Source organism: Labeo rohita, chromosome 11 (genome assembly GCF_022985175.1).
Source record: "Labeo rohita strain BAU-BD-2019 chromosome 11, IGBB_LRoh.1.0, whole genome shotgun sequence".
NCBI lineage: Eukaryota > Metazoa > Chordata > Actinopteri > Cypriniformes > Cyprinidae > Labeo > Labeo rohita.
This window is the reverse complement of record NC_066879.1, coordinates 23,826,552-24,114,909: the sequence shown is the minus strand read 5'-3', so window position 1 is coordinate 24,114,909 and position 288,358 is coordinate 23,826,552. Positions and strand designations below refer to the sequence as shown.

Genomic DNA, 288,358 nt, shown 5'->3' with positions numbered 1-288,358 from the left:
CTACTCTCCATTTCTTCAAATAAAAAACAGACAAGTCTGAAGTCTCAATTTATGCAAAAATATTCCATTATAGAAAGAAGCTACTCAGGCCATGCCATAGGCTGCCTTAGCTTCAAAGAGCAGCCACAGTGAGACTGTACTTTGTGAGGAGTGCAAAGACCCATTACATTACATGCTAGCAGTGGGTGCCTTTAGATTACCACAGCCTGTGAAGGAATTAGGATACTGATAAAACTGCTAGCAATGAGGGCAGGGACGCACACGCTGCCGTCTATTCTCTTTTATCTATTGTACTCTCTTACGTAACAGCTGGATGACGGTTTTTACTCACAGCTTACTCTTGAGCTGGAAGAAAACAGCTAGTGAGTAAAAGATACAGCTTCACTTCATCTCTGAGAACGGGGTGATGACGTAATTGCACGAGTGCTACCCGCACAGATATTTTTAGTAACTACAACTCTGGGGACAGCGGCTAGGGGACATGTTTACGCTATGAAATAAATGAGGTGAAGTACAAGTTTCATCTCTCATAAATTATTGAAATTATGCTTATGTGCATCAATGCAAATGCATAGATTAAAAATGAGACTATTAGTTTTTCTGACAGGTTCTTTCTAAGTAACATCATGTTTTGTTGTCCTCAGCTGGATTGCCTCAGAGATCCTCAACTGGAGAGTTGCAGGTCTATTCTGAGAAGAAAAATGAATTATAAAAATGCAGCTAAGCATTACATAGGAGGAAAAGCACTTCCCATGTCTTGCTGTTGATGTGAGTTGTTTAAAGGTCAAATTCCTCTGTCAATAAACTATGTAATTACTACTTTTTTAAACATTATTTTAATAGGATTACTATTTTATGCATTTTTTGGCTTATTTTGTACAATAACTAGTCTTGGTATTGTCTTACATTATCTTCATTCACCTCAGTTTAACTCTAATAAAAAATTATTGTAGAAATTTTAGAGAGTTCAGCATTGTTGTCAGTATGACGTAGTGACGGACGCGTGCGTAAGAAGCGCAGCTGCCCTTCAGGAAGGGAGGAACTACAAGCAGACGATTAAACGTGCGCACAATCCTCTTGTCTGCAAATGTTTAAGAGAAACAACAGTATTATCCATTAAGAGGGTTGTTGCAAGTGTTCTGTTACTAATAAAACGCCTAGACGACGAATAATCTCACCGTAGAAATAAGAGAAATATAAAATGGCTAGCAGGTGAGTCGTGCAGATTTCACATTTACAGCGATATTTTTTTCCAAGCAAATAAAAAAGAAAATGCCTTTGTGCAGTTGGGTCCGGCTGTATCTTTCAACGAGTATTTTACACGTCGCGTTCAGTCCATTTCGTTTATCCGGAGACTTCGGGGAGCATATTCTAAAGCGAAAATATTTCCTGCACAGTTGCGTCTTCAAAATTCCTAGCGCGCCTGCGCAAGAGAAGGCAAGGCATTCTGGGATGTGTAGTTTTTTGCTATTAAGAACGTCAGAGATTGTTAATACTAAACATTAACAAATAACTATGTATGTGTAGCATTAATAACATTAATGTGACAACCATACTTACAGAGTCCTTATAGAAAAACAGTGCTCACATAAATAGTGACTATTTTGCACTAATGTTGTTATTTTTATGTGTTTCAAGCTGAAAATTGCTATGTTGTGGCCACAATGTCAAAAAAAGAAGATTCGGGAGGAAAAAAATGGTAGGTGTTGTTTTCAAAACTTTACATGCTGTAATTTGTAATGTAATATAAGGGATGATGTACATTCTAATGCAAAATAACAGCTGACACTGACACTTTTATTGTTTACACTGTCTTATATGCTGCACATGAGCATGATTATTTACATTATATATTAATTTTTTTCACAGTTCTCATCAAACGGAGCTTTACGCAGAGGTCCCTGCGACATGCCTGCCTATTGTTTATTCCCCAGAGTACAACATCACCTTCATGGGTCTGGAAAAGCTGCATCCCTTTGACGCTGGCAAATGGGGCAAGGTCATTCGCTTCTTGAAAGGTGCGCGGCACCACTGCAGGTGGAGTTTGCCAGACAGGCACTCTGACCAGTGTGTAAGGTGATCTATGAAATCCGATACAAAAGGAATTGGGAAATCAAAGAGCTGTGAGTCAGTACAGGAATGGAGGGTGGCGGGGAGGTATAGGTGGAGGGATGTAGAGAGAGGAGCAATCAGTGAGGCAGAGATAATGAGGGAAGCTGAACTCCCCTCGGGAACAGGAGCAAGAGGATGTTGGCTTCTCAGCTGCTGCTGCAAGGTCAGGGGCAAAGTGTAACTCTGGCAGCTCTTCAGATAAACTAGTCAGCAGCGCAAGCTCTTTTTCCTCATTAGTTCACCTAACGGTTGAAAATTTGCTGAGCTTCAACGGCTCACCATGTATTTTTATTCGACTGTCAGATAGTCATGTTCACATTCATTGTTGCTTTCATATGATACATTGATTTGTTTCCAGAGGAGCAGTTCATCACCGATGAGATCATTGTACTAGCCCGGGAGGCCAGCGAGGCGGATCTTCTCGTGGTTCACACTGCACGTTACCTGAACAGACTCAAGGTAGAAATGCAGTGTCTACTGTGCCCATGCCCTGTGTTATCACTTCTTTTCCTGGCACCCATAACTTCATATACTGATGGCAAAAGGTTACTATAAGCAATACAAACAGCCAAATATAAAAGCAACGTTTGGATTTTCTAATCGGCTTGTCCTTTACTTTAGACTGGCTTGCGATAAGGTGCAAATATACTTATTGTAGACCTTCCATGAGATCAGTGCCAAAAGAAGAATGAATTTGAATCTATTATAGCCCCGTTATGACTGTGCGGACATTCACTACTTTATCAAAAAGACATCTAGACTTCTCATTTCATCTCACCAGCAATGAGCCAGTAATGCACAGAGGAAGTGTACAATAGCAAATTGCAGTGGATTACTCAGAGCAGGCCTTTATTTCAATCCAAATCAATCAGTTCGCAGTCTTCTGCAAAGATTGCAGTCTGCCAAGAGGCTCTAAAGCACCCATGAGTCAGCTGCCCCATCACGCAGTCTGCACAGTAAGAACAATTTAAAGGAGTAGTTCACACATAACTATAAATTCAGTAATTATTTACTCATCCTTGTGTTGTTCCGAAACCGTGAGTTGTATAATAACACCAAAAACTAAGTGAAAATGAATGAAATTATTTTAAAAAGACAAACTAATAGTCCTTTTGAATGATTGATTGAAAGCATTGGCTCACAGAGTCATTTGTTCATGAATCGAACTAGTCACGCTGTGTTTTTGAGTCACTAAAAACGACTTACTCATTTGTTCGTGAATCAGTTGTGCTTTTTGTTTTGATTCACTGAAAAAAAGGTCCACTGAAGCGCTTTGAAACATGCAGCATTATTCTTTGTGTTGACGTAATTTCAACTGTAACAGGAAGACAGGACAGAACATATCAAGTAGTCCCGCCCCCTTTTTTAAATAGCCAATAGTGTTCAGTTTATATCACAGCATGGACCAGAGCTGTTGAGCTTGATAAAGCTGCATTTGACAGCCATAATATCATTCATATCGCTATAAAATAGAATTTAAATGATTCCGATACATTTTGTCTAGGGCTGCCCTCAACGAATGATTTTTCCGGTCGACTAGTAGTTGTTCATTTGAAGCATTAATCGATTATTAGTCACATGCTTATTAATAAACCATATAAATCATAATAGTGAGGCTTTAATTTCATACATAGCCTAATAAGCGCTCAAGCGCACGAAAATAGCTTTCCACTGCGCACCGGCAGATATAATAATTATGAATGTGTCAGGGAAAAACAGCAAGTATACTGCATTAATGTTTTAAAGATTTATTTTTTTTTGGCATTTTATGCCTTTATTTAGATAGGACAGTGTAGTTGGACAGGAAGCGGGAGAGAGAGAGAAGGGGGTGGGATCGGGAAAAGGTCCACAAGCCGGGATTCGGACTTGGGACACCCACAGCGCAACGGTGCTACATGCGAGTCTATTGGTGGCAACAGCATTAATGTTTTAATAATTTATTAATAAACTAGTGCTTTCTTTGTTTGGCTTAAGAGATGAAGTCAGCGACACTGACTTGTCATCTCTGCGGTAGTGATGCGCCTGTATGCACATTTCATTACATAATCTAAGAATATTTGTTTTCTTTTTGATTTGGTTCATTAAAAAGTAGACATTTTACCCTCTATAGATATACTGTTCAAGTCTGTAAGGCAAGTGTACACAGAGTTTCTAAGTTTCGCACTCAAGTTCACAGAGACCGAGATGGCAGAAAGTGCATCCTGATTGCTGTTATTATTTTACAAAAGCGCGTTTCGTTGTTATTCTGAGTGTACACAAATAAACGTAGAGTCTTTGCAGATTCGAAAGATGTGTTACTCTTATTTGTATGACCAAAAATGATGGAGTATTTTAAAGGAGAACTCCACTTCCAGAACAGCAATTTACAATTCATTTACTCACCCCCTTGTCATCCAAGATATTCATGTCTTTCTGTCTTCAGTAGATTTTTTTCTGCGACTAAGCGGTTAATAATATTTTAGTCGACCAAACCTCTTCTCGTCGATTAATTGGTTAGCCGTCTATTGGGGGGCAGCCCTAGTTTTGTCATCTGCACTGATTCACGTATATTATCTGCTCCATGCTATCATGATTGGAGCAGACTGTGTGCGTGCTGCGACAGTTTGTATGACACAGCGCAAAACCAGACTTCTTTTGTCCCAATGGAAAGCATATTTACACTCTTTGAATTGTTCACTATCCCCTATATTGTGTACAGAAAATACAAATTCTATGAACATGAGACCGATTTCAGCTGCAGCTTCTGCATCTATTTATAGTGTAGGATTCTAGTGATCATTTGATTGAACAGAAAGTCAAAATCCTTGATCCCAATTGGCGGATGTTACAGACTGTAAGTTTTGAAGTCTTGTATCGTCTAAATGTGAATTTTGTCATTGTTTTTTGAGAACACTAGCTTATAGACAACCTTAAGGCTAACATATCCATACATAAAAGCCAAATAACTTCCATTTTGACTTCATGAGGACTTTAAAAGAGTCATTTGTTCATGAATTGAGCCTTGTGATTCACTAAAAAGAACCAACATGGAAGATTCATGGGGTTGTGAATCAGACTACGCTAGTTGTGCTGTTTTGATTCATTAAAAAACGCTAAGAGTCATTTGTTTGTGAAATCTACAGTTGAAGTTGAGTTGAACTGCATGTGAGCTGTGAGAACAAAAGAAAAAAGAAAAATGTGCTCTCTTACTGATTTTTGGCATATAGCCCTTTTATCGTATTAAATTTGGTGGATTTGTTTTTGCCTTGGTGGTGTTTATTCAGTACAGATACATTGCTGCTGAAAAGCGATGTGGGAATGCTGCCATAAAATCGAGATTGCTCAAATGAAGAGCACTATTAATCACAAAATCAATATTTTTATTCAGCCCTAGCAAGAATGAATGGCATCATACTTTATGGAGTTTTAAGACGTGGGCAGTGTGCAAGAGCAAGAAACTGTGAAGATTCTGTGTTTATGGAAATTGATAAGGAATCACATGAGGGTGAGTAAATAAATTTCATTTGGAGGTGATCGTATTCCTTTAAGTTAGGCGTTCGATTTCCCAAATGTCCATATATGAATCTATATTTCTTAATGCATGTGTTGCTTCAGTTGTGGCTTATAGTGTAGCTGAGTCCCGCTGCTCTCTGCTCACTTATGAAGGCTTATCATACAGCTTCTTGGTCACCCTTTAAATCGGCTCTGTGTATGTATTCTCTCTTTCCCTTAATGCATGCAGAACGCTATCTTGGAGGGCTCCAGAGAGGTATCTGAGTTCTACTGTGACCAAATCTTTTGTACTTGCTTCACACTTTTCACTCTGTAATATGCATTAGTACAGTCTATTTATCCTGCTTTAACATTTTGCCACCAGTTTGCATTTCCACTAAATTTCCCCACTTTATCAAATATTTTTCACTCTCAGAGCAAGATTAGAAACCTGATGTATTGTACAATCCACCATCATCCCCCCCACCATAGATTTCTGTTTTGATTTTTGATATTTACAGCATTGTTTTTTATTTGTTACAATATCCAATCAGAAGTTATGTCACAATGTTTGTTTAGTATAATTTAGAAGTCATAGTAATTGTAATTTACATGTGGATTAGCCAAATCGCTTACCTTGAAAATGTGCATGTGATGTCTTTCCTCTCAGTGGTCGCTCGTGGTTGCCACCATCACAGAAATCCCACCTGTCCTGTTCCTGCCCAACTTCCTGGTACAGCGCAAAGTTCTAAAACCTTTGCGAACACAAACGGGAGGAACCATTATGGTAGGTTTCAAATATCCATTTTACCCAGAAATGTATATGTGGATATTAAAACATGCACAATATAGGGAATTTATGAATTCATACTGAACTCTTTTGTACAGTGGAATGGCATGTGGATTCAGATTTAATGAAGGGTTTCATATCATAATTGAGCACTGTTATCATGTTAAAGCCTTTTGTCGTATGGAGATTTAGGTGGTCACCTCATTTGTTCAGAAACTTGCGATTCTCCTATGAGATCTGTAACAAATACTGTATTTCTTTTTTTTTATCTCGCCCGACTGGAATGGTGCTTTATTTTTCCGGTCTCTGATGTTTCTTATGTAACATATACTGTAACATATGATGTAACATATTTTCCAAGCCTAAATGTTAAATTTGCAGTAACTCACCTGATTTCTATGGAGACCGGAACACGAGAGCACCAAAACGGAAGTTAGAATCTATCATGGTGCCACTCATCAGTTACTCAGAAAAAAGGTGGATGCCTCTAGTCTGTAAAATCATAAAGGAGTGTACATTGTTAACCCTTGTGCATCAATAAAAAAAGTTACACATAGGTCCATAGTGGACAAAAATGTCCATTTCAAAAAACTTTCATAAAAATTTGAAGCCTGGGAGCACGGTGTTTGGTCTCATTTTAAAGAAGACCCATGGCAGATTACTGATGAAGTAGAAAAAGTTTAAAAAGTGAAATAAAAAAAGGCACTCTGATTAAAAATAGCAGTTTTAATGGGTTTCAAAGGGGACATTTTTGTCCAAAAGGTGCTGAGTGTAACAATTTCTTTACCTTGTGCAAAATAGATGTATTAAAGGAAATGGAGGTGAAATTGTAAAATTCCAATAAAAATACACACCTGTGCAGCTGAAATTTGCAGTGAATTCGGGCATATGTCTGAAAAAGGTCCTTGAAAAACTGTGGCTTTATAATAAAGACTTTCAAGCTACAGCTGAGAGACCTTTTCTATTTTAATAGAAAACATAGTTCTTGGTGGGACTATTATGATCAGCAAAAGCATAAAATTCACCTGCAAGACATCAAAAGGAAAAGTTGGCTTGAAAAATCCTTTTTAAACTTCTTCTAAACTAAATTTTAAAGTGTATCTCCTCTTAGACTTTTAAAGCTACAACCACTAGTCTCTGCCCAGATCTTCAGACTGGTCTGACTCGGGTTGCTATATCTTTTCTAACTGATCTGGCTTACGGTTTTTGTAAACCAGACTATCAAAACCACCAACAATTCCATACACATTCATTGAGGGGATGAAAACTTTTTACAGTGAGTATTATGGTGTATTTAAACTGTTTATTTACTTGTTAATCATGCTAGCAACATGCTAATCATGTTAAAAGCAGGCTAGTGACATGCTAGTAACTTGCTAATCATGCTAGCAACATGCTAGTAACTTACGAATCATGCTGACATGTTAGTAACTTGCTAATCATGCTAGAAACAGGCAAGAAACATGCTAGTGACTTGCTAATCATGTTAAGAACATGCTAATCATGTTAGAAACAGGCAAGCAGCATGCTAGCGACTTCTTAATCATGTTAGGAACATGCTAATCATGTTAGAAACAAGCTAGCAACATGTTAGTAACCTACTAATCATGCTAGAAACATGCTTGTAACATGGTAATCAATGCTAACAACATGTTAGTAACTTGATAATCATGCTAGCAACATGCTAATCATGTTAAAAGCGGGCTAGCAACATGCTAGTAACTTGATAATCATGCTAGCAACATGCTAATCTTGTTAAAAGCAGGCTACCAACATGCTAGTAACTTACTAATCATGCTGACATGTTAGTAACTTGCTAATCATGCTAGCAACTTGGTAGTACCTTGTTAATCATGCTACCAACATGCTAGTAACTTGCTAATCATGCTAGAAACAGGCAAGAAACATGCTAGTGACTTGCTAATCATGTTAAGAACATGCTAATCATGTTAGAAACAGGCAAGCAGCATGCTAGTCGATTTGCTAATCATGTTAGGAACATGTTAATCATGTTAGAAACAAGCTAGCAACATGTTAGTAACCTACTAATCATGCTAGAAACATGCTTGTAACATGGTAATCAGTGCTAACAACATGCTAGTGACTTGAAAATCATGCTAGCAACATGCTAATCATGTTAAAAGCAAGCTACCAACATGCTAGTAATTTACTAATCATGCTGACATGTTAGTAACTTGCTAATCATGCTAGCAACTTGCTAGTACCTTGTTAATCATGCTACCAACATGCTAGCAACTTGCTAATCATGCTAGAAACAGGCAAGAAACATGCTAGTGACTTGCTAATCATGTTAAGAACATGCTAATCATGTTAGAAACAGGCAAGCAGCATGCTAGTGACTTGCTAATCATGTTAGGAACATGCTAACCATGTTAGAAACAAGCTAGCAACATGTTAGTAACCTACTAATCATGCTAGAAACATGCTTGTAACATGGTAATCAATGCTAACAGCATGCTAGTGACTTGATAATCATGCTAGCAACATGCTAATCATGTTAAAAGCAAGCTACCAACATGCTAGTAACATCCTAGCAACCAGCCTGAGTACCCTGAGTACCTATCTAGCTATCTATATGTTTTTCTAATAGACTGCTTTGCCTTCAAAACATTCAGACTTTAATCTTTCCAACTATTTTAAACTAAAACTATTGCAATCTGGAAATCGTCAAACTTTTAAAAATTTCTAGCTAAGCTTTTTCAAGCCAGTTTTAAGGTTTGTCTACGAACTTTACTAGTCCTAGATCTACTAGATCTAGTTCCATTTGGAATTTGTCTCATAAAAATAAATCTTAAAGATTCAAATGTTTACAGTTTACAATCTAGCAACAAGAATCATCCCCACATAATATGAAACATAAGTGAAATGTTTTGGAACCTCTTGCACATCTGGACAAGGTCAAAGTCAAAGGCAAGTGCATAGGACATAGTCAGTTCAGAGGGAAAGAAAAATGAAAAAGTCCTTCACACTGTTGTAGCAAATATTTATTAGAGGTCTTTGATCGAAATGAAATTTGCAGTGAATTCGGGCATATGTCTGAAAAAGGTCCTTGAAAAACTGTGGCTTTATAATAAAGACTTTCAAGCTACAGCTGAGAGACCTTTTCTATTTTAATAGAAAACATAGTTCTTGGTGGGACTATTATGATCAGCAAAAGCATAAAATTCACCTGCAAGACATCAAAAGGAATAAAAAAAACCTTTAGAGATTTTGAAGTTTTATAGCTGGCCAAGTAATTTCCTTTTATTGTCCAGCAGCAGAACATTTTGTCAATATAATACAAATAGGGTTCTGATGGATTACAAATCTGGTTTAAAAATTTGGATTATCTCATGTGTTCCTGTAGGTCTTAACAACCTACAAGCTCTAACAGGGTTTTATTCTTAATGCTGTGTTTATGCTGCAAGCACAGAGAAATTTTAATAGAAACGGTGTATCGCTTTAGGATTTTTTCAGTAGGTTTTGTACAACACCAGGTGTTATACTGCTTGGAGAATGTAATACAGTGAGTCATCATCTTGCTTAGGCTCCAGCTCCATGGAGTATTGTTCAAAGTTTTGCTAGGAAATAGGAACATTTGGTGACAGAAAGTTGTTTGTGAGGGCCTAGTTTGGGCCTCTCATTGGCATAAGTTGAAATAACCTGGGGAGGAACAGCCGGTAGGAAAGACTCTGAACATCTGTGATAGAGATGCTCGGAGGAATTTCTCACAGGTAACACAGCCACATTAACACTAACAGCCTCTTTTGAAGCTATCATAGAAACAGACACATTACTTGCTGCTTTTCTGCTTGGGAGTTAAACAGAGGAACAAAAAAAAAAAAAAAAAGCTGAGCGTGGTACTTTAATTCCTAATGAGTTTTCAGTGTTTTATTTCTCAAAGGAAGTTTCTGTTTTTGGATCTTAATAATCTGCTTGGATGTTTGTGCATTTGAGCCTGTGACAGTTTTCTCTGTAGGAAATGCTTTCTGATGTTTAAATTGTTGTATTTAAATATTTTATTTGCTTAAATTTAAGCCGTAAGTACACAATGAGAACCCAGCTGAGAATTGCTACCACTTCCAAGACTATTTGATATTTCTACCAAGTGAAATCTCAGTATTTAACTATAATAATTGTAACAATTGATTTGTACATTTTCCCAGGAAAACGTGAGAGGTGCTTGCTTGTGAAAAAACGGTGCTACAATGTCTTTGTGAAACTTTAGAACAAATGATTCACTGTTGAGTCAAATAGAATCTAACATTGTTGAAGCAAGAGACTGTGTAAATGCACCAAGAACACAGCAAAAACATATTTAATGGCATGTTTCCCAAAACAATTGAAGCATTTGGGCATTACGTGAACTACAATAACGCCTACAATTTATTTTGACTTTACTAAAATGATTGACTTATAGCAAACATAGAGGTTACAGTGAAACACTTATTAGGTAAATAAATGGGGGCCAATGTTTTTTGAAGATTTAAAAACAGAAATATGACACTTTTATACACTAAAGTCACTACAAAGTTTTTGAACAGTAAGATTTTTAATGTTTTTAAAGAAGCCTCTTCTGCTCACCAAGCTTGCATTTATTTGGTCCAAAATGCAGCAAAAGCAGTAATATTGTGAATAGAGATGCACGATATTGGATTTTTGCCGATATCCGATATGCCGATATTTTTTCATCTCATTTTGGCCGATACCGATACCGATACCGATATATATCATTTTATTTGGAAAGTTAGTTTTTAACAATAACTTATTTGTTAGGATTAAATAAATAGTAATGAGTGGTTTACATTCAATCCCTTCTTTTTCATCAGTAGACTAGCATTATTTATGATCTGAATTTTGTAAATTAAGTTCACTTTTGCTATGTTATAAGCCGAACTTCGGATGCTTTCACTTTCGATTTTGCAATCTGAATACAACATTTCAAAACGAAAACAGAAAAGTAGAACTAAACTGGGTGACTGTGAGGGTGCTTTGCGGGACATGAACAGGACATAATTCATTGCTACAATTTCTTAATTCGTTCCTATGATTTATTAATTTATTAATTTATTAATTTGTAAAATGAGGGAACGAATTAATATGTAGTATTAACGAATTGTTAATTTATTCCCACAAAATATTTTTTTTCCCACCCGCAATTTATCACAGTAAGAGATACGAAAACATGGATTAAAAGTGAATGACAAGAAAATAAACCTAAGAAATTAAAGGGTGAGACGGTGAGGATTTGGGAAAATAAAAATATTAAGTTATGTCGCAATTCGTGACCAACTGGCAAAACAGTACACTTTTTTTGCACAAGAATACCAACATGTTTACCTTCTCTGGTTTAACAAGCGGTCTTTTACCCTACTCGAAAACCAAATCCTCCGTCCGCAATCTTTCCAGAATAGTCGCGTCCTTTTTGCCGTCACCACCTGGCTCGTGCTGACACTACAAATACAAACCAGGCTCTACACCCGAAGCGCTCACAACGAAAACTACTCTTCGCGTGATCAGTGAAATCCTGAATATGCAACGGCTTTGTAACTCTGTAACCCGCGCTGTATGGAGCAGTGCGACCATGTCAAATTTTAACTTGCACATTTAAAAAAAAAAAAAAAAAAAAAAAAAGTGACAGTTTTGATCAGTCTAGAGCCCTGCAATACAAAGGCATTCAACATGGAAAGAAAGTAATAGAAATGTAGTCACTAAGTCATGTTTAATTATAATTTCTAATTATTTTATATGGTGCACTTCGCTCTGACAGGGCTGCAGGACACGAACATAATTATTTCCTACAACTTGTTAATTCGTTCCTACGTTTTATTAATTTATTAATTTGTAAAATAAGGGAACGAATTAAAAAGTCGTATTAACGAATTCTTAATTTATTGCCACGAAATCTTTTATTTCCCACACGCAGTTTACCCGCATAAATGATCCGACAACATGGATTAAAAGTAAATGACAAGAAAACAAACCTGCGAAATTAAAGGGTGAGACGGTTATGATTTGTGAAAAGAAACTATAAATATTATTAAGTTTGTGGCAATTCGTGACCAACCGGGAAAACAGGACACACAGCCGCTTATGGCTTTAAATGTATTGGCTCGAACGGCATGAATCCAAAAGTATGGTCGCTACTAACATTTGCCTGCTAACCAATTATTTAACTTATAAAGAATGCTTTGTACCTCACTTGTGTCATATTCACGAAAAATGTTTCATATGAGCAACAGTGTGTTTTGCCGTCGCGCCGCCGAAGAAAGAGAATTCACTGACCGCGCGCCGTAATTACTTTTTATTTTAAATGCAGATCATGTCATGTGCAAACACAGCCAGTGGGTTTCAAAATACAACAAAGAGCACCATAAAACCATTTAAAATGTGCATTTAGCGATCTAGTGACTGGATATGAAACAGGCAACAGTAAATTATCCCAAATGGAACAACGGCGCGTTTTCTCCTATAGCCGCTGCTGCCACTGCATGTGCTATTGCTATGCATCATTCTGTATGTGTATTCTCAGTTTAAATGCAGCGATCCAAAACAGTGAATCTACTCCTCATTCAGTCAAAACTTTGCTTCAAGAATGAGCCACACTGCTGACATGATCTAATCCCTAGCACACCCTTAGCACATGTGAGTTAACATATTCATCTTATCGGCAAAACATATCGGCATAATGTTTCATATCGGGCCGATGCCGATATTTACATTTGAAGTCATTATCGGCCGATTCCGATATCAGTCCGATAATATCGTGCATCCCTAATTGTGAAATATTTTTACTATTCAAAATAACTGCTTTTTATTTGAATATATTTTGAAATGCGATTCCTGTGATCAAAGCTGAATTTTCAGCATTATTTCTCCAGTCTTCAGTGTCACATGATCCTTCAGAAATAATTCTAATATGCTGATTTGCTGTTCAGAAAATATTATTATGATGATGATGATGATTATTATTATTAATATTTAAAATAGTACATTAATTCAGGATAAATAGAAAGATCCAAAGATCAGCATTTATCCAAGAAAAAAAAGCAGCTTTTAAAATACTGTTATTTAGCTGGGATCAAAAGTGATGACAAAGACATTTATAATGTTAAAATAATGTTAGATTTATAATGTCAGATAAATACTGTTTATCTGAACTTTCCATTCATCAAAGAAACCTGAACAATTTCTACTCAGCTGTTTTCAATATAATAATAATAAATGTTTTTTTTTTTTCTTTCTTTTTCTAAAAGATCATGTGACTGGAGTAATGATGCTAAAAATTCAGTTTTGGAATCACATGAAAAAATTACATTTTAAAATATATTCGAATAGAAAGCAGTTATTTTAAATACTAATTTTTTTTCAAAATGTTACTGTTTTTGCTGTGCTTTGGATTAAATAAACACAGACTTGAAACACATAAAAAACCTTACTGTTCAAAAACTTTTGACTGGATGTACACTGCCCTCCAAAAGTTTGGAAACGCCCTAGAAAAGTGGGGTTTTGGACAATATTGGCATGAATCCTTTTTAACTTTTGAGAATTTTGCACTGATAAGGGACAACACAAACTACAAAAACATATTTTATTACACAAACGTAGAAAAAACGTAAATTTTCGATTCATCAAAATATCCACCATTAGCAACTATTACAGCTCTGCATAATCTAGGCCTAAATTCATTGTATTCTAAACTGAATTGGCAATCAATTGTTGAAGCTATTAAGGTATGCTGACCCAAAAATCTTTTAAAAACCCAGGCCAAGTTTAAACCAGTAACCAGACATCGCAGCTGGCAAAGGGGCATGTCTGACTTTGACATGTATATATTGCCATTATTATGTAATCAAAATGAAAATTATTATTGCTGGTCTTCAATGATAATGTCAAGTTACTTTAATGTATTTGCATCAAAAAATAATAAGGATTTATGCTAATATCGTCCAAAACCACACTTTGCCAGGGGTGTTTCCAGACTTTTGGAGGGCGGTGTATATAAGCAATTAACATGCATTTTATTTCTGTTAAAACTTGAGCTGTAATATTAAATAATTTTTATAGTTTAGGATGTTGCATTGTCATGGCGACAAAGTTGTGAAATTAAAAGTTTTTGGCAATAAAATCACTTTAACACCCATATTGCTTTTGCCTTGTGGCTGTACTATTTTAAGCAGCGTTTTAATGTTTACAGATTGGCCTTATTCACCTGAATGTGGTTTGCTGTAACCCAGACTTTTGCTTTTTGGAGAAAACGGCGGACACGTGGAAATTAATTTTATGGTAATCAACATAATAGCACAAATACTGTTGATTGAGCTTAATCCAGGAAATTCCTTTAAGGCATGTCGGTGTCAGTCTTCTACCAGCAGTACCGTCTTGAGGACGTCCTTCCCTGCTTTCTATCCAGTGATGTAAAAGACTGCAGTAAATTACTTTGCGGTATGCCAGGTGTTCTCCACAGTGCATCTGCGCTCTGACAGACCGCACTGCGCGGCAGACGAACTCGCGATGAGTGTGCTCCACACGTCCCTCTCAGCCCGAGAACATAATTATACCTCCCATTGAGCCCTTCTCACGGCCTGCTAATTGACTGCCATTTCAGTCAGCAGTCGACAGGCTGGATGGAGCTGTAGTTCTGGTTCGGGAAACATGGGAGTATGTGCGGGCCATCCCCCGTCTTAGGTAGTGCGCAAGGAAGTTCAAGGTTAGACAACATCCGCTGTGTAATTGTGGGCGTTTGGGAGGAATTATCATAATGGGCAGACTCGTATCATTAATCTCTGTTCTGTTGTTGTGGATTTGTTTATTATCAGAGTCATAATGTGATGATTATGAATGAGATCAGATGTGCACTCTTGTCTCTGCTTTAATAGCACTACTTCAGTGCAGTCGAGCTTGAGTTTAGAGATGCAGAATGTGGCGGTGGATGTTTGTATAAATTGATGCTTTTCACACAGGGCGCTCGTGATGTCATTTAGGTTGTTTGACTAGAAATAGCATTGATATGAGCTCTGTTTTGATTCTGAAGAGGATACATTTGGTGCGGCACAAATCGAGGTTTAAAAATAATCATGTCCCAGAGCCAGTATGAATGAGCGAAGTCTAATCATGTCTCAAGAAACTGAGTCATCGTTGTCCCAGTGTTTAGTAGATGAGGATACGAATTTGTGTTCACTATATACTTACAGACTGCTCAGACATCTAGGGAGTGGAATGAAACGCAGATGGGAATTTGTCAAAGTGTCTTGTGACTTGTGGTAGTCTTTGCATCAGTTGGAAAGTGTTGGTATAAATAAATCAATAATGTTTTGCACTGTATTTCATCATATTCCAGCAAAACAAGGGATGCGTTACAGCTGGCATGAAGTATTTCTTAAAAGAAAATACATTTATAAAGGCTGCTGAAAATTCTATTCCTATATTTACTGTATTTTTGATTAAACAAATTCAGTCATTTGTTTGTGTATTTATATACGGTTATTTTGTATTTAGTACGGACCTGAATAAAATATTTCACATAAAAGACATTAAGAAAATAAAAATTTAATTTATAAAAATGACCCTGTTCAAAAGTTTACATACACTTGATTCTTGTTACCTAAATGATCCACAGCTGTTTTTCTTTTTGTTTGTTTTTTGTTTAGTGATAGTTGTTCATGAGACCCTTGTTTGTCCTGAACACTTAAACTCCCTACTGTTCTTCGGAACAATCCTTCAGGTCCCACATATTCTGTGTTTTTTCAGCATTTTTGTGTATTTGAACCTTTTCCAACAATGACTATATGATTTTGAGATCCATCTTTTCACACTGAGAACAACTGTGTGACTCATATGCAACTATTTCAGAAGGTTCAAACACTCACTGATGCTCCAGAAGAAAAAACAATGCATTAAGAGCCAGGGGGTGTAAACCTTTGAACAGAATGGTGCATATGAGTCCCTCAGTTGTCCTCAGTGTGAAGAGATGGATGTCAAAATTACACTGTCATTGCTGGAAAGGGTTCAAATACACAAAAATGCTGAAAATCCATAGAATTGGTGGGACCTGAAGGATTTTTCTGAAGAACAGCAGGACAAAGAAGGGACTCATGAACAACTATCACAAAAAAAAAAAAAAAAAAAAAAAACAGCTGTGGATCATTCAGGTAACAACATAGTATTAAGAATCAAGTGTATGTAAACTTTGAACGGGGTGAATTTTAAAAATTCAACTATTATTTTCTCTTGTGGACTATATGTAAACGTCTTTTATGTTAAATGTGTTATTTAGGTCAGTATTAAATAAAAAACAACATGTATGATCTCTCTTATTTTGGTAAAATAATTAACATTTTGAAGATTCTGCAAGGTGCATGTAAACGTTTGTCTTCAACTATATATTAGTTGAACTAAATGTGAACTGCTGGCCCAAAAATCTATATTTTGTGTAGTCCTCTATAGAATTTTCCATGTTGCCTTTTCTGTTTCATTGAGAGCACTGGATGATTTGAATAAAATATTAATCATGAGTAAATTTATATGCACTCTGGTCCTTGAATTGATTGAAATGATTGCAGACTCAAACTTTTGATGCAGTTTTTCTGATGGATCCTCTATCAGTAGAAACCCTGAGGAGATGGAGAGCAAGAGAAAGTTAAAAAGGAAAGATAGAGCTGAGTTGAGCTTAGCTGTGCCTCCTAGGAACAGCTCAGGGCTCTAGGCTCACTGATAACCTTCTCCTTATGCAAAGCCATGCACTGGCTGCAGCCAAGGGATTGAGCTCAAGAGCACCGTGTGTGTGTGTGTGTGTGTGTGTGTGTGTTGTGTGTGTTTGTACATGTGTGGAGCTCTCCTCTCAGTTTGGCACTTTACTTCATGAGTGACTGAAAGTAGCTTTAAATGCACTCAGAGGAGAGTGTCATGAGTGTACTGGATTGTATATCAATTCTAGATGCAGTTAAACTGGTGTAAAATTAGCATTAGTTTGTATCTCAGAGTGTGTAATAATATGTATCTCAGGGGTGTTTCTTCCAAGAAGGCAAGGGAAGCAATGTCTCCTCAAAATATTGAATGAGGAAAAAAAGAAAGTAGTACAAAAATAAAATAATGGCAGTAATACAAATACATTATACTCCCCTGTGCCCATTGAGTTTTAACAGACCCCCTAAAACATGCGATGGGTTTGGTCGGGGGGTAACTGAGAATGAATGGGGGAAAGTCACGTGAGTGGAGGCAATGTGTCCATTACGATATGATTGAATATGACTGGTTATGATCGGCTGTGAATGTTTCATGCGATAAATCCCGCCTCTTGTGTTCATGTGCGTTCCATGTTTGCGAATCAATCTAAATGAACAATATAATGGCATAAAATAAGACATAAAATGGCATGAAAAGATGATCTGTGGGAGTTTTTAGTGAGTAATCAGCTTGGTTAAATTTAAAGTAAATCGTGTCTGTGACCAATATTTACTAAGCTTTGATGAGTGATGATTCGAATAATTCAAAAATAGTTACAAATTAACTATTAAAAAGAAAAGCTGAACATAAATTCACAAATAAAATATATTGTTTAATTGTTACTGCCTTGAGTTATTCTTTTAATAAATATAAAATGCTTAAAAACTAGGTCTGTCAGTTTAACACGTTAAACTAGTTATGAAAAATAACGTGATTAAAATATTTTAACACAGTTAATGCGCTGGCCCCGCCCTCAGACCTGTACGTCATCTTATATTTCATACAGTTGACTGCTGACAAATATGATACAGGGCAACAACTCCATAAATGCAGTTATGCCCTAAAATTCAAGATATTGGGGTAAAAATGCTCCTGCATGAGTTGTTGTTTTATATTTATATATATCACATATCACACAGGCAGCAAGAACAATATGACATGAGCTAAAATGTGATTTATACAACAGTTCTGTAAATAAGATGTTTGATATTGTGTTATTTTAAACACAATATTATGTGTTTTTGCTCAGTTTTTGCAGAGAACATATTACCTTTGAAGCCACAGCAGAATTGTTCTGAGCAACACAGTGGTGTTTCATTTCTGAATGAATCCGCGTTTTGAACAAATCACATGAACCAGTGATTCAAAGGCCCATTCATAATGAGAGCCATTTACTTCATTCCTGAATAAATCAGTCGTTTGAACGAATCAAATGAATAAATGACTCATATAGACATTTACTACCCCCTGCTGGCAGATTTAGTTTCTTATTTAGAGTATAATTTCATTACAAATAATGATAATAATAATAAGAAGAAGAAGAAGAACATTAAAGGGATAGTTCACCCAAAAAAAAAATTAATTCTGTCATCATTTACTCACCCTCATGTCGTTTCAAATCTTTCTTTTGTGAAACGTAAAAGAATGTATTTTAAAGACTGTTGGTAACAAAACTGTTTTGGTTACCAATGACTTTTAAAAGCTACAATTTGCAGTGTCTACTTTCTCATTTAATACAAAAATAGCTTTAAATATTCTTTTGTGGGTATTTTCACAGTCAAATTTATTTTGCAATTATTTAGATTAATTAATTGAAACATCATGCAATTAATTAGATTTTAAAAATGTTATCAACTGACAGTCCTATTAAAGGAGAAGTCCACTTCCAGAACAACAATTTACAAATAATTTACTCACCTCCTTGTCATCCAAGATGTTCATGTCTTTGTGTCTTCAATCGTAAAGAAATTATGGTTTTTAAGGAAAGCATTACAGGATTTTTCTGCATATAATGGACTTCATTGGTGCACTGAATTTGAACTTCCAAAATGCAGTTTAAATGCAGCTTCAAAGGGCTCTAAATGATCCCAGCCGAGGAAGAATGGTCTTATCTAGCGAAACGATTGGTCATTGTTTTCAAAAAAAATAAAAATTTGTATACTTTTTAAGCTCAAAAGGTCATGTAGCGCAGGCTCTGGGATGCGTGTCCACGGGTCATTCTTGAACAATTCGTTCATTTACGTGACTCGAGAAGAATGAGTCATCTCGGGGAGTGATTCGTTTAGTCATGCATGCGCAACATCCTATTAGGTTCTGTACTGGAATTAGTTCACCTGTTTCGAGTCTTCGGGTTTTGCAAGACGTTCATTCATCTTATGATGCTGATTTTGCTAAAAATGAATGAAATGACTCGAAAAATTAATTTTGCTGAATGAGAAGGTCAGAGTCGGTAAAATGATCCGAACTTCCCATCACTACTACGAATCACGTCTTTGGAACACCACAAGTTCATCATCTGTGTACTCCAGCTCAAAAAGGTAGAGTATGTCAAAAAACTCCATGTTATTTTCTCCTACAACTTCAGAATCGTCCAACATCATTGTACCTTTTTGTTTGTAAACAGCGTTTGATTTACTTGCACTTAAACACTAGGTCTGTGGTTCCGCGTGACCTTTTGACGTGATTCAATAGTACGTGAATGCGTATCCCAGAGCCTGTCCTACACAAGCTTTTGTGCTTAAAAAATATACAAATTCTCATTTTCTGAAAAAAAATTACAGATCGTTTCGCTAGATAAGAGCCTTCTTCCTCGGCTGGGATCATTTAGAGCCCTTTAAAGCTGCATTTAAACTACATTTTGGAAGTTCAAAATCGGGGCACCAATCAAGTCCGTTATATGGAGAAAAATCCTGAAATGCTTTCCTCAAAAAACATAATTTCTTCATGACTGAAGACAGAAAGACATGAACATCTTGGATGACAAGGGGGTGAGTAAATTATTTGTGAATTGTTGTTCTGGAAGTGGAGTTCTCCTTAAATACTAATAAATACAATATTGATTAAAATGTTAATGCAAAAATGTCAAATAAAATAAGAAATAAAGGTTTCTTGAACTCATTCTGAAGGATCATGTGACACTGAAGACTCAGGAAAAAATGTACACAATAAACTATTTATGAAAAATGCCCCTGAACATAAACTATAAGAGGCTATACTACTCTCAGTGGTACAGCAGTGCTAAGTATACAGAGCTTCCAAAGACTTGTGGAGGCAACTAGATTACTTTTGACAAGAAGGAATGATAAAAGAAAACACGATCTGGTCTCATTTTGAAAGACGAGTGAAAATCTGATTATTATTTCAACAAAGCAGCATCGGTTTTTCTTTTTATTGCAAAGCTCATTGGAATGCGCCACTCTTGGACGATGGTCTTATCTGCGATAGACAAATGGATAACCCTTGCTGTGATAGAAATGCTATTTTGAAGACATTTCCTGTTATTCCACTGGCATTAAATGTGTTCGATAAATTGGATTTTCCCTATGTTCATGGGAGATAATAACAGAAATGCAAAGCTAAGATGACAGATAAGTGAATAAAGGAACGAATATATGAGAAAACCATTAACAACTAAAATAAATGACTAAACTGAGTGTATTTAAATATTAGAAATGCACAGGCTCTATAAAAAGCCGCACAAACCCCTCCTAAACCATTAGCAGACAATATATGCACAGAACTTCTGTGTGAAGTTAAAAGGATTTGTAATCAGAGATGAAAGAAGTTCAGATAATATTGTATCCTCCCTCAGCTTTAGCGCCAAGTTACTCTGCTTTTGATTTTTCCGGCATATGAACAGATTTCTGTTTTTCTGTTAATTTATTGATGACTCGAAAGGGGAAAAATGCCAGCTGGAAAATGAGACCATGAAAGTAAAGTGTTTTTTCTCTCTTTCTTTTTGCTTTTTACCTAGGCTGGAAAGCTGGCAATGGATCGAGGATGGGCAATAAATGTGGGTGAGTTCTTTTTCTAATGTTCCCGATCATCAGTCGAAAAACAATTGCCGGGAGAATCAGTGCATCTTACTGTGGCTTATAGATTTTCTGTGCTCCCTGCATATTTGATTCCATCTCAGAAAAACAATTGACAGTGTTGCCAAGTCTGTGGTTTTCCCACAGAATTGGGTTGTTTTTTGTGTCTGCAGGTTAAAGAGACCCCCAATAACATGATTCCATTATATTTAGCGCTGTCAAAATTAGCGTGTTAAAGCAGGTGATTATTTTTTCCAGTTTAACAGCTTTAAACATATTTAATGCAGCTAACACATGGGCAGGGCTAGGGTTGGCCACCCCACTCACAACTACTGCTTCTGTCTCTTTTTTTCTTGACAAGAATTGCGTTTATTTTTGTCTTTATTATGAGTCATTCATTTATTCATTAGATTTGTTCAAACTGCTGATTCATTCAGTAATGAAGTAAATGGCTCTCTTTATGAATGGGCTTTTGAATCATTGATTCACATGATTCGTTCAAAACACAGATTAATTCAGAAACGAAACACCGCTGTGTTGCTTGGAGATGTGCAACAATTCAACAATGGCTTTAAAGGTAATATATTCTCTGCAAAATTGATAATTTTTTGTTTAAAATAAAACACAGTATCAACTTCATATAAAAATTTGGTGATACAATACATATCATGATACAGGGGTTGCGATACGATATGTTGCGATACACTGCGATACTGTAAGCAAGGCAATATATTAGGATATTTCTTATTTTAAGAATACGATATACTTTAAGGAAAGCTGTAATTAAGAACACACCACTATATGCAAAAAAAAAAAATGTAACATTTAATGTTATTGAACCACTTTTTGTGTGCAGTACGAGTAAATAAATAAAATTCCTCCAGGGTTCCTTAGTTATTTAATGTATAAATTGTAAGCTTTTGTAAACAGATCATATATATTTTTAGACCCTGCTTTAAAGGTTCACAGTTTAAGTTTACAATTGCAACATATAAAGGCACTGGTCTGGCATGTTTTAAGATCAATCAGTGCAAGTTTCTTTCAGTTGAAACTGCTCAGATTTACATTTTAGTGTGGGACTTGTCTTAAGCCTGGTCTGTGAAACCGGGGGGACAATGCCATAACATTTTGATCAGAGCTAAGAAGACTGCCATCTAGTGGTTGGTATATAAACTCAAAACGAAGCATCTGCCATTAAACTTGTATGATTCTTTTTTAAATATCAATATTCCATTTTTGAGAATCGATACAGTATTGCCAAACAAAATATCGCGATACTCACGTGTATCAATATTTTCTTACACCCCTAATAAAATGACATACAGGTCTAGGGAGGGGCCAGTGCGTTAACTGCGTTAAAATATTTTAAACACGTTATTTAATTATTTAATGAATTAAGTTAACACGTTAAACTGACAGCCCTAATTATAACTTGATTAGACTAGTTTTGGGCTAGTTTTGAGTAGCAGTTGGAAGGGATTTGTTGTGAAAACCTGGCAACCTTGACTATTGATCATTTAAAGTTGTGATTCACAAACATCCAACAAATTCCCTCTCATTTTGTCACTGTTGAACTTATTGCCAGCTTACTGACAATATCCTATTTTACCTACAGCAGATATAAATAAGTATTGAACACGTCACCAGTTTTCCCGGTAAATATATTTGCTACATGACATTTTCACCAGATATCGATAACAACCCAAGCAATTCTTACATACAAATAAAACAAAACAAATAATTTCAGAAATCAAGTTATATGTAATAAAATGGAATGACACGGGGAAAACGTATTGAACTATTGAAATTTATTTAATACTTTGTACAAAAGCCGTTGTTGGTAATGACAGCTTTAAGGCGGCTCCTGTATGGGGAAACTAGTCGATACATTGCTCAGGTGTGATTTTGGCCCATTCTTTTATAGAGTCTTCAAATCTTGAAGGTTCTGTGGGCCTCTTCTATGAACTTTGATCTTTAGCTCTTCTTTTCTATTAGATTCAAGTCAGGTAATTGGCTGGGCTATTCTAGCAGCTTTATTTTCTTTTTCTGAAACCAACTGAGAGTTTCTTTGGCTTTGTTTGGGACCATTGTCCTGCTGAAATGTCCACCCTTGTTTCATCTTCATCATCCTGGTACTGTAGGTGTTGGGATTGAACCAGCTAATATTAATTTCCACTGACAAGGGGCAAGATTGCTTTCTAATTACTGATAGATTTTAACTGGTGTCTTAGCTTTCCATGCATTTTTGCACCTCCCTTTTTTCATGTATTCAATACTTTTCCCATTGTGTCATTCCGTTTTATTACACATAACTTATTTGTTTTGTTTTCTTTGTATGTATGGCTTACTTTGGTTGTTACCAACATCTGGTGAAAATTTCAAGTCAACGGCACCTTTGAAAATATATTTACTGAGAAAAATAGTGACGTGTTCAATACTTATTTTTCCCGCTGTATATTTTACCGTTAGTAAAACTGTTCATACAGTACATAAGAAATAAGAAGATAAACATGGAAAAAGAAAAGTAGCTAATTAAATATTTAATAAGTGCATAAAATAAATAATATTTATCTTTATTATTGCTAGTATTATTATTATTATTGTTAATGTACTATATTTTTTTAATATACATTTAAAAAGACTTTTTTATAATGTAACAGGGTTGTTCTTTTGGTAGCTTCGTGCAAAATTCCCCAAAGATGGCTACATATCAATGCATTCACTATTCTATTCTCATCTTGTTTCTTAAGAAAGCGGGAGAAAAAGCGTGGCTCCTGCTAGCTCAGCCATTTCCTCCTTGCCGCTGAGAAACAGAGCTGCTGTTTGCCTCTGCATTGCTAAACATTAATAGACAATGGCCGACTGTTCATTCAAATGCGAGCGTTGTTCCTCAGAGGGTGTTGCACTGTAATTGAAAGGTGTGAATCAGCAAGAGGGGTCGTGTGAATAAGCAATAAATGCTAATCAGCAACCGGCCCGCTCCTGTAGAGGAGTTTCCGGAGTGCAAAGTCATTTAATGAGGCTAAATGTGGCAGGTCATGGGAGGACAGATTGGATCTGTTGCCTGAATGTATAAATATGATCCTAATTAAAACCTGGTCTCTCAATCACCAGCATTTTGAGGGAACATTCAGATGGAAATCTTCTGGTGGCACAGGAAAACAAGCGCCATTTTTATACGCCATTCACTGTTTTAAAGGCTCTTTTCTGCTTTTCCTGCAGGAGGAGGCTTCCACCACTGCTCCAGTGATAAAGGAGGAGGTTTTTGTGCCTATGCTGACATCACACTAGCTATCAAGGTGGGATGTTTGCATCAAAACATTAGAGATTGCACAGTTGGCACCTATAAGCAATTTGGTAGTCATCTAACACAGTTGTAAATAAGTGAATATGAAACGTTCTTAACAGTTTAAAGGGATAACTCACCCAAAAATGAAAATTCTATTACTTACCGTCACGCTGTTTCAAACCCCTAAGACCTTCATTCATTTTGGAACACAAATTAAGATGTTTCTGATGAAATCCGAGAGCTTTCTGACCCTGCATAGACATCAACACAACTGACACATTCAAGGCCTAAAAGGGAATAAGGACATCATTAAAATAGTCCACCTGACGTCAGTGGTTTAAACTTAATTTTATAAAGCTACGAGAACATTTTTTGTGCGCACAGAAAATAAAAACAATGATTTAACAATTTCTTCTCTTCCGTGTCAGTCTTCAACGCATGTTCACAAGAGTACACATAATTTAGTTTAATAAATTCATAATTTTTGCTTTTCACCCCAATTTTCATTTTTGGGTGAACTATCCCTTTAAGTCTTAGACTAGTTTCTGACCCCGTTTTTTTCAATGACCAGTGTCAACAGCTCTTTTTATTCAAAATTATTATTCAAAAGTCACGTATATTACTTGAATTATTATATATTTTTTTAATATAAAAAAAACAATGTCATATATTTAAAACACGTGCATAATAAAAAATACTGAATAATAAAAAAAATGTATGATAATAATAGTTGGCGGATTTCTTTTTTAAATAAATGAGGAGCTAAATCAGTTGATGCCCAGCATCTCTAAATGATCAAATATAGTATTGTTTACTACTGTAACTTTGTGACTCTTATTTGAACACTTACTGTTGTTACTGGCTAACATTTTTACTTTGTAAATGAGCATTTTTGGTTTGTGGATGTGCATAGATCATATTCAATATATTGCTGTTTGGTAATTTTAATAGGGGTCATATGATGTTGCTAAAAAGAACATTATTTTGAGTATCTGATATAATGCAATATGGTTACACTGTTTGAGGTTCAAAAACATATTATTTTCCATATACTATACATTATTGCTGCTCCTCTCTGCCCTGCCTTTCTGAAACACCTCAAATTTTTACAAAGCTCATCGTTCTGAAAAGCTCAGTGTGCTCTGATTTGCCAGCTATTCAGTGCGTTGTGATTGGCCGACTACCTCAAGCATGTGATGGAAATGTCACGCCCCGTATCATGTTGTGATGGCGTGTCCCGGTGCGACAAGACAAAAACATTAAAACCCATTATGAGGCATTTGTTGCATCCAGTGAGGAAATAATAACTGATTATAATGACTCATACTGTCTTTTTACGCCGTGCCGCATAAACATAACATCATGTCTGCATTTGTGATCATAGAAACTACAAACAAGCACTACTCTACACTGCTCAAAACTCACGTTTGAATGGGCAGTAGCAAATTCTTTGAAATGAAAATGTACTTACAGGCTGTGAGTCAGAAGTGCCAGACTGTCCTTGCAAAGTTGGAATTGCCCCACTTTATAGTGTGCACAACCAGCATTGTATTCTACACTTCCAGGTTCAGGAAACATTCCTCCGTAAAATCTGCTGCACATACTCGAGTATTTGCGTTGTGCTGTTCTGAAATATTTCTAGTTGTGTATTCATTTGGAAGGCTAAACAAAGTTCTTTCGCTTTCGCAATGAAACGCGCAGCGTCTCCACCATATGGCGACGACTGCAACACTACTAAAGCGAGAAGAAAAGTTACGGCTTCTTTGTTTGCCTATACATTTGGGCGGTATTATGCAAATACCGCACTGTGATGTAGATATGTGGGGGCGTGTTTGAATGAGCTGTTTTAGGAAGGCGTGGCTGAGTCTTAATTTTTATAAAGAATATCTCATTGGGTTTGAGACTTTAATCTTTGCAACTTGACAGATCTTACATAAGCACAAACAGCTAGTAACACTCCAAAGACAAAGGAAAACATGAAATTGCATCATATGAGCTCATTAAAAAATAATGTAATCTTACTCTATTTAAGAAATAAACAGGCTAAAGATAAGAGGATTACTTACATAAACATGTCATTAAACCTTTTACTCTGCAAATTAATGTAGCATCTCTCAAACAATCCAGCCTCTGAGTTTGATCTTTCATTATAAAATACTGCACAGACTCGTGGGTACAGATTTCAAGTTTGGTATCTGTGTACCATCTTTTTTACTGAAACTCATCCATTGATTTCTTTTTTCCCCCACATTCATTCCACTCTCAGATTGTTGCTATGTCATGAAATCCACAAACCTCTTTGCAATTTGTTCCTCTGTCAGACACAACCTAACTGCCTCCCTTGTGCGTTTCCCTCCGCAGTTTCTTTTTGAGAGGGTAGAGGGAGTTGCCAGGGCCACCATCATCGATCTAGATGCCCATCAGGTGAGCAGTCCTTTTCCCAACTCCACTCTGTCAGTCAATGCAATTGATGCCGTAGACGAGATAATACCCCCTTTTTGGAGGCGAAATCAATAACTCTGCACTCTGATTACTTATACGCAAAAGCTTTGACTCTTCTGCAGCTGAAACATGCTTTCTTCCGTTGTCATGGCTCCGTTAGTGTTAGCTTTTGAGTGTGTCATTAAGATGATTGCCATGGCAATCGCTACAGAATGATGGCAATGATACTTTTTTGGGCTGTCAAGTGTGTTATGATATTGTATGTGTTCTTATAGTGTGTAATGAGGTAATGGCTCTTTCTGTAGTTCTTTTACCAACTTATAAGAGCATTAAACAGTCATATCATGCATTTTTTGTGGTCCACTTAAAAGTTTCTTTTCAAAGAGTTTTACAAAATCATATTGGCATATTCTTTTTGACCCTTTGATTGATTGATTTTTGGCTGCTGTGTCTTTAAGACATCTATCCAAATTTGTACTTTGTATTCAGAGTACAAAGTTTATGTCCTTTGTTGATGTCAACTTCCATTTAAAAAGTTTGGGCTCAGTAAAGATTTAAAAATAATAATAATATTTTTTATTTTAAAAAAGTGAGCACCAAAGCACCAAATCAGCATGGATTTCTGAAGGATCATGTGAAACTGAAGACTCGAGTAACAGCTGCTGAATATTCAGCTTTGCATCACAGGAATAAATTACATTTTAAATATATTAAATTAGTAAATGTTTGAATTGTAGAAATATTTCACAATATTACAGTTTTACTGTATTTTTGATCAAATAATTGCAGCCTTGGTGAGCATAAGAGACTTTTACATAGTAATGTACACCAATATTTCTTATTTCAAAAGATCAAGAAATTTTTAATTTTGCATTACATGACCCATTTATAGATCGTACATGAATATTGTAAGAAGCTACTCTGTTGCTCTTAGCAGCTGCAGAATATGTCATATCCAATGCAGTGCTGAAATGCTAAATTATCCCCCTCTTTAATAAAATATGACTCTTCTTTAATCATTCTCACTAAATTATGGGCTTTATGATCCTTAACTGGGAGTGTAGACTTCACATGGATATCTGCCATATGCCAGTTACTGATTTATCCTCATCATCATGATATTTGCTTGGTCACAAGTGTATTTATAGGCTGACATACAGACTAATTAACACCAAAGCAGCTAAGCACTTGTGAGCCTGTGTGTTCATTGTGATCTTGCTTCTCTCTGTGGACATTAGGGACAGTGAAGGTGAGCAGAAAATATTTAGTTTGACGTCATGCTCACCCGGGCGAAAGAGAGAGCTGGATGAAGCGAAAGAGACAAGGAAGTGCTTGATGAGATAACAGAATGAAAAAGAGAGCTGTCTCACAAGCAAGGACTCTGAGGTAAAGAGTTGAATTAAGCAGCAGAGCTCTATATGGGCAATCAGCTACAAAGAGTTTCAGATGACAGCTGTCACACTCATCACTTCTGAGACAGGCGTCATTCTTTATTTTGTCAGATTTTCAAAGTTTCAAAGAAGTTAATGTTGGTTGTTTTATAGTTTTTCAAGATCATTTGAGTGAAAAGAAAGCAAAACATATGTTACCTATAGTGAACATACTAAGAGAATCCCTGCTGAAAAGAATGAAATGAAAATTCATATTTTTAAAGGGGTAGTTCACCCAAAAATGAAAAAAATACCCTTACGATTCTGAGTTACATTAACAAATGTCCTCCTGACTTTTTACAAGCTTTATAATGACAGCGAATGGCTGTTGAGATTTTGAAGCCCACAAAAGTGCGTCCATCATAAAAAGCACTCCACACGGCTCCAGGGGTTAATAAAGGCCTTCTAAAGTGAATCGATTCATTTGTGTAAGAAAAATATCCTTAAACCATAATCAGAATTGTACCTTTTGGGGTACAACAGCTTGTCGTTGGAGCAGTACCCTTAAAAGGACATCTTTGTACCTTTTTAACCCTAATAGGTACCTTAAAGGGATAGTTCACCCAAAAATGAAAATTTGATGTTTATCTGCTTAGTAGAACACAAATGAAGATTTTTAACTCAAAAATTTTTTAATTAAAAAATTTAATTAAAAATATCCAAAAACAGTTAGAAAAGTGTTATATATTTTGCTGAATTGTTTACTTATATTATCCCAAATGTTTGAGAAATGTTTAAATCCAGAGAAATTATTTTTGCGATTATTCCGGTTTTTGTAGAAAACATGGGAACCCCAAAGACACTTTAATATATTATGCATTTCATTAGACACGTGACGACTAGTATTATAAAACAGCGCTGCCTTTTCCTACATACGTATGACCGGAAGAAGCAGAAGCACTAGAATGTGGCATAATAAAAACTCTGCTGCTTTCGAGCCATGTATCGCACTTGTCCTTCATTAGCAATCCCTCAAGCGTCGTCGTTTCAATTCCGTGACTTCCAGCCCCACCCTGCTTCATACTACAGTGACCTTAATAAGTCATTAGTACATTAGCTCATCCATGGACATGAGTTCTGCCAGAGTCCCGACAGATTGTATTGGCTATGGGGGTGAAGACGACAACTCCCAATGATTCCACACTCAATCACGGCGACACCTTCGTTTCTTTGTTTGTTTTGAATATGCGCCCTCTAGCAGCGAAAACTTACATGTTGTGCCATTAATATAACTCCAATTGTATTTGTCTGAAAAAGTCATATACATCTTGGATGGCTTGAGATTTTCATTTTTGGGTGAGCTATTCCTTTAAGAAACATTTCTTATCATCAATGTAGAATGCAGTTGTGCTGCTTAACATTGTTGTAAAACCAAGATTTTCAGAATTATTTAATGAATAGAAAGAATCCTTACTAAATAAAAGTATCAATTTCTTAAACCTTGGACCACAAAACCAGTCATAAGGGTCAATTTTTCAAAATTGGGATCAATACAGCATCTGAAAGCTAAATAAATAAGCTTTCCATTGATGTATGTTTTTTTAGGATAGGACAATATTTGGCTTTAATGTATGGAATCTGAGGGTGCAAAAAAATCTAAATATTGAGAAAATCACCTTTAAAGTTGTCCAAATGAAGTTCTTAACAATTCATAATACTAATCAAAAATTATGTTTTTATATATTTATAGTTGGAAATTTACAAAATATCTTCATGGAACATGATATTTACTAATGATTTTTGGCATAAAAGAAAAATCAATAATTTTGCCCCACACAATGTATTTTTGGCTATTGCTACAAATGTACCCCAGCGACTTAAGACTGGTTTTGTGGTCCAGGGTCACAAATGTGTGTTGGCAGTGTGTGTATTCAACCACCCTATAAGGATAAAAATCCACCCGGTGGCGTTTTTTTTATCTTTATAAGTAATATCCCCTTTTTCAAATCAAGCCATTCTCAGCATCTTGTCTGTGTGACATCACACTGACTAAGGCCGCTCCCACGATAGTTGATTGACACGACCATCTTACCTTAGACCCGCCCTGAGTGAGCTGTAAACACTCCAACCGCCATTGTTTCGACTCTGGTTCGGGGGAAGACAGGAATGTCTCCGATTGAGCGATTAAGGTGTTTTGTTGTTGGATGTAATAATGAACAGAGGGTTAATGTTACTTTCGTTTTTGAAGGAAATGCACAGATCCCCGATTTGCATAAATGCATTTATGTTCGCACGATTCGTTCGTGATGGAGCTTTGCCTCCAGCAGAAGTGAGTGTTTTTATGCATCTTTGCAAATCGCCTTTCCTAATAATGTGCTAGTTAACAAGTTTTGCGGTTAAATGCAGCTAAAGTAAACAGAACGGCTCGTCAGCCCCTAGAAGAGAGGGGCAGGGTGAGCAGAGCTCATTAGCATTTAAAGGGAAATGCAACAAAACGGCTCACTCTGAAAAGGGCTGACTTTGACAAGGTAAAAAGGGTCTTTTTTACACCACCACTGAGAAATGTTAACTAAAGTATGTTAGACTTCTCATTAAGACCCTAACGAATCACATCAACTTGTGGAAAATGGGCATTTAACACGTCATATCCTTCCTTTAATTAGTGTAAATCAACATGTTTCCCTCAAATTTGCAGTTTATTGCACTCTCCTTCCTAATGAGTCACCTCTTCTGCTAATTAGCCCAGCCTATTAATTAAGTTCTCATAGACCCAGGAGCTGTTGTTCCTGATAATTTTGGTGCTACAGTATCACATAAAACTGCCATAAGCATTTTTAAGTGTGGCTTGATTGTAATTATAGTCTTTTGCTCATCGACTAAGCCAACAAGATCAGATCAATACTATTGCCGGGTGAATAATTCATGGAGGGCCACAAGCAGAACAAAGGTGTGAATCTTCACGTTGGCATATAAATGTGCCTGAAAGCGCTGTCTCAGCTGGGTTTAAAGGCTGTGAAAATATCGAGAGGGGAGAAGTTGGCGTTAAAGCTCCAATTAAAGGCTTAACATTATGACATGTAATGGCAGGCGCTGGTCTCTGTAGGCGACAACAGTTGCATATATGAATTCACAAGTGTTTGCTAATAACCAGGATTATCTTCACAATGAGACCACAAATTGTTAGTTTAACTTTTATATGATGACAGGAATCAAAGTAGTAAAAGTAGTTGTTAGCAACCCTGGAACAGTACATACCTAACAATGATATAAGACAGGCTGATACAGCAGTCATATTAGATCTATTGTGACACCTAGCGGTGTGGATGTACTTCAGCATAACGCAAGGTCAAAAGTGTAAGCTAGTAATGTCATCGCAGAAATGCTCATTTGCAGTCAGCTATGATTAATACGCAATATAATGAATAATATAACATAATGAATTTGCTCCACTAGAAAATGTGTCCAGTAACAGGAGGGTTACAGAGATCAAGTGAGTGTTCAGCTAGTCATACGCTGCCCTCCAAAAGTTTGGAAACACCCCTGGCAAAGTGTGGTTTTGGACGATATCAGTATAAGTCCTTATCATTTTTTGGTGCAAATACAAGTAACTTGACATTATCATTGAAGACCAGCAATAATAATTTTCATTTTGATTACATAATAATGGCAATATATACATGTCAAAGTCAAACCCCTTTGCCAGCTGTGATGCCTGGTTACTGGTTTAAACTTGGGTCAGCACACCTTAATAGCTTCAACAGTTGATTGCCAGTTTAGAATACAATGAATTTAGGCCCAGATTATGCAGAGCTGTAATAGCTGCTAATGGTGGATATTTTGATGAATCGAAAATTTCAGCTTTTTCTAAGTATAAACTCTGCTGTAATAAAATATGTTGTCATAGTTTTTTGTGTTGTCCCTTATCAGTGCAAATTCAGTGCAGAATTATCACAAATTAAAAAGGATTCATGCCAATATTATCCAAAACCCCACCTTTCTAGGGCGTTTCCAAACTTTTGGAGGGCAGTGTATTTTTTTTAAGTAAGCTATTATTCATATTATATAAATAATATATGATTATATGAAGTGAAGTGAAGTGACTGGACATTAAGAATCAGGATATAGGCTGAGCTGTAGGTTTATTCTTGTTTAGTGTTATTTTAGAGTTATTGATATGCTATTATAAAGTATTTTAAATTATTAATACTTTTAATTGGCTTGTATTGTTAGATTAGTTTTCATTTTAGAGTACATTTTAGATTTTTTTTTCATATATATATATATGTACGTATGTATGCATGTTATTATTATTATTATTTTTTTTTTTAGTTGGCTTGTACTGTTAGATTTATTATTAAATTTCTAGGATTTTTTTTTGTGTTTTTGGCCATTTTTATTTACTTATTTTTTAAATGCAATACTTGATTTTTTTAGTTAATATGGTTGAGGTCAAAAGTTTACATACACCTTGCAGAATCTGCAAAATGTTAATTATTTTACCAAAATAAGAGGGATCATACAAAATGCATGTTATTTTTTATTTAGTACTGACCTGAGTAAGATATTTCACATAAAATCCATTTACATATAGTCCACAAGAGAAAATAGTAGTTGAATTTATAGAAATGACCCCATTCAAACGTTTGCATATTGATTCTTAAATTCTTTGGTTTTTCAGCATTTTTTCAGCATCGATGACTGTATGATTTTGAGATCCATATTTTCATACCGAGGACAACTGAGGGACTCATATGCAACTATTACAGAACTTTCAAACGCTCACTGATGCTTCAGAAGGAAAAACGATGCATTAAGAACCGGGGGGTGAAAACTTTTGAACAGAATGAAGATGTGTACATTTTTCTTATTTTGCCTAAACATCTTATTTTTTCATTTAATACTGCCCTTCAGAAGCTACACAAGATACTTACATGTTTACCAGAAGACAAAATAAGTTGAATTTACTCTGATCTTAAAAGGTAAAAGGTTATCACACCCCAGCAAAAAAAAAACAAAAAAAAAACAGCTGTGGATCATTCAGGTAACAACACAGTATTAGGAATCAAGTGTATGTACAATTTTGAACAGGGTAATTTTTATACATTTAACATTTATTTTCTCTTGTGGACTATATGTTATATCTTATTCAGGTCAGTACTACAAAAAAAAAAAAAAAAAAAAAAAATTGGTATGATCCCTCTTATTTTGGTAAAAGAATTTTGCAGATTCTGCAAGGTGTATGTAAACTTTTGACCTCAACTGTATATATAACTTTATTGGATTCAAAAGACATGATTTTTCATTTGTCAATAATAATAACAGCATCTCTTAACGTCTCTAACTGTTTTTTTAGTTTCTGAATACTTAATGTCATCATATACTGTATCCAGACAGCATCCTCCATCACTTCTTTGACTGCCTGTAACAAATTAAAGATGGTGAATCTACATGAAAACAATGAAATGGTCCATCTGACATTTCCAGCAAGTGCTTATGTTAGCAAACAAGCCACTGGGTGTTCCAGTTCTGAGGTGACTGCAGACTTGGTCTCTGTTGCAGAAATACTGTACCTTCCGTCCTCTGGTCTTATAATAGCGTTGACGCATTAGATAATATTACCGTTCTATAACAGTTCACCTCTACTAGAGACCATCGGTGCAACTTAAGGGCTTCTGCATGTTCAGTAATCACTTCTGTATATATTATTAATGTAAGCTGCCTGTTAGATTTCAGAGGACCAAACTCAAAATTGCTACATGGATATCTTTTTGCCAGCAGCAGGGTTTTGCTGCTTGAGTGCACAGATGGTGCAGACAGGAGAATGTGAATGTGTCCCTAACGCACGGTTCATAGTCTCGTAATTGGCTAACGGTCTCTGTGAGCAGAGAGACAAGGCTGTTTTGGAATAAGAGGCTGTAGTCATACACATGAGTTGAGAGCCTTGCAGCAGTTTTAAATTAAAAGTGACAATAGCCAGACGCTGTATGTGACAGATGAGGAGGATGGAATGAAGAGAGATGGAAATGTTATGTCTTCAGAACACACAGCTCAATATTTAGCATTTCCAAGAGCTGAGCAAAAGCTCATCTTCGCATCTCTTGCTGTCAGACATGCTCTATTTCAAAAACAAAAGCAGTTGCATTCACACTGGACACTTGTATTACACTGCATTATAGTAACTGTTGTTGACAAGCGGTTTTGAGATTTTTGTGAGCCGACACTGGGTGAACAGTTTTGTAAAATACATCAAAATTCAATAGTTATGAAATACATATCTTTGCCCCAAATTTCCTGTCATCTGTCTGCTGTTTCCATCATCTCCAGGGGATATACTGCAAAAAGAATGATTTTATTTGTGTTGTTTTCATCATACACCACCAGTCAAAAGTTTCTGAACAGTAAGATTTTTAATGTTTTTTAAAAAAAGTCACTTCTGCTCACCAAGCCTGCATTTATTTGATTCAAAGTACAGCAAAAACAGTAAAATGCTGAAATATTTTTACTATTTAATGTAATTGTTTTCTATATTTTAAAATCTGTGATTTCAAAGCTGAATTTTATCATCATTACTCCAGTCACATGATCTTTCAGAAATCATTATAATGTTCTGTTTTGCTGCTCAAAAAGCATTTATTATTATTATGATGTTGAAAACAGCTGAGTACAATTTTTTTCAGGTTTTTTTGATGAATAGAAAATTCAGAAGGACAGCATTTATCTGAAATAGAAATCTTTTGTAACATTATAAATGTCTGTATCAACACTTGTGATCAATTTAAAGTATTCTTGCTAAATTAAAGTATTAATTTGTATAATTTCTTTCCTCAAAAAATAAAAAATAAATTATACATATAATCCAAGCTTTTGAATGGTATAGTGTATAATGTTACATAATCTTTTTATTTCAGATAAATGCTGATCTTTAGATCTTTCTATTAATCAAAAATGTACTCAACTGTTTTAAATATTGAAATGAAAGAAAGAAAATGTTTAAATTATTTTAAAATTATTTAGTCTTTTTTTTTTTTTTTTTACAGTGTTTTATATATTTTGTTTTGAGGATGTATATATGTTTTTTAATGGAAGACAGGAGGAAATATGCTTTCTTTCCATTATTTAGTCGGCAAATTTTCTGTTATTATTTTTTTATTTTTGTTGCTTTCATCATACATAGTAAAAATATCTAAAAGTAAATAAGACAAGATTAATTTACTTGAAGCAAAATTAAGTTTATTAATTTTACCTGAAAAGCTTTCCAATTAAAATTTGCCTTTTACTGCCATAATTATTATTATTATTATTATTATTACTATTATTATTGTTGTTGTTGTTGTTGTTGATATTATAGTTGTTATTATTATTATTATTATTATTATTAAAAATGTGTTATGGGAATGGGCACTAGGGATGGTTTTAATAATTTTATTTTTTTTTAAATGTGTTGAAGGAAGATTATCATTATTAACAAATTAATAATAACATTATTATGTAATTATTTTTTAAATGTTACACTTTCCAAGAAACTTTCTTGTGTTATGGTTTATTCTTTGTTTTGAGGATGTCTATAGACTGCCATTTAAAAGTTTGGAATTAGTACGATTTTATAAAAAATAAAAAAAAATTATATATATATATATATATATATATAAAGTGGGCATAAGGTTCTTATGCTCATGAAGGCTGCATTTATTTTATCAAAATTCCAGAAAAAACAGTAATGATGTGAATAATAATAATAATTCCTTCAGAAATCATTCTAAAATGCTGATTTATTTTCAGTGTTGGAAACAGTTGTGCTGCTTAATATTTTGTTGGAACCTGTGCTACTTTTTTCAGGATTCTTTAATAAATACATTTCTCTCGTTTTTGATAATTTTTTAAATAAAAAGTGATAGCAAAGACTTACATTGTTAAAAAAGATTTATGTTTTGAATAAATGCTGTTTGTTTTTCTACATTGTATTCATCAAAGAATCTTGAAAAAAAAAAATCAGAGGCAAAAAAATATTAGGCAGCACAACTGTTTTCAACATTGATAATAAAACAGCGTATTTGAATGATTTCTGAAGGATCATGTGACACTGAAGACTAGTAATGGCTGATGAAAATTCATTTTAGCATCACAGGAGTAAATTATAATATTAATATAAAAAAACATCGTTTTAAACTGTAATAATATTTTACAGTATTACTGTTTTTCTGTATTTTTGACAACCTTGATGAGCAAGGCTGAATAAGAAATTTTAAACAGCAGTGTATGTTTTTAAATGGAAACGAGACAAAATGTGCTCTCTTTGCAGTATTTAAGCAGGAATTTCACCTGGAGTGCTGCGGTGTTCCACAGAATTGGAGCCCTCATCATTCACAAAGACTCATTCTTTGCATGCTGACTTATTGAATATTCTAATTTAATATAGCAATTTCATCTCATTGTAATACATTTAACTGTATTAAAGTCCATTATGTAAAATCCTGCAGATGTTCTCCCAAAACCAGGTGCAAAAAGTGCATTAAGGCCTGAATATCTCCTAGACAAGCATATCGTTATTATACATATTTAATGCACTGTAGTTAGTGAAACTTGCAACATTAGTCTCAGTTGTAGTTATTCACGTAATATGATCTTATATCTTCTCCTTGATGCATATTGCAGGGAAACGGCCACGAGCGGGATTTCCTGGAAGACAGACGCGTTTACATAATGGATGTCTATAATCGCCACATCTATCCAGGAGATGGATATGCAAAGAGTGAGTAAATGTGCATTTGAGTGTGTAAATGGGGATTTGAAGTGATCCTGATTATGTAAAGATATCCTGTCTCACAGTGATACGAGAAGCCGAAGCGCTTCGGATCATGGTTATCTGACTAATTTAGCCTGGACTTGCTCTTTATTTGCATATCTATACAAATTCACACCTACACACATTCCCAAATAATGGCACAATGAGATGGAGGTAGATGAAAGGAATGAAAGAATGCATGTGGGAAGAAAAGTAAAGTACTTTTGCTCTCCTACAGGGGGCAGCATTCTGCAACCCTCATACGACTGAGCTGTTGGCTCACTGTCTTATACTGTACGGTTGTTATTTTCCATAATACAGATTTCTGTTGTTACTTTAACCCTTCTTTTTTTAATACAGTACCTTTTTTAAAAAAAGTATGTTAACATTTGAAAGTCTTACAATGATACAGTGTTCAAATTCTAATTGAGCGTTGATGTCATTGTCATATTTGCGTACGGAATGGTGATTGGTTTTCTTTTTCTGCCTTGCACACACTGATATTTCCTTCAGGAAATGTTTTGATTGATATGTTGGATATCAAAGAACCAGCCTACGGTGGTTTGAAGGAATGACTGACAACACGCTTCAACTGGCACCGATATGGTCACATTATAATCTTCGTCAATTAACGCACCCGTTATCTGCACTGTTCTAACTCGCTCTGTCAAACATTTGAGTAGGAGTGACAGAAATATTGCTGTTCTGTTCAGCTTCAATGCACGCCGTGCGACAACTTGTCAAACCTGCGATGATTTCATTAATGCATTCACACACCGTAACCAGCTAAACGTAAGGTTTTCCAAACGTATAATGTTCTGACTTAAACTTTCCTTCGCTCTATTGAAGGCACATCCTGGCCTCTCATGATAAGTTTTGCATGGCCTTATTTTCCTTTAAATTTTCATTAGTTTTTTTCGAAGACATTTTCCCTCTGTGACTTCTCAGTTCAAAAGAGAACCTCCGTTTTCTGACTCTGTGTATTTGTAGTCCTCTCATCTGTCTGGAAAGGCACAAGAGACTAATTAGGTCTTAAAAGCCTCAGAGAAGCCAAGGTATTGTGCTCTATTTGCCTTGAAACCAGGCTTAAATAAACGAAAGAACACCTTACATTAGTTTTTACCTTTTTAGAGCAAATAGTTACTTCTTTTCAGTTACATACACAGCGAATTTGGTGAGAGAAGAAAGCCAGAAAAATCCTTAGTGGCTTTCCCCCCAGGTTTTTAGAAGGATGTGTTATGTAGTTGAAGACGGGTACAACTTAAAGGATTAGTTTACACCAAAATGAAAAATCTGTCAGGTTTTTTTTTCTTTTTTTTAAATAATTCAAATTCTGTTCCCCCCCCCCCCTTTTTTCTCCAGAGAATGTGAATCAGAAAGCATGTCTAATTAATTGAAATCATGAAGCTTACACAATTTAACGATCAATTTATTAAAATTTGAACAAAAATGACCTTTTTAATGCCCCTGAAATGCATTTTCAAATTTAGTTTTATTATTTATTTTTAACCAAATTCTGTGTTTTTCCATTCATTTTATGGATTCCATTTTAATGGTTTCATTAAATTTAAATAATCAAAAACATTTCTAATTAAATGATTTTATAAAAAATATTAAATATATATGCCAAAAATGTATCATGGTTATCAAAAAAAAATAATAATAGGCAAAGTGTTTTTCAACCCTAAAAATGTTTCTTGAGCACCACATCCACGTGTATTGTAAATAATTAAATTAACAGATATAAAAAATGCATGTTGTCATGAGAACATGTGGAAGCCTGTTTTTACCACTGAATAAAAAATAAAAAAGGTAATTGCGACTTTTTAGCTCACAATTCTGACGTTTTTCCTCAGAATTGCGTATTGCAAGAAATAAAGTCGCAATTCTGATAAATAAAGTCAGAATTTCAAGATTAAAACTCAGAATTGCAAGTTGTTCATTTACATTTTTCTGGTAAATAATTATTCTGGTAATTTTTTTTTTGAGAATTGCATGATATAAACTCGCAATTGCAAGAAATAAAGTCGCAGTTCTGAGAAATAACATCAGAATTCCAAGATATAAACTCTGAATTCTAACTTTTTTTCTCAGAATTGCGTGATATAAACTTGCAATTGCGAAAAATATTCGCAACTCTGATAAATAGTCAGAATTTCGAGATAAACTCAGAATTCTGACTTTTTTCTCAGAATTGAAAGTTTGTCTTGCAGACTTTTTTTCTCAGAATTGCATGATATAAACTTGCACTTGTGAGAAATAAAGTTACAGTTCTGGAAATTAAATCAGAATCGCAAGATATAAACTCGCAATTCTGAGAAATAAAGTCAAAATTCAAAGATATAAACTCTAAATTTGTACTTTCTTTTGCAGAATTGCATGATATAAACTTGCAATTGCGAAAAATATCCACAACTCTGATAAATAAAGTAACAATTTTGACATATAAACTCAGAATTCTGTCTTTTTTCTCAGAATTGCAAGTTTATATCTCATAATTGTGGGGGTTTTTTTTTAGAATTGCAAGATATAACTCGCAATTGCTAGAAATAAAGTCGCAATTCTGAGAAATAAAGTCAGAATTCCAAGATATAAACACAGACATTTTGACTTTCTGTCTCAGAATTCATTGTTTGTTTACATTTTTCTGGTAAATATTCCTTAATGAATAATGTTTTAATAATAATGTTATTATTAATAGTACAATCATTACATTAAGTAATATATTTCTGTCAAAGGTTCCTCAAGTTGATATGACTATATTTTTTTCAAAAGAAACTGTAAAATGCTTGTGAAGTGACTCAGAGCAGTAGAAATTATGTTTATGTGTTCCATGATTTTCTGCATTTTCTGCATCGTGGAAAACATAGGGCCCTACCAATGATATCAAGCACTTTTTATTGACTAATAACCTAAATTTTAAAAATATATTAATGTATATGACTTTGGAAGACTTATATAGAAATGCATGCTTTTATGTTGCTTTATTTATATTATAGCATGACAAACCCTGCTCCCCATTTGCTTTCATTATATTGAAGAGAGCAGAAAGTCATACATAAAAATAGAAAGTAGGGGTTTTGGAACAACTTGAGGGTGAGTAAATAATGACAGAATGGGCATATTTGGGTAAACTAACCTTTTTAATAGGTCTCTTTGTGTAGTATTTGAATGTAACTTCTCTGAATTGCTGTCACCTATTCTGTTGCTGACACTTTGTCTTTGTGTGCATTTAAGGTGATGAAAGTCTAATTTGGTCTTCATTTCTGACTTCAGGGGCGATTAAACGAAAAGTGGAGCTGGACTGGGGCACAGAAGACATGGAGTATCTACAGAAGGTGGAGCTCCATTCAGAAGGGGCGCTGAATGAAGTGCGGCCCGACATCATCATATACAATGCAGGCACGGACATTCTTGATGGAGACCCTCTCGGAGGACTGGCTATATCCCCGCAGGTACAGCTGTCACTCATTTTTCCTTTCACTCTTCCATATCAGATCTGAGCTTCAAGCTCTAGCCCAGTCAATAAACTTCTGTATCAATTATTCAGGCCTGCTTTACAGGACGAATGGGCAGTAGTGCTGAAGAACGTCTTAATTTTGAAGATTTGGACTTTTATTAAAATCATACATCATATAGTGTATTAATGGTGACAGTATTTGATATGTCTGCACATGAGGTTACCCTATGCCTCTGTGACCTGTTAGATCTCATAAATCAAATGCAATATCAGCAAGTTTATGTATTATTTGTATTGCACTTGCACATTATTGAATTTTCAATATTAAATGTTTGTGTAATTTGTTTTTTACGTTGCAAAAAGCAATCGTAAACTATAAAACAAGATATATTTACTTGAGAAACAAAAGTGCATAACACATTAAGACTTTTTTTCAGAGAATTAATCTTTTTTTTTCTTACCCCATTGACTTTTTTTTTTCTTGTTATAAGCAAAAACCTTTTTTTTTATGTCTGGCCAGGATTTGTCTCTGCTATAAACTTCTCTAAACTAATTTTCAAGGTGAAAAACCTTATTTTACGTAAAGGAGAAGTCAACTTACAGAACAACAATTCACAAATAATTTACTCACCCCCCTTGTCATCCAAGATGTTCATGTCTTTCTGTCTTCAGTCATGAAGAAATTATGGTTTTTGAGGAAAGCATTTCAGGATTTTTCTCCATATAATGGACTTCATTGCTGCCCCGATTTTGAACTTCCAAAATGTAGTTTAAATGCAGCTTCAAAGGGCTCTAAACGATCCCAGCTGAGGAAGAAGGGTCTTATCTAGTGAAACAATCTGTCATTTTTTTTCGGAAAGTACATTTTTTTATATACTTTTTAAGCACAAGAGCTGGTGTAGCACAGGTTCTGGGATGCGTGTTCACGACGCTACGTATTATTGAATCACGTCGAAAGGTCATACAGAACGCTGTTTACAAACAAAAAGGTACAACGATGTACTCCTCTTAAGTCGTAGGAGAAAATAAGATGTTTTTCGCCATACTCAGTACACAGACAATGAACTTACTCGTGATTCGTAGTAGTGATGAGAAGTTCGGATCATTTTACAGACTCGGACCTTTGAATCTCATTCAGCAAAATGAACAAATGTTTTTTCGAGTCATTTCGTTCATTTTATCAAAATATAATTAAAATGTTACGTGTTACTTCCCTAACACATCTACTGCTTACACAAATGTTGATCACACTACAAACAAGACAAAACTATAATGCTATTAGAAACAGAAGAGATTCATTCATTGTTTACCTGGGTCTTTAGTCTATGATTAGCTCACCTCACCTCTTATCTGACAAGTTTTCGGGTTTGAGTCATTCGTTCATCACGGGACAGCCCTATAAGATGAACGAACGACTCGAAAAACCCGAAGACTCAAAACAGGTGAACTAATTCCAGTACAGAACCTAATAGGATGTTGCGCATGCGCAACTGAACGAATCACTCCCCGAGACGACTCGTTCTTCCCGAGTCACATTAAAGATTCGTTCAAAATAAAAGAATCGTTCAAGAACGACCCATTACTAATGCGTAGCATCGTGGACGCGCATCCCAGAACCTGTGCTACACGAGCTCTTGTGGTTAAAAAGTATACAATTTTTTTTTTTTTTCAAAAAAATGACCTTTAGAGCCCTTTGAAGCAGCATTTAAACTGCATTTTGGAAGTTCAAAATCGTTGCACCAATGTAGTCCATTATATGAAGAAAAATGCTGAAATGCTTTCCTCAAAAACCATAATTTCTTTATGACTGAAGACAGAAAGACATGAACATCGTGGATGACAAGGGGGTGAGTAAATTATTTGTAAATTGTTGTTCTGGAAGTGGACTTCTCCTTTAATTCTGAAGTAGGAGACCAAATAAAGCCAGTAGCTTAGATATTTGGTCCAATTTATTTGCAAATCCTCACATAATAACTCTCATAATAATAACTGACTCATTACATATGAAGCCATATTAAACTCTGGTAAACTATACTCACCCATCTTTCAGGGTATCATAAAGAGAGATGAGATCATCTTCAGGGCAGCCCGGCGAAGAGGAATCCCCATCCTTATGGTGACGTCAGGGGGCTACCAGAAGAAAACCGCCCGCATCATTGCTGATTCCATCCTGAATCTGCACAGACAGGGTTTGATTGGTGAAGAGGCCACAGAGGGTGCGGGACCCTCACATGTACCGCTCATGATGAGCAAATCGATATCATCAGGGGCCACTTTCAGTGCCATTTAAACTCTTCTGATCTTGGACTTTGTCAAACACGCTGTTGTTTTACCTAATGCAGACATTTACAACTAACATATAATGTTCTGGTCAGGGATCCAGTGGTTTGGTGGTTTGGACCGAGATTGACTCAGGACAGTTTTTGTAGTTCATTAATTTGAACTGTTTAACTCATATGTTGCATTTTTTTGTGATTAGTTTTGGAATGAAATATTGGGATTGGGTAATATTTTCCATTTTTGTTCATAATTCCCAAAGGGTATTTTATGCAATGCTTGTTTGCACATTCAATTTTTAGAGATTTCCTCATACTCACTCCAAACATTTAGTTTTATTATATGGAAAAGAACATTTTTCATTTTGTGTTTTACAAAAGAAAGATGGAATTTTCATTGTTAGGTGAACTATTTCTTTAAACTAGTGGTGTCAATCAATTAAAAAAAAAACAAACTAATTAATCACACATTTTTTTCTGAAATTAATCGTGATTAATCCCACCTAACATTACAGTTTTTGATTATACTTTTGTATTGCAAGAAATTCACATTCATTCTTCAAATTAATGTAGAAACAACATAAAGGAAGTATATTTTTGATATTTGTTTAATGCCATCTTTTTTTTAATAACTGAAGGCAAGTATCACTGATACTGACTGATGAATTTTTTCCTAATATTTAATCATTGACTATAGCCATTCAACATTACAGTATAATTGAGTGCTTTCAATTAAACGTTTATTAGACTTGTAATTTAAGTGAATTTAAAACAATCTTCACATAAACCCATTATAATAACTGTCATATAGCTACCTGTGCCCTTCAGCAAGAAATAGTCAAATTTAATACATTTATCAAACACTAAAAGTAAAAGATAAAGCTTAAAACTACAGAAGTTATTGATTTCCTCTTTTTTTTTTTTATTTTGTTCTTTGATTAACAGACATCACAGCAGCTGATTATTAGGATATTTTGGTTGCTGTTACTTTAAAAGCTGCCGCTGCTGAACATATATGACACTGCTTTAAATGTGACTCTTAAATAATAAACACTTACATGCACAGTTTAAGGCAGCTTAACTGACAACATAACTACGACTAACTACATTCTCCTAGTTTCATTTGGGTTTGAATATTATACAGCGCTTTAATATAACCTCACAGCGCGTGCCAGCATATTTGTGCGTGCACTTGAGGAGCACGCGCTACGAGCACAGTATAACGGCTGACAGGACAAGAAGATTCGTTTTTACTGGCATTATTACATTCTGCATCTAAATAAACGCAATTCTTTAGTAGCTGTGGGCGGGGTGGCCAATTCTAGCCCCGCCCCTGCGTTAATTGCATCAAATGTTTTTATTACGTTAAAAAAAAAATTAAAAATTAATCGCCTGCGTTAACGCGCTAATTTTGACACCACTACTTTAAACCTTTTTAATTGGTGCCCACAAGTTGGGTATTGGTAGGAAATGGATTTCTTTTCGATTTCAGATTCAAAAAACAAATCTAAGGGGTATTGTACATGCATAAGTTCCTCTAGAAATCCCCAGTTTGAGATACTTACACGAGAAACGTACCACGTACCAGGAGTTGATTTTATTGAGCGATTTGCGGCAGCTCTCTGCAACACTATATTAGATTTATTCGAAATTAAATTATGGCATTATGAATCAATTTTGGATTCATTACAGATTCCTCATTGCGTCGAGCTGCTCTTCTATCACGCCTTAAATTATTCTGTGACATTAAATGGAAGTTGCTCGTAGGATGTGCCTTTGTGACCAGTTGGTTTTAGCAGCGTACAGGAATTCTCATTTGTGTGCATCAGCAGGTGGACCACTGTCAGGCTGAGTGCTTTCTATCATATTACGCCTGGCAGGCTTTTGAAATGTCTTCAGGGTGAGGCCGGGGCTCTCTCTATTAGGAAATGAAACTCTTCATTGGAGAGTCTGAGAGACACTGCAGTTGGTTACCGGTGACAGTTCTAAAGCCGTGATCTTGTCTGCCTCAATTTAACAAAACGGTTCCTGTCATCTAGAGAATAAATAGGTGATGATGACACCATTTTCTTTTTTTGGTCAGATTTTAAATTCTAGGCTGAAATCTTTTTTTGATTTTAGTGATTTTATTTTTAGACGTCAGGTGTAGAACAGTCTACTATTTTTTCCATACAGATTTAGCTTTGAGTTTATTTAAACTTTTGGTTCACCCAAAAATTGTCATCAGTTTTCCCCACACATTTTTCTTAATCTGTTTGACTTTTTTGGAGAACAGTAAAACTATGAAATGGGAGGAAAAAATTACATTTCAATGCTTTTGCGCTCATTTGCAAAAATGTTGCGAACACTCGTGAGGATGATGATAGTACGATGGAAGAGAATGCAAAATTTCTTGAATGCAATAGGGTCATTCTGTGTCAAATCACCCAAATTTGCTCAAATTTTTGATTTTGAAGAAAAATAAATGTACAGTGATGAAAGCCAAAATATTAACTGTCATAGATTAATATTTACCGAGGAATCCACTATTTTGTAGGAGGGGGTTAAAATGGCAATTTTCACCTGATATTTAAAGCCATATTACAGGGGACTAAAAATGACTTGGTTTTCAACCACTGAAAATAGGTAATATTCAACAATCTGTACATGGAGCCTCACTGAGATCCCCATATGTCTGGGATTGAATGATGTACGGCCTTGAAAATGAAGATTTCAAAACAAAAGTTCATTAAGAACTAGAATCTAAAATCATATTGCGATATCTTTAATACTTCTTGAGTTATAGGTGTATAAAGTTATATTTTTGGCATATGTTTATGGCACAGGTATGTTCAAAGCAGCTGTCTTGACAGAAGGAAATGAGACGCAGTTCTAGTTTCAACATTATTTGTTCTGCAGACATTCCTCTTTAAAAGAAAATAAGTCTCATATTTTTGCAAAGAGACACACATTTGGTTTTTGATCACTGGAAATGCACACAATTTAATGATTTACTCCTGGAGTCATATTGAAATTCTAATAACTCTGGAACCGAACCATACAGGGCTTTAAAAATTAAGATGCCAAAAGGAACATTTGTTAAGACCCAACACCTAAAAGGGCATTAAGATATCTGTAATACTTCTTGACATGCACACTTTGGAGTAAAAACTTGAAAAGTGCCTTTTCCCCATTTTTGAATGGTCACCATTGGCACATAATGCACCAAAGATTGCTAAAGTCAACAGATTTTACTAACAGACCTAGCAATCTCTGTGTAAAAATAACATTATGATGCTGCCATCTTTCTGAGGTCATTTTTACCCCCTTGTAATTTGTCTCTGAATCTCAGATTAAAATTATCATTTTGACCCCCTTCTACAAAATAGTGGATTACTCAGTAAACATTAATCCATGACATTTAATATTTTGGCTTTCGTCACTATAAATGTCTATCTTTCTTCAGAAAAAATATTAGCAAATTTGAGCTGAGGACCTCTGGTTAGGTTGACACGGAATGACCCGTGATACTTTTGCGAGAGAATGCAAATGTTTTGCAAATAAGTTCAGAGTCTTTCAGGGGAACAAAAATGATTTCCATAGGCACATAAAGTTTCCTCAAAAGTTTTGTAACAGAACATATTGTTTCTCTGGCAATGCAAAAATGTTACAAGCAAATGCAAAAGTTTTGTGCAACGCAAAATCATTGAAATATAACTTCTTCATATCTTACATTTTTCTATCACAAACCCTGGTTGCCAAAAATCCCTGTTTTTTGTTCTGCAGAAAAAATCAAACAGATCTAAAATAAAATGAGGGTTAGAACTATCCTATTTAGTTTGATTTCAAACTCAAGGTTGGTATTTAGAGGGTTGTTCTCTTCAAGAGCGAGGTATGAGCTTTGTGGTAGGCACTTATCCTCAGGTTGCAGTTTTAATGATCATGGCTCTGTTCTTTAGCGACATTGTGTAAGATTTGTAGAAACTAATTCCTCCGACCTTGTTCATGTGGTGACTAATAAAGCTTTACTGGGAGGTGTTAGTGAACCTCCAGACCTTTCTGCACTAAATTGCTCTTAGAGCACAGAATGAAGTAAAAACATTGCTCTGTTTCTTTGAGCATCCCAACCTCCCTTACATAGCTATGTCTGAAATTGCATACTCTATAAATAGGTGATTCTTTTGAATAAGTAATTAGTTTACAAATGTTGAAACAAAATGTTCTAGATAGTGTAAATGTGTGTAGTGTGAATGTAATCTGAACAACATCCAGGCACTATTGGCCGTCTGTTTTATGAATACTGTGAACTACTTAGTTCACTTACTGTTTGCAAATGCAGCTGAAATATCTGGTGGTACAGAAACTATACTGTAAAAAATAAAAATCACAATTTGTTGAGTAAGCTTAAAATAATTTGTTACCCTGCTGCCTTAAAATTTTAAGTTCAGTCAACTAAAATAAGTTCAGTCAACTTGAAATGTTAAGTTGTACTAAGTAACAACTTAAATATTTGTGTTTGCTAAACTTAACAGATGGCTAAGTAACCCAGCTGCCTTAAAATTTTAAGTTGATTTAACTCAAATATCTAAGTTGTCACCGTATAATTTAACATTTCAAGTTGAATAAACTTTTTTTGAGTTGACTGAACTTAAAATTTTAAGGCAGCCAGGTTACAAATTATTTTAAGTTGACTCAACAAATTGTTTTTTACAGTGTACACACATCGTGTGTTTAACAGCGAATTAACATATTTTTTAAAACCTACTGATATTATGAAAATTGTTGTTATTTATTTTGTGATTTGTTTACTGTGATACCTCCCATTCCACATGTCCTGGTTTGAGACGTTAACGTTATAAAAGTTAAGAGAGAAGAACATTAATTTAGTGTGGTGTTTACTCTTTTGGGAATGGCAAAATTGAACATTATTAATGTTTTTTTTAGGTCTTGGGTTGAGGTTATGAGTTTAATATTGCACTCGGGTGCTGGAGGGATCTTGGTAATGGACACTAATGAGTGTAGTAGGGCTCTTTTCGTTCCTTTCCTTTCTTTTTCTCTTTAATGAAAGCCGTCAAAAGGAGGAGTATGGAGGTCACTTGAAAGACGTGAACCCTTTAGGTCTAGCTAGCAGTTTAATGGATCCGTACATGAAAAGGACCACCGTGGTCCTGCTTGAACAAATGACTTACTGATGAGTTTTTCGTGTGCATAGATCTAAATGGGATTTCAAACTTGCTTACTTCATTGATAACATTTTTGGTTGATAACATTGCATACATGCCAATTTTTAAAACATGTATATTCGTTTTTATATAAATTTACTTAATTGAATTAGTACTCTTATTTAATTCATATCTTGTGTATTTAAACCTATGTTATTACTTGGATACATTTATACATGAATCTATAGATACGGTGCTTTGTTAACATCTAACAAATGTGCCAAATTCACATTGGGTTTGTCGTGTTCTTTGTACCTTGCAGTTTTTATTTAATACCATTTCCATGTAAGAACAGGGAAAATAAATCAAGTCTAACAATGCAATTACCGAAGACCTCATGTTTATTGTATACTATATCTGTTAACACTTTATGTGATTTATATGACTTTTTTCCATCAGCATGACATCTTCAAACACCTGCTGGTTTATTGTTCGAAAGCCTCGCCACAACCGGAGAAGATTAATGTTGAAAGCAAGTGCTGAGCGGCGGGACGAATGTGCTGTATTATTCATCATCTCTGCTTTCAGTCTCTTTTGTTAGAGTGTTTGTTTTGCAGTGCGAATGCAGACATCATCTATTTATACTGACATTTCAGCATGCGTGTTTCCAGGGAATCAAACCCATGACCTTGGTGTTGCTAGTGCCAGTTGAGGTGGATGCCCATGACATGGACATGCTTTCAAAAGAACTAAAGGTGAATGATTTTTTCCAAACTAAACACCAAAAACTACACCCACTGCTGTGAGCTTTCCGGTATGTCAACCTTGTGTATGTTCCTCCCATACTCCACCCTCCAATGCGATCATGAGTTATTTTAGGAGGTGTCTATGACTCAGCGATCAAACGTTTAGAGCCCACTGACGTCAGGCGAGCTGTCTGTCCGAGAGCTACAAAAGCTGCTCAGATGTCTTTATTCAGACACCCCATTGCCAGCATTTTACAGGCTCTCATTAACCGCTGCTATGCCCTGTTTACACAGTCTGAGGTAATGAGTATAGGTCCCTTGTTCCTTACTCTTCAGCCTGATTAAGAACTTTCTTAGGCATTCTTTGAAGGAGAGATGCTAGAGTGGTCTTGACTCATTTAGGCATGGCTATGGGGAAGCTATGAATCCTTGAGATTACTTTTAAGTGGCATTGAATGAAAATGTGATGTTGTTGAATACTGAGTGCCTAGCGGGACTGTGCAGTCGCATATGTCTGGCTGCATTTATTGATTTATTTCAATGCGTTTTATTTATGAACAAAGTTTATAGTTTTGCCGTTGATTCACTTATGGCTTCAACTTTATTATATACAGTTGCTGAATTGAATTCAGCCTTGGAAACAAGCTACAATCTCTGTTGACGTTTCAGGGGGCTGTTTAGCCTCATGTGAAGTGGTTTAACCTTGTAAATGTACTCTCAGGAGAAAGTTTTACTGAAATTACTATAAGCGGGGAAGAGATGTTTAAACTCAATAATGTATTGAAGACAATATTGAATAAATGATATGATCACCTAACAATGAACATTTTACCTTAAAGGTAAAATATTGTTTCTCCCTCCCCTCCTCAGACGTGATGCTCAGGCGGGTTGCCAGATTGGACACGTAACAGGAACGATTGCAGGAAGTTTATGAGTTGATTCATCCATGTTTTAATACGCCTCTTGTCATGGGGCTTTTTAGATGGATCAGTGTTGCCAAGTCTGCGTTTTTTCCGTTGAATTGGGCTACTTTAACACTGTGGCCACAGGTTGTTTTTCATGTCCGTGGGTAGAAGTGAGCCCCAAAATTCTTTTTTTTACCTCCCGGAACGCAATTTTTTTTTTCTGGGGGACCCCGCACGAAACGTGATTGGGCTAGTTTTGAGAAGCAATTGGGTGGGTTTTGTTGTGAAAACCTGGCAACCCTGAGATAAATGCAGAGGCTTTTTAGAATCTGCAATCTCTAAGCCAGTTCGTTTGCAGCCTTTAATGGCTTCAGTATGCGGTGTTTTCCACCAACTGGCAACCTGGGGTGTCGAAATACTGTAGGTTAAACTGGCAGTGGGCGGAATCACATGGACCAAAACGCAACAGATTTTAATGTTTTTTTTAAAGAAGTCTCTTCTTCTCACCAAGCCTGCATTTATTTTAATCAAAGTACAGCAAAACAGTACAAAATATTTTTACTATTTAAAATAACTGTTTACTTTTTGCACAAATGATTCGCGCGAACATAGACTGATATATGTAGATCGGGAGGCGCATTCCCTTCACAAACAAACGTAATCAACTGCATCTTCAGCGGCTCAGATGTCGACGACTATCAGTAAATGACGACCACTACATTCATTATTACATCCAGCAACACAACACCTCAATCGCTCAATCTGAGATATTCTTGTCTAATTTACATCCCTGCTCCGGCATCGAAACAATGGAGGTTGGACTGTTACAGCCGATCTGAGGTAAGACGCTCATGTCAATCAACTATCGTGGGAGCGGCCTCTGACGGTGTGACGCCTCAACGACAGGCATCTGAGAATGGCTCGATTTGAAAAAGGGGATATTATTTTTACAGATTAATTAAAAACCACTGCATGGATTTTTATCATTATAGGGTAGATGTGTATGTACAACACACATTAATGTTCAAACAACATGTAAAAGTGAACTTTGCATCCAATGACAATGCACACATTGCACCAGGTTCGATTTCATTGACTGATGCTCCATCAGCATGACCAATTGCAAAGTGGCAAGGTTGAAAAACATGACTGCAAATGAAATTTGAAAGCGACCACAGAGGAAAAGATTATCATTGAACCTTAGCGACCTAAATGTTGGGGTGTTCCTCACATCTATCATATAGATTCAGAAGGCGTGACATATTTTTATGGTACTTTTATAGTGCTTTTTGTCATTTTTAGAGCTTGGCAGTGTAAATCACAATCCAATTCCTTTGTATGAAAAACTACAACATCTCTTGATTTTCAAAGAGAAAAGAAAACGATAGTGGGTTGGAATGACATGAGGGTGAGTTTTTTTTTTTTTTTTGTCCTTTTCAATTTTGGGGGGAACTATACTTTTAATATTAGAAATCCACTATTCTGTGGTTCAGAATTGCACTGCCTGCTTCACAATATCAAGAGGGGATGCAGGGCAAAAATTGTAGTGAGATGTTAACTCGGCCAAAAGTGCACAGCCCACTCTCCAGACGAACCGAGGTGGGAGATCTCCGCTCTCGGCCAATTTAACACCTGACCGCCATCCATTTCCCACATAGAACGAGATGACACCGTTAAGGAAGGCCACTCTTCTTCCCATGTTCTCTGCAGGCAGGATCAGCTCATCCACTGGTATAATGGCTAACACCCATTGAGCTGTGCATATCGTAAAGGCAATTCAATATAGATGGAAATGAGATTAGACTGTGTTATTAGATCGCACTTTTCCAGTTCGGCTATGGCAGCGGGTGCCCCGTTACTATTCAAGGCTATTCTGCAGATTTGTCTGAGGGGAGCAGGTGCATAAGTTATTGTGTGCATTCAATCTCTTGTTTGAGGTAAACACATTCGTAGGGAAATATTTTTGAGGCAGAATAAATTTTCAATTGCATTCTAAAATACGTCCATTCATTAAAGTGCTGTCAGTCATTTTAAAAGACATTTCTTCAGCTTTTTACCCATGCTAAATTTAGTGTGGAGGACAAAGAGTGCCACTTCAGAATAAAGGAATCAATTATCCATGTATTTTAATATATTTTAAAATATCATTTATTCCTGTGAAAGCAAAGCAGACATTATTCCAGTCTTCAGTGTCACATGATCCTTCAGAGATCTTTCTAAAATGTTGATTTGATGCTCAAGTAATATTTATTATTATGTTGAAAACAATTGCGCTGCCTAATTTTTTTTTTTTTTTTTTTTTTTTTTTGTGGAAACCATGATTCATTTTTAGGTTTCTTTGATGAATGGAGGTTCAAAAGAACAGCTTTTTTTAAAATAGAAATCTTTTCTAACATTTATAAAAATCTTTACTGTCACTTTTTGACTGATTTTAATACATCCTTGCTGAATTAGTATTAATTTGTTAAAAAAAATACAAATCTTACTGACCCTAAACTTTTGAATGGTAGTGTACTGTATATAAGGCATATAATGTCGATGTATTAATTTTTATTTTTAACAAAAGCTAAGCAATATTCAACAAATTTTAGCAATGTCTTGCAAAAGTATTCATACCCCTGTTTTCACATTTTATGTTGCTGCCTTGTTAAACTGCTTTAAATGACTTTTAATCTACACTCTGTATACCATAATGTCAAAGCAAAAACAGAATTGTTACAACTTTGCAAATTTATTAAAAATAAAAACCTGAAATAAGTACAGTTCATAAGTATTCACACCCATAACTCAGTACTTAGCTGAAGCACCATTACAGCCTCAAGTCTTTTTGGGTATGATGCAACAAGCGTTACACATCTGCATATGCCAATTATCTGCCATTTTTCTCCTCATCTCTTCACCCCTCAAGCTCTGTCAGCTTGGATGGGGGCAGACGCACATTTTCAGGTTTCTCTAGAAATATTTGATTCGGTTCAAACCCAGGCTCTGGCTGGGCCACTCAGGGACATTCACAGAGTTGTCTATCAGCCACTCTTGCTGTGTGCTTAGGTTCATTATCTTGTTGGAAGGTGAACCTTCTGCCCAGTCTGAGGTTCTGAATGCTCTGGGTTTTCATTAAGGCTATCTCAATATTTTGGTGCTCTGACAAGTCCCTCAGGCCCTGCCGCAGAAAAACATCCCCACAGCATGAGGTTGCTACAAGCACACTTTACTTTTGGGATGGTACTGTGCAGGTGATGAGCAGTGCCTGGTTTCCTTCAAACATGATGCTTGGAATTAAGGTTAATCAGACCAGAGAATCTTATTTCTCACAGTCTGAGGGTCCTTTAGATGCTTTTTTGCAAATTCCAAGTGTGTTTTCATGTGTCTTCACTGAGGAGAGGTTTGAGTCTTGCCACAGCGCCGTAAAGTCCAGATTGGTGGAGTGTTGCAGTGATTTTTGTCCTTCTGTAGGTTTCTCCTATCTCCACATTTGATCATGGAGCTCAACTAGAGTGACCATCAAGTTCTGGGTCACCATTCTAACCAAATCCCTTCTCCATCAGTTGCTCAGTTTGGCCAGGATGCCAGCTCTAGGAGGAGTCCTGGTTGTTTCAGACTACTTCCATTAAAGGTAACAGAGACTACAGGCTTCTGTGAACCTTCAATGCAGCAGAACCTTTTCTGAACTTCCACAGATCTGTGCCTTGCAAAAATCCTGTTTCTGAGCTCTTCAGGTAGTTTTTTGTACATTAGGGCTTGGTCTTTGCTCTAATATGCAATTTCCTTTTATTGAGAGGTGTGTGCTATTCCAAATCATACCCATTCAATTGAATTTGCCACAGATTAACTTCACTCGAAGTATAATAACATCTACAAGCAATTTGAATGCTCCCAAGCTAAATTTGAACTGTCCCAGATAAGGGTTTGAATACTTATGCAATGGAATCATTTAAGTCTTTTATTTGTAATAAATTTGCAAAGATGTTAAAAACCTGTTCTTTGCTTTTGCCATAATGGTGTATGGAGTGTAGACTGATGTGGAAAAAAAGGAAATTTAAAGCTTAACAGCTTAGGTTTAGCGCAAGGCAGCAACACAAAACATGAAAAAATGAAGGGCTATGAATACTTTCGCAAGGCACTGTATTTAATATTCAAACATTAATAGCAAATATTCAATTCGTTCAATCAGTTTAACTCATTTACATTTTAAGTTTCAAATATGCATTTATTGAGCAATTTGAGATTTATTTTTTAATAAATTGGTAATTGATTCATTTATGTTTTTTTTTAAATACCTTCATAACCTAGAACCTCTTGATCATTTTAAATTTGTATTTATTTCTGTTTATATTTATTTGGCATTTGTTATTATCAGAATTAATTTTTGTATTTTTTGGGGCCTGGGTGTGCCGACTTTTTTTTTTTTTTTTTGATCAATTTTTTGTCAGGCACCCTGTTTGAGAGTTTTCCCAATGATGTGCGTGCTTTTGTTTGGATTTTGTTTTTGTTTGTTATCATTCAGTATACTGTGATCAAATGTTGATCCTCCTCTCCTCTTATGTTTAGCCTCCTCTCCTGTGAACTGACATCTGTGTTTATAGGGTGTGATCCTGGGTTGGTCGTTGCAGATTGATGTCAAAGTGATTGGAACAGCTGGGCCTTCTAACTGGGCTTGACGCCAGCTCTCACACATCAGCTCTCACACATCAGCTCTCAAAAGACAGTCCATCACCCTTGATAAGTGGCACCTGGATGAGACCTGGCGTGCAGAGATGCAGTCTGTGAGAGCCATTATTAAAATCCTGTCAGGGGGACTTTCCTGTTGGCCAACAATGTGACAGTACTTTTTCTCCCACGTGTCAGTTTTTGCTGAAGTTTGTCTTGTTTTAGCATCACCACACCCGCAGGACACGTCATAGTTTTTTGCTAATGCTGCTGACATAACGCTGTTTTTTTGATAGTACATCATGTTGACTTGTTTGACAAAATGGAAGCAGAGAAAGATCTAGGAAACCAGGATCCTGAATGCCTTTAAATGACTAATGGATGTAACCTTCGAGGTGGTGATTTGTTTTGAAGGTGTTGTCATGCTGTTGTAATTCTAACATCAGATCTTTTGTTGATGTAAAGATTGCTTCAGGGCCAGCTGAAATACCCAACTCGCATTCATACCCTGTAGTTTGTTTTCCAGCTGTTTTGAGGAAGCTACTTTGAAACTAGCCTACCTATCTACATTCTACAACATTGTTACATACTTTGTAATTATGACAGCTGCCTTTTTTAAATTCACTTTTAAAGCATATTATATTATGAAAAGCTGATGGTCAAGTAGATCCAGTTGAACTACTGTATTTTTGTGACCGTTTCCCAACTCAGATTCTACACATTTGTGCTGCACAAAATCTAAGAAAGATGTGCAAGTTCTGTCAAAGTGTTCCTGTCGCTCTCTCGGCTGGAAGAGCTCTCAACAGCTGCTCATTTTAGACTGTAATCAAATGCCTTTTAGTTAACAGTCTCCCCCTCTCCTCACAATGTCTCATTGAAAGGAAAGTGAAGTACATTGAATGCTGGAGATTTCAAGTACGCTGGATGTGCAATATTATCGTAGCTTTTTCTGATGCATTTTATGTGCACTCTTTTTTAATAAAGTGCCCGTTATAAAGCACAAGAGAAATGTGATTCTGAACTGAAGTGCCTTTAAAGGGACAGCTTGAATTATTCTGGTATGCAGAGGTTAGCCAACCAAAAAAGAGGTACATATACATGTTGGTTTCTTAAAGTGATAGTTCACCCAAAAATGAAAATTACCTGAAGATTTAATCATCCTCAAGCCATCCTAGGTGTTTATGACTTTCTTTTTTCAGACGAATGCAGTCAGAGTTACATTAAAAAATGTCATGGCTCTTCCAAGCTTTATAATGGCAGTGAATGGGTGTTGAGATTTCGAAGCCCAAAAAAAGTGCATCCATCTATCATAAAAAGTACTCCACTCTGCTCCGAGGGGTCAACTGTTTGTGTAAGAAAATCATCTATATTTATGCTAGGTTCCGCTAACTATCATATCCTACTTTACAAGAGAATGGCGTTCTAGTGGATGATGCAGGACGTACTGTAGGCGTAGCATAAGCTTCAGTGAGAATATGTTAGCCTCACGAAAACCAAGTTTTGTTTACAGCAAAGGACATTCGTCCTACATCATCCACTGGAACGCCACTCTCTCGTGAACGTGAGTACGACAGTTGTCTTAAACAAATGCAGCGATTCTCTTCAGAACGCCATTATTAACTGCCCAGAGTGGTGTGGAGCACTTTTTATGATGATGGATGGACTTTTTTGGGCTTCAAAATCTCAACAGCCATTCACTGCCATTATTAGGGCCTGAGCACCAGTGGTGCGAGGACCCTATTGGAATTGCTCAGATTGATCATCATCTTCTTCTCCAAAGTAAATTGCATTTTTGAGGGCCTAAACATGTTCGAAAACTCATTAAACTTTGCATATGCACCAAAAGTGGTGAAAATTGATTTAGCTTTGTAAACATTCGGGATGCGCGCGCATCATGTTTGCAGAGCTCCACATGGTTGCAGAATTACACAGATACGGTATAAGATAGTTAAATTGAAAAAGATTTTAGATTATATTGATTAGTTGTCATTTTTAAAATGTTCTCCGCTTATTACAAGATCTTGTCACTCAGCGATAAGCACTGTTATTTAACAAAATTGACGTTAGATAGTGGAATAGTCTTACGGATCTGAAACAGGGATGACTTTTTGTGGGCGGAGGCTATCTGGTGACAGAAATTACGGTTTTCAAGTGGCAGTCTATGGAGCCATGGAATAAAAGAATAAAAAAAGGTAAATTCTGACTTTATTTCAATTCCCAAGATTATATCTCACAGTTCTAATAAGGAAAAACAACTTGTCATCCTTTCCCCTCGACCCAGAATTGGAGTTTATATCCCACACTTCTGTTTTTTTCCCCTCAGAATTGACAAACTCACTATTTTTGAGTTAAATCGAGTTATAAAGTCTGAATTAGGAAATATAAACAGTCATATAAAAAGTCAGAATTGTGAGATAAAATAAACAAATGTTATGTAAAAATGTTAATAGTAATAGGTTTAACCAGTGTTTTAATAGGTTTGAAACCAGTTTTTTTCTGCAACCACTATGTGCTCTAATGAACTCTTCCTAGAGATTTAATGACATCAACATTATATTTGGTCAGTCTACTCTAAAGGCCTTTGCAATGTTAAATTGTAAAGATCTTGAGTTTTGTAAGTTTGATGTTACGCCATGGGAATAGAAGTTGTTGTTACACAGCCATACAATGTCCGATCTGCCCCAAACTTCACGTTCAATAAAAGTCCTGGCCTGAAGACATCTACATGCCATTATCCAGCTATATTCATAGCGCCACCACCTGGTATCAGGAATTTTGGCATGTATAAATGACTTTGACATATTCCTTCTATATTTACCACTTTAAACGCACATTGCCCACCCTTCGCTACTTTCCTAAAGCCATCGGGTGGTGGTGAGCCTGTGTGCAAGGGCCCTTTTAATACTGCTTGCAGCTTTAATAAAACTTTTTAGTGTAACTGATTGTATTTGTCTGAAAAAAGAAAGTCACATACACTACCGTTCAAAAGATTGGGGTCAGTACATTTTTATTGTTTCTTTTTTTTTTTTTTTTTTAAGAAATTAATACTTTTATTCACCAAGGATGTATTAAGTTAATAATTAAAAGTTTATTAAAAGTTAATAATAAATAATTTACATTGTTATAAAATATTTATATTTTGAATAAACACTGTACTTTTTAAACTTGTTATTCATGAAAGAATCCTGAAAAAAAAAATCACAGGTTCCAAAAAATATTTGGCAGCACAACTGTTGATATTATCCAACATTGATCATTCTAATAATAAATCCGCATATTAGAATGATTTCTGAAGGATCATGTGACACTTAAGACTGGAGTAACAGCTGATAAAAATTCAGCTTTTCATCACAGGAATAAATTCTATTTTAAAGTATGTTCAAATAAAAAACATTAATGTATATTGTAAAAACATTTTGCAATATTACTGTTTTTTTCTATATTTTTAATCAAATAAATGCAGCCTTGATGAGCATAAGAGACTTCTTTAAAGACTATTACAAGTCTTACTGACCCCAAACTTTTGAACGGTAGTGTATATCCAGGATGGCTTGAGGGTGAGTAAATCAAGGAGTCATTTTTATTTTTGGGTGAACTATCCCTTTAAATGTACAGTAGCCTTTTAGACACTTACTGGATATGTATAAAAAACACATAGAGTCAGAATTAATTTGTAATGACTATATCACTGCTGTTTTTGGTGCTAATAAACAAACATTACTTGAGGAAAAAAGAAAATACTACATTATGGCCCCTTTAAATGTTTAAATGTACAGCTTGATGATTTAAAATGGGTTTTAGATGCTTAGCTGATCAGAAACCACCAACTGAACACCAGTTTGGCCAGGCTGGGAGACTAGAAAACCACCCTAGGCTGGTTTAAACTAGTTACTCAGAGAATGCATATTATGTCTCTTTTACCACAGTCACTCATATATATACAGTATACATAAATTCAAAGGAGGGTGACAAAAGAAGCGGATCAGAGTGATCCTCTTGAAAGGAAATCCTGGTCCATGTTTCTCAACACCATCATAGCGCTTTCCAGCAGTGACCATTTCCATTAGCGAGACATGGTGAGATCTTACTCTGCTTCTGCCTTCATTCTGACGCTTTCTTTCTCTTGAACTCGCTATGTATCCACTTAGCTCTCAAAAAGTGTGGGGAGGAGAACATAGGAAGGAGAAAAGCAGGATCAAATCATCATGAGACACACATACGCTCACTTTTTTTTTTTTTTTTTTTTTTTTTTTTGAAAATGCTTTAAGTCCCAGGTCTGCTCAGGATTGTAACTGGTATTTTGCATTCAGGAGGCATATGCAGCTACTGGAAAATGCTAGGGACTGCTGATATTTCAAAGCAAAAACTTTCTGTGATGAAAAGCAGCACAAATTATTTACCCTTTGTGTATGTAGATATATTCATAAACTAGTTATTATAAAAATAGATAGTGTTTGTTTTGTAAAATACGACGTGTCCATGGAGGTCTATAATGCTGCATTCATCTGGTGAAATCTGCCATCTTTGCTCAGAATGTGATAATGCAGCTGTATTTTTATTTTTTAATTGTGAATGACAGTGTACAGTATCAGTTTACTTGTTTTGCCTGTTTTGTTATTGTAGATAGTTGTCTCCAGATGGCCATGCATTATTCATAAGGACTGCAATATGAACAGCGGACCAGCAGGTGGCTGCAGGAGGCGAGTGTGTTTGTGGACTGCAGTCCCACGCAGCACATGCTTCTGTGAGCAGTTGCTCCATATGGGCAGATTCAAGATCAGTTTATCTCCTCAGGCCAGTAATGCACTTGGCGGAGGACAGAGCTGAGAGACTTTCTTGAGACCAGAAATCACTTGTGTAATGGGCATGAGTGTGTTTATATGATGACAAAAATGGTTGCCGGTGCAGACAGAAAAACGGCATCAACGGCATCCGCTATTAAATTGACAGCGTTATCATTATAGTCCGGTTCTTGAATGACTTTTATGAGCTGGTTCTTTTGTGAATCAAACATGTGTAGTCTGATTACACAGTGAATAACTCAAATCTAATGAGTCAGATTGTTTTTGTGAATGAGACGCATACAGTGCAGCCAGTGTAGTACAATGCCCGAATGAATGATTCCTATGAGCCACCTTTTTTAGTGAATCAAACAAAAGCGAACACAACAAGTGAAGTCCGATTACATAACAAATGACTCTAATGAGTCAGTCCTTTTCAGTGAATCAAAAAAGACTACAGAGTGAATGATTCTAATGAGTCTGCTCGTTTTAGTGGATCAAAAACGCACAGTGCAACCAATATAGTCTGTTTTCTGAATGAATTCCTCTTAAGAGTTGATTTTTTTAGTGAATCTAACATACTTTTTTTTTTACATAACATAAAACATAAGCATAGTCCAATGTCTGAACAAATTATTTAAATTAAACAGTTCTTTTTAAGTGAATCAGAGACTGTACAGGCAGTTTAGTACTGTATGATGCTCAAATGACTGCCTCATTTTAATGAATCAAACTGTCCAATAACACAATGAATGACTTAATGTATCAAAAACACAGTAAGTGTAGTCTGATTACACAGTGAATGATTCTAATGAGTCAGCTCAATCAGTATAGTCTGTTTTCTGAATAAACTACTCTTAACAGTTGATTCTTTTTAGCGAATCTAACATTTTTTAGTGAATTATAAAATGTACAATGCAACATGCATAGTCCAGTGTCTGAACAAATGACTTCTATGAACTGCCTTTTTTAGTGAATCAAACTGAAAGAAGTGCCACAAGTGTAATCCAATAACACAATGAATGACTCTAATGAGTCAGCTCTGTTTAATGAATCAAATATACACGAACAACAAGTGTATTTCGATTACACTGTGAATGATTCTAAGGAGTCGCCTCTTTTTAGCGGATCAAAAACTTACAGCACAATCAGTATAGTCTGTTTTCTGAATGAATTTCCTCTTAGGTGTCTATTCTTTTTAGTGAATCTAATATACATTTTTTTTACATAACATACAACACAACAAGCGTAGTCCAATGTCTGAACAAATGACTCAAATTAAACAGTTGTTTTTAAGTGAATCAGAGAGAGTGCAGCCAGTTTAGTACTGTATGATGCTCAAATAAACGACTCCTATGAACTGCCTCATTTTAGTGAATCAAACTGTCCAGTAACACAGTGAATGACTCTGAGTAATTTCTTTTTAATGTATCAAATATATAAGCACAATAAGCGTAGTCCGATTACACAGTGAATGATTCTAATAAGTCAGCTCAATAGTCTGTTTTCGGAATGAAATCCTCTTAACAGTCAATTCTTTTTAGCAAATCTACCTTTTTTTAGCGAATCAGAAACATACAACACAACAAGGATGGTCTAATGTCTAAACAAATTACTCAAATTAAACAGCTCTTTTTAAGCGACTCAAACACATACAGTGCAGCCAGTATGATGCTCGAATAAATGACTCCTATTTTAGTGAATCAAACTGAAACAAGTGCCAGAAGTGTAGTCCGATAACACAATGAACATCTCTAATGAGTAAGTTCTTTTTAATGTATTAAATATAAATGCACAGTAAGTATAGTCTTTTTAGTGAATCTAACATTTATTTTTTAGCAAATCAGAAACATACAGTGCAACAAGCGTAGTCCAATGTCTGAACGAATTTCTCAAACAGCTCTTTTCAAGCAAATCAGACACATACAGTGCAGCCCGTGTAGTACAATGCACGAATTAATGACTCCTATGAACTGACTCTTTTTAGTGAATCAAACAGAAATAAGTGCAACAAGTGTACAGTAGTCAACATTTGAAGTGGATCAAAACCTTTCATAAAAGGTGTCCCAAAACCAAAACAATACCCATTCTTGTCTTAGGACAAGTTTGATTAACTTTTTTTGATCCACTTCAAATGTTGACTACTGTAGTCCGATAACACAATGAATGACTCTAATGAGTCAGTTCTTTTTAATGAATCAAATACACAGTCACAAAAAGTGTAGTGTGATTCCACAGTAAATGATTCTAATGGGTCAACTCTTTTTAGTCGGTCAAAAACATACAGTGCAACCAATACAGTCTCTTTTCTGAATGAATTCCTCTAAGGAGGCAATTCATTTAAGAGAATTTAACATACATTTTTAGCAAATTAGAAACATACAGCACAACAATCATAGTCCAATATATGAACGAATAACTCAGATTAAACAGCTCTTTTTTTAGCAAATCACTCACATACAGTGCAGCCCGTGTAGTACAATCCTCAAATGAATGACTCCTATGAATCGGCTCTTTTTAGTGGATCACAAACATACAGCACAATCAGTATAGTCTGTTTTCTGATTGAATTCCTCTTAGGAGTCAATTATTTTTGGAGTATCAGAAACATACAGCGCAATAAGCGTAGTCTGATGTCTGAAAGAATGACTAAATTTAAACAGCTCTTTTTGAGCGAATCAGACATATACAGTGCAGCAAGTGTAGTATGCTGCTCAAATGAATGACTCCTATGAATCGCCTATTTTAGTGAATCAAACTGAAACAAGTGCAACAAGCGTAATGTGATAACACAATGATTGACTCTAATGAGTCAGTTCTTTTTAATGAATCAAATGCACAATCACAAAAACCATAGTGTAATTACACAGTGAATGATTCTAATGAGTCGACTCGTTTTAGTCTATCAAAAACATACAGCGCAACCAATATAGTCTGTTTTCTGAATGTATTCCTCTAAGGAGTTGATTCTTTTAAGTGAATTCAACATATGTTTTTTTAGCAAATTAGAAACATACAGAGCAACAAGTGTAGTCCAACATCTGAGGGAATAACTCAAACAGTTCTTTTTTAACGAATCGCACACAAACAGTGCAGCCCATGTAGTACAATCCTCGAATGAATGACTTCTATGAACCGGCTCTTTTTAGTGGATCAAAAAAAAAAAGTACAATCAGTATAGTCTGTTCTCTGAATTAATTCCTCTTAGGAGTCAATTCTTTTTAGCAAATCAGAAGCATATAGTGCAACAAGCATATATGCTCTGAAAGAATGACTAAATTTAAACAGATCTTTTTAAGGGAATCAGACACATACAGTGCAGCCTGTGTAGTACAATGCTTAATGAAAGACTTCTATGAACTGGCTCTTTTTAGTGAATCAAACAGAAATAAGTGCAACGCCCGATAACACAATGAATGACTCTAATTAGTCAGTTTTTTTTAATGAATCAAATACACAGTCACAAAAAGTGTAGTGTGATTCCACAGTAAATGATTCTAATGAGTCGACTCATTTTTAGTCGATCAAAAACATACAGCGCAACCAATATAGTCAGAAACATACAGCGCAACAAGCGTAGTCTGATGTCTGAAGGAATGACTAAATTTAAACAGATCTTTTTAAGGGAATCAGACACATACAGTGCAACCCGTGTAGTACAGTGCTTGAATGAAAGACTTCTATGAACCCGCTCTTTTTAGTGAATCAAACTGAAACAAGTGTAACAAGTGTAGTGAATGACTCTGAGTCAGTTTTGTTTAATGAATCAAATATACAACCACAACAAGTGTAGTGTGATTACACAGTGAATGATTCTAACGAGTCGACTCTTTTTAGTGGATCAAAAACATACAGTGCAATCAGTCTGTTTTCTGAATGAATTCATTTTAGGAGTCGATTCTTTTTAGTGAATCAAACACACAGTTTAGTCTGATTCAAACACATACAGTTTACAAATAACTGAGACTTAACATTAACAAGGCACTATAGTTACTGATTGGTTTTATGTATGTACAAATTTCATTATTTATTTATTTTTTTAAATATTTATTTCCTAAATAAGCATTAATGGAATCTTAAGGAACCAGGATCATTCATTTTTTTTACTATTCCCATAAGGTTGGATTTCAGTTATGCTGTCTACACTACAGTACGTAGGCTACGAGCCAGCTGTCTAAGTTTATAGAGAGTTATGTTTTTTGAATGATGAACTCACTCAAGGAAAACAACAACTAAGGGTCTCTGTGTCCTGAACTGCAATCCAAGTTATGACAGCAGTTGTTGCAATTGCTCATGTATCTTTGCAGCCAATTTTTTGCTTGCATCAGAAAGGGTTGTTCAGCTGTCAAATCACAGTGCAGTACTCCATTATCTCAACTCATACTAGGAAACAGTCTGTAAATTCACAATAATCTCTCCATGTTTCTTCTCTCCTGTCTGGAGTCAGTTCACCGCGTCCCAAAGGAGTGCTACGGTAACATTGCCTCACAACTTATAACTGCGTATTTCAGCGTGTCATTGTGCGTCTGGAGCTCAAATAACTATGTTCTGCTTTGCAGCTGCAGAAAAGGCGTTGGCTGTGGGATATTAGAGCGTGATCTCTCGGCAGAATTCCACAGAGAAATATCCAAACGTTCCGTGATCTCCTATTGTGATGGTTGGCTCAATTCGAGAGCGCCGCCTTTCTTTTTCGCCAGATAAACATACTCCACCACAACTATAAATTAATGAAAGGTGGCATTCGTAGCAAACAGTCTGTGAACACACTAAAGTCTAACATACTGTAAATTGTTTTTGTTGCAGTCTGCCCCATTGGGTGGAGACGGGGTCCCTTTTCGTAGCTGAAAATATGATATGTCCAAAATGAAGGTATGACTGCGATGGAAAAAGCAACAGAGACTGCGGTGCTGCAGGCTCACAGACTCACAGACCTTCAGACACAGCTTTCATCATTAAAGACCCATCAGACCCTGTGAACGGCCCTCACCTCTGGATAAAACCCAAATAATAATCAATCACAAGGCTGTCCGGCCAAGACACACAAACACAAAGCCCCTGTTTTCCCTCAGAGAGCAGAGAACTCATGCCTTGAGGGTGTACAGCATGAAATCTCCATGAAAATGGTGAGTTTGTTTTACTTATTGTTCTCTGGCCCATTTGTATGTCACAAAGATATTTTAATTATATTGACCCTGTCTACCTTTCATCATGTTTTAGTCCTTTTCAGTGCAACCAATTTTAAAGTTAATGAAAAGGTGAGAGAATGAAAGACTATGCGTGTGGCCAGATGGACGATATTAAGCTGTGAGATGGGGCGACTGAGGCTGGGGGCCTGGATGAAAGAAGCAGAAGTCAGTTACCCATTATTCATTAAGATTTCCACCTGTTAGCTGCCACCAACAACATCTAGACAACAAAAAAGCCACATCTCAAAGGGTTAGTTCACTTCCAGAATAAAAAATTCCTTTTACTCACCCCCATGTCATCCAACATGTTCATCTCTTTCTTTCTTCAGTCGAAAAGAATTGAAGGTTTTTGAGGAGAACATTCCAGTATTTTTCTCCATATAGTGGACTTCAATGGTGGCCAGTGGGTTGAATGTCCAAATTGCAGTTTCTAAGCAGCTTCAAAGGAGTGTTAATTTTGACAGCAAATTTAAATTTAGTCATGGTCTTCTGACTAAAACATTATTTAGTTTTAGTCGCATTTTAGTCATCTGAATTGTTTTTAGTTTATCCCTTTAAAACCAAATGCACAGATGCAATGTACTGATATTCTCCCTGTTTACATTCACATAAGACGTAAACGAGTGTGTTTACGTCGTCAAAATGGACAATTCGACATTATTTTGTGTGTATTTCTCCGTTCATGAGACGCGAAAGTTTTCAGCTACGAAAGTACTCGTGTGCTGGGTGAGGCGCTGCTTCGGTGTGTGCATTTGTAAACCGGACCGAATTATGTTCTCTTTTGCTTCGTCAAATTGATCTATATGTCAGCTCTTCTCCCAGATATTGACACTTTTAACGTTTTACGTTCAAATGTAGGCATCTAACCTCCTAACCACCTGGCAGATTCGTTCTTCTCAAATCGTGCCTCCCTAACATTTTCATCTCGTTTTTATTGTTGACAGAAATGTTTATAGATTTTCGTCATAGTTTTTGTCATTCAAAACGAGTTTTTCTTTCGTTGTAGTCGGTGAAAAAATGTTGAATTATGACGAAAATCTCATTCTCATCTCATTTTCTTGTCCAGCTTCAAAATCGCCCAACATTGTTGTTTTACCCTTTTTTGAAAAAGTACATTTGACTTTCTTTGCACGTTCGCTTTGGAAACACTGGGTTGGTGCTTCCGCGTACGTCACACGTGGCCTTTCCAACTTTAGTATGTAATGCATGAAGTTGAGCTATAGTACAACACAAACACTTGTGGTTAAAAATCACAAAAGTTTTGCGAATAAATGCAGAATTTCTTGGGGGGAAAGCAATACAGTCAGCAAGACAAAAAGCAATGAAATATCATTTTTCCTCCCATCAATTTTTTTTTCTATCACCATGTCGCTTTAGGGGCTCTCTAGTTTTGAAATATTTTGTAACAGAAAACCTGAATACATTGTAATACCTTAAATGCTTTGTCTTATCAAAACGTTCTGATAGCTTAATCACAACAAGCCCCATATTCCAGGACATCCGTTTTTCAGGAGTTTTTTTTTTTTTTTGGTGGTTACAAGGTCTAATTGCGGTATTGACTTACATTTCAGTTCTGGTGTTAATGTGACAGCAGCATTGTCACTAGCATGCCCTAATTTACAATTCTGTGCTTGTGGACTAGAACACATGACTTCCTGCCTAACTGTGCAGCATGCATTTATTTGGTTACTGGTAATGTGCTGTTCATTATGGAAGGAGGAACAAATATCCTTATGTTAGTAAAACTCATGTATATCCTATGCCTTTGCAGGATATAAAAGCAAGCCAAATACAGTATATCCAGATGTTCATCACAGCAACATCTGCACTGGGAGGAATCGGGGCTTCACCATGGGATCGTCTGAGTCGTCTTGTCTTTCTACAGCTCTTCCAGTCTGTGGAGGAATTCCTGGCAAGACAAGACAGAAATCGAAACCTGCCGCTCAATGAATTGAAGGTATGTCAGGAATTATTAATGGATGGAGCGGGGCTTGTGTGCAATGCGTGTTTGAAATTCTCGGTGTATCAATAGCGGCTATCAATTTTGTGTGTACATTTCATATAAATAAATATAAAATAATAATTTTAATAAACTGTTCTTGACTTGACATGGCATCTTAAAGAAATAGTTCACCCAAAAATGTAAAAAAATTACTAAAACTTATTATTTATCCTCAGGCCTTCCAATATGTAGATGAGTTTGTTCATTCAACGGAACATATATTGAGAAATTTAACATTACATTACTTGCTTTGTAGTGAATGGGTGCCGTCAAAATGTGAGTCTAGAAACATCAAGTAATCCACATTTTAAGTGAACTATTCATTTAAATGTCCAAAAAATATAAAAAATATCTGTTTCACAGGAGACAATGAGTCATAGTCTTGAATAATGAAAGTTATTAAGAGTATAACAGAGTTTCTTTAGATAATATAATAAATGTTAAAGCCACATTGTAATATCTGTTCAATGCTTTAGTCTTCTGCCACAAAAATAACTTCAAAACATCTTTATTTTCATGAATGCAATTAACATGATTAATTAAACAGCATATCATCTAATTAATTTGTTTAAATATGCAGACATGACAATCCAGTGCTTTCTTGTGTAAAAATGTGCAAATATAAAGTTGTTTTTCTTTGTCTCTCTGATTGATGACCTTGTTCAGTCTGTTAAAGTATATACACTGGAACTATAACAAGAAAAATATCACGCTTCAAATTTGCATTTCTTTTTCATAAAACCTTCTGGTATGAAAGCAATACATTGCATTGTTGTAGTGTAATCAAAATGAAAAATATGTTTACCTGCAACCCTTAAATTATAACTTGTTTTGTGTGCACACAGTTGTGAGAGCATGTAAAGCTGTTTTTATTAGCTGAAAATACAGAGGAAGATAATCCCTCCAGACACGCACAGCTCCCACTCGCACAATATCTGGCAAAAGCAGGCGCAGCGAACAGATAGTCCTCCCATCTAATGAAGGCAAGAGAGAAAAACAGACACCTTCGGTGTCCAGATGGGAGTCGGACATAATTTTCATCAAGGCATTCATAATAGTTAATAGTTAAACACTGAAAATGTCTCCACAACAGTTTGATTACCTCACACAGATGCTGGATGTTTCTGGGGGTTTTAATGAGATCGAATCAAATTGCCCTTCAGTGCCTTTGAATAAAAGTCCATTTCAGGTCATGGGTTTTTTAAAGTGATTTTAATGTGAGCGTTTAGCGAAGCACTCGAGCTAAATGTAAAATCCATCTCGTGGACGAGGTTGAAATGAGATCAAATATAATAAAGGGTTTCCACAGATTTGATAGTCTAATGATGACTGGCCTTCTACCCTGCACTCAGAACAAAGTGTTTTTAAGAGCAAGTGAGTCACTTTAGGGGCAAATCTGCCCTCTTTCTGTACAAAACATCCTGTTAAATTTACAGCACAGACTGTTTGATGTGGTTGCTTGAATTTCACATTCAGAATTAGAGTTCAAAAAGTATTTATTGTATAATACAACAGCTTTAAAGACATAGTTGACTCAAAAATTAAAATTGTGTCATTAATCACTCACCCTCATGTCATTCCTAACCTGTGAGTCCTTTGTTCATCTTTGGAACACAAATTAAGATATTCTTGATGAAAATACTACATTTCTGCTTTCTGGTCCTTGAACGTGTCAGTTGCTGTTTATAGAAGGTCAGAAAGCTCTTGGATTTCATCAAAAATATCTTAATTTGTGTTCTGAAGATGAACAAAGGTCTTACGGTCATTTGTTGGTGAACTAACCCTTTAACTATTTGTTTTTGTTTAGAGATATGGAACGACATGAGGATGAGTAAACAACATAATTTTTATTTTTGGGTGGACTATCATTTTAGTGAGGGAAAGAGCCTCAAAAATCCATCAGCCATCAAAAATGATCCACGTCCTACATGTGATATGTTCTATATTTGTCTGCTCATGTCAGAGGGCACATTTTTATGTGGTGATTTTGAGCTCTTTGGCCCAAAGACAAAACATCAGTATCACATTAATGGAGTCGTCCATTAGCCTCCTAGTGGCAGGCCTGATAACAGTATTAAGGTCAGAAATTAACCAGGGCTTGGGGGCAAAATGCCACTGAGAGTGACAAAACTGCCCTAGATATTTCAGATGTGGGAGCAAAACTTCCCCCACGGTTTGATAAATTTCTCGCCATGGGTTAAGCAACCATAATGTCTGTTTGAATGAACTGATTCGACTGAAGTATTTGACATACACCACTCTTTAAAAGTTTATTATAATGTTACAAAAACAATATTTCAAGAGAATCCTGTATCAAATGTATCACAGTTGAAGGATAATGTGACAATGAAGACTGGAGTAATGGCTGTTGAAAATTCATTGAAGGAATAAATTAATTTACATTTTGCAAATTCTGCAAGGTGTATGTAAACTTTTGACTTCATCTGTATATTCAAATAGAAAACTTAAAATAAAAAAAATCTGCAAATTCCCTAATCTGCAATTATTAAACAAGGCCATAACACTGGTTGACATCATTGCAAAGTATTACTTCAAACAAGCCTTAATAAAGTTTTGGAGTCACTGTCAACAGATTTGGTAAACCTTTGATTACCTACCCTGTCTTGGCACCCAATGAAATGATTAATGTCTACAACTCCGAGCTTTCTGAAGCTCATCCAAGTCCTTGATTTCATTTCCATTCTTTTCTTTGAAGCACCATATATTGAAATAAACAAGAAGCCTTAATGGTTTGCCATCTAATACGATGCAAAAAACTGCCCAGTTCCAGTGGAGCGTCAACATTAGGAGGGGGAGAATGAAAGAGGCAGGCAGAGCAACAGCCTGAAGCTATGTTTGCTCCCTCTGCCGCCCATATGGCCAGAGATCTGCTTGTTCTTTTCTTAGCAAACATATCTTCCCTTCTGTGTTTTAGATGAATACTGATCCTAAGCTTTTCCTGAGGCCTTTTATGGCTTCCAGTGTGATTTTGACCACAAATACCTTTTTTAACTATTAGTTTCAGTGAGCTACCCCATTTAAAGGCAACTTGAAGAAAATGGGAGGCTTTTAAAAGTATGTCACACCAGGCTGGACTGTTGACTGTGTTATTAAATACGAGAGACTTTTTGTTCATGCCTGTCGTGATGTCAGTAATAGATAATATGTTGTGCGGGAGGAGACACTGAACTCGGGGTTTGACTTTTACTGACATTTTGAAACTGTTTAGAAAGTTCTCCTGTTATGTTCTTTGTTATTTAGCAGGCGCTTCCTTCGATCAGAATGATTATGTACTTGGTACAATACAGCCCAAACTGCACAGCTTTAGAAGAGAAACCTTGAACTTTTTATGGAAATAAATAAGCATGACATTTAAAGGTTTTTCCGAAGCATACCTTCGAAGCTATACCTTTCACAGCAGATTTTGGGAAATGGAAGGAACTTTTTGCACGTGGAGCTTTTTACTCACAGTTTAGACTGAAAGAATCCATGCATGAGATTGTATGGAGTAGCTGGAAAGAGAATTACCTCAGTGCAGAGAGATTGGCCTACATATGAAGCATCTCAGCAGATAATGAATCGATGTAAGAGATGAAAGCAGCTGTTGTCAAGCAGAGACGAGTGAGAAAAGGTAACCATATATGCGCTTTATGACTGCATGTTCATACGGTTTCATAATTCTAGTATAAAAAACCATGAATAAAAATCCAGGAGCAGCAGCTCATTTGCATTTAAAGAGACGTGCACAAAAGCACCATATTTATGCTTCCAAAATAGGCATTTTCAAAATCACATAATAAATGATCTGTCAGGTATTTTAAGCTGAAACTTCACAGAACATTCTGGGGACACCTGAGACTTACATCTTTATAAAAAGGGGCATAATACGTGCCCTTTAAAATGCATGTTGATCACTGGCTGTGAAGTTCTGTCACATCACACTGGATTATTTCTTCAATTCTGACAAAGCCAGGAAAGCACAGTCTTCTTTGTATTTTGAATGAATCTGAAGTTCAAACTCAAGCAGTTTGGGTTTGCATGCCATCGGGTAGTGATGGCAGGTTATCCTGACAATGAATCTGCGTTTTTCAATCTATTCTAACAATAGGGATAAGTGATTTTGTAGCAAGCCACAATGATAATGTTTTGCCAAGAAATCACAGTGTATGGAGTCGGCAGGGTCACAGATCTGCATTAGACAGTCGATAGGATTGCTGCTTGTCAGCAACTAACTGACAACAAAATCATACGTTCTTCTTTGACACCTCACGCATGCCAGAAGTTTCTTTCTGGAAGAACTCAGTGTTGCTGGATTCTGTCAGTTACTTAAAGGGTTAGTTTACTCAAAAAATGATAATTCTGTGATTAATTACTCACCCTCATGTCGTTCCAAACTTGTAAGAGCTTTGTTCATCAAAAATCAGATATTTTTGATGAAATCTGAGAGCTTTCTGACCCTGCATAGACAGCAATGCAACTGGCATGGTCAAGGCCCAGAAAGCTAGTAAGGACATTGTTAAAATAGTCCATGACATCAGTGGTTTAACCTTAATTTTATGAAGCTACGAGAATACTTTTTGTGCACAAACAGAACAAAAATAACAACTTTATTTTTAACAACTTTAACTTTTGTTCATACTGTCGGATAAGTTTAGTAGTGCAGATGGTACGTTAATATAAAACATCATGGTTAGGGTTGGGTACAGTTCACATTTTAACCGGTACGGTACTGGTATCTGAAATTCGGTAAAAACCTAGGGTACCTTTTTTACTCGGTGTAATAACAAAAACATTTATTTCATTGAAAAAATAAGCCCAAAACACTTTAGTTCATTTGAGTTTTCCCTCTTTTCCTCCCTTTCCTTCGTTTTTAAATAGCTTGTAAAAGCGTTGTGCGCATTTTACTTTCACTTTCAAATTAGCAGCAATTCGCCGTGGATTCTATTCAAGCATCAACAAAATACAAGGTCAAACTCATAGAAGTATTATTAACAAAATGAATAAAAATACACCACGTTATATGCCTAATATAAAATAAGAAAATACTTAGGCTACACAAAGTTTAAATAGCCTAGGTGTACAAAATCAGCAAACACTGTGGAACCATAGAACGTTTATTAGCAAAACGAATAAGCACGGCATACACATTGACGTAAAATAAAATAAATAAAATACACAAAGTTTAAAATAAAGTAAAAAGCAGCAAACAATTTGGAACCAGATAAATAAGAAACAAATGTTTAAAAAAAATAAAACCTTCCAAAATCACCTTAGATAAACGGCAAAAGACAACAGCTTTTCAAAATCCAAAATATTGCCAAACAGGTGCTTTTGCCTTTCGTTTCATATTTCGTAGGATTCATATTTAAAAAGTCTTTTTGCATTTTAATATTAACAGACACTGACATACATTACACATTATTGAGTAATTCCGTTTTTATCAATGAACTCCGCAATCTCGTCCTTTTTTTGCAGAAACCATATGGCCCTAGAAATGTAACCACACTTCACATTTCGGTTTGTCCTGTGTGTTTGAATGAGTTGCAGGGGTGACATCATGTCACAGGGTTTCTCCCCCCCCCACCCCCTCTCTCTTCCTGTAACCAAATGCGCTCTCATTTACCAAAATTCAGTACCAATTTATCTAATGTGAATCAGTACTCGGTAGTACCGACGCAATTCAGTCTGTACCCTTAAAAGTACCCAACCCTAGTATGGAGCATTAGAGTTATGGTGGGTTTCCACTGGCATGTAGCGAGCGTTTTCAATTCATTCTTATGGAAGTTGAGCATTATGGGATTAAAAGCGGCACGGAGAAAGCGTTAAGAGCGGCTGAGAGCATCAAAAAGGTTGGGCATTCCTCAACTTTATGCAAATCTTGAGCGAAAAATGCCAGGTGACAACCAATCGCTGTGAAAAGTAGGCAAGACGTGTTTGCAAAACTGGTGGATTACTGAGCAGAAGTCACATACCATTGAAAAAGTCATGCAAAAGTAAATGCACTTGCTCGAAGCAGAGGTTGAAAACTTTTCAACTTTTCAAACAGCAGTGCAGGCGTCAGCCAATCAGATCACCTTATGCAAATATACTAGTGCAGATGCTAGCCAATCGTGTTCATGCAACACCAGAAAAGTAATGTGATTGGCTGTTGTCACTATGACAGTCGCATCAGCGCCAAGCTTCAGCCACTCCCTCCGTCAGGCTTCGACACCAACGTGTAAATCAACAGAGTTTTCAAGTCAGAACTGCAGTGACACGTACAAAACCAACGTCACATAAAAATGTACCATATGTACGTTAATTTGTTCTGGGGAAAAAACAGTCTTTTAGCACCAATTAGTGGACATTTCACATCGAATATGTCACAAAACATGGCGGTACGTATTTCGCGTCTTGTAAAAAAGATCCCCAGAGGTACGTTCACCATGAGATCAGGTTGATAGATTCATGCACAACAGTTCTAAAGCATAAGAGACACCAACTTCTAGTCTCATATGATTTATACATGCTGTCTGCATCTCATAACGCACTTTGACATACCCATATCCAAAACAAAACAATTCACATGCTGAGAACCCACAGGTAGAACATGAATATTTCATGAAATCAGGAGTTGATTAAGTAGGGGCCACAACGTTCCTACTCAACGAACCATTCCTCACAGGCACAAGTGGAATCTCTCCACAGGCATTAGTCAAAACATGAGCGCAAGATGTGACATTTGCCTCAGGCCTTCAGCTTGATCCTTCTATGGCTTGCAAGTGTTAAAAACTCCACTTACTTTAATTATGAGCCTTAAACCACCTCTGCTTGTCATTGCGACATAACGAAAGAACGCGTTTCATGGCTGCACGTTACGGAAGCTAGCGGACTGCAGCGATAAGGTGACTTCATCAGGAGGAAATGAATGAGCTGTCATCTTAGCCTAAACGCAACGAACATCAAGATTTGCTAAATCGTTTTAGAATCTGATCATATCAATACCTTAGATCAATGTAGCTGCTTTTTGTCACTTAATTATTCAACCTCGTTTGTCTTCAGTGAGTGAGCTGAGAAAAAAAACAAGTATATGCGCTAATGTTAAAGTAGATTCTTTGTCAGATAAAATAAGAAAGCCTTGCTTGTTGAAGAATTTCGCCTCAAACTGGCTGGAGGCAACAGTGTTTATGTTCTATATTTCGAACACATTCCTGTCACTCGAGGTCAATGTTAGCGGGAGCGTTCTTATGAAGACGTCAAGACCCTGAAACACTTTTTGTGCACTCAAGTGTAGTCGCTGCTGTTACAGAGCAAACATCATAAGCTTTTTGAAACATCTCTCCTGAGATTTTGACCCTCAGCTTGTAATGCCATTAAGAAAGAAGAGCAGAACATGTAGTTTAATAAAGTTGCAGTGGTGTGTTGGACATGCTAGCTAACTAATCTTACCTTACATGATTATGCACAGATGAGCTTCTAGACTATCAATGAAATTAACATGATTCAAATTAGGGTCAATTTATAATCGTAAAACACGGGCCGTGTTGTGCATAATTCATCATTTTGAGTTGTTTCAAAGTTTTAATGACTTTGGCTCTGTCTGCGCTTCCAGAGGTCACATTTATCGGTCATGTACCTCATCAAGGATGCTCATTTCAGAAGAGTAATCATTATAAAATTGACTGTTATTCCTCAAATTACTGTAATTGCTTTCTTAGTTTGGAATGGTTACTTTTCTGAAATGAGGCAGCCTCAATGGCATATGTGGCTGATAAATGTGACCTTCGGAGGGCATGAGCTTTGAAATGAGACACAGCTTTTGTCTGATATTTTTTGTCTGATATTGACCAATTTGGAGTAGATGTCACAGTTACGTTACTTGCAGCTGTGTGTGCATTGCGGTGAAGAGAAATGGGTAAAATTCAATGAAATAGTATTTAAACCTATATAATTTTACATAACATTTACCTATTTTATCTCAGAATTCTGACTTTCTCACAAATGCAAGTTTATATCTCCTAATTCAGACTTTGTAACTCGATTTAACTCAACAATCAAGAAAACTATCATTTTCCGCCACCAGATAGGTGTAGTGCAAATAGTCCTTTATTTTAAAACTTCACGGATCATTAGAGTTATAGCGCCACTCAACAGACATTTGAAGCCAGAACTGCGGTGATACGTAAAAAACCAGCATTACATAAAACATGCATATGTACATTCATCTGTTCTGGGTAAAAAAAAACCCAAACATGTCACGAAACGTACATGGCACTACATTGTAAAAAACAATTTGTTGTGTCAACTTAAAATAACTTGTAACCTGGCTGCCTTAAAATTTTAAGTTCAGTCAATTCAAAAAGCTTATTCAACTTGAAATGTTAAATTATACAAAGTGACAACTTAGAGTTGAATCAACTTAAAATTTTAAGGCAGCTGGGTTACTTACCCATCTGTTAAGTTTAGCAAACACAAATATATAAGTTGTTACTTAGTACTTAACTTAACATTTCAAGTTGAATAAACTTATTTTAGTTGACTGAACTTAAAATTTTAAGGCAGCAGGGTAACAAATTATTTTAAGCTGATTCGGCAAATTGTGTTTTTTATTTTTTACAGTGTACGTATTTCCATAGTTTCCATAGTTATGTTTTCGTCATAAGATCAGGTTGGGTACATCACATTTGATCACATCAGATTTCTCTTTATTATCAATGTTGAAAACTTTTGACTTGTTTAATATTTTTTGTGGAAACTGATTTTTTTTTTATTTAATTTTTTTTTTTTTTTTAAACAACCCCAGTGCCAGAAAAGTTGGGATGTTTCGTGAAAAGCCAAAAAATCAATAATGTTATCTGTTCTCTTTAACCTTTATTTAATTGACTAAAGTACAAAGAAACTTGTTCTTAATTATTAACTTAATTAATTATTTAATTATTTTATTTTATAAATATAGCCAAATTTAGATTTTCATGGCTGCAACACACTCCAAAAAAGTTGGGACAGAGGCATGTTTAACACTGTGCCACATCAACTTTCCTTTTAATTACAATGTTTAATTGTTTGGGAATTGAGGATACTAATACTTTAAGTTCCCAGAACGTCCTTAGAACGTCCCCGTTGGTGTCAAGGACGTTGCCTAGTAACGTCCCCATAACGTTCTGAGACGGTCACGATGTGGAGTTCTTTAAAGGTTTGGGGGACGTTATTTGGAGGACCTTCACAGAACATTCAGGACGTTCTTGGGACGTTTAGGGGACCATATTTTATTTGGAAATGTGACGTTCCCAGAACGTCCTCAGAACGTCCCCACTGGTGTCAAGGACGTTGTTTAGTAACGTCCCCATAACGTTCTGAGACGGTCACAATGTGGAGTTCTTTAAAGGTTTGGAGGACGTTATTTGGAAGACCTTCACAGAACATTCAGCACGTTCTTGGGACGTTTAGGGGACCATATTTTATTTAGAAAGGTGACGTTCCCAGAACGGCCTCAGAACGTCCCCACTGGTGTCAAGGACGTTGTTTAGTAACATCCCCATAACGTTCTGAGACGGTCACAATGTGGAGTTCTTTAAAGGTTTGGGGGACGTTATTTGGAAGACCTTCACAGAACATTCAGCACGTTCTTGGGACGTTTAGGGGACCATATTTTATTTGGAAAGGTGACGTTCCCAGAACGGCCTCAGAACGTCCCCACTGGTGTCAAGGACGTTGTTTAGTAACGTCCCCATAACGTTCTGAGACGGTCACAATGTGGAGTTCTTTAAAGGTTTGGAGGACGTTATTTGGAAGACCTTCACAGAACATTCAGCACGTTCTTGGGACGTTTAGGGGACCATATTTTATTTGGAAATGTGACGTTCCCAAAACGTTGTCAGAACGTCCACTCTGGTGCCAAGGACGTTATTTAGTAACGTTCCCAGGACGTTCAGAGATGGTCATGATGTGGAGTTCTTTAAAGGGTTAGGGGACGTTATTTGGAGGACATTTACAGAACATTCAGGACGTTCTTGGGACGTTTAGAGGACCATATTTTATTTGGAAATGTGACGTTCCCAAAACGTTCTCAGAACGTCCATTCTGGTGTCAAGGACGTCACCTAATAACGTTCCCAGGATGTTCCGAGACGGTCATGATCTGGAGTTCTTTAAAGGGTTAGGGGACATCATTTGGAGGACATTCACAGAACATTCAGGACATTCTTGGGACGTTTAGGTTATTTCTATAGGAAGTCCCCTATTAGTCTCTACACTACATTCCCATAACATTTGCAGGACGAACCTAAAATGTTTTTTTGGTCCTATTTAGGTCCTTCCTTCACATTTACTGAATGTTTTTAGAACCTTTAGTAACACATTACAGGAAACTATCAGTCAATTCAATTATTTTCAAATTGGCTTTATTGATATGACAATTTCCACAGTAAAGCATCAAAATGTGTCCAAATAATGGGAAACAGTAACAAGAACATATTGATTTATATTAATTATATATTTAGTGTCTGTGTGTGTGTGCGCGTGTGTGTGAGTCACTGTCTCTGTTTTCAGGAGGTGCCCCAAGTTGTTCTTCGGCTGCCTGAAAAAAGTATAAATAACAATATTTAGCAATTACTTCAATTACTTTTTAACTGCTTTTAATCACACTTAGGTGTATAAGTATAGATGACCAATATATACAGTTGTGCACATAAGTTTACATACCACTTGCAAAATATACAAAATGTTAAGAATTTTAACAAAATACGAGAGATCATGTTATTTTGTATTTAGTACTGTCCTGAATAAGCTATTTCACATAACAGATGTTTATATATAGTTCACAAGACAAAACTATAACTGAATTTATAAAAATGACTCCATTCAAAAGTTTACATGCTTTTGAATCTTAATACCCTATGTTGTTTCCTTGGTGATCCATGACTGTTTTTAAGTTTTGTGATAGTTGTTCATGAGTCTCTTGTTTGTCCTGAACAGTTAAACTGCTGCTGTTCTTCAGAAAAAATCCTTCAGGTCCTTCACATTCTTTGGTTTTCCAGCATCTTCTGCAAATGCGAACTCTTTCCAACAGTGACTGCGATTTTGAGATCCATGTTTTCATGCTGGGGACAATTGAGAAACTCATACATACTATTACAAAAGTACTGCTTAAGAAGGAAACACAAAACATTAAGAGCCTGGGGTGGAAACATCTTGAAATAGATGATTAGGGTAAATTATACTTATTTTGTCTTCTGGAAAACATGTAATTATTTATGTAGCTTTTGAAGTGCAGTACTAAATGAAAAAAATATGATCTTTACAAAAATAAAATAAAAAATTACAGATCATCATCCTGTTCAAAAGTTTACACCCTCTGGCTCTTAAAGCATTGTGTTTCCTTCTTGAGCATCTGTAAATATGTTCAAGTTTTGTAATAGTAATGTATGAGTCCTTCAGTTGCCCTAATTGTAAAAAGATGGATCTCAAAATCATCACGTATGCATCACATATGCAGAAGATGCTGGGAAACCAAAGAATGTGTAGGAGCTGGAGGATTTTTCTGAAAAACAGGAGGCAGTTGAACTGCTCAGGACAAACAAGGGAATGATGAACAACTATCACAAAACATTAAAACATCCAGAAAATGGCAAACAGCATTATGATTCAAGGGTATGTAAACTTTTGAATAGGGTCATTTTTATAAATTCAGTTATTATTTTGTCTTGTAGAGTATATATATAAACATGTTATGTGAAATAGCTTATTCAGGACAGTACTAAATACAAAATAACATACAATTGTCATGAGCCCTCGTATTTTGCATATTCTGCAAATGATATGTAAACTTATGAGCACAACTGTATCACATTAACCAGTCTGTCTGGAATGAAATGAATAAACAGAAAAAACTGAGGCAACCTCTCCAAGATGCTTCAAGAGACCTACCTACAAAGCTACAGTACTCTTAAAAGTTTTAGGCACTTGTGTAAAAATGCCTTTTAGGATGATGTCAAAAATAATGTCATAAATAGATTTCATTTATCAATTAACTTCTATTAACTAAATTAAATTAACATTGGTTGTGACCATCCTTTGTGTTTAAAGCTGCTTTTACCCTAAGTGCAGGTAGCTTTGCTGGTAGGATTCTTTATGTGTCTTGGAGACACTGCCACAGTTTTTCTGGATTTAGTCCGTCTCTGTCTGTTCTGTTTCTTCATGTCATTCAAGACAGACTGGATGATGGTGAGATCAGATCTCTGTGGAGCACTGGCTGTTGTCAGACTCATTGTGCAAGCAAAAATCTCACTGGATTATTACAATTAATGGCAAAATGAATGTTTGGAAATGTGAACTGATATTTCCACTGACACAGAACCCACATGTGTTTATCTTAAGATTTATTTATTTATTTATTTTTACTTTTCCGTGTGCAACTTTGACATTTAATACATATTTTTTTCATATACAATATACACACTTTGATTGCTTCCATACTTCATGCCTGGGTTTAACATAGTTGCATAGAACAGTTTCCCGCTATAAAATATTTTTGTATATCCTAACAACAAAAATATTTTATATGGTGAAAAAAAAACAAACATCTTGTTAAAACTATGAACTTACACTACCAGTTAAAAGTTTTAGAACAGTAAGATTATTAATATTTTTTTTAAAGAAGTCTCACCAAGCCTGCATTTATTTGATTCAAAGTACAGCAAAAGCAGTAATACTGTGTAATAGTTTTACTATTTAAAATAACTGCTTTCTATTTGAATATATTTTAAACTAATTTTTTTCAGCTACATTTTCAGCATTCCTCCAGTCTTCAGTGTCACATGATCCTTCAGAAATCATTGTAATATACTGATTTGCTGCTCAAGAAACATTTATTTATTTATTTATTATTATTATAATAAATAATTAAAACAGTTGAGTAATTTTTTTCAGGATCCTTTGATGAATAGAAAGATCCAAAGATCAGCATTATCACTGTATTATTCAAAAGCTTGGCATCAGTATTTTTATTTATTTATTTTTTATTTTTTTGGAAAGAATTAAAGGAATTAATCACTTTCATTTTGCAAAAATGCTCCATAAATTGATCAAAAGTGATGATAAAGACATTTATAGAGTTACAAAAGATATCCATTTTAGACAAATGCTGAAAAAATATACTCTGCTGTTTTCAACATTATAATTATAATAAATATTTTTGAGCAGCAAATCAGAATATTTGAATGATTTCTGAAGGATCATGTGACTGGAGTAATAAAGGTGCAAAGAATGCAGCTTTGAAATCACAGGAATAAATTAAATTTTAAAATATATTCAAATCAAAAAAAGTTATTCTAAATAGTAAAAATATTTCAAAATGCTACTGTTTTTGCTGTACTTTGGATCAAATAAATGCAGGCTTGGTGAGCAGAAGAGACTTTTTTTTATAAAAACATAAAAAAAAAAAAAAATTACTATTCAAAAACTTCTAACTGGTAATGTATCACATTATAACGTGACAATTATAACGTTTTTCTGGCCTGTCAGCTGCTGCAAATTTGAAAACCCTTTTTGCAAGATAAGCCTACCTTCTGTAATTACATCATGACAACCTGTATGAAGAGGGCAGGGTACATGGCCAGGTCTGGAAAGCACAGAAAGGGGAACAGTATGAAAGCATTGCATTCACTGCAGTACAGTGTTCGTTACTAATCAAAGGAAAGACAAAACGGCGCAAAAATAAAAGACATCTGTAAAAAAATAATTAATTCATTCATAACTTACATTATTAGAAAAACGACAGAAAAGAAACAAACATTCTGATCCACAAACGTTGTGTATTTTATCTTAGCCTGGTCAGTTAAAAGCATAAATTATTTACGAATCTTTTATATCATTACTATGTAATTAAAAATAAATAAATAATTATATATATACACATTATTTATGAGCAATTTAGATTTTTAGACCCCTTAACCTATCTCTAAACCCAAACATACCCATATAATAGCGAATATAAAAACATATGAAACGTAATAGACTGAAACATGCAAGAAACAAGAAACATTTTAGAAACAACATAGAATTACAAAAAATATTTTGGTACGATAATCCCACTTCTACCTTTAAACCTGACCACAGCCATTTCTTACAGTAACGTTAGGCTATAAATAAATCCATGACAGTCAGACAAGTGCAATCCAAATAATTTACTGCAAAAATGTCAAAAACATTACCAAAACTAGTCCAAATGATGCTGCGTTGCCACCGCAGGTGAAATACAATAGTTTGGTGTGAGGTACAGAGCACAATTTAAGTTTTTAATCGCTAAAAATATTACCCAGACTATCCTCCTGATTCACTTTGTGAAAGCGCGCATCATTCAAACACCTCGACAGGAACACTGCTGTCGCAATCTGTGACGAAGCAGGCGAGGACCAATGAGCGTTCGATTTTAGTGCCGTAGTTAATTGAAGTGGTAAATTTTGAATTTGGACGAACGAATCAGTGCAGGCTTTGATGTTTATACGGTCGTTGCTGAAGATGAATGAAGATCGCTGAATAAAGGGTAGAATTTGGATTTGTTACTCGCAGTTGTATGAATTCAGAAGACTTGGATTACAAAGCACAAATAAAACTGACTGATGTTATTATGTTGCGTTTTTGGTGTGTTTATGGTTCTATTTTTCAGTCACAGCATGTTGGAGAAAATGGCGTTTATGTCCCACGGCAAACAAAATAAATATTTCATAAAAATGGTTAAATAATTGCAGAAATGTTATTAATTTTAAGGGTTTGCAGTCTTGTTGAAAAGTGTATTCTTCGCAATGAGTTGACAGCAGAAATCACACAGAACTGATCGAAATGTTATTTTTTCATATTAAGTAAATGAGTAAACTTAATTTAATAATGCATTTGAAAACATATTGCCTTGGTATGACAACAAATATAATAAAAATGTTAATGCCACGATTTCATTGCCTTAATGCTGTAAACAAAAGTATTTTTCAGTGTCTATGCACACCTTTTGTAGAACCCCGTTTTACACATAAAATAGATACGAATTCTCATGAGATCATGTTGCTAAACTTTAATACTCACTTTCGTTTAGCAAAGTATGTTCACAATATTAGATTAGTAATGGAACGTGTACTTCTTTTTCAGAAAACTATTATTAAAATAACTTTCCATGATAGATAATTAATTTAGCAGAAATAACGTTACTCACCGTAGAAGGCTCTCAGAAGACTTGGATTAAAAAAAATAAAACTGAGATGTTATTATGTTGCGTTTTTGGTGTGTTTATGGTTCTATTTTTCAGTCACAGCATGTTGGAGAAAATGGCGTTTATGTCCCACGGCAAACAAAATAAATATTTCATAAAAATGGTTAAATAATTGCAGAAATGTTATTAATTTTAAGGGTTTGCAGTCTTGTTGAAAAGTGTATTCTTCGCAATGAGTTGACAGCAGAAATCACACAGAACTGATCGAAATGTTATTTTTTCATATTAAGTAAATGAGTAAACTTAATTTAATAATGCATTTGAAAACATATTGCCTTGGTATGACAACAAATATAATAAAAATGTTAATGCCACGATTTCATTGCCTTAATGCTGTAAACAAAAGTATTTTTCAGTGTCTATGCACACCTTTTGTAGAACCCCGTTTTACATAAAATAGATACGAATTCTCATGAGATCATGTTGCTAAACTTTAATACTCACTTTCGTTTAGCAAAGTATGTTCACAATATTAGATTAGTAATGGAACGTGTACTTCTTTTTCAGAAAACTATTATTAAAATAACTTTCCATGATAGATAATTAATTTAGCAGAAATAACGTTACTCACCGTAGAAGGCTCTCAGCTGGTGAATAAAAAAAGCCTCAGTATGGATCAACGGATGCTGGGATGAAGAGCTGGATCCCTCCACAGTATACCGGACCTTTGTGATTGGTTTAATACATTGTACATATTTAAACAAAAATTTAAACGTGCTGATAACGTCCAAAATGTCCTCTTTTTTAAACGTTCTTATGTGACCATAGAATAACCAAAATAGAACGTCCTCCTAAAGTCATATTGCGAACGTTATTATATGACTAAAAGAGGACCAAATATAGAACGTCCTCCTAAAGTCATATTGTGAACGTTATTATATGACTAAAAGAGGACCATGTAAGAACGTATTCTGTTAACGTCCCGAATGTCCTCTTTAGCTATAACGTTCTTATGTGATCATAGAATAACCAAAATAGAACGTCCTCCTAAAGTCATATTGTGAACGTTATTATATGACTAAAAGAGGACCATGTAAGAACGTATTCTGTTAACGTCCCGAATGTCCTCTTTATAACGTTCTTATGTGATCATAGAATAACCAAAATAGAACGTCCTCCTAAAGTCATATTATTATATGACTAAAAGAACGTTAAAGTCATATTGTATGACTAAAAGGGGACCAAATATAGAACGTCCTCCTAAAGTCATATTGCAAACGTTATTGTATGACTAAAAGAGGACCATGTGAGAACGTTCTGTTAACGTTAACGTCTCTTTATAACGTTCTTATGTGACCATGAATAACCAAAATCTTTATAACGTTCTTATGTGACCATAGAATAACCAAAATAGAACGTCCTCAAGTCATACTGCGAACGTTATTATATGACTAAAAGAGGACCAAATATAGAACGTCCTAAAGTCATATTGCGAACGTTATGACTAAAAGGGGACCAAATATAGAACGTCCTCCTAAAGTCATATTGTGAATGTTATTATATGACTAAAACAGGACCATGTAAGAACGTATTCTGTTAACGTCCCGATCGAATGTCCTCTTTATAACGTTCTTATGTGACCATAGAATAACCAAAATAGAACGTCCTCCTAAAGTCATATTGCGAACGTTATTATATGACTAAAAGAGGACCAAATATAGAACGTCCTCCTAAAGTCATATTGCGAACGTTATTGTATGACTAAAAGAGGACCATGTGAGAACGTTTCTGTTAACGTCCCGAATGTGCTCTTTATAACGTTCTTATGTGACCACAGAATAACCAAAATAGAACGTCCTCCTAAAGTCATATTGCGAACGTTATTATATGACTAAAAGAGGACCAAATATAGAACGTCCTCCTAAAGTCATATTGCGAACGTTATTATATGACTAAAAGAGGACCAAATATAGAACGTCCTCCTAAAGTCATATTGTGAATGTTATTATATGACTAAAAGGACCATGTGAGAACGTTCTGTTAACGTCCCGAATGTCCTCTTTATAACGTTCTTATGTGACCATAGAATAACCAAAATAGAACGTCCTCCTAAAGTCATATTGCGAACGTTATTATATGACTAAAAGAGGACCAAATATAGAACGTCCTCCTAAAGTCATATTGCGAACGTTATTGTATGACTAAAAGAGGACCATGTAAGAACGTTCTGTTAACGTCCCGAATGTGCTCTTTATAACGTTCTTATGTGACCGTAGAATAACCAAAATAGAACGTCCTCCTAAAGTCATATTGTGAACGTTATTATATGACTAAAAGAGGACCAAATATAGAACGTCCTCCTAAAGTCATATTGCGAACGTTATTATATGACTAAAAGAGGACCAAATATAGAACGTCCTCCTAAAGTCATATTGCGAACGTTATTGTATGACTAAAAGAGGACCATGTGAGAACGTTCTGTTAACGTCGTGAATGTGCTCTTTATAACGTTCTTATGTGACCGTAGAATAACCAATATAGAACGTCCTCCTAAAGTCATACTGCGAACGTTATTGTATGACCAAAAGAGAACCATGTGAGAACGTTCTGTTAACGTCCTAAATGTCCTCTTTGTAACGTTTTTATATGACCACAGAATAACCAATATAGAACGTCCTCCTAAAGTCATATTGCGAACGTTATTATATGACTAAAAGAGGACCATGTGAGAACGTTCTGTAAATGTCCCAAATGTCCTCTTTGTAACATTCTTATGTGACCAAAAAATAACCAAAATGGAACGTCCCCCTAAAGTCGTATAACGGACATTGAGCACCAGAACTGTCGTAACCAAAAGAGGACGTTTTAGGAACGTCTCCAATGTTCTGTAAATGTTCGGGACATTCGTCACCTTTAGACAACTTTTATTCTTAATTTTATGGCGTTTCGCGAAACGTCCCAACTTTTCTGGAATCGGGGTTGTAGGAGTCTTTGATGAATAGAAACTTAAAAAGAATGTTAAAGTGAAAACATTAATGCCACTTCTGAACAATTCAATGCATCTAAATAAGTATTCGTTTAAAAAACAATATTACACTGACTCTATAGGTTTGAATGATCCTCATCTCATTACGTGGCTGTATCTGTATTGAACTCAAACAGTCTAATTTTTTTTTTTGTGCTTTCTGTGTTTCTGAAAGACATCCAAGGCTTATTAGCTCATTTGTTCAAATCATCATAATTGGCAAATTGGAGTGAGAAGATCAGAGGTCTGGCTGGAGTCCACTCAACCTCATGAACATACTGTACACTCAACTCTGCAATCCTGTGCAAGCACGACAGATGAGTGTTCTGCATTTTCCCCTTTTTCTTTTAGGTCTCTTTCTCCCTCTTTCATCATGTTTTGTCAAGCTGTGCTGCCCACCCAGGTCTCCCCCACCATTGTGTTGACAGATGCCTATAGCTGGAACAAGAAACTGGCTTCAAACATCCTCAGAAGTAGGTTAATAATTTACTGCTTATTAGGCATGTGCTGCTTATGTATGAAGCTATTACTTTCTGTGGTATTGTGTTCGAATCATTCAACACACGTAAACAGAAAACTTTGCTTTTTTTGTTTGTGCATATTGTATGGATGCTTCATGCAGGAAATTCAATATTTTCCTGAAGTTAAATGTAAATGATACACCAGGATTGCATTTGAATTGAATTTGTGTTTGAATTTTTCATGAAACGGGACAGCTTTCTAAACTTTCCACGCTTGCTAATGTGTGGTTTCACAGGATGTCACCAGAGCCTACGGAATATCTTCCACAGTTATAATCGGCAAAGCATGTGCATTAACAAAGTGGAAAAAATGTTATGGTTATCTGAGCGGTTCCTGTCGATGTACGCTTCAAACACAGGATATGTTTTTATGTTATTTTTACCCTTCCCCCCTGCTGTTGCAGTACATTCAGTTGCTTTTGTCAGGATCATGGTTACCTGTCACATTGCTAAGAGAAGAACTCCAAAACACAGCGCTCTCTATACAGATGGAGTGTGGCGTTGATGAAGATTCCAGAACCTCCTGTTACACCCACTTCCTTTCTCTCTCCCTTTCTATTTCTCTCTGGGCTTTCTCGTTTTTTCCCACAATTTACAAGCCCTTTAGCACCACTGCATCACAAAGATAACCCACTTATTGCTAGGCCACACCAACATGTGCATCACTACATTGGGTGGTCCCCCTGTATTATGAGACCTTTGGGTGACACTGTGTTTTTCCTGCAGGTTTTCATTAAAACAAGATAAAGGGGTCAATAAAAGATCAGATTTTTAAGGGAGGCAACAGAAAACAACATTTATCATAAGTGTACAATATTATTATGTCTCTGCAGTGAGTACAGCGATTATACACGAAGAATTCATCAAGGTCACCTTTATCCACTGGTTGTCTCCCTTATAATTTGCATATTATATTAGAAAGCAGTGGGGTTCAAAGATCTGAGAGTTAGGAGCGTATAAATCAATAATTTTTCTAAAGTAAAACTGTCCAACAGTGACACCAGCAGGTAAAGTTACAGTCGGACACCATGTCTTTCTCACTTCCCCTAAGCCCATTGAGTTTTAACAGACCCCCTAAAGTGTGCAGTGAGATTGGTGGGGGGTAATTGAGAATGAATGGGGGAAATTCATGCGGCCATATTGGAGATACTCAGACGTAAACAACAGCATGGATTGCATGGTTAATGTACTACTGAATACTACTAATTTATGCTGCCTAAACCATGGGAAAAAATGTGTGGAAGCTGCTAAATCATAGAGAAGGACTTGGTAAGCAGGAAAGGTCGCAATATTTTGAAAAACTAAAGTTAATAGGTGGTAAGGATACGTACTAGCAGTATTAATTAAGGTATTAGCCTAATATTTCACCTGACCGGAATTGATAAGAACAAACATGAATGTTGTCAAGATTCTTGCCCTGGAAATCCTGACTCTGTTTGGCCAACCACAAACGCCTTTTGTTCTCCTTCATTTGTTATAACTTTTGGCAGTCTATAGTACTCCAAATGCTTTTCCCGGTCTGACCGATTAGTACAGCTCAAAACATGACAATAATTGACCGTTTTCATCAGCAAAATATGCAAGTTTGTTCGGTTCAGTGGCTTTGTTTACATTCAGTGCCGCCAATCTGGCCGACTGAAAACACTCTATAATGGCGTTAATGGGAAGACTAATAAAAAAGTAAACAACTCACACACTTATGTATATCACTACTTTATAAAGTCAAACTTCAAATGGCCTGAAAACATAAGGTTTTTTTTTTTAGTGAGCAATCAGCTTGTTGAAATTAAAGGTACATCTCCACGTCTTTGACCAGTGTTTACCGAGCTCTGATGATCCGAAAATGAGTTTATTATGAAAAACATCAGCTAAACATCAGTTCTTAAATAAAATATATATTGTTTAAAAATATATATATTGTTTAAATTGTTACTGCCTTGAGTTATTACCTTGAAATCAGGGTTGCCAGGTTTTCAAAACAAAACCCGCCCAATTGCTGCTGCCCAGTGTTGGCGGGGATTTCCCTCCTAAATATTACGTTGTTGGGTCGCCGGCATGAAAAACAGCCCGTGGCTACAGTATTAAAGGAGAAGTCCACTTCCAGAACAAAAATGTACAGATAATGTACTCACCCCATTGTCATCCAGATTTTCATATCTTTTTTCTTCCGCTGTAAAATAATTATGTTTTTTGGGGGAAACATTTCAGGACTTTTCTCTATATAATGGACTGCTATGGTGCTCCGATTTTGAACTTCCAAAATGCAGTTAAAATGCGGCTTCAAACTGTCCCAAATGTGTAAACGATCCCAACTGAGGAAGAAGGGTCTTATCTAGTGAAATTTAAATACTTTTTATTCTCAAACGCTTGTCTTGTCTTTCTCTCCTTGAACTCTGTGTATTCTGTCTCAAGACAGTTAGGGTATGTCAAAAAACTCCAATCATATTTTCTCCCTCAACTTCAAATATCATTTTCAAATCATCCTACATCGCTGCAGAAGTACCGACCCAGTCTTTGCAAAGTGAACATGCAAAGAAGATCAAACACCCTTAACAAACAAGGTAAAACAGTGATATAGGATGATTTTGAAGTTGAGGGAGAACATGAAATGGGAGTTTTTCGACATACCCTAACTGTCATGAACCAGAACAAAAACAGTTTAGGCAGAGTGAGACAAGATGAGCCTTTGACATTAAAAAGTATATAAATTGTATTATTTTTATGAAAATAACCAATCGTTTCGCTAGATAAGACCCTTCTTCCTTGACTGGGATCGTTTAAAACTGCATTTAGGATCGTTTGAAGCTGCATTTAAACTACATTTAGGGGCACCATATAAGTCCACTATACAGAAAAAAAAATCCTGAAATGTTTTCTTCAAAAAACATAATTTCTTTATGACTGAAGAAAGAAAGACATTAACATCTTAGATGACAAGGAGTGAGTACATTTATCTGTCAATTTCTCCTTTAAAGTAGCCCAATTCTGCAGGAAAACTGCAGTCTTGGCAAGACTGTTTGGAATACAATAAATGGCTTGAAAACACTGATCAGATGTATGCTTGGTTATAATAAATAGAGCAGCCTATTACATTGTAAATGTAAAAATACAATATAGATTTTTATTCTGGTGGTGTAAGTAACGTTTATTTAACCAAGAAAATGTAACTGGGACATGAATTTACATTTGTAAACTGTGGGCCACGGCTCATACAGTATGAGTCATTTGTTCCAGAGTCAAATTTTTACTGATTTCACTGTGTATTTTTTATTCCTTTAAAAATGTTGACTTAAAACAGTAATTTGAATCAGACTACTCTAGTCATGCGGTAGCCTAGTATACATTTTTTAATTCACTATAAATAACCAAGTTATAAGATTCATTTGTTCATGAGTCTGACTATATTAGTCACAGTGTGTTTTTGATTCCTAAAGAACCAGCTCAATTGTTCTTGAATCGTACTACAGTGGCAGTATGTTTCTGTTTTCATATTCAGTCCACAAGTATTACAACTCAATACAAAGACACATCTTGCCATTTTTTTAAGGTACACTGATTTTTATTGCATCACATTTAAAGGGGTCAACAGATGCCCATTTTCCACAAGTTGATATGATTCTTTAGGGTCTTAATGAAAAGTCTATAATATACTTTGGTTAAAAATTCTCAATGGTTGTGTAAAACAACACCCTTTTTACCTTGCCAAAATCAGCTCTGCAAAAATCACCCCATTGTGGTCGAGGCTGCTTTAAATGCAAATAAGGTCTCTGCTCGCCCCGCCCCTCTCTTCTCTCTGTGGAGTGACGAGCCTGTTTACTTGAGCCGCATTTAGCCGTGTTTAGCCACTAAACTTGTTAACTAGCACATTCTTAGGAAAGGCGATCGCAAAGATTCATTAAAAAAACCCTTATACTCACTTCTGCTGTAAGTGAAGCTGGATCACAAATGATTTGCACGAACATAGACGGATATATGTAGATCGGGAGGCACATTCCCTTCACAAACAAACGTAATCCACTGCATCTTTAGCGGCTCAGATGTCGGGAGTAAATGACGACCACTACGTTCATTATTACATCCAGCAACACAACACCTCAGTCGCTCAATTATTGTCTAACTTACATCCGTGCTCTGGCATCAAGACATGGAGGTTGGACTGTTACAACTGATCTGAGGTAAGACGCTCATGTCAATCAACTATCGTGGGAGCGGCCTCTGTGGGTGTGACGCAACAACGACAGGCATCTGAGAACGGCTCGATTTGGAAAAGGGGATATTATTTTTACAGATTAATTAAAAACCACTACATGGATTTTTACCATTACTGGGTAGATTTGTACATACACTACCAGCACGTTAATGTTTAAACAGCATCTAAAAGTGTACTTAGCATCTGATGACTCCTTTAATATAAAGAGCAAATGGAGGTAAAATTATTTCTTTTATTTAGTTGCTGAAGATTCAGAAGCGTGGGAATGCTGTTAAAAAGCATGCAGGAAATACAGACACCCCGTGCCTTTATGGCCTGGATTTCACAATCAACCAACTTAAGGTAACCTTGAAAGTTACACCAATATTTTCTTTTTTCTTAACACTTTATATCAGACCTGTCTTAGCAGAGACCTTGACCTTATTTGAACTTTTATCATAAACATGCAAAAATTGATTTCTATCACAGTGGCTGCAGAATTGATTTGAGAACACTATTCATTCTTTTCTCTTCCAGAGTTTTATGATCTGTAGAATATGGCATAAGTGGATTAATCCAGGCTCAGCAGTAGAAGTTTACAGCAGCTCTAATAGCAGTCCCAGATGCTCTCCTCCATGCTGAACAATTGGCTTTTATGCGCATAATACACATGGGAATGACCCGTCATATTTTGAGAAGTTTGCGGTGCTGAAAGGTATTTTATTTTTTAAACAACCTAAAACTCAAGGAGACAGCATGATTCAGATACATCTCTTCTAGACCAACTTCTAATGAAAGTGCCATGCCTCAGATTTACAGAAGCTCTCTATTTTCCAGAGGAGCCAAGCATGGTATGTATCGTATTTATATAAATCCTTTTCAACCCCACTCTCCCTCCAGGGTCATGCTATCTCTTCTTGTTGACTTTTTGAATCTGTGTCTGATAAATTTCTTCTTGAGATCAAACAGGGAATCCACAAATCTCACTAGTATGTCAGAATAACACGGTCAGGTCCCACAAACACCTTTTTGATTGTTGCCCAACTCAGTTCCACCGTAACTGTCTCTACAGGCCTTCTTCTAAACCAACTCTGAGTCAGTATTATTCGACAACAAAACAAACTTGGTAAATGTCATTGCACTGAATGCCCTGAATTAACTGGCACTGGATGTTCATAACAGCTTTGCATTTCAGCACATTTGCTTCAGGAATTAATCCTGCATTAATGCACATTTAACGGTGGACCTTTTTTGCTCCAGTTGAGCGAATCAAAACAGAGCATCTAAATGCATTTGAAAGTGTGCTAATTTCACTGTCTCATCCGCCTGCTGGAGGAGTGTAGACCTGGAAAGAGAAGTATCAGTTACAAGGATTGGAGAACAACTCATTAATCTTCACAGCAGACAGCCTGCACTGCTCTCCTAAAGCCTGGTCATTAGAGGGGCCTCATTTGAGCCCAGGGTCAGAATCCTGATCAGGTCAGTGCCTGAGCAACATCATTTAGATCCATTCAAAGACAAAAATTCCACTCCTGAAATTCCTACCAAGTGACAAATTTATGATACCCTGCAGATAAAAGACATGGCTGTTTGAGTATAACGTTGAAGGAAATGTTTTGCTTGGCTTCGAACGGTGGAAATAATGGTTTAAAAAGTGTTTCCCAGACTTCCTATATCTTATATCCCCCCCAGCCCCATTAGTAAAGCTCAACACCTTCAAACCTGATTTTTTTTGCAAAAAGTAAAACAAATCTTGAATAAATTGTAACAGCTTGCATAAGAATGGTTTTCAAAGCAACATTCCATGAATAAAACCTTTTGTTTATTCTTTAAACAGGAGGTGGGTGAAAAACATGATATTTATCATAATTAGTTATGCTAATTTATTGACATTTCTTATACTTTGTTGTAACTGAAAAAATGAAAATGATTTGAATTGACCCTTCCCAAAGACCCGCCTCCCTAACAACGCAAGACAAGACAGCAGGTTACTTAAGGTATGAAACAAAGTTTCATCTTTTAAATTTTGTTATTTTTTAAGAAATTCAAGCAATAAAACCCATTTTGTGGCTGTTTAATGTGTCGTGACCAGGGTTGCCAGGTCTGCGAAAACAAAACCAACCCAAATGCTCATCGCAACTAGCCCAATCTTTTTTTCCCCATGGTTTTTCTCTTTGTCAGGTGTCCCTCCATCGAAGTTGCATTCCAGGGAGATCACTTTATCCTGCAGTCTTCAAAAAGAACCTGCGGTGACAGTGTAAAAGCATCCCAATTCAACGAATAAACCACAGACTTGGCAACCCTGGTTGTGACAGATAACTGTGGTGCCTGTTCAAGCACCACGTGAACCGATTATCTCTTGTACTAGTTATAGCATGAAATAAACATAAAAGAACATCAGAACGTACAACATTTTCAAGTTCAAGTCCACCAACATTAATCTACTTTTCTGTCTGGTTTGTTTGTCAGACAAAAATGGTAGATTTGGCATTATGATTGGTCAGATCATCTGTCAATCAAACTCACTGCTCGCTTTAGATATTAAACAAAGTTTTATCTTTCAAATTTTGTTATTTTTAAAGACATTCAAACAATAAAAAAACATTGTGTGGCTCTTTAATATGTCGTGAACAGGGTTGCTAGGTCTGTAAAACAAAACCAACCCAAATGCTCATCAGAACTAGCCCAAATCTGTTTTCCTCTTCGTCGGGTGTCCCTCCTTCAAAATTGTGTTTCAGGGAGATCACTTTAATCTGCGGTCTTCAAAAACAACCTGCGCCGACAGTGTAAAAGCATCCCAATTCAACGATTAAACCACAGACTTGGCAACCCTGGCCATGACAGATCGCTGTGGTGCCTCAGTTCAAGCAGCATGTGAACAGATCATCTCTTTCTCTGTACTAGTCATAGCATGAAATAAACATAAATGAACATCAGAAGGTACACCATTTTCAAGTTCAAATCCACCAACATTAATCTACTCTTTTGTCTGGCTTGTTTGTCTGACAAAAATGGTGGATTTGGCGTTACGATTGGTCAGATCACCTGTCAATCAAACTCGCTGCTCGCTTTAAGTATGAAACAAAGTTTCATCTTTTAAATTTAGTTATTTTTAAGAAATTCAAACAATACAAACCATTTTGTGGCTTTAATGTGTCGTGACCAGGGTTGCCAGATCTGTGAAAATAACCAACCCAAATGCTCATCACAACTAGCCCAATTTTTCCCCCCCATAGTTTTCTTCTTTATCAAGTGTTCCTCCATCGAAATTGCATTCCAGGGAGATCACTTTAACCTGCAGTCTTCAAAAATAACCTGTGCTGACAGTGTAAAAGCATCCCAATTCAACGATTAAACCACAGACTTGGCAACCCTGGCCGTGACAGATCGCTGCCTGTTGTGCCTGTTCAAGCAGCATGTGAAGAGTCATCTCTTTCTCTGTACTTTCTCTGTAATATCAGACTTATCCATATAGGAAAATATTCGCTTTGTGTTAAATGAACTGATTGAAATGGTTTCTGGATGTTTTGAGATAGTCAGGACATTAAGCTTGTATACAGTTTTCATCCCACATGCGTTTACTGTACTGCATTGTGTACTGGCCTGTAAACATTTGAGATTGGAAATATGAAGTCAAATGTGTTCCACTGGCTTGGAACAGTTTGTTCTTCCTACCTGAAATTCATGCCAAAACTGAGAATTAAATTTGAATTTTGGTGGATTTCTTAGAGGACTCTAGAGAAACACATATTAGATCACAAAGTTCTACTGAGGAATTTTTAATCAATGTGAATTATTTCACATTACTCCTTTGATGATGTCATGCAGTCTAACTGTTTTGCACAGGGCTCATATGAGTGGATTACGATAATACTTTTAAAGCCAACTGGGTGACCTGATGAAGCGACAACTAGTTTGAGTATAGACTGTTATAGAATAAATCATTGGAGGTTGCCATGTTTGTGTTGTTGGTTTCTTCTCAACTGTTTCATCTAACTATATCAGGTTGCAAATATTGCATCACCGTATATTTGCATCTTTTAAACTTTGTTGCATAGCTGTCACTCGTATCATTGGAAATCCCACTTCTAATGAATGACTTCAGATTGCTTTCTTGCTGCAAATTGCCGACAGCGTGAATGCTTATTAAAAGCTGTGCTGCTCACCACCAATCAAACACACTGCACAGAGAAGAATGTACATGGTGAGGGAATAATGCATTGCAATGGGTGTTTTTAAATGTAAATGAATCAAATTATCAAGTAGGAGACAGACAAACTCAAGTGGTGATATAAGGTCTTTGTTTGAACAAGAGTGACCCCTGCTACTAAGAGGTACATGTAAGGTCCCTTAAAACAGCGTTGTGGACAAGACAAGCTCGTCATGGTGTCGATTTCCAAAAGCCCAAAGCTTGGCTTTGAAGTGGAAAACCGGAGTGCAAAAGCATCAATTGAACAAGGCAAACAAAACCAACTCCAATATGTAGTGAGGAACTCTCCTGAGTTTGGTTTGTTTGTGGTGTAAAGAGTCTCACACAAGTGTTTGAAAAACTCAGCTGAGCTTTCCAGACAAGTTTTATCTAAGATTAACAAGAGCTACAGTCTGTATTTACTATATTAAAGAGAAAAGCCAAGGTGGCTGTCTTTACTATTTACTTGGGCATACAATAAAATGAATAATGAATAAAATGACAAGGTCTTTTTTTAAACAATGCATTTTCAAGTAAATTTTCAGTAAATACAGTGGTATTTTTATAATAGTATCAACTGATTAATTGTTAATGGTCTTATGGGGTTCTTATGCCAAGGTTTATGAATGGGCTGCTTCAGAAAGTAGGTACCGCACGTATGGAGGTCTCCAACTTTGTCCCTCCCCTTTACAATTCTCAACGCTCTCTAAACAGCACTGTGTAGGCTTGGTAAGGCAAGTTAGTTGGCTGTAACTTCTAACCTATGGGCTCACGGAAGAACATGACTCCAGCGAGGTAAAACTTCATTTTTTTAACGCTTTTTATTTTGTAACGTCAGCAAAAAAAGAGCGCTCCTCACGTGTATTAAATCGATGCTCTGCATAATAACCACAAACAAGTTTTAAGTTGCAGTGGGAGATTTGTAAAGTTAGGCGAACGACAACATTGACTGCACAGTGTTTTTAGTGTTTATTTATTTATTTGTAGTTTTGTGTGAATCAAAAGTTGAACTGAAACAGAACTGGTGCTGCGTTTGGTTCTTGAGGGCGCGCTTGAGGTATCTTTCATATCCATTAGTTGATCTCTGACAGCGCTTACCATAATTTACCATGGTAATTTCGCCAAAATGTCTTGTTATTGCTACTGCTGTAAAGCAATAATAATGTATGCGTTCTCAAGTAGTTTTAAAAACACGACAGTGTTGGTTAGTTAGCACTTTTTAGCGGGTTTTGGCAGAAACTTGTTACAGTAGTATTTTTTTTTTTTATATAAAGATGCAGAAGTTTGTGAAGCACATGCTATCTTCTCTGTGATGTTAATAGAATTTGCCTCATATTATTTTATATGCTTGAACTGATAGAGTACTCGTATATTTAATAATTTAATGACAATTAATAGTTTCTGTAGACGGTCCAGAACATAAAAAAAAATGTTGTTCCAAACTGGACTTTCCTTCTTCTAAAAAAAACATAAAAATAAAACATTTGATGACTAAAAGACTAAAGTGTGTCTAATGCACTTTTTTGAGGTCATTGTGCTTGTGTTAGAAACAGAGCCTATTTATGTTGTCGTTCAAGAATCTTTCCAACCAGTGACCTGTTAACCAAAACATTGACCCGTCTTAGTGAGCTGAACTTGAGAACTAGATCAATCTGATTCATAAGCAAATCATTCAGACTATTTTATGGTGAATTTGTTTCTTTTTAAAAGCTTGAGTCAGTCACTATTCATTAGCGTCTTTCGAATTTCCTTTTCTGCGCAGAACAAAGTCAAATAGGTTTAAAACAACATGAGGTTGAGTAAGTAAGGACAAAATTAAGATTATTTGAATGAACTCTCCCTTAAACTTTTCATACAGGTTATAGAATTAGCCAGACTAGACTTTGCAGATGGCATGCTGGCATGTTACAGAGACGAATGTTTTGCACAGACTTTAAGATATTAAGGTAATGGTGTTTTTTTGGAAGCAATTAAAGCAGCTCCTTTCATCTGCCATGAAATCTAAACGTTCAGGGCCCTGGGACTCCAATGGTTTTCCAAAGTAAACAGAACGTGTTTCTCAGCTGCTGAATGGAAAGCGATTCAATACAAATGGTTTAAAACATTAGAAACAAGTCTTGTACTGCTGTAGTCTGCTGTAGTCATCGCTACTAGAGAAAAACACAGCTTTGCAGAATTATTTTAAATCCCCTCTATGTTTAACCCACAAAACACCTCATCAACTACAAAAATGGCTTTGTGTCTGCACTGAATGCCTCAAATTGAGTCCTTTGAGTTGGCTTTGCTATTTGCAAATGAGAGTTCAGTATGACTTCCTTCATTACAGACCTGCACTAACTGAGGGAAATCACAGTTGTCCCATAAATGTCAGACAAATCAGAAAAAGCAATCAAAAATAATAGAGAAATCGTATGGTGTGGTACAGCTTTTAAGATCCCATCAAATGGAATGTTTCAAATTTAATGTAGCTTAATACACTGTTCGTGTGCCGGTCGCATAATGGTAATGAGCTTGAATGCTAGTGCTTCATGATTAAGGGGAAACTTGCTCATGAGATCAGGCTTGGACAACCCTGTGATTTTAAAATGTGGGATGGTCTTAGAAGGGTGAGCTCAACTGTGAAGCCAGATGTTGGCTTTTACACACTGACTTTGGGCTGGCTGGAAGAACTCCACAGGAAATTTTCAGAGTGCTCTCTAACTTGCATCTCTTTCTCTTTGTTCAAGGTTTCACTGACTGCTTGTAGTTCACAAGAGGAGAGCCGACTGTTTGGGATCTGGAGAGGTTGGGCTGTTCTTGAGACATTTATCAGCTATTGACACACCAGGTACCAAGTCAAAATGGCCCGTGGCCTCTTGAACTTGGTGTTTTTGCTGAGTATAACCGGCTGCCTTTGTCAAAAGGATTGCACTGGTGTGAACTGCCCTGAATTGCGCAACTGCATCGAAGAGGTTTTGGACACCGGAGCTTGTTGTGCTACCTGCATGCGAACGGGCTGCATGTGCGAAGGTTACCAGTATTACGACTGCATCAGTGCTGGCTTCAGATCCGGCAAGGTTCCCGAAGGCGAGTCATACTTTGTGGACTTTGGGAGTACTGAATGCTCCTGCCCGCAAGGAGGTGGACGTATCAGCTGCCATTTTATTCCATGCCCTGAAGTTCCAGCCAACTGCATAGAATTGTCAGAACCATCAGACGGTTGCATTCAGTGCGAGCGAGTTGGATGCGTTCACGAGGGCCAGAAGTACGAAGCCGGACACTCATTCCAAATTGACCCTTGCCAAGTATGCCACTGCCCGAATGAAGGCGGGGACCTAATGTGCTATCCGGTTCCAAACTGCGACCCAGATCGCGCTTCGAAACCCATGCTGACCACAGCAGCCAAGGAAGGTGCATCAGAGGGAAGCTACCGAGACCCTATACAGCACGTTTTTAACCATCAAGGCTCTAGAGGTCACTTCAACAAACACTTTCCCTTACACAGCGATAGCAATCTTCCTTTTAAGCTACGTATGAGAAACGTAGATGAGAAGGAAGAGGATGACGAAGACTATGATTATCCACCCACTGATTCTTTAGCTCCCTCTCTGCGTGATTTTGCTGCTCCCACGGAGTCATCCATCATCTCTGTATCTCGTCCAGATAATTTTACCCCCCGGCGGGGTGTGCACAGGGGAGCCAAGCAAGAGCTGAGAGAGATGTTTGGTATTCGCAAGTCCACAACAGACAGGCCGCAGTTTCCTTTCCATAAGGACAGTACTGAGAGGATGAGAGTTGGCATTTATAACGACAAACCAAAAAATGAGCTTTTCAGCCCTCTGAAATATAAAACAGACCAGGAACGATTCATCCTTCCTGTGGAAACGACAAACAGAGTGGGATTCTCCACACACAAAGATCCCACAGAGATCCAGAGCTTTAGTCTTTATAAAGACAACTCCAATCAAGACGCCCTAACAGATGATGAACAGCTTGAATTTCCTTCAGAATCTACTGAGGGGGATACATATACCTCACAGGAAGACACCACATACAGTGAAACGGTTACTGACTCCCCGGAGCAAACTACATCTCCGCTTTGGGAAACCACAACTTTGTTGCAGACCACTTGGGATGGTCTATCAGAGAGTCAAATCCATTCACTTCACATTCAACCCAATACCGTGGAAACGGACAGCTCCAACGAAGGAGAAACCATCACAAGAGAGTCTACTAAGGAAAGAGCAGCTGTTTTGAATGAAACCACTAGCACTGAAGAACATATCCTAAGCAGTCCAACTCCTGTTAAGCAAAGTGTGACCATCCCTACCAAAACTTCAACAGAACATGGAAAATCAGAAGCAGAACTTGGAGAGGAACACAAAGGGCTTTCAGTGGACCACAGAGAACCTGCTGAACATCCTGTTGAAAACATAAAACCCCTTGAGCGCCAAAAACCTGAAGCAGAACATGTGCAGACCTTAGGTGAACACAACACAGAGTTGGAGGGGAAACATCAGTGGCAGTTGTTCTCTCCGGTTAATTTCAGTCCAACCAGCCCACCTTCAAACAAACAGTCCCTCAGTCTGTTTAATTTCAGAGAGGAGGAAGAGGAGGGGGAGGAAGAGGCAGACAACACCCTCAGAACTCATTCTGGGATTGAGGAGGGTGAGTTAACAAGCAACTGCTTGTCATTTATTCAGTGTTTCAAGTGCCGAACTGTTATGCTGAAGAGTTTTAGTGCTTAATTAATGCTAATGTGATTTATAGTTGACATTCACCTGGTACCGTAAACGCTTATTTCGAGTGCTTGGCAACTTGCCATAGACAATCGCAGCTGTGTAAAGACGACTGTTATACATTGCCGGGCCTTGCACCCTGCGGTACGACAAGACAAAACAAACAGGCCCCTCTTGAGATGTCTACGGTGGCTTGTTTTCGCAGATCACATGGCAGGTTACCAATTAAAGTGTTTCTGGTATCACACAGCGCTTAGGAAAACTGTTTGCTGTCGTGTTTGATTTCGACATGTAAATGGTAGGGACTCTTGCTAGTCCCAGGAATTGTGAGCTGGAGCATAAATATTCAACTCAGGGGGGCCGTCTGGATCGTGAAGCCAAACACCGCACCCGCTGGGAACATCCTCCTCGCTCAGTCATCATATTCGCTCACACACCACCTAACACCCTTGTGTCGTTTAGCACGCTTAAAGCTTCAATTAGCAGAAAACATTGCTAGCTATAAACACGCCATTGACTGGAAAATGGCTTGTGACTTTGAACCAAAAGGTGTTTATAGGTTTTGTCTGCGTAATTCATCTTGACTTGTACTGGAACAGAAATATTTAATTGGGCCTTTGAATGAGGCACCAAGGTAACTCAATACGTTCCTGGTGCCTACTAAATTTTGCGTGATGAAATCACCGACTTCAAATTTTTTATAAGTTCAGATGGTGAGGCTAGACTTTAATAGTGAATTTTTTTTTGCTGTTATAATAATAATATATTGTACTATGAAAGTAAATCCAGTACAGTGTGTGTGGGTGAGTATGACTAAACCTGTCAAGAACATTGCATTTCATTGCAATATTAAAAGGAATAGAAAAAAAATGCCTGTACATTATTAAATACTGTAATATACACTACCAGTCAAAAGTTTTTGAACAGTAAACCTGCATTTATTTGATCCAAAGAACTGCAAAACAGTATAATTTTAAAATATTTGTACTATTTAAAATAACTGTTTTTTATTTGAGTATATTTTAAAATATAATTTAAATTTCTGTGATTTCAAAGCTGATTTTTTAGCATACTTACTTCAGTCACATCATTTTTCAAATATTCTGATTTGCAGCCCAAAAACATTTATTATTATTATTATGTTGAAAACTTTTTTCCAAGTTTCTCTGATGAATAGAAAGTTCATAATTTCTTATTAAAAATTATACTCTTATATAAAAATTATACTGACTCCAAGCTTTTGAATTGTATGGTGTATAATGTTACAAAAGCTTTGTATTTCAAATATGCTGAACGTTGGATCTTTCTATTCATCAGAGAATCCTGAAAGAAATTACTCAGCTGTTTTTAAATATTGATGATAATAATATAAACATATAAATGTTTCTTAAACAGCAAGTCAGCATATTAGAATGATTTCTGAAGGATCATGTGACACTGAAGACTGGAGTAATGATGCTGAAAATTTAGCTTTGGTCACAGGAATAAATTACATTTCAAAATATATTCAAATAAAAAAGTTATTTTAAATAGTAATAATATTTCACAATGTTCCTGCTTTTGCATAAAAGACTTCTTTAAAAAGCATTAAAAATCTTACTGTTCAAAAACTTTTGACCGGTAGTGTATATTAGCTCTGTATTATTTCAATTGTAAAATATTTATACATTTTTTTTACTGCTTCTAAATACTGATAGTTCTTGCTGCAACACAGTAAAAATCACTGTATTAAAATTATGAGAACCTGAAGAGAATAACCTTTGAAATAACCTCAGAAACATTTGGAATTAATGAGAATTTGAGGGAAAGTCTTGAAAACAATGTCACAATGCAAACTTTCTTAATAATGGGCTTTATTTTCTTTTGGTACATTTGATTTTGGAGTGAAATATGACCTGAACATGTTTTTATGAGTTTCGCCCATATGGAGTTTTCAGTTTTGCTCCAAAAGTTTTATGAAATGACGAATCGCTCTGTTGCCAAATCTAAAAGTGTTTTTCTAGAACTGTTGTTTGCTTAACATTGATAGATGTAACCTTTTGAATAGCTTAGAATAACGCAATCCATTATCTTTTCTTATTAAGATCAGACTGTTTTGTCTCGTCTGGCTTTCATTGTTTAGGCACAGTCATAGCTTGTCTCTGTTAGATTATTGAACTGCTATTTTTGTTGTGACCAAGACAAGATGCTTTAAACTAATGCTGGTAAAGCTCAGTCAAGTGGTTTGCCTGATAATAATAAAGAGTTAAATCTTAGCTTGGAAGGGTCAGTCCAGATCACTGTGACAAGGCTACTTCAACCAAAAGGCAGCATTGCACAATTAGTTAGATAAGGAGAGGAATTAGTTATCTTGCAGGATGCCAGTTGGCCATCACTCAAAATAAGCAGCTCTCACCGGATAGAAACACTTGGAGCTCTCAACAGTTTGCCTTTCTGCATTGCATGAGTATGATAATCAGGGAAAGTGGAGGCATACTGTACTGATAATATGCTTGGCAGGAAAGCGGTTTATCGTTTTGCGCATACCGGCATTTGCAACATGTGCACTGAATTTTAAGTCAAAGGTTCAGAGGTAGCAGCCTAGAGTGTTTGTGTTGCATGATGCATCTTACCCACCGATCATTAATGTTTGCATTGGAGATAAGCATCGTCCAATGGGAAACTTGTTATTTGGGACCAAATAAGAACGTTTTTTGTTAAAGTGCACCTATTACGCCATTTAAAATATTGCCTTTAATGCAGTGTGTAACAAAGCTGTGGTGAATACATGAAGTAAACGAGTCGTTAGTAATTCGAATCCCACTTCCGTGATGGCTACCCGTCATGAGGTAATACATTTGCATAATGCGGGCCTAAATTCTACGTTGGCCATCTGCAAACAACTTGACCCGCCCTCAAACAAGTTATTTTACTGACGACTGCTTCTCTAATTTTGGAGAAGCAAAGAAAAATTTTAGAGTCGCAAAATGCTTGCTTTTGAAAGATGGCTCTCTGAATCTTAAAGGGGTCATCGGATGCCTATTTTCCACAAGTTGATATGATTCTTTAGGGTCTTAATGAAAAGTCTATAATATACTTTGGTTAAAAATTCTCAATGGTAGTGTAAAAAACACCTTTTTACCTTGCCAAAATCAGCTCTGCAAAAATCATCTTGTTCTGGTCGATGTTGCTTTAAATGTTAATGAGCTCTGCTCGCCCCGCCCCTCTCTTCTCTCTGTGGAGTGATGAGCCTGTTTACTTTAGCCGCGTTTAGCCGTGTTTAGCTGCTAAACTTGCTAACTAACAGGTTATTTGGTTATTAGGAAATGCAATCACAAAGATTCATAAAAAACCCTTACACTCACTTCTTCCAGTCACAACAGACTGGGCCATCTGACCAATCAGAGCAGAGTAGGCTCACAGAAAAGAGGGGTTTAGAGAGACTAAATCCTTGAACTGCTTCAAATGAATCATTTGAGAATCGTTGGAGAATCGTGATATTAAAATGCATATTTTGAGAAAACAAAAGCGTTGTTTGACCTTGCATGCATGTAAACCTATCATAGGAGACTCTAAAAACAACATTAGGAATCTTAAAAAATAGCATAATAGAGGCGCTTTAAGAAAACACTGCTTTAGCCTCATTAAGACTTGGCAGAATCCAAGGTAGGGCTATATAGGACTTTTTAAAGTTAAAACACAGGACAGGGGAGTTAAACATGCATTTGAAGTCTCATGGACTGTCTGCCGTGAAGTTTTATCGATCAGTTTCTCCTTGAACCATAGCGGTTATTAGAAGAGAGTATTTGATGCAATTCCAGCTGGAATACGTGAACCATTTTTTATTTTGAAAGTCGGAGAGTCTGTGTTTTCTTGCAAGATTGAGCTCCATTACAAGCATAATATGCTAATCGCATGAATGCACCATTTTAAATCAGAAATGGAATTTGTGGAGGAAATCTGGAATATGTGTCAAAATCAAACTACAAGACCAAACAGTGGTCTCTTATTTGCTGTATGTGCATGTGATGTCTTGCCATAGTGAGCACTTTGTTGATATTCTCTTTTGCGTCTAAATGTTTACTGCCAGCAGTAATGCAGTGATTTGTGATCCTGTCTTCTTATTCAAATGCATCTAGGCTCTGTTCACATTTAAGAATTAAAGAGACTCAGAGCCATACAGAGATAATGATAAAGACGGGGCTCTGGAGATTTATTTTTTCCCTCAAGGCTGACACTTACTGCAGGAAGTCGAGTCTACATTTAAGTTTGTACTCAGATTTCTCATAAGGAAACATCACTTTAGTGGCTTCCATCCTGTACCACCCAAACACCGCTCTTGTTCTGCATTTAAAATATCACTATGATGGCGTATTCAAGTTGTTTAGGAGGAATCCATTACTTTAACCAAGGTTAAACTTCATTTTCAGTGAGATTTCAACAAGAATCATGACTAATTTAAAGAGTTAGTTCACCCAAAAATGAAAATTCTGTCATTAATTTCTCACCCTCATGTCGTTCCAAACCCATAAGACCAGGTCCGGGGTCACATATAATGAACATGCACAAACTACTAAAGTTGTGTGATGCATCAAGCTCATATGGCAACACAATGAAGCTCATCACTACTAATTATGTATTACTCAAGTATTAAAATTCCTGTTATTCCCTCTTAACAAATCAGTGGTGTTTAAACCAGAAAGATGGATGCTTCCTTTTCATAATGTTGGCTGCTTTTTCCAAGAGCTGATGCCAGAAAGATTTTGAGGAGAAACAGAGTGTTTGCGAGATGTCAATAGATTTGGTGATTTCTGAGATGAATGGCCTCTGTGTTTTAGCCAGGGTCCAAAACATATGGAATCTAACAAACAGATCATTGTAGCTAATGTATGCTTTCTGCATCCTTGAAAATATGAGTTTGTGCTAAGATAAATCAGGCATAGTGGATTTCTGTGGCTTTAAAATGCACATTAATTTAAATCTTGCCTGTCAGCCTCAAAGCCTGTATTCTGCCCCATGATGATGGGCTCTTACACTCGTCCATGAATAAGATATCTACTGAGTTCTTTCTGTCTATAATACATGCAGATCCAAAATCGAATATGATATGTCTTTATATTTTAGTGATTACAGTTGGTTTTGCAGCCAGAGTTTCTCAAAGTTTCACAAAAAAGACGTTTACATGTTGTCCAGAAGAGAAAATAATAGTTGAATTTATAAAAATGACCCTGTTCAAAAGTTTACATACGCTTGATTCTTAATACTATGATCCACAGCTGTGTTTTTATGTTTAGTGATAGTTGTTCATGAGTCTAGTTAACAGTTAACCGCCCGCTGTTCTTTAGAAAAATCCCTTAGGTCCCACAAATTCTTTGGTTTTTCAGCATTTTTGTGTATTTGAATGCTTTCCAACAATGACTGTATGATTTTGGGATCTATCTTTTCACACTGAGAACAACTAAGGGATATGTATGCAACTATTACAGAAGGTTAAAACGCTCACTGATGCTCCAGAAGGAAAACAATGCATTAAGAGCTGGGGGTGTAAACTTTTGAACAGAATGAAGATGTGTACATTTTTCTTCTTTTGCCTGAATGTCATATTTTTTTCCATTTAGTATTACCCTTTAGAAGCTACAGAAGATACTTACATGTTTCCCAGAATAAAAATAAGTTAAATCTGCTCTTATCTTCAAATTCGAATATCTTCAAAAAGTTTTCAGCCCCATGCCTCTTAATGCATTTTGTTTTCTTCTGGAGCATCAGTGAGCATTTGAACCTTCTGTAATAGTTGCAAATGCATCCCTCAGTTGTCCTCTTATTCATGGCAATACTAAATAAAAATATAACATGCATTTTGTATTATCCCTCCTATTCTGGTAAAATAATTAACATTTTGCAGATTCTGCAAGGTGTGTGTAAACTTTTGATCTCAACTGTAGATAGATAGATAGATAGATAGATATAGATTTAGATATAGATAATGATTCTGATAATCGGAAATGTTACTGCAGGTTGCTGAATACTCAGTAGGCATAACTATTTAAATAATAGTTGAGGGGGTGGTCATATGCTAATATAGTGGCATAACTGTGACACATTGTGAATGACTCATGTTTGTGGCTTAGTTTGCATGGAAAAATCATAGAAATTCATATTTTTATTAGTCTTATAGCTCAACTGCTGAATAATGTAGATGAGTTGAGGTAAACAATATGTCCACAGACCTGAATTATCAATTATCTAACCTCAAGGACACACACAAGGCCGTATACAGGTAGTGTTGTTTGTCCGAAGGCCTCTGATAGAGGAGAGCTTGGAGATTAAATGTCCAACAGAGACTCCAACAGCATCATCTGAAACATCAGCACAGCACAGAAATCACTGTGAGAGTCGGTGGATGTCAGTCACAGGTTTAGTGCGATCACATTCCTCGTTTGTGATAAATATTACAGGAGTGTCAGAGTCTGTTGTGGAGTAGGGTTTTCTCTCCAGTGTTTTTGGTCTGTTTATGAAAGATTAAACTGAATGTGAGCTTGCTTCTTGGAGTTGTTGTTTTTGTGTTGGACAGGATTGAGACCAGATTGACATGCTTGTTACAGCTGAAAGAGCTGAAAAATACAATTTGATCAAGGGTGTGTCACGTCTCCTGACAAAGTCTGTCTTCTTGATAGTGTATCTAGGCCGTAAGAAAGAGTTGGACTGGCACATATGAATTTGAGTTTTCACTTCCTATACTGTATGGGTCTATTGTTGCGACGGCATTTTAGTGCCACGTTAAAAAATCTAAGATTATAAAATTAACGTCATAATATTTCAAGAGTAAAAAATCTTACCAGAATAAAGTTGAAATATTATGAGAATAATGTCAAAGTATTATGAGAATAAAGTCGAAATGTTTCAAGAATAAAAGTATAAATGTGTCAAGAAATTTAAGTTGTAATTTTTTGAGAGTATAGCCTATATTACACATGCAAATGGCCCAGATTGAAAGCACCAGGAGAAATTGCTAGGCCACTGTAATTTATTTGAATATTGTTGCGTCTGAGCAGCCGCATCTTCTTAGTGGGATGAGGAAGAGTCGAATTTAAAGACTCGTGGAAACAGCTTAATATCAAGAGTATGATATTTATTGACAGACCGAACAGGAACAACTTTTTATCTTAACATCAGCTCACACACCCAATCGACATTCCTTTGGAGGGTGCTGTAGCTCTCTTGTTTAATCCTTTTTAATACACCACAAATATATGTGGGACTATTAGCAGAAATCATACCACGTGTCATTCTTGTGGGGACAGTGTGCTTGGAAGTAATATTTCATGTCTTTAATTGCATTCGTTATTTGTAGTGCACCAGCCCCCCAATAGCAATAAGCTTTGTGCTTTTGGTCATTTTAATAATATAAAACAAAGTCTCAGTTTTATAGCGACATACAAACTATGTGTCTTACAATAATGTGTTTTTCAAGCTGATTAATGTAATCTCGTAATTGCTACGAATTAATTCTTGTAATTTTGACTTTATTCTCAAAACATTTAGACTTTGCTGTCGAAATATTTAGACTTTATTCTCAAACATTTAGACTTTATTCTCAAAGTTTTGACTTTATTCTCGTTATATTGCGACTTTATTCTCGTAATTTCGACTTTATTCTTAAAATATTACGACTTTAATCTTGTAATCTTAACCCGGCACTTAAACGCAATCGTAGTTTTGCGCATTCACATGTTTTGTCTTTTGCTAGTCTTCCAGGACTATTGAAAAATAATAAGAAATTTAAAGACATTATGACTGTTTTTTAAAGCCAAAAGTTGTTTAAGTCACGGTCATTAACCATACTTGTATTCCTAGTCGAGGTCAGGTGCTATTAATCGGAGGGGATCCAAAAATTTATTCTATAGACTACCATTCAGTAGTGCTGGGCGATATACAATCAGCTGTACTGGTTCAAACGGTAAACCGGTTTGATTTATGCAAACAGTATGATTTTTTTTAAAAACGGCATATCGGTACAATTGCCTAAGCAACTTTTAGAACTATTAATAACACTCAATTAATTCTTTAACTGAGCAAAAAACAAACTGCAAATAACCATTAACACTCGCTAAAGACAGACATAAAGAGGAGAAAATACTGTATCATGCAGGGCAACCTCACTGTTCACAATGTGCAAAATGTAGGAAGAAAGGAATTCTGAATACTGAATTGGGAGTGGGGGTTTATGTGAATGTATCTCTGAAGGGAAATGACTGTCTTAGGAAAATTTTAGATGGTATTTTCTTTTTATCTTACCTCAGTACAATGCATATTAATGTAGTAAATTCTGCATGTTCTGCATTCTCATGCAGCCCGTTTGCTGTTTTTTTCATTTAGATATGCTTTATGTAGTTTGATATCACAAAGCTAAGGTCAGGCTGTTCAGTTTCTGCTTTAAATTTTGAAAGTATACAATCCAATTTACATCAAAAACTAATAATGCTATATGTAGCATGTTTGCTTGGTGGTGTGTATCTGCTAAAAGCTCGTTTTGCCAAGTACACAACTGCATAGCCTCAACGCTAACAGAAATAAAAGAACTGACACCCATAAAACTCCACTTTAAGTCAATGGAAAACCATCTGACGAGTAGCAATCAGCCAATGACATTACAGCACAGAGATTTTATCATCCCAGAAAATTACAAGCTGCACAGTCTTTGTAATTGGCATGGATTTTCTATATCAGTATGGTATGAAATGAAGAAAACCCAAAAGTTCAGGGCCCTTTGAGTTAGGAGAAATATGAGATGCCCTATTAAACCCTGCCCTTATGCCTAGCGTGACAGGATGATTTGAAGTCACCGTGAGAATACATCATTTCACAGAACGGTTGAAAAGGTCCAGTTATTGCTTCTAGGAGCCAGGCGACTGGGTGCTGCTCTCAGCAGAAGTGATTTCTCAAATCCCACAGGCCCACAATGCCTCAGAAAACACTGCAATTACCAAGAACCGTCCATACGTTGAAAACCCGTTCTTTTCTAGCTGAAGGTCTCCATCACACATTTTGGTTTCAAGTGCACGTTCATACAGCAGCATAAGAAAACTGACCAATCATGCGCTTCCGCTCTATAGGAAATATGAGTAGGCCTGAGTGTCTGGGTTTTTGCCAGTGTGTCTTAATGTTTTACTGTCCTTGAGAAATTGTCCTTTATTCTCTCTGCACCTTTGGTTCTTTTTGTTCCCCCTGAAATATGTGAGTTGGAGCAGTAATTTTCTATTCTGGGTTGACAGACAGAGTAGAAAAGCTGGCATGACTCCTTCTGAAAGAAAAATATTCAAGAAAGCCTCTGAAGCAGGGCATTTAAAATACAAACCCCATATGAGATTTTTTGAGGGGAGTGAATAATGCCACATTTTGATGCCAATTTCACGCACGTTCACACCAAAGTTTGACTCGCTGGTCAGTGCCGCCTTCGCTTTATTGAAGTTTTTTAGCTTATCTGGGAATGCAGTTGGACAACTAGGCATGCTTGGGGCTTTCCTCCTTTTGTTTTGTTATTTGTTCTGCATTATGTTTTCCATTTCACCTTATTATGCCTGTTCTGCATTTTTTTTCTGTATAAAAACAGGCCATCATGGGTAGCTATGCGCAACTATTTTGAGTTTGATATTAGTGAGGGCTGTTTTGAAAAATCACTCATCAGCTGCTTTAAACGGCATAAGAAATCAACGTAGTTGATTGTATTTTAAATAGCAATTAAGATAGGAATCTCTTGGAACAATGTGGAACAATGCAGCTCTGCGCAAGGATTTATCTTCCACAATCAATAGCCTAACAAAGGGCTTGTTTATTATATAAGAGTGTAGACAAAAGTGGCTGACATTATAGAGTCAACATCTCAAAATAATGATGGAGTATAATCATGTTGAAAGTATCTCACACAAGCCTCTCATTAAAAAGAACTAAGAGTCTGACTGACCTTGGTCTACGGATATCCACGTACTCAGCCAGAAGTGCAGTTGTTGACTCAATGAGAAACAAACTGATGTGATTTATAATGTGTGTCACTAGTTTTTTACAAGAAGCTAGTCTGACCAAAAATAGAACAGTGGCTAAGCCAATATAGTGGAGCTGAGATTGAAGGTTTTGAGGTTAAAAATCTTGGTTTCTTTCCTCTGTTGAACACAAAAGCAGTTGTTTAGAAACATTTTGGTAAACAGTTACTGGTAGCCATTGACTTACATTGCATTTCTTGCTTATACAATGTAAGTCAGTGGCTACCAGCAATTGTATGGTTACCAACATTCTTCAAAATATCTCCTTTTGTGTTCAACAGAGGAAAAAAAAACTCATACAGGTTTGGAAGTTAACAATGACAGAATTGTCATTTTTTGGGTGAACTATCCTTTTTAATTTGACAGTTATAGACACACTGCTATGTGTTTGCAGAAACTAGCAAATATTGTGTAATGCAGCTTTTTTGTGGCGGTTTCATAGTTCTGAAATGATTTAGACTGTTCATTTGTCTAGATCCAATCATTTTATTGGGTGTTGTATCTGTGGCAGGTGCAGCACTGCGGCAGACAGTAATCATTCCCAGGAAATGAAGAGATTATTGGTTAAAGATTCAGATTATGACAGTAATGTAATTCCATCTAGTGAGTCATACTGCTTGTGTTGATGACTTTGTCTGCCTATATTATAGAACCGATTTTGTTTGCTTGCTGTAAGTATAGGCTTACTTTTTTAAAATATATATTACATATAATTTTTATGTGTTGAGTAATATTTATTATATAATATTTATTTTATTATAGGTAAAATATTTATATTTAAATAACATTTATTGTATAACACTTCTGTAATATATTAATGAATTTTATTATATAATACTTATTTTCATTGGACGGTAAAATAGGTGAAAATATGTTTATATTTGTTTGTAAATTATAATATATTTTTTATTTGAAATAATATGTATTAAATTATTTTTGTCTAAATAATATTACTATTTAAATAATTTTGTCTTGCTTTGAAGGGGTATCCGTCAAGGCCTATTGACTTTCATCAGTAAGGCTCTGACCTTTAGTTTAAGGGTTTTGTATCAAATGTTGTTCATTCTTTAAAGGTATTTGCATATAAATATGTTTTAGCAGTGTGTGGACACAACCACCCTACAATGATAAAATCCATTCACTCCTTTTTTATATTTGCATAAAACCTAAACAGTCTCAATTATCAAGCCGATGTGATTTTCTGAGCATTATGACATCATACTACTCCGGCCCGCCCACACCTGCTGGCGGACTGTCCCGTATTAGTACAGGGCTTTACAGTGCGAACATTTCAGTCGCATTTGCAACTGAAAACTACTGCATACGACTATGAAAAAAATATTTTGGAGCACCATGTGCGAGTAACCCGATCAGCAAATTTGTGTTTGCGCTGAGGGGAGCTTCAAAGGTTTTTACATGTTTTTGCAATGTTGAGTAATGTATCACAGACATCTCACGAATCCTTTCATAAACAAAGTGTAGAAAGAGTGTAAATAAGAGATTCATTGTGCACTGCAGAGAGCTTTGTTGATTATAATGGAACTTTGTGAGATCACGATGAACTGAGATGACTGACAGCTTTTAATGATTTTTAAGGGAGTTTGTAGATGAGATATTGCAGGTGTTTTGTATTTAGATGTAAAAGTGAACATAAGTCTTCAATTTCTCCTGACATCAGAGCCACTGAGGTCACAGTGGATTAGTTTTGTTTTTGATGGTGACTCGCCATCGAATACACAAAAATGGAAGAGAGGGGTGGGGTCAGCAGTAGCTCATTATCATTTAAAGAGACGTGCATCAAAACAGCTCGCTGTGAACAGAACCGTTTTAGACAAGGTAAAAAGGTTGTTTTTACATGACCATTGAGGAATTTTAACCAAAGTATTGTGCAGACATTTCATGAAGACCCCAGAGAGTCATACCGGCTTGTGGAAAATCTGCATTTGATGTCCCCTTTAAATCATTCAGTTTATTTCAGTGCAGTGTGCAGACACCATTTGTGTGACGTTAGCAATGATATCGGTTAGCAGAATAGGAAATTACTTGACCTGGAATGCAAGTGCTGGAATGCAGCACTCCAGACTAATTCCTCATCGTGCTCCTTCATATTAGCAGAAACTCACAATTCTCTGACACATGCCAGCTACGCCTCAGCCTCTTTCCTGGATGTTCCTTTGTACACAAAAGCATGTTGACGTGTTCCTGAGAGTGATAGATTACCAGACACGAACAAGTCGATGGAGTGCAGAGAACCGGATGGGGATGCAGGTCATTGCAAGAGATTAGACTCGTTAAACAAAGAGACTTTATGTAGAGTTTAACCAACAAAGCCCGGGAGTTCATTGTACCAGGAAATGCATTATGCATCTGAAGGCTTTTAGTGCACTTTAGTGCAGTCTTGAGTATTGTGTCATTTACAGAAGAATGACAGTAGGTGCTGAATTTAATAAAGCTTATAGCTGTTGTATAATGAGGCATATGTATAATGTATGTATAATGATGTGTGTATGTATGTATAATATACACTGCCATTCAAAAGTTTGGGATCAGTAAGTTTTTTCTGTTTTTTAAAGACATTTCTTATTGTCATCAAGGCTGTGTTTATTTGATCAAAAGTACAGAAATAAATAATATTGTGAAATAGTATAACGATGTAAAATAATGTTTTTTTTTCTATTTGAATATACATTCAATTATAATTCATTCCTGTGATGCAAAGTTGAATTTTCAGCATCATTACTCTAGTCTTCAGTGTCACACGATGTTTCAGAAATCATTCTAATATGCTGATTTATTATTAATGTTGGAAACAGTTGTGCTGCCATTTTTTTGGAACATGATATTTTTTTCAGGGTTTTTTGATTAATAAAAGTTCAAAAGAACAGGATTTATTTAAAATGGAAGTCTTTTTTAACAATATATGCTACCGTTCAAATCTTTGGGGTCAGTACATTTTTATTCTTTCTTTGTTTTGAACGAAATTGATACTTTTATTCAGCAAGAATGTGTTAAAAAAGACTTATATTGCTAGAAAATATTTCTATTTTAAGTAAGTACTGTTCTTTTTAATATGTATTCATTAAAAAATCCTGAAAAAAGTATCACAGGTACCTAAAGGCTGCCAACATTGATAATTCTATTAATAAATCAGCATATTAGAACGATTTCTGAAGGATCATGTGACACTTAAAACTGGAGTAACAGCTGATGAAAATACAGCTTTGCATCACAGGAATAAATTATATTTTAAAGTATATTAAAATAGAAACCATTGTTTTATGTTGTAATAACATTATTACAGTTTTTTTCTGTATTTTTTGATCAAGTAAAACATCCCTGATGAGCATAAGAAACTTTAAAACACATTACAAGTCTTACTGATCCTAAACTTTTGAACGGTGGTGGGTGTGTGTGTGTGTGTGTGTGTGTGTGTGTATACATATATATATATATATAATTTATTTTGCTTAATTATTGGATTATATATTGAATTATATTTAGAAGATATTGCTTTTCATAGAGTAACAAAAATAGCAAGGAATTCATTTATGGCTCAGAGGAATAAGATAAAGTATGAAGCCTCATTTGTCATTACGAGTGCACCAATTATTATAATGACGGAATAGAAAGAGACGTCCAGAAGATATCATGGTATTGGTTTTGCATTATACCCATGTCTAATTTCCATGGCAAGCCATTTCTTGTAACTGTTATTTTTTTCTCCACCTATTTGTGCAGTGCTTTTCCATTAGTTGATTTAGAAAAACAAAAAATGGAGACCACTCAACAGGGGTAATGTGAGAATAAGTCTACTAATTTAGAAGAAATCAATTTTCATTCATGAGCGGAGAGCGGCTCGGCATGCTCGCTTAAAATTGAAAAGCTTCAGGCACTTGTTCAAAGCGCTGAGTTCATAGATATTGTTTATTAAAAAACGGCAAGTGTGCTGCACATTTAGAAGTACATGGGAAAGTGTACATTTGGGGCCCTGTGCTGAAATGCAGCCAGATATAAAACCAATGTTTAACACCCCTCCAGTGCTTTATGTCAAAGTGATGTACTTTGCAAGTCAGTGGCCCTGAGTCAGTGTTTGGGAGTGTATTTGTCACTGTTAAAACTGTATGAGATGTTGCAACAAAGTGGAGTGCTCAGATTTTAAATTGTGTCCCCTGTGAAGTGACATTTGTCAGTAGTCCCAGAGTACGCAGTGAGGTTTTTAATCATTTTGAACGGCTGTTATTTTTAATGTTAGGAAATCCTGGAGATTTTATATGCGTCTCCTATACCCTCTTGGTTTGTTTATTCAATATATTGGCAGATGTATTTATGTAACTTATTTCACTCTGTTTAAATTCCACAGACCTCCACTGATTTTTCCTCAAAAGCAGTGCAGAAAAGTATCTGCAGATTGTGTCTGGGTCTAGTTAGAAGTGTTTAGTGTCGTGTTTAAAGTCTAAACAACAGGAGAAATGTCAATTTTCTCAAAACACCGGCTTGCTGATGATGTACAGTCTTTGTTTGTATATGGAGTATATCATAATGATGCATGCACATTGTTGATGTTTCTTCATATTGTCTTTTACATACGCCTAATGTAGACGTTCGCATTCAACTTCTAGATTCAAATGCGGAAGGAAAGAATAAATTTATGCCATTTAATAAAACTATTTCAAACAAAACAGAATAAATATTTTGGTTGTTTAACATCTGTTTTCTGTGAGAATGAACAATGGGTCTCTCATCGTCTGCAAATAAGCAACATGGTTGCACAGAAAGATAAGACAATTGCCACCATGAGGTCAAAATCTGACTTTATGACTAGTTAAAGAGCGTGTGGTTAACTGAATTTCAACTTCCGACCTCAGGTTCGTCACCACAGATATGTCATTGAACGCCAGTGGGCCATGAATGCTTTTGAGAAGATTAAAAATGAGATCATTAGGGTGACTGAATCTGCAGTTTGTGGCTGATTATGGCATTTGTGGAACCCAAAAGAGCTGTGCAGCCTTGACGTCAATTTGTAGGTCAACCTAAGCTAATTTGCCATGAGTTCCTTGGGGAATTGCTAATGGATTTTATTCTAGAATGGCGGTTTTGAATTTATGAGTAACATAAGATTTGTGGTTGACGGTTCTTGAAGACCCACTGTTCAATAAATGTGAACAAAATATTAAAGGCTTATCAAAAAATGTTAATCACACGTTTTGATTTATTCATAAATAAAAAATAAATATTTTTATTTATGAATTATATTCATGTTAAATACTGCTCATTAACACTGCATTTATTTGATCAAATTGACAGAAAAAACTGTAATATTGTGAAATATTATTGCATTTTAAAATAACAGTTAATATAAAATATAATTTATCCCTGTGATACAAAACTGAATTTTCAGCATCATTACGTCAGCCTTCAAAAATCATTCTGATATGCTGATTTATTATCAACTGTTGTACTGATTTTTTTTTAGGATTCTTTAAGGAATACAAAGTTAAAAAGAACAGCATTTATTCGAAATAGAGATGTTTTGTAACTATATATACTACTGTTCAAAATTTTGGGGTCAGTAAAATTTGTTTCTTTTTTTTTATTAATATTTTTTAGGAAAAAATTAGGAAGTATGTGTTAAATTGATTAAAAAAATATAATGTGTATTTTTTTTTTATAAATTCTATTCTTTTTTATTTTTTTATTCATTAAAGAATCCTAAAAAAAGGTATTACAGGTTCCAAAAATAATATTAAGCATTAATTAAAAAAATATGAAGCTTTGCTTCACAGGAGTATATAATATTTTACAGTTTATTAAAACAGAAAACAGTTCATTTAAATTATAATAATATTTCACAATATTACAGTTTTTTTTCTGTATTTTTGATGAAATAAACAGCCTCGGTGAGCACAAGAAACTTTTTTTAAAAATTAATAAAAATCTTACTGATCCCAAACTTTTTAACAGCAGTGTATATAAATATTTTTTTAAAAAAATCATAAACTGATGAAAGCAGTTTTTCCAAAAAGCTCTAACAATTTTAAAAATTGTAATTTACTTCTGGATTTACAGACTGAACTGCTCTAATTCAAAAAAGTTTGACCAGTGACTAAGGGTACATCAGTTTTGTAAAACAACACCCTTTTTACGTTGTCAGAAACAGCTTTGTTCACAGCGACCCGTTTCGGTGCATGTCTCTTTAAATGATAATGAGCTGTGCTCACTCCGCCCCTTTTCTGTTTTTTGTGTATTCGGTGTTACCATCCAAAACAAAACTAATCCACTGCGCCCTGTCTGATGTCGGGAGAAAATGAAAACTTTTTTACATCCAAAACACCTGCATTGCTTACGAGACATTGATGTCGAAATATGCAAATACAGGACATTCCGTCAGCGGTTGTGGGCGGGACCTGTCGTATGACGTCATACTGCTCAGCAAATCAAAACGGCTTAATAATTGAGACTTTTAGGTTTTTTGGGAATTAAAAAAAGGAGTGAATGGATGTCTATCATTATAAAGTGGTTATGTCCACACACTGCTAAGACATGTTTATATGTCAAAGTGATTTTTTCCCCCCATGTTTCTGTATTTACTAATAAGTTACTAAACTGTCAACCTACTGTTCACTAATTCGATTCAAGGCTTTCACAAATCTCCCTTGTTTTGATCCTGCAGACATTCTCTGACCATCTGTGAAAGAAAGGCGAAATCTGTCGAACTCAGAGAGGACCTGTTTTGAAGAGCGCTTTGTATTGTAACCATCTGCTTTACAGATGACCTAATGATGATCTAACAGAGCAATGGCAACAGCTCTCATTTTAGCACCCACCCCTTCAAGTGAACATTTATCACTATTTGTTATCCGTGGGATGCGTTCCAGGCAATCCTCAAGAACAGAGAGATCAATACTGAGAATCAGTGGCCTCATACTATACAGGCTTTCAGAAGAAAATCCTTGAGAAGGATGTTTTAATGAAGTCAGAGTCTAAACACTAACTTACTTACTACACAAGGCCATCATGCAAAATAAGTCTGGGTTTAATAAGAGACACGTGTTACATTTCTGAGCCTTTTTTGAAAGTGAATTTACAAATTTCACCATTCATTTGGAGCTGGAGTTTGACTGTTATGAATCATCACTTATAATATAGTCAACCCGTAAATTAAAAGTCTGTCAGCGTTTACTCACCCACCCTCATGTCATTCGAAATCTTAATGATTTTCTGAACTCAAAAGAAAAATGTTGGTAAATAAACAGTCAGTTCTTACTGAGTTTCATTGTATACACAAAAAGTACAATTGATGTCAGTGAGAGCTGAAGCTGTTTAGCATGTGGGTGAATAAATGATGACCGGGTTTTCATTTTTGCGTGGAGTTTCCCTTTAAGCCCCCCTTGTTTTTTTTTATGGTTTCATGGCATCCACTGAAAAAACGGAAAGCAACAAGTATGCCCTTGTACAAGTAAACAAACCCCAATACAATTCCAGGCTCAAAAATGGGCATCGCTCACGTTTTACGGCTGTGAAAGTTAAACAGGAAACCAGAGACGGTTTTTTGTTTAGCTGATTGCTGTGAGACTTTTTGTCTTTGTTTTCTTTAATGTTCTGTTGGCTCATTTCATGTCTCTCTTTGTCTCTGGAGACACTTTGTTAATGAGTGTTTCCTCTGTTTTATTTAGAGGAATATATTTAAAGATAAACATTAAACACTTTTTAAGCATTAATAGATAATAAATAAATATTGTAGCATCTAAACCATGCACAACAAGTTTCCAGCGCCTGCAATTTTTTGTCCACGCTGAAAATGAAAATGCCACACGACTCACTGCACTCGCACCACAAAGAAAACTAAGAACACATGGTGCTTCGGTATCCTTTTTATGGTTTTGCTTGTGGAACATGAGGGATTTGTCATAGTATTTCATATTTCTTTGACTTTCACAATAAATCTCTTCATAATCATGTTTGATGTTTAAGCGGGACTTTTGGTCCAACGCATTTTCTTCGTGTTTGGGGGGCTGTCTGGCGAGAGCAGAGAGTATTATGCAGTTATTGGGAGCTGCAAGCATAATCAAATTAGCAAAAATATTTTCAAAAAACAAACAGACTAGCATTTCAGTTCTTCCAACTTTTTCCCTGTGAGTTCTGCAGACACATATTGCGCATTTGACTGAATTAGTTTGTTTTAGTTGTTGTACATAAAAGCCAATCGGACCACTCTGTTTACTTCCATGTCTGTCCGCTGATTAGCTATAAATAACTCAGGGCCCCTATTGTTTCTGAGATATTTAGTACAGATGGAAGTTTATCACAAAGTTCAAAAAGTCACCTGGAACAGCAGCTTGTGACCCCTGTCAAGCATTCCAGGAATCCCAGAGCGCTCTGGGCCTCATGTCACTGCTCAAGCCATTTCACAGTCAGATCTTCTCCAAGTAAATTCACAGAATTTGTCTGGTTATAGAGATATAGGCTAGTTGTCACAGTTTTACCTTTAGTGAATATTTTTATTCACTTTGTTTTTATTTAAATTTAATGTCAGTTAAAAGTCAGTTTCTATATGTGACCCTGGACCACAAAACCAGTCTTAAGCAGCATGGGTGTATTTGTAGAAACAGCCAAAAATACTTTGTATGGATCAAAATTATCGATTTTTCTTTTATGCCAAAAATCATTAGAATTTTAAGTAAAGATCATGCTCCATGAAGATATTTTGTAAATTTTCTACTATAAATATATCAAAACTTAATTTTTGATTCATAATATGCATTGCTAGGAACTTCATTTTGGACAACTTTAAAGGCGATTTTCGAAATATTTCGATTTCTCAATATATCGATCTCCCAGCCTGGCTAAGCTGGTCCAGAAGGCAAGCCTCCAACCATTAGCCGAAAAAGCGTAACGGCTAAAGCTAACGTTTCCGGTCTGGCAGTATGCGGGAAAGGAGGCTGTTTTTTTTAATTGATGTCAATGAGAGGCTTTACTACGCTGAATAAGCAGCTTTTTAGAGGAAACGGCTTGTAATTTAACGAATCGACAGCCTATCCGCTAATCTTCAACATGTTTTACACTAAGCAATACTTTTGGATTTAACTATTTTTAGAGTTTAGCACAATGTTTTAAATGTCAGTTAAAAGTCAGTTTCTATATATGACCCTGGACCACAAAACCAGTCTTAAGTAGCAAGGGTGTATTTGTAGCAACAGCCAAAAATACTTTGTAGGGGTCAAAATTATCGATTTTTCTTTTATCATTAGGATTTTAAGTAAAGATCATGTTCCATGAAGATATTTTGTAAATTTTCTACTGTAAATATATTAAAACTTAATTTCTGATTTGTAATATGCATTGCTAGGAACTTCATTTTGGACAACTTTAAAGGCGATTTTCTTAATATTTCGATTTTTTTGCACCCTCAGATTCCAGATTTTCAAATAGTTGTATCTCGGCCAAATATTGTCATATTCTAACAAAACTGACCCTTATGACTGTTTTTTTTGATCCAGGGTCACATATAAACACACCCTGCTGAAAAAAACAGCCTGTTGACCAGCTATGACCATCCTGGACAACCAGCTAAATCCAGTCAGCCAGCTCAGGCTGGTTTTAGCTGTTTTTTTTTTTTTGTTTTGTTTTTTTAAGCAGGGCATGCTGTACCTTAAAAGGAACCCCAGGTATTAAGAGTTTGTGCCTTGGAGCCTTGGAATTATAAGGTTCTATCTGACATTTTTGTCAAAATTGAGTTATTCACATATTCTTATTCTGTGAATAAGAACTTATTTACATGATGTGATTTTTTTTTTGTAAGCTGTGTACATTTTGGGCCTTTATTTAAAAAAACAAAACAAAAATGGTTCTATCTAAAGAAGTCTATGGAACGCAAAAAAGTTGTATGACAGTATAACATAAATTTTGTCTTTTACTGAAATATTTAGTAGAAAGCCTGTAGATATATACATAAAATAACAGAAATTTACATGATTTAAAAAAATCCACATTGTTTTATACATATTTTGGACTATGGGGGGCACCATTATTTCGATGACGTGAAACGTTTGCACTCGGTGAGCTATTGGCACTACGAGTTGCTATTTTTACCGCAACACAACTTGGAAAATAAAATACTGACACGATGCCACATTTTGCGGGTTTTAGTTGTAATTATCAGCCGAAGAGCAACAAGAGAAGCGATGCAAGTCTTCACTGCTTTCCTAGCAATAAGAAGAAGAGAAAAGAAACTTCCTACATGTCTTTGAGACCTGTGTCTTTGTTCTCTTCACTTTAGCTCTGATGCCTTTAAGGCTTTTAGTAGAGCACAGCTACTGAAAGAGCTTACAAACGGCAGAGACAAGAAACGCTAGATGCCATCCTGGCAGGATGTCGAACCTTGTTGTGACGCTGCAGCCACTGAATGAGTTTCTCAGCACGGATTTCACTCGATATCTGGAGGTGTTTAGATGACTTGTGGGAAAAAAACGATGGAAGGGCATTTGGTTTAAGCCTACGCTTATGTCCATCGCCACCTGTAAGCTCTTTCAGTAGCTGTGGTCATTATATCAGTATTTTATTTTCCAGTTGCGGTAAAAATAGCAGTAGGTAGCACAAGTAGCTCTAGAGTGCAACCATTTTATATCATCGATAGTCCAAAATATGTATAAAACGATGTGGATTTTTTAAAATAACATGAACCTTTTATAGGTTTTCTGCTTCTTATTCCAATAAGAGACATAATTTACGTTATATTAAGCCATACAAGTCTTAATACCCAGGGTTCCCTTTAAAGCTAGAGAGTTGAGACCCAAAAATCTCAAAGCAGTTCATAGAATAGCAAAAATAACCTTTAAGAAAATAAAGTCTTTGTGACAACTAGTCCCACCCCTCATTTACTTTTTTTGCAGGTGCATGTTCACTCCCGGAGTGAATAATTCTATGGGAATCCATTGTTTCTATTCAAAGTATTACTCGCACTAAAAGTTTGCCCTTAATGTTAGCGTTTGATATGAAAGGGCCTTAAAACTTACACCTAAGCAGGTTTTTTTATTACCCTCTTATGATGTGATCGGAAATAACCCTTGTCAGACTTGTGCTTAAGGTTATCAAGTCCCCTCTAGATTTCTATACTCACTGCACTCGTAAAAGTAATAAGATTTAATCATATAAAATTCATTTAGCTGATTCACAGCATGTCTGACAAGAAAAGTATTATCTTGACTGTATTTATATGGTTTTCATCCATCACTCTAGCGAGCTGATTTTGTACACGTAATTGAATTCAGACCTTCATTCACACTGAGGGATGAATAATTCAAAATGTCAAGTGTTGAAATGAGTCATTACTAAATTCTTGTTTCTTTGTATCACAATTTGTTGAAAAGATCAGGCGGATATGCTCCTCGAACGCACTTTCAATAGCCGGCTCTTCGCAATTGGTGCTTCTTAAAAGCAAATATTTAAAGGCTGTTAGTTCGTGCTAATGACGCCTGTGATGATGCACATACCATGACTGTGTCCCATCAACTCTTTGAGTCAGTCTCTCTGTTTCCCTCTATACAAAAGCTGCCGATTACATCTTTTATGCTTCTTCTATAAATCCGAGTTTGTGCTTCATGTCTGGCTCGCCTCTGGGGCTCTATCATCGCTGAGTTTCTTGTCTGCCTGTCTGCCCTTTTCTCATCAGAAAAGCGTTCACTGTAAACTCTCTATTCTTTTGGCTGGTTTATGTAAGATAAAACTGATGTGTGAGATGTTTGTCCTCTTGGCGCTTTCACCTCTAGGACTGGTGGAGAGCTGTTGTGTGGCCGGGCAGAAATGGGCAGAGGAGAACCAGCACTGTAACCTTATGCCTGTCAAAACAGAAGACCTCAACTCTGTGTGTGGGTAAGTTGGCTGACTATTTCAATGTCTTGGTTATGCTTCTCAGTGCACCACAGAATCCTTTTTATTAGCGGTTATATGTCCCCTGACCAGCAAAGTATATGTTGGTGACCCAAAAACCACCGACCACAAAAATAAAAGGGATAGTTCACCCAAGAATGCAAACTCTGTCATCAGTTTCTCACCCTCAACTTGTTCTAAATTGACCTGCTGGTCGATGGCTACCAGCAATTTTTTGGTTACCAACATTCTTCAAAATATTTTCTTTTGTGCGCAACAGAAGAAAGTAACTCTTACAGTTTTGGAACAACTTGAAGGTGAGTAAGTGATGACAGAATTTGCATTTTTGGGTGAATTATCCCTTTAACAATGTTACAGGCTACAGGACCAGTTGTGTGTGGCTCATGAGCTTTCTTTAAAGGAACACTCCACTTTTTTTTAAAATAGGCTCATTTTCCAACTCCCCTAGAGTTAAACAGTTGAGTTTTACAGTTTTTGAATCCTTTGGAGTTGGAAAATAATCCTATTTTCAAAAAAAGTGGAGTGTTCCTTTAAGTAGTCAGTCAAACAATATGCAGGGCAACTGAGAATAGTCCACATTAATCTTCTTCATGCAAATAAAGTGTAAAAGGCTACAGATGACTGTCAGTTGCAACCAGTAGTTAAAGGGATAGGTCACCCAAAAATAAAAATTACCCCTCACGCTCAAGTCATTGTAGGTGTATATGACTTTCTTCTCTTAGTTGAATACAGTCTGAGTTATATTAAATAATGTCCTGGCACTTCCAAGCTTTATAATGGCAGTGAATGGCTGTTGAGATTTTGAAGCCCAAAAAAGTGCGCCCATCTATCATAAAAAGTACTCCACACAGCTCCAGGGGGTTAATAAAGGCCTGCTGAAATGAATCGATGCATTTGTGTAGAAATAATAGCTATTTGTAAAGCTTTCTAAACATTCTCGAGTGAGTGGTGTACCAGCGGATGACCTTGGACGTAGACAAACACGGAAGCGCAGTGAATTAGAAGTACAAAATGAGGATTTGTACAGAAACATGTCAGAGGATTTTGATATGAACCAAGAAGAGACTGGTTTTCTTTTGCTGTAACCAAAATTTGGTTCTTGTGAGACTAGCATATTTTCCCCGGAGCTTACGCTACACCTACGTGCCACTCTTTTGTGAATGCGGAAGCCAGAGATTACAATTTATGTTGTAAATATGGATATTTTTCATACACAAATGCATCGTTTCACTTTAAAAGGCCTTTATTAACCCCCTGGAGCCATGTGGAGCACTTTTTATGGTGGATGGATGCACTTTTTGGACTTGAAATCTCAACAGCCATTCACTGCCCTTACAAAGCTTGGAAGAGCCAGGATATTTTTATTTTTTTATATAACTCCAACTGTATTCTTCTGACAGAAGAAAGTCATATACACCTAGGATGGCTTGAGGGTGAGTAAATCATGGGGCAATTTTCATTTTGAGGTGATCTATCCCTTTAAACCAGGGATTTTCTAACTTTTTGGTGATATGGACCACTATAAATATGATGAGTGTATATTCCCTTATTAAAATTTCTTTAAAAAACCCTAGTCCTCTTTTTGCTGCCCACTGGTGGTCCTCTGCTCTAAATAACAATAGGTACATCTGATCAGAAAAGTGTTGACAGCCTTGTTTTTACAAATCAGATATTAAATTATGTTAAAGCTCCTTTTTTTTCTGATTCGTTCAAGTGTTGTCCAGAAGCAGTGCTGTTCAGGTGCTCTGAGAGAGAGCAGGTGTCAGGCTGGCATGAATGCTGCAAGGGCCGGACATGCCTGTGAGGGAAACAGCCCACTCTGTGGAGAAGATTCACAAATGGTAAGATCTTTAAGGAGTTGTTTACTTCCAGAACAAAAATCTATAGATAATGTACTCAACCCATTGTTCTCTAAGATGTTCATGTCTGTCTTTCTTCAGCCGTAAAGAAATTATGTTTTTTGAGGAAAACGTTCCAGGAATTACCTCCATATATTGGACTTCAATGGTGCCTGAACGGAGTTTGAACTTCCAAAATGCAGTTTTAGTGCAGCTTCAAATCAATCCCAGGCGAGGAATAAGGGTCTTATCTAGCGAAACGATCTGTTGTTTTCTAAAAAAAAAAATGTATACACTTTTTTTTTTTTTTTTTTTTTTTTTTTTAAAGATTTGGGCTTTTTTATGCCTTTATTTGGACAGGACAGTGTAGATCAGACAGGAAAGCAGTGGGTGAAGAGAGAGGGGAGTGGGATCAGCAAAGGACCACAAGCCAGGATTCAAACTCAGGTCACTGTGAGCACAATTGTACTGTATGTCATCGCACTAACCACAAGGCTATTGGTGCCGACATGTATATGCTTTTTAACCTCAAATGCTCGTCTTGTCTAGCTCTGCTATGCGCATGTACTCTGTGTAATCCGGGTCAATACAGAACAACTCCCATCTCATTTTCTCCTCCAACTTCAAAATCTTCCTACATCACTGCAGAAGTACCGACCAAGTGTCTATAAAGTGAAAGTGCATAGAAGGTCAAATGCCCTTTACAAAAAAAGTTAAAACAGAGATGTAGGATGATTTTGAAGTAGGAGGAGAAGATGAGTTTTTCGACATACCCTAACTGTATTGACCCGGCTTACACAGAGTACGCATAGCAGAGCTAGACAAGACGAGCATTTGAGGTTGAAAAGTATAGAAATTTTTATTTTTTTAAGAAAATTACTGATCGTTTCACTAGATAAGACCTTTCTTCCTCAGCTGGGATCATTTAGAGCCCTCTGAAGCTGCATTTAAACTGCATTTTGGAAGTTCAAACTCGCGGGCACCATAAAAGTCCACTATATGGAGAAAAATCCTAAAATGTTTTCCTCAAAAAACATAATTTCTTTACGACTGAAGAAAAAAAGGCATGAATATCTTGGATGACAATGGAGTGAGTACTTTATCTGTAAATCTTTGTTCTGGAAGTGAACTTCTCCTTTAAACAGACTACAAAATAATGACTGTTTTAAAACAGTCCACAGAGACCACAAAATAATGACAGAAACATACTAATGATGTGTAAGCTCTGTGGGATTCTGCATGTTTAAAAACAGTCATTATTTTGGCAATTCAAAATTGTTTACTGAATACTATCTGGTCATGTGAATGGCTGAATATTACATGTCCAGGCTAAAAACGGAACATTTTTGTCTTAACAAGCTGTAAATGTAACAACCAGCAGGACATTTGGTCTTTGTATTTCTATTTTACCGCCCACAGTGAAATTGCATTAGTCCTCATAACTACTTTACACTACCACTACACATTTTGTATAAGACAAAATGCAATTTGACTTTTTTTTTCGGTCTCTATCATGCAGGATTGCTGTAACTGCTGTGCGCTGGGTCTGCGTTTGCGTCGCGAAGGTAAAAGTTGTGAAGTGCATCAGCACTTGAGCTACCCATGTGGACACGTCTTCCTCATGTGCTGCGAGGAGGGAGAAGGTCTTGCTCCGCCTACAATCAAAAAAACAGAGGCCTCAGCCGACGGCTGTTCCTAAGAGAGGTGAAATACTTATCTTTTACTCAACCTGGAGATTTGTTTTTGCAGCAGAATGTACCCATGCAGTGTGTAACCTGTAGTATATGGCTGATTTCCAGTGGCTGGGGTCTGGGGTGAGTGAGAGTTCATATTTTGTTTTGACGAACAAATCTAGACGGGCTGTCATGCCAAGAAAGCGTTGTGATGGAGACACACCATAAAATGTGAAACCACATAAGGACCTGGAATGTCTTGGTTTTGAGCTGCATTTTTGAACACAGTGTCCCAGTTATCTCTTCATCCCGATGACTTTTGAGTTTATGTCTTCATATTATCATCAGAGCCTCGGTCGTGATTTCGCTTGTTTGTTTTTGAAGCCTGGATCATATTTGGAAGTGTCTGAAGTCTGGCTGTGTCTTGGCATTCGCTTTCACGTTCAAGTTCGTCACACTGCTGGCCGAGAGGTTGACATTGATGGATCAGAGGAAAGAAAGATGCCCAGAGCTGATTGGTCAGGTGTCACGTTACCGTTCAGAATAACGCATGAAGATGCTGGCAAGCTGGGCTGAATCAGAAGCAGATGGCAAAGCAGGCTGTTGCCTTTCTGCCCGTGCCAGCAAACTTTCCTTCTGTCTTAAATGTTTCAGCCGACTAAATTCACCAATTTTGGCAGGATTTGCATGGAAACATTGTCCTCTTTTTGAATATCTATTCATCCTGTGAATTGTGCTATATGTTTACACTGGGATAAGACCTGATGTTAGCTGTAGAAACAGACTGTGTACACTTCAAAAGTGGATTTTTGCTGCTAAATTTAATTTATTAAAATGAGGTAATGCAACACAATTCTTTTGTCTTAACCTGATCTCATTGTGTGAAATCAATTTAAATGTGGAAAATAGATGTTTCCTTAATTCTTTTGAATTGGGAATACATGAATAATGTTCACTGGAGAAAATCCAGCAAAAATCCAGATTCAGACCCACGCAGACCCAGAAATTGAGTCAAGCTTTATTAATTTATCCATTCATTCATTGTAACATTACCTGCCTGTGTTTTTTTTTTTAATTAGTACTTGATTAGTTTACTTAATTTAGTACTCTGCTAAATTAAATATATTATATATTTTTTTTTTGAATGTTTATTTTTTTTCTTAAATGTGATCTAATAAAAAAAAAAATGTTTAAAAAATATAACCCAAAGCCATGTGTGGTAAAAAGGCAAGATTTTAATATTACATTTATTAATATAGTTGTAGTATTTTTAGTACTTTTTGACTTTATTATCTAAAATTACCTACATGTGTAGTTTATTTAATTTATTACTCTACTAAATTTAACATTTTTTATATTATTTATTTTTAAATCATTTCTTTTTTTAACCTGTTAAATAAAAAAATATATAAAATACATACCAAATATTTCTATTTAAAAATATAACCAAAAGCCATGTTTGGTAAAAAGGCAAGAATTTAAATATGCATAATATGCATTAGTTGTAATATTTTTAATACTTTTTGACTTTTTTCTAAAATTAATCTAAAATTATTTTTTATATTAATTATTTTTTTAAAACAACTTGTTAAATAATAATAAAAAATATATATATCTAAAATTACCTGCCTGTGTAGTTTATTTAATTTAGTACTCTGCTAAATTACACATTTTATATTAATTATTTTTTTTATAAAAATTATTATTTAAAAATATAACCCAAAGCCATGTCTGGTAAAAAGGCAAGAATTTAAAAATGCATTAAAATTTGATATTAACTTTTTAACTTTATTATCTATAATTACCTGTCTGTGTAGTTTAATTTAGTACTCTGCCAAATTAAAAAAAAAAACATATTTTATATTATTTATTTTAAAAACATTTATTTTTTCTTGTTAAATAAAATAATATGTAAAATACATATTAAGTATTTCTGTTTGAAATATAATCCCAAGCCATGCATTAAAATGTAATACTAGTTGTAATATTTTTAATACTTTTTGGCTTTTTGATCTAAAATTATCTCCCTGTGTAGTTTAATTTAGTACTCTGATAAATTAAACATATTTTGACTTATTTTTAAAACATTTAATAATAATAATAATAAATAATAATAATAATAATATATATATATATATATATATATATATATATATATATATATATATGTATATAATTTATTTTATTTAAAAATATAACCCAAATCAGGCAAAAAAGGCAAGAATTTAAAAATGTATTAAAATGTGACTTTTTTTTTGTTTTGTTTTTTTACTTTATTATCTAAAATGACCTGCCTGTGTAGTTTAAATTAGTACTCTGCTAAATTAAATATATTTTATATTACGTATTTTGAAAACATTTTTTTCTTAACTTGTTAAATAAAATAATATATAAAATTCATATAAAGTATTTTTATTTAAAAATATAACCCAAAGCCATGTTTGTTAAAAGGGCAAGAATAAAAAAAGGCATTATAATGTGTAATATAATTAGGTTGTAATAAATTTAATACTGTTTTGAAATAGACCTTTTCTGAGAAGCATAAGCAGTGAACATGGGCTAAAACATTATGTGGTGATTGCGTGGAAATTTCCCTCAGTTTAATTAAGTGGATGAAACCTGTTTGTGGCTTACAGCTGAATAAAGTTTTTCCACACTGTCCTGGCTTTTATTCTATCACCCTGAGAGCCATAATGCCATATCAGTGTAATGGCAGACGCTCATTGCTCAACTAGCACACCCGCAGTTATCAGCAAAGCCCCAGTCAATAGACCCAGGTCACTATTCGTTTGAATGAGACATAAAACCCAGACTTTACCTCTTGCTACGTCTCAAATGGCACATTCCTTTGGCCCAATGCCCTGTTTCCCCTAAAGAGCCTACCTGATATCCTGAGGCAAGGTGAGATTAGCTGTAGCCGAGTCAGTGCATTAGGGCTGACTTATTTCCTTTTCGTGGTGCACACACAGATGATGGAACGCTAAAATAGGGCCAATTAAATTGCCTCCATAGAGGTACCCGTAGAGATGCCTTTTCTTTCTCTTTTTAAGGAGACTGCTGCTAACTACGTAAGCCTTTTCGGTTGCATCAAAGGTTTAGCGATACAAAAACGGTTGAGAGGTAATTATTTCCATGAGGGCTGCTTTCTCAGGCCCCCTGCCACCTCATACCCGTAACGTGATTAATTATAGCGGAAATGTTTAATCTCTTTCTCCCTCCATTGCATTTACATTCAGTTAATGACTGTGAGAAATATTTACTTTACACCAGCATGCTGTGTAAGGTGAAGCCGAGCCTGTTTATTATGTTTAGCCAGACGTTAATTGCCAAGTCAGTCGAACACCTTGCCAAATTGGTGCGCAATGTCGGAAAGCCTGTTCATTAACTCCGTCAGTTGTTGTGACTGTGGATTTGGGATTGGTAAGACGTGATTGGCAGATGGAGGACACTGAGGGCGTGGCAGGAACAGCTGGCGACGGTGAAATGACAGATGTTGACCGACATGTTGCTTTAATATTATTATGTTTATGTATGAGTAGTCCTTCACTGCCGTGTCATTCTGGTTGACATCTGGTTTATCCTTCATCAGAGATACCAGTGAAACTACATTAATGTATTATTAACTTACACTTGAGGAACAGTTTTGAACGATCAGCATAGTAAGACAGCAGAAAGTCTCAAAACATGCAGTTGAGGTCAAAAGTTTACATACACCTTGCAGAATCTGCAGAATGTTAATTATTTTACCAAAATAAGAGGGATCATACAAAATGCACATAAAATGCATTTACATATAGTCCACAAGAGAAAATAATAGTTGAATTTATAAAAATGACCCCAATCAAAAGTTTACATACACTTGATTCTTAATACTGTGTTGTTACCCGAATGATCCACAGTTGTGATTTTTTTGTTTAGTGATAGTTGTTCTTGAGAACTTTGTTTGTCCTGAACAGTTAAATTGCCCGCTGTTCTTCAGAAAAGTCCTTCAGGTCCCACAGATTCATTGGGTTTTCAGCATTTTTGAACCTTTTCCAATGACTGTATGATTTTGAGATCCATCTTTTCACACTGAGGACAACTGAGTGACTCATATGCAACTATTACAGAAGGTTTAAATGCTCACTGATGCTCTAGAAGGTAAAAAAAATGCATTAAGAGCCGGGGGTGAAAACTTTTAGAATTTGAAGATCAGGGTAAATTTTAAATATTTTGTCTTCTGAAGAACATGTAAGTATCTTCTGTAGCTTCTGAAGGGCAGTACTAAATGAGAAAAATATGATATTTAGGCAAAATAAGAAAAATGCACACATCTTCATTCTGTTCAAAAGTTTACACCCCCTGGCTCTTAAGGCATCGTTTTTTCCTTCTGGAGCATCAGTGAGTGTTTGAACCTTCTTTAATAGTTGCATATGAGTCCCTCAGTTGTCCTCAGTGTGAAAAGATAGATCTCAGAATCATACAGCCATTGTTGGGAAGGGTTCAAATACACAAAAATGCTGAAAAACCAAAGAATTTGTGGGACCTGAAGGATTTTTCTGAAGAACAGCAGGCAGTTTAACTGTTCAGGACAAACAAGGGACTCATGGACACCGCTAAACAAAAAACACAGTTGTGGATCATTCACGTAACAACACAGTATTAAGAATCAAGTGTATGTAAACTTTTAAACGGGGTCATTTTTTTAAAATCAACTATTATTTTCTCTTATGGACTATATGTAAATGTTTTTTATGTAAGATTTTATATTCAGGTCAAAATAACATGCATTTTGTATGATCCCCTCTTATTTTGGTAAAATAATTAACATTTTGCAGATTCTGCAAGGTGTATGTAAACCTTTGACCTCAACTGTATATCATTGATAAAAACAAACTAAGAAGTTCAAGTGATGTGATGCTAATTTTTTATATCCAAATCTAAAAACATAAAAAGCAACAAGACGTAATTTCAGTACGAACAATTGTAAAATTCGCATTCTGTTTGTAAAACTGTGTACGCAGAAATTCATTGTACATAATGTGTTTGTTTCATGACCAAACCTAATGACTAGAATGCAGCAATTATGCAGTATGATGAACAAATTTTACATTTTTATATTCTATAGGACATGAAGTAAAAACATGAAGGTGGTGTTATGTTTCTTGAATTGTATTGGAGGAAATGCAAAAAATAAAATGCAAAAATAAAAAATGTTAATTTAAAGGGTTAGTTCACCCAAAAGTGAAAATTCTGTCATTAATGAGTCAACTTCATGTCGTTCCAAACCAGTAAGATCTTCGTTCATCTTCGGAACACAAATTAAGATATTTTTGATCAAATCTGGGAGCTTTCTGACCCTGCATAGACAGCAATGTGGCGTTCTTACATGTAACATCAATCTCTCTTAATTTATCATCTCTATATTCTGGTTCAAATAAATAAGGCTGTTAAAAAAAGTTGTTATTTTTGTTTTCTTTGCACACAAAAAGTATTCTCGTGGCTTTAATAATTACGGTTGCACCACTGATGTTACATGGACTATTTTAACAATGTTCTTACTACCTTATTTTACCCTACTACCATGTCTATGCAGGGTCAGAAAGCTCTCGGATTTCATCAAAAATATCTTAATTTGTGTTCCAAAGATGAACAAAGGTCTTACGGATTTGGAACGACATGAGAGTGAGTAATTAATGACAGAATTCTGTTACTATATCTTTAAATAGAATAAGGAATGAAGCCGTTTGGTTATAAAATATTACTGATATTTGGAAAAACTTTCTAAATCACTTTCTTAAAAGTTCCAAAAGCAATCATGTGACCAAAAAAAGAACCCCATAAAACTGGAAATAATATCACTGACAGGACCCCTGTAGACCCTTATGACTGTCATGCCATTTCAAATGGCATAAAATGATAACTATTCAGGGCATTTCGAAGGGAAAACAATCACAGCAGCTGTTGTTGTAGTGTCTTTCCAGACAGAAGTGCTCAAAAATAACTGCTTCAAAGGGCCCTTCAAATCAAACGCTTTCAGTGACTCAAAGCCTGTAAAGCTCTCAAAATAACAGTCAATTTACCCTTTTTATGACATGGGAAGGTTAGTCAGGTTCAGATCAAATGGCAGTACCCTAATAAAAAACTTAGAAATACTTTTTGCTTTGAAATGTTAGGTTAAGAAATAATAACTAAGATGTGTCCATGTATCATTTATGTGTCAAAATCATTGCTGAAAACCGTAAAAAGAATTTTCAAATACACATGAAAAGAAATTAGCATCACATCATTTGCTCACCCAGCGAATGGGTGCCGTCAAAGTCCAAACAGCTAATAAAAACATCACAGTAATGCACATTTAGCTTTTCACTTTACAAGATGTTAATTGTTGGACTGATGTTTTTATCAACTGCTCGAACTCTCATTCTGATGGCACCCATTCACTGCAGAGGATTCACTGCTATGCAAATAATGTAAATAGTCACATGCAAGAGATATACAGCCATATCTAAGGATGTCTGATGCCTTACCATCTCTCCTTTTCCTCAGTATCAGACAGTCAGTTTCCGAAGCAAGCGTTGTCGGTTGGGGATGTGGATCCTGCAGCTAATTCACTGGAGGATTTGGAGCGTGATGACAGGTGCCAGAGATTTGCGGCGCTTTGCCATCACACCTGCATCAACACTCGTGACTCCTACCTGTGCGCCTGCCACCCTGGATACACACTCCTGCAGGACGCCCGCACCTGTGTGCCAGGTAAGTTCAGCCCCACTTTGAGTTGTGATGACTCAGTATACAAAGAAATACCCATATATGTTTTTCATACTGTATATAGATACAGTTTTATATGTGTAAACCATTTTTAGATTAAGCAGGTGTAGTTCAATAAAATATCCTGTTTGGATATGCATAAAGATTGTTGAGAACCAGCAGGGTTTATGTTATTCATAGAGTTTCACAGCAGAGATCTGCTTGTGTATACAACATAGCATATGCAAGTCTCATCTTCATGCACTCAAAACACACACTGTCAGCCCTGCATTAAATAGAGGAATTAATCTTAATACCTGCTCAACATCCTGCCTGCACTGTGTGTGTGTTATTTAGATCTGATTTGGATTCAAAATGACCTCAGATAACTCTCTGTGTGCGCTGTGAATGCCTTTAGGTGCGTGCCTGTGCATGCAGCAGTCGAGTGAAGATTTTTATGATGAGTCAGGGAATTAGATGTCCGGATATATTATTTTTTAAATCTTTGAACTCTAAGGAACCACATGAATAATATTCATTCATTATATAACATAAGTGATTTTACATAGAGCTGAAATGCAGTAAAATGACCATCAAATATTATCCAGAAATGAAAGTTTTAGCCATTTTAGTACTTAAATTTAAAATTAGTTGTATTTATTTTGTCATATTGTATATACAGGGTTTCCACAGGTCTTAAAAAGTCTTAAATCGTTTTTTTCCATGAAGTAAGGCCTTGAAAAGGTCTTAAATCAGAGCGGCAAGTCTTAAATTCATATGATCATGGCATTAATTTTTGTGAGGGATTGTTTCCTCATGTGTTTCATTTTAACCCTTTAACTGTCACCATCCCCCAGATGGGACGCCTATGTTTACTTCACCATAAAACAAATAAATCCTAATCTAATCATGACAAACTATACATCGTTGGAAAAGTCTGACTATAGATAATAATAGTAGTGATAATAATAGTAATAAATTAATATATGTCAAAAGTGCAACTTAAAAAATCTACATCATAACATGAGTTCTGACCTTTGTCACAAAAGACTTTCTTCGCTGCCTGTTTCCCTATCACGCAATAGAAATCATAAGAAATTATATATCAGTTCAAAACTTAAAATCTCAAAATTCATCCTTTGAAAGGCATTTTTAAAACAGATATTGCATTACCATGGAAAATGTACATCAAAATCATATTACAAAATGTATTCATTGATGAATTATAAAAATTGAAGTCTGGATAGTGCATTTTGTTTTAAAAAATGGGAGTGACAGTTAAAGGGTTAAAGTGAAGCAAAAGCATAATTTCTGTGCTACATGGCTTAGGTCGGTCAATATTATATATATATATATATATATATATATATATATATATATATAAACGTTCTAGGTTTCTTATTTATTTGGTTACACAGTGTTTACTGATTTTGAGTTCTGTATACCTATTCTAACTTTAAGTTATTATTTTATATTAGGCATATAACATGGTGTATTTTTATTCGTTTTGTTAATAAAAGTTTGTTACGTTATGGTAATGCCGCTAATTTAAACGTGAAAGTAAAATGCGTACAACACTTTTACAAGCTACTTAAAACCAAAGGAAAGTGAAGAAAAGAGGGAAAACTCAAACTAACTAAAAACAAACAACTGCTTGACGCCGAATTGCCGATAATTTGAAAGTGAAAGTAAAATGTGCACGCTGCTTTTACAGAAGGAAAGCGAGGAAAAGAGGGAAAACTGAAACGAACTAAAAACAAACAATTGCTAGACACTGAATTGCTGCTAATTTGAAAGTGAACGTAAAACTATACTTAGAGAACATGTTGCTGTATTGTTTTCCCTTCCATTTTTTTCCCTTAAATTTTCTTTAGCTGGTCTTAAAAAGGTCTTTAAAAAGTCTTACACTTACCCTCATAAAACCTGCAGAAACCCTGTATTTAGTTACCAAGTCAGCATTTCTTGCTACTGCCAATACATACAGTGATACAGAGCTAGGAGTATTTAAGACGTACTGCTGCATATATAATAACCCGTAGCAGATCTATACAGGTGGAGCTAGAGAGGTAGAGGGTTTCAGATGAAATCGAAATGCTTTAGTGAATGCTAACCAGCAATTTAAATGTAAAGCAGCAAGCTCATTGGCTGCGTATGCGACATGAACCAATCAGCTTGCGCCAAGTAGTTTAACACTGGAAATAAAATCAGTCTGCGCCATCTAGAGTTTCATAACGGAACTTGGTATTTGTACTTTTTTTATCTAATATTTATATTTTATTTCAGCTTTATTTCAGCTAAAACTTTTGGGTTTTGCTAACAGTAACAACACTGCATGATTTTTAAAACTTTATTCATTTTAAAACACAGAACATGAATTTTTAAAGGATAGTCTGCATGGTCTTTTCAGTATTATAAAATCAAGAAGAACTTGGGCTGTCTAGATGGGGCTGTCTGATGAAAAAGCATCATAAAAGTATCCTAAAAGTGGTCCATACAACTTTCATTCCAAGTCCATAATTACATAATGTCAAGAGTTCATTTTTGGCTGAACTTGCTCTTAGTATAGTGATACGCTGATAGTGACAGGCTGTCTTTGTTTTGCCTGATTCACTGCAGTTTGTAAGTATTTGTCTTGTTTCCCTGGTTATATGGCCAAACCCTAACAACGCCACTGCATGATGGGATTGTCATCATGTGTCAATATTGTTTTTGTGTCTCTGGTGACATGAGAGTGTTGATAGAGATAGTGTTGTGCTGCTCCAAGGAGAAACTTGACTCATGATCCCATGTCAGGAATGAACTAATGATACAACCATGGTAACTTCTCTCCTGCAATCTTCAGCTGACTTTAGGAACGGTAGGAATTCTGTTGACAAGATATATGTTGGCCAATGTCACACATCAAAGCGCTTTCCATAATTTCTCATCTGGTCATGATTAAATGTTGGAGAGAAACTCTCCATCATATGCAGTTCCTCTACCAAAAAGACCATCTGACAGGATGCAAAATGAAAAGCAATGACTCACTGTTTTCCTCTCACTGTTTTTACAGAGAACCAGGAGGAAGACAACAGAGTTAGTGAGGAAGACATGCTGCCTACTGTACCTCCAGCAAGACAAGAAACTACAACTCAAAAGCTGGCCTTATATAACCCATGTGCAGGTTTGTGAAGTACTGTATATGTTTTAATAGTGCATTAACCACTTTCTTCTGGAAATACAAGGACTTTAAATTTAATTAATGACATTGATCTCATTGTTTTTTTTTATTTTAACAGTAAAGATGGTACCATGTTTTATTATTACATTATACTGATAATTATGTAATATATTAATAGTTAATTAACTGAGAGGTTATGTATATTTATTATTTACTTTTATCTTTCACATGCTATATATACACACGCTAACCACACACGTATAAAATACTGTTTGTATTTTTGAAAGAAGTCTCTTATGCTAATCAAGGTTGCATTTATTGAAGTCATTAAATATATTTTAAAATGTAATTTATTATTTTTAATTTATTTTTAATTTAATTTATTATTATTTATAATTTATTATTATTATTTTTATTTTTTTCTTATAAATTATCACATATGTATCAAGGCCGTTTCTGCCACTGAATAAAAAATAAAAAAAAGGTAATTGCAACTTTTAATCTCGCCTTTTTCTCAGAATTGCGTGACACAAGCTCGCACTTCTGACTTTTTTTCTAAGAATTGCGTGATACAAACTTACAATTCTGACTTTTTTCTCAGAACTGCGTGATACAAACTCGTATTTCTGACTTTTTTCTTAAGATTGCATGATACAAACTCACAATTCTGACTTTTTTCTCAGAACTGCATGATACAAACTTGCAATTCTGACTTTTTTTATAGAATTGCATGATACAAACTCAATTCTGACTTTATACGTGATATAAACTCGCATTTCTGACATTTTTCTCAAAATTGCAAAACAAACTTGCAATTCTGACTTTTTTTTCTCAGAATTCCATGATATAAACTTGCATTTTTGACTTTTTTTCTCAAAATTGCAAAACAAATTCACAATTCTGACTTTTTTTCTGATAATTGCATGATACAAACTCACAATTCTGACTTTTCTTATTCAGTGGTGGAAACGGGCTTCCATACATATGCAACATATAAAACAATATAAAAAGACAATATAATGAATATAAAAGAATAGATATTTCTTTTGTGATGGGACAAAATTATGCAAATGTTTTGTGGTTGGCAGAACTTAGAATCCTCTATTTGAAATGAAGTGTTTTTTGATCAGCAGCTGGTCTATTAGTCACATCTTGGCATAATGGGTTCCTTTGATGTGCTCATAACATTGTTCTTTCAATTGTCATGAGACTAACAGAATATTTCAGTGATCTGTAATATTCTGGCACCATGACAGAGAACTAAATTCCAGATTGTGTAGCCTCACAGGTACTGCATGGTCATTCTGATGGTCGTTCTGCACTACATATGTTATCTTAATTGAAACATGCTGCACAAAAGAGAAAAAAAACTCATCACTGACTCCTTTCCTCTTCATCCAGCAGTCCATCCAGACGATATAGCACTTTACAAGATAAGTCTGTAGTACGCCACAAGGTTTAATGTATATCTGGTTTGGGATTGATGGTAGACGTTTAAAGACTTAAGCATTTACTGGAAGTCTGTGTCTTGTCTGGAGCGCTGTCGTGTTTCTGGAGTATCAATCAGCACGGAAATGATCTGGATGTATCTGGGCGACTCATTAAGTCATGCTGATTACAGTTTAATTTTTATCTAAATCCGTTAGGGCCATACATAAGACCCACGCTCGGCCTGATGAAGGCTGTGTGCTTTTATATCTGGGCTTTTGCTTGTAAAACAGAACGATAAAAAAAATGTTCACTATTTGAAATAAATGTAAACTAAATTAAATTAGGCTATGTAAATATTGCAACTTTTAATAATTTGGCTTAGGGGGTTGTTCAAATTCTTATAACTATAAGTATGAACAATCATGGTGATCCTTGCTGTTTTAGGTAAAATGTAATAAAAAAGAAGTGTGACAGATGCATTAACTGAGTTTACTGTCATCTGCAGGTAATGGGCCCTGCTCTCAGCATTGTTCTGTGGTTAGAGGTCTGGCCCAATGTTCCTGTTCCCCAGGATTCTCTCTGAAAGCTGATGGACACACCTGTGAAGGTAAAGTACTCTAAATTGGTCTAAAACTACACATACACAATCTCCTCTCAATGCAGCTGTCAGAAAACACTGATAAAACTGTCAGACCACACTAACCAATCCCTTATTGGACTGAATCACTCATGTATAGCAGTTATACCCAAGGGATTATGACAAGAGATTTTTCATGGCCTGAACATCACAGTCTTACCTGAGGATCTGCTTCCTTCAGCTTCACTGATCCACAACCAATTACTCTCCTTCAGCCCTGACTACAATAATAAACAGTGACCTCAGCCCTGGGTTCGACAGCTCCGCTCTCTCTATACATCTTCCTGTCTGATCTGACGCTTTTACCACATGTTTATTTACAGTACTGTTAGTGTTGCAGACGATATTTCAAGGTCTTTCCATTCCATATTCTAAACTTGTCATGGAGGGTGCCAATAAAATTGCCATGCACAGATGTTACTATAAACCAGATCAGAAATACAATATTTTGTTGGTGCAGATTTTTTTATTTAATTTAGAGTGTAACACCTGACTGACATATCATATTTTATTGTTATCATTGTCCAACAGTGGCACCAGCAGGTAAAGTTACAGCGTGGGGCCACATCTCACATCAAAGATCAGTGGGGAAAGTCACGTGAGAGGAGACAGTGCCTCCATCACGATATGATTGGATAAGACTGGTTATGTTTGGCTTTTTGTTTGGGCACGTTCTGCGGTTGCGAATTAGTCTGAATGAACAATATAATGGTGTTAACAAGTAAACAACTCACACACTTAGATAAAACCACTTTGTTAAATCAAAATATGACTTAAAATGACATGAAAACATGAATCTGTGGGAGTTTTTAGTGAGCAATCAGCTTGGTGAAATTTAAAGTAAATCTCTGTGCCTGTGACAAGTATTTACAGAGCTTTAATGACTAATTAGCTGAAAAATATAACTAGAATAAGTTAAAAAGAATAGAAAAACGAGATTCATACTTTGAATCTCGAATACTTTGAATGGCTTTATACAGACTGTTGATTACATTTAAATGTAAAAATATAAAATAGAATTGTTTTTTTTTTTTCATTTTCTGTTTCAGTAATGTTTAACCAAGAAAATATGACTGAGACATGAATTTACATTTATTTTTAAAAACAAAAACAAAAAAAAAACAATCTGTGCCAATGTGGTACAGTAACATGTAATTAATTAACTGAATATAATAAAATACATATTTAGAAACCAGTGGCGGCTACTGGTCTGTCAAATAGGGGAAGCTCATTTTCGGCCTACATCGTAAAATTGTCTATTTATTTATTCACAAGAATGTGCCTTATTGTCATAAGTCACAATGCAAACAATCGTAAAAAAAAAAAAGCTTTAGTTTTATTATGCAAAATATGATGTATTTTTTCTTTTAGTCAGATGCTACTATATAGTATAAATATTTTGCAATTTAAATAAGGTTATTATGGAGATTTATTTATTTATTTATTTCTAAAGTATTTTAATAGAAATATAAGGTTTCATTATGTTATGTTAAAATTTTTCAAGAATACTATATATATATATATATATATATATATATATATATATATATTAATTTATAGTCATCCTCCATGTTAATATTTAATGTAGTAATCTATATATATATATTGATTACTACATTAAATATTAACATGAATGAATGAATGAACGATCTAAAAAAAATATTAAACTCTGTAAAAGTGAAACAAGGAATGTGGTGTATAATTGTGTGAAATGTATGATGAAAATCAAGCAATTTCGCCAAGCAAATATAAAGAAATAGGTTGCAGCAGTTTTATTTCGACTGAACTTGAGAAATCCACGATGGGACTGAGCGCGAATAGCTTCAGCGATTCCTTATAGTACAAAATCGCTGTCAGTCAAAAGGAGATGCAATCTTTCGACAGACCCTCCAATCATCATGCAGAAGCTCGGAGTCCAGGCCAGCCCACTCCTCATTTGCTCCTCATTCACCCCCAGAGACGCTGAGCGTCCGTGGGCGGGACATAATCGCAGCGTTTATCCAATGACCGTCTAGTTTCAAAGCACTGAAAAAAAAACGTTCAAAGCAGCCCCATTGAAGTCAATGGACGCTGGGCTTCAACGGGGAAATGCACTGTGACGCTACGGGAATGTATGAGAAGAAAATCAAGTCAGCCGACCTGCTATATCTAACTGATTCTGAACGAACTCGTCTTTGAGATGAACGTTTTCTAACGCATTTTTAGTCAATAAAATGTTAATACAATAGTACATAATTTGACCATTAATTTTGTGACATTATAGGGGGAAGCTGAGCTTCCCTTGCAGTCTTAAAGAAATCGCCACTGTTAGAAACGTTCGCTAAAAAATATATTAGCTATATTAGTAAATATTAGTAAATAATATATTGCTGTCTTAATATCTCGTCTAACTTCTCAAAAACTTCTCAAAAAAAAAATATTTTTACTATTTTTTTTGTTACCGTTTTTTACTTTAAACCGAGAAATATGTTTAAATACTTTTTAACTTAATTAATACTTTTTTTTTAACTTAATAAACTTTTTCTTAATTACATTTTATAAATTAATTAATTTTAGAATAAGATTAATTTTCAATTAATCTTAGGGTGTGTTCACATTGTAGTTTGGTTCATTTGGTCTGGACCAAAAAGGAAAATGATACATTTGGTCCTGGTCCACTTAGCGTTCACACTGGCATTTTTGACAGTGAACCTAAAGATACTGAACCTAAAGGCATAGTGATACGTTCACAACCTGATTGGACGGTTTGAATGATGTATATTTCACGACGGAACTCACCGAACCCTCCAAACAAAAGGAAAAAGTGTGTTCAATTTAAAGCGGTGCTGCGGGTCTATGACATCAAAGTAGCCATTCACTGATCGGTCTGCTCAGCAACGCTTTAAGTCAAATACTCTGATCTAATGCTGTCTGCTGGACTAAACGCGTGCTTTGTTGTGTGTATATGATTATAGTTTCACCACTTGCAAACTCACAAAGAGTTCATAAAAGGTACTTTAACTCCTCATTGCTCCATGTTTGCTCATTTTGTTTTGAATACACTGCTTGTTCCCCTCATAAAATCATGTCGCATAACGTCACATCTTGTCATTACTTCCTGTTTTTGGTTGGTTTGGTCCTTAGGGTGTGTTCACTTTTGTCATGTTTGGTTCAATTAAAACGACTCTGGTGCGATGGCTTGGTTAGTGCAATTCATTTGAGTAAGTGTGAACACTGCCGTCCGAACCCTGGTGTACACCAATCAAATTCTGGTGCGGTTCAAATAAAAAATATGAATGCAATGCGGACCAAATACTTCTAAATGAACCAAAAACAGGAAGTAATGACAAGATTCGATGCTATGCGACATGATTTCACAAAGGGAACAAGCGGTGTATCCAAAACAGAATGAGCCTAGGGCGAACGTGGAGCAACGAGGAGGTGCATTTTATGAATTCTTCATGAGTTCACATGAGGTGAAAATAAAATATTGTGGCGGGATGAGCAAACGAAAGATACAGTGGGCGTGACGTCAGGCCTCAGAGAGGCTTTTATTGAACATAAAATAACCATAAGTGTCCAAAAAGGGTAAATAAAGTGTCCAAAATAAACAAGGGATCTGGTGTCCTCGTCGTGCTGGGGGTTCCGTGAGGGAGGGGCAGTGTTCGGAAGGGAAGGGTCCAGGTAAGGGGCGGAGTCCGGCAGGTGCACGTGCTCCCTTCTCAGGTCCGCGGCTCTAGGGGTGGCAGCTTAATTCAGCGGATACGACCTCCTTGGCTCACGGCACTTCTGGGGAATTCAACGGCCCGGCATCCTTGCCAGTCAGCCGTCTAACGGGTGCAGTACTCGTCCGGACCGTGGGACCGGCAGCTCGTTGGCAGCTCGATCCCCTCAAGGCTTTCTTCCTGGACCCACGAGGACACCAGCATGCATGCTTAGGGAAGTGACCGCTCTCTCGAGGAGAGGCGAGCTCAGCATTTCAACAGCAGCGGTGATGAGGCTTCTTTTGCGTCAGGTGTGCCTCATCATACGCCACCAGACCTGGCTGCTTCGGCACCCCTCCTCTCTCGCATGCCCACTCCCGTCGGGAGCCTGGTGAAGGGCGGCAATTAAGGGATGGGGAGATGCTGTGCTGATAAGTAGGGGGAGGCAGCCGACTCGTTACATTCCCCTCCCCAAGCGACATCCCCGTCATCAGGCCATCGCCAACACGGGAGTGCTACCTTCCTCAGCCAGGCTCCAGCGGTCAGAGTGGGTTGGGATTCCTCTCCGGGCAACTCCCTCTTGCAACGCACCGGACCAGGGACAGAGAAACCGGAATTTAGTCGACAGCCTCAACCAACCGCAGGGTAAGTGGTAATAAATGAAACACCACTTACCCCTTTGGCGGCTGGGAGGCCGTCATTTCTCCGTCCCAGTCTGGCTTTTCACCAACTTCTTTTTCGAGCGAGAGGGGATGACGTCATCAGTTGTTACCCAACTGCACTGTCTAAGCTCCGCCATGCCTGCATTCTCCACCAGTGTGGCGGGACGGGCAAACGACAGACACAGTGGCCGTGACATCAGGCCTCAGAGAGGATTTTATTGAAAATAAAATAACCAAAATTGTTCAAAAAGGTTAAATAAAGTGTCCAAAATAAGCAGGGGATCTAGTGTCCTCGTCGTGCTGGGGGTTCAGCGATGGAGGGGCAGTGTTCGGAAGGGAAGGGTCCAGGTAAAGGGCGGAGTCCGGTGACCGCACGTGCTCCCCTCTCAAGTCTTTCAGTGGCTATGACCTCCTTGGCTCACAGCACTTCTGGGGGATTTAACAGCCTGGCATCCTCACCCGTCAGCCGTCTAACAGGTGCAGTACTTGTCCGGACCGCGGATCTGGCAGCTTGTTGTTTCTAATGGCGCTCGATCCTCTCAACGCTCCCTTCCTGGACCCACGAGGACACCAGCGTGCATGCACGGGGAAGTGACTGGTCTCTCGAGGAGAGGCACACTCAGCATTTGAACCACGGCGGTGATAAGGCTTGATTGACGTCAGGCGTGCCTCATCACACGCCGCCAAACCTGGCTGTTTTGGCGCCCCTCCGCTCTCGGATGCCCACTCCCATCAGGAGCCTGGTGAAGTGCAGCGATTAAGGGGCGGGGAGATGCTGATAAGTAGGAGGAGGCAGCTGACTCGTCACTATATGTATATGCAACAATGAGTGCGCTTAGTCCCACAGATGGCCTTAGGTGTATTTGACTTAAAGCGGCGGTGAGCAGACCGATCAGTGAACGGGTACTGTGATGTCATACACCAATCGGTCTGTGCAGCGCTGCTTTAAGTCAAACACATCTTTTCCTTTTGTTTGGAATGTTTGGTGAGTTCCGTCACAAAATATACATCATTCAAATCGACCAGTCAGGTTGTGAACATATTACTATACCTTTAGGTTTGCTGTCAAAATTGCCAGTGTGAACGCTAAGTGGACCATAACCAAATGAACAGCCTGCCTTTTTGGTCCGGACCAAATGAACAAACCGAACCAAACTACAAGTGTGAACACACCCTTAGACTCCTACTTTGGCCGTTTTTTTTTTTTTTTTTGTTTGTTTTTTTGTTTTTTTTTTCATTTTTCTGTGCAAAACATCCAAAGGGTTTATGTTTTGCTATTTCAAATTCCAATGAGGATATCAAAACATGATGTAAATTAATGCAGTTAAATAGCTGGTCAGTGGTGACGGATGTTAGCTGTATATCATGCAGTCTTACATAAAATACTGTTTATGTTGCACTGTCTGCTTGGCCTTTACCAAGATCTCACTGGGATCATATTCTACAATCTGACAAGCAGTGGTCATAAAGTACAGCAAAATTTGTAGTGTACACCTGCTTTTAACTTCTACATCAAATGTAGAACAACTACACTCTTAAAAATAAAGGTGCTTCATGATGCCATAGAAGAACCTTTTTGTCTAAACAGTTCCATAAAGAATCTTTAACATCTGAAGAACCTTTCTGTCTCACAAAAGGTTCTTTGTGGCAAATAAGATTCATTTATAAAAAGGTAGACAAGAAATGGTTCTTTGACTGAATGGTTCTTTGTGGAGCCAAAAATTGTTTGTCAATGGCATTGCTTGAAGAACCTTTCGAAGCACTTTAATTTTTAAGAGTGTAGTCATTTTACATTTTCTATTTTACTTTAGCTTATGCTGAATTATTACTATAACATGCGACAGTTAATACAGTTTATTTGACTGAAACGTGAATTGCCTACAGGCACAACATGAATATCAAATATTCCTTTATGTTCACCTTGATTCAGGAGATGTAGACTGTAAATCAGTGCAATTTTTGCATGTGAGGACAGTTTAAGGGATGATATAATCAAAATGGCTTCAGCTGAGAGGGCAGTTTTCACTGTTGAGTTATCTCTATTTCAAGAGTTTATTTCTCTCTCCCGTTCCGTGTCTCTCCGTCAAAGCGTTCCCATATGCTGAATGCGGGTGGGCAGAGACCTTGATTTCATTTTGGCAAAGACAAAATCAAGCTTGACTAGCTTTGCTGTAGAGCCAAAGACTTAAGTCATACTCTACAGGAAACTGGATGGATTTTTTTAATGAAATGTTTTAGTATTAACATTCGTTCAATTTATGATCGACATTTACACTTCCAAACGCACGCTCAAAATACGAGACTGCATATGTACGGTGTATCCTCCCTGGAGTTTCTCTAGCATCTGTTTCTCTTCATAAGCCATATTCACATGGTAAACATTAAGTTGTAGAATCGTAAAGCCAGACATGCATGCGATTTCGCTACAAAGAAAACCCACTTCGAACAACAATAAAATGGTTGATTAATTGAGAGCAAACCTCACTATTAGAAACAAAACTTGATCTGATCTCACACCTCATAAAACACTAGTATGATTTTATGACGGTGGAGGTGGCGTATATGTATTACATGTGTGTTTGCATCTGTGCATGTGTTTTTTTTTTCTTCAACTGAACTGTTATGTGTACCGTAGATGTGAATGAGTGCACGAGCGGCAGACAGAATTGCTCTCGGGACGAGGTGTGTGTGAACCGGGAGGGCTCCTGCCAGTGTGTACGACTGAATGAGATGTGCGATGAGGGCTTTATTCTCAACCAGAATAGAGATTGTGTGGGTAAGAGGTTTCAACTAGCACCATGGGAGTGTTTCAGCTCACTGTCGGGGCATGTTTGTCCATCGCTTGCCCAGATAAACACACACTAACACACAAGGAGGAAATACAAAAGCTCATCGGCATGCTCTTACGACTAGCTCGCATACATATGGTTGCATTATGGATATTATGTTTGCTCAGATTTCTCACCAGAAGCTGTGGGGCCCCACTGAATTTGTGTTTCCTTCCTCCAGACATAACCAAAACATAGCAGGCATTAGTGGTTAGCATACACAAATGTCTTAGTCTATTACAAAACAGTTTGATTCTGGAGGTGGTTAATGAGCGTCTTGGATTGGGCCCGAAACCAAATAGCAGATACGCTGTGGAGGAGGTAGACAGAGACAGTGGTAGACAGTGTAGGCTTTCAAAATTATTGTTCGATTTTTACATTTTGTTAGTTTTCTTAATGGTTTGAAGTAACATTAATCTCAATGAATCACATACAAAAATTTTTTTGAGTTTGCCTAATATATGTGTGTGTACTGTGTGTAATTATTATGTATATGTAAATACAAACACATTCAAGTATATATTTAAGAAATATTTACAAGTATATGTATTTATTTATGTTTTTATATAATTTATATTATATATAAAAATGTTTTGTACATAACATATTTCTCTTAAATATATAAATTAATTTGTGTGTATTTATATATACATAATAAATACACACAGTACACACACGTATATTAGGCAAATATATACAGAATATAATATTTTGTATGCAATTCATCACGATTAATCTTTTGACAGCCCTAGTTTGAACTGATGATGAAATAAATAATAATGAGCATGTATGCTCTTAAAGGAACAGTGCACCAAAAATGAAAGTTCTGTTACTATTTACTAGTCATTGTTTGACAGATCTTGCCATCCTCATATTGGTATTATTTATTTATATATTATTATTAATTAATTGATTTATATATGACTTCTTAGAATTCCCATAATTCTACAAAATTAAGTTCATAATGTTATTTTAATGTTACTTATATACTAGCATGTTATTTATTAACATGAGCTTTATTAGCTACATTAATATTTATTAAAATTGGCTCTTTTTTAATTTTCACTTTTAGCAATTTTACATGTTTTTAGTTTTTTAATGCTTCTATTTAGCTTTAATTTTTATTTCAATTTTAGTTTTTAGACTCAATCTTACTAATTTCAGTTAATTACCAAGGCAACATTTCTAATTTTCGCTAAAGTTTTATATTTGTTTTGTTATTTTTAGTTTTTCGTCTAACATTTATATTTTTACTATGGCTGTCAAACGCTTAATTGTGATTAATCGCATGCGAAATAAAAGTGTTTACATAAAATATGTGTGTGAACTGTGTATATTAATTTTGTATATATAAATACACACACACATACATGTATGTAATTTAAAAATATTCATATATGTACATATATTTATATTTACATATAATTTATATTATATGTTCATATAAGTATTTTCGATATAAATATAACATATTTTTCTTAAATATATACATGCATCTGTGTGTATTTATATATACATAATAAATATACACAGTACACACACATATTTTATGTAAAGGCAAACTTTTATTTTGTATGCGATTAATCGCGATTAATCATTTGACAGCCCTAATATTTACAGTTACCTGCTTTTATCTGAAGCGACAAAGTGAAAAAAGAAACAAAAGCAATTAATCAAAGAGACAATATGTTTATTATACATTATATGTGACCCTGGACAACAAAACCAGTCGTAAGGGTCAATTTTTTGAAATTAAGAATTATACATAATCTGAAAGCTGAATAAATAAGATTTCCACTGATAGAACAATATTTGGCCGAGATACAACTATTTAAAAATGTGAAATCTGAGGGTGCAAAAAAATTTAAATATTCAGAAAATCGCCTTTAAAGTTGTCCAAATGAAGTTCTTAGCAATGTACATTACTAATCAAAAATTAAGTTTTGATATATTTACGATAGAAAATTTACAAAATATCTTAATGGCACATAATCTTTACTTAATATCCTAATGATTTTGGGCATAAAAGAAAAATCTATAATTTTGACCCACACAATGTATTGTTGGCTATTGCTACAAATATACCCGTGCTACTTAATACTGAAAATATTTCAGTTTTATTTCAATTAGCAAAAACATTTGTAATAGTTTTAGTTTTAATTAAAATAACAACACTGATTCATAAGGGTAGGAATTTTGAAAAAGCAGAACCCAAGCTTGCAACCATCTTAGGTGGTCATCATCACCCTCTCATCTTAACCAGTATCGATCATGGCAGCACCACTGATGTAGAAATAATGTTGACAGACCATAATCCTGATAGCTTGCACTGCAGTCACATCCCTTTGCAATAGCACTAACCCTTTGCCTCCAGTCTACATAAATGCATTATTCATCCCATGCATATCGTCTAATGCATTTCAGAGCACCACATTTTGAAGGCAATTCACCATATTGTTATGATAAAGCAAATTTTTTGAATAAGTGCCACTGCTCGTGTATGTTGATGAGGCAGCTTGTTGACACCTCTGTGCTGGATCTACAACAGAGTGCAAGAGGTTGCCACAGCTGCTTTTTGTGTGGCTTTTGGGGCTTAATATCACGCACATGAATGCAGGAACCTTTAAAAAAGACAGAGCTCACAGTGATCTCACTTGCAACTGAAGTATGGACCTTTAAAGGGACCGTCCACTCAAAAATGAGAATTCTATCATCATTTTCTTACATTCATGTCACTTCCAAACTTAGAAGAAGATATTTTCAAGAATGGTCATAAGCAAACAGTTTTTGTAAACACAGACTTTCATTGTATGGAGAGAAAAAAGAAGACAATTCTTAAAATCATACAGGTTTGAATGGAATGACATGGGGGATAAGTTAATGATGAGAAAATTATAATTTAGGTTGAACTAACTCTTTAACAGCTGAATGTTTGACATATGTCCTCTTGTTATGTAAACTGTAAAAAATAATTGTAATTTTAATGAAAAAAATGCTACAGTAAAAAAAACTGTCAAAACATAATATATGATGAAAAATTATAAATGGTTTAACAGTGCACTGTATGTGGTGTTAGAGTGCTGTAAAAAAACTGATCTCATGACGAAAACATACCTGTGGAAACTTTTTTGACATGAAATACGTACCAATAAGTACATATCACTGCAGTTTCCAACAGAAATGAACACTAGAGGTGGTAAAACCACGAGCACTTGTAATCGTTTTCATACACAGTTATGATTACAGCTCTATGTTTCACTTTCCGGTGTTCTGACAAATAATGCTACCTTTCAGATTATGCTACCAACACTGTATTTTTAATACTGTAAGGGCAGGTTTAGGGTTGGGGTACGTGTACATGACAGGGTAGCACAAATTGTCAGAACACTGTACGTAACAAGCTTGCCTGGTAGCTCAGCCGGCACAGAGCTGAATTTAGGATGCAAAATTCTTGGGTATGAATCCTGTGAAAAACATGATTCACGATGAAAGAGCTAAAAGGTGAAAGACTGAAAAACAAGCTAAAACGGCATGCTTGCGATTGCATTCATATTCGCTTTTGTTCGCATTTGAAAATTTAGATTATTAAAATTTAGTCCCTGGAATGTGAATTTTACCTGGGGTAGCCCACCAAAAAATGTCTATTTTACCCCCCAGAATGCGGTTTTTACTGTTGGAACCCCTCCGACATGGCTGGTCTTGAGTAACAATTGGGCAGGTTTTGTTGTGAAAACCTGGCAACCCTGGGACACAACAGGTACAGAGCAGCAGTAGTAGTTATGAGAACAACTTAGTAAACAAGAAAGGGCATATATTTAAACAAACTAAAGTTAATACAGGGCTTAGTGCTAAGCAGCGATAGTGTTTCCTTGGTTACTGCTGTACACAAAGCTGCGCTACGCTTATTAACACTGCTTTATAATGCATTAGACAGATGCTAGAGGAAAAAAAAAAAGCCATGTTTTTCTGAAAACAGACAGGTCCCCTCAGAGATACATTCGTATAAACTCCTACCTCCAATTCATTATTTAGGAGTTTCTTCCAGTATTTCGTGCATGGTGAACAGTGAGATTGATCTGCCTGCTACAGTATTTTCTCCTCTTTATTTCCATCTTCAGCATTTCTGGCCTCTGTTAACAGCATTTTACAGACTAAATATAATAATAATGTAATATTTCCACACAAATGGCATTTTGGAACATGAACGCATAGGGCAGTCCATATCGTTGAGTCCTGTAATAGGTGGTAAATACCCATACGATCTGCTTCTATTTCTTATGCCGACATAGTGAATTACTTTCGTTTCTTCGTTTTTTTGCCAAGCCCATGCACAGGTTCCATTTGGTTCGATGGCATTGTTTACATTCAGTCTCGCCGTAATGGCCGACTTCCGGACTGATGACGTACCGTGAAAATACACTCTATATGGTTGAAGGTTTTCTTTGATGAACAAACATTCTTTTGTAACAACATAAGTCTTTACTTTCACTTATGATCAGTTTAATGCAAGCTAATCAACGTATATGTATTGACACATCCAGTTTGACACATCAGCATTTGGTTTTCCCACATATTTGGGACTTCCCAGTGTTGCCAGTTCCTCGGTTTTTCCGCAAAATTGGGCTACTTGAACATTGTTGCTGTGGGTTGTTTTTCATGTTCGCGGATTGAAGTGACCCCAATAATAAGATATTTTGCCCCTGGAATGCAAATTTTAGCGGTGGAACCCCTCTGAATTGCGATTGGGCTAATTTTGAGTAGCAATTGAGTGGGTTTTGTTGTGAAAACCTGGCAACCCTGTGACTTCCATAACAGGTACAGAGCAGCAATAGTAGTTATCTCATGATGGAAAAAATGTTAGAAAGAAATGTTGGTGTTATTAACGTGCGTGAAGACACTCCTCACCATGCAAAAAAACATCCTCCGCGTAATCTAGAACAAGTAAGGCGATGCAAATATTCGTTTCGCTTTTGGTGTTCACACACCATTTAGGAAAATTATCCTTCAGAAATCATTCAAATATGCTGATTTGGTGCTTAAAAATATTTTTTCTGACCAATATGTGACCCTGGACCACAAAACCAGTCTTAAGTATAAGCCTTAAGCTGGGGTATATTTGTAGCAATAGCCAAAAATACATTGTATGGGTCAAAATTATTGATTTTTCTTTTATGCCAAAAATCATTAGGAAATTAAGATCATGTTTCATGAAGATATTTTGTAAATTTTGTTTTCCTACTGTAAATATAGCAAAACTTAATTTTTGATTAGTAATATGCATTAGTAAGAGCTTCATATGGACAACTTTAAAGGTGATTTTCTCAATATTTAGTTTTTTTGCACCTTCAGATTCCATATATCCAAATAGTCGTATCTCGGCCATATTTTGTCCTATCCTAACAAACCATACGTCAATTGAAAGCTTGTTTATTCAGCATTCAGATGATGTATGAGGCTAATTTTTTTGATTAGTTGTTGCCGTGGGTTGTTTTTCAATCTGCAGGTTGATAATGCAATTTTAGCCCCTGGAAGAGCTTCATATGGACAACTTTAAAGGTGATTTTCTCAATATTTAGATTTTTGCTTTTCTTTTGCTTTTCTTTTGGTGTACACACACCATTTAAGAAAATGATCTTTCAGAAATCATTCTAATATGCTGATTTGGTGCTAAAAAATATTTCTGAACAATATATTTAAAGGGTTTTTTTTTAACTATTCTGTGATGAACAAACATTCTTTTGTGACAATGTAAATGTCTTTACTTTCATTTATGATCAACTTAATGCAAGACAGTCAGCGAAGAGCTTATTGACACATCCGGTTTGACACATCATCATTTGTTTTTCCCGCATATTTGGGACTTCCCAGTGTTGCCAGGTCCTCGGTTTTCCCAGGAATTGGGCTGCTTGAACACTGTTGCCGTGGGTTGTTTTTCATGTCCATGGGTTGAAGTCACCCCAACAAAATGATATTTAGCCCATGGAATGCAAATTTTAACAGGGGAACCCCACCAAAAATGTGTATTTTGGCTATTTTAAATGTTTTTTAATTAAAAATATGTTCCACACAGTAATCTACTGTGAAAACAGTAACTTTATTCCCAGAAATCATTTAAATATATTGTATCAAAAGCCTATTTTTTTAGTGACTTTCTGGCAACACAATTCACATTTTTACTGTAAATTACATTTTTACAGTTAAAAATACCCAGAATGACAGAAAACTAAACACAACAGAGGACTTTCTTTATTCCCAATTGGCCTGACACAGCAACAACCAAAATCATAAATTCAAGTTACACTTGGTTTGGCTGGACAGTGGAAAATGAGGGATTTTTTTTGGAAACCTGTTTGAAAATTGAGCTTGTTTTTGAGTTGTTTGAGATGTCCAGCTGTTTTTGTGAGTCATGTCTCCTCCTTTTCAACCTTATCCCTGTTTCACTCAACACGGCTCAATAGACTTTCACATATTTACATATTTAGCATATTCCATGTTTTGTTTTAGAGTTTTTTTAACAACATTTGTATTTTGAAATCACCCTTGTCTACTTCAATATATTCAAAAATGTACAGCTGCCTCTACAATACACAGTGATTATTATTGTGTGCTGCTGGCTGAAAACAAGGTTCACAATGTGTGGTCCCTGTCATGACAACAGCAGAGTGGATCTGATGTACCTAAAATACCAGAAGTTTTTGTTTCATTTTGGAAAGTCCAAAAATAGTTGTCTAAAAAACATTCAAATTCATTGTTCTCTCTACAGAGTTACCAGCTGTTGTGTGGAACAGATAAGGTACCATGTGCTCTTTTTTTGTCTTCCGTCCTAATGTGGCCAGGAGAAAGCACAAACATTTCCACTCAGTCCCCTAAAATTATTTACTCTGGCAATAGCATGACAGATTGAATCCCGTTCTTGGCCCACAAATCAGCCATTGTCTAAGTTTCAAGTAATTATTTTCCCGTCTCTCTGGGCCACGCTGGCTTTCCAATCTTGTTTAGACTTTTTTTCAACATAGTCCACACTTATTGCCTTTAATAAATCTGGCCAACAGAAGATCTTGACAGTTCACCACAGTGCCAGAACTAAAGAACGTGAAGCAAAATGCCTTATGTGTGCCACGTCTAACGGAATATACTTAACGGGCTGTGCTGGTCTCCGTTTTTCACACTGCTGTCTCACATGCTTGCTTCTTCATCAGCTTCAGCTTCTCCATTCCAGGTTTTTATGGATGTAACTCACCATTTGTGTTCCTGGCTCTGTGTGAAGATGTTACCGTTTGCAGCGCAGTAAAAATAACGCTGTGCTTTTGCTTTGCAGATGTGAATGAGTGTGTGACGAACACGCACACCTGCCAGGCCGACGAGCGCTGCGTGAACACGGTAGGAGGGTTTGATTGCGAGAGGCAGATCTTATGTTCGAGCGGTTACCAGCTGAGGAATGGAGTATGTGAAGGTGGGTACAATATCAACAAATGCTCACATGTACACACACACAAAACTTTAATTTCACTAAGAGTCCACAGAGAGCATTGTTTTATTAATTCAAATAGACCAAGAGTCATGTCTACATGAACTTTGCTTTTACATGAGATCAAATCAGCAGAAAAATGGCAGCGTTCCAACTCTCCCCCAGCTATAGGAGCTATCCGGTGTGCATATGGACAAAATCAATAACAAATGGTCTTCCATCCTTGTCAGAATCCTCTAGCTCACACTACTGAGCAGATCTCGGACCAGTGTCTTCATCATCTAAACACAGCACCGTCACCACTGCAGAAAAGAACCAGAAAACCCTGCATTAATCTGTGCAGTAAAATACAAAATTTGCAGGCCTTCGCAGTTCGAAAGAGGCCACAGCTGATTGCCTCGGGCTCTCACTTGCTAACATCTAAAGCATCCCGCACTCTGTTTTTGCACAAAGCAGATGCCTAGACACATCTAACCATTTCCTTTGAAGAGAGAAAACTTTGCAAGAGTCTCTGATTCTTGTCAGGGCTTGGCTTGGTGCATGCAATAAGTGTGGAGGGGTAATAATCATAATAACTGACAGAATGGGAATAGTGGATTTTAACTAATTGCAGGCTTTGGGATGTTGAAAATTCATGCTCTGTTGCTGTAGTGCAGATGCAGAATTTAGAAAGGGCACTGTTAAGCTACAATTAAAGGCTCACCAATACTCATATTTAGGTTTTATGTTTATGTAATGGTGCTAAGATTTCATATTTTACCTAAATTCTGAATACTGAATATAATGCATTGAAAAATGGTGTACTGGACAATATCAAGAAACATCTTTCTGTTGATTTGTCCTCGGACTGCATGCTAAAATAACATGCAGCAGTGCAGTCCAATTGACAGCTAGTTCAATGCAGTTTGATTCATGACCAAATGACTCATTATGAGCTGATTCTGTTTTGTGAATCAAAACATCAGCATAACTATGTTCTTGATCCTGATTGAATTACTCTAATGTGTTGACTCTTTTTAGTGAATCAAAAACATACAATGTGACCAGTGCAGTCTGATTTATAAACAGATGACTCATTATAAGCCAGTTCTTTTTAGTGAATCAAAAACACACAGTATGATCAGTGCAATGTGATTCATGAAAAATGACTGATTATGAGCTGATTCTTTTTTGTTAATGAAAAAAATTGCATGACCGTGGTAATCTGATTCTTAAAGAATCACTCTTATGAGCTGTTTTTTTTTTTTTTTAGTGAACCAAAAACATACAGTGTGACCAGTGCAATCTGATTCATAAGCAAATGACTCATTATAAGCAAGTTCTTTTTAGTGAATCAAAAACATACATCATGACCAGTGCAATGTGATTCTTGAAAGAATGACTCATTATGAGCTGATTGATTCTTTTTGTGAATCAAAAAAACTGCATGACCATGGTAATCTGATTCCCAAACAAATCACTCTTATGAGCTGGTTCTTTTTAATGAACCAAAAACATACAGTGAGACCAGTGCAATCTGATTCATAAACAAATGACTCATTATAAGCAAGTTCTTTTTAGTGAATCAAAAACATACATCATGACCAGTGCAATGTGATTCTTGAAAGAATGACTCATTATGAGCTGATTCTTTTTTGTGAATCAAAAAAACTGCATGACCATGGTAATCTGATTCCCAAACAAATCACTCTTATGAGCTGGTTCTTTTTAATGAACCAAAAACATACAGTGAGACCAGTGAAATCTGATTCCTAAACAAATTACTCATTATAAGCCAGTTCTTTTTAGTGAATCAAAAACACATAGCATGACCAGTGCAATGTGATTCAGTAAGAAATGACTCATTATGAGCTGATTCTTTTTTGTGAATCAAAAAAACTGCATGACCATGCTAATCTGATTCCCAAACGAATCACTCTTATGAGCTGTTTTTTTTTTTGTGTGTGTGAACCGAAAACATACAGTGAGACCAGTGCAGTCTGATTTATAAACAAATGACTTATTATAAGCCAGTTCTTTTAAGTGAATCAGAAACACACAGCATAGCCAGTGCAATGTGATTCTTGAAAAAATGACTGATTGTGAGCTGATTTGGTTTTGTGAATCAAAACAATTGCACGACCATGGTAATCTGATTCCCAAATGAATCACTCTTATGAGCCGTTTTTTTTTTTTTATTGAACCAAAAACATACCGTGAGACCAGTGCAATCTGATTCATAAGAAAATGATTCGTTATAAGCCAGTTCTTTTTAGTGAATCAAAAACATTCAGGATGAACAGTGCCGTATGATTCATGAACAAAAGACTCAGTATGAACTGATTCTTTTTTTGTGAATCAAAAAAATCTACATGACCATGGTAATCTGATTCCCAAACGAATCACTCTTATGAGCTTTTTTTTTAATGAACCAAAAACATACATTGTGACCAGTGCAGTCCAATTTATAAACAAATGACTCACTATAAGACAGTTCTTTTTAACACACAGCATAACCAGCACGATGTGATTCTTGACAAAAATTACTTATTATGAGCTGATTCTTTTTGTGAATCAAAAAATCTGCAAAACTATAGTAATCTGATTCCCAAATGAATCACTCTTTAGAGCTGATTCTTTTTAGTGAACCGAAAACATCAGTGTGACCAGTGCATTCTGATTCATAAACAAATGACTCACTGTAAGCCAGTTCTTTTAAATGAATCAAAAACACACAGCATGACCAGTGCAATGTGATTCATGAACAAATCATAATGATCTGATTCTTTTTGTGAATGAAGACCATTGTAATCTGATTCCCAAATAAATCACTCTCCCCCAAATGAATCGCTGTTATATTTTTAAAAAAGGTGAGTTCAGAGACAGGATACCAGTGTGAAACCTTCTCTGAACTGATTCCATCAGAGCTGTTACTGAATGAACATTTGACTCATTTACTGAACTGCAGGTTCTATTCAGGTCTGTATAGATGATGAATGTTTTATGTTAGTGTCGTAACAAGCTGTGAAATTCAAAATCGTTTTGTTTTTACTTTAATAGCATGCAGTTGTGGATGACTGTGGAGAAACTAGGGTTTGATCCTGTGAGATCATCTGCCTTGAAGTGTGAGCATGCTTTCCCGGCCTGTTATTGAGCCACAGTGCCACCTACTGTGAAGTTCTAACTTGTAATTGAGTCCTGTTGTGATCTCTGTCCAAACCCATCTCCTCCATCAGATGTCTCAGATGAGCTCTGTCTATTCATTATGCTGCTATGCTTGCCAAATTTGGAGAGATTTACAGATTTTCCTGAAGGTTTTAAGAGAGGAAACTTCATTTGTTTGGACCTTCTAACAGCATCAGTCTCAAAAGCTAAACAGATCTATCAAAGCAGGAACCTGACTAGGTGGCGTCTTGCTGTCCAATCCTCCGGCCTGTTTTGACATCTGGTGCACTCTTTCTCTTCTAGACATCGATGAGTGTGTTCTGCGAACCCATAACTGTGGGACGGGCTTCCAGTGCCAGAATACAGATGGCTCGTTCACGTGTAACCAGAAGCAACGCTGCCTCACAGGCTTCACACAAGACTCACACGGCAACTGCATCGGTAAGACAGGAAGAGCTGGCTTTAGAGTCACTCAGTGCCCCCTAGTGGACAGATGCATGAAGAATACCAAAATCTGAAAAATGCAAATGACAGTCACATTAAGCAAAGACACATATTATGAAAATTGCTTTATTGTTTCATTTGCCTTTACATTTATTACTTTCATGCTCTTTTTCACTTTATTTTAGACGTCGATGAATGCAGCAGTGTGACAGAACCATGTACAACCGGCTTTAACTGCATAAATACCGTGGGCTCTTACACCTGTCAGCGTAAGATTATCATGTGCAGTCGGGGTTACCATTCCAGCCCTGATGGAGTACGATGTGTTGGTGAGAGTGCACATAAGTATACACACCTATACCTTAACACGCTACCATACCCTATACATTGCCACTTCCTTCACCTAAACCTTTCAGACACCTTTATATTTTTTTTTTAACCATTATTATATGTGACCATGGACCACAAAACCAGTCATAAGGGTTTTTTTATTAAATTGAAATACATATATCATATAAAAGCTGAATAAGCTTTCCATTGATGTATGGTTTGTTAGAATAGGACAATATTTGGTCGAGATACAACTATTTGAATATTTGGAATCTGAGGATGCGAAAAAAACTAAATATTGAAAAAAAAAATCGCCTTTAGAGTTGTCTAAAATGAAGTTCTTAGCAATGCATATTACTAATCAAAAATTAAGTTTTGATATATTTACAGTAGGAAATTTACAAAATATCTTCATGCAACATTATTTATACTTAAGGTCCTAATGATGTTTGGCATAAAAGAAAAATCAATAATTTTGACCCATACAATGTTTGTTGGCTATTGTTACAAATATACCCATGCTACTTATGACTGGTTTTGTGGTCCAGGGTCACAGATATATAAATAAGTTCAAAAGTTTGGGGTTAGTCTGATTTTATTTATTTATTTATTTTATTTTTTTATTTTTAAGAAACTAATACTTTTATTTATTCATTATAATCATAAAAAAGTTGTTTTTTATTTTTTATTTTTAAATAAATGCAGTTTTTTTGAATGTTATATTTATTAAAGAAACCTGAATTCATGTATCATGCTTTCCACAAAAATATAAGCAACACAAGTGTTTTCAACATTGGTAATAATAAGAAATGTTTACTGAGGACCAAATCAGCAAATTAGAATGATTTCTGAAGGATCATGTGACACTGAAGACAGGAGTAATGATGCTGAAAATGATGCTTTTTCGCTCTTAGGAATAAATTACATTTTAAAATATATTAAAGAGAAAACAGGGAATTTAAATTGTAATAATATTTCACAAAATTACAGTTTTTATCGAATTTTTTTATTCAATAAATGCTGAACTTGAAAGACTTTTTGCAAAAACATTTTAAAACATCTTACCAACCCCAAACTTTTAAATAGTAGTGTACAATATTTTATAAAATATTATTTATAGATATATGTTTGTTATACATATAAGATCTTACATTGTTATTATTTTATCTTAATTTAATTTAATTTTATTTATCCTTTTCTTTTTTAAAGGGACAGTTCACTCAAAAATGAAAATTCTGTCATTAATTACTCACCTTCATGTTGTTCCAAACCCCTAAGACCTTTGTTTATCTTCGGAACACAAATAAAGATATTTCTGATTAAATCCGATAGCCACCTACCACGTTAAGACCCAGAAATGTAGTAAGGACATCATTAAAATAGTCCATGTGACATCAGTGGTTCAACTGTAATGTTATGAAGCTACAAGAATACTTTTTAAGCACAAGGAAAACAAAAATAACGACTTCATTCAACAATTTCTTCTGTTCCGTGTCAGTCTCTGACGCGCGGGTACACAATGTTGTGTAAAGGCATTATTTTTGTTTTCTTTGCACACAAAAAGTATTCTCGTACCTTCTTAAATTTAAGGTTGAACCACTGATGTCACATGGGCCTTGAATGTGGTCGTAGCATTGCTGTCTATGGAGATTCAACTCGGAATTCATCAAAAATATCTTAATTTGTATTCTGAAAATGAACAAAGGTCTTACGAGTTTGGAACAACATGAGGGTGAGCAATTAATGACATAATTTTATTTTAGGGTGAACTGTCCCTTTAAAACGAAGCAGTTCCACTTGTTTAAACAACATACCTAGGAAATACTGTGTTACTGAATGATAACTTCATTAATGTACCAAAGAACCTCAAAAAATACTAAGCTAAAAAAAAATGATGCCGTTTGTACCATGGTACAGTACAATTATTAAAAACCACTCTAGTAGCATGCTACTTTTCGTTACCGTTTCTATTAGCATAAGCTAACCGAAATTGTAAAGTCTAAAAGAACTAGTAAGACTGTTGAATATGTACAGATGTAGATGAATGTCAGGCGGGCACCCACCGCTGTGGAGAGGGCCAAATCTGTCACAACCTGCCCGGCAGCTACCGCTGTGACTGCCAAACCGGCTACCAGTACGACGCCATTCGCCAGCTCTGTGTGGGTACGTATCAACACACACAATGACACAAACAACAAATACATAGCCAAAACGCATCTATAGTCAGAATAGCAAGTTCACACAGTAGGCCTCGTAAACAAAACTTCACTTCAAAACGACCTTATGAAATAATATGCAATGCAAGTTTTTCAACATTAGCATTAGCATCTGTGACAGGAAAACTGACCTTTGACCTTAATCACATTCAAGTTTTACCCATTTTTTGAAGCCCCAGTTGCAAAATAAAGCACTTTAAGGTTTAAAAACAGTTTGGATACCGTGACTGAATTGTCAAAAAGATGTCGTCTTCTCTGTGGTTAGCCAGACTAACAGTGTGCATATAGATGAAGCTGACAGCAGCTCATGCTCCACAGAGCATGCAGATTATCCTAATCTCTCATCTCTTCTGCTCCTACAGCACATTCAAAGAAGACAGCAGGGTAGGGAGAAAGAGATGCTCCCCAGACTAAAGTATGTTTGTAAACTAATGCAGTTCTCTACATCTTTTCCACTGGCAGATGTAAATGAGTGCTGGCGGTACCCGGGCCGCCTGTGCGCCCAGACCTGTGATAACACGCCGGGCTCCTACCAGTGCTCCTGTACCGCTGGCTTCTCCCTGGCCTTTGATGGCAAGAACTGTGAAGGTACATCCATTTGCACTAGCAGAATTGAACACGGATCAGTCTGGCTGTGAAGAATGTGTTGTGCTCTGACAGTATGAATGTTCTCTCTTTCCAATTAAAGCCAGACATGAATAGAGTGCAAAACAAAAATAGACGAGTGAGCTGTCAGAGTTTTCTAGGGGACTGAAGTGCACTTTTTTACTAGTTCCATCACGGACAGATTCATTTATTTATTCAGAGTTTGTTTCAAGGACTTGGCGGGTGACATAGCCTGAGGAACTTTCCATGAGGTGACTTTTAGTTCGGTTTCAGAGGGACAACAGTGTTGAAATAAAAATACACTCCATGTGTCATTTTGCAGAATTACTAGTTTAATATGACAGTTTTCATGAACATGACAGCTTAAGTGAAAACAGAAAACTGAATTAAATACGAAAACTTGATGGTCATGTTATTCAGCATAGTCTAAGAATAATCCAAAAAAAGCATCTTCAATTGAGGAAGAACATGCTTAGTGTGTCAGTGCAATAGAAATATTCACTTTTTTTGTTTTTATTTTTTGAATTTTATTAAATAAATATAAGTTAAAATAAGTTACAAATTTATGTTATTTTATTTTACTTTTTTATTTTATTTTATTTTTATTTTTATTTTATTTTGACTCCCATATTTTCAGTGTGGTCTCAGACTTTTAGACCCCACTGTATATTTGCACTAATATGACACACGCCCATTGTGGCCAACACTATAATGATTTCTGCAAATTTGTTCAAACAAATGGTTTTTAATCCAAAAATGTGGTGCTTTCTGTGTTCTCTCATAGATGTTAATGAATGTGACAACAATCCGTGCAGTCAGGAGTGTGCAAACATTTACGGCTCTTACCAGTGTTATTGCCGAATAGGCTACTACCTGAAAGAGGACGGACACACGTGTGAAGGTTAAGTGTTTTCAGTGTCCTTAAGATAAAAAAAAAGCTTAAAATTAGTCTTCATCATTCTATTCATACCCATTAAGGATTAAAACACAAGGACACGTTCACATTATACTGTATGTTGATTAAAGAGATGATGGAGATCCTCTAATGGGGATATGAGATCGATAATGTCTTGAATATTTTAATGATGGATTTTTTTTTTCAGCACATTGTAGCAAATAATGTATTGTTGGCACATTTTCTGACATATACAGTATGTCTTTTTGGTAAATTGACAAATCCATCTCACAGTGGCTTGTTGTGTTGTTCTTTATAAATGGCTAATGTTCTCAGTGATAAAGATGATATGCTCTTATTTGTTTTCTAGATATCGACGAGTGCTCACAGAGCATTGGTAACCTCTGTGCATTCCAGTGTGTGAATGTCCCAGGTAGTTACAACTGTGCCTGTCCTCCCCATGGCTACTCTATGTCACCTAATGGACGCACCTGCCAAGGTAACACTAAAGTGATGTATTACTTTATCATATTACATATGTCTTTGCTACAACTTCTGTAGAAATAAAAGCACATAGCATAAGACTAAGGGCCAGATTTACTAACAGCTTGTGCCAGTGCAAACCGTCTTATGGCATTAAAATACTACTGTCAGGATTTACTAAAAATGCGCAGTAAAGAATTAGCGCTGAAAAGGCATGGGCAGAGTTATTTTTGCGCCTGACCATATTGAATATGCATTTGTAGGAGTTTCCCTTTCAGGTGCTGAATGGCAATGAATCATGCACGTGATTTACTAACGTTTGTGCACGTCACATTACTAGTATTTGTGCGATTAAATAAAAAAAAGCAGGCGGTACTTTGTGCTGCTCTTGGTAGATTGCGCTGGTCATTATGGAAATGATCTGGCTGTGTCTGTGTCCTTTAATGTGCGCATTGTCACTGAATTTTCCCCTCCCATCTGTGCTTGTATGGAATTGTGCTCTAATACTAATTTGCCTTGTTTAGTAAATCTGGCCCTAAATGTTTAGGATGTATAACTTTTAGGGATAGTCCTCACCAAAATGAAAATTGTATCATATTCTCACTCTCACATCATTGCAAACCTGATTGCTGTTTTTTCTGCGTAACTTTTAATGTTCAACACCACACCCCGCATTGACATCAATTTTAATATATTCTCATTTTTAAGAACCAATATTCATTCATAAATCCCAATCGATCTTTTGTTTATTTAGTTGATAAATGAACAGTAAATAATGCGCCTCCCATCCAATAAATCGTATTATGCTAAGCTTTGTGTTACTTTTGATATAAAACAGTCTCAGATTTCAAATTCTGTCCATTTCATTAGGAAATTCCAGCAATAAATACAGTTTTTGGCATAGCAAAACATTCATGACAGTTTCATTTTTGTTCTGGATGCTGTGCTTTTCTGCTACACTGGAGCGCACTCACCACCAATTGGACAGGGGTGGGAATTACAGTTAGAAGTTACAATAGATCACCCTCAGTGTAATCTGTCAAAGTGACAGACAACCTTCAGATTTTGTCAATGACGGACAATTTTCGGTTAACGTGACCTCTAGAATCTATCGCTATTTGCACTTAGTGTAAATAGCATTTATCACTATACTGTCAATTTATATTTTTAGCAGTGACTAATCAAAGACCTACCTGATCTCATGACGAAAACGTACCTGTGGGAACTTTTTCGCGAGACGTGAAATACGTACCAATAAGTACATATCACTGCAGTTTCCAACAGAAATGAACACTAGAGGTGGTAAAACAGCGAGCACTTGTAATCATACACAGTTGTGATTACAGCTCCATATGTTTCACTTTCCAGACGTAACAAGCTTGCTCGGAAGCTCAGCCGGCGTGTAATTGGAATTTGGATGCGGAATCCTTGGGTACGAAGCCGGTGAAAACATAATTGACGATGAAAGAGCTGAAAGATGAGAGATCGAAAAACAAGCTAAACTGCATGTTTGCGGCATTATGTTTTTACATCAAATTCACCTTTGTTCATACTATCGGGTAGGTTTAGGTGTAGTGCAGATGGTTCATTATTTTAAAACGTCACAAAGCATTAGAGTTATAACGCCACTCAATGGACATTTCAAGTCAGAACTGAGGTGACATGTACAAAACCAACGTCACATAAAACATACCATATGTACGTTCATCTGTTCCAGGGAAAAAAACCAAATACTCTTTTAGTGCCCCTTAGTGGATATTTCACATCGAATATGTCACAAAATTACTTTGCTACCAATTTCTCGTCTTGCGAAAAAGTTCTAAATAGACAAACTATAAAAGCCCTCATAGAACAAAATAATAGCTCATCCACATTGTAATGTAATGTCATATATTATAATAACATTTTTTTCCCGTTTATGTCCCTGGTCTCCATTCACAAAAAGCAGATTAGACATTCTACTAAATATCTCTTCTGTGTTTTGTGCAAGAAATGCATACGGATTTGGAACGACACAAGGTTGAAGATAACAGAATTTTTGGATGGACAGTTCCTTTAAACTCTGGTTCATATTCTAGCCAACACCCTTCTAAAGCCAAATGCTACAAACTCAATTCCGAGCCTTAATTTCTCTAATTGGCACATTGTGTTGCGAGGAGCTAACCTCAGGTTCAACACAGCACTGCTCGGTGTCCTCCGAAAGATCACGAAATTGACGAAACTCCCTCAGGCTCTCAAGATAGGAAAGTCGATGAGAGGTGAAGAAGAGCCTGTACATGCTCCCGGAGGTTAGCGCTAGCCTGCACCAAACGAATTAGTCTGCGGATTGGAGGCGGCGAGCTGTAACGAGGACTTTGCTTTTGTAAAATGAGATGCATAATTAATTACTTCTGGAGGGGCCAAAATTGACTCCTTCCAGAATGAACCCTGGCGGTTAGTCACCACAGACATCAGTCGCCCCTGACAACACTCCTAGCATTGATTGGGGCTGGGTAAAATTTAACATGCGCTGCCATTTAGATATTTATTTATGTAATAAAGCCTTAGAAAAGTCTAATAGTTTACTTTCGATTCACTATTGAATTCCCATTTACTCTTTTTTATCTTAGAAGTGAGAGCTAAAAAGAATACTTAGGAAAGGACTAATGACATAAAAGTTTTAAGGAGTCTCAGAAGCCAGTTTTTGATCGAACGGTTGTATAACATCTATTATGCTGTTGTGTTCTCTTTCTTTCTCAGATATTGATGAATGTGCCACTGGATCGCACAATTGCTCAGCTTCCCAGACCTGCTTCAACATCCAAGGAGGCTTCCGTTGCTTGTCATTTGCATGTCCAGACAACTACAGGAGAGTGTCGGACACGTAAGTATGGCCTGCTGATTTTCTTCCCAATCACATTTATCATGCAGAACACATGTGGCCTCCAACAGTGAACCTTCCAGCGTGGCTAGACCGGCCCTGTCCAACTTACCATAGTAATCAGAAGTCTCATAACACTTAAAGGCATAGCTCACCCAAAAAATGAAAATTCTTTCATCATTTACGGCCTGTTTACACCAAGAACAATAACTAAAGATAAATATAACAATAACTGTATTTAGCATCCACACCAATGCATGATAACGTTCTGTTTATTACAGGTAAGCACAGTAGTTACGTCAGCTGCAACTTTAAATGCTCAAGCTCTTTAAAGTAGAAGTCCACTTCCAGAACAACAATTTACAGATAATGTACTCACCCCCTTGTCATCCAAGATGTTCATGTCTTTCTTTCTTCAGTTGTAAAGAAATTATGTTTTTTGAGGAAAATTTGATTTTGAAGTTGAGAGAGAAAATACGATCAGAGTTTTTCAACATACCCTAATTGTCTTGAGCCAGAATACACAGAGTTCAGGGAGAGTAAGACAAGATGAGCGTTTGTAGAAAAAGTATTTAAATAGTATTTTTTAATAAAAATAACCGATAGTTTCACTAGATAAGACCCTTCTTCCTCGGCTGGGTTTGTCTACAACCGCATTTAAACTGCATTTTAGAAGTTCAAACTCGGGGCACCATATCAGTCCATTATATGGAGAAAAATGCTGAAATGTTTTCCTCAAAAAACTTAGTTTCTTTGCAACTGAAGAAAGAAAGACATGAACATCTTGGATGACATTGTTCCGGAAGTTGACTTCTCCTTTAAAGCAGGATATATTCTGATTGGCTGTCAGTGTTTTATCATTCATCAGCTGGAAGAAAATCGTTGTGAAAGTTCCTCTGTGTTATTATAGTTGTGGTGTGGACTCTATTCTGCTACATTTAGAATGATTTCTTTAACAATATATCATTACAGTTATTTCCCTGGTGTTTTGTGTTCCCTTTGTTACCTTGTTAGCCTTGTGTATTTACCCTTTATGTTTGCACTGTTTTTGGTCAGTCTCTACCTTGTCCTTGTTTGTTGTTGTTTTTTTACGAAGATCTGGCAACCCTGACGCTTTACCGCAGGGCTCATGAGTGCAACTAGCCCCGTGTCAAAATGTGCTAAGGTTAAGACTTCTTTCACTGTTATTTTCTTGCATCTCATATACAGACGGAGACACCGTCTTCTGTACACACTGTGTAGAATTGTTTTTTTGGGTAGTTAATGCGGTTGTCGAATACAGTTGTCACTCCCGTATTTTAGTGAATCATGTGTGTATAGAACGTGAGTAAGGAGCAAAAGGTGAAATGACAACGGAATTTAGCTGCAGTGTGTACATGGACATTATTCATTAAAATACAGGACTGACAACTGCTTTTACAGAAATTATATGCAGTGTTTACGGAACTGAACTGAACAACTAGTTGTTAATGACATATTTAAACGCACATTAGAAATGTGTCTTTCTGTATCTGAGATGCAACAGTGAAAGAAGTCTTAACCTTAGTGCATTCTGACATGAGGCTAGTTGTGCTCACAAGCCAGTGTTGCCAGAACTTTATATATCTCATAATCCCAACAGACCACTTTATTAACTCCATAAAGTGCCTAGCTTTATGAGCTAAGACAAAATAACATGTCTAAAAGCACTGGTAAATATGAGGACATGGCAACACTGCAAGACAGCGCTCTCTATAGCAACCTCCTGAGCATGAGCAAAACACAGCACATCTATCAGCAGTAGTTTAGATCAAATCAACGGACAAAAAGAGTCTTTAGCCAAAAATTGGCAGATACCAAATGGCTAAATTCCTATTCACTCCCACAGGATGCCAAAATGCATGTAACACCTTGGCGTGAACAGGCACCATCATGTCATTCCAAACCAATAATATTTTTAGCATATTTTTCTGTCCCTCCACTGAAAGTTAAGGTAACCAAAACTTAAAGCCTCCAAAAAAAAAGCATAAAAGCAACATAAAACCAATCCATATAAATGTAGTAGTTTACTCCCAGTCTTGAGGATATACGATCGCTTTATATGATGAACTGATTTCATTTAGACTTTATTTTATATTCACATATAAGCGCACATACATAGAGCAAATCACTTATGGATGAACATGGAAGCTTGTGTGTGTCATGCACTAGAATAAATCTCATTGGTTCACGCACATTTACGTTTACCATATGTCATGTGCTGTATACAGTATTGGGTAAAGTTACTTTTAAAAGTAATGCATTACAATATTGAGTTATATTGAGTAACTCAATATTGTAATATGTAAAAAGTAACTATGTTACTTTTTATGTAAAATAATAGGTTACTTTACTTTTGCGTTACTTTTTTAAATCTGGGCAGGGCTTGCTTGTTTGTTTTTAATATAAAAAGTTCTATTTTTGGCAAATGTAAAAGGCTTTTCACACCAAAAGCCTCAGGCTTTGAGAAAAGTAAATTCACATCAGTACAGTAGACAGCAGAAGAAAAAATGTCAACTCTTCAGTAATAAAAAAAAAAGGAAAATAAATGTTAGATTATCTTAAATAATTTTTGCTTATTAGTATGGTTAAATTTTATCATCGATAGTCTGCAGCAAAGACATTGGTTAATAAAATGGGATTACATGCATAAAGAATATTTGTATTATTTAACATATTTAATTATTGCAGGTTTGCATCATATTCTGAGTTGAATTTCACTGTTTATATTCATTTTGAGGAATCCTGAATCTGTTTTCAGTGAGTGAGATGAATTAATGCATGTTCACATTTATTCTAGAACTAACATCTTACTCCCGATTTCTCTCAACATGGGGACAGGAAAGCTTTTAATCAATAAATAGGGGGGAAAAGTTACTAGTTACTTTACTAGTTACTAGTAATGCGTTACCCCCAACACTGGCTCTATCTCTCTCTCTCTCTCTCTCTCTCTCTCTCTATATATATATATGTAAATAAGAGCCTAAATTAAATTCATTCATCAGCGATATAAAGTGTTTATCTTTTCATAAGACTTGAATTAAGATGCCTTTATTACCTTTCTGGAGCTTCTAAGTTTTGCTTACCTTGAGTTCCAATGGAGGAACAGAAACCTGTCAGGTTACATTAAAATCTCTTCATTTGTATTTCGTAAATTAACCCTAAGATGTACGGGTTTGAAAAAACATAAAGGTGAGTAAAAGATAGCAGAATTTTTATTTTTGAGGTGAATTGTCTTGATTTTATCAAGAAATAAACTATTATTGGATAATGGTGAATCTGGAAATCATACAGAAGCACACATACTGTACTGACTCTGTACATCTGCGCTGCTTAAAGCATAAATACATTCACTATAGCATCCCTGTGCCATCTGTATTGACGCTAGCTCCTTACAGAGCATGGTTTCTGCTAAGCAAAAGGAATAGAGGCAGATTGTCTTGATTAGGCAGTAGTTCAAACACACACGTCTGGCCAGTGTCAGCATGGACTCTGATTGGTGGGAACTCCCACTGCTCACAATCAGCCCTCCAGAGATTCACAGCTATATCAGCACCTTGGAGTCAGCGGGTCCAAAAACATCAACGCTGACTATGACAGCATCACTGTATTGCTCTATTGTTACCTATGTACTGTACGTCGTGCCGTAGGACACACTCAGTTAATCTGCGGAATCAAGTGAGGCTGTTTTAGGTTGGTGGTCCTTATTGATCCAAATCAAAAGAGCCACCCCTAAGTGTCTGTTTGGCTCCTAGGTAAAAATCTGATTGTTTAGAAAAGTAACAGCACACCTTCAGAGTTCCTAACCAAAACACTGACATCTCCCATGCTTTTAGACGCTGCGAGCGAGTAAGTTGCCCCAACTTCCAGCAATGCCAGACCATGCCGTTGCGCATCACGTACTACCAACTGAGCTTCCAGACCAACATCGTCATCCCAGCTCAGATCTTCCGCATCGGACCCTCGCCCGCCTACTCGGGCGACAACATCATCATCAGCATCCCGCGCGGAAACGAGGAAGGCTACTTCAGCACGCGGAAGCTCAACAGCTTCACGGGGGCCGTGTATCTGCACCGGCAGGTGCGGGAGCCACGGGACTTCCTCATCGACGTGGAAATGAAGCTGCTGCGTCAAGGAACTTTCACAACTTTCCTGGCCCGCATCTACGTGTTCATCACAGCAAACTCCATGTGATATTACGCTCGCCTTTGATTCCGCATGGTGCTAAACTCTTCAAGCTCACGCCTTGAAGTTGTTTGTCATCTGGCAGATCTTTAGGCTTCTGTTTGCCTAACGGATTTTGCTCAGAGAGACTTTGATGGGACTCTCCCACTGGGATCCAACCGCTTGTTTTGAGTAGAGTGAGAACAAACAGGATGGAGTACAGAGACTGACAGAAACATTTGGCTTTTAAAAGTCCTAGTTTTTCCTCTTCAAAGTATTGAAAGTACTCTACACCAGATGCTATTTATACTGTACCAGTTTATCTTGATTGCCTGAAACTGCTTTTTATAGCACTTCATTACTTTTCTAACAACACTATGTTTCTCCTCGGGGGTTGGCGGAATAGCTGAGGTAGAGTTACACATTTGTAATAGCTGTCACAATTCCTCCATGGGCCGTTGAAGTACTGTGCCATTTAAACGTTGACTTATTTCACCGCTCGTTCGAAACAACTGACAACTGTATCCGTGATCATTCCTGTGAGTACCTCAGTTCAGAGCACACCAGCCTGCCAAAGAGAACATTGTGTGATCATGTCTGTAATCATTGTGTTAAACATAACAGGTGTATGATTGTTATTATTATTTCTAATGTTTGTTTCAAAAGCGCTCCTTTCGTAGCTCTTGGTGCTAATATACCGTTTTGGAGACGTTTGACACGCATACATGAAGAGTGTGTAAGCTCCAAAGCAGCACTGAGAATGTTTTCATTGTCACATGTCACGTATGTACTGGACCTGCTTTGATGTATTACTGTCTTGAAAATCCATCTCAGGGTAAAAGCATAAAATCATCTCGATATACTCTCACGCACAGCATATCTGAAATCATAACACAATTCTACTCATTACAGAGAAATTATTAAAACATCATTAAAATTCACAACCAAATGCATCAGTATGATACTGCAGTACATATTATCTGCCTTAGTGGATTCAATTCTTCAATAAAGCAACATCAATCCTTTTCTTAGTATCTTAGTGATTACTTGAGATGTTTGTCACTTCATTTGTTTGGTTTGTTTGATTATTTTATTAAAAGTTAAAGATCGCCTCCTAGTGGTGAAAAGAGGAACTATAGCTTGTAGCCTGAGGCTCCTTTTGCTTTCAGCATGTTGCATTAGCTATAAACCACCATTAAATTTTATGATCATATAACTGCGCTAGTAATGAAATTTTATTGTACTATCAAATGCATTTCACGTCAACATGAAATCAAAATCGACCCTATTTTTGTTCTTAATCCATGTTCCTCCTGGTCTTTTTGTGAACACGTTTTCAGTGCATGTTATTAAAAAGAAAAAATGCTTGTAATCTTTGATCAAAAAGCAATTAGTTGCTCTTCCTCTGAAAGGACTTTTCTTTGGCGGCTTTTGAGAATTGTAATCTATTGCTTATGGAAGCCTGTTTCTGCCACAGAATAAAAAATGGCTAAAAAGGTAAATTCTGTACATCTCACAATTCTGACTTTTTTCTTGCAATTCTGAGTAAAAAGACAATTGTGACTTTTTTCTCACAACTGTAAGTTTATATCTTACAATGTGAGTTTTTCTCGCAATTCTGAGTAAAAAGGTAATTGTGAAATTTTTTTTATCTCATAATTCTGACTTTTTTTTCTTACAGTTGTGAATTTATATCTCACAATTCTGATTTTCTTTCTCACAATTGTGTTTATATTTCACACTTCAGACTTTTCCTCACAATTATGAGTTTATATCTCACAGTTCTGACTTTTTTTCTCACAATTGTGAGTTTATATCTTACAATTCTGACTTTTTTCTCACAATTGTGCGTTAATATCTTACAAGTCTGACTTTTTCTCCTCACAATTCTGAGTAAAAAGATAATAGCAACTTTTTAACTCACAATTCTGGCTTTTTTTCTCACAACTGTTTATATCTCTCAATTCAGACTTTTTTCCTCACAATTCTGACTTTTTTCTCACAGTTGTGAGTTTATATCTTACAAGTCTGACTTTTTTCCTCACAATTCTGAGTAAAAGGTAATTGCGACTTTTTATCTCACAATTCTGACTTCTCGCAATTCTGCCTTTTTTCTTACAGTTCTAACTTCATCTCACAATTGACTTTTTTGCCACAATTCTAACCTTTTTCTCACAATTGTGAGTTCATAACTCACAATTGACTTTTTCTTGCTATTCTTAGTAAAAAAAGAAAAAGGTTTATAATCTCACAATTTTGACTTTTTTTATAATCTCACAATTTTGACTTTTTTCACAATTCTGACTTTTTTCTTACAATTGTGAGTTTGACTCACAAGTCTGACTTTTTTCTCACAATTGCGAGTTTATATCTCATAAGTCTGACGTGAGTTTATAACTCACAATTGACTTTTTCTTGCAATTCTTAAAAAAAAAGGTAAGTGTAACTTTCTCACAATTCTCACTTTTTTTACTCACAGTTGTGAGTTTATATCTCATAAGTCTGACTTTTTTTCTCGCAATTCTGAGCAAAAAGATAATTGCAACTTTTTAACTCACAATTCTGACTTTTTTCTCACAATTGCGAGTTTATATCTCACAATTCTGACAACTTCTTTATTTAAATTTATGAATTTATATCGCACAATTTAGTTTCTATCTTGCAATCTTACCAAAAATGTCAGGATTGTGAGAAAAAAAAAACTTAGTCTGGTGTTCAAACAAATAACTAAACAAATTTTGTCATTGTTTTAGCAAATTCTCATACAGTTTGATTCCATTCTGGTATAAGCCCCTTTGCACAAAAAAATTCAAATATCAATGGATGAAAACTACCACCCTCCATATTTTCTAATGTCCTGTTTCACTCAGAAATTCTTCATATTACAGACGTAAAATGAATTGCAAGCTCATTTCATCTTCAGGAAACTGCCTCAAGACCAAAAACAACTCTGTATTATGTGTTGGCATTTATATTGGAAAGGTGGGCTGTTTTTGGCTTTCGAAACAGCCTGGAGAGTCGAGGTGCTATGCTCTTTACTCCTCTCATTGTGCTTTCCATCGCAATTCTCATCAGACCTCAGCGCTATCGTTTTCTGTCGCACCCTGGAGGCCGCTCAACCCTGCCTTTCATTGTGTAGGTATCGGAAAAGGGCGTGCATTGTTCAAAGCCGGCAGCATGGTCGTGTATGTAGTACATCCCTACAGATAACCTCTGGCTGCTATCAGCTAAGTGGGATGAATGATACGATTCGTCAGCTCAACAGCATACCGTAAATCATACTTAAACTAGCCTGTTTAAAAAAACACCAATCAGGAAGTATGCGTGTTGTAATTGCTGTCGAGAGCATATTTATACCTTAAACTCACTGACATGTCTTATTAAACAGAACGGCTTTAATAAAAGTGACTAAATATCAAAACAACTACAATAGGATTCATATATCACTTTGACAGTAATGTGGCCATAGATCACTTACGGAGCAGTTGCAACAAGTTCCATTTGATAATGTCACACGGGTGGCCCCTGTCTTCCCTGTCGACAGTCATGGCTCAAACACTTCCGCCCATTGAGATGCCATCCTACACACACTTAGGAGTGTGCTGCTTCTTACAGATTATCGTCTTCCCTCTTCATGCTTATCATTGAGGCTAAATATACATTATTGTGTTTTTGGGAAGCAAATGTTCAGCCCAAGGAGGGGAAGCCACTGAGAGACACATTGGCTATTCCTATGATAAAGATGCTCACAGGAAGTTATGAACCTTGTGATAATATTCGCGCAGAGTTTTGATTCACTTACACTGTCACTGATTTCATTTTGGCCGAAAAACAGGCTTTACACAGTGGCCGTAAAAAGTATTTAGAAATGTTTTTAAATGTATGTAAAGCAGTGTTAGTTTTGTATATTTAGAATTAGATTTTTTATGTATAGTTTTAATTTTAACTTTATTTTTTATTTGCATTTGTCATTTCTATAGTTCAAAATATATATATATATATATATATATATATATATATTACTATATATATATTACTATATATATTACTATATATTACTATATGTTTATTTTATTCAAGTTTTAGTTTGAGTTCAGTTTTAGTGTTTATTACCTTTTTTAGTGCTTCAGCCTAAATTTATTTTAGGTAGTTGTGACATTTTTTTTTCAGCTTTATTTCAATTATTTATTTATTTATTTATTTATTTATTTAGCTCAAATGCACACGTTTAGTTCATCAGATTTTGTCTGTGGTTTGATATATTTATATTTTAAAACCCATATGTTTTGTAGGAAATAGTTCAGGAAATGGTCAGCATTTTTGAATGAATTGTTTAAGTGAATGAATCAATGATTCAGTCATTGTTACAGTTCTCTCTGTTTGTTTTCTTGGTTTCTCCCATTGTCTCCCCCCGTCGATCTGTCTGATTTGGTTTAGTCCTTGTTAGCGTCATCTGGTTCACCTGTCTTTGTAATTAGCACACCCTTTATAAATCTGTCTTTGTCATTAGTTCCTTGTCGGTCTTTATTGTTGGTTTATTGTTTCTACGTGTGTGGATATTCCTGCCTGTTCCTGCTTGTGCTACCTGAAGATTATATTAAATATTGTTGCTTGTTATCTCGTCTCTCGTCTCGTTCCGTCCAGCACGCAGCTACTACGTAACAGAAAGACCGACCGACTACAGTTTACCCGGCGTTATTCCCCTACGTTTATTTTCCGTCTTTGTCTCAGTGTTTTGTTTTTGATTTTTACCCCCATGGATCCCACTGTTCTCCTCATCATCATGAAGCAGGGGGAACGCTCTCTTGAGGACCACACCCGTGATTACATCTTCCTGGCAGAACACTCCCACTTCCCGGATAGCAGCCTTTGCACTTTCTACCGTGCAGGACTGAACACCACCACTAAGGGGCTGCTATCCGGGGAGGGTCCTCGAGAGAGCCTGCCGGACTACATCGAGTGGGTGCTGGCGTCCTGTGGATCGTCATGGACTATTGACTTCGTCAAGGAGGACGTCAGTCCCACTCCAGACCCAGAACCCAGCCAACCATCACCCCGACAAGCGGAGTTGGAGCCCGAGCCCACCGCAGATAAAGAGCCAGAGCCAAGAGCGACAGAGCCAGAGCCTGACACGTCTGACCAGGTGCGAGAGCCGGACACTACATCCGCGAAGGTGGAGTGCTGCGTGGAGCAAGAGAGGGCTATGGAGAGCCCTGCCCACTGCACCACCGCTGGGGGTGAGCTTGAGCAAAACTCTGGGGACTTAATTGATTTTTCTATGGAAGTTCTAGAAAATGACTCTGGGGACTTAATAGACTTCTTCTCTGAAGTATCCATCTGTTCTGATCTACCTGTCTGTATGGAATTCCCACCCACCCTCCCTCTTCTGCCTATGTCAACGTATGTTTGCTCACCGCTGTCCCCTGACAGCCCCTCTGCTCACCCTCAGCCCACCACCTGTGCAGTGGGCTCGCCGCGGGTCTGCCAGCTTCCATCGGCGTCAGGGCTGGAGGATCCCTCAGCTCCGCCTCCAGCCTCAGAGTCCAGAACTCCGCCTCGGCCCTCCGACCCTGCGGCTCCACCACGGCTCTCAGCTCCCTCGTCTCCACTGTCGCCCGTCGGTCCACCAGCTCCACCGGGCTCCCTCGTCCCTCCGGCTCCGCCTTGGTCGGTCGTCGTCCCGCCATCGCCTCGGGACTCCACTCCTCCGGCTTTGCCTCGTCGCTCCATCCCACCGGCTCTGTTGGGCTCCTCCCTCCCTCCGGCACAGCCTCCATCCTCTGTCACTCCGGCTCCGCCGTGGACCTCCGGATCTCCGCCTACGCCTCGGTTGCCAGAGCCTAGGGCTTCGCCTTGGCCCTCCGGATCCTCGGTGTCGCCCAGGATCTTCGGCTCTTCGTCTCCGCCTCGGGCTCCTCCGCCAGCTGCTCCGCCTCTGTCGGTCGGCCCCATGGAGTCGTCAGCCCTTCTTCCACCATGGCTCCTCTCTCCATCGGCTCCACCGTGGGTCATCATGGCTCCGTTCTGGGTCATACTAGGTTCCTCCTGCTCCGGGTCCCTCCTGTTTCCTCCCTGGCTCCTCCCACCTTCGTCGCCCCCTTGGACTCTGTTGACTCTGGTTTTTGTCCCCCTTCCGGGGTTCCGTCCTCCGCCGAAGCCTCCTCCCCCATGGACTCTGGTTTTTCTGTTCTTTTTTTTCGCCTCCTAATCTGTTTTGTTTTGTTTTCTACGGCGCGAGGACGCGCCTATTCGGAGGGGGGCGTAATGTTACAGTTCTCTCTGTTTGTTTTCTTGGTTTCTCCCATTGTCTCCCCCCGTCGATCTGTCTGATTTGGTTTAGTCCTTGTTAGCGTCATCTGGTTCACCTGTCTTTGTAATTAGCACACCCTTTATAAATCTGTCTTTGTCATTAGTTCCTTGTCGGTCTTTATTGTTGGTTTATTGTTTCTACGTGTGTGGATATTCCTGCCTGTTCCTGCTTGTGCTACCTGAAGATTATATTAAATATTGTTGCTTGTTATCTCGTCTCTCGTCTCGTTCCGTCCAGCACGCAGCTACTACGTAACAGTCATAAAGTCACTTATTTTATTTTTAAATGTATAGCGTTTTCAAATAAATCAAGTCAATTTAATGACTCATTTATAAATACGGTAATTTATTTATTTCACTAAATAAACCAGAGACTGAGTTTGGAAGAGCATAATTCTATTATTTCTGCCATGTATGTGACCCTGGACAACAAAACCAGTCATAAGGCTAATTTTTTTTTAAATTGAGATTTATACACCTGAAAGCTGAATTAATAAGCTTTCCATCGATGTATGGTTTGTTAAGATACGACAATATTTGGCAGACTATTTGAATTTGAATATCTGGAATCCGAAAAAAAAAAAAAATATTGAGAAAATTGCCTTTAAAGCTGTCCAAATGAAGTTCTTAGCAATGCATATTAATAATCAAAAACTAAGTTTTGATATATTTATGGTAGGAAATTTACAAAATATCTTCATGGAACATGATCTTTACTTAATATCCTAAAAAATCACTAAATTTTGACCCATACAATGTATTTTTGCCAGTTGCTACAAATATACCTGTGCTACTTAAAGACAGGTTTTATGGTCCAGGGTCACATATTTACATAACAGTAGTATAATAATACGCTATTCCGAATTCAGAATAAACTAAACAGAATAAATTGACTTGTAACACTCATAAAGTCATTTGTCTCCACCTACTGGTAGCTATAATGATGCAAAAAGAGTCATAAATCCCCACCGTATCATTAAGGTAAACTGACAGTCTGTTTTTTTTTTTTTTATTACATTTTGATACTGATCTAAAGCCAATAAAAAAAAAGGTTGACAGTCTGTCTGGAACGCATAATCACAGACAAGACAAATTATGCAAACAGTGAAAAGTCCTAGTGCTGCACAGCATTATAAAAGTAAAACCTTTAGCCTACTTAAATGCTTTGCTTCTCTAAAATTGTAGAACTGTCAGCCCCAAGATTTGATATAATCAATTTTGATGGCCACTAAAAACGAACATACGTCAAATCTTCCTTTGACTGTTATGTAAAATGCATAACTGAGATCTGCAAGTGCTGTCGTGCTTGTGCCAAAAATGCAAGTTAATTACTGAAGTGGCTCATTTACTGTGCTATTCCAATGCCCTTCAGCAGCATCTGCTTTGATTCTTTGATGCCAATCAAGTGAAATTTACATCTTTAATCTGCGTGGCTTCAGCTTCACAATTTAGTTCTTTTCACCCTTGAAGCTTATGCTGTTCTTCATCCTTGCCTCCAATCAATGAAACTAGTAAACCATCTAAGCTCAGTCAATAAGAACCTAAAGAGGTAGTAATTAAATGAAATTGAATTGCACAAAGGCGGTTTCTGTGTAAGAGTGTGTAGGAAGCTGGTACTCACATCGGGCCACCCTTTAATCCAAAACGGGTATCTGAAGATAAAAGGCGGGATCATTACCTGTGCGTGGTGAGCTGGGTCAAATCGAAGGCTTTCATCAGTGCCTGGTCACTCCAGATTGATACTAATGTTGTACTTCAAACGCCTTGGAGTTCCACATCGGTTCCCCTCAGATGACCTTCCCATGCTCCTCAGGTCAGCATTAAAGCATGGTTCTTAACTGCTTTGGCTGTTGGCAGTGACATCGACAGGCTGTCTGGCCGACTAACATCAGAACAACGGTGTCACTATCTGTTTATGTCCGCTTTCATCAATCAGTCTGCGTGGTGTTGATGAAAGAAACATGCCGAATGTTGGAATCCAACAAACAAATATACAAACCCAACAAAAACATATCTTTTTTTGAGAAATGTTGTGACTTCTAAATGCCATAGCGAGACAGAGTTTTGTTTGTTTGTTTTGTTTAATTTAGTTACTAAATTAAAGGTTTTTGAGCAAATCAGTTTCACTTCCCTGGTGAAAAAAACAGCATATGCTGGTAGGTATGTTTTGATGCTGGGATGCGGGTTAGGTAGGTTTTGATGCTGGTTTAAGCTGATCCTTTGCTGGTTTATGCTGGTCCTTTGCTGGTTCATGCTGGTCCTTGACCAACAACATGACCAGCAAAAACCAGCAAAGGACCAGCTTAAACCAGCTAAGGACCAGCTTAAACCAGCATCAAAACCTACCTACCAGCATATGCTGTTTTTTTCACCAGGGTTAGACTATAGAGGGTTTGGACTATTACGATTCGGTAAGTTAAAAAAACGTGTGGAAGTTGCTAAATTAAGGACTTAGTAAGCAGGAAAGGGCACAATATTTTGACAAACTAAAGTTAGATACATACGAGCAGTATTAATTAAGATATTAATCTAATATTTCACCTACCTGAACGGAAATAATGAGAACAAACACGAATGTTGTCAATATTCGTGTCTTGGATGTCCTGGTTCAGTTTGGCCAAACACATCCTTAGACAGTTTTTTGCACTGTTCTCCTTGATTTGTTAAAAAAAATCTATAAAGTCTAATGTTTTTGTGTGTTTAAAGAGCGTAGAAGAGTCTTAGCATTTGACGTCGAATAATTGTAGCCAAATTACTTTTGTTCGTTTTAAATATCCTGTGCATAAAGGTTGATTTTTTATATCATGAGATATTGACCAAATGTATTACACAACAAGAAAACCTAGTGTTCATATAGCTACAATAAACTTTATAACCTGTTGAAAACGTAATGTGATTATTAATTTACTGCCTCAGATACGGCCGTTTTAATGATGGAAAAAACACATACCTCCATTATTTGTTCACAAAAAACCTTGTTGCCTCCATTTGAGCATGATTCTCAGAAATGTTTAAGTGCAAGTGTCTGGTCATATATAAACCCTTACGAAAAAGAAGTTTATTCAAGTGTGCTATAGGAAAGTATACTTTCAGTCTACTTTTTATGTACTTCTCAGAAATGTGCATTATATACTTATCAGAAATATCCTTAAAATAACATTTAAGTATATTTGACTTATACTTAGAAAAAGTCTAAATATATTTGAGCTATACTTGTGCTATCCGTGTTTTCACTGTTATACATGAGAGATGCTATTACAGATCTTCTGTACAGAATTTCCAAAACACAAGTGAAGAAGAAATAAAAACAGATGCTTCCACACTTTAAAAAATGCAAATACATATTTTCCAATTTACGAAACATTTTGAGTCTCAAATACTAAAAAATGCTATTTTCTTGCAACTATATAAAACTCTTGTCAGACCAACAAAATTACGCAAATGTTGTTAAACTAGTTAAACACAGTTGTCTGAGCAAAGAATTTTATATTGTTGAAATTTTAAGGCTTTGTAAGTTCCCAGCATGCATTGCAGCATGAATAAATTATCCAGTTACTGTTATACGATTATTGTTTTGCTGTTTGCTGACTTCATTTAAACTGTTTTGTTGTTGTTTTGTCATTATTGTTAGTTATTTGTTGTACTGTGACGTAAAGATCTCATCTTTTTAATAGTTGCTGATTGTCACCGTTCTTGAGGGTTGTGAATCTAGTTTTGAGGCCTAGATACTTTTGCTTACTTATATCCATTTCTTGGACATCTTAATCTTGTAAAATGCTTTACAAACAAACACAAAGTTATCTACATATTAGACTAAACTATTCATAATGTTTTGTATGTTTAGATATTCATATAACAAAATATACACAAATTAATACCTAAAAAGGGATGTATTAATATACTTGAAATATGATTTAAAGTTCACGTAAAAAAAAAAAAAAAAAACTTCAGTATACTTGTAGTATAAAACTACTAAACTAGCAGTTTACTGAAACTATACTTCAAAGTGCACTAAAAATGTATTTAAAAAAGTATTTAATTAGTAAACTATTAGTATACCTATAAGTTCACTTTTAGTACACTTGCAGTACAAACTAAAAACATAGATGTAAACTAGTTGTGTACTCAAAGTTTACTACTGTTATACTTAAAAGTATGCTTTTATATACTAGAAAGTGGGCCAATTTAGTCCCAAGGAGTATTAAAATAGTACACTTAAAAGTATACTACTAGTACGCGGATATCTGTATACTTACTACATAAAGTATACTTAAAAATAGACTTGAACATTACTTAAGTATACTTAACAAAATAAACTTGAAGAATACTTCTTTTTGGTAAAGGAAGCTAAGTGACGACGCATTGTTTAATTATTGGGAAAAAAACCTTTCCCGCTTTTTCTCCCCCCTTCTAGCACTTTGGAGTGAAGTGGGATTTTTTACTTATCAAAACTCTGCCTCGGCAGAAAAAAGGTTGGGAAACACTGGTCTATAGAACTCCACATTTTTCCGGGTCCAACCAATGAGTACAGCCCACAACATAACTATAATTGACCATTTTCAGCAGCAGTAATCAGCAAAATATGCGAGTTTTGTTCGGTCAGTGGCATTGTTTACGTTCAGTGCCACCAATATGGCTGATTAATGAGGCGTTGTGAAAACACTCTATATCGCTAAATGTATCCACCTTATTTTTCTGGTAAGAGCAGGCGTACGCATTTTTATACATTTTCTGTCTGCTTCCAGTGTCATTCTGTTTTGCTGCTTGCAAACTGGTGTGTATTACGATATTTGAATATAGCCTATTATCTTAAATATGAACACACTGGTTTGTATCACAAGCAGTTTTACAGTTTTCTGCACTGTCCTATTCTTCTGGTTATTTCCCTACGGCAGCTAATGAACCAGAGGCAAGGTTGCAAGGTTTTCACAACAAAACCCGCGCAATTGCTACTCAAAACGCATTTTAGAGGGGGTCCCTACGGTTAAAAAAACAAAAAAAACAAACAAAAAAAAGCATTCCGGCGGGTAAAATGAGTTTTTTGGATGGGTTCTCCTGGTAAAATGTGCATTCCAGGGGCTTAATATGACGTTATTAAGGTCACTTTAACCCTCTGTGTTAAAGTAGCCCAATTCAACATGTTAAAGTTGCCCAATTCCGCTGGAAAACCACAGACTTGGCAACACTGACACCGGAGGTCTCACACATTCACAGAAAACAGATTACATTCACATTAAGAAACAAGGTGGATCAGCAGTTAAATTCAGAATATCATGCTGACAGTACACTTCTTATTCCTTATAGGGCTAAGTAAGAAATAAAAATAATTAAAAGTTTAACAAATATTTAGAGACATACTAATACTCTTGTTTAGTTTCTGAATGAATGAGGATTGTGAAGGAATCGTTTGAGTAAATGGTTCATGCACTCATATAACTTTAGGCACTTGTTGCCACCTGCTGGCATGATGATATAGAATCACTCAAAATTCCCCACCAATAACTTCCTTTTCCTGTGTTACAATACACTTTGTCACTCAAAATATAAACAGTTTAAAAAAAATAATAATAATTAAAACAACTGACAGTCTGATAGACTGACAGTCTATCTCGAATGTACAAACACAGACAAGTGAAAATAATGTATTTAATATTTCACTAGTCGTCTAATGTAGAAATTGTTATAAGCAGGATGAAAATGAATCTGGATTCCTGCACTATTAGAAATCATAAATTCCACAGTTTTTGTTCCTTGTGGGTTTTAAAGATGCTTTTAAATCTGTCTACCATTTGCAAAATTAGTGTGAAAAACACTGAAAAGGTTCACTGGTTTTGTCAAAAACAGTAGATCAGTCAAATTCATGTTATTGTTACGTTATGCTGCTGGCATCGAGAATGTGACTTCAGTGTGTTTGTGTGTCTTTGTGCATATGCATAACTGTGGATGTGTGAGAGTGTGGAGCATGTCACCACACTGCGTAACATGCAGTCTAGATGGTTATCAGTAGGTGTCTTTGATAACTCAAGTGGTCAGCACCTTAGGGGCTGGTGCATGTTAATGCTCATTCTGCTCAGAAAAGCTTCCGGCAGAAACTTGGCCAGAAAATACACTAAAACATACATTTAAACTCTTTATATGTACAGTTTCTGTACATTTCAGTGTTCTGTAGACAGCCATAATTAAATGATTTAAACACATTTTTCTTTGTTTTGAAATAAAAAAAATTAAAAATGACAAGATGTCCTACACTTTGTTGTTGATTTTTCTATATCCACTGTGACAGAATTATAATAATGCTCAGATCATAAAGACAGACGGATTTGCTTTAAAGGCCAGTATGTTCATTTAATTACTATCCTGTGGCTGGTAAAGGAATGTTCACTTGCACAACACACTTGCGTAACCTGTTTTAGTGTCAGCCCATCAAATACTATATGCTCACATTTTCCATTCCAGCATGAGCAAAAACACAGTGCCTGTATGAAAACACCAGCGAGCACAGAGTTCAAACCTTTGACCTACTGTGGGGTGTCAATATCTTCTAGGATCAAAAATTGTAATAAAAACAAAGATATAGTGTCTGCTCTTGGTCAATTTGGCTGTTTTGTCTATCTAGTGAGCTTTTACAGTTTCAGTCTTTAGCATAACAACACCGGTAAACCCTATGCGTGAGAATAATCCATTTGTTTGTTGTTATGTTTTAATTAAACAGGCATAATCTGTTTATCTTCTTCACAAAACATTCATTTGTCACACAATATATCTTTCAAGCATACCTTTTTGTTTTGCAATAATTCATAATAATTCATCTGAAATACAGCTACAGTTAAGTCTTGTTGTGTCAGATACAAACAGTAAGTCATTGCTCCCATTTGATTTTTATCTCTTTGTAATAGGTATAATTACACCGATTTCAGTAGTGAAATATTATTCTTGGAGAGGGCCACAGTGGAGAGAAAAAAATCCCCCTAATTTACACATGTCTTTTTTCTTTCATTTTTTTCTGTTTATAGATACAAGATGGTATTCTGACTGGAAACCTAGAAACCTATTACACAATGAAAACATTTGCAGTGAGCCATATTAAATAAAAAAAAGACTCACTCAAGACACTACATGTAGAACATCCTAAAGATGAAATCAGAGAACTGAAGAGTAGATTGTACATGTATACACATTTTATACACTTAGATGTAAGAGAAGGCTGGGAAAAAAGTTTATTTATTTATTTATTTATTTATTTATTATGCATTTTATATATTTTTAATGTTTTTTTTTATAAATGAATTTTATGAATATTTTTATTTTTTTAAACAGCATACATAATAGTGATTGTAATATATATTATTATATGCATATTTCATTATAAAAAAAACACATGGTTGCTAATTAAGCCAAATTAAAGTTGTAATTTAATAAATGTTGGATTGCACTCATAAATTTGAATTCCCCATAATTAAACAAAATATTTGTTACAATATAATAATTTAAGGTACAGAGTTAAAAAAAAAAAAGATTGTTTACTTATCTAACTGTCTTTCTTGTCATGCTCTAACAGAAACATGTGGGACACAGTTAAATATTACATTTTTGGTAATTAAAATTTGTTTAACATTACTTGTGTAGACCAAAAGTATACAGTATTGTACAAACTGTGGTGAGGTGTGAATGACAGTAATGACTGTTGTGTGGTCTACAGGAGAGCGAGGGGCAATTTGAGAGGAATTTGCTCATGAGGAAACACATCAATAAATCTCCTTTATTCTGGAATCAAATCTCAGGCAATTCATTTACCCAGTGCGGAAGTGCAACCCTTCTGAGATTATTTGTAAATTGGAGCAGGATTGAGGCATAGGCAGTGTGAAATTGTTATTGTAACACGCCTATACGGGCAGATTTTCCTTATCTATTCTATCCAGCTGGCGTGTAGGTGTCATGAGTAACACACATTTATGCATCACAGATATTCTGCAACCCGTCCCTTGACTCCTTTCACCTGTCAAAATAAAGCGAGAAAGATGTTTACAGACATCCATCCAAGACAGGTGACACACCGTACAGAACACTTTACATCAGGAATAAAAACTGACAAGAATGATAGCATAAGTCATTTCAAAAAATAATTTTAAGCTAGCTCCACCTTAAGGCACAATATATAAAAAATTTTTTATGAAAATATCCAAAAAACACTAGAACAGTATTATATATTTTGCTGACTTGTGTACTTATATTATCCCAAATATTTCCAAAAATGTTTAATACGTCTTTAACACATTAGCTCATCCATGGACATGATTTCTGCCCGAGTCCCAACGGATTGCATCGGCTGTGGGGATGAAGATAACAACTCCCATGATTTCACACTCAATTATGGCCTCATCAAACTACGCCTTTGTTTCTCGTTTGTTTTAAATATGCACCCTCTAGTGGCGAAAACTTACATATTGTGCCTTTAAGTACATTCAGGCGTAAACTGACTCACCCTGCTTCCCAGTGTTCATACTATACATCCTAAATAGTATGTGAGATTACAGTAAGTGTGTCCCAAAGCATAGTATGTTGAAAAGAGTACTACTATTTCAGGTCGATTTTTGAATTGTGTATTAGTGCACGATCTAATGGCTAATATTGCCCACAATCCATTGCGCTTTGCCGAAGGATTCGGTCCAGAACTACAAACACCAATAAAATGTCTTAAAGGAGAATTCCACTTCCAAAACAACAATTTACAAATAATGTACACACCCTCTTGTCATCCAAGATGTTTATGTCTTTCTTTTTTCAGTCGTAAAGAAATTATGTTTTTTGAGGAAAACATTTCAGGATTTTTCTTCATATAATGGACTGATATGGTGCCCCAAGTTTGAACTTTCAAAAATGCAGTTTAAATGCGATTGTAAACGATCCCAGCCAAGGATGAAGGGTCTTATCTAGCAAAACGATCGATACAATACAATTTAAATACTTTTTAATCTCAAACACTTATCTTGACTTACTCTCCCTGAACTCTGTGTATTCTAGCTCAAGACAGTTAGGGTATGTCGAAAAACTCAGACCGTATTTTCTCCCTCAACTTCAAAATGGTCCTATATCGCAGTTTTACCTTTTTTGTTAAGGGTGTTTGATCTTCTTTGCATGTTCACTTTGCAAAGACTGTGTCGGTACTTCTGCCGCGATACAGGATGATTTTGAAATGATTTTTTAAGGTGAGGGAGAAAATACGGTCTGAGTTTTTCGACATACCCTAACTGTCTTGATCCAGAATACACAGAGTTCAGGGAGAGTAAAACAACACCAGCGTTTAAGATTAAAAAATATTTAAATTGTATTTTTTTAAATGAAATAAATGTTCGTTTCGCTAGATAAGACCCTTATTCCTCAGCTGGGATCATTTACAACCGCATTTGGGATCGTTTGAAGCCGCATTTAAACTGCATTTTGGAAGTTCAAAATCGGGGCACCATACCAGTCCATTATATGGAGAAAATTCCTGAAATGTTTTCCGCAAAAAACACAATTTCTTTAAGACTGAAGAAAGAAAGACATAAACATCTTGGATGACAAGGGGGTGAGTACATTATCTGTAAATTGTTGTTCTGGAAGTGGACTTCTCCATTAACAACTACAAACACAGACGGACAAGACAGAGCAGTATTTTTCTGGTATGAAACAAAGTCTTAAATGTGGCATTTTTAATGTTTTTTTTTTTTAAGAAATTCAAACAATAAATACCGTTCTGTGGTTCTTTAATGTGTCGTGACAGATCGCTGTAGCGCCTCATTTCAAGCAGCAGGTGAACCGATCATCTTCTCATATTTCCAAGTCAAAGCACGCAATAAACTTTGCAATGGTGGATTCGGCATTGTGATTGGTCAGATCTCTTGTCAATCAATCTCCTGCGAAGAGTTAATTGACTGTTATAACTGTAAAGTCAAGTTAAACATGCATAAACCAAAGAGCTCTTTTGATAGTTTTGGCTAAATGTCTTCCTGGAGGTCTGAATCTGAGTTATTCCGCAAAAGACTTGGAAGTAATCCACATAGCTGTATCCCTGCTTTAGTTAATGAATCCAGCTACATCTTGGTGGTCCACATCAGTTCCTCACCTGATCTTGATCCCACAGGTCAGTGCATCAGTTCAGAGAGTACGGTTCAGAGATGAGGCTTCAGTGGGGCCTAATATAGCTTAACATTCTGCTGGTGTACTGAAGGCTTGTCATTTAATCAGCCATTGGGTGGGCTTTGATTCATCATCTCTGGACCTGTGAGATCAAGCATTCATTATAGCTGTTTTTGTCTTTTATCATCTCATCTTTTAATATATCTTCTGATGGATGAGTTACTTTGATTTCCATGCACATGTACACTCTTATCTTTTTGTTTATTTTCTATGAATAATTTAATAACTTTTTAGAATTAAAATAAGGGAAAAATGATAACATCACAGCTGTCTCTCTGAAAACCTGTATGTCTAAAAAAAAGCACTGGGGGAGGACCTCATATTTTTTATTTGAATGACTAAAATAACTGACCTATGAATTAATTTTACCATCAGGTCAATCAGTTAAATATGTTTTGCTATAATATTTTTTGCACAAGTAGGCACCATGAGAGTAGGAAAAAATAACAATAACAGCGGAACATTACTACTTTCATACTCAAAATGAATGATAAGAGCTTTACGGAATGCGTCTCAAAAAGTTTTCCGACAGCAAATCATCTCAGCAATTTTCCTTTCGTATCTAATGTTTTTCTACGCACAAAGACTCTCGTGAATAATGATTGTTTTTCCATGTTTCATGGATCTTCATTATACCCACATTCCATTCTGTTCTCTCAACTATTCCATCTTTAATTAGGTAAGAAAAACAGTTTCTCACTTAGATCTTAAAGCTGAAAGCATCCTTGAGTAAATGCATTATAACTTACCATTATAGCACATATTTATTTTGTCTGAATTGTTGGGGTGAAATAATTGCAGTGAAATATGCATAAAATGCACTAATATGTCCTATTTTAAATAGTCACAAAGCTTTTAAGACATAAAACAACTGTGTTCCCCCCCTCATAGTCACAACACAACCGAATAATAATGATGAAGAGTGCTTCACTGGCTTCAAAGATCTCTTTTTAATACAAGGCCTAATGTATTTTTACCACTTTGGGAAATGAGTGTCATTTAACTTCTTTACATTAGGGACATAGTTAGACAAATAAAAATATTCTTTGTTGGGTTCAGTAATTATGATTTATTTATGTGCAATTCATAATACAGAGCCATTGTGCTATTGGCTCAGTTAAAAAATGCTTAGGTATTTAGAACCGATTTCTTTATCTAAAGTAGACAGTATGGAAAAGACCAACAAAAGCCTTTCGGCTTTTACTTTTTAATATGTTTGGCTTGATTGCGTTTTATTAATGAGCTTGTGCTAAGCACAATGCCCAAGAGTAACTAAGAAGGGCTTTTATATTGCAGAAGTGATGCAAACAGCTTCAGCATGGCTTCTTTTGATCCCTATTCAGTCAAATAATTGTTAAGTATGAAGCATGAACTATAAAGGTGTGTTGATTGGGACGTTGTCCAAGCTAAATAAATTCAAGAGCTTATTTATATCATCACAGACTCATCCATTTAAATCTGTCACACAAATATTAATGTAAACATTGTGTCAGCACTCTCTACATTGAGTAATAGATGGTTTGTTCTTTCAGCTTGTGGCGTGAAACAAAAAAAATGATAGTTAATGTTTTATATTCGCAATGTCAAGGAGAGAAGAGAAGTGTCTTATCAGCTATGTTTAGAAAACTTTATTTGCAGTCCGAGAGCTCTGAAATTGATTTACTTCATCTTTGAGCATCCCTCACAGTCAAATCCATGAGTAACAATCCCTACTGTTTTATAAAACACGTGACCTCTGATCCCTACCCATGCGATTGCTCATTAAATATTTTATTATCGTATCTGTAAGCAGTGCATCCACGCATCAGCATATCTGTATGTGAATCAGGCATTGATTTATGGACAAACACAGCCGTGGCAGAACTCATAAACAAACAGTGGCATGCTTGTTTGTGTTCTCCATGCTATAATGAAAATGTTTTCAGCCATAAAGTGTCAGATTGATTGATGGGTGGGTGTATATTCATATGCCGTGTGCTACCCCGAAACTGTGCGATAAGATTTGTTTGTTAGAATGATGGGTAGAAACGCTGTTGTTCCCGGTGACTTCATACTGTTCAGTAATCACACTTTGCTTTAGTTCTCTAAAATAAAATAAAATAAAATAATTTAAAAAATACTGTATATGAAATTTATTAAAAATGATCTATAAATCAGAATAATAAAAAGTGTTATATTTCTGGAAAATAAAGGGATTCATTGTCTCCTGCAATGTAGTATGTTTAGGTCTGTATATGACAGAGCGATGCTGCACTCTTTGCCACTAGAGGGAGCTCCACTAATACCAAGAGCACCAAGAGAAGCGGTCAAAGCCAGATGCAGCCCTACTTGTCCCTGTGTGAACATCAAGTTTGAGAGATTAGATCACTGTATCACCTCAAATAAAAGCAGGTGAGGTCACTCAAATTACCAGTCCGTTATAATCAGCATAATACTGCAATCTTATGTAGCCAGTGGTTTAAGTAGACGAAGCACACAGCTTGTACTATCAAACAAACCATGTTGTCGTTCTGAAGTGACACTTTCAATTAGTTTTTACACAGTTGACAGTTGTTCCTAATGTTTTTATTACAAATTCATTTAAAATGTATCTCACAGTAATACTGTATTCAAAGGGTATCTTATGTTTGGGCAATTTGAGCGTTTACTTATGTTTTTAACACAAGTAAACAAGGAAAAACCTTTTTGCGCGTGCGTTTAACAAAAGCGCGGCAATATTTGCCGCCTGTTTGTTTCTGTAAATATGAGCAGTTTTAGAAAAAAAAAACACTTTTCACTTCTTTTTTTTTTCAGTGTCCAACAGTGAATAATTGTGTCATTTTTGTGATTTTCTTGCTTGAAAGTCATTTTCACCACGTCAAGTTACTGTTTACTGTGTTTGTGGTGGAAATTATACAAACAAATCATTTTTGTTTGAGGCCTGGTTTCACAGACAGGGCTTAGACAGGATTAGGCCATAGTTCAATTAGTACATTTAGGTCATTTTTATAAACCTGCCTGGTGTGTATCTTGAAACGAAAAAAAAGGCACTGACATGTTTTAACCCTCTATAGTACCGTGTTGCCTCCAGGCAACACAGCCTATTTTTTGTTTTTTTGTTTTTTAATAAAATGAGCCACCCATTTAATGAATCAATGCTATCTTAGTAAAGAAGTCAAATACTAACAAATGAAATTGCAAAAAAGTGGTCACATGACCCATAGGGGTCTATTTTGCTCCCTCTTTCAGGACATGTGCACTTCACATGACTCCATATTTTGTCCAGAGAAAGGTGCAGTTTTCATCAATTTTCATTCATATAATTGCCAACAAAAAATCTGAATCACCTTCACTGATTAGTAAAGAAGTATTTTCAAAAACTTTTCATAATATATCATCAAATATATCATAGGAAATTACAAAAAACTGCATGTTGCCTCAAGGCAACATTGTACCATAATGGAATCACATATGGCCATACCAGGCATATAGCATAGCATACATGTATATGATATTTGTAAGAAAAAAAGTTAGAATTATCTAACTGTATTTGAATTTTTGCATGATATTGTAATGCATTTATAAGAATCGTAATTCATATACAATATCTGCATATATTCTGTGCTTCCTCAGCTTTCACAAGAAGTGAGGAGTCATTAGTGAGGAAGGAGATTTTACATGCATGTGCTTGTGTATGTATGTGCATGCTTGTAAGGAAAAGTTATATATTAGCATAAGGTTATAATAATTTTATTTTTTTTACTTTGAAACAACACTAATTATAATGTTTTGGTATGATAACAGATATGATAGTTTGGTTATACTTGTGATCCGCAATGGTACAGTGTTGCCTGAAAGCAACATGCGGGTATGAAATCTTACTTTTTGTTAAATATGAGATGTGTAAAACATCAAAAGTGTGATAAATCTATTTGTTCAAATGTTTGATTAAAGAAACTGGTGCTTTAAATAAATTGATTAATTTTTTCTGCATGAAAATATCAAATGTTTAATTTTGTCCATTGTGGTACAATGTTGCCTTGAGGCAACAAACTTAAATAAAAAAATGAAAAAATTATAAAAATATTTATTGATATTGTTATAGTGTCCAACTTTAAGCAGGAAAAACATCACAAATAATTTTTTCCTCATTGATATCATATTGCGTACCATAGAGGATTAAGTCCATTTTTTTTTTTTTTTTTTTTTTAATCTGAAACAGCTTTGACTTACATTTTGGTCTGGGACTAGGCTGAAGCCTTGTCTGTGAAACTGAGGATGAATATATGTAATATTTTAACACTTTTTGCATAATTTGGCAAGAGTGCAGCTAAAAAGGCACTAAAACAGTTTTGGTAAAACTTTTTTTTTCTATTAGAGGCAAAAATGCTGATTTTGTGGGAAATTAATATCACAATAAATGCGGAAATGATTTGCATTTATTTCAGTCTTTGTTGAGATGAACAGATAACAGCAAAAAGAAAAATAAAATGATATTTGTTGATTTTATTTAAAAAAAACAACTGAGGCATAAGTGTCAAAAGTATTAGAAACACAGACTCCTCCTTTTCTTGTAAATGCATGAGCAAAGTTGTGTGTGACGCTTAGGCTCATCTTTTCAGATCTCTGTGGGAAAGGTCGGAAGTTGGAGGACGTCCCCTGAGAGCAGTGGTTTTTGTTATTTTCCGTAAATTGGGTTGTTCCCAGGAAGTGGTGTTCCAAAGCAGGCCATGGAAAATACACCACCTGTTAGGAGTGGTACCACTGAAATCACACAGGACGATGTCCAGGCACTGACCTGCCAGTGGGCTATTTTTGGATGTCAGTGGCACTACTGAGGTCAAGAATTAGTTTTTGTGTGTGTGTATGTATAGCTTTTTTTTTTTTTTTTTTTTAGAATTGCAAAATATAGATCACTACTATAATGATAATGGACTTTTTTTCTGTCTTCCTGCTCTGAGGAGTTCTGATTATTATAAGTTTATTCCGCATAACTGAATCACACCACCTGAATGACTGGAGTTGCATTGTTTCAGCTGTGCCGCTGTCTCAGCTCAGAAAACTCAGGGAACGTGGCTACATGAGACTGTGCCTCTTGCATTTGGTCTTTGCAACTGCCCTTATGTCTTGTGCAATCTCTGGCATTGTGGAGCTGTGCACCCTCCCTATCGGTCTGATCTGTTCGCTTTGAGGCCTCCGATAAGGGAAAGGGTGATTCTCATCTCGCCCAGTCAATGGCCTGCAGTGCCTGAGTACAAACACTTTCATTCATGCTCTCTTATCTCCTCTTAAAGGCCTGAGATGTTGTGAGACACAGGGACTGTGTTCTTTGTTGGATGTGTGGGACAGTTTGGTTTTGCGTCTTTGAGTTATCATTGTACTCACTTGTATAGAACTGATGTAATGTGTTGATGTCATTTGTCAGCACACACTATATTATGAGGCAAGAAATGTCAGGAGTGAAAATGTCACTACATAAGAGAGGCAAGACGTGGCCTGCATTAGAACAGGCGTTTTAGTTTGTTCCTTGAGAAATTTCCTTGCTGAAATGTGCTGAATTGTATTAATTAGCGATGAGCTCTTGATTAACCTTTGTTGTCTTTGCTGTTCCCCAGAGGCTGGAGAAAAATTGCTGTTCCGTGATGTTTAGAGAAGCGGCAACCTGTGGATTAAGATGCGAGCCGACAGAATTCTGGCTTACGCGGTCTGTCAGTCTGCAAGCTCATTCATCCACCGCCGTCGTGCAAGATCCCATCACACCTTAGAGTTGCTTTTGTCAGGTGAGCAATACCAAAACAAGCAATTCTCTCCTGGGCATTTTTCAAGAAAGATGGCAAAACTCCACTGATGCATTACAGTAGCGAGGCTCACATTCGTGTTGTGACGTGTACATGAGGTGCAAGATCAGATCAGAATGAGAAAAATCATTTGCAGACTATTGAGAAGGCATGAAGGATTTTTTTTTTTTTTTTAAATTAAGATTTTTGACTTTTTTTTACCAGCTCAACATGTTTTAAAGACAAAATCTAGGTTTGCTACCAAACTGCGCTCTGTGTTTTGACATGCAATGTCAAAAGCATTCCTAACATGCATGGTCGCATCAAAGCATAACATACATTACATTCTATAGGGCTTTATCTTATGGACTGTATATTTTCTCTGTGTGTGTGTTTAATTTATGTGCATAGCAATTAACTAGAGTTGATCTAGAAAGTGGAACATAAATTTTGCAAGTCGCAGAAGAACATGTTTCATCATGATAGTAAGGATCTAAAATTATAATAAGAACTTAAAACAGACACATTGATCCAAACATGTACAGTAAGACTGACTTCCTCCTGCAGAGCATAAAAGAAAATATTATAAATGATTACTGGAATCCAAAGATAATTGAACCCCAATGAGTCAGTTTTCAAAATATCTTTTTTTTCCCGCAAAAGAACAGGTTTGGAATGGCATGAGGATACATGATGACATTTTTTATTTTTAGGGATGAAATCTAACCCTATAATTAACCCTTGATTTTGTTTTCAGGCCAAGGATTGTAAGGTTGTAACATCTTGAATTTTCCTTAATGATGATGACTGATGAAAGTGGTTGGGTGCGATGTCTTTACACATCTTTGTGTGAAAACCCCTAAGACGTTTTTATTATTTTTTTAAATGCCCTGATTAGTGTGCCTTCATTTGCAGGTGATACGTTAACGAGAGTTCACCAAACCACTGCGGGAATTTCCATCAGCAAAACCTCACAAATACATTCATCTGTGTTTCACATTTTCAACTCTGCCTGATCCAGCGTCTTGTTTATTGTTCCGCGAAGGTTTTTGCGAAATGCTTGCCCAAGGCATGTTATGTGCTCTGAAGACAAACTTCACCTTTTGTGTTAAAAGACTCTGCACACCTTCCATTAGACAGTGCATAATGTTTACTTAACCAGTTGTGATAAGTGCGAAATCATAACACAATTGTGTTATATAATTATGAAAATGGGTACGACCATGAAAGATTTAAAAGACTTCACGTTGAAGTTCATGGCAGAGTCAGTCTTAAAACATCATAGTCCATTTCCCTGCTTACATAAACAAATTCACCAAGAAAGTAGTTTGCGACTCCTGAGCAGACAAATGTTCTTTGTAAAGCGAACCTGCCAGACGTACATAAAATTGATTGTTGAGATAAATGGTTGGGTTACACAATTCCTGTTTTGTTATTTGGCTAATTTCAATTATCTAGTTGTGCATGGCTTACTCCGCTCAGCTCCGTATCTCTTTAAAGACGGCGTGGTTGTTCAATCATTCAGTCAAATCCTTACATGATTTTATTCAACATCACATTCAGACGCATTTACACCCAGCACACAAACTATTGAGGTTGATCATTCAGCTTCTGTGAGCTCAAGTAACACAGCCAATTGCAAGCAAATTGTTTAATGAAACCTCAAAGATGTGAATGTATCGCAGTGTTACGCGCTCATTGTGCATGGATCGGAATGTATTTTGAAAGGCTTTCACTCAGGCTAATGGTTCAGATTGGGTTTCTCTCTTTTTCCAATACAGGCCTGGCCCAGAAACCACTAATGGTAGCAGTTTAAACCTAAGACTACTCAGTCGCTGCCCACCTTGAAATGACTAAGTTGGCTGCGCCTGAAAGACAGCATTGTGTGTGTAAAAACTACCACGGTGACAGACAGCAGGACAGGCCTTCAGTGGACTTGCTTGAGGTATTGACACAGAGATTGTGTATTAGTGTTCATTTAGTTTTTTATTATCATTGTTGTGCAGTAACGTGTCAGATTCTAGCCTTTTTAATTTTATTTAATGCACTATTAAAGCAATACACAATAATAATCTTTTTTTTATATAAATTTACACTACCAGTAAGATTTTTAATGTTTTTAAAGAAGTCTCTTCTGCTCAAGATTCACATATAATGTACTCACCCCCTTGTCATCCAAGATGTTCATGTCTTTCTTTCTTCAGTTGTTAAGAAATTATGTTTTTTGAGGAAAACATTTCAGCATTTTTCTCCATATAATGGACTGATATGGTGCCCCGATCTGAACATCCAAAAAGCAGTTTAAATGTGGCTTCAAACAATCCCAAATGTGGTTGTAAAAGATCCCAGCCGAGGAAGAAGGGTCTTATTTAGCGAAACAATCTGTTATTTAAAAAAATAAAATTTAAATACTTTTTAATCTCAAATGCTCATCTTGCCTTTCTCTCCATGAACTCTGTGTATTCTGACTCTATCTCTTATCTCCTCTTAAAGGCCTGAGATGTTGTGAGACACAGGGACTGTGTTCTTTGTTGAATGTGTGGGATAGTTTGGTTTTGTGTCTTTGAGTTATCATTGTACTCACTTGTATAGAACTGATGTAGTGTGTTGATGTCATTTGTCAGCACACACTATATACTAGTATTCTGCCTCAAGACAGTTAGGGTATGTCGAAAAACTCCAATCGTATTTTCTCCCTCAACTTCAAAAATCATTTCAAAATCATCCTACATTGCTGCAGAAGTACCGACCCAGTCTTTGGAACAAAACAAAAACAGTCCAAGCAGAGTAAGACAAGACGAGCGTTTGGCATTAAAAAGTATATAAATTGTATTTTTTAAAATGAAAATAACCGATCGTTTCGCTAGAGACTTATTTAAAAAACATTAAAAATCTTACTGTTCAAAAACTTTTGACTGGTAGTGTGCATATATAACCTAAATAAAACTATGACAATACTTTATTAGGACAATATTTTATTAGCCTGTCATTTATACACATAGTCTGAGGTATTCTTTCAGTATTTTTTCTAAGAAATGCTGAATGTTTTGATTGGGGGTCCATCTTGCCTCCCAGGATGTAACTCCTCAGTCTGTTTACTATGCGTGAAGCACTGTACCATCCACGTACTGGACAGCCGGTGTGTTCGAAATCAACATGCGTATCATTGAGCCAGCAGTTTCCATGGTTATTTGTGCTTTTGAACCCCAGCCAAATGTGGGAGATGAATTTCAGCTAGGGATCATCAATCCTCCAATTTCTCCTCTCCAAAAACACTGCTTTGTGCAGAGGAAAGTGGTTTCTCTCAGTGCATGCTTCACACTTTGACAAGAAATTCCACCAGGGTTTCATTGTAGTTGCATAGTTATCCAACATTTCTAGGAATCTGTCTTATTTACAAGTGTTTATTTTACGTCTACAATGTAAAAAGCTACAGTCAGATTATAAGTCTGTATTTTGACACATTGAATAACAGCATATCAAACCAAAGCGCCATTTATTTTGCAAAAAGATGCTTTACAAGCAAACATTCACAAAAAATATGTTTTAAAAAGATATACTATTCAAAATTTGATATACTATAGATAGACTATTCAACCAAAACTTTTTAGTTGTCAAACTTTAAGCATTTCACACTTAGTTAATGTGATGAACTGCACTTGTGGTTACTCTGCCAGGGCATCTCTATGAACTTGACTTAATATTTCCACTAAAATGACCTGGGAAAGTTCATAAAACTTAAAAAAATTAGTTCTGAGAAAAGCTAATTTATTTCTTGAGGCCTAATCTAATGCAATAACATTTACACAGTTTAAGCACCGAAACACTTAAAAACCGGCGACTTGAGTGTGTCAAAACCAGACAAAACCCTAGCAGTCCAAGTCTAAGTCAAGGTTATTGCGTTAGGGGTCATTGCAGAGTGGAATGATGGGGTGCCACCTGACCAGCCAACAAAGCCTGCCAATGCTTCCGTTCCATCAGATGTCTTTCGACACGGCCCTAAGACACTCCGCCTCTGCTCCCCTTGAAAAGAAGCTTGAGGATTTTTCCCTCTTTTAAGCTGAGTGGCAGGCATCTGCACTCTTCTGTTTACTAAATAAGCCACGGGAGCTCAAGAATCCATTTCATGTAATAGTCATCATCACGTCAGGGGAAGATACTGTTTGTCTGGTGTGAGATGACTCATCTTTCACAGAGGGAAACTGAGAGCTAGTCAGTGCAGGTATAATTAGGGAGGTTTGAATGATGAAGGGATTTTAGGTAGAACTAATAAAGCTTCAGTTTTTTGATGTGACCTTTGATAATGAAATTACAAGTGCTAAATCAAAACATTCCTGGGAGCTGAACCTTACAGATCATAAAACTCTCAGTCAATGAAAGGTCAGGGACCTCCCTCAGCTTGCTGGACAGGTAACAAATCTACCTTCAGTGATTTAAAAACCAAAAAAGTTAGGATGCAATCTCAAAAAGTACTACTATAAATATTATCATTGTCCTTCTGGAATGTGGTTGGAAAATATAGTTCTATATATATACAGCGTCAGTTTTATTTGGAAACAAATGACTACATACTTGACTTTACCATTATTAGTTACAACCAGATTTAAGTTACATGTGGAAAATCAGAGACGAAATGTTGACCAACCGCTTTGCGCACGCTTGCACTATTTACTCTCAAGTTCTTGGGCAGGTGGAAAAGTGAGTTCTTATTTACTTTGGCTCTGAGCTTATCAGCAAAGATGGGAACTGTGTTATGAAAGACATATTTGTGGGTGGCCTTTTGGATGTTTGTGGTTGCAGAGAACTTAAGCCTTTATGTTCAGCAAACTGTGTCCGTGTGCAAAGAATAAATGTATTTCAAAAAGTTTTTTTTTGACGATGTGCGATAACATTTGATGATTGTCATCTTTGTGATGATTCAGCACCAGTGCTGTGAAGTCTGATTCATTTTAGAGAATCGTTCATTCAGGTTTTTCTTGCAGCTTACCCTTAAAAGATTTGTTCACTTCCAGAATGAATTTACTCAACCATGTTATCCAAAATGTTCTTGTCTTTCTTTCTTCATTCAAAAAGAAATTAAGGCTTTTGAGGAAAACATTCCAGGATTTTTCTCCATATAATGGACTTCAAAGGAAGCCAACAGGTTGAAAGTCCAAATTGCAGTTTTAATGCAACTTCAAAGGACTCTACACAATCCCGGCCGAGGAATAAAGGTCTTATCTAGCAACATGATCAGCCATTTTCTAAAAAAAAAAAAAAAATACAAATTTATATCATTTTAAACCACAAATACTCATCTTGCACTAGCTGGACTTCACGCATTACGTAGTCATGTTGGAAAGATCACATGTGACATAGGTGGAAGTACTGACCCAGTGTTTACAAAGCAAACATGCAAAGTCAAATGCCCTTTACAAAAAAAGGTAAACCAACAATGTCGGATGAGTTTGAAGTTGAAGGAGAAAGTGACATGGAGTTTTGCACAACCCTACTGTTTTGAGTTGAAATACACAGACAAAGACTTAACCACGCGTGACTTTTCCAACGTGATTACGTAATGCGTGAAGTCATAGACGTGCATCACAGAGCTAATACATAATGAGCAATTGTGGTTAAAAGTATATACATTTTCTTTTGCTAGCTAAGGCACTTATTTCTCGCCTGGGATTGGTTAGAGCCCACTGAATCTGCAACCTATTGTTTCCCATTGAAGTCCACTATATGGAGAAAAATCCTGGAATTGAAAATTCTGGATGTGAAATAATCCTTTAAAATTCTCTTCAGTTCTCTCTTACAGTTAAAAGATCTGCATATGCAGGGCTCTACAGTGCGACCATTTCAGTCGCATTTGCGACTTTAGGAGCAGTGTGTGCGACTGACCTGATCATCATATTTGTGTTTGCGCTGAGGGGAGCTTCAAAGGTTTCTGTGTGTTTTTGCAACTTTAAGTAATGTATCATAGACATATCTCATGAATCCTTTCATAAACAGTGCAGAGAAAGTGTAAATAAGATTCATTGTGCAGTGTAGAGAGCTTTGTTGATTATAATGGAACTTTTTTTAGATCACGATGAACTAAGATGAGTGACAGCTTTAATGATTTTTGAGGGAGTTTGTTAATGAGATGTTGATTTAATACAATGGTTAAATAAACAAGAAGTTAATATTAAGTGACTTACATTGTCTGACTATAACACTATTGCCTGATTTTGCTCTATTTCGACGTCAAAAAATGTCTGAAACAAGTCACAACTGAGCCACTGCGCATCTCTATTCAAACACAGCTGTGTTTAGTTTATGAATGAACATGCGTTTTTAAAGAATCTAGTGAGTCAATGATTCAATTTCCCATTCTTAAAGAGAAGCTTTATTCCTGAATGAATCAGCCGTTCGAATGAATCAAATAAATGACAAGCCACTTTTTTGTTCGTCTGTGCCACCTCTGTAGCACAATTTCATTTTGTTAATACTGATTTCATTTGATTGGTTTCTTATTCTTATTCTACTTGTTGTTATTCTGTTGTTTTAATTAGAAATTTTATAAAGCTAAATATATATATATATATATATTTATATATTTGGGGTCATTAATATTTTTTAAAGAAAGTAAAACTTTAGTAAAGATCTATTACGTTGATGATAAGAGACAGTAGGATGTATGCATCGTTACAGAAGATTTCTATTTCAGACAAATGCTGTTGTTTTGAACTTACTATTTATCAAAAAAATTCTGAAATGTGACACTGAAGACTGGAGTTATGGCTGCTAAAAATTCAGTTTTGCCATCACAAAATAAATGATACAAGCTTTCAAATCTATTAAAATGGGAAGCAATTATTTTAGATTGTAGAAATATTGTACAACTGTTTCAACATATTTCAGATCAAATAAATGCAGCCTTGCTGGACACAAGAGACATCTTTCAAAAACAGTAGTGTAAATATCGTGAAGTAGTCCTGTTCATTGATTGCTGCGACTATATACAGTATCTGCCATTTCATAGCAAAACTATATATCAAACTCTGCTGTTTGCCACATTTTGCCATCAAAACGTATATACCGTCATACTGCCCAATCCTAATCCATTCATGGTATTTAGCATGTTTTGGAATAAAGAAACTCACATTGAAACTTCCATGAAATCCATCTCCCTGCAGACTGACTTTGCCTAAAAGTTATTCCCATCTCAAGGTCAATGCTCTGTGATTGTTTAAGTAAAACAGACTGCTTTGTAATTGATACAAAAATATCCTTCACTTTGCAGAGCCTCTATAAAAGGGAATTAATTTGGGGATTAAGGAAATTGGAGAAGGGAAGAGAACTACCTCTGGTGAATGCTCTTTAACCCAGACTTTCAGCACCTGACTGGCTACAACAAAGGGTAATGGTGGTGATGACGGATGCTGCTGCTGTCTCTCTGTGTGGCGCACAGTCTGCGCCTGTTTTAGTGTCACGGTTCTCAGAGGCTCAGACTGGCTGCTACATTACCCCCAACTCTCAATCAAAGCCCACTGTCAGACCCCGGGCAAACACAGGAGTGTGTTTCATGTGTTTGTAGTGGTCTGAAAAATGAGTCGGTCATTCCAGTGGATACATAGAGTTATGATTACAGGTGTCAGACTAATGTTTTTCTGTGACACTTCAAAGTGCAAATTATTTTGGAATTGCAGATTCATCCATGGATTCATCACACTGTAAAATTATAAGTATCATAACGTGAGAATGCGTTATACTATATTGATGGTATCACGTATCATCAATATTTCAGTTGTGAAGAATGTGATTTAAAAATATTTTACACATCCTTCATAATTGTTTACTACATATGAAGTTGATACAACAAATTATATTATTTGATATTATTTCATTTAAATGCATATTTAATAAAAGCAGAAGTATAAAATTATTGTTATAATATAAAAATATTTATTTAAAATATAATTTAATTTATAAAATAAAGTATATAAAATATATATACTATATATTAAATATATTCTATTATGTATTTTGCTTAATTATTATGTTTTATTTAATAATAATAATAATAATAATTTATTTGATATATATATATAAATATATATTGATATATATATTTAGATTTATACTTTATATATTATATACACTATAAACTATTTTAATTGCGCTCACCAGTGCTACATTTTTTGATGAAAATTACAATAAAGACTTATATTGTTACAAAATATTGTTACATTGTATTATTATCTAAAATGACTTTTTCAGTATTGAAAAGAATAGCATTTATTTATTATTTGTTTATCTGTTTATTTATTTAGAAAAGGTTCTTGCGCTCACCAAGGCTACTTTTTTTTTAATGACAAAAAAATAATGTTGTTACAAAATATTATTACAATCTAAAATAACTTTTTCAATATTCAGAAGAACAGCATTTATTTATTTATATATTTAGAAAAGGCTCTTACGCTCACCAAGGCTACATTTATTTTATGACAAAATACTAATGTCATTACAAAATATTATTACAATCTAAAATAACTTTTTTTAGTATTCAGAAGAACAGCATTTATTTATTTAGAAAAGTCTCTTGCGCTCACCAAGGCTATATTTATTTAATAACAAAAAAAAAAAATTTGCTAAAAATATTATTACAATCTAAAGTCATTTTTTTAATATTCAGAATAATACCATTTTATTTATTTATTTAGAAAAGGCTCCTACGCTCACCAAGGCTACTTTTTTTTTAATGACAAAAAAAGTAATGTTGTTACAAAATATTATTACAATCTAAAATAACTTTTTCAGTATTCAGAAGAACTGCATTTATTTATTTATTTTTTATTTATTTATTCATTCATTCATTCATTCATTCATTTATTTATTTAGAAAAGGCTTTTATGCTCACCAAGGCTATATTTATTTTATGACACAATGCTAATGTCATTAAAAAAATACTATAATAATCTAAAATAACTTTTTCAATATTAAAAATATCAGCATTTATTTATTTCTTTATTCAGAACAGTCTCTTTCACTCACCAAGACTACATTTGTTTGATGACAAAAAAACTAATATTTTTACAAACATTTTATAACCTAAAATAACTTCTTTCAGTATTCAAAAGAACAGTATTTATTTGAAATAGAAATGTTTTGTAACATTATAATTTTTTTATTGTCCTATTTGATCAATTTAATGCATCATTGCTAAATAAAATCATTCATTTCTTAAAAATAATAAAAAAAATGTACCAGACTATTGAATGGTAAAGTATGTGAAACAATATAAATGATGAAAAGGAAAAAAAAAATATGAAGAGTTCAAATGCAAAAGCCTCTAAGTACGTCTGACATATTTCTTTAAAATTAGCATTTCTTTGTGGCTATTTTATGTAGGTTTTTATGTAAGTACTGGTACTTCTAAATGGGTTGAGTCTGAGATGTAGTGCATTTGAAGTGAAAGTACTTGATGAACATATACATATATAAGTGTGGAGAGCATTCGCTCAGTATCGTTATTTCATTTTTGGCCAAGATGGCTTTTAGAGGCTTTTGCATTGGAACTCTTCATATATATTTATGTACATTATAATGTTTATTTTGTGATTAGAATTTAGAACTCTAAAACAATGTATGTTATATAGCAGTTGATTCCAAGCATTTGTTATTGTAAAAGGCATTTTTCTCCTTTAAGATGGAATCTTCCTCAGGTTACAGCCTGTGCTGCAACACGTCCCGTCAGATAGGCACAACTTGCGGCCAATTACAGGAGGAAGCTGTGTCTTCTGCTGGGTGATTTACGCTATGTGCTCCGACCAGGAAAAATGTGGAATATTGCTCTGTTAAATCAACACTGCAGAGTACTGCTGCCCAGGTGATGAATGTTAAAGCAATTTATTGAGCATTAAGACCAGTTTTTTATGCCTACAGCATGCCATTGATACATCCGTTGATGGTAATGATGAGACTGCGGTAGGTGTTTGCAGGTGTAAACAAAGAGTTTTCCTTGCAGAGAGTAACTGTAAGAAATCAGGCTTGTCTGTGTGGCTGCAGGGCGAAACACAAAGCGCAGTGGTGGTAGCCATCATCGACTGAGCAACACTCTAAGCAACTGGTGACAGATCTGTCGGGATGCATGACCACTTTACACCATGCACTGTGTGTGCATGCATGTGTGGGTCACACGCACACACACAGTGTTTTTACTGGAGACTTCTGCACAATGCACCTGAGGAATTCCACCAGTGTCCAGTGGTAAAAAAGCAGCCTCCAAACATACTGCTTGTGTTCGTGTGAGCTACAGCTTGTTCTCTCCACCCATGTTTGCGATTCATACCTCATTAATAAGCACAACATGTTATTTGATCATATGGAGGTTGGTCGGTATTCCTTTGGATCAGTGTGTCAGATGGTCTTCAGGAGTGACATATCAAATAGGAATGCCCATATTTAGAGTTAAGGGTTAGGAATGGCTCTGAGGTGAAATAATTTGTTTTCACATTAGCTCATCTCCAGGCTTCATTCCTATCCTCTGACCATTAAAGTGTACTCAGGTGCATTCTTTCATCTTGTGCAGAGGCAGAGAATGTAAAGGTGTTCAGATATCAAAAACTATTAGGTTTTTCATGCTTCACATCAGGTTGGCTCCCAGGTAATGACGCTTTGTGTGATCATCATTTGGAGATGTCTGACTGGAGACTAATTTGATGTGGCTGATGTGTGTTCACAATGATTGCAAATCTCCTTTGATGCGTCTTGCTTTGGCAGAGCGAAGAAAAGAAATATGACTTCTCGATTCTGACATAAGGGATATGGAACTAGTTTATGGTACATACTGACCTGTTTACCCAATTGCTTAGGCTATGTTCCCTAGCTAGTATTTCACATGACTGCTGTTGTTGTTTTGTTAAAGAGACAGTTAAAGTTCGCCCAATGAAAACTATCATTGTTGCTTAAAACCTTGTGTGGGACATGAAAGAATATATTTTTAAGAGTGTTGGTAACCAAACAGTTTTGGTTCCCATTGACTTCCCTTGTATGGAGAAGTTATAAAAATGTAATACAGTAAAAGTAAATGGGAAGCGAAAATGTTTGGTGAACAACATTATTCAAAATAATTTCTTTTTTGTTCTACAGACAGAAGAAATGTATACATTTGTAATGACGTGAGTGTGTCAGACAATAGACAATGCTCAGGGCCCTTTAAAATTTTTTTTTTTTTTTTCCTCCCATTTTCATTTTGTTTTCATTTTCCTGCATATTTTTCTAGACTAGTTTTAAAGGTTAAATCAAATTTTATTTATCAAAAAGCATGTCTAATGAATTGAGATCATCAAACTTAGCAATTTATTAAAAGTTTAAGAAAAAATACATTTTTAAGGCCCTATTAAATACATTTAATTTTTCTCTCAAATTCGTTTTTATTTTTACCATTAGTTTGCCATTAATTTCATTTTAATGGTTTCATTTTGTTTTAATAATCAAAAGCATATCTAAGTAATTGATTTTATAGAAAACATCACATTTTATTTTTTCGGACATGGGCTACTGTGTTTACATTTTTCTGGTAAATAGTTTTCTGGTAAATATTCATTAAAAATAATGTTTTACTAGTAATTTTATTAGTAGTAGTAGTGCTATCATTACATTAAGTAATACATTTCTGTCACAATTTCTTCAAGTTAAACCAAACTTTTATTTTCGTGGATTGCTGTGAAGACCTTTAAGTTTCTGTTTTTATTATGATATGATGATATAATTTTTCTCAAAAAAAATGGTAAAATGCTCAAGAAGTGACTCTCAGAGCAGTTCTATATAGTTTATGTGTTCGTGTACTCATATATTTGAGGTGGCAGAGGCTGAAAACACTGCGTGCGTGATGCACGCTTTAGTGTGTGTGTAGTAAACGAAACCGTGCATCTGCATCATTCATTCACACAGAGACACACATAACATGCAGGATTCATATTTAAGTAGTATTTTTGCGGCTTAATATTCAGACACTGTATGGTGTTTTGATTTAAGTGTACTGACCTACTTTTGATTTATTCATCCAAAATTTGGCACATTCCGTGATACAATAAATTCCATTTTTATGAATGGATTCCATGATTCCATCAGCTTTTTGCATTGCGAAATTTTTGTATTTTATGCATTTGTGTGCAAATTATTTTTGCACATTCCTACCTAATAGGCTGTATATAGTACCCGAACGATAGTTTATCACGAGATCATTCTATAAACATAATAAAATAGCAATAAAAAAGGCGATAAAGAGAAAAAGAGGTCAGGATATTTGAATAATGATGCACTTTTCTTGTGCACATGGGGTTTTCCATTGATTAATCCACATCAAAGCTGAGTGAGAGAGGCAGAAGTCACGGTTCATCACCCCAAGGCAAATCCAAAGCCTGAGTCAGAGCATGTTTGAGAAAAGGCAGCCATCAAGTGAAATAGTTTCATAGTGATAAACGTGATTGGTTGAAGTTTTTGACATGCTACCAAAACTGCATGCACATAATTCTGGTCTAAAGATTGAGGGGACTTTTTTCCAGTCTATTCCAGTCTACTGGCACGAAACCGATTAATCCATTCCGGATCGTGATTTCCCCATCCAATACCGCCACTGCTCTACAGATAAGTCTCTTCATATAGCACAAGGGCAGAACAATCTCCCACCTTGATTAAAAGCTTCATGTAAAAACATATTAGGCAGTGGAAGTATGAGCGCCTGAGGGTGGAGAGGTAGAATTCACTGTTTGCTTTGTGAAGACAGGGAGAAAAAGAGAAGGAGAGGGAGAGGTAATGGAAAGTTCAGTAGCAGGTGAGACTCACCTGAGAAAGCGAGTGACCTGTAGGCCTGTCTGACTCTGACTGCAGTCGGGGCTGGGGAAGGGAATCTGTTGACAGACACTCAGATATCCCAGGCACTATGGAAAAGATAAAGGCAACATTGTTGTACGGAAGGGGCTGGTCTTAATCTGGGCGAGCTGAAGATCAGTATCATAGCTAGTGGGAGTATTAGTACTTGGTGTTAGCTGTACAGTGCTGCAGAAAGGAAAATCCCTTTGGTGTGTGAGAGATGGAAACATTTGGCAGGTTTTTTTTCCCCAGGAACGTTTTTGTAATCATGTGCGATGATGAGGACACTGCTGTTTTACACATATCTATGATCACACTTCCGATTTGGTGTCCATATTTGAATTTTAAAGGAGAAGTCCAAAACAAAGATTCACATATAATGTACTCACCCCCTTGTCATCCAAGATGTTCATGTCTTTCTTTCTTCAGTCGTAAAGAAATTATGTTTTTTGAGGAAAACATTTCAGGATTTTTCTCCATATAATGTACTTCTATGGTGCTCCGAACTTCCAAATGCAGCTTCAAATGATCCCAAATGCGGTTGTAAATAAGTCCAGCCGAGGAAGAAGGGTCTTATCTAGCAAAACGATCAGTTAATTTTTTTAATTAAAAAATACAATTTAAATACTTTTTAATTTCAAACTTGTCTTGGTCTTCCTGAACTGTGTTTTCTGGCTCAAGACAGTTAGGGTATGTCGAAAAACTCCAATCGTATTTTCTTCCTCAACTTTCGAAAATCATTTCAAAATTATCCTACATCGCTGCAGAAGTACCAAAATAGTCTTTGCAAAGTGAACATGCAAAGAAGATCAAACACAAAAGGTAAAACAGCGATACAGGACGATTTTGAAGTTGAGGGAGAAGATTGAGTTTTTCAACATACCCTAACTGTCATGAACTGGAAAAAAACAGTCCAGGCAGAGTAAGACAAGATGAGCGTTTGACATTAAAAAGTATATAAATTGTAATATTTTTATGAAAATAACCAATCGTTTCGCTAGATAAGACCCTTCTTTCTCTGGTGGGATCGTTTGAAGCCATATTTAAACTGCATATCAGTCCATTATATGGAGAAAAATGCTGAAATGTTTTCCTCAAAAAACAATTTCTTTACGATTGAAGAAAGAAAGACATGAACATCTTGGATGACAAGGAGGTGAGTACATTATATGTGAATCTTTGTTTTGGAAGTGGACTTCTCCTTTATGAATGACTGTAATTTGCAAGAGGTGAAATCTAACACATCTAGACAATATTGTGCACTTTGTATATTCATCGCTTCCCAAATGATGATCAAACAATTCTTGAAATCTGATCTAACTATTTATACGGAGACATATTCCCCCAACAAAATCTAAATTCAGTTGGGTTTTAGGCCACATGTGGAAGTGGTTTTGCCTTGTTGCTAAACATGGGATTTCTAGGTGTTTTTATGCTATTCAGACTACAAACAAAGAGGATTTGAGTTGGATTTGCCAAAAAGCTGCCTGTCTGAACAAGGCACCAGTGACTGAGAACGACGAGCACTCAATTAATCAGTTAGTTCTGTTTAAGACTTGATGCTGACTAAGCCAACATGCCTGTCTAAAAATGCCTTAAAATTATTGTTTATACTGCTTTACCCCAACATATAATTATATACCTGTAGATGCACATTGACTTTGCACTAAGAGTAATTACCAAATCCAGGATGTAAATGGGTAGATGACTGTCCGATAAGAGAGTATAAATGAAGATGGTCTAGCAGTGCATCCCTTGGGCCAGGACATGTAGACATTATCCATCCGTCAGGTGATAGTGATCTCGGTTCAAAGAGACGCAGACTGCCCTGTCATTAGGTAAGAGGTTATGATCTATAATTAAGGAAATTAAATCAATTAGAATCTCTCTGAAAAGATGGAAAGTTGATGGTGTAATGGCATGTCGCTGTGAGATTAGTCACAAGAACTTGTGAGATGAAGACATGGTAATTGCAATATGTGCACTCGTGCACACAAACACAGAGCCAATGTGGACAGCGTGCTGAAAATGAATGACATAAACCAGGTGTTGAACTTCCTGAATATAGATATTAAGCAGGCCTGTCAAACACTGTCATTCCCCCCTCTCATTACACTCAAATACCTGCCACCCTCACACATTCAAAAACATTCACTATCTCAGTCTCGTTAGACAATATTAAACACCACTTGCAATGCATTTAAGTCCACAATGTGATGTAATTCTGATATTCAATGGGAAGTCATGTACATTTGCAAGGAACTTTTTATGATTTCTCAGGATTTTATTAGCTTTTAATAAAGATAGTTCACCCAAAAATGAAAATTATGTCATTAGTTACTCCAAAGTCCCTTTAAGGCAAGTCATTTCACTCTGCGGCCATCTTTGAAGCGTTTTTCGGGCAGTCGAGTGCAGCCCCTATCTCTTTGATTTGGGAAGCATCAAATTCTTCAAAAGAAACACCACAGTGTTGCTCTGAGACGCATAACAGCTCTGCTTCAGCTTTGTTTCGAACTATTTCATTTGCAAAACTGTAAAAAAGACAAAATATGTCTAAAAGGTAATTCACTTATTTTACTTCTTAACTGTTGAACCGCTGTATAAAATCGATTTAACTTTTACGAACACGTGCTGATTCTTTTGTGATATTACAGTAAAAACTCACAAAGGGATATTTTTCCTTTCATTTTTTGAATTATAGAGGCGTTACTGCATTCTAATAGGCTTCATCATGCAATGAATGCTTTTGGACTCTCAAGACAGTAAAAATAATGTCGGCTAGCGTGAATTAGAACGGGTGATTATTTCTGAATGGAACGCATCCCTCATCTCTCTCCTGTCCCTCTTCCTCTCAGTCACGCATAGTACAGCACAACAACGTTATGTCAGGGGAATGTCTTTAAACTCTAATCAAGGAAATATACCTTATTATGTTATATTCTTTTTATAGAACGTCAGAAGATGTGCTTGAAACTTCTTGCATGATAAATGATGAATTCATGCATGAGCTTGCGTGCAGCTTGGTAATACTGAGCTCTGATTTGCCAATTGGTGATTTGTTCCGAAAACCAGTCAGTATCTGGTGTGACCACCATTTGCCCCACGCAGTGCAACACATCTCCTTTGCATAGAGTTGATCAGGTTGTTGATTGTAGCCTGTGGGAATGTTGGTCCACTGCTCTTCAATGGCTGTGCGAAGTTGCTGGATATTGGCAGGAACTGGAACTCGCTGTCATATACGCCGATCCAGAGCATCCCAAAGATGCTCAATGGGTGACATGTCCGGTGAATATGCTGGCCATGCAAGAACTGGGATGTTATCAGCTTCCAGGAATTGCATACAGTTCCTTGCAACATATGGCCGTGCATTATCATGCTGCAACATGAAGTGATAATCATGGATGAATGGCACAAAAATGGGATCTCGTCACAGTATCTCTCTGTGTTCAAAATGCCATCAACAAAATGCACCTGTGTTCGTTGTCTATAACATACGCCTGCCCATACCATAACCCCAACGCCACCATGGGCCACTCAATCCACGATGTTGACATCAGCAAACCGTTCACCCACATGACGCCATACACTCTGTCTGCCATCTGCCCTGTACAGTGAAAATCGGGATTCATCCGTAAAGAGAACACCTTTCCAAAGTGCCAGACACCATCGAATGTGAGCATTTTCCCACTCAAGTCGGTTATGACAATGAACTGCAGTCAGGTCGAGACCCTGATGAGGACAGTGAGCATGCAGATGAGCTTCCCTGAGACGGTTTCTGACAGTTTGTACAGAAATTCTTTGGTTATGCAAACCGATTGTTGCAGCAGCTGTCCGGGTGGCTGGTCTCAGATGATCTTGGATGTGAAGATGCTGGATGTGGAGGTCCTGGGCTGGTGTGGTTACACGTGGTCTGCGGTTGTGAGGCCGGTTTGATGTACTGTCAAATTCTCTGAAACGCCTTTGGAGACGGCTTATGGTAGAGAAATGAATATTCAGTTCATGGGCTACAGCTCTGGTGGACATTTCTGCAGTCAGCATGCCAATTGCACGCTCCCTCAAAACTTGCGACAGCTGTGGCATTGTGCTGTGTGATAAAACTGCACATTTTAGAGTGGACTTTTATTGTGGCCAGCCTAAGGCACACCTGTAATCATGCTGTCTAATCAGCATCTTAATATGCACACACGTGAGGTGGATGGATTATCTCGGCAAAGGAGAAGTGCTCACTAACACAGATTTAGACAGATTTGTGAACAATATTTGAGAGAAATAGGCCTTTTGTGTACATAGGAAAAGTCTTAGATCTTTGAGTTCAGGTCATGAAAAATGGGGGCAAAAACAAAAGTGTTGCGTTTATAATTTTGGTCAGTGTATTTTGCTTATTAGGTCATTAGTTAATGTTCATTCAAAGAGTTTTTGTACGTCTTCGTAGACCTCTTGCTGAAACCTTGTCATTAGTTGATGACGTTTTCAGCTCTTGTATTTATTTTGCATAAATTCACCTGCTTCTTTCATGATGCTCTTATCCTCCCTGATCAGAGGCTTCAGAAAGTGACAGTTCTTTCATCACTCGCTGCAGGAAATGAGTGCCGTCCCGCTCCTAACAGCTGTGTGATGAGCTACTGATCCAGCGTAGCGCTCACCCATGATGGGTTTAGACTGCTCAGTAATTTTCCTGTTTTCTGGCCCCATCACGCTTGTGAAGGCATAATTAGCCTCACACTGAGATTACCTGCAGTTTCCACTGAGAAAACCACAAGCTTGAAGTTTCTCCCCTCGGCTCAATATTTGTGGTCGAGGTACCTGCTTGCAGGACTCGCTTGTCTCTTCAGATTCCCTTGAATTCCCCCAAATTCCAGTTTCACTGTGATCTGAGGCTACTAAATACGTATGAGAAACTGGAGCATGATGTGGCCTGGGCAGATATGGGAATCAAAGGAACCCTGGTGGGGTTTTTCAGAAACCATTCTAAGACTGTTAGCAGAGATACTGTCAAAAATGATCTTTGATCACAACCTTTGATATTGGAGGACCGCATACAATACGGGTACGTATTTTCTAATATCCATGGGTGGTACCTTCACTGTTCACAGCACTCTTGAATCTGATAAGTGGTCTGAAATGTGTGACTTGTGTCAGTGCAAATGCTTGACTTATCTGTGATGAGGGTGGAAAATAAAATTACGCGACTATTTATACGCAGCCAACAAAATCCTGCTGGAAAATGGAGAGGCTAAATATTTTTCTTCAAGGTGTGTTAAGCTAACATCACAACAACACCTAACCTCCCATTTTCCCCCATGCCTTTTTTCAAAGGGCGCATCTAGACATAATTGTTCATTCCATGACTTCACACGTCTTTTTTAGTAGTACGTAAATATGTTTTGATTGAAACCTTTGATATTTAAAGAGATCACAGGCAAAATTTAGTTGGGTGATTAATCAGCTCTGCCTTAATAATGACATAAAAACTGTTTGATATATGATATAATGACATATTAAAACTCCATGTTCCAGCAGGTTTGCAACAGCCTTAGGTACCTCATAAAATATACAGCCAGACCGAAAGTGTGAATCATCTAGTCACATGGATAATTCACACTTGATGCAGAAACCGTGCTTTGTCACCACTATTATCCCCGTCGAACCCAAACACCCAGATCTTTAATGTCTTGCTGCATAGAGTGTAGCTCTCAGGTATCCAGTTTTCAGGCTTTTACCTCTGCTGTTGATGGACAAACCGTACCTGCTGGGAAGTTCAAGCTAGTGCCATTAGTCTTTCAGCATTTAGGAGTATGGCTTCAATGCAGCCTAGCTGTACTGCTTCGTGTTGACTGCCATGCTTAATTAAGATATCCTTGTCTGTTAGCAAACATTCCATTGTCTGAGGAATCTTTCTCTCACTCTTTACAACACTATCGACATCCATGCACCTCCTCGATGTTATCTTCGGCCATAGATCTGGGTGACTAATTACTGCACAGGATGTGCAGAAAAGAGTTCACTGATGTCTAGTTGCAGGCCTGTGATACACGCATCTTGGGCCTCAAGCTTTCCGCATCTAGTTATAACACAAAATGTCAAAACTAACTGAAGAGTGAGCTCAAGTCACATACATGTCCACAAGGCAGAAATATTTCCACTGTCAGCGCAAACATATGTCAGCCATCAGACCAATATAACTGTAGTCTGCTCACAAATGTCTGCTGTATACCTGATAAAGAATTGCCCTCAGGTGAGAGCGCTTTTCCTTGTAAACTTCAGAAGCATTTTGAAGCTTAAAAGCTGAAGAATTACCCTAGTGATTTCAGAAGTTAAAGTACTTTTTAATTCATTGGAGATTTTTTTTTTATTCATTCAGGAGGGCATAAATTGATTCCTAATTCCTTCATTAAAGGGTTAGTTCACAGAAAAAAATAAAATTCTGTCATTAATTACTCTCATGTCGTTCCAAACCCGTGAGACCTTCGTTCATCTTCAGAACACAAATTAAGAGATTTTTAATGAAATTCGAGAGCTTTCTGACCCTGCATAGACAGCAACGCAACTTCTTGTTCAAGGCTGAGAAAGCTAGTAAGTAGAATACTATGAGAAAACTTTTTGTGCAAACAAATAAGCAAAAAAACAACTTTATTCAACAGTTTCCTCTCTTCTTTGTTAGTCTCCACTGCGTGCCTTTTTATCTTCAAAATATCTTAAATAGCAAAAATATCTTAATTTGTGTTCTGAAGATGAACGAAGGTCTTACGAGTTTGGAACAACATTAGGGTGAGTAATTAATGACAAAATGTTTATTTTTTGGTGAAGTAACCCTTTTAGGAATGCAAAAATGAAACACTTAAAAAAAATGTAAAAACATTTCAAAACTTAAATATGGTCAATTATCCTGTTGTTCAACTGTACCCTTAGCTTGCATACGATAATGTTTATGTAGTGCTGAATAATCTTTCATGCACTCCAAAGGGATATAATTGCTCCTTTGAGGAGTATAGTAGTGTTACGGCGATTGGCAGTGTGTGTGTAAAGGTGTGCAGTGTGTGTACAGAGCAGCCAGGTGACAGTGGAGTGATGACAGGTGTATACACAGCTGTGACAGGTGAGCGTTGGACACTGTACTAGGCGGAAAGCTTTGATTTGGATTCAGTAAACAACAACCACAGAGTACCAGGTTTAACACTTCAAAGACTTCAAAGTCCTGCTGTTGTGTTGTAAACTTGAATGTGACGATGTGACAGGCTGCTTTACTAGATATGCATTACCATTCAAAAGTTTGGGGATAGTTATATATATTATATAACCCCTTGCAGAATCTGTGAAAATGTGAATCATTTTAACAAGATAAGAAAGATCATACAAAATGCATTTTATTTTTTATTTAGTACTGTCCTGAGTAAGATATTTTACATAAAAGATGTTTACATATAGTCCATAAGACAAAAAAATAGCTGAAATTATTAAAATAACCACCTTCAAAGGTTGGGGTGTGTGATTACCTGGATGATCTATGACTCTTTTTTGTTTTGTGATAGCTGTTCATGAGTCCCTTATTTGTTCTGGACAGTTAAACTGAGCACTTTTCAGGTCCTTCAGGTCCTGTAGATTATTCAGTTTTCCAGCATCTTTGCATGTTTAAACCCTTTCCAGCAGTGACAGTATGATTTTGAGATCCATGTTCTCACACTGAGGACAACTGAGGGACTCCATCACAACTATTAAAAAAAGGTTCAAACATTCACTGATTCTCCAGAAGGAAACGCGATGCATTAAGAGCTGGGGGTGAAAACTTTTGAAAAGGATGAAGATGTCCAAATTTGTCTTATTTTGTTGAAATAGCATTTTTTTTTTTCCAATTAGTACTGCCCCATGGAAGCAACAGAAGACACTTGCATGTGTCCTGGAAGACAGATTAAGTACAATTTACCTTGATCTTCAAAATCAAAAAGTTTTCACCCCCCAGCTCTAAATGCATCGTGTTTCCTTTCTAGAGCATCAGTGAATGTTTGAACCTTTTTTAATAGTTGCATTTGAGTCCCTCAATTGTCCACAGAGTTAAACTTTGACGGAGAATGGACATGATACTGAAAATATCTGTCAGATGGTTTCATGGTCTATGTTAGTTTCTTCCTTTCCTAAGCAGATTAACTCAACGTGACCAATTGCGAATTCAAACAAGCCATCAAATTGATTCTGTCAGTCTGTAGGAAGTGACTGGGAAGCAGTACAATAGTAACCAGAGAAAGCATAATAAATTTGGAAGTATGACTGGGTGTCTGCCAAAACCTGTAATTGTATCAACAGAGTCATGAGATCATTAGTTAATACACACTTCTGAGTTACAGATGTGAATGTCCAGTAGTTGAATCGGTCAGTCATGTTCCACGTGTACTCCCTGTGGAAAGGAAACACATTAGTTTTAGAGACTCTTGTTCATAACGAAAGGGATGCAGCGTAACATATTACATGTGATTTACGCCTTTCTTAATTCTTGTCATTTCGTATCAGTTTTAAAAAGTAAAAAAAGCACAAAGTTGTTTTACTAGATTGTCTAATCTGTCCTCACTTTATTAGTAAAGTTTATAGTAATGGCAATAAAAGCATCTATCAGTGATATTTAATTACAAGCTATCATTACTTTGCTTGGCTCCGAGAAATTTAATGACAAATTTAATAGTCCTTTAATTCAGGAACAGTGTGAACACGAACTTTACATGACCTTTTATTTTGGTTTGTCAGGTGCGTGCCATATAATAATTACGAGTGCATACCCTCTGAAGGACACTATATCTGTCAGCACTACCGACAGAGGCATGCCATGTACATTAATTATCATGTTTATGCCTCCAAAGATGTTCCTATATGGTGCGTATTAAACTTTAGCTGATATCTTTTGATGTTCCAACGTGTCTTTCAGTTCCTGTCTTGATTGCCTGTCTGACAGCATGCTTCCACCTGTTTAAAACAGCAGCAGTTTAAAATGCTTTGTTTCAAACACATCAAAAGTTGATTCAGAATTTATTTATAACAGCTCAGATTGTTTGAAATTCACACATCAGAAAGTTAATTCATAATTTATTTATGACTGTTGAACAGACTCACGATTTCAGAAACACTGTTGGTGGTGTCTGGGGAGGTTGAGGTTTTTAGAGACACAGCCTGCAGATGGCACTCTTGTCCCTGGACCTTAAATCTTGGGGACATGGGAAAGCAGATCATTAGGACATTAAGACATTGAAAAGTGACAGCCTAATTTTCTAACCGACACTGAAAGCTGGGTGCACTAATATCGATCTGTTACACTTGAAATCCTCCGCTCTTCACATCACAGATAATGCTTGACTGACTTCCCCACAATCAAATCATTGGCAGAACTAGGAAATCATTCTCAAAGTACAGTGGTTTAAGCTTAAACTAATATTGATTCCAAGAATTATTTTGTCCTATTTCTACATGTGTCTGCCTTAGCAATTTCTCTGGCTTGCTTTCTTTTATCCAGGTCAGATTAGACCACAGAAAGATTTGGGAAGAGGTAACTGAGTGTTCAACCAAGTACAATTCACCACAAAAGCATACAGCAGCAAAAAAACATACCCTTTTTTACCCTATAAAAACACCATAAATGGTAGAACATCCCATCAGCCAATTACTTTCAAGTGTCAGGTTTTAAGAAAAGTCCTTACAATTAGTTTATTCACAAAGTGCAAATAATATTTAGAACATTTAAACCAGCATGTGAGCTGTGAAGAGGAACGAGGGTAAGTGAGTAGGATTGGATAAATAGGATCAACCTCATTATAGATTCTGCACTGACGACGAGCCTTTAGACAACAGGTCACCATCACTGGCCTCCCGCCATTGGGAACGATGGGAGTCTGACAAATGCAGCAAGCCTTTGCTGTTTGGCTGCAAACACGTTTCTTTTCTCTCTCTCTCTCTCTCTCTGACTCACTCTCTCTCTTTCTCTCCCACACCCACAGAGACCAACGGACACACACTCTCACTCTCACACGCCTCCTCTCACCCGTTTCAGTGTCAGGATTCAGGGGGAACTCTGTCGCTTTGACCTAATCCGCTTTTCCGCCCAGCTGTGAGGGAAAGTCACCTTTTGATTTGATCACATTTGAATGCAGAGAGGGCCGGAAAGAGGTGACTGTGTGGCACTCCTGGAGATGCTTGACGCAGGCCTGAATGGGAGCTGTTGTAGTTAGGGACAAAAATGTGACGGGCAGCTTTATCACGCTGACCGTCTGAAAATTATTGCCCCCTTTACATGCATTTAAAGGGGCCTAACCCAACAGAAACACACGGATAGACGTACAGACACTGCTCTGTTTGTTCAGCATATTGACTGTGTTGGGAATTGATTGGATGTTGCTTTTGGGAAGATGATGAACTCAAAGTGACCAGTGACAAATTTAACCAAAGGTTAAATTGATTATGTCAGTATTTTGGATCCCTTATGCCATAGGAAAATACACCAATTATTTTGTAATTATTAAGTCATTTGTTCATAAACATCAAATTTTACATGAAATCACAAATTGCGAGTTTAATATCCGTAAACATAGTCACAAATTGTTCCATTGACATACATACAAACAATAAAGGGTAGATGTACAATAGTTACCAAGGAAAGCATTGCTTAATTTGGAAATATGTTGAAACGTCTGCCAAAAGGTGTAATTGTATCAGCGGAGTGATGAGATCATGAGTTCATTTACACTTTGTTGAGTTGCAGATGTGAACGTTCAGTAGTTGAATTGGCCAGACAAATAACACCATGTCCCTTTTGGAACACGCATTGTGGTCTTGGAGACAGAATCTTTTCTGTTATGAAAGGGGTGCAGTGTACCATATTACATGTGCTTTCTTTACTTCTGACTAAATTCTGGTACCTTCCGTTTGCTAGCGTTAAAGCTGACAGTTACATTTACTTTTTGGTGTGTTTGTGCAGCTCTATCGTGAATATTGCGGCATCCGGATTTAATTAGCAAAAAATTAAGAAAACAACCATCAAAAATGGACGTATTTCAAAAGGAGTTTTTAGCAATGGCATGCAGAGGTGTTCTGAAATAGGAGGCAAAGTCCTCACAATTTTTTTTTTTTTGTAATGTAAATTCATGTCTCAGTCACATTTGCTTGGTTAAACATTAAACACTATAATAAAAATCTATATTGTATTTTTACATTAACACTGTATTTTATAGGCTGTTTTATTTATTAAAACCAAGTATAAATCTCATCAGTTTAGTGTTTTTAAGCATTTTACATTTATACCAAAGCAATGACTCAAGGCAGTAACAATTTAAACAATATATTTTATTTAAACAATTCTGTATTTTATTTATTAACTGTTAACCAACAAAAGTTGTTACTTACAAAAGTAATTAAACTTACTGTATCTGAAAAATGAGTTTCAGTTGTATCTCTAGCGTATTTGTCTTATTGTGCCTATTTTTTAAAAATTATAAAGTATATATATAAATGAACAACTATAATTATAATAATTATTATAAGTAAAACTACAAGTATAATAATAAGTACTCCTTTTTTCATACTGTTAAAGGGATAGTTCACCCAAAAATGAAAATTGTCATAATTTATTCAAGTTTTCCCAAAATTCAATCCTTGATTCAAATTTATCATAAGCTTTGATTTTTGTCTAAATAATTAATGATTATTTTTGTTTGAAGACTAAAATAGCTACCAAAATAAATGCTGGTAACTTCAGTTTGACTAAAAGTAATGACTAAATGTTGACAAAAATGCAATGACTTTTCGTTGACTAATACTAGACTAAAATTAATAGTCCTACCGATTCTATAACATTTGAGAGACAAGTCAATGGCAATTGTTTGATCTGTCACTCTGTGATAGACTGAATAAACCCCATCATGCACGCCTTAATCGCAGAGTCTAACAGACCTCCAACATAATTCAGCAACAACAGTTGGTAGGTGTGACATTCCCTATAGCATTTACATTTTTATTATGCCATTTAGAGTTCATTTAAAATAACTTTGATGTAGAGTTTAGTACCAGAGACAGCTATACTATGTCAAGTTATTTAAAACTTCTCATTTCTTTTAAAAATGCAGAGTCAGATTGAGACAGAAATGTAGACAATCTTAAGGTTTCAAAGAGGTAATGTATTTGCTACACTAGTTGGTGGTTAAGACACCTCTTTAACTTTTATATTGACTCATCAAGATGTCTGTGATAAGAACAAACGTATACCATAACCGGTTGTCACAGCAAACCACGCAACAAAACATAATTCATCAGACAATAATCAAAACAAAAGTCTGTGCTGGTGGCTTGTGGAATAAAAATGATGTTCAAAACCACATCGTAATTTAGCGCAATCCTAAAGCCACCACCACCCTTACCATCTCCGGCTGGTTGGGATGATAAATGGCTTTAATAAGTCTGTAGCTTCAGGATACGCTACAGGAAAATGAAAGTAAAACAGCTTATGTGTGCCCATGTTTTGGAGATTTACAAATAGTGTTTTCTTTAATCATGTATAGACTAGTCCAAAGTCTGAGTGACAGACATACAGAGGAAGGCATTTCTTCTCATAAATGTTTGTGTCACTGAAGCCATGTTCAGAAAACAACACACGGTGCAGTGGGATTTATTAATTCCGTGTATGTCCTCTCTAATGTTTATTCAATTAATTGCTTCAATCTGAATGTCTTCAGGACATATTCTGCACTTTTGTAGTGTCTTCTGTTGTTGTTGGCTTTTTTATAAGCCCAGTTACAGTACATAATCATTTTCTAACCTCTTTTTGACCCTTAAATAACTTGTTCTGTTACTATACTTCTAAGACTTCTATATGTAAATAAACTCAGTTATGACTATCCCTATTCAAAAGTTGCCAAATAATTTTTTAAAAAGCAAAATTTGGTCTGCGTGATTTTTGGATCTGAAAGTTTTTAAAATCTAGCAACAAAATTGCTCAGTTGGCAACACTGTACAAACAGGGTCACTTTGAATGGCTAACAGTTTTGTTGCCGTTCCTCCAGTAACTGGAGATCAATGTTCCTGAGGAGCTGCGAATTATTGTGGGTTTTGATCGCACAAGTATCGGCTGACAGTGCCATGCCACATTTTATTTCAAAGAGCTCGCTGTGACAATGGCTTCTGGTAATAATAGTATATGTTTCCCCTCCTGGAGAGGCCGTGAATGCTATCTCCCCACACCATCTCATTCCATCTAAGCCTCACACAAACCGCTGACATATCACACAAATACCTCTTTTATTAGCTGGCAGTGATTGTTTGCTGAATGGGAGAGTGGCCCCCAGGACCCCACTAGACATTCCAGCACAGTGTTACACTTACATGACATAAGATGAAGGTATATTTCTGAGGAACAGGTCTGTACTGGCTGCTCCTGATTTCAGTTGCCAGGATGTGGTCTGAACTGAGATGCTCACTGCAATTGTGAGGGGAAAACTGCTGGATATCATTTTCCTTACTCAATATGTTTATTGGCAGTGCTGGGTAGATTACTTACAAATTGTAGTCTGTTACTGATTACAAATTATATTTTGTAATGTAATCTATTGGATTACATGTATTTGACTAGTTTTTGATTACTTTCAGAATACTTTTGACCTAAAATTTCTTCCCATAAGAGTAGGTGTGATCATTTGTACATTTTATGGGTGTGGCTTCCGGTCTCATCCACGTCCAGCTATTTTTAGCTGTATAAAACAGCTCATTTTGCTGATTGATATTGCAAATTGGTGTGTCTTACCATATTATTTTAATATATTATCTTAATTATGAACACACTGGTTTAGTGCAAACTAAAGCAGTGCTGAAAAATGGGCCGAGCTACATAATGTCTATAAAAGCGGTAGAATTTTAGAAAGGAAAATTTAAAGGGATAGTTCACCCAAAAACGAAAATTCTGTCAATAATTATCCTCATGTCGTTCCGAACCAATGAGACCTTCAGCCTTCTTCGGAAAACAAATTAAGATATTTTCAATGATATCTGAGATCTTTCTGACCCTGCATAAACAGCAATGCAGCCGACACATTCAAGGCCCAAAAAGGTAGTAAGGACATTGTTAAAATAGTTCATGAGACATCAGTGGTATAACTTTCATTTTATGAAGCTACGAGAACACAGTTTGTGCACAAAGAAAGCAAAACAAACAACTTTATTCAACAATTTCTTTTTTAACAATGTCCTTACTACCTTTCTAGTCCTTCAACATGTCGTTGTTGCTGTCTATGCAGGGTCAAAAAGTTGATCATCAAAAATCATCAAAAATATCTTAATTTGTGTTCTGAAGATGAATGAATTAAAAAAATTTTAACTAGCCAAATTGAAAATGTAACTACATGATTCAAGTAACTTTTTCTTTATTTTTCCTCTAGTGCTCCACATATGAAGTTGTCAACATGATGTAAATGTTAAACAAATCACTTGTTGAATATCTTTGCAGAAAAGATGCATGAACTACAGCTGCATCTTGTATAAACTTGTCTAATACATATTATATATTAAGATATAATACGAGGAAAATCCTTTACAGGGGTCATTGGATGCCCATTTTCCACAAGTTGATATGATTCTTTAGGGTCTTAATAAAAAGTCTATAATATACTTTGGTTAAAAATTCTCAATGGTTGTATAAAACAACACCATTTTTACCTTGTCAAAATGAGTTCTGCAAAAATCATCCCATTCTGAGGGATCGTTCCTTTAAATGCAAATGAGCTCTGCTCGCCCCGCCCCTCTCTTCTCTCTGGGGAGTGATGAGCCTGTTTACTTTAGCCGCATTTAGCTGCGAAGGTTGCTAACTAGCACGTTATTAGGAAAGGTGATTGCAGAGATTCATAAAAAAAGACCCTTATACACACTTCTGCTGTAGGTGAAGCTGGATCACGAATGATTTGCGCGAACATAGACGCATTTATGTAGATCGGGAGGCGCATTCCCTTCACAAACAAATGTAATCTACTGCATCTTCAGTGGCTTAGATGTCGGGAGTAAATGACGACCACTATGTTCTGGAAGAACATCGCAGCGCTAACGTTAAAAGAAGTTCACTCCCATCTTCTTGCATGTTTTTCCAATTCCACTGCCCGCGTCGCATCTTTGTCAACACAAAAATGCATTCTGTGTGAATGGCGCCTAGCGATATGAGTGTGTCACACGTGAGTGGTTAATCATGTGCGTCAGCATGCTTTTCTCCTTACTGTTATCACTGGCATAGTGTCCAGTTCTAACGTTTGGTAATATTTCTATTCAAAATCGTGATTCCGCGATTTCTGAAAAATAAAATTGTGGCAAAACATTACATTTGAAATAATTGATGAAATCGTATAAATCAATTTGTAATTTACTACCATTGTGTGATTATATAATCAATGAAAAGTAACTGTAATCTGATTATGGGTATTTTAAAATGTAATATAGTCTAATTAGAAGTAGTTAATTTTTGTAATCTGATTATATAATCCTGATTACATGTAATCAGTTACTACCCAGCACTTTTTATGAGATTCTTTATATTAAGATCAGCAACTTTCAATGGAACAGGACAAACAAATGTATTTTCAACTTTTCCGATACAGCCGAATTTGGTTCCACTTGATGCTCTTCACTAGAACTGGTGCGTAGAATGTCATCTTCCCCCACCATTTAATTTCACATTAGTCAGCCAGTGCAGGAAGAGTTATTTAATTAACATCTCTCTCCTCGTGTCTCCATCTGACATCAGTACAGGCTGCCCAGCTGTGTTTTTCTGAAGAGAGAAGGACATGTACACAGTCTCCTCTGACCTGGCGCTGAACTGTAGAGGCAGCCAGTGGAGCTTCATGAAGTCCCGTTACTCAACAAACCTGAGCATGCAGAACTGACAAGGAAAATTGTAACATACAGGCCAATCACATGGAACACATTCTTGTGTTCATAAACAACAGAACAGAGCAGGATACAAGAATCTCAGCATGCATTTTTAACATTTCAAATGTGGTGCAGCAGCATAAAAATGCAGCTGGCTGGAAAACAGTAATAGGTGACACTGCAAGGCATCCATCAAGTGCATTTACTTAATTAAAATTAGAAGAGCTCAATGCACAAACTATTCTGTAACATCAACAAGCATCAACAAAAACTGTTTATATATTTATTGTATTTTAAGTATTATAAGTGTATTATTTCTAAGTATTTGAAGACCTCCTCAAAGTAGAGATCTGACTGTTCCAGCAAATGGTCATTTCGAAGGTTTCAATCTAAATATCAACTTTCCATTCTTGAAGAAGCTTCAAGCTGTCCAAACAATGATAGTGGGGGACAGCAACAAGCAACATGAGGCAACCCTGGGAAAGGGGAATGCACCACTTAGAATAGGGGTAGAGGAAAACAGTTTTATTTTCCTTTGACTCAGAAATATGAACTTGCTTCCCACATCTGTTTGCTTAAACTTGCACCATTGCCAGGTGCACAGATCTACCAGGCCAGGACCATCACGATGACTTCATGCAGTACATATCTTTCTAAGAAACCTATTAAGAGATTAGTTACTATTTAGGAGTTTATTAGTAACACAGTTGTGTTTACATATACTGCACAGTTTAAAAAGGTTAAAATGTGTATCTTTAGTCTCCACAATTAATTTGCTTGTGCAACCTGAGCAACCTTAATTGTATTATAGCACTTCACATCTGAGTCCGATCCATTACACTGTCTTTCTTGCTGTGCCAAAGTTGTCAGAATATCAAACACGGAGACAAGTTGAAAGGTCATTGCCAAGTGTGTCACCTAAGCCAGAAATGCAGCTCGCCAGTATTGTTGTTTCTTGAAAGAGCCGCTCATTTACCTGATATCCACCAATTTTGGAGGCTTTGTGATATACATTACATACACATACTCTGTCTGTATTCTTGTGTATGGCTGCGATAGTATGAACGCAAAATGTTGCCACTCCTTGAAATCTCTCCTGGCATGCAGTTGAGCCAAACTCTTTTCCCTGAAGAATCTGCATCTTGTTGCTTGTTCGAACTTGTTTTCTGGAAGGAGCTTGACAGATCTTTGAGTTCATTGAAACAGTACTCAGCTGGTGTTGCCAGTTGAAATTACTAAGCCACGTAGTCAGAGTCATTATGCTATTCACCTCGCTTTGCAGTGTCATAAAGGTGACCTCGTATTGAACTGGTAGATGGAAGGCAGTGGTTTTTATCACTAATCCAGAATCCATATTTGACAATCGATAAGTGATCCAAGCGTCCTACATAAAATGGCAGCTTACTCGGAAAAAAATGGGGGGAAAAAAAATTCTTCCACTAATGGAAAGAACATCCAAACAGTTTGAAGAGTCACAGAAGTATTATGCAATGTTGGAATTTGTCATGTGTACTTGTTCTTGTTTCTCAGTAGACATGCATGATGAGACACATTTCAAGCCAGTCTGAGTTGATGATGCGTTAAGTTCTCAATAAGCCTCGCTCCGAGGTTTTCTTTGTCTTAGTGAGCAAACACTGCAATCATAAGCATCTTAAGGGATTAACGGTAGAGGCGTTCTTTCGGAAAACATCATTATTGAATTGTCATCCATGAAGGTTATACAGTAATGGAACGCGCACAGTATTGAGACCCTTTAGTCACCGAAGTCTAGTATAGCCAGAGTCATTACTGTACTATGAAATATGACTAGTCAGAGTTGAGACATATCGAACAGGTAAGCCCCAGAGCCAGGTAGGTCACATAACTCAAAGAGGAAAACATTGCTCATGTTTCCGGAGCACTCTTAAATCTCTGGGGTGTGGTGGTGTTGGGAGGGGAGGGGGTGCACCAAAAAGAGGGCAGCAAAAGTCCCTTGAAGCCCTCTGGGCCTAGAAAGCCTTGGCTTGATGTACTTATCATGCAGGACTCGGGTTAGTCTGGTGCCTTTGGCGTTGAAATCAAACACTTGGCCTTGAACTAAGGTGAACTGTAGGTGATCTTAAATTGCAATTATTGCACGAATTCATTTAGAGGCGTTTAGAGAGAATAATTAAGCTTTTTGCTTTGGGGCTTCTCTTTTGCTAAGTATCATGCTATAAAATCATCATCTTTAGCTGTGTTTTCTATCATAATGAATTTTATAAGATATGCACTAAACCTGAATAAGCCAAGAAATGTTACTCTGTAATGGGTACTTCCCACAGAAGTACAGTCGTGTAGGTATTTATGTGAATAATGAAGTGATTTCTCTTGCATTTGTCACTAAACACGTTTTGCGGCTGACTCAATTGTTTAAAGTGATGCAGAGTTCATCTGTCATCAAATGGTTCAAAATACTGACTTGCAGTGGTTTGCGCTGTCACTACAGTCCTAATGTTTTTATTTCTTCTTTCAAGGAGACCATCAGGGATGATTGACTACATTCCTTTCAATAACTCTGCTCGTGTAGAGGTGATGAAAAAGAGTGAATTAATAATTCTAATGCCGTGATGGCATATTTGACCAGTAACAAAATACTAACACCTTAAAGAGATACTTCACTCAAAAATGAAAATTACTCTTGATTTACTCACCCTCAAGCTGTCCTAGGTGTATATACCTTTCTTCTTTCAGACGAATACAGTCAGAGTTGTATTAAAAAATGTCCTGCCTCTTCCAAGCTTTATAACGGCAATGAGATTTTGAAGTCCAATAAAGCAGTGGTTCTAAACTCCAGTCCTCGGGATCCACTGCTCTGCACATTTTGCATGTGTCTCTTATCTGACACACTCAGTTCAGTTCATGGATCTCTCTCCTAATGAGCTGATGATCTGAATCAGGTGAGTTACATAAGGGCAACACACAAAATGTGCAGAGCAGTGGGTCCCGAGGACTGGAGTTGAGAACCACTGCAATAAAGTGCATCCATACATAATAAAAAGTACTCCACATGACTCTGGAGGGTTAATAAACACCTTTTGATGTGAATCAATGTGTTTGTGTAAAAAAAAAAAAAAAAAACATCCATATTTAAAACTTTATAAGCTGTAATCTCTGTCGTCATATGTTCACAGGAGAGTGGCGATCCATCGGATGACGTAGGACAGGGGTGCCAAACTCCAGAGTTTTGTTCCAACCTTGCTCCAACACATATACTATGCAGTTTTCAATTAAGCCTGAAGGAACTGATTAGTTGGATCAGGTGTTTAATTAGTTTTGCATCTAAACTCTGCAGGGCTGCGGCCCTCCAGGACTGGAGTTTGACACCCCTGACGTAAGATGTAGGTGAACACAGGTCATGAATTAGAAGTACAAAACAAGGATTTGTAAAGAAAAATGTCAGAGGTTTTCAATAAAAGCCAAGGTTTTCCTTTCCTGTAGACAAAACTTTCACGAGATTGTGTGAACGTGCGTACGAGAGTGATTACGGTTTATAAAGTTTTAAATATAAATATTTTTCTTTAAACACATTAATTCACTTCAAATGGCCTTTATTAACCTTCAGAGCTGTGTGGAGTACTTTTATGGTGGATGGATGAACTTTATTGGACTTTAAAATCCCAACACCCATTAAAAAACTTGAAAGAGCCAGGACATTTTTTTTAATATAACTCTGATTGTAATGTCTGCAAGTACAAAGTCATTTACACCTAGGATGGTTTAAGAGTAAGTTAATTTTTATTTTTGGGCGAGCTATCCCTATAAACCATTTTTTATGCTTCACATGCGATATTTGTTTATTTTGCACTTATGTTTTTTTCCCCCCACGTTTTTATTCCGACACTATCAATATTATTGTAAAACTTATTCAGACTTATTAAGGTTTATGGCACAACTACTGTGACTTTGATGATAATCTGCTTGAATCTTATCTCAAATCTCATTTCCAAATATTAAGAAGGGAAACATCACAACCGCCCATTTATCTATTCATTTCATATACCACAAGTAGCAATCAAACACTTTCAGATCATACAAACACATAGATGAAAGTCATTCACACAAACCCCAATAAAAGCAACCAACATCCTCCTCTGTTTAGAACTTGAGGCACGGAAAGAGCAAATGTACACTTATCCCTGTGCTTTAGGCCACGGACATGGCTGCTTTACCGCCATAATCCTGCTATTATTTCTGTTCCTTTCTCTGAAAATTACAGTTTTCACCGCATTAAGTTGGAACTGCTCCCGTGCTGATGTATTCACAGCCTTCTTTTTCGTTTGGCCTCCAGTGCTCAGGTCGTCTTTGACTGGAGTCATTAACACATTCTTTACACATCTAAAGGGATGAAGCGAAGAAGCGTACTTCAGCCTTTTAATGCACAAACCCCTACCTCCACCTGGGCTGCGCGCTTTAAATACCCCTCAAATATTGTTGCTCTATATTCCACAAATTGGGTTGAGTTACAAGCTGGCACAGGTCTGGGAAGACATTATACATGGAGTGTAATTTTAGACACATGCCACACATGATGAGGAGAGGCCAGCAGGGCGGGAGAGCTGTAATTAAGAGCAGTTTGATGGTATTTCCTATAGCAACATGAGCGATCAGCTTCATTGTCAGGCCTCGCGGGACCTCCTGTGTCGCACGCCTCATTCAAAACTCATACAACTCGCAAACATTGGAATGTGTTTTAAGTGAAAGTCCAAATCCCCTCTACCACCCAAGCCTCCAAGTAAACATAGACCAACACGTACACACAATAGAGAGATTATGTTGTATTGAGGACTATTAATTTCAAAGCTGGAATATTGTTAACCACATTACACGTTTGGCAGTTCCTTTACACTTTTCAGTTTTAGTAAACTTCTGATTCATTAAATTATGTGTTTCCTGTCCTAAAAGGAATAGTTAGGAATAAAAAAAACGTGAAAGTCATATGGGGTGTGCTTCCAAAAGCGAAGTTGGTTAAAAGTTCCACCAACATAGTTCAAATATTCAATGTTTCCCAGAACCATAGTTGCAAAAATAAATCAGAAATTGGAAAGTTGCGTAGCTGGAACTTCAGTTTTTAACCTGTGGTTAGAAGCATAGTTTTTTTGTTAGTATGAGTTGGACTTAAACAGATTATGCTTTTGACGTAAGAGGAAATCTGCACTGGATTCAAACAACTGGAAAAGAGGCAAAACAAAGCAAAATAGTTCTCAGATGCCAGTTCGTTATTTGCATCAATAATCTGACATAGACTTGATCTCAGATCAGTTAATTGGCAGTAGTTATCACTCCCACAATTCTAGCCAATGTTGTTTTCAACAACGGATAAACGAGCAAGTTCCTATGTTTTGGGAGGGAAAATTGTGACTAGCTAATTGGTTTCTCCAATGTACTATTGTAGCTAAGCAGCACGTAATTTTTTTGTACAAGAAAGGAAGAATAATAAAACATTTTATTTTTTAGTGTTTTACCTCCTTAAAATCATGGAAACAATTTTTTGACAACAGATCCTACTCTAATTTGCATATATATACAAGCCAGTCCTGTTGCATAATACGTTTTCTTTTTTTCTTTTTTCAGTGATCACAGGCTCAACTTTAATCTTCTGTTATTATACCAAACATCTCGTGTTGTGGTTCCATAGAGGTGAGATATACCGATTGTAGCCATCTTTGTCTCATGTGACATGTAAAAAGAATGCATACAAAGGACGGTGATACTCCAGCACACATATGTAAAATAAAAGTCGTATTATGTTTGAGGAGCAATCTCGGTTCTACACATACATGTTTGCAGTTCTCTTCACAAAGGAAGTCAACAGTAAGACCACTAATCCTTTGTCAAAATACCGTGAGTTGCCTTTGTCCCTCAGGCTCTGATACGAGACAAAATTTGAGTCGACTTTTCTATATGTCCTTTTGTCAAGCTCTTCTTGAAATGAAAGGCTATATGACACCCTAATACTGTTTTTTTCTAATTACTATAGAAATGTATGGTTGTGCACCTGTTGAGCAACCATAGGTTGTTTCCTATATGCAATTTTGTGCTGTGCACAAAGAGTCTAAAGAATCCTAATGCACAGTGTCAGATCTGTAAAACCACATCAAGAGGATTAGAGAGTCACTGTAGGCTTAGTTGTATGGTCAAGCATTATATACCAGAAGGCCATCTGTAAGACATTAATAACTGCCTGATCAGGCAGTAAATATAAATTAAATACTTCCGAAAACTAAAAATCTCAGAATCATCACACAATAACTTCACCCACCATCAACTGTGAGCATTTTTATATGATCACATAATCACATTTGCAAGTTTTATGGACCACATTTATGGAGCTTTTACAGTTTGCTTTGGAAAGCTTTGTTTTCATTCAGTGTAAATTGCATGGATTAGAAAGACTAGCAGAGTCTTTTTTTTTTTTTGATGAACCATTCCATCAGTAATTTCACACATGTGTTTGTACTGCACTACATTCAGGGTTGTACCATTGGCACTCCCACTAATGTAAATGAATGGATGCCACTGGCAAATTATAAGTGTGCCAGTGGAACATTTCGAGTGTTGCTCCGTGCCCTGATTTGTGTTTAATATCCAAGGAGTGGAATTGGAGTCATCAGTTCTTAGAAAGTTCATTCTCAACAATATGCTTTTTTCGTAACATGATTTTTAAAGAAATGTTATTGCTTTAAAAAAATATGCATTATGCATGACTTAAGTATTTTAATAGAGTAGGGGGAGTGATGGCAGTTTTTAGACTTGTTTCATCTTGTAAAAAGTGGGCAGGCATTTAGACCCAATAAAGGAATGACACACAGCTACTTAGTAACCTACACTGAATTAACAACTCATCTCACCCAAAATGAAGTCATCTCACCTCTTTACCTGAAACTCAACTCAGTGAAGTTACTAATGTTACTCACTGATTCTAAAATGGACTGTAAAGCCTGATATAGAAATAAATAAGGAAAATGGAATGATTTATTAAACCTTTAGACAAAAGTTTCAGGATTTATGGCTCATGCCAAGTTCTCTCATAAAACTTCAGATGGCGCAGGCTGATGGGTCCTTGATGCGAACTGATGATATACGCAGTGTTAAATTACTCTGGACAAGTTGTTCATGTTGCATATGCAACCAATGAGCTTGCTGCTTTACTTTTAAATGGCTGGTTTGCATTCACTAGAGCATTTTGCAGTATGCTTTCAGAGTTCCTCTGAAACCCTCCACCCCCCCAGCTCCACCTGTGTAGTTCTGCTATGGGTAATTCTATATGCTAGGGTTGGGTATTGTTAGAATATTATCGATTCCAATTCTTTCCAATGTGAATAAAAGATGATATCAATATTTATTCTGTTTCTTTTTTTTGCTAAACATTTAGTTGCAGTTGAATACCATGAACAAAAATCAACAGGCTACATAAAAAAAGATTCACCTTAAGAGCTGTTTGCAAAATATAGCTGTGTGATTCTGGATAATTTGGGTTGTTGTTGTTTTTTCAAATGGAAGTTGTGGTTCTTTTACAATTCTGAAGAAAAGAACAATAGACAACTAAACAAAATTACATGTAGGCTTAATTTATAAGTAAATGATTCAGTGATTCACTCAAGATTTACATGGTTCATTACTGGATGAATCAGTGTTTTTGAATGAATTATCAAAAACAAATACATTATTAACAGCCCCCTTTCGCCATCTACTGGCATAACAACGTAATCAATGAATCTTTAACATTATTTGGAATGTAAAATTAACTTTCAAAAGGATGATTTACTCTATTTTGATCTCAAACCGTACATATCAGAATTTATATACAGACTTTTATCCCAGTGCTTTTGTGATTATTTGAATGTTTGTAACACAGAAATAATGAACTGTGTGGTTGAAAAGGCTGTGAAACTGTTTCATTCATATACATGACAGTGGCTCTCTTTAGGTCAGCGGCAGCACGAACGCAGATTTGAATATTCAAATCACACTGGTCGTACCCTGCACGGAAGAAAGGTTAAGGAATCAAACACATGAATCGTAATTTAGGAACAGAATCACGTTGGTATTTGAATAGTGTTTGTGATCTTTAACAATCTGTTAAATTAAAATGCTTTGCCATATTGGTGGTGACACATCTATTGCAACGTGTAGCTCATCACAAATATTATAGGCTACTTTGCTTTTTCGACTTCTGATCGCAAGTGTAGCCATACTTGATACTTTGGAGCGCTGTTCACTTAGATTAGTGAGCAAGGTCCTGGCAGATCGCTAGTTTGGGTCCTTACAGATGAAAAAGAAAAAAAAGAGCCGTATATAGGAATCGACAGGCGGAATCGAAATTTTAATTTGACAAGAAGTATCCAATTCCTGACCTGATTCCTGATTCCTGATTTTTTTTTCATACCCAACCCTAGCAGCAGCGGTATGTGTCAAATACAGCGCCGCGTATCGATGTATATATTGGCAGTAGCAAGTTCCTGTATGTGCTTTGCAGCAGCAGCATTATCTACAACTACAGCAATAACTAACAGCAGTGTTGCAGATTTCATATCCATTACCATGCTAAAAATTAATAATTTACTCACCCCCTTGTCATCCAAGATGTTCATGTCTTTCTGTCTTCAGTCGTGAAGAAATTATGGTTTTTGAGGTTATGGTTTTTTCTCCATATAATGGACTTCATTGGTGCCCTGATTTTGAACTTCCGAAATGCAGTTTAAATGCAGCTTCAAAGGGCTCTAAACAATCCCAGCTGAGGAAGAAGGGTCTTTTCTAGCGAAACAATCGTCTTTTTTTTTTTTTCGGAAAATAAAAATGTGTATACTTTTTAAGCACAAAAGCTTGTGTAGCACAGGCTCTGGGATGCGCGTTCACGTACTATTGAATCACATCGAAAGGTCACGCCGAACCACAGACCCAGTGTTTACAAAGCGAATGCGCAAAGACTAAGAAAGTGCAAGTAATTCAAACACTGTTTACAAACAAAAAGGTACAACAATGTCGGGCGATTCTGAGGTTGTACAAGAAAATAAGATGGAGTTTTCCGACATACTCTACCTTTTTGAGCCAGAGTACACTGACGATGAACTTTTGGTGATTCGAAGACGTGATTCTTAGTAGTGATGGGAAGTTCGGATCATTTTACCGACTCTGAACTTTGAGTCTCGTTCAGCAAAATGAACGAATCTTTTTTCGAGTCATTTCGTTCATTTTAGCAGAATCAGCCTCATAAGATGAACAAACGACTCAAAAAACCCGAAGACTTGAAACGGGTGAACTAATTGCAGTACAGAACCTAATAGGATGTTGCGCATACGACCCGTGGACGCGCATCCCAGAGCCTGTGCTATACAAGCTTTTGTGCTTAAAAAGTATACAATTTTTTTTTTTTTCGAAAACAATGACCAATCGTTTCGCTAGATAAGACCCTTCTTCCTCGGCTGGGATCATTTACAACTGCATTTGGGATCGTTTGAAGCCGCATTTAAACTGCACTTTGGAAGTTCAAATTTGGGGCACCAATGAAGTCTATTATATGCAGAAAAATCCTGAAATGCTTTCCTCAAAAACCATAATTTCTTTACGACTGAAGACAGAAAGACATGAACATCTTGAAGACAGAAAGACATGAACTTCGTGGATGACAAGGGAGTGAGTAAATTATTTGTGAATTGTTGTTCTGGAAGTGGAGCTCTCCTTTAACACAGGAACATATGGAGCTGATACTCAAGGAGGAAAAAAACACCTCAATGTTATTTTGCCCAAACTGAGCAAAAACATGCAATTTGGTTCAATTGCATAAATTTATATGGCCAGAAAGTAAGATGATATTCCAATATTTTGAATTGTAAATCAGTGAGAGATTTTTATAACAGTATTCCAGACTGCTTACATAAATACTCATAAATATCAGTTCTCAGTCTGTATCTCCCAAAAATATGTCTTCGTAAGATGATATTTAAATGCTTAGTTTTATGATCGAAGCTCTACAGTTTTTATTGTGGGGTAAAACGTGTGATTCAATAGAATACGATGTTTGAGAGATAAAATAAGCCTGATGTATTGTATTTAAGATATTTTAATGTGGTTTTCCTAACACATGATGTATGGATAATCAAATAAACCTTCAGTGTGGTAAGTCTTCATCTTGAAACATTATTAACAATTAGGGCTGCTAAATGATTAATTGCCATTAATCGCATACAAAATAAAAGTTTGAATTTGCCTAATATATGTGTGTGCTGTGTGTAATTATTATGTATAAATGAATACAAACACATTTGTGTATATATTTAAGAGATATTATTTAAGTATATGTACTTATTATCATTTTTATATAATTTGTATTATATATAAATAAAAATATTTTGTGCATAACATTTCTCTTAAGTACATTAATTTATGTGTATTTATATGTACATAATAATTACACACAAGACACACACATATATTAATTCAAACTTTTATTTTGTATGTGATTAATTGTGATTAATCATTTGACAGCCCTATTAACAATATAAAATGTATTCCTATCCACCTTATTTTTCCCATAAGAGCGGGCGCAGCTATTTGTATTTGTTTGCAGAAGTCTTGCACATTCACAGAAAATGGCTTACTTTCACATTGAAAAATAAGGTGGATAGACTATATAAAATCAGTAGATTTCACAGCAAAAACACGTGTTAGAATTTAAAATTATTTTTGGCATATATAAGGCTTACAAGGCTTTTTACTTGCTAAAAGGTATGAACTATCAATCAGACAACAGAAGGCATGTATTAGATTGTATACAACAGGACTTTCACAGAAGTTTTGATCATGTTGGTGATTTAGAGGCCTTATAAATTAGCATTTTAAATACAGGAGGTTTTATAGGGTTAGATATTATGTGGCACAATGGTCATCATGACATTTAAAGTTGATGTAGTTACTAGGCCAGGAAACTTCTTGCCAGTCTTTTGCCCTGCACAGCTCCAGCGGTAGCTTCAATTAGACGTGCTGGCAGCTATAAATCAAAGGCTTCTGTTGAATTCCAGGTGTGCACAGGTGCGCCCAAAGTGGCCCGTAAAAGCGCATGTTAGCTGGGGAAGACTCAGTTCACAACCATCACCCTGCTAGACAGGCGTTGACGTTAAACGATGAATGGTTTGGCAGTGAAACAGCACAGTTTATAGGAAAACATTGCGGGAATCTTAATTAGCCTTTCAATGATAGCCTCTTGGCATTAACAGTTGCTGGCAGACAGCGTGATATTAAACACAGTCGAAGTGAGGGTGAAGCACATAGTCGACGTTCTGCCATCATGCCGAACACCTGGTGTGCAGTTTCTTGCAGTGCACCCTAACAGGTGGCTTACACGCTCAACTGCAGCACAAACGTATTGCGAAGAAGTTGATATTTTGATCCTTGCACATCTGAAATTAAGCAGGCATGATAATATAATGGGGGGCGACCCATTGGCACGTTGACGAGAGAACTCAACTCTGAGACGGTTTCACAGAGAGTCTCTGTTAACTAAATGGCTTCATTGTGAAGGGAAAGTGAAGGCGTAACGAACGGAGGCAACTAGATGAGGAATTTGTCTCCCCTTAATTGTTCTTCTAACACTTCTTGTCTCCTCCATCTACAAGTGTTAAGCTCTCCAACGTCATGCCATTCAGAATGTGGAAAAGAAGCAGGAGCCTGAGCCAAAGAGAGTAACATCCAAAAGGTTTTTCAAAACCACACAATATTGTGATTCAGCTCATGGTGACTGGGTGTTGATGTTACTTTTACCGAGGCTGTTTGGCCAGCTGCCTTTTCACGCTGCTGCCTATTGATGAGTTTTCATCCGATTCTCAAAGGAGCGTTTTGTGGTGATTATTCAAGGGGTGATGCTAAGATCTTTTCTAACTTTTGGATTGAAATTCCTCTTGACATCATCCTTCACAATGGCAAAGCCTCTCTTTTTTCGCCTTTGGGGGGGACAAAATAAATAGCATCCAAAAGTTAGCTGGATTTTGCATAGTTAACATTTCGCTAATGGGCAGGCCTGCTTCTCAGGGAGACTGGACAGCATTTTTGGGGGCCACAGTGGCGTTGTTGTGGTGATGGCGCTGGGAAGTGAATGAAGCAGATGTCAGAGTAATCCATCACCCCGCTACCCCCCCCTTCTATCGGCCCATTGCTGAGACACCCTCCTTGCTGCTACTCATCAATTAAAGCCCTACACCAGCCCTACCATTAACATGCAAGTACTTTCGTTAGCTTCCTCCCTGCCCTCCAGTCATCCATGTAGTAAAACCGTCAGAACCAGTAGTCAACCATAGCTTAACAGCAATGTATGTTTTGCCGCTTGTTACTGCTTTACTAATTTGAGGGACTGTCAAGCTGGTGATGACTCTGTTTGGTTGTAAGATGGTATGGGAAATGTGGTGATTCAAACTAACAGGTCATTTAGTTTAGGACAGTTTGATTTCACTAACTAGTATGCCTCAAAGTATGGAAACCCGTTTCCGCCACTAAATAAAAAAAGGTTATCGTGACAAATTCACACAATTCTGACTTTTTTTTTTTTTTTAATTGTGAGATATGAACTTTACCCAGTTCTGAGGGGAAAAAAAAAAAGATTTGTGATTTTTATATCTCGCAATTCTGACTTTATAACTCGCTATTGCAAGTGTATATCTCGCATTTCGATTTTGTTCATGCATATTGGACTACTTTTCTCTGAACTGTGAGATGGACACTCGCAATTGTTATAATGTCCAATTTGAGGGGAAAAAAGACTATGTTCTCAGAATTGTGAATTGTTGCGTGTTATAAAGTCAAAATTGCGAGCTCTAAATTCGCAATGAGTGAAAAATCTATAATAAGTCTATATTACCCAGTTCTGAGAAAAAAAATGTAGATTTGTGAGTTTATATCTCACAATTCAGATTTTCGCAGTTCCGTGTTATAAAGTCACAATTGCGAGATATAAATTCACAATTTATAATTTATATAATTTATTTAAAAAAAAAAAAAAGTCAGAATTGTTTATATCACCCAGTTCTGAGAAAAAAAGTCAGATTTCTAAGTTTATATCTTGCAATTCTGACTTCATAACTTGTTATTGCAAGTTTTTACTACAAGTTTTACTACTCTACTTTTCTCTGAACTGTGAGTTAGAAACTTGCAATTGTGAGTTATATTGTCCAATTTTGAGGGGAAAAAGACTGGTATGTTCTCAGGATTGTGAGTTTATATCTCAAAATTCTGACTTAACTCGCAGGTACGTGTTATAAAGTCAGAATTATAAACTCGCAATTCTGCCTTTTTTTTTTTTTTTTTAAAGAGTTGTGAGTTTATATCATGCAATTCTGACCTTATATATAAAAAAAGTCACAATTGCGAGATATAAACTCGAAATTCTCAATAAAAAAGATCACACAATTTTGACTTAATTTCTCAGAATTGTGATATAAACTAAATTAAGTGAGAATTGCAAGATATAAACACAATTCTGACTTTTCTCAGAATTGCATCATATAAACTCACAATTGAGTTGTAAAGTCAATTGTGAATAATGAACTCGCTGTTCTGAAAAATAAAGTCAGAATTGCATGATATAAACTCGAAAAAAACTCTGTTCTGAGAAATTAAGTGAGAATTGTGATATAAAATTTACAAATCTGACTTTTCTCAGAATTGCGTGATATAAACTCGCAATTGCGAGTTATAAAGTCAGAATTGCATGAGATAAACTCAAAAACTGTCCAAATTACAGGTTTGTATCTCACAAGATGTAAACTCACAATTGTGAGAAAAAAGTCTGAATTGTGAGATAAAAAGTCTCAATTACCTTTCTTATTTTTTATTTCAGTGGCAGAAATGGGTTCCATAGAAAACTGTTGTGTCCCTCCTGAAAAACAAGTCGGTACAAGCCAAGGAAATATTTATTAACACTGTTGAAAACATAATGCATAACAGTTTTCTTTATCATTTATGATGACACAATCATGAAGTACAATCAATTTGGCAAAACATCTGTTAAAATCACAGACTTTTGTAAAACAGTAATTACATCAAGGCCATCCTGCTTTTATGCTCTCGACAAAGAGCCGTGTTCAAATTCAGATGTTCTTTGGTAAAAACCCTCAGTGGTGAATTTTTCTCAGTACCAGAGAGTTTTGTCCCAGGATTATTGAACTGTAGTTTCCCTTACTGATCCCACAGGACCTTTGTCATGAAAATGCTACGTTTAAAAGTTTAATGTTTGAACACCAGTATGATCACAATCTTTTCATCATTACGTACTTGGCAATTACATCACTATGAGTGGTAGTTTACATAAACTGCTCAAGCTGGTACCATGACACAATCACACTGTTTTCTAGCTTATCTCTCTAATTTCTGTCCATCTAAAGGACATTGGTAGTGGGTTTTTCCTTTACACAAAATAAATAAAATATAAAAATAATCTCTTACAAAATATATGTCAACACAGGGACAATCTGTCTGGACAACCACATTTGCTCACAACACACAAAATACTACTAGTATTAACTACAGTTGCAGAACAGAACAAAACTAGCAGCAAAAAAGTGTTATATTACCTATAATATATAACATTAATAGAACTGGTTATCTGATCACAACATTCCACATCAGTAGCAGGTGTGGCATCTGTATTGAGGCTATTCCGTTCGAAAAGTGAATTACTGATTCTCTTTCTCTGCCAACAAAGCAAATATTAGCCAAAAGCGAGGGTAGCATAAAGCTTTGTGAGGTCTCAAAGTTTAAGTGGGTAGAACTTTTTATTTTAATTGCACCATTCCAATTTAAAGACAGTTTGGTCACAAATGTTCTTGAGAACCAGTGTTACTACTTGTTTATTCACTTTTGGAAGGAATGAGCCTTCAAACACGATGCACAATTCCAGTGTGTAATTGTACATAGGAATATATGTGCAAGGGTTGACACTTGAGGAGATGGGAAAATGGCAGCACAAAGCCTTACAATGATACATCAAAGACAGTAGAGTCTCTTTCAGAGACTAGTAATTACACCTCAAGTCCAGCACACTTGTTTTTGTATTTTGCATTGTCGTTGGTTCCTCCCTAATCTAAAGCACATGACGTACAGTGTAAAAGTTGGTCAGTTTATTTCTATGCAAAACGCACAATATTAAACAGGAGAAGAGCTAAAACTAAGCTAGTAAACACAATGAAAAAAATCAGTAGTTTCCTTATTAAATAAATTAACATTAGCCATTTTCTCTAAATAAAAAGTTAAATATCGTTGTTGTGTCCATGTACAGTTTTTATGTTGTAAGATCTGTAGTGTCAACCACTCAGGGCAGAAAGTTCCTCAGAAATACCTTCCGTGCCATCTACAGAGCAGAACACCCTTAATAATCACACCCCATATCTTTCTCACGGTCTACAGATCACGGGCTACTTCGCTCTGTTGCTTAGTACTGGAATAAGGTGTCTACTGGTACCAACACCAAAGTCCTCAGCAGAACTCCGTCTAGACTCCACTCCACGTTTTCCAGTGCAAATTGCTCTTTCCTCTCAATACCTGGAATCCATAGCAGTGGTCATCCTGTTGCGACACTTGCAGGCTCTCTATCACCCTAGTCACAGGTGTGTATCAATTCCTCAACAATAAATATTTCACTTGCACGTGTACACTTCTGTCCGTTCACTGCAGGTGTTGCACTTGACGTAGCAACACCAAAGAAACTTGCAGTTGCACTGCCATACGCGTGAGTACTGGTGCGTGTTATATCCTCGGCCGCAGCACATGAGATCGCAGCCGTTGGCCTGCTGCGCAGTCTTGTTGCAGATCCTGCCCTGGGTTCCCATGCTACCCGTCACGGGATCTGCCTCACAATAGTTGGGCGACTTCTCAATGTACACCAAATCCGTGTCCATGGGCTTTCGGTACGAGTAAGGCTTTTTAACCTTCAGAAAGGTAGGTCTCTTGTTCCGACTGGCTCGGACCGGTTCCACGTGAACGGCGTGATTGTACTTCTCCTTGAGGATGTAACCCAGCTGCCGGAACTTTGGGAGGGTTGTCCAGCAAGTCTTGGTTGTGCAGGATCCAGATACCCCGTGACATTTACACTCTAAACGCATGTTCTTTTCCAAGACCTAAAGTGGGAGGAAAAATAAACAAGTCAATACCTTTGGGATAACTTGGGCACCCAGGTTCCTTTTAGGAACCTTAGCCTAAGGTAATTATGCAAGTAGATGTTTGATGACTCATTGTTGATTTAGTTAGTCTGACTGGTGACAAATTTGAAGTGTGCAATCATCCGTTACAAAAGATAGAATTACAGATGCCAGGTGGAGAATGTATGAGGAAGGAAAAGATCTTGTTTACGAAAAGGTATGTGGTAGTTTAGGTCATAAATAATGTTTGAACATTTGCTTATATTCATCTCATCTAATAAAAGGCATATTCCAGCAAATCAAGATCTGGATAGACTAACAATACAGTAGGGATTAGTGAAATCACCCTCGGTGGCATACAGTTGGGTATTTTAAGGCACATTTCTGGGAATGGTTTAACAGGTTGAGACAAAGGGTTTTTTTTTTTTTTTTAACATTCCGATTTGAAGAATGCAAGGATTGTTAAACTTGCAGTGCTAGACTACCTCATTCCTCTCGCTGCGTAGAGAGCAGGCCTGCAAAACATGGCTTGTGTTCACAGGCTCTCTGACTACTTGTAGGAAACCGTTTCATTTGTGTACACAACACACGCCACAAATTGTTGCAAGGGGCAAACTATCAGAGGTTGTCTGTAGGAGTTTCTTGTCTTGTATAAGCAATAGAGCGGAATCTGCACAGGATATGATATAAACATTGACTGAACGATGATCGCAGAGTTCCTACAACAATCAGCCTGTGTGTAGTGTACACAGATAAAGCTCAGGAGTCAGGTTTCAGGTGCCTGTGTGCTTCCCCTTGTTATACGTGCACACGTCAAACCCCACGGGTAAAAACAAAACATTTTGAGCAGCAGTGTAACTGAGGGATGCTGTATTGGTTCTTGTCCTGTAGTTTTTTTTTTCATGCTAAACATTAATGCATTTTACATACCCTAATCTGTAGGTTTAGAAACGCACAAAAAAAAAAAAACATAGGCTGGCTTAGAATAGGTGAATGAATGGGCAAACGTAAGCAGAACTCAGTGAAGCAGAGTGCCTGTTTAGATATGGAAGATATCTGAGTGGTCTGATTGGCATCAGTGGATTGCCTGTTCGAGGCGGCGTGATCTTTGGTGTGGTTGGTTAATGTGTCTTTTCTCTTCCTCTATTTTTCTTCCTTTCACTCTTTTTTTCCACTTTTGCTGTGGGTGGGAGAGGCTTTACCTTGCCTTTTTAATTATTTTTTTTCTCCCTCTCAGACTTTCAGGAGTCTTTTTGGCAATTGTCTGCAATCTGGGATGCATATCTGGCTTAGTGTGTTCATACTGCTGATTCCTGATAAACAGTAAGTCTCAGGAAAAGTTTACAAAGGAAAGATCCTGGGTCTTAAGAGAGGCCACGCCCCTTGCATTTACACTAAGGCTCTGTATTGCAACCCATTAAACAATCACAATCATGGGTGTGGCATGTTGATGCCATGACCTTAGTTTCATTGAGAACTGCTCAATGCAAAATTGCATCGGTGAACTCGCAGTGAATATGTGAAGTGACAAGTCTTTGTACTTGCCATACAAAGAGGATTGGCGCCAGAGTTGTTTTATGATAAAAAGTTACGAAAGGTTACTGGTCAGGCTCAGGGTTTTCAAGCCTTAAAAGAAGCTCTGTCCAGAGTGCTGAAACATCACACTCTTCAGATTGGCACTGAATGACGAAAAGCCTATGAAGGTCAGTCAAGCTGCATGGGTATTCTGGCTATGCATTTTGATGTTATTTTTACAATTACACAACAAATCTTTTGGACTTCTCTGACTTCAAAAATTCAAAACTTGTTGAATATCTTACCAACTGATCCTAAAGGATTAGTTCACTCCTGAATTAGAATTTCTTGGTAATTTACTCAACCCCACATCATCCCAAGATGTTCATGTCTGTCTTTCTTCAGTCGAAAGAAGAAAGGTTCTTGGGGAGAACATTTTCTCCAAATAGTGGACTTCAGTGCAGAACAATGGGTTGAAGGTCCAAATTGCAGTTTCAATGCAACTTCAAAGGGCTCTACATGATTGCATCTAGCAAAAAAAAATATATATTTGTTTTTTATTTATTTATTTAGAAAATGGCAGATCGTTTCACCAGATAAGCCCCTTATTCCTCAGCTGGGATCCTGTAGAGCCCTTTAAACCTGCAATGAAGCTGCAATATGGACCGTCAACTCATTGATCCCCATTGAGGTCCACTTTCCTGCAAAGTTTAGCCTCAACCTTGATCAATCCCATGTGCCTGTGACTTTCTAGTAATCCTGAAGACCTTGCTTAGCTTGTCCAGGTGTGTTTAACTAGACCTATATCTAAACTCTGCAGAAAAGTGGACCTCTAAGACCAGATTTAAGATCCCTTGGTATAGGACAGGGGTGTCCAAACTCAGTCTTGGAAGGCCAGTGTCCTCAAGAGTTTAGCTTTAACTTCAACACACCTGTCTAAAAGTTTTTAGTATGCCTAATAAGACCTTGATTAGCTGGGTCAGGTGTGTTTAGAAGCTAAACCCTGCAGGAAACCAGCCCTCCACGACTGAGTTTGGACACCCTGTCCTACTGCAAGGGGATGTCAAGTCTGGTCTTCGAGGTCCACTTTCCTGCAGAGTTTGGCTTGGGGTTGGAGCCAAACTTTGCAGGACAGTGGCCCTCTTGGACACAGTTTGGACATCCCTGTCCTACAGTAAGGGGATCTCAAATCTGGTCTTCAAGTCCACTTTCTTGCAGATTTCAGCTTAGGGTTGGGGTTGAAGCTAAACTCTGCAGGACACTGGCCCTCCAGGACAAGGGGATCTCAAATCTGGTCTTCGAGGTCCACTATCCTGCAGAGTTTAGCTTGGGACAGTGCAGTACAGTGGCTCTCCAGGACCGAGTTTGGACACCCCTGCTGTGGTCCTGTTTTAGGGATGTCCAATCACGTTCTAGCAGAGTTCTAACCCCAATGAAACACACGTGGACCAGCTAATCAATATCTTCAGGATCACTAGAAACATCCAGGTGTGTTGGAGTTTAACTCTGCAGGACCACCCTGTCCTAGTGATGTTTTTATGCATGATCATATAACAAACATGCCAACTGTGCCACATACCTTACGTCCCACTTCATTGTTATGGAGGTTCATGAGCGTCCTGGCATTCTGCCTGATCTCCCGTGCGTCTATGAACACCTTTGAGAAGCTCAGACCATAGCGAATATCAGCTGAGCATCCTCCCCACTTCCAGCCCTCCTCTTGGTTGTAGAAGCCCTGCTTCTCTTTGTCACAACCACAGCCACTCAGCGTACCCTGAGTGCAGGCCGCTGTGATTGCATGGGCGACTCCAGCAGCGATAATGGCGTAGGTGAAGGCTGCTTCCTTACTTCCTGGATTCAAAAGAACATTCTTCGTCAGTACTGCTACCCCCCCTACATACCTGACATATCTTGACACTCATAGCAATAATGAAATGTGGTAGTTGAGTCAAAGTGTAGTTCATTTATCACGTGCACTTCTCACTGATTAACAGTAGATGGTGTGGGGGCTTACTGAAGAAAACATGATCTAAAACCCAACATCGGCAAAACAAACGCAGATCACATACCTGTGATTACTCAAAACACAAATAATTGTCCTTCAGTTGTCATAGAGAGGAAACAGAAAGACAAATAACTGTTTGCACACAGATGAGCAAAGGAAGGAACGGTCCATCTCTTTAATAAGCACAAAGGACAAGGGTTTATTTCAGAGACAATAGAATGGTAGAGATAGAGGGTATGTGTTTAGACTCTAGCCTGGCCACTGTCCCAGCTTCCGTCAGAACGAGGGATCCACCCTGTGGAGATGAACTCCTCAGGCATGCAGTGCCTCCCTGGCCAGAGCACTGCTATAATTGATTGCCACTGTTAAACAGGGCACTTCCAGGTTAACTGCGTGTTTCATTTATAAGGACAAAGATAGGTCTGAAAGTCCCGCGAACAGTTATTTCAAGTACTGTTTTGTAAGGTGACATCAAGCAACAAAAAATGTTCTAGAAGTTCCAAGTTAAAAAAAAAAAAATCTTGCAATAAAGCACTGGAATTAAATTGAATGCAACGCAAGTCGCTTTGGATTAAAGCATTCGCCAAATATAGAACCTAAATGGAAAAATTAAGATGCATTCATTGTTGCTCAGTTATGTTAACATTCCCGGATATGTGCATATCCTTTTCTGGATTAATGAGTCATTATGTATTGACTGTCCTATGAATCATTTACACACCTGAACCCAAGAAACACTTTAAAAAGTTAACCTCTTTAGACCTCATAAAGAGTGATGTCATGAGTTATTACAATTAATATATTTTCTATCTTTTAATCATTTCATGGCAAGAAGTGAAAAACACACAAATATGTCAGGCTGTTAACAGACCGGCTCAGCAATTCAGGAATTTTCTCCTTCAAGCGATCGAGAGCGGCAGCAACAATCTTCAGCGGTTTCCTGAAACTCGCTAACATTGGTATGTGTTGACCTGCTGATGATAAACATCTTGGAACTCTGCCCATGCAATTTAACAAAGGCCAGTTTGGGGCATCAATTATGTGGAGATTTTTATGAGTTGTTTGGGCTTGTCGCCAGAGGAGAAGGGATGTATCCTGGAGAAAGAAAGATGAAGACCGTATTGACGGGAAATCTTAAAATTCTAATCAATGCTGGAGTTGAACGCTCCTTGTCTTTGTATATCACTCGAGTTGTGTTTACTTAAATCGAGATATTCTGAGCACAAACACAGCAGATAAGACTTCCATAAAACGTGTGTTACGACATGAGTGTCATTTATTTTCAGGCGAAATCTGAATCAGTGGCATTGCACGATTCTGTGCGAGACGTCTCTTGCCAAAACTGTAAATGCAAGAGGTTAATTTATAAACCTCATACAATGTACTTGTCTGGACTTGAGGCATTAATGCTGTTGGAGGAAAACTATTTTTGAGCATACCAGAGGGTGGTTAAGTCAGAGAAGATTTAGGAGGGTTGCACTCAAGCAACATAAAGTAACACAAGCACAAAGATGGTATGCCTTTCGCATATTTGTCCAACTGCTGATTTCCAGCAAGCTATATTTCAATCGGAACTTCATTCACATGTATGATAAAAAGGTGAACGGGTCCATGGGTAGTGAAGACGGCAAAATGCGCAAAAGAGCACCTAAACGTGGAATCCATTGCCGTGAGTGCCAAATGTGGACCTTGGTACCAGGCCCTGACAATTACTGCACATTACTCAACAACTTTTCTTTTTTTTTTTTTTTTTTTTTTTTTTTTTTTTTTGAGTTTGAGTTTTCAAACCCCTCCCCACCGGATTAACTACCGCTTTTCATCTTCTAGCTTCAGCTACTATGAGCATGACTGGTCATACACCCACTGAAACCAATCACGTTTGAACGGTTGTCCACTTTATTTAATCCTCCCTATACTGACCACTGACAAAAGATTCTGGGTAAATAAAGCAGTTGGGCCGCTTCAGAAATGGAGACCACGGTCTGTCAGTCTAGGTCAGCGTCAGCTCTACCGTGCTTAGATGAGAGGGCACACAACACAAGACCCACAGCAGCTGTCCAAGCACACAGCATTAAATAATATAATCAGCACCCACAACAGATCCAGGCTGCCATTCAAGTGCGTGCAGCTCCAGAATGAGATGGAAAGAGACGAAACCTGTGCTTTTTTTTTTTTTTTTGGAGGCGCTTTTCTTTGATGCAGAGGGATAAAATACAGCTTCACCTTCAGCGATAGATACAAGTCTCTACAGATCTAAGCTTCTCCCCTGGGCCTCAACCACACCATCGCAACACTGACTGGATCCAAAGAGCGGGCGGCACAAGGAAAGAGGAGAAATAGTATCTTGGAGTTTATTTCCAACAGAGTTTGGATATATGAGGATCGAAAAAACATGCAATAATGCAGCCTCTTATTTGCTAGCAGGGTCTGAAACTAAAGCAAAGTCCTTCGCACCACCATTCATCAAAGTGTCGCTGGCTCAATAGCACTAAAGGACCCTCTAACAGGCCAGAGTTTGCCTTAGGAAAATGGATAACATTACCCCAAGTGAGAAACTTGCTTAATTGCTTATGCTTTGTCTCTTTAAGGTGACATATTGTTACATTTCTTCACAATACTGTACTTTCTTTTGGTGCTACTATTCAACCGCTGTAACTTATACCCGTGGTAAAGTGAAAACCCTGACTGCCAAATCATTAAAATCTACAGATAAGACAGGACGACTAGAAAGAGAATTCTTTTGAGAGGGTGGACTGTTGAGAGGGCTATAAATCCAGCCGCGTTGGCACTTGCTCCATGAATGCGTGCAGCTGAAACCTACCTGACATTGTTACTGTGGCGTGTGAGACACTAAACATTAGTCTGACATCCAATGACAAATCTTTTTAAAAGAGATGTTAAAAAAGACACAAAATTTTTGTGAAGAACTTATATTTGCATGAAAGAATATTAAAGTATTAAAGTGACCTCCGATTTCAGTGTTAAATTTCACAGACCGTCAGTCTGTCTTTCAGCAAAAAAGATAATCTAAAATTCTCCTCATTCACAAATTTAGTCTAAAAACAGCTTTTTTATGTCACTGACACTACCCAGGGCTTGAAAGAAAGTGATTTTACTCAATAACATTCTGCTTTTCTCATTTGTTTAGACACTTGTTTAGAAATACGAACAATTCATTGCTGAATACTGTAACAATATAAATGTAATAATTTGGTAACATACCCACTTTCAACTCTTTTCCAAAGACAGTTCTTTCCCCGAGGGCCGAGCAGTTCCACCTTCCATTTTTGAATTGAAACTGACACTCATTGATTCCCATTTGCGCTCCTTCTCCAATGACAATGATAGCGTCAGGCCGGCTTTGACAGATAGTCCTTTGACGAGGGGCCAAACCAGGAATTTTGTTACAGATAACACTCGCTCCCAACGCAACCACGGAGGAAAAACCCCTGCGAAGTTTAAAAATAATGGAATGTTTATAGAGGTAAATATCGAATACTTAAAATACAGTTTGAGTGGAATAGGCCATGACTAAAATTTGATTCCCAGTACATGGCAACAAAACTAAGAACTGAAGTACTTTGGGAGACTTTGATATGGATATATGGATGTGCTATTATGTATTATAACACATAGCAGATTTAAATACTGTTCTTGGTGACTTGTCACTAATAAACAACAGAAAAAGAAGAAGAAGATAATCTCATGCCACAAAGATGAGCATATATGGGTCAATGACAAAGAAGAAAGTACAAGAAGATAAAAAGGAGTAATCTTTTTTTAAAAAAATCAGATGCCGGGTTCTTATAAATCTGATCTTATGTTGGTTTTTCTACAAAAATCAAATTTAACCATCAAGTAAACAACAGTTAATTACTTTCTTTACACATTGAAAACATACAAATGTATGCAATTGTTTTCTTTTTTAAAAATGAATATATGTGTACTTTTTTTTTTTTTTTTTTTTTTTTTTTAATGAACAAATATTATGCCATTTAAAAAAAAAAAAAAAGTGATGAGGGTCAAGAGGTCCTTTCTGTTTTTTTTTTTTTTGTTTGTTTTGTTTCTTATTAGGCCTGTAAACTGTAAACTACACACTTTTTTTTTTTTTTTTCAATTTAAGATTCTTGAAAATAATCCAGAAATTAAGAACTGAGAACATGAGAACATTTTTTTTTTTTTTTTTTTTTTTTTTTTGTATGATCTGCATCTTTTGGCTGAAGAAATCCGGACAAACCAAACGTCATTGACCCATACATGTGAAGTAAAATTACATTTCTGACACATGTAGCAATAAAAAAACATGTAGATCAGAACTGTGCATTTCACTTATTCTTTGAATATAAATTTACAGAATTTTATCAAATAATGCAGGTGTCATAATGGCGGTAAAACTGTTCTCGCAATAATTAAGTGCTAATTAATATATTATATTTAAAGCTAAACTGTCTTTTTGCATAAATGCGGCAGCAGTGCTTCACAGGTTAAAGCAGGTAAACACATTCCATTTTACCCTACTTACCCAATCTTCAAATATATAATCCCCAAACAGAGGAAAATGTGAAAAATCCAGCGGCGTGTTTTCCTGCTCATGTTCAGCCTGTACTTTGTTAATAGACTGTGAAATGATAGTAGTCTCCTGATGGGTAGCCTAACCGGTGGGCGCGAGGTTTTATCACAAGCAAAGCAAGTCCTTGGAGGGATGCAAAACTCCGTGAGAACTTGAGGTGAACACCTGAGCTGATATCCTTCGGGACGTGTGGAGATGAATGTTATTCTGCATATGTACGACTTCTGAATCACTTTTACGCGTCTCGATTTACTAGAACAGTCTACAACTACCCGCTCTTACATTCACAACACACTTTCCAGCAGGTCCTTTATCTGTTAAATCTATCAGGGTGCGTTCTGGAGGAAATTAAACTTTCCGATATTCCTTTAATACGTCTGTGCGCTCCTGAAGCCGAGTAGCAGGTTGATAACGCGACTAATGACTTCAAAACACCCCGCTAGCACACGCGTTCAACCAAACAACACACATGCAGTGAAGTAGCCTAGAGAGGTAAAAAAATCTGATTTGAGATGCGACAACCGAGTAATAAGCGACAGGCGTGTCACCACGATATGTATCTATACGCTATAGCTATAATACCATAATCAATCTAGGTAAAAAAGGTCAAATCTCTGTGCGCTCCTTGGCGAAGATCATATCGCAGTAACTCCAGCTTCTTAAACAGAGCTTTTATCTATTTTCCTGCACCCGTTTGCTCCTCCCATGAGAAAAGAAAACTTGTTCGACTTTAGATTTCCCCCTCACCCACCTCAAGTCCTTAATTGCGAGGTGAGAGATGTGTTCATCTATTCACCTTCCAAAAAATAAATGTCAAAGAACCATGTGTACTCACTCACCAAGAGTAGTATAACAAATATTATAATGAAACAAACTTCTAAACATTGCATGTTCTAAAGATTAATTAATAACAATAAGTGCATGCGAAGTTAGATGAAATGTTCATAACTGAAAGGTCATTCCAAGGAAAGTTTCCCTTATTACAATTTGTGTAAGCAATGACTTTAACAGGACAGCAGCTCATACTATCTTTCCACATCAACAAATCATGTTACTATCATAACATAACAAAAAATCCATAAATTACAGAAACATATTCAAAGACTTAATGGATTCTTTAGTGTCTCTTTTTTAATCAAATTTTCATATTTAGTTTGGTTTGCCAAACACCATCTGAAAATGTAAACTCTTTTAACAATTTTTGATAACTAATTATTGAAAACTGGATGTTTGTAGATATTAGGTTAGCAGTTGTTAAATAAGAAGGCCCAAGACTACTTAACTCATAATTTCTAAGTAAAATTAATATTGTATAATTATATCATTTCTTTGTTCCTTAAATCAAAATGCCTGGTTATTTGTTTACATGATTGTCTATAAATTTGCAGTTTAACATGGAACCAGTTCATATTTTTTATTGATGACTGTATAAGATGGAGCACCGACAGTCTTCGGTTTAACTGTTTATTTAATAAAAATCAGTCACATAAAATCAACAAGTAAATCTGAATTTTAAAAGCCATGTCCAGATATGAAACATCAGACCCATTACTGGAGGACTTAATCAAGTTTTTAAACATTGCACTTAAAACGTCAACTACAGACAGATTTTTTTAAAAAAATTCAGATGAAATGTAAGCACAGCTCAGAAAAAGTAGTGGGGGTGATGATTTAAATATTGTAAATTTAACTGCTAGTTGCTAAGCAACCATCCATCCCAAAATCACCCACACTGCTATTACCTGCATATCCTTCATGCATGCAAAGTTTGATAAGTTTACAGAATATAAAAGTATAGTGGAATAATAAGCAACTGTAGCAATAAAATCCAGCATATGCTTAATACAAAATCAAATGGCCCTCTTATAATAAACTTAAGGGCTGATCATTCATATAGGGGACATGCAGCTCTATCATCCAGTCAAGTTCAGCCATGTGTTCAATATAGACAATACAAGAGCGCCATCTCCAGGTTGACAAGAACACCCTCTTTCTATTAATTAATAATAGTCTTTCACTCTTAACCTGCAAATATTTAATTTCTTTGCTTAGTAAAAATAGACATCAAACCAGGAAGCCCTGAATACTAGTCATATGTTTTAAACAAAGAAAACCACAGATAAATTTGACATTCTTTTATTGTGTTAGTAAAAAAAAATAGTTACCTTACACAAGGAAAATTTGAAGCTTGATTAAAAAAACAAAACAAAACAAAGAGACATTGCATCACATTGGAACTGAGGCATTCCTTTGGTGTGTATTTATGCCCCTCAGGGAAGGCAATAGATTGTATAGTTATCTTCTACACAGGATAAAATCACTACCCTACAACTATACAATCTACTACCTCACACTGCGCAAGCACTGCCATCTCTTTTAACAATCGAAAACATTTCAGCTTGCCGACACATACCGTTGATATATCTGATATTAAACATCAGGAAATGTAGGCTGTTACTCCGTAGCTCCGTTTTCACTTTGAGAAAGACAGTAGGCTGTATAGTTATCTCCCAGTGTGGGTGTGACCCTAAAACTATACAACCTACTACCTCATCCCACGGTGCACATGTCGTCTTCTTCCCACCTGGAAATGAAGTAATGCAACTGGATAGTGACACAAGTAACCAAACTGATTTTCCGAAGTCCCTTTTGTCCGCCATGTTAGGATTCTCGTCTCGGCATCTACCACATTTCCAAACGCACAGTCGGTCTGTGGACGAGAAAAACGGTTAGTAAGTTTCATCAGTCTGCTGACAAAATAAACCCACTGTTCAAAACTCAAAATAGTTGCTGCCCTCATCGCACATCATTAGACGTTACTGTGAAAGAACGCATTACGAAAAAAAAGACTCCAACCAGGCGGCTATGGGACTACAAAACGCTCCCTCGAACTGCATCAGACAGCACGGGTAATGCAGCAAAATGAAGGGGCTGGCCAAGTTACTGGCACCCTCTCGGCACCAGGAAGCCATGTTGACATTGTGTGTGACTTGGCTACGTACTAACATCTCAGTCAAGATTAAATGCCGCCACATTCGGACTTGGGCCCAGTTTGGCTCCGGGATAGATGTCGTCAGTAACAGCAGGCAAGCGGGAGGGAACCAAAGCACTTAAAGCCTTGTTTTCAGCCATCTTGCTGGTAGCTTGTAGGTGCGCATCATTCGAAATGCAATTTTGTGTTTCGAAACTTAAAGGAATAGTTCACTCAAAAATGAAAATTTGCTGAAAATGTACTCACCCTCACGCTGTCCAATATGTAGATGAATTTGTTTCCTCACTGGAACAGATTTAGAGAAATTTAACATTGCATCACTTACTCACCAATAAATCCTCTGCAGTGAATGGGTGCCGTCAGAATGATTAGAAACATCACAATAATCCAGTAATATGAGAAATCCACAAGCAGTATGCTTGTAATAATTCCAACAAGACATTATAACCTGAAACCTTTGCTCTTGGCTAAAATATGAGTTTGCTTTCTCTAGTGAAAAGGTTGTCTGAATCAGGAGAGAAATATGCATAGCTCAATCACTGTTTATAAGCAAAAACAGTTTAAAATGTATGTTGGAGATATACCTTTTCACTGGAGAAAGTGTTATTGTGCATTATGGCCTCATATTTTGGCCAGAAACATTTTAAATTTAAAATGCCTTGATGGATTTGTTTCTTACAAACAGGATGTTATTGTGATGTTTTTAATTAGCTGTTTGGATTCTGACAGCACCCATTCAATACAGAGGATCCATTGGTGAGCAAAATATGTAATGCTAATTTTCTCCAAAAATGTTTCAATTAAAAAAACTCAACTACATCTTAGATGACTTGGGTAAACTATTCCTTTCATTTTTATATGTTAAGTCAGCTTCTAGAAAATGCATTCTGATCATTTTTCATTAAGACATGCATTTGAATTTATAAAATGTGACCCTGGACCACAAAGCCAGTCATAAAGCCTGAATAAATAAGCTTTTCATTGATGTATGGTTTGTTAAGATAGGACAATATTTGGCCGAGATACAACTATTTGAAAATCTGGAATCTGAGGGTGCAAAAAAATCAAAATATTAAGAAAATCACCTATAAGTTCATCTAACAGAAGTTCTTAGCAAAGCATATTACTCATCAAAAATTAAATTTTGATATATTTACAGTAGGAAATTTACAAAATATCTTCATGGAACATGATCTTTACTTGATAACGGTAATTTTGACCCATACAATGTATTTTTGGCTATTGCTACAAATATACATGTGCTACTTAAGACAGATGTGTTATGATAAACATGCATTTAAAATGCAAACTTAAGTGTTAGGCTATAGTGCATAAAACAATTGTAGCTGCAATATTAGAGTAATTAAAATCTAATGGTGTTTTGGCACTGACCACCAATCTTTTCATACTGGTTCGTTACCCAGTTGAGTAATTTGTTCACAAACTGGGCAGTGTATTGCACTGTAAGACCATTTTTTTGCATGCTGTCAGCAAGAATAACACAATATTTGTCAATATAATAATGTATATTTTGTGCCTTGGGCTGCAGATTCAGCTGCGGTGCAGCACATCTCCTGAGTGCAGCAAGCACTGACAGATGAGCTGGTTATTGTAATGAGAGAAAATAAATTCAGGAAGCAGGATCTCATTCAAAACACTGTCAAAGTAGAAAGACAGTGGCTGAAGATCCATCCCAAGGATCTGGCAGTGAAACCACTGAATTTGCCCACTTGGCATTTGGCAACACAAGCCTAACAATACACTCTGGCAGGTCTGCAAGTTTTCCGATCATTCTGCAAATTCATCTTTGAAAGGACAGGTTTCTGAGGACACCAGTGAATGTGATCCTAGTTCCTCAAAGTGCAAAAGATGATCTGTTAATTGCACTTACAAAAAGCGGTACTAAATTAGCTGAGCATACTATCAGTTTTTCATGGGAACCTTACTTACCTTAAATTCTTTCTCTGAAAGCTCATGACATAATACAAAAAACAGCAGACACACAGTTCAATACGTATGCAGTTTGCAGCTGAAATGTCACTGCTGAGATTCTGTTGCGCAAGCTGAGTGTCAAACTGACTTACTAAAGAAATCACACTTCAGTCTTTGAATAACTGACACATCCTGGTTTGTGTAGTACTGAACAAGTCCAGATATCTTGAAATAATTAACATAACGTTAGATTTCTGTATTCTAGCTCACAGCTAAGAGTGTGATTCATCATCCACATGTATTAGGATACCGAAACGTTATTTTACACAGAGAAAAATTAAAGGCAGTCAAACAATCATGGTGGTCTCTTTAGTCTCTTAGTTAGTCCTCTCAAACTCTTTGTATGTTGCTCAAATTTCCCTCGCTTGATTCATAAAAAAATGGCGGTCTCCAGTGGCTAGCCTGCTAATACATCTATCGCCCAAATATAACGTCCCTCGGAACGAGTAGATACTGCACGGAATTTTTAACATACACGACACTATTAAAATCTTAATAGGACAGCATGTGATATATATTGGCTCTATCCAGATAGCATGCTCGGATAAGTGTCCCTTACAGACTAGCCAGCGAGCTAGATTACATATCGCTATTAAATAATGCAGTAAGCAATGGAAACTTCTTGTAAAGTTTACCGGACGTGAGAAAAATTAAGAAACGTGTTCTAAAATCGACGCGCTATTCTTGCTAATAAAAAGGAACTGTTTTGAAACACAAACGCTCTATCATACCTTCACTGTGTCCTCAATGGAAGCTGAAGGCTAGTCGGCTAATGGCTAATAGCTAATAGCGATGAACACCCGCGATCAGCCTCTGTGCTGAGACTCCAGGACCCGGATGAACGCGTACAGGACTGACGGCGGGGACCTCCCTCTCAGCTCGCGCGCTCCGGTATGTGAGGGAGTTGCTACTGATAACGTAAAATAAAATACCAGTCAAAAGTTTCTGAACAGTTAGATTTTTAATGTTTTTAAAGATGTTTTCTCTTTTGCTCACCAAGCCTGGATTTATTTGATCCGAAGTACAGCAAAAACAGAATTTTGAAATAGTTTTACTGTTTAAAATAACTGGTTTCTATTTAAACATATTTTAACATGGAATTTATTTTTGTGATGTCAGAGCTGAATTTTTAGCATCATTACTCCAGTCACATGATTCTTCTTTTGACGCTCAAAAACATTTATTATTATTATTATGAACAGCCGAGTAGAATTTTTCAGGCTTCTTTGATGAATAGAACGTTCTGAAAACAGCATTTATCTGAAATAGAAATCTTTTGTAACATTATAAATGTCTTTTGAACGGTTTAGTGTATAATGTTGCGAAAGCTTTTTATTTCAGATAAAGCTGATCTTTGGATCTTTCTATTCATCAAAGAATCCTGAAAAAGAAAAGTTTTCAACTGTTTCAAATATTAATAATAATAATAACTAGATGAGTAAAGTTTGAGAACAAACTTTAAGTTGGCTTGAGAAAGCCTAGCCTGAAAGTTTGAAGCAGCTGTAATAGTATGGAAGCAGCTAGCATGATTTAACACATTGCTTACATGATTTAAGATATTGTTAACATGTTTTAGCATGATTAGCTTATTGCTTGTATTTTTATAGGGTGATTAGCATGTTGTTATCATAATTTGCAAATTACTAGAATGTTGTTAACATGATTAGCCTGATTAGCATGTTGATAGCATGTTTCACACATGATTAGCATGTTTCTTACATGGCTAACATGTTACTAGCTTGTTGTTAACATGTTTCTAGCATGATTAGCAAAATTTGCTAGCATGTTTCTAGCATGATTAGCATGTCACTAGCATGTTTCTGACATGATTAACAAGTTGCTAACATGTTTCTGGCATGGGTAACAAGTTATTAGCATGATGTTAGCATGATTAGCATGTTAATAGCATGTTGCTAGCATGTTTCTAACATAATTAACAAGTTACTAACATGTTGTTAGCATGTGTCTAGTATGATTAGCATGTAACTAGCATGTTGCTAGCATGATTAGCATGTTACTAGCACGTTGTTAACATTTTGCTAGCATGATTAGCATGTTGCTAACATGACTAGCAAGTTACTAGCATGCTTCAAGCTGATTAGCATGTTGTTAGCATGTTTCTAACATGATTAACATGTTACTAGCATTTTGTTAGCATGTTTCTAACATAATAAGCATGTTGTTAGCATGATTAGCATGTTACTAGCACGTTACTAGCATGTTTCTGTCATGATCAGCAAGTTATTAGCATGTTGTTAGCATGATTAGCATGTTACTAAATTTTGTTAGCATGTTTCTAACATGATTAGCATGTTACTAGCATGTTGTTAGCATGATTAACATGTTACTAGCACGTTGTTAGCATTTTGCTAGCTGATTAGCATGTTGCTAACATGACTAGCAAGTTACTAGCATGCTTCAAGCTGATTAGCATGTTGTTAGCATGTTTCTAACATGATTACCATGTTACTAGCATTTTGTTAACATGTTTTTAACATAATAAGCATGTTGTTACCATGATTAGCATGTTACTAGCACGTTACTAGCATGTTTTAACATGATTAGCATGTTACTAGCATGTTGTTAGCATGATTAACATGTTACTAGCACGTTGTTAGCATTTTTGCTAGCATGATTAGCATGTTGCTAACATGACTAGCAAGTTACTAGCATGCTTCAAGCTGATTAGCATGTTGTTAGCATGTTTCTAACATGATTAACATGTTACTAGCATTTTGTTAGCATGTTTCTAACATAATAAGCATGTTGTTAGCATGATTAGCATGTTACTAGCACGTTACTAGCATGTTTCTGTCATGATCAGCAAGTTATTAGCATGTTGTTAGCATGATTAGCATGTTACTAAATTTTGTTAGCATGTTTCTAACATGATTAGCATGTTACTAGCATGTTGTTAGCATGATTAACATGTTACTAGCACGTTGTTAGCATGATTAACATGTTACTAGCACGTTGTTAGCATTTTTGCTAGCATGATTAGCATGTTGCTAACATGACTAGCAAGTTACTAGCATGCTTCAAGCTGATTAGCATGTTGTTAGCATGTTTCTAACATGATTAACATGTTACTAGCATTTTGTTAACATGTTTCTAACATAAGCATGTTGTTAGCATGATTAGCATGTTACTAGCATGTTACTAGCATGTTTCTGTCATGATCAGCAAGTTATTAGCATGTTGTTAGCATGATTAGCATGTTACTAAATTTTGTTAGCATGTTTCTAACATGATTAGCATGTTACTAGCATGTTGTTAGCATGATTAACATGTTACTAGCACGTTGTTAGCATTTTGCTAGCTGATTAGCATGTTGCTAACATGACTAGCAAGTTACTAGCATGCTTCAAGCTGATTAGCATGTTGTTAGCATGTTTCTAACATGATTAACATGTTACTAGCATTTTGTTAACATGTTTTTAACATAATAAGCATGTTGTTACCATGATTAGCATGTTACTAGCACGTTACTAGCATGTTTTTAACATGATTAGCATGTTACTAGCATGTTGTTAGCATGATTAACATGTTACTAGCACGTTGTTAGCATTTTTGCTAGCATGATTAGCATGTTGCTAACATGACTAGCAAGTTACTAGCATGCTTCAAGCTGATTAGCATGTTGTTAGCATGTTTCTAACATGATTAACATGTTACTAGCATTTTGTTAGCATGTTTCTAACATAATAAGCATGTTGTTAGCATGATTAGCATGTTACTAGCACGTTACTAACATGTTTCTGTCATGATCAGCAAGTTATTAGCATGTTGTTAGCATGATTAGCATGTTACTAAATTTTGTTAGCATGTTTCTAACATGATTAGCATGTTACTAGCATGTTGTTAGCATGATTAGCAAATTACTACCATGTTGCTAGTATGACTTAGCTAGATAGTTTAGAAATATTAGAAATATTAGAGTGGAATCTTAAATGAGTCTAAATGGATTAGAAATAGTACATAGAAGGGAAGCTTGATTGAGTAGATCAGTAAGTTGGCTTTCTCAAGTAAATAAAATAATAATAATAGATGTTTTTTTTAAACGCCAGTCAGCATATTAGAATTATTTCTTAAGAATCATGTGAAACATAAATTACATTTTAAAATATATATTCAAATAGGAATCAGTTATTTTAAATGGTGAAACCATTTCACAATATGACTGCTTTTGCTGTATTTTGGATCAAATAAATGCAGGCTTGGTGAGCAAAAGAGAATTCTTTAAAAAACGTACAATCTAGTGTAAGTAAAGTCTCTTGCCTATATATAACTACTTGAGGAAATAATTATGTAAACTATCATTAAATTTCATCGATATATCTACTTTGTATTCAAGAGGGAGGAGTTAGTACGTGTTCTAGGGATAGAAAAAACATTTTTCATACAGTGTAGAATATATGGATATTTATGGAATATTTCATATCGATTGTCTGACTGACTGATTGTGATTTTAGCCTCAATGGATACTGCAACTTCCGGTGCAGCAAAATTCAATCTTGACGAAGCAAAATACATCCACAAGATCCACTAAAGGTAGGCTTATTTACATTTTCTGCATCTTATTTACTAATTGTTTGATATATAATATACTAAAATGTATAATGTTTACTTAGAAATATAAGTAATATACTATAAGTTGTGATCGATAGTTATTAGAAATTAACTACTAAGAAGTTAACTACTACCAGTTTAGGAGGGTAAAAAGATACTACACCGGAAACTCGCGTAGCACTGAGATTTTACAGGTAACAACGCGTAAGTAGTTCATTGATCAATAAAAAAACATTATTCATGACATTTTTTAAATGAAGTTGCTGTATTTACCAACCACTAGATGGAGCTGTTGATCTGGATATAGTTCTTGCTTCAATCTTCGCTATTAATATCTATTAGGCCTACTCCTCATCTGGTTTAAAAAAAAAAACACTCACTGTTGATTCAACCAAGCAGCAACACACTGAATTTTATTAAGCAGACTCATTAACAAAACTGGAATAAAATAGTGTGTTAAACTATTTAAGCGCAAACAGCTTGGAAAGCTGAGCTAAGATCCAAGAGTGTGCTACAGTCTGCCATATACATGTATATAACCATTAAACACAAATATTGAAGGAGATACAATAAAGTAAAATGTTTAAAGTGTTTTAAATTAAAATTGAATAAATAACCAACTTACAAGACCAAGATTTTTCATCCAGTAGCATATTGGCATTAAATTACCTGAGTTATTAGTATTCAGTCATTTTATTTAATCATCTGACGCGTGTATGTAGCGGCAAAAACGTTAAGAAATGTATATCTGCATTATCTGTAAGATGATCTTAAAGTATTTTGAACATATTATGAATAGTACTTCCTCTGTTTTAGGCCTGGCACATGTCCTGATCGATGAATCACTAGTAGAAATGCTGTTGTTTCACACTCTCCCAAGATGCTACAAAAATTATTTCTGAAAACAAGGTGTACAAACATTTTTATTTTCCGTAAAATGATGAAGAGCGGGCAAGACTAAAACAAAATAAACCAGAGATGAACTTCACAGACACAGCAGCACTGAAAAAAAGTGCTCTGAAATGATACAAAATAGCACATACCTAAATTCAGATTCATCTTCATATCTGGCATACCTTTCAATTAGAATATAAAACACCATTTATCACACTTTGGTGGATTTATGCACAGAAAATTACTTTCTGACCTAGCGGGACATGAGGCAGGAAAAAGGGCGCCCTTTTACGCAACTCAAGTTTGTTTGATGCACTTCTGGCAATAATTACAGCTGCAGGGCAGCTCCAGAACAGGCCGAATGAAAAGATCCAGACACACAAGACAAGACAGAGTCTCATATTGAGTGTTCTGCTTTTCAAACATGCTAAGCGCTTTTAAAACTTCATGTGTTATCTTGCCTTGTTCAAAAACTGGAGCTGGTTGCTGAGCAACACTGCAAAAACCTCAGCGGGTCACAGAACAATCTGCGTTTGCTGACCTCAGTAAAATTGATGTTTTCTTTCATGAAATATGATCCACACACATGCAAATAAACAGGATTTATTTATAAGTTTAATAAAGAAACTTGCTTAATGGAGGCAAAGTTGAATTAGTATGTTAATAAAACAGTGTGCCAAAGTAACATTCAGAATGTTTATTTTATAGACGAATGAAAATGTAATAAATAAAAAAAAAAGAAGTGCTTTGGAAAATCCACAATAATCTGTCTTTAGGATTCGGATGAGAAAACATCTTACAATTCTTCCACAGACAAGAATGAATAAACATGTATTCTGCTGGCTACATGATATTTACTTAAAGACAATGATAGCATTTTAATTGACAAATGAGGTCAGTTTCAACACCACAGTGTTATCTAGTACTAAAACACCACATGACAAACATATTTGTACATATTCTTGCTCTTTTTAAAGTTAAAGAAGCAGCTTAGTTTATAAATAATGCCAATAAAAGGTAAAAAGCATCCTGCAAAAGCCTGGAAAAAGCCTAAAGGGCAGTATTTTGCTTTATTTTAGCAGGAATTGTATTGATACATTCTCAGATCATTTTTTGAAAACTGTGGTCAAGACCATGCTGAGCTATTCTTAATATAAACTGCATTGCATTATGAATAAAAGCATTCAGTCGTCCTCTATTGTACCTTAAATACAAATTGCAAAGGCAAGAATCAGCAAATCTGTCAATTTGCTTCATTCAATAAAAGCGTTAAAGATTGTATCATAAAATGAGATGTTGCACAGTGATATTATTTGGTTTAGTAAATAATGAGGTCCATCTACCATTATCTCTCTACTCTATCTTCATGAAAATCCTCAGTTCGTTAGAGCCAAACAGAAGCATAAAAATAAATACATGACATACTTATTAATAAATAGTTTCCTCAGTTAGCTAATAAATATTGTGTATCAAAAATAAACTATTAAGAAAAACAAATTAGAAAAATAGCCTAACAAAACCTTGTGGCACACACATGTATGGCAGTACTTATTGTTCTCTCACAAATAAAAGACATTTTTTGAATAAGTAATCATGGCAAAGTCACCACTGAAAACAGAAAAAAAAACAAAAAACAAAAAAAACAACAATAAATCTGTTAGTTTGTGTCTTTGTGTTTCATGTTTCCTTTTTAACTTCAAAATTACAGTGTAGACTCCAGATTTTAGTTTCTCACCATCTTGATCAGGGTACGTGGGAACAGTGGCAGGTCAACTCAAGCTCCTCCATTGCTTTTGTCCTCAAATCACTGAGGACAGGAATCATGATGTCTTTTAGAGTCTTATAAATTAACTGCCCATTCTCTGAATCGGGGGAAATCTGGATTAGACAAAGAATCACATAATTAGGTTTCGTGATACTTTTATTTATTTATTTTTTAAGATTATTTATCCTTGACTTGTGACTTACCCAAGTAAATGCTTTGATTGTGCGTTCAAAAAAGGCATTCTCAACCTCTTCTGGTATTTTAAGCAAATGAGCAGCGCAGTCAAGAATACACAGAAGGGATTGTTTTTGTCCCTAAACAACATAAAAAGACACACAGATGTTTTAACATAAACATAATCCATTCAGATAGTGGGAAAAAAAAGTCTCATTTGTATTAAAATATACTCTGAAGAAGTGGTTCTCAACCAGGGGGCCCGGGGCCCTCCAGGAGGTGTCTGCACTCTGCAGACTTCCAGATGAGCGGCAATAAGTCTTAATATGAATTAAATTACATTTAATTAATGAGATGTTTAAAAAAAAAAAAAAAAAAGAGAAGAAAGAAATTGAGGCAAATGAATGTGAGAAGTCACCAAAAAGAAGTCTGACACTTTTATCAGATGGTCCAATGATGGAATTTTGAACAATAAAAAAAAGAAAAACATGTTATATACAATCAAATTTCTAACATGCATTTAGAAAATAAAGTGTTGGGATGGGACGTAAATCACTGCAACACGAATCGAGAAATGATTCAGCATCGATTCTGAGATTTTTCCGAACACATGGCAATTCTCTCAAATTGATTCTGAGCTTAGTTTTGAACAACAGATGGCACTGCTTTCTTTAGAAACAGCCGTGCTCTGCTTGTTTCCAAATCCTTACATGCACTTGAACCTAAAATAATCATACAATTCAAAAAGGTTAAAACAAATTACAAGGGTGTTCACAGTGGGCTGTGTTTACATTATACATTACAGCTCATTCTGAGCTGAGGTGAAATTACACAAAGTCCTTTTAAGGCAAGTCTTTCCCCCTTCAAACTATACAAGTGACAAATCTTTGGTATTCTATAGTCTCTGAATTACACAATTACAAGTGCTCTTCAGCTCTCTTCTTCTTGAGCGTTTGGGTGTGCAAATAAAAAATAGATTATAGCGCCAGAATCTAAGCTCAGAATCGATTCCAAAGAGAATCGTGATGCATTCGGAAGATCTCAGAATTGATCCACGAATCAATTTATCGTCCCATCCCTAATAGAGTGAGTTTTCATTTCTTTATTTTTCCACTATAGTTTCAAAACAGCTGTAGAGAGCTGCCTTGTAGTTTCATTTATCAGATTAGAACTGGTTGATAGTATTGTTTAACTAATTTGTGATAAAATCAGGCAGTTGAGATTTGCTATATAGTATATACTGCTTTATGTGGGTGTACTGTATGGAAGCGAAGAAATCTGGATATCACACAGCTCAATATATAAAGATGCAAAACCAGCTAAAAACCCATCTCGGTCAAAAATGAGATAATAATACTGAGTGAATGCTCCTGACACTTATAATACTTTTACTTCAAACTCGCTAAATTCCAGCCTCAGCTCAATCAGAAGTACCAGTACTTACACAGAAACCTATACAAAGTAGCCAGAAAGAAATGCTCATTTTAAAGAAATGTGTCAGATGGATGTAGAGGCTTTTGCATCAATATTTATTTAAAAATAAATATTGAGAAAATTGCCACGGTAAAAATTTCTAGGTATTTATATTGAAAACAGTAGTCTAAATATATTTAGTATAAATGCACAAATGCTGTAGCTTAATACATGTCTACATTAATAATATAATAAAATTCTATATGAATATCCCACAGTTCTACCACAGTATTAGTGTTACTACAGTAAATCCATGGTAAATGATGGCGATTTGTATCCTGAAAAGCCTTCTGACTGCATCGTTGCGCAGAGTGTTTCTCATTTGTCAGCCCTGTTTTATTTGTCTCTAAACTAGTTTGAATCACCAAGTCATTTGTGTTCTTCACTGAATTCATGCGCTTCACACTGGATCTCACAATGCTTTTTAGTGGTCACGTGATCAAGACTTATCAGCAAGTAAATGCATCTGCTCTAGTAAATTCTATCTGCTGTTTGAACCTTGAGCCAAGTGGATAAATGGTCTGTGTGGCACAATTCGAATGAGTAGCGCTGTTTTGTTCCACTTTTGCCACATAAACATTATATCGAACATTTATCGAAATCTTGTCATTGTTTCATCAAGGATATTTCAACACCCAGCCCTAAATAAGACATCCAACATGTCATGCCAATTTTAATCAAAATGCTAAAAATTAAAGGATTAGTTTACTTGCAGAACAAAAATGTACAGATTATGTACTCACCCTGTTGTCATCCAAGATGTTCATGTCTTTCTTTCTTCAGTCGTAAATAAATTGTTTTTTGTGGAAAACATTTAAGGAATTATCTCCATATAGTGGACTTCAATGGTGTCTGGGAGTTTTAATGTCCAAAATGTAGATTAAATGCAGCTTCAAAGGGCTCTAAATGATCCCAGCTGAGGAATAAGGGTCTTATCTAGTGAAATGATCATTTTGTAAAAAAAAAAAAAAAAAAATGTATATACTTTTTAACCTCAAATGCTTGTCTTGTCTAGCTCTTTGTAATTCAGGTCAATACACTTACGGTAGGTCGAAAAACTCCCATCCCTTTTTTTTTTTTTTTGCACCACTGAAGTCCACTGTATGGAGATAATTCCTGTACATTTATAAATCTGTAAATAAATCTTTACATTTTTATTCTGAAAGTGAACTAATCCTTTAAGATGTATAACATTTAACTCGCATAATGTTTTTATCTGGTTTATTACAAAAGTAGTACAACTGGAGTACATATTAGCTTAGACAGGAGGGCTTTCGATTAAGGGAGGCTCTAAAAAACACTATTTCATGTGGCTTGATACCTTGTCGAGTGAATTCAGAGCATGTTGAGGATTGAATCTGTTTCCAGCCAAAGTTTCCACATCCTCTTTTGTGATGACTGGCTCCTTCAGTTGTTCTAGCCAAGACCACATGAGCGTGGATAGCACCGCGGGATCTCTCTCAGTGCACAACCTCTCCCACGCACCTTCACGAGAGTTCAGTTCTATCTGTGGGGCAACGACAATTGCAGAAGTTACTTAGTTTATCCAGACCAGGGATGCTCAACCCTGTTCCTGGAGACCTACCTTCCTGCAGAGTTCAGCTCCAACGCTGATCAAACACACCTCTACCAACTAATTGGGACCTGAAGGAGCACTTGATAATTACAGACAGGTGTGTTTGATCAGGGTTGGAACTAAACTCTGCAGGAAGGTAGATCTCCAGGAACAGGGTTTGGCACCCCTGATCCAGCCCATCTTTGTCATATTGCTCCCACCTGCCACATTGAGACTGTGCTTCTGAGATCTTCTTGATCGATGTCCATCGTCAAAGCTTTGGCCACAAACAGATGACGTGTCTCAGGTGAGAGTTCACTTTGAAGCGTTAAAATAGGAACATCTGTCAGCTGTGTTGTGTTTTCATTAGGGCTGAGGTGACTTTTGCCACCTTGACGTGTTGAAAACATGCTTTCACTGGTCCTCCCTAGAAAGCCATAGGACATGCTGCGCTTTGACTCCTTCAGAGGTACCCGTTTTACGGAGACAGGAGAGCAGGATACTTGGCCTTCAGCTTTTTTGGATTGTACCAGGGAGCTAGAGGAACCAGTTAAAGAGCCATGTTTGGAACTGTTGTTGATTTCAGATGTCAACGGGGATGGGAGAAGATCAGGGGTTTGTGTAGCTAATCTGCTCTGTGACACATAAACCTCTGTAAAGTTTAACCCAGATTTGCTACCAAGAGCATTCTGAGGACTTTGTAGTATTTGCACCCTAGGGTCCAGTTTGTGCAAGGCTGAGTCGCTGTAGCTAAGACATTTGCTCAAGATGAGCTGAGACTTGTAGGTGTTGTCTACTGTCGGCCACCTCCAAAGCACATCGAACTCCTGGTCACTATAGAGCGGCCGATCATGAGGTGGATCACATTGGGTTTCTTTAAGAAGCAAGCTGGGTTGGTCGGGAGAGCGAGGCGAGGAAATGGGAATCCCTTTTCCTCTCATCTCCTTTCCTAACTGCTGAAGGGCTTGCAGCGAGACCGTCTTCTCCACTTCCTCCGTGAGGTCTGGGATGTCCAACACTTCCTCTTCCACCGTTTGCCGGTCCTCTGCTATGTCCAGTAGGAGCCTGCAGACCAGGTGTACGATCTTTGGCACGTTCTTCATGAGACGTGCTTCGTAGCCATGCAGCAGGTGCCTCTGACGAGTCATGTACTGCGGCAACGTGACCGCGTGAGCTTTGGGCTCGGCACACGAGAATACACTCCGCAGCGGCACAAGGAACTGGGCGAACTCACGCACACACAACAATTGGCCACGAGTCTGGATGGAATTTGGACGTTTAGCTCTAACAAACAAAATGGCCTGATCTGCACTCATCCGGGATGTGAATACTAAGAAGCATGCTATTAAGACACCTGTGAGAAGATAAATGTGCATTGAGGGTAGTTAATAATCAAAAAAATGTGTAAGAATTGAAGCAAATCTATTGCAGTTATCAAGACAATCAAGATACTGACCTGTCCTGCCAAGTCCAGCATGGCAGTGGACAGCCATTTTTCCCTCTTGCATGGCAAATGACATCACCTTCACCATGTCAAGGATAGTAGTCAAGGATGCCACGCCATAGTCCTTCCAGCCAAAGTTGTAAAAATAAACTGGACAAAGTGAAATGTACGTATTTTAAGATGAAACAAAGACACCACTGAAAAAGTGCAATTCAAGAAATTCTGTTCAGACAGCATACGTTTCATCTATTTGCTTATGTTGCTTCATTTATAGATTTATTTTCTTAGATTTATTATTTATTTTATAGATTTTTATTTCTTTTCAATCTTAAACTATTAATATTCATCATAAACATGACTTATTACATGTTAAAACAATGCTAATCAAAGTATAAACCATTTCATTGTCTGTGTGATTATATAATTTATATATTTGTGTACTTAATAATCGTTTCAAAAATGTCACTTCCCAGTTATCAAGTCATCACATAACAATTGTAAATTTGTTTTTGTTTTTTTTGCTGTGTGTCATTTCAAATTTACAAGCTGTAATTCTTTCAAATTATAAAGGAAAAAAGTAAAAAAAAAAAAAAATCTATTTTATTTAGGCTACAAATGCTAGTTATGATTTTGGCTAGAAACAATCTTGGCAAGATATTTTATTTTAAAATGAATAAAAATGTTGTCATTTCGCTCCCAGAATGCAATTAAACAATATCTGCAGGGTATCTGCAGGGTTTTTAAAATCAAATTTAAGACTTTTTCCTTTTTTAAGACCTGCACAATTATGATTAATACCATATAAGCAGACATATTAAACATGTAAAAGCATCAGATACAGGTTTTCACAAAAAACAAGTTTTAGAAAGTTATAAACTTCACAATTTAGACTTTAAACAATTTAAGAAAAGAGATGTGTCAGAAGTATCAATTATACATATAGCTGCAAGCAGCGTTTACTGGGGTTCAAACACTTTCAAAAAGACATTTAAGCACATATATAAAAAAAAAAAAAGACATAACATATTATTAAGCAAGCCTGTGACCACCTAAATCAATGAAAAGCATTTTTGGCAAATCCTGGCAATTTACCATAGAAATATTATGTTTTTTAATGTTTATGACTGTTGTAGCAGCAGCTGTGGCAAAACTTTGCATGCTTGTTTAGAATCACCAGGTTTCGTGCAAAGTTTTGAGTTTTCATTTAGGCTTTATAGGCTTTTGGGTATATTTAGACAGGCCCCTTTTCTAAACAAGCCAGTTATAGCTTCCCAAAGGGTCAATTGCAACTTTGAGAACTGTTGACCTACTGCAGTGGAAAAACCTAGGACTACAAATCACAAAATAGGTTTTTCATATCTTCTCAATCATTTAACAAACAGTTTGATTGAGAGCAGTGGTTCTAGAGGCAAAGTTGTTTGGAATGAGGAGGTCTATCGTATGATATAAATACCGTGCGTATGTGTTGAAATCCGTGCAACATACAATCGTTTACGCCCTTGAAAAATGTGATATTATCCCCCAGTGGCAGATTTCTTTAAAATTCTTCACAGACCCTTAGGGCTGCGAGTCAAACAGGCCCACCGAGTGTCATTCCAATCGGCCTCTATTAACCTTGTCTAATAGGTGCTCAAATTTCATCAGCCTGTGGTGGCTGTGTTTTTGAGATATGCAAATGTCCTTATTGACGCTTGATCGCTGTAGTGCCAATTGGGGCCAGCCTTGGTGACATTGTACTACCATCCCTCCAAGTTTCAAGTCTCTACGACTTACGGTTTGGTCTGCCCAATCAGTTTTACGTGGTGATTGCAGGTCCTTGGCCATTCTAACAATTACAATAGGGTTTCAGCGCTACACGATTGAACCCCTAGTAATAATTTATAACACTTATACACTCGTAATTAAGATAAGACAGTAAAATATATAGTAAGACGCACCAATTTCCAATATCAAGCAGCAAAACAAGCTGTTTTGTACAGCATAAAAAGAGCTGGATGCAGATAAGAACCGGAAACCAGTCCATAAAATTTACAAATGGCCACACCCACTCTTACGGGAAAAGTAAGGTGGATATGTTGTCTATTTTCATGTAAAATCGTACTGTTCTTTGTGGATAACTGGGAATATAAATTATATAACACACATCAGTATGTCTGTCATCAGTGCTGACTCTTCTTTAATTTGAGAGACGTTTCATGCATGTTCCAACATGCTGCGCTTTTCAGAAATTGCGCTTTACATCGTTTCCCAGAAGGTGCTGTGCTTATACACTCTCAGGAGATCTTGTTAAGGGCTGCCAATCCCCCTAAGCCTAAAAACCTGAAAGAATGCTGAACAACTCCTGCAAACATGATCATATCGTATATAAAAAAGGAAATATTGCATAAAAGGTTCTTTAGCTTGTGACAATTTAATGTGATAACATAATGTGATTTATCCCAGCCTGATTCCCCTGGCTACTGAGAGAGGAAGAGGTGTTTGTTTATCTGCATGTGTGAGTTACTCACTCCCTGCTTCCATGAAAGTCTCTGGGCGATAGGTGAAAGCGCTCTCTGGCTCCAGAGTGCTGCCGCAGCTGGCGTGTTCCCCTGGACGCTGCAGGTTGATTACTGTCTTTAAGCCACACCTAGAAGGAAGCAAGATTAAGCATCAGCAAAGCCGTCCGTGGTGCATCTTGGGAATCTGTTATTGGTAGTTGAGTACAACATACGCATGAAACTGTTCGATGATGTTGAATTTTTCAATGATTTCAGTTGAAGGTCTTGCCATGGCTAACAGGTTATCAGTTATCCTGTGGAAAGAGAAGATGATATATAGAATATGATATCAAAAAAATATCTGACTCAAAAACATTAATACAAATATTACAAAATTAGTACAGAAACATGGTTGGAAATGGAAGAATGGTTAAGAAAAGCAAATGGTTAATATGCAAGCGAGAATTTTGTTAATTGTCACATCAGAATCAAAAGCAATATTCATAGAAATTAAAATAAAATAAAATATAAAATAAAGTAAATAAATAAATAAAAATATAATCCATCTGCCCAGGATTGACAAGCAGATTAAATGAAATGAAATGGTTAAATATGTAATAAAATAATAATAAAAAATTATATATATATATATATATTTTTTTTAAATATATATAATCCATTATTTTATATGTAGACTGATATATTTTTTGTAGTTTTTATATATATGGCTTTTAATAATTTAAAGGCGAAAAAACCTTTAGACATTCATTTATATATATATATATATATATATATATATATATATATATATATATATATATATATATATATATAAATATAAATAATGCAATGGATTACATTAAACTAAACAATTAAATTAAATGTTTAAAAGTTTTGTTTCCTTTGTTGCCTTTAACAATATTAGTATCAAAGGGCTATTTCATGAAAAAAAAAAATCAAAAATCAAATATAAAACGTAATTAATTAATTAAATTATAAAATTTAATTAAATGTCTAAAAGTTGTTAGCTTTGTTGAGATCAACAATATTAGTACCCAAGTGTATTTTCATGAAAAATAAAATATAAAAAATATAAAATATAAAATGCAATCAATAAAATCAAATTAAATGGCTAAAAGTTGTTGCTTTTGTTATCAACAATATTAGTAGCAAAGGCTATTTTCATGAAAAATAAGATACAAGATAAATACAAGAAAATAAGATAAATTAAATTAAATTAAATGTCTAAACGTTTTGTTGGCTTAACTGATATCAACAATATCAGTGTCAAAGTCTATTTTCACAACAACAAAAAAATTATATATATATATATATATATATATATATATATATATATATATATAAAATTTTATTTATATATATGTTCCCTTTGTTGCCTTCAACAATATTAGTATCAAAAGCTATTTTTATAAAAAAAAAAAAAAATTAAATATAAATTAAATAAAATTAAAATTAAAAGTCTAAAATTTTTTGTTGCCTTCAACAATACATCTGAGTTCCAAATTGTTTAGGACTACGACAATGAATGGCTGTTGACTCTAATAAAATATTTGACATGTTCACTTCAAACAATGCACATTTGTCTTTTTCATTCGACCAGAGAGCAAGAAGACAGCTTACCAGGAGGAGTACAGTCCCTTGATGGCTTGTTCTTTGTCGCTCCAGCGAGAGGGGTTTTCGTATTTGCACGCTCGACCGCCACAAGCCATGGAGCACTGCATATGTCCTGGGATGACATGCCTCAAAGTCTCACCCACCTTGGTGTACTTTGCAGTGGGTACTCTGACATTTACTGGAGAGATACAAGAAGAAAAATTAGTTTTCAGAATTCAGTCATCAGACTAAGTAGCTCCTTAAAGATGACACATTACATCCACAGTGCGTGATGCCAGTCTGTGCCTCGGACATGCTAAGCGCCACAATAACTCTTTGAGAAGAGGAAGTCAGAACTTCCATGACTGTGCTCCGCCTCCTCCTCAGGATCTTCAGCAAGATCTCTGAAGCCGAGTGTCGGCGCATCTTTCGAAAACCCATGAAGATCTCGTCCACCAGGGAAGAGCAAGCGCGTCTCTAGTACCGATGAAGCAGAGCATGAACAAACTAAGCACTGACCCCAGAGCAGTGAATCATCGCTACACAATCACCACGCTCCACAAAAGAGGCATGAGAGACCAATACAATCCACCCGGTTCATCAGTTGCACTTGAAGGGGGTCTCCATGGTGACCAAGTCCGAAGTCAGTGGGAGGCTGTGCAGAAGCTTGTGTGTGCCGTCTCAGGTGAAGGAGAAACAGAATGGTGTGTTTTATGGAAATGCTGTGGTTGCATAACCCTGCATGCATTTTGGCAAAATAAGGCTAGAATTGCACCTTTTCAACTAATGTACTCCATCTGCTGCACTGAATACAAAAACTAAATGCTTCATAAAAGGAAAAGTAGTTTCCTTATACGTCAGTCGACTCTGAAGAGGCTTATGAAAATTTTTGTTACCATGGCCATTAGTGTGTCCTTTCTCACCTAACCCACTCGAGGAAATTAAAAGGAGATGCATTATCTCTGTACTTAGAGAGGCTAATCGAGTTGAAATGAGTTATTTAAAATAGATTGGGAAAAGAGGATTACAAAAGACTTTACAATCAAAGTCTGCACCAGTCTAGATAAGTCATTGTAGCTGTTTTATTAACCCTTCATGGAAAAATGGCAGTATGCAAAAATATACTTTTGAAAAAAGATCTGCACACATCTAAAATTGTTCAAAAAGCTCAACAATTTATAATACAGAGGTCAAATACACAAAGTGCAAAAAAGTGCACAAGTGCAGCAAAACATTTACTTTACAGTTTTTAACTATTCCTCAGTGTATTTTATTCTCATCTGCATTCATTTAATCAAAAATACAGTAAAAACAGTAATATTGTAAAATATTACTACAATTTAAAAAAAACATTTTTTAACAGTATTTTATTAATGTAATTTAGGGCTGTCACTAACAATTATTTTGGTAATCGAGTAACTGGCTGATTATTCTGATGATTAATCAAGTGATCGGATAAGTATAATAATAAAACAAGACATATGCGAACAATAAGCCTTTAACATTACTTTAAAATATATATATATATATATATATATATATATATATATATGTGTGTGTGTGTGTGTGTGTGTATGTATGTATATGTATGTGTATATATATATATACATATATATAGATATATATAGATATATAGATATAAATATATAATAGCAATGAGGCAATAACAGTTAGTTGTATTATAAACAATAGAGCTAAGGTACATTATGCGTTATAACAAATCCTGCAGAGGGGCGCCAAGGGCCTGACAATTGTTTTTACACTTTACAGCTTGATCTAATCCTTGTTTAATATTGACTAAACAACATTTAATTCTGTAACATTTCTTTATGACAGAAATGTTACAGCCACTGTATTTTAATACTGATGTATTACATGTTTGCCTAGATTGATTAAATGGATATCGATTAAATGGCGCATGTTGTGTTCCCAGATAAACGTTATAATAAACCCAAACTCACAACAATATGGAGAGATTGTCTTTGAGATGCTCCACACATGTAAATGATAACAGTTTGTGTGGAGTAGCATTTATGGTACATTCACCAGGGTTGCCAGGTTTTCACAACAAAACCCATCCAAAAAAATAAATAAATAAATAAAAAGCGTTCTGGGTTTTTTTTGGCGGGGTTCCCAATGTACAGTTTGCATTCCAGGGGCTAAATATAACGTTACTGGGATCGTTACAACCTGCAACAACAGTATTAAAGTACCCGCAGAAAAACCACGGACTTGGCAACACTTAGAATGGAGCGATGTCAATTGTTGCCGAACTGAATGGTGGGTCCTGAATCGCATCACTGGCGTTGCTCGTGAAACTTTTCTACTTTTCAAGTGCCAACGCAGGCGTCAGCCAATCTGCTCGGCTTATGCCTCGGCTTAGCCAATCCTGTTCATGCAACACCAGCTTTAATACATTTATTTTATTGAATCGTAGCACTTGTGAATTCACAATAGCATTGTGAGCAGAAGAGACTTCTTTAAAAAACATTAAAAATCTTACTGTTCAAAAACTTTTGACTGGTAGTGCAATCACAAAGAAACAGCAAATGACACATTGTTACACAGTTATATATCTATATATAAAAATATATAGACTTTTTAAAGTCTAATATTAAACAGTCTAATAATGTGTATTTTTGTCTGTGAAATGTGCCACTTCTGGTATTTTGCCAGTTAATTGACTTGGGAAAAGCAATCACGTTTTTTTTTTTTTGAGTAGAGTAAAAAATCTCTTTAATATGCTGATTTGGTGCTCAAAAAAACATTTCTTACTATTATTCATGTTGAAAACAATTATGCTGCTTAATATTTTTGCAAAAACTGTGATTTTTTTCCCACAGTTTTTTTAATGAACACAGTTCAAAACAACAGCATTTACTTAAAACAAAAATATTCTGCAACATAGCTGTCTTTACAATCACTTTTGAATAATTTGAATAATTGAATGCGTCTGTGCTAAATTAAAATACCTTTTGAAAGGTTGTGTATCAGTAACAATGCATCCATTAAAAAATAACTTATCAATTTATCAAACAAAAGGCTGTTAAATATTTCTGTCCGTTTAGTCCTTGCATATCAAAATTTCACCTTAATTACTAACTACAGGTACAGAAACAGCAGTATTTTACCTGGCTCCATGTCAGTGCTGGACTCTCTGCTGTTAGCTGAACTGCCGGTGGAGTAGGGCAGGTCACTCAACAAACTGACGCCTGCTGCCATGGCCGACACTGAAAGGTGGGAGCAAACATGGTGTCAAAGCCCCAGACACAAAACAATGATAGGGTAAACAGTCGAGACACAACATAAATGAGAAAGTTGTAAGGCCGGTTGCCTGGGAGTTTTCTCTCCTGAGAGGAACATGTACGAAGTGTGGTGTTGTGTCACATACAGCAAGTGGCATTTATAATGAGCAACCTCCTCACTTCATAAGCTCTAAATAAGAACAGCGTGTAAAATAAATAACTTTACATATTTGAAGGAAATCTTGACTGTTTAGGACACCAACAATGATGAAAAACATTCAAATCTTCAAGATTTTCACAGGAATGAACCTTTTAGACCTTTTCGATTTCCGGTCTTTTGTTGTTGTGTTCACTAGGTGAGGGTTTTCTTTTTCCTATTCTATACTATTATGTACAGAGAAGCTATGGAAGCCTGAATGTGTCAGTTTAACCCTACACTCCACTGTATATCAGGTGACAACGTTCGACTACTCACATTACCATTGTGACTGTAATAGCCATTACTTTAATCACAGGTAGGAGTGGCAATGACTGTAACCATTGTGCTCTAAAACAGAGCTAGTACTACTAGATTTTCACATCACAACTTATTAAATATTTTGCATGCTAAATTATTTTGGTCTGACAAATCCTACAACCTGTTCTGACTTTCTCATATACAGCATCTAACTTGCAATAAAAGCTGTAGCTCATAATCTAAATTCTATATACTTGTGTAAAATTCAACTGAAAATTCTTCCTAGAGCTCTCAATGTTATACTGAAAAAATGGTGTAAAATAAACACACACATATATATATATATATATATATATATATATTTATTTATGTTTTTATATATATATATATATATATATATATATATATATATATATTTTATTATTTATTTATTTACTTATAAATATATATATATATATATATATATATATATATATATATATGTTTTGCAGCGTTTGTCTTTTTTCTTTTCTTTTTTTTAATAGTGTACACAAACGGTAACTAAAATTGTTTGATGGTTTAAAAATGTTTTAGTTTAACTATTATTACCCTGGTGTAAAAAACAATTTTCACTCAGAGATTGCTAGTAAATTACACAAATACACTACCTGTCAAAAGTTTTTGAACAGTAAGATTTTTAATGTTTTTTAAATAAGTCTCTTCTGCTCACCAAGCCTGCATTTATCTGATCCAAAGTACAGCAATAAACTGTAAAACTAATAATATTTTTTTTTACTATTTAAAATAAACTGTTTTCTATTTGAATATATTTAAAACGTAATTAATTCCTGTGGTCAAATCTCCATTTTCAGCATCATTACTCCAGTAACATTAACCTTCAGAAAACATTCAAATATGCTGAGCATCGAATCTGAATATTAGATTTAAATGGTAAAAATGGTAAAAATATTCAAAATTGTACAGTTTTTGCTGTACTTTGGATCAAATAAATCCAGGCTTGGTGAGCAGAAGAGACTTCTTTAAAAAAACATTAAAAATCTTTTGACTGGTACTGCAATCACAAAGAAACAGGAAATAACACATTGTTACACAGTTATATATCTATATGTAAAATGTATAGACCTCAATTATTCTTTAAACTGTTTCTAACAAGAATGTGTCAAGCCATCATTCAGATTTCTTTAACAATAATCGAAAGTGGATTACAATAGTGCTGCTTTAAGTAATGACTATTTGCGTTGGATTTCTGTAGCGATCTTTGGCACATTCAGGATGATGTTAGCAGTCATTTGATACGCCATGATTAATTCACACAGTAAAATGAGAAGACGCGCGACAGCAGAGTGACATTATGAGACTCATTTGCATTGTAACGTACACTTCTCCTCACACACCGATCCAACGGAGACAAAGTGAATCCCCACACGAGCCATCCAAAAACTCAACCCGACACTAGTCAATCAGTGTGTGCTCTTCACCTGATTAGGAATGGATTTTTCCTAATCCCGATCAACACTTCAGTATAAAAGAGACAACTTATCTGCTTTCAAGTTAAGTTCCTTAATTCATTCCCATTTTACTCCTGCAGTTGAGGTGTTTAGAATCGCCATAATGTATTTTAATAAATTAACATTATGAACACACCTGCAAACAATATTCCAGCTGTCACCCTTACAAAAGCTGTTGGAGTCTGAGCTGCCCACTGGATTTAATCAAAGGGCGGCGATCACTTTCATCTAAACTTTGAACTGATTTTTCAAAGCGTTTCCAAAACCAACAGAGTTACAAAAAGGACTCTACACGTACTTTATATCAGATTAGAGTTAGTGCTAAATTATTATGCATTAGACTACTGACTGCTTTCAGTTACCGCTAGCTACTATTTTGATGACTGTGTTGATAAAATGACAATTGTTTATGTAATAAACCATGAAATTGACCTATAGTTTATTCAGCGCGTCCTTTCATTATACTGTTAAGCCACAACCTCTCAGAACACTGCAAATGACAGCTTAAATGTCTTAGTAAATGTGTTTAGTTAGGCTTACATGGCCTTTCAGATACAGTGTTACCTCAGCCAATCATAGCACTCAGTGAAGCATTTAGAGAAGTCTCGCTGTTGTTGCTGGCTCAGTGTCTGACCCTTCACATGCCCTCATCTTTAGAAACCACCAAGTACACGTGATGTTTCTGTAGCTACTGATCTATGCAGATATCTATCATGGGAAACATTCGGCTGAGAGTTTATTTACATCAGTATAAGACACCCAGACTAAACTGCATCATGAATTCCAGCCCAAGGTCAAGAGGATTTGTTTTTGTAATGTACTGCTTCCCTGATTACAGAGTGAAGTACATTTTATATGCAACATGCAAAAATAAACACTGTACAAGACATATTGTTGTTATGTTGTTCAAAGTGTACGACAATGCAGTGTTGCTTATTTGTATAATTGTAAATGAAATAAAATGTTTTTGTTTTGTTTTAATCAGGGAGTGCAAACTTGCCAAATAAACACAATATTAACCCATACAAGCCATTAATAAATTATGGACTTTTTTTTTTCTTTTGTATGTTTTATCTAATCAAAGACACAAATTTAGCTTGAACCAACATTACAATAACAATATAAACACATGTTGTTGAAACAATATACTATTATGCACACTGGAGGATAAAGCCATTCTATACATACACGACTTACATTGTTCTTAAGAGGGGACGGACACTCCTAAACAAAAGGCTTAACAAAATCATACAATACAGTATGTCTTCTGTCTGAACTTTCTCCTTTGATCTCAGAAATGAATGTCTAACATTCATTACTTGCCTATGCATTACAGCACAGGAAAAGGACAATGCAGCTTGTTTTCCACATGCTCTGTAGATCTAGCGTTGCTGTATATAGATTAGTGTCCTTATATACATTGTTTCAAAACAAACCGATACGCAAATACACAATAAAAGAGTTTAAAGAGCAGATCACTAGATGAACTAATAGACTGTATGGTTAATCTCTTGTGGTGCTCTCTCAGCTAGCTAACCTTTAATGCTATTGTGCTAAAAAGGCTAACATTAGGACTCGTGTGTCCGGTTGTTACATACCTCGGTCTCTGTATCCGATTTTTGTTAGCTACAGACCATTGTTGCCATTGGGGTCATGGTGAAATGCAAAAGCATGAATCAACAACAGAGAGTGTCGCGTGCATTTGTATCAGTTTCGCTGCTCAAGGGGATGTTACATTGTAACAGGTTGGAGGAAACAGATAAGGCTTGTTATTGGCCGATCCGCGGTCATGTGATCAAATGAGGGCTATAAAGCACGGATGAAGAGCACTGAGCGCATGTGAGGAAATGGGACTAAACACTCGAGGAACTGCACATTTGGGTCCTGGTTGAGTTTCATGTTAAGTGTTGTTGACTCATCTTAAGAGAGTACTTCATCTACTTGAAATAATGAACTTACGTACTCAGAAACAGACATCGTTGCCATTATAAATGATAAATTCATATTTCATAAGGCAGTCACGAATGCAAACCTCATTGCCATTAATGTATAATAATCAAGACGACTATAATATGTAATAGAACAACATAGTGCCCACATATGAAAAATATTTTTTTTTATTTATCTAGTTTTTTATTATAAATGATAAGAATAACAATTTGAGTACAAAGTTGAGGTGAACAGTTACATGAATTTCAAAATGAGTATTTGCTATTTGATTTTGCCTTAATATCACCAGCACTCGAGCTGTGTGAATTCCACATTTGTGACATTGGAACACAAAACCAGTCATAAGTAGCACGGGTATATTTGTAGCAATAGCCAAAAAATACATTGTATGGGTCAAAATTATCGATTTTTCTTTTATGCCAAAAATCATTAGGATATTAAGTAAAGATCATGTTCCATGAAGATATTTTGTAAATTTCCTACCATAAAATATCAAAACTTTTTTTTTTTTTTTATTAGTAATATGCATTGCTAAGAACTTAATTTATATCATTTTAAAGGCGATTTTCTCAATATTTTGATTTTTTTGCACCCTCAGATTCCAGATTTTCAAATAGTTGTATCTCGGCCAAATATTGTCCTATCCTAACAAACCATACATCAATGGAAAGCTTATTTATTCATAATGTATATCTCAATCAATGGATCAATCAATCAATCAATTTCAAACAATGGACTCTTATGACTGATTTTGTGGTTCAGGGTCACATTTCTGTAAAACCTAATGAACATGTTATCCCACATGACCTGAGAATGATCCAAATACCATCTTGTGCTTTAAGGGAAACAAGAACATCTGACCTTTTGTAAAGGAGTTCACATAGTCAATAGACCAATAGAGTCTGAGTGATATTCTAAAGATAGCTTCAATGAATTCAGTTAATTGTACTGTTGTATAACAACATACCAGTTGTTCAGCTGTCAAAACGTCTTTCCGAAAAAACTATATGTAGACAAAAATACAAAAAGTCGGTAGACAAAAGTAGACTGCGTTAAATTCAATATGGCATCTAATCTAATTAAGCTTTATGCCACAAGTTTGTTTACGAATTGGTGGCCTGTTTAAAACATTTCAAAATTCTAGAATGCCCTGTGTTATTTCCTCAAGCTAAATTAAATTTGGAATCCCAGATTTTCTGTGTAGACTTTAACCATGTAATACAAGGCATGCCTGATCAATTTGGAGGTTTATGATGACCAGGGTTGTCTTGTAAGAAGCTTGGTGGTGCACATGGTTAAGCACACATTAGATTAACACTCTAAGCCTTTTGCTAAAGTGGTCCCATTCCCACAACACTTCATTGTTTATGCCTATAATCTCACTGGTTAATTATGCAGTTTAAAATTGTATCTAAACAGTGGTTGAAATGTACATATGCACACTTAAATGATTATTAATAATAATCATTTTAAAGGATCGATTAAATCTGCTCAGATATATACGCTGAAGCTTTGCAACCAGCATTCACATGATGTCGCCTAGTGGTTGAACTACAGAAGCTCTCCCACCAGAGGCCACCTTGCCTATACGTAGAATATTATCTTAGGTGAATAATAAGAAGGGGGTGAATGTGCATAATGACTTCTTTCTTTTTTGCCTTTTTTACTTTTAAAAGAAAATATCTTTACAGAACTGGCCCTGACAATATTGCTGTGATGCGCAAATATGCAAATTCAGTTTTTTAAAAATAATAATCACACAACAAAAAGCAACAATAGTAATTATAATGCTAACTTTTTTCAGATATACCTACGCAATCTATGAATGTAAAACAACATAATTTCGCATTATGAAACAGAAAGAAGATAAAAATGGAAAAAGAAGACGTACATAACTCTGGCGTAACGATTATTGTTAAAAATCGCCGACGCGCCTTAAGATGATATTATTAAACAGTTCAAAACAAAAAAAGAAACATCCATTCTGTCAAAAGACTGTAAACGTGACACAATTCATTGGTGAATTCTATGTCCGATAGAAGTGACTTTACCACTGACCTGCAGTGTCTCACTTTACTTGTATTAGTTATTTATTAAATTTAAAATTATTTATTACATTTTCAATATGTATCGTGAACAGATAAACAAACAAAAAAAAATGATAAAATTAAAAATAACAATGTAAAATACGAAAACAAATGTAAGCATCTGCATTTTGTCTGATGACCGTGCGGGAAAATGCCACTTTAAATTAAAAGAGTACAATGGCTATTTTGATCCTAATACTTGGACCACCATGTTAAATGGATTGAAAGTATTTCCAGGAAACTGTAGCCTACTTCTCGTCTATATGAACGTCTATAATTTGAATTTCCTGACGACGGTCGGTGAATAACTTCATCGTTGTTTTATTCATCATTGAATTGTAAAGAGCAAAATAAGACGTCAGGTTGGAAATTGTGCGCCAAGTATAATACGCAATTAAAAAATCCAGTCAAAACTATTTTTAAAAGAAATACTTTATATGTATCGATGTTTAAGTGGCGTTGCATCAGCGCAAATATTCACAATATTTTTATGTTCCATCAATTTTCGGAAGACATTTTTGCGAACGTGTTTTTAAACACCCCAGTGTCTTTAATTTGAATTTAAAATAAAATGTAATAGGTTTATCTACATTCTATACATTCTATAATAAGCTCCTTTTTAGAGAGGATTATTCAGTTTTAATTTGGCAAGACTTTCGTTTATTTGAATAAAAATAATGTGCCTCTAATGTAATTTAATTTTACAGCCTATTTCTTTGTGAAGCTGATAGACATTACACAAGTACCCGGGTGAAAGATATGCGATGAATCTGATATATGGATCAGTAACAAATAAAATTTGAGACTATAAAAAAAGAGAAATCTTGTAGAAATTAAGCGCCAAAATCACATGTAGATCTATAAATATAAGAGCTACAAAAAGTCTTTTAGTTCAGAAATGGAAACATCATCATAGAAGTGTATTCTAATCATTTAGGTATGAACGGCTTTTTAATGGATTTTAGGATAATACAATAGGCTATATACGACCACAAAAGGTCACTGTCCCGCTTTAAAAGTAAACTTATTCAAATGACCGAAGACGTTTAAAAAAGAAGTCGCTCGACAAGTTAAATGTTTTGACTATGTGTTTTCCCTTTATTTAGAGAGGGTGCCCAAGCATGCTAAAGAGGAGGTGTGGCGTTGTGCTAGACCTCCTTAAACTCAGATGTCTATGTTCCTGATTCAGAGCTCGGGTTGGTGCGGTAAGAACAGAAACAGGCTGCCCTTACTGGGCGGATCAGACTTCTCACTCCATCTGCGTGGACGGGACCACACATCTCGGAACTTCCCAAAAGAAAAGCGAGCAATTTCACTTTTATTTTGAGCGTTCAAAGACCGAGCATCAGTCAAAGTCTTCTTTGCGTATTTCAAAAGTTCTCCACAAACGCGAGGATGTTTTTTAAATGATCATCGCATCTAAAATTCTGAATGGACGTTCATCTCTCAGTGCTTCAGAAGGACATCTGAATCCTCAATGTGACCTCACGGTTTTTACAGGTTTTAAAGGAGGTTCGGAGAACATCTGCTACATTTAAACTATAATAATGCAACATCCTTTGGAGATTGGGGCACACTACTACCCCCCGGATGTCCATCCAGACCAAAGGTCTCACAGGTACAGGAGTTTCATGATTGAAGAGATTCTTACAGACCATCCGGATCACAAGGTATCAAGTCCCACTGGAGACCTTCTAAAATTTGGAGTACATGCCCTTTTGTCCGCCAGACCATACCACAACCACTTAGGTAAGTACCGTGACCTTTCAGTCAGACGATATTTTGAGATCCGGCATGTGCGATCCCTTAATCTTAACCTTCTTATAATACAGGGACATTCAAATTGCACCACCTCTCGATTTGCCTACTCAAAGAGAAAAGACTCCACAATGTCTCTGCGAACCAATACAAAACAAATCAGATATCTCAACTCGAATTATATGTACTACAGTGGACCGAGCAAGCTTGTAAAAATCGCAAATGCACGTCCCCAGTTCATGCTTTCTTTTGTATTGATACTCTAGAAAAGAAAGTTATTACCAGCTCGTGCAAGAAAAAAACCCGAAAATAAAATAGTTTGCTTTGCCGCCTCAAATTATAAAAATAAAATAATAGTGGTACCAAAGTTACAAACTGCATTGATAAATTTATTGCACTTGGTCAACAATTTGTCAACATGTCAATACAGATAAAGAAAATTCAGTTGCGAAAACTGTACAAAAGAAATTACTGACAAGTTAAACGTTTGGAAATAAAGATGCCGTAATAAAAGCATTTTTACATTGAGGAAACATAATGCATCTTATTTCGAGGCTGACGTTGAAATATTTATGTATGAAAAATAAGACTGACCAAAACAGCCGTTACGGATGGAAAGATGTATGCAAAACTATTCTAAGACTGTGATTTAAATAATCATTTGTCTGTTTTGTTACTGAATATTTTCAATATCTTTCGTAAAATCATTATGGAATCAGTAGCACACAATTCAGTTGTAGCTAATAGCAAAGACTGATCAGGAAAGCAATGCTATATTATGCAAATTATATTATTTTAGAAGCCTAAATACATTTGCACATAAAATCCATCGTCACCATTACGAACCATTATGGATTATTCCAAACTCTTTTTTTCCCTGACATGAAAATATCACTATCAACGAGTTGTAGTTCCTACTAAATTATCATTACTAACGCACACAAATATAATTGTTTTACTTCCAGTCCTGAAAGCAGACCAGACTAGTATCTTGAAGTTTCCAGTGTCTCCTCTGTCCTGCTCGCTCGGGGCGCCGTTGGGCTCTGCGCTTCTGTCCGGAGCTGCGGGTCTGCAGGTGGGCTCTTCCTCCCATCATCTCCCGCTGGACCTCCACCTCCGGGGTAAACTCGACCCTGGAGTCGATGCAGTAAGCAAGACTAAGAAAGGAAGGAGGAGTAGGACTGTGTTTACCGAACTACAGCTGATGGGCCTGGAAAAACGCTTTGAGAAACAGAAGTATCTCTCAACCCCCGACAGGTAAACACGCTTTTAATGTCAATTATTTTACCATGTCAGTGTTTGACTTTTTACCCAACAGTATTATTTAATTATGAACTTAAAGTTTACATGCAAAAACATATTGGTGTTATCTAAGAAAAGGCTTAGTCGACAACTTTCTGTTTTACAGAATAGACCTGGCAGAGTCTCTAGGCCTGAGTCAGCTTCAAGTCAAAACATGGTATCAAAACAGAAGAATGAAATGGAAAAAAATCGTAAGTTCTAATAAGTGACATAGAAATTACGATTTAACTGTCATACTTGGGAAAATCTAAACTGATGCGTACCGTTGTTGCTTTGAAGGTGTTACAAGGAGGGGGACTAGAATCTCCGACCAAACCCAAAGGCCGTCCGAAAAAGAACTCCATCCCCACCAGCGAGCAGCTGTCGGAGCAGGAGAGGATACGAGAAGCAGACCGGTTATCCGACGGCGGTGCTTCTTCACTTTCTGATGCAAACCAAGAGGAATAAACGAGAACACCCCGGTCCGTGCGAACACGTTTGTCTCCAGGACGCAAACGGGCCTGTAATCGGCCCTTTATTTGGATCAGTGTGCACCGATGCCTTTATGTTGGCACTTACAGACTTAACCACTTGGCCTGATTTTATACTACCTATGTTTTGTCTGTTTGTTTGATTTCGCCACCTTTTGCGGGCCTCGAAAAGTCATAGTGAACTTTTTCCAGGAACCAGAGCGGGTGGTTGGTAGTGAATGATCTTTCTCTCAGCATTGAAGGCTGTGGTATCAAGGACTTTTTATCGGCATTTATTGTGCTTTTTTACGCTTTTCATTGGTATTTCAAAAAATATTTTAGAAAAATTAAAATGTCAATTTTTCGTAGACAGTTTGACGATTTTTTTTTTAAATATGGCATCACAAATGACAGCACCAAAGTCAACCATAATATTAATAATAATAATAATAACCATGAATAATGTAAAATTCCTCGTTGCTGTTTTTCGTTTTATGTTTAGATTCTTGCTCCATATCTGTGAGTCTCCTCGAATGCGGGCTGTGTAATTTTATGCGGAATTGTTTATGGCCTAACTGAGCGCCATCACACCGCGCATTAAACTTCTTTTGGCGTGTTTACGCAGTAAAAGTAAATATGTGGTAACACAATATTTTCGAAGTGAGGTTATTTATTTTCACAGAAAGATCCTTTTAATCAAAGACACTGGTTATGGTGCCAAGAAGAAGTGTCTGAAGTAAGCGATTTGCAGCTTGATGTTTAGGCCTGTTCGTTTTGCACCACAGTATTTGCAAAATGCTAAAATGATCTTATTCTGTTCATAACTCTGGGATTGGGCTGCTTAGAAAATACGTCTTTTTTCTCAATTTTCTTTAAGTCGCCTAACATACGCCCAGGACGCCACAAGAAAATACTTGATCTTGAAATAAACAGTAGGCGAACACTTTATAATTAATTTTATTAATAAATAGTGTTACATTAGACTTACATAAGGCTTATTAAGTTGTACATTCAAATCGTTTTATTAAACTTCGATATATTATCATACGGACTACGTCTTTGAATATTGGCCACACCAGCTACTGCTTTTACAAAATATTTGTTAATGATGTGGCCTAATGAATTTTAACCTATAAAGTAATAAAACAAAATCGCGTATTTTGCAACTTCTAGACAAAATATTTGATATCAGCCATCAGCATCATCCTAAATACACAATCTGGACATGAAATTTTGCTACAGCAGAACCAAAAACGAAATGATTGATAAAAAAAATTTGAAGAAGTGTAATCCGGTCAGATTAAACTCTTAAATTATTTAATAAATTAAACTATTAATTTATTAAGACGATTTATTTAAATATTTTATTTTAAATTATATACATACATATACACAAACACAATAAAATATTACAAATTAGAGTTTTGTATACAAAATTACGTGATACATTGCAACATGGCACTACGTAGCAAGTAGAAAAGCAAAAGTATTTGATGTTGCTTTCGATGATCTTGTTCTGTCACTGAGTCATTGTCTGTAGTCCCTTACAGGCATATTCGCTCCTACCATACGATAGATTTATGTCGGTCTTTCTAGCGAACACATATTTTATGAAAAACACATCCAACTCGTTTTAATATAATTTTATTGATTAATGTAACGGAATCACGAGCAAATCACAATTTGCTCAGTTTATCAGTTTTATAACATTTGGCTGTAGCCTACAACAAGGAATTGAGATGGGAGAGGGTGGGATTTTTTTATTAAATCCATGTTTTTTGTTTTTACAAAAATAACACCAGTGACTAATAGCTGTCAACAAGCTCATCAGATGATCATCGAACAGTCCAGGAAATAATCAGCCTATCAGATTTTTTTAATACCAAATTTATATTATGTACATGCCTAATAATAATTTGGTGTGGGTGGACGGAAGTTGAGAAAATTAGCCTCCTGATACCCTGCCTGGAATATAGAGAAAAATATAGCCTATTTTACCTAGTGATTTGGTACAATTAATTTCCCATGCTTCTGGTTTCATATTACCAGTGAGAACTCCAGACAAGGCTATTAATCTAAATCATATATTAATGAAGGAATAACGATGCGCTGCAGTGCACAGTTGTCTTGGTTAATTTGATCCTAATGTAGGAACTGTTCGCTTGATTCTGTATAAATTCTGGAGACTGGAGTTATAGTGCCAAGACAGGATCATCATTCAAGAACACACATAAAACTACGGCACTCATCAATAGCCCATAATGTGGTTGCGTACAATAACAGTAAAAACATTAATTAGGCTGTATTTAGCCGCGTGGCAAGGCTCCTTTCTTTTTTTTTTTTTTTTCTTTTTTTCTGAATTAAGCAGCCGCAAATCAGCCCACAACCTCCATCCGCCTTTTCCGAAAACTTCTATGTTACGTTCAAATTACATATAGGCTATTTATATTGACAAAATCTATGAGTCTTCACAAACACATATTTTTCTTAAACACTGAAAAGAATAAAATTAGGCGATTTCATAGGTTATGACCTTTCTGACACCATCAAGCTCACACACATTTGCACTTGCTGTAGCGCCTGGACTTTCACTAATAAATCTAATTGCATAGGCCGACATGTAACTGTAAGTGCAAAGTGGAATAACTCTTTTATGTAAACGCCATATCTTGGAAAAAGTGGCATAAATTATGTTACAGGCCTGTGCAGTTACAGATAACGTGGTCACACTTTCTTTTGAGAGAGATTTATGAGCAGATAGCTTAGGCCTGTTAGATATTGAGATTTTTAAGTATTCTTCCCAACTAAACAAACGGGGCTATTATAAACATTGGAATTTCTTTCCAGTGTACTATAGTAGATTTTATTGTAGTCTTACGTGACGTCGGAAAGGATTTTTTAGATGGGGTTACGTCTCTGCGCCACAACAGTAAAACACATCGTGACTGGAGCTGTCAGATCCAAATGTGATGAGTAAAAGACAAAAATATCGCCTCTAGCGAACGTGCCAACCTAAATGGAGATAATGTACATGCGATGAAATTTGTTGAACCTTACGAAGTATATAGTAACAAAAAACGTAGGATATGGGTTTCAGGAATTGTAATAGATTTTTTCCCCAAAAGAATCTCAAATTTTTATTAATAAAACAAAAACGCGGTTTTAAAATATCAAATATTTTAAACGTTTTATGAAAAGGCGCACGGAGTAACCCTAAAAAACTTGATATTAACGACTATTGACATTTGTACAAAATAAATGACACATTCAGCATTTATGAAACTAACGTTTACACGTACAGTTCTTTAAACTAAAATTATTATTAAAAATTGGTTTAATAATGGCAGTCACCAACACACACACACATTTGAGGAAGAGAGGCTCTCATTTGAAATCTCCTTTGTTAGGGACACCTTTTGTTTTTAATATACTGTGATAATTATTGCCTCTAACAGAGAGAGTTTAAGTTGCACTGTATTACAAATACAGAGTAATTAGAAATACGCTGGGCATCTGAAGTGACTTTTCATTCGTCCCCTCAACCAAATACAAAATTACATAAATATCATCACATAAAGCAGTTTTCTAACAAAAATGCTGTCCTGAGCTGAACCCCTGAATATTTTCTTTGCTATAAAGGGCACCTGCACCATATGCAGGTCTTTCCACACAACATAATAACCAACAATTATTTCCTTTTGGTGTTCACAACACTAGTTTAACTGGATTACAAGGAAACAAATGCTGCTGACAGAGTCATTAGAGTGAAGTGATGCAGAGGACGCCATAATCTACCGTTACAGACAGATGTTTACTGCAGATCACGTTTTATTTACACTTTGTAGCAGTTAAAGAGCCTAAAATGTCACGGAAACACGAGTACCGATCACTGGTGGTGCGGGAGACTTTAGGAGACGTAACCATGGGATGGTCATTTTAGTTCCATGAGACACTTAATACTGTTAAGTGCACAAAGACAACCATGCTGGTTTTAGGAAACAAACCCTGTGCAATCCCGTACAGCTCTTCCTTCCTAATGCGACATTTAATGGTCTTTGCAGTCTTTCCAGTGTCATTAGCATGGATTTCATCTGAACAGAAGAGATGGGTTTACAATGCAGGTGCTGATATTTCGCTCAGAAGTATTTAGCTTGAGAGCTCGTGGAAAATAAATGCACGCATTGTCCTCTAGATTGAAGGGAATCCATTGTGGATGAAGTCATGGGCAGGAATGCCTAATGCACTCAAGTGAACAAAACCTCATCCCAGAAACAGACTTTCAGCCTGGGCTTGATAAACTCCAGGTCTCTTCAATTAAGATCAAGATTTTAAAATGATCCCACAAAGCCGAAAATATATTTAGCTTCATTGTGCGAACCTCTTTTAGGGAGATCAAAATACTTAAAAACACAAAATCCCAAACTCTCCATCAGTGTGCATTATCTTCACTAGTGTTTTTGTTTTAAACGACTGAGCGAGCATGCATATCGGCAGGCCCCACAACTCCCCTTGTCTCGGTTAAACAGTTTATCCATTCGTCAGTATTCACCCATGTCATAATCAGGTCTTGCTGCAATCATTATGCAGATTAAGAACAGGTGCACACACACTTCGAGCAACAGCATGAAACGCGAGCATGGCAACTTTCATTACCTGTAATCACGTGTTGTACGGACTGCGTGATGCCAACTCCAGACGTTCAGCACACGGCTAAATGCTCCATATGTCTTTTCTTTCCTGTCTGGACCTCGTGAAGGCCGAGCGTTGGACGGCAATGACTTCCGACATAAATTACAATCAGCAGGAAGAGTCAGCTACGAGGAATCTGGTGATTTGGAACTTCCATGTGAGATGCAATTTAATCATTAAGTGGACCCTGTTGTGGTGGCATGTTCGTGCGCTGATGCAAGAAGCGAGCTAGGATAGGTGGGTGCGGGGCAGAGGATCCCCAGTTTCAGAGATGGGTGTTTGTGGAGTCAAAAGGTGCGCACTTAAACAGAACTCAACTTAGGGGCCCACAGTTGAGCGTCTGCCCAGCCACACACAGGAGAATTCTTCACGATTAAAGCTCCTCTGATTAATCTAACTTATGTGCCAAAACTGCACATGCTGCGTATGATCCCAATTACGCTGAAACTCGATTCAGCATGGAGTACCTCTACGGTCGCCCTGCCTCCCCCCTGTTTTCATTGGACTATGTTTGACAGCATGCTTTAATGTCACTCTGTTCAAATTTTAAGTGATAACATCAAAAGCGTGTTTTCGCACTTTCAACCACATTTACGTTTAAACCAAACGTTATTTACCCAAAAATAAAAACTCTGTCATCATTTACACACCCTCATGTAAATAAATAAATAAATAATAAATAAAAATAAAAAAATGAACATCTGGAGAGAAAAAAAAAAAAAAAAAAAAAGTTATCTATTCTTGTTCACATAATAAAAGTTAATGGGGCCCAAAAACTTTAAGCTCAAAAAGGACATTTCAATAGTTTAAGCCTTTATTTACTTAATCAAACCCAAACATGTTGTAAATAATGTGATAAATGAATTTGTATCAAATATGGCCACATGAACCTCAAAGGCAAACTAACATCAAACATCACTCGTTCTTGCTCAAGGTTTGCGTTGCCATGTTTAAAATATTAGTTCACTTCCAGAATGAAAATTTCATGATAATTTACTTTATGGTATAAGATGTTCATGTCTTTCTTTCTTCAGTTGAAAATAAATTAAGGTTTTTGAAGAAAATGGATTTTTCTTCATATAGTGGACTTCAATGGGACCCAACGGGTTGATGGTCCAAATTGTAGTTTCAGTGCAGCTTCAAAGGGGAATAAGGGATAAGGGAAGGAATAAGGGACTTATGTAGCGAAACAATCAGTCATTTTCTAAAAAAAAACAAAAAAAATTATCTACTTTTTAACCACAACTGCTCATCTTGCACTAGCTCAGCTTTGCACATTACATAGTCACGTTGGAAAGGTCATGTGTGATGTAGGCAGAAGTACCAACCCAGTGTTTACAAAGTGAACGGCAAACACCCTTTACAAAAAAAGGTAAAACAACAATGTTGGATGATTTTGCAGTTGGAGGAGAAAATGAGATCGAGTTTTTCACCCTACCCTACCTTTTTGCACCAAAGTACACAAACGAAGATCTAACCGCATGTGACCTTTCCAACGTAATAACGTAATGCATATAGTTGCAGATGTGGATCGCAGAGCTAGTGCAAGATGAGCATTTGGGGTTGAAAAGTATATCAATTCTTTTTAGAAAATGATCAATCGTTTCACTAGATAAGACCCTTACTCCTCGGCTGGTATCGTGTAGAGCCCTTTGAAGGTGCATTGAAACTGCAATTTCAACCAGTTGATCCCCATTGAAGTCCACTATATGGCGAAAAATCCTGGAATCCTGGAAAAACCTTCTTTTTTTTAAACTGAAGAAGATAAAAAGACATGACCATCCTGGATGACATGGGGGTGAGTAAATTATCAGGAAACTTTAATTCTGGAGGTGAACTAATCCTTTAATTGGACCGCAAAACTGTAAGCTCCAAAAAGGACATCTAAATAGCATTAAAAGAATCCCTATGGTATATTACAAGGCTTCTATGCAACATGATCACTCTGGGTGATGAACATACCAAAATGTAAGCTTTTATTCACTTAATTAAACCAAAACATTTAGCAAACAATAGGGATGTCACAATTCTCAATATAACATTGAACCGTTCGGTACGACATCCACGGTTCAATACGCTCTTGTGAATTGCGTTTTTTCGGTTTTGCATTTAAATAAGTTTTATTTCTCTTGCAATTTGCTGCATGTGTGCTCACGTTTTCACGTGCTGAAATGAGGAAATGCTTCCCAGCTTATATCAGAGCATCTGCCATTCTAATGGCATGCAATGATAAGCCTTTCTAAATCTGTTGTCCAACAAGAGAGTTCTAAAAACAAAAGTTATAAAAAAACATTATAACTTGTTTTTAATTCACAACATCAGTCGAGTGTTTGAAATTACTTCCTTATGTGATCTGATGTGGATTCTTATCACAGAATGAGGCAGACAATAAATTCTATACTCATATTCTATGTATGTCGATTAAAAATTAAGCAGACATATATTAAACCACACTTTTTCCAGTGTACAAAAGTTAACGGGAGTATTTTGTTAATTTGTTGCCAAAAAAAAAAAACAACACAATGAAGTGGCAAGATATCAGAACCGAACCGAAAACCGTGGTTAAAAACCGAGGTACGTATTAAACCTTGGAGTAACTGTATTGTTGCATCCCTAGTAAATAATGTGATAAATTAACATGTATCAAATATGGCAACATGAACCTCAAATGCAAATTAACATCAAACCTCACTCATTTTCGCACAAGGTTTATGTCACCATATTTAAAGGCAGTCACGCTACACTTGACACTTTGTTCATTTGACTTTGATCTGTTTCAAAGTTCAGTGAACTCTGATCAGCAAACTTTGTATCATGAAAAAACTTTGTATCATAAAACAATTCACCCTCATGTCATTCCAAACCCATAAGTCTTTTGTTCATCTCCAGAACACGAATGAAGATATATTTGATAAAATCCAATACTGTTCTGACCCTGCATAGATAGCAACGCAACTGACCCATTCAAGGCTCAGAAAGGTAGTAAGGACATCATTAAAACAGTCCATGTGACATCAGTGGTTCAACTGTAATTTTATGAAGCTACGAGAATACTTTTTGTGCGCAAAGAAAACAAAAATAATGACTTATAAAAGTGTCATATAGACTTTTATATCGATGTCCTTACTACCTTTCTGGGCCTTGAATGTGTCAGTTGCGTTGCTGTTTATGCAGGGTCAGATTGGTCTTTGCAGGCATTGATCAGTGTTTTGGTTCCTATCATGTTTTTTTATTTTCTTTTTGGAACTTAAAAGATTTGAGTCACGTTGACTTCAGAATGACACGATGGGTGGGTAAATGATGTCAGAAGTTAAAACTAATAAATTCAATGAGTTCACGCTTTCTCTGGGATTCGATCCCATGACCTTGGCATTGCTAGCACCATGCTTTACTAGAATGCTAAGTTGCTGTTAGTTGTTGTCATGCCAACATACACCACAGCCACTGGCTGCATGCTAAAATACAAAAGTCCTATTCATTGAAAATACATTGTGAAACGTTTGCAAAACGTCTAAATAAATGCCTATAGCCACGCCACATTTATCAAAGCACATACTAAAAGACCTGCGAGGTGATGACATCTTTACGAGAGAGGAAAATTCAAATATAGAGTGTATACGGTTTAAGGGTCTCTATGCCTCATTACTATACATGCTCATTATGACCTATTCGTCGGGTCGAACGCTCTGAGCTCCTGGGCGGCGCTGTTCAGATCTCACTTGCCGAGCTCAGCGAGCGAGGTGTGAATAAGGTCTCCACTGTTTCTGTGTTCTTACGCGGCCACGCCAGCGAGAGGGCACTCTCTCAGAGCCCAGCTTTAAAATAAACACAATTTGTATGTGTCTTGAAGCCTAACAGCCGTAGTTTGTAATTCCTAATGACCAAAATGTGCACGCTACTTGCCGTAATGCTCAAAAGCAGGCTTTATTGCCTCATTGTACAAACAGTACCAACACACGTGTTGTCTTCGCCTCCTTCGCTTTCGATCGGTTATTGTGCGAGTCATATTTTAGGCTCTCATTTTCGGCCTGAACTATTCCATCGGCCGCAGCAGTTTCCCTGCAGTAAGTCAACAGAAAATATGTTTTGACGTAGCATGAGTGAAGAGGAATCATTCTGGAAAATGAAAAAAGAGGGAGATCTAAAATTCATTAAGGAAAAAGTACTTCATTTCCCAGTCCTAATGAAACCCTATCAAAAGTAATATTTCTCCATGTAAGTGCTGAGACTTTCCTAAAGTGCAGCAAATGACTTCTCAAAGACATCAGACTAATGGGAGAAGGCATTAGAGCACATAAACAAGGACATCATTCCAGCTGTTCGGCTGCCAATTTGATGTTCCTTTTTTTAGCCGTGACCCCCCTCTTCCTCCCATCCCAACCCGTCCATTTATCCTATGAGCACAGTTTGCAGGAAATGTCAGCCCCCTGTGATTGATTTGAGATGGGCGATTCCCTGACTTCATGGTAGTATAAAGCAAGACAGCTGTTGGAAGAAATGAAATTCCAGCAGGAGCTGGAAAGACGTATTTTTTCCATCTCTTTAACGGAGCTATTGGCTCTGACCAGACGAGTAAATAAAAAAACACGGCCACAATGTGGCAGGAGGTGACCGAAGCGCTCATTATATAGCAATTATTGCGCAAAAAAAATCTTTCCTCTCCAAATCTGACTTGAAAGTCAATCCCCCTTTTTAAGGACTTTTCAGAAGACATGACAAGCAGCGAGGATATGCTTTTCTTTAGACCCACTTGTCTAGATTTTCTGTAAGAAGTTCAAGACGTGCAAACGGCATATAAGAGAAGGATCTGACCCAGTGTTCCTGTTTATCCCTTTTCGTGGGGATCCTATAATGCTGTTGGTTTACAGTCTGGCCTCAGGAACATCTTACATGGGGCATTTTGTGTTTTATGTATTCTGAATCAAGATTTCTATGACTAAAATTCCTCTTGTACTACATAAAGACAAATCATCATTTTGTAAATACCACAAAATTGCTTCCCAAAAGACTTGTACGGAAATGAGGGGGGAACAGAGACTTGCACAACTTTTCACTTTTAAAAACATACAAAAATAAAAAAATAAAATCATTTATTTGACTGATTATAATGGAAATTTGATTAAATCAACTGAAAATGACTTCCATCCTTGATGCAAGACTGACATTTATATATATATTTTTTCTCATTACTGATTTGGAAACTGATCTGTCATGTTTGTAACAATGGTTATGCAAGCAAATGCAAGCTGGGCAATCACACCACTGCTCTATTATACACAAAAAAATATCAAATAACATTATTTTTGGCCATATTTTGGGCAGACATGGATAACAGTTCATCTAACCATTTACCTGTGGTTAGGAGTCAACTGTAAAGGTCAGTGAAGTGCATCTTATCAATTTAATAAAAATTAATCATTAATTTTTAATTTAATTTTTAATTTGTAAGTTGTTGATCTATTGGCTGATATTAGATTTCAATCTACATTTTGTAAAACTTTCTACAAACAAATAAACACAATTTAAAAGTCCAAATCTTTCTATGTGGTTCACACTGACACCAAATATCATATAATGTTGAAAAAAGTACAATTGCATAAAACAATATTTCTTAGCTTACAGCCACAAATGTAAGCCCACTATAAATTAAATAATTTAAAAATCAGTCATATTTTTAACTACATTTTTGTCCACATTAAATCTGTGACTGACTCTCTTTTAGAAAAATGAAACGGAAAAAAAAACTTTCAAAAATAAGAATGAAGAAACGAATACTTGTGTGCAATGAACTTAAAAAATACATTAAAGTAAAAAAGTAAAAACTGTGGGTGAAAAAAAGAGTAATAAAAAGTTCTTCATAAAAGCTGCAGTCTGTTGTGTTCAAAATGTACAAAATTTATATAATAAGTGAGTACATCATTTCCATTCCATTTTTTTGGCTTATCCTGATTGACTACGGTATACCTATAATAAGTTTTATATTCGGACTCCTTTAGACTGGTTCTGCTTCAGACTGGAACCCCTGCAGATTAGCCTTGATTTGTCATATCGGTTAACATAGAGAAGATTATTGTTGTTATACTTTGTTCTCAAATTGTTAATGTTAACAACATTAATTTTGCATGACTACCTGCATGTAGTGTGTATTAGCATTCTCTGTAGATTTCAATTTAATCTCTAATTGGCATACCATTCGAATGTCATCGAAAGTTTAATTACTCCAGCTGCTGTAAAGAAGAGGCTACAAATGATCTGCCACCTGCAGCATGCACACACAATATAGCCAAATAGACGGGACTGCTTCTTTATGTTTACAGACGTGACGTAATGACGCATAGATGAACAAATTAAAAAGCTAAGCTTGCCATTGTGAATCAGGCTAAAGCGAGATCTGAACACTGAATGGTTATGTACTTGCTCAGTAATTTATTTTGGATCATTTTTAACCAAAAAACAGTTAAGCTATGCAGCTATAATATGTCTGAAATTTTTTTAGAAGCTAATGGTTTCATACAATCATTTTGTTTCCAGTCAGACATATTAAAAAACCATCCACTGTGCCCTTCTCTCCGGAAGATGCATGAATCCAGCCAAACAGAAAGGAACTGGAGAGTTCAGTCAACACATTTTATATACAGTATGCATCATATGGTCAGTGAACGGACTGAACGTCCATGGGAATGCGGTCTGAAGCTGAGAGCGTAACTGCTACAGGCTATATTAAGAGCTTTCAAATCAATCAATCACAGTCATATAATGACAGATGGACTCTGTACAAACACACAAAACAATACAGTTCCACATAAGAGCCTCCAAACCAGGCTACTCAGCATGCAGCAATGAGTGGTCTGCACCACACTTCTTTTCACTTTCATCAATTTATAGCATGAGTATATTAGCTATGATTTATGCCTTTTCCTGCCTTTAAAGGTCTGGATCTCATAATATATTACTTAGCTCGCTCTGTTCCTGGTTCCTCAAACCACATAAACATTTTGCAGTAAGAGATGGTCATTGAGCAAAGTGTTATTTTAGTTTTTAGCATTCTAAATAAAGCAGTCAGGGACGACGGGCAGCTGGATCAGTACATGCTGTGGGTCAGCATGCAACTCTGTGGTTGCGGTCGACAGAACGCCAGTCATTAAGAGTTTGAAATAATGCAATATTGTTTCTCCCTATTCTGCAGTTTCGTGTCAGAGATGTTATCACATGTTTTTGATTGACTTCAGGACTTCCGGTCATTTTCGTTTAGTGAATGCTACGTAATCGTAATGGTCTGGAAAATAGCAGCAAGCCGGTCACACTCGCTTGTTCTTTGTCACTGTTTATATTGTAAGATGACGGATAGTTTAAGTTGGAAATAGAAAGCCTTTAACACTGTAATCACTTCTTTTTTCCTTTGCAATGTGTACACAACAATCAGTGGATAAAAATGTGGGTTACAAGTCCATTGTTGTAGACGTAGGAAAGAAAATTATTTTTGTAGCATCCAGATGGGCTGCATTTACAATGGGGACATTGCATCATTGACAAAATTAAGAAGTGTAGTCTTTTAATGACTTTTAACTAATAGTGCATAACATGAGATCAAAAAGTGTGCCTAACGTCCTATGAGTGTTGCGAAAGCAGAATGATATAATGAAATAATGAAATAATGGCCGCACATTATTTTATTTTTATATATAAAATAAAATGTAGAAGTCTCTTATGCTCACCAAGGCTGTATTTATTTAATAAAAATAGAGTAGAAACAGCAGTGTTGTGTAATTGTTAGAATGGTCACGGATGAGCGATTTCCAGTAAAACTGATCATGCAGACCAAAACATAAGCCGTGGGGACTTGAAACTTGGAGGGATGGTAGTACACACACCGCCTACAATGTAACCAAGGCTCGCCCCAATCGGCCTGATCGCTAAAGCGATCAAAAGTTCCAAAATTGCTCATAACTCCTAATCTGTCGGTCGCAGGCTCAAGTGTCTTATGTCATTGGAATCCTTGGCTGAAATTTTAGGGTATTTTGCATTTTTTGCAAAACCTACTTTAGCAAACTAGTCCTAGGTTTTTTGCCCAACTGGAACCAAACCAGTGCAGAAAGATTCTCTTGAGAGTGAATATCAATAATTATCAAAAAGTTTAACTTTCGACTCGCCGTGGCAAAGGGACACCAAAATGTTTGAGGGAGCGGGGCCACTTTTAGTAATGCCTAAAACTCTTGAACGGAATTGGATATCTTCGCTGAGGTCAAGCTAAGGTCAAAGGAATTTAATAATCGCGGAGACTGGCCACTATGATTGGCACTATAAGAGGGGAGAAAATCATAAAAATGGCTATAACTAGGAAACCATTTGTCCTATCAACATGAAAATCGCTGTGCACGGTCTTGGTCCAAAGTGCCACAACTGTCTATTGGATGTTTGCATATCTCAAAAAAACATGGTTGCCATTGGCAGATGAAGTTCGAGCAACTATTAGACAAGGTTAACAGAGACCAATTGGAATGAAACTCCGTGGGCCTATTTCACTCACAGCCCCTGGGAGGGCGGTATCGCATTTTTTGAGGGTGTAAACGATTGTACACTGCATGCTTTTTCACGCATACACACAATATTCATATCGTATGATAGACCTCCTTGTTCCGAACAACTTTGCCCTAGAACCACTGCTGTCAATCAGACTGTTTTTTAAATGAATGAGAAGATGTGAAAGACCTACTTTTGCAAACTAGTACTAGGTTTTTCGTCCAGTCTGGAAAAAAAACCCTAACCCTAACCCTATAAGAAAAGGGGCCTGTCCAAATATGCCTAAAAGCCTATAAAGCGTAAATGAAAACTCAAAACTTCACGAAACCTGCTGGGCACATGCGACAGGTTATTCTAAACCAGCATGCATAGTTTTAGGGAGATCGGACCACAGCTGCTGCTATAACAGTCATAAATATTATAAAAAAACATCATATGGTAAATCACCTGGATTTGACAAAAATGCTTTTTTAATAATTGATTTAGGTGGTTACACGCTTGCTAAATAATATGTAATGTCTTTTTACTTACGTGCTTAAATACCTAAAACACTTGAACCCCGGTAATCGCTGCTTGCTGCTATATTTACAATTTAGAACTATTCTCTATTTGAATGCATTTTAAAAATGGAATTTATTTGTATGGTGGCCAAGCTGAATTTTCAGCATCATTACTCCAGTCTTCAGTGCCACATGATCCTTCTAATATGCTGATTTGCTGCTCAAAAAACATTTCTCATTGACTCCTTTGATTGTCATAGTCAGTTCTCCTCTTTTTTGGCACTGTTTGTTTTAAGATGATAGATAGTTTAGGTTTGGAATAGAATGTCTTTAACACTGTAATCAGTCTATTTTCTGTAATATGTTTACACAACAATCAGTGGATAATATGTGGGTTATTTCATTGTGGTAGATGCGGAACGAAATATTATATATACTGTAATAACAGGCCTATATAGAAATACAATATACAGAGCACAACAGGGACATTGCATCATTGACCAAACTGGATTTTACTAACATCAGTTGGACTTTAATGTGATTTAAGTTCTAAAACGCCATTTTACAAGCAATAGAAAATTTACAGTATATGCTAAGCATGATGGTCAATCCTTC

At 36.3% G+C, this 288,358-nt stretch overlaps 5 protein-coding genes and 3 long non-coding RNA genes across 14 annotated transcripts in view; 4 read left to right on the top strand and 4 right to left on the bottom strand.

Moving 5' to 3' along the window:
* hdac11 (histone deacetylase 11) overlaps positions 1-48,272 on the top strand; it is a 92,529-nt gene extending 44,257 nt beyond the window's left edge. For 2 of the 6 annotated variants that reach the window (XM_051123255.1, XM_051123253.1), the window contains exons 3-12: positions 1,639-1,699; positions 1,870-2,018; positions 2,471-2,571; positions 6,254-6,370; positions 21,072-21,114; positions 24,352-24,428; positions 26,780-26,842; positions 36,883-36,979; positions 40,289-40,467; positions 42,523-48,272. In XM_051123255.1, the coding sequence (XP_050979212.1) occupies positions 1,639-1,699; positions 1,870-2,018; positions 2,471-2,571; positions 6,254-6,370; positions 21,072-21,114; positions 24,352-24,428; positions 26,780-26,842; positions 36,883-36,979; positions 40,289-40,467; positions 42,523-42,762 (1,127 nt within the window). In that variant the 3' untranslated portion in view covers positions 42,763-48,272. Of the gene's footprint in view, positions 1-349; positions 507-644; positions 769-996; positions 1,213-1,246; positions 1,438-1,638; positions 1,700-1,869; positions 2,019-2,470; positions 2,572-6,253; positions 6,371-21,071; positions 21,115-24,351; positions 24,429-26,779; positions 26,843-36,882; positions 36,980-40,288; positions 40,468-42,522 lie in introns of those variants that run through there. The other 4 variants (XM_051123257.1, XM_051123258.1, XM_051123256.1 and 1 more) reach the window with 4 other exon arrangements.
* A 15,094-nt stretch (positions 48,273-63,366) lies between these two features.
* LOC127173397 (uncharacterized) lies at positions 63,367-90,316 on the top strand. Its single transcript, XR_007828748.1, has 7 exons — positions 63,367-63,442; positions 63,528-64,091; positions 64,186-64,404; positions 65,926-66,111; positions 84,710-84,831; positions 89,330-89,431; positions 89,606-90,316. It is a non-coding gene; the product is annotated as an uncharacterized LOC127173397 (long non-coding RNA).
* On the bottom strand, positions 76,338-80,935 carry LOC127173396 (uncharacterized). Its single transcript, XR_007828747.1, has 3 exons — positions 80,345-80,935; positions 79,697-79,752; positions 76,338-76,710 (listed from the first exon to the last, which is right to left on the bottom strand). It is a non-coding gene; the product is annotated as an uncharacterized LOC127173396 (long non-coding RNA).
* A 5,391-nt stretch (positions 90,317-95,707) lies between the features above and the next one.
* Positions 95,708-166,171, top strand: fbln2 (fibulin 2). Its single transcript, XM_051123097.1, is given in 18 exon segments — positions 95,708-97,904; positions 119,757-119,859; positions 121,592-121,718; positions 123,235-123,377; positions 123,379-123,419; positions 129,917-130,123; positions 133,170-133,280; positions 135,214-135,315; positions 142,326-142,466; positions 149,837-149,971; positions 153,434-153,571; positions 153,760-153,903; positions 155,939-156,067; positions 156,583-156,708; positions 157,511-157,627; positions 157,992-158,120; positions 160,844-160,967; positions 164,819-166,171. Coding segments are annotated over 18 exon segments (4,182 nt in total). The 5' UTR covers positions 95,708-96,097; the 3' UTR covers positions 165,177-166,171.
* Positions 166,172-183,966: 17,795 nt separating this feature from the next.
* On the top strand, positions 183,967-274,650 carry barx1 (BARX homeobox 1). Its single transcript, XM_051123439.1, has 8 exons — positions 183,967-184,025; positions 187,229-187,393; positions 189,172-189,335; positions 249,786-249,864; positions 271,632-272,274; positions 273,249-273,540; positions 273,692-273,776; positions 273,865-274,650. Exons 5-8 carry the CDS (start codon positions 272,073-272,075, stop codon positions 274,030-274,032), a joined length of 747 nt encoding a protein of 248 aa, XP_050979396.1. The 5' UTR covers positions 183,967-184,025; positions 187,229-187,393; positions 189,172-189,335; positions 249,786-249,864; positions 271,632-272,072; the 3' UTR covers positions 274,033-274,650.
* On the bottom strand, positions 230,691-241,209 carry wnt7aa (wingless-type MMTV integration site family, member 7Aa). The gene is made up of 4 exons (XM_051123438.1): positions 240,282-241,209; positions 238,982-239,208; positions 235,334-235,605; positions 230,691-232,218 (listed from the first exon to the last, which is right to left on the bottom strand). Exons 1-4 carry the CDS (start codon positions 240,350-240,352, stop codon positions 231,739-231,741), a joined length of 1,050 nt encoding a protein of 349 aa, XP_050979395.1. The 5' UTR covers positions 240,353-241,209; the 3' UTR covers positions 230,691-231,738.
* On the bottom strand, positions 242,450-246,159 carry LOC127173520 (uncharacterized). Its single transcript, XR_007828776.1, has 2 exons — positions 246,045-246,159; positions 242,450-243,039 (listed from the first exon to the last, which is right to left on the bottom strand). It is a non-coding gene; the product is annotated as an uncharacterized LOC127173520 (long non-coding RNA).
* On the bottom strand, positions 250,693-268,265 carry ptpdc1a (protein tyrosine phosphatase domain containing 1a). Of its 2 annotated transcripts, XM_051123436.1 has the most exons (11): positions 268,087-268,265; positions 264,410-264,508; positions 261,306-261,477; positions 259,898-259,978; positions 259,695-259,813; positions 257,200-257,337; positions 255,965-257,097; positions 255,510-255,695; positions 252,745-252,855; positions 252,512-252,654; positions 250,693-252,384 (listed from the first exon to the last, which is right to left on the bottom strand). In XM_051123436.1, the coding sequence occupies exons 2-10, from the start codon at positions 264,498-264,500 to the stop codon at positions 252,520-252,522; spliced, it is 2,166 nt and encodes a 721-aa protein (XP_050979393.1). In that variant the 5' UTR covers positions 264,501-264,508; positions 268,087-268,265; the 3' UTR covers positions 250,693-252,384; positions 252,512-252,519. The 2 variants fall into 2 exon arrangements, with proteins under 2 accessions (XP_050979393.1, XP_050979392.1); XM_051123435.1 differs by having other exon boundaries at positions 250,693-252,654.
* Positions 274,651-288,358: the final 13,708 nt, after the last annotated feature.

What these genes read in the sequence shown, in the direction of transcription:
- ptpdc1a (XM_051123435.1), bottom strand. Translation starts at nt 264,500, where the DNA reads ATGGCAGCAGGCGTCAGTTTGTTGAGTGACCTGCCCTACTCCACCGGC. An exon ending in ATCATCGAACAGTTTCATGC is followed by an intron (nt 259,814 to 259,897) that starts GTATGTTGTACT and finishes GCTTCCTTCTAG; the next exon opens with GTGTGGCTTAAAGACAGTAA. An exon ending in TGCTGGACTTGGCAGGACAG is followed by an intron (nt 257,098 to 257,199) that starts GTCAGTATCTTG and finishes ATCTTCTCACAG; the next exon opens with GTGTCTTAATAGCATGCTTC.
- wnt7aa (XM_051123438.1), bottom strand. Translation starts at nt 240,352, where the DNA reads ATGAGCAGGAAAACACGCCGCTGGATTTTTCACATTTTCCTCTGTTTG. An exon ending in TGGAAAAGAGTTGAAAGTGG is followed by an intron (nt 235,606 to 238,981) that starts GTATGTTACCAA and finishes TTTTGAATCCAG; the next exon opens with GAAGTAAGGAAGCAGCCTTC. An exon ending in ACAATGAAGTGGGACGTAAG is followed by an intron (nt 232,219 to 235,333) that starts GTATGTGGCACA and finishes CTCCCACTTTAG; the next exon opens with GTCTTGGAAAAGAACATGCG.
- barx1 (XM_051123439.1), top strand. Translation starts at nt 272,073, where the DNA reads ATGCAACATCCTTTGGAGATTGGGGCACACTACTACCCCCCGGATGTC. An exon ending in TATCTCTCAACCCCCGACAG is followed by an intron (nt 273,541 to 273,691) that starts GTAAACACGCTT and finishes TCTGTTTTACAG; the next exon opens with AATAGACCTGGCAGAGTCTC. An exon ending in GAATGAAATGGAAAAAAATC is followed by an intron (nt 273,777 to 273,864) that starts GTAAGTTCTAAT and finishes GTTGCTTTGAAG; the next exon opens with GTGTTACAAGGAGGGGGACT.